This window comes from Equus quagga, chromosome 16, assembly GCF_021613505.1.
Source record: "Equus quagga isolate Etosha38 chromosome 16, UCLA_HA_Equagga_1.0, whole genome shotgun sequence".
Lineage (NCBI taxonomy): Eukaryota > Metazoa > Chordata > Mammalia > Perissodactyla > Equidae > Equus > Equus quagga.
Genome location: NC_060282.1, coordinates 5,678,046 through 5,966,403, shown reverse-complemented (window position 1 = coordinate 5,966,403; position 288,358 = coordinate 5,678,046). Strand labels below are relative to the sequence as shown.

Here is a 288,358-nt window from a genome sequence, read left to right as displayed (position 1 = left end):
GGTTCTTTGATAAGTTTTCATGGCCAACAGCAGGGAAAGGATTTGGAGACAGGTATTTGGGATTCTTAGGAGGGACGTGAAATGTGCCTGTAGTGTTCAGCCTTTTGTCTTTACTATTGTCCCTTTGGGTCAGCCGTCATTATTAGCTATAGCAATTGGAGGTCTAGGTAATCCAAGATTATTTTGGCTATAATTAATTTGCGTATGGAAACTTCTTAGACACTGATGTTCCCCATATCATTTGCATGGAATGGACCCAGCAACAGCACATATATTTGGAATTTTTTAACTTCCTTTCCCCTCAGCAAATCTATCACTGTTTATATATCCCTGGTGTCAAGTTTGAATAAAACTCAAACATAGCCTTGTTGCTGCCCAAGAAGAATGAAGGACACCTGAAACCAAGGCTGGGGGTGGGGAGGTCACCGGTCATGGTCAGGGATGGGGACCTTTTGCCCCTTCTTCTCTTCTTATTTTGCATGAAGACTTATGTTCCACAGGGCGTGTTTTGTGATTCTTTCTGGTGGATCACATTACTGTTGAGAAATACTGATGCAGAAATGCAGGTGACATCCTGGATTAACTAAGATGTGGGGGCCACTGGACAAATGCAGTTAGGCATTGCATAAAGTCAGCCTGTCCTGTGTGATGTCACTTGGATAAACTCCCAAAGCTCTCAGAGGCTCCATAGCCATCTACAAGTAGTGTTCCTGATGACCTTCTCAACATGCACCAGGGCATAGTGTAGACGCTGGCCTCTCGTTCATTTCCAGGGAATCAGTCTATTCAAGGAGAGAAAACAAACTCCCTGTTCCTGGACCTTCTGCACTGTCCCTCCCTTCTCTCCTCTTGTGCTATAAAAGCCCTCTGCTTTATTCGATGATGGCAGTCTGACTTTCTCTCATGTGTGAGAGAGTCAGCTTGCATGTCTGACTGTCTCTGAGCTCTTCTATGATGCTATTCTGGGCCTGCTCTTTCTCATGCCCTGCTTGCACCATCCCCTTCTACAGTATTCCTCCTTCTTCTCTTAGTGCTGACCGACAGTTTCCCTGAAGAGATCCAGAGTCCATCAAGGCCTGGAAAGTCTAAACTGAAGAGGTCTTTACATGCTTTCTAATCCAATTCCAGGATTTACACAATGCCCAGTCCCCCAACTCATCAGCTCTAGAATGAGGAACCTAGAACCTGCTTGAGGCTTTTTGGTCAAGGGCTGTTTCCACTCAACATCCAGGTGACCCCTCAGATGAGGATACATGTTTGCCGTTTCTGTTTCCTTTACAAAATCATCTCCAAAATTGGTGAATGGCAGTTTAGCTCAATAGATTCCTTAGGCTAGGATATTTGTGATGAAGAAGATTCCTGCATTCCTCTAATGGTGAAATTTCAATCATTTGTGTAGGGAGTTGATGGAAATATTTGGGGATAGAGGGACTGGAGCTATCTGGTACTTATATTAATTTATATCTTGTTAATAACCCCCCTTCTCTATGTACACATGTGGTTAGGTCATGAATAAATAAGAAGGCTCATGTAATGAAATGTTTGTAATCCTGCTTAATCCATCACCTAAAGCCATAAGCAGCATGCAAGAAGGCAGTTAATGCTTATCTAGCACTTTCTGTGGATCTTAGAATTACTTCATCTCCACTTTAACTCATTTAATCATCAGAACAACTGAGAAACACATACTATCCTCATTTTACAGATGAGGAGACACTGTAGAGATTTTGAGGAATTTACTGAAAATCTCAAAGTTATTAATGGTGGGGATGAAATGTGAACCCAGATTCTAACATTGATGTTCTTTTCGAGATAGTACATGCATCAAAAGGAGGCACTTTAAAACTGAAGGGATCCTGGAAGCAATGTGGCTTACTGTGGTGAAAATGAAGTTTAAAGCTGTGAAGTGATATTATTTTCACCCCAAGGTCACCTGGACAAAAAGCCAGGAGGAGAACCCCAACCTCTTCTGAGGTCTCCTTCAGGGCTTTTGTCACTGCCACAGTGCTGCCCTTGTTGCAGAGGGCAAGTCTCTCCATTGGAGCCAACTCACGCACTCCTGCAAGCTCATCCCAATACTCAGGCTACCAGTTCCTCTCTTTGATCTCTGGAACCGAAGCACCACCAAATCAACTGCTCTGAAGTCCTCTCCCCACCATCTTTTGAAAGGGTCCATTTGAATGGAGCAACTTGAAGCAAGAAGGTCAGGAGACAAACTGCAAGGACGTACATTATTGACACTTCAAACAGGACAGCAGAGCTATGGATGGCCAGGCAGCCTCATGGGCAGACAGCAGCAGAGAATGCCTCTCCTAGGAAAAGCATGGGACACAGGCCAACTCTATCTAGCAGGAACCACTACAGCATATTGTTGCTCTAAGACAGTGTGGGGTGTCCTCTGGAGGAGGAGAGCGCAGCAGTCCGGGACTCTCCCTCTGACTCACTGGAGATGCAGTACCCAGATCAGAATTTCTGGCCCTGACTCTCCCATCATCTCAGGTAGTTTCAGCATCCAGATGGAGCCCTGCCTTCTCAGGTCTTGGGCTCCATTAACCTCTCCACTCTGCTTAAGCTGGCTCCATGATCACACCCTGAACTTGCCTCCAAACTCACTAATTAGGACATTTTCTAATCTCAAAGATTTTATCCTCTTTCTTCATCCCACCCACCACCAATACATACACTCTTCACCATAGGCATATCCTCTTACCTTTATCTTTGTAAGATTAATAGAAGGCCTCACATAGATACTACATTAAGTTCCTGACATAAACCCAACAAACCAACTTGAATCTGATCTGTTCCCTCCTTCTATCTTTTTGAGATGGAATAATTTTTCTCTGGCCATCCATGGACAGCCCTTACCCCTGGGCCCAGGTCCTAGCTCTACTCCATGAATTTTCTCCTCTGCTGCTTTCATTTCACTAAATGGAGCCACTAGATATATAAGTAGCTCAAATCAGAACCCTACAGAGCCTTCTTGAATCCACCTCTTTATCTGCACTCCCCAAATCCAATGAATTAGCAAATCCAGCAAGTTAAATCGGGAAAGCAAAAGGGAATCTTGAGCGCCTTTCTCTGACCTAGATTTCTGGGAATCTATATACCTAAGAATGGATTTTTTCCCACAAGTGAGATATTAAGATGATGTAGACCGTGAATGAGCACCAGGAATGGAGGAACACACCCAGAGCCCCTGCTTCCCAGAGCCTCCCAAGCCTGAACGGGCAACTTGATCACAGATGAGATTACCCTCAATAGGCTAAATTTTCTAGGTCCTTGGAATACTCTACATTCTTCTCTCCCCTTTCTAAAATCCCTGAGCCATTTCTTAAAGTACTGTTTAAATGTTAGTTACTACTTGATCTCTAGTCAGCTTTGAGGAATAAATGAAACAGCCTCAAGTCTGTGTTTAATAGTAATCATAGCTCCATGAATTGAGCATTCATTGTCCTGGGCAGAATGCTAAGTGCTTTGTAGGCATTAATTTATTTAATCTTCACATCAAATCTATAAAATAGACACATCCAATACTGTTATTATCTCCACTTTACACATGAAGAAAGTGATGTTCACAGAAGTAAAATAACTTGCTCAAGTTTAGAAAGTTAATAAGTGCCATTTATAAATGATAAAACTGAACCCAGAGAGGTTAAGTGACTTGTATAAATGCAAATGGTAAACAGGTGGCTAACCTGAAATTCAACCCGTATATATTTGAATCAAATGTCCATTCTCTCTGAAAGGTTAAAAAATTCAACATGACCTGGGTTCAACTTCCCACATATTGTGTTCATCTCAGGTGGATCTGACTCAATTTATCTAATTCCTCAAGGAGGAAACCAATGTTTAAGCAAGGGCTATATAATGCATGTGAACAGTAAGACCTAAAAACAAGAGCAGGGTTATGATTGGGACAAAAAGTAAAAGATCAGGAGCCAAAAATGCTTAGAAGAGAAGGCGTAGGAATAGGAGGAAAAGGGGGCTCTGGGACAATTATCAAAATCATCACTGGGGTGTGACTGCCTTGCAAGATATTTTGTCATGTTCAAAACATCCCTGAGCATATTTGGTCCATGCAAAATGGTTTTGGACAGGAGCAAATATCAAGGACCTTTTGGTATGTAACAAATGTCTACATGGATGTTTTGGACAGGACCAAAGATGACCAGATATCAAGGATCTTTGGCATGGACCAAATGTCTGATGGACGTTTTGGACTGGACTAAATGTCAAGGACCTTATGGTGTGGACCAAATGTCCTCTGGATGTTTTGGACAGGACCAAATGTCTGCTAATCACTGCCTGCTTTAGTGGATAAAAGGCCAATAGCTATATCAGGCTAGTTGAAGGGCAACGCATTAGGCTGGAGTATTTTCACTAAAGATGGTTTGGGAATTACAAGCCAGTAGATTTTACCCTCAGACATTATAGAATAAAGTCCATTTTATAAGCAGTTTAACTAATTTCCTGAATCTTATCATTAAGTTTGCTGGCCATCTTTCTTTACTGAAAATAGTCGCTGTCTTATTGGCCATGACAAGGAAAAACAGAAATCTTTATGCCTTAGCCAGACACTAAAGTTTTTGTTCTACTTCTGTGGATTGTTTCCAACTACCAAGGATGGAATGCACTGCATGCCAGTGCATGGGATGAACAAAGGGAAATTGAGTGATTTTAATCAGATGTGAGTGTGGAAGGAGAGGTGCAAGGCTGGGACAATGGGTGTTGTGCCATTCAGCACAGGTGCTCAAGGATTGGGCTGGTAATCATAACCAATTTGGAGCTCACACTGCAAAGTGAGAAAGAAAGTTTTTTTCTTAAAAATAAGATGGAAAATGAGAACCAAGCCCATTCTTTCTCCCATATGAGATATAGGAGAGAAAATCAGGGATAAATTTGTGCACAGATAAAAGAGATTCTACTCCTTGGTGAGAAAAAATAAATAAACCTATGGTTTTAACCCTCTGATGTTATAAATGCTTTTTCCAAGGTCTTCCAGTATGGCTTGCAGCTTCTGAAGAATGAGGGGGAAAGCATGTGTCTTGATTACAACCTGAAGAAGATTGCCTGAAACTGACTTCCAGATTTCCTATCCCAGTCAATGAGGCTCCATCTCCCAGTTTTCTAAACCACAGTCCTCGTCAGTAATTCTTAATCTGAGACACGTGGGTCCTGCATGCAGTCTATGGATTGGCGTCAAAACATCAGAAATTTAAAAAAATTGTATTCAAAATTATGTGTTTGTGTGAACACATACATTTTTATGGGGAAAAGAATTTCAAAGCTTTCATACATATCTTTCTTTCTTTTTTGAGGGGGGAAGACTGGCCCTGAGCTAACATCCATGACCATCTTCCTCTACTTTATCTGTGGGACAGCTGCCACTGCATGGCTTGACAAGCGGTGAGTGGGTCCGCACCTGGGATCTGAACTAGACCCTGAACCCCAGGCTGCCAAAGCAGAACGTGCCAACTTAACTGCTGCACCACCCAGACGGCCCCTCATACATTTCTTAAAGAAGCCTGTGTTCCCAAATAGTGAAGAAACACTACCAACCATACGGTAATCAGGCTAGTGATTTATGTGAGTTTCTCACACTGCCCTGATTTGGGTTCTCAGCACGTGCCTCAGGTACCTTTGGAACAGACATTTCTATTCCAGTGATCCATCAACTAGTCTGCAGCTCACAGCTCCTTACCCCGGCAGCACTGACATAACCTGGGAGCTTGCAGAACGGACATCCCTCCCTAAAACCATTGAACATATAGGGGCTCACTCTCTGACTTGACTCCTGATACTTGATTGCATTTTCCTTCTTTTGCTTCAACATATTATTTGCCTTTAAATAAAAGTCTCATGTGAGTATGTCCTGTGGAGTCTGGTGAATCCTTTCAAATACCTGACCTGGGCAAATCTTTGCAGAGTGTTATTCCACACCCCATGTGATTAGCTTGGCCAAAGAAATTTTTGTAGATATGATACAAGCTGAGTCATGAAAGATGTTTGAATAACTGGGCTTGGCTATTTTGGGTCACCATCATTGTCATGAGGATACCCTGAGAGTAGCCTGATGGAAGACGAGTGATAAGAGGAGCAGAGTTGAGTCAGGCCAGTTGCCTCAGCCAAGAGCAGCCAAGCTCAGAGGACAGCCATCCAACCCTACACCTGTATGTAAGCCCAGTCGAAATCAACAGAGCCGCCTAGCCAAACCCAGCTGATCCCAGACACATGAACAAGAAGTGCTTATTATTATATACCCTAAGATCTTAAGCTGTTTGTTATATAGCATTATTATGGCAATAGATAGCATACACAGAGGGAGTCCACACCAGCCAACTAGAGTGTAGGGGGATATATCAAAGTGTGGTTGGCAACCAAAGAATTGCATCAGCGTGGCCAGAGTGGTCTATAAAATGCCATGTTAACAAAACCCAGAGTGAGGCTCCTCGTTTAAGTCTAGCTCTCTGAGTGTGTGGGCTGACCTTATACGTGGGAATTCCAGAGGCCGCCTTAGAGACAGGTTGCTAACGTATTTTGAGCACTTACTGTGTACCAAGCTCTTGAATAGCCACTTTCACGTACATTTGCCAATTTTTCTCAAAACAACTTCTAGTATATGAATTTAGTATTTATATATATATATCAGTATTTTTATATACATGTAATTCATTTATAATAGATAACGATACAGATGCAAGGAAACTGAATTCAATAGTGAAAAGAAGGATATAGTGGAAAGTAAATCTTTCCCGCCAAATATATAAGTTTTTCCTTTGGAGACAGTCAATGTGGCTCGTTTCTTATGAAATGCTCCCAGAGAGGGGCTAGCAAAGCAATTAGCTTCTACTCTAAAAGCTCTTTGGTAAACCCACCATTAAGTATGTAAAATTACCGAAGGCAGCCTGTGATGTTAGTCACCAAGAACAGTATGTCCATCTTTATAGATGCAAGACCCCCAGCAAGAGTGACTAAGTGACTTTCACAAATGTCACCCAACAAGCTGGTCTCTAAGGTCCCTACTGGCTAAACCCCAGGGCTAAAACAAACTCTTTGGGAGAAACATCATCATTTGTGCATTACTTTCCCTCTTTCCCTTTTGTAATAGGCATAATGTCACCTCACATTAAAAAATAAATAAATAAAAGCCACACTTCTGAGAGTTCCATGTGGTCTGGGGTGCCTGTGAAGAAAGGTCTGGTATGCCATCCACGTAACTCCAAAAGACTCTCTCTTACTTTTGGAGCAAATCCATCCTCACATGTGGCGGGATAAGAACTAGATGTCCACACCACTGAGAATTTCACTTCTGTCATATGTACGTGTATGTGTGTGTAGTCATGGAATCATTTCCCTGACTCATATACACAAATCTTGTCAAACTGTTTGATTCACGTTAAAAACAAAGGCCAGAATATGTTTAACAGGATCAGAATGTGGGTGTTGTCTGAAAAGCACAGGCTTTGGACTCAGGTGTCAAAGTCTTCTATCCTGGCCTCTCCAGTACCAGCTTCACCATTGTGATCAAGATGCCCAACTTTTCTGCCCTCAGTTTCTTCATCAATAAGATGGAGTGCATGCTATTGACTGAACAATTTAAATGTGTACTAAGCACTGAAGACATCAGGTGCACCATCCTGGAGAAAACGAGTAAGGGTTGGCCATTCAACCGCTATTAGTGACTCAACAGCAACAGAAACTGTAACATTTCTAGATGGCTCCTGGACATGGTGACTTTTCAACAGAGTTAGTTACAACTCCTTCTGCAGCCCCATCTTTACTACTTAGAAAGTAGATTTCAAGGAAAGAAGTCAGTCCCCACAATTGAGAATCTTATGAGTAAACCCCTCAAGAAACCGGTACTTCTCTATTGTATCTCTGGTCTATACAGGCCAGAGACTGCACCTGGAGTCAGGGGGCCTGGTATTCACCCAGCTCTTCTCTTTCCAGCTGTCCCCAAGCGCCCACCAACTCACAGAGCTTAAAGTTCTATGCTGGAAAAATGAGAATCAAGAACCGAATGCTCAGAATGACAATAAGCTGCATTTGACAGACTATTTCCTATCCTCCAACAGCACATTGGCTCCCTTCATTATCCCTACCATCACCACGGTTTTGTTTCCGACTCTGCCCACCTCCTGGCTGCATAAATCAATCCTAATTTCATTCTCAAAATGGGAACAGGAACTGAGGACTTTTTAAAAATAACTTTTTAATGTACAGGTCCTCAGAGGTTCCTGAGCATATTTCAAAATAGAAACTGATAAATAATTATAACCACTGGCAGAGATTTTGCATTCAGTGGAGGAATTGAATTTCCTTTGGTCCTTTTTCTGGCCCCTAGACAAATGTGGAACAGATGAGGACAATCACTGTCTTAGAAACTGGAATCTACTGAAATTTGTACTTAATTTGTCCATCTCTCAGAAGAGAGGTAGACAATTTAAGTCATTACATGGCAATAATCGTTTTAAAAACAACCTCCTATCATTATAAGCACCCTTGGAAAAATCCCTGAATGCAACCTGGTATAGCCAAATAGTGATATTTTCCATTTTTCATCAAAATAGATTGGACTTGATGACTGGACCCATTGTGCCTTAGTTAAGTGGGCATGGCCTGTATGTCCCTTGTGTAAAGACAGAGTACACATCCTCTCCAACGGTGCTGCTAAAGCCATCAGTCCCCTCACCCCAACAACCGGGCACTATTTTTTTTAAATAATGAAATTTTAACTGTTTGCATTCTTGGACAAGTGTGTCCCATGGAGAGATGAAACACAGATAGTTGACAAACACGACACAGAAGAACTCTAAGTGGAAATCAACACAGGTCACAATTTCTGTCCCATGAAGGAAATTAAAGGAGTCAGAACCACCTTCTGCTTGCTGAAATATCCAACTGCTGGAACCTGTGGAAATGACATTAAATTCGGGGTACAACCTCTCACTCACCCACCAGTCTCTGAGGAAGCAGACTGTGTCTGGAACTCAGGGCTGTTTGTATAATTGCAGATTCCAAGTTTTAGCAGAGAACTGTCACCCAGGGAGGATGTTGGCAAGGTGGCAGAGGGGTACCCATTCTCTCTGATGGACATGGCATTTTCCAGAGAACTAAACACTTTGACCAGTTGCTGCCCCTGGAAGTTCTGAAATTTCCATCTCATTCTAATCAGCAGTATCAGAGCATGATTTATCCTCCAGGAGAGGTGACATTCTTAATTTGGGGAGAGCTTAAAATAACTCTTGGGGGTTTTTTTGGTTTTGTTTTTTTTTTTTGTTTTTCTAGAGCATGAGTAGAAGGGGGAAGTCATTTTTCTTTTCCAGATGCAGAAAGATATTTCATAACTCCAGCTCATACGTTTTTTCTCTGCTCTCTGGTCTGAAAGACAAACTCCATTGGTCACTTTTTTCTTCCTTGACACAGCCAAGCAAAGTCTGTTACTGTGGACAGAACGTGACTTCCAACAATGGAATAAACTGGGAGCCTCAAAAATGAAACAATGTAAGCAGTTAAAAACTAGAATGGAAAGTTTCTGCTAGGGAGAGAATTTGGGACCCATCGTCTCTAGCATGCTATGTTTCAATGTCTGACTTTGAAGCTAAAGTCTGTCATTTATGTTAAAATGCAAAGGGTAGGGTGGGGAGGAAGGAGTTCCGAATACATCATGTGGAAAGACCACCTTTTTGCTCATTTCCCTGCCATTTGGGAAAGCTATTATAGGCTCTTCTGTGAGACATTTAAAACCTCTTCAATAATCTCTCTGAAATTTCCAAAATTTGCCTCAATTAAATTGTCAGAGGGGAGATGTATCTGACAAATGTCTTCCGGTGGATGATTCTTTGACAACCTAGCATTTGTCATCTACACGTGCTCACGGCCTTGGGCAGTGGAAGTAAGGGAAGGTGGGAGAGGATCCTCAGCCTTGATATCAGATTCTATAGTCTAAAGAGGAGCATTATTAGCTAAGTCCTGCATTCTTTTCTCTTGGTGAGGAAGATTGGCCCTGAACTAACGTGTGTGCCAATCTTCCACTCTTTTATATGTGGTATGCCACCACAGCATGGCTTGATGAGTGGTGCATAGGTCCATGCTCAGGATCCGAACTCATGAACCCTGAGCCTCCAAAGTGGGGTGGGCAAACTTAACCACTACACCACCAGGCTGGCCCCTAAGTGCTGCATTCTTCATCTCATCTCAGGTGATGCCCAATGAATATCTACTTCATTCTCAGCAGGCTCCTTATTTAAGGCATTGCAGTAAGGCAAGGGCTCCAACCATCCCTTAGTTTGGAGAGTAAATTCACGTGTGACCACTGGAATGTAAACTGGAGATGAGAACAGTCATTTCCTCAGAAAGCAGCTGTGAGGATTCAGTGAGGTCATTTGCATCAGGCACTTGGAGTGGTCCCTGCTCCATGGGTCCCCTGCTTTGGAAACACAGTGCAGTCTTGCATTTTGCTTCTATTGCTCTCTATTCTTCTGGTGGCCAACTTGTGAAGCAGGTGGCAGTCTGCCTTGCAGTGGCTGAGTGTCTATGGACGCATGTCTCTCCACAGGTGTGTTCCAAAGTCGAGGCTGGCTGAAGGTCATAAGATTCCATTGCAAGCTCCAATATAGACTTAGCATTAATAAACTTAACCTCTTCTATTTTGATCTGACTCCTTGAGTCAGTCCACAACTGATTAAGACTTATGGGGAGAGAGACTGAATATCAAACATCACTGAACCTCCAACCTATATAGAAGAAGTATAGGATAGGTAAGCTGTCTAACCGGAGCAAAGGAACCCACTCAGATACTCAGAGTTCCCTCAGCTTCCCCAATCCATAATTCAGCAAGTCAGTCTTTCTTCACTCCCCCTTAAAAACCTCTCCTTTCCATTCCTACTACAACAAAATGTCATTTTTTTATCAGACATTTATTTTGTCCCAATCATGAAGCCACTACAACAGATACAAAAAGAATTATGATATTGTCTCTGTCACCAGGAAACATGCTGCAAGTGAGGGAGACAGGGTGTAAACGATTAATACACTACAGTCTATATTAGCAATTACAAGTATAATGTTAAATGTCCTGGATCTGACTCTCACCAGCAATGTGGCCTTGGACAAATTAATTAACTCTTTGGGATTCCCTTTCATGACCTGATAAATTAATACAATATTCCCCTTTCACGGTAGGGTTAGAGACAAGAGATATTGTTAATAATGTCAATAATAATGCCACTGTCTTGTGGGATTTGAGAACTTTCTACAGGAGGTAGATGGGGTAACCAGTCCACATGCAGTTTAACCATCATGTGCTTACATAGAACCAGACAGGAGACCATAGCTGTAATCTTACTGATTTTATAAGAGATAAGGTGGCTGATCTTAAAAATATTTAATGAAAGCTGCTAATGTGGAGGGTCCTCTGGGAAATAGAATTTGGATGAGGATCAGATACAGAGAAACATGTTTTGAATGTTTTGAAAAAGTAGCTGCCACTTGTCAAAGGGAGAAAAATGTCGACAGTAGAGAGATCATAAATATCCAAAATCTCTATGGTTGCTGTGTAAGTTCTAAAATTCAGGCTCAGTATTATGTACTTCCTTGACATATAGTGAAACGGAGAACCTCAAATGGCCTAATTGCAAATTCCGCTCCCGACTCTGCTCCCATGGATAAAGTCTCCTAGCCAAATAACCCTTCATATCAAAGGGACCAAGCACAGCTCCTGCCTACACCTGAGTAGCAGGTTTCAGTTCCCTGCCAGCCCATGGAATTATTTGAACAAGCCAACTACATCCTTCCATGGGAAGAAGGGGACATCTCACCCTCTTGATACTACAAAGCCTACCTCCCACAGCCCCTGGTTGCTTGCTCGGTCCTCAAATGTTATCTTTGCGGCATGTGGTGTGCCCTGTGTGGCATGGGATGCCCTCGTCCCCTGAGCTCTGAGCAGATGTGACTAATAAGCTGCTGTCCATCTCATCTGTCCAGTGTCAGGTCTTGTGTGTTTGCCCCTCCCTACAACCCTGGGCTGGGAATCCTCTCCAACCCATAGTTGGAGCACAGTAAGCTCCTAAAACAATTGTCCTGTGGTGGTTGCATTAGTCTGCATTTCATGTCATTCTCTGCCTCAAGAAATAGTTACTTTTTAAAAATCTGAATGTGTGCTTGATTTAAAAAGAAACAAAACCAAAAAGACAAAACCCCTTAACATAATTTGGGATCAGTCATACAAATTAGGAAATAGAAACTTCGACTACGAAACTGGATACATAGAGATCCCTCAGTACAACTGAACCTGTTTGCCCAAGCGAATCTGAGTGTGTTTGCAAATATCCAGTATTTTAGCCTATTTCCCATAAAAGCTCCTTTTTCCATTAAGAAACGCTTTTAAAAGATTTTCAAATGCTTGGAATTTAATATAATTTTTAAAAGAACACATTTTATAAATTATTTCACATAGCATCATGATGACTTCTAGCTCAAGTCCCATTCTGAGAGTGATTCTAACTGATCCTTCTCAGGGGGAAAAATAAATCTACCTCTCTAGATACGAGAGTTTTCTTCCCCAAATGTAAAGTGGTGGTCGACATATCCTTTTCAGTTTAGCATTCTACTGAGCATCAACATCTGATCTAACCGAATAATTCATCTGAATTTTCCAAGTACAATGCGATTCTGATTTTTCTAAGATAATGTTAATAAGAGCAAGGGAGGTTAAGCATGCTGTTCCTGAACACCTCATCCTTCTTATAGGTTTTCTTCGCTTTGAAGGCAGTATCAGATAGAGTCCAGGATATGTTAAACCAATCAACAAGAACACAAGCTAAGAATAAAATAAGATCTGAAAGTGAGGGGAGAAAGTCATCTCTGACTCCATCACCATCAGTTGTCCCTATTGATGAGGTGTCTCTACAATTACCTGCAGCCATCATGTTATACTGACCCTGGGAGAGATGCATCTCCATTTTGTTCTGAGTATCAGTAGATGTTACACCTTGAACATGGTTTGAATCAAGCAAAATTGTAAGCGTAACTAGTTTGGTTATCTTTGCTAGCCTCTGGTGCAATTATAATAAAGTTATGCTTCCTTTAATTTTTATTTTTTTAAAAAGATCCAAGTTTTAATCCTATCGATGGTTAGAAGGCACATGATCTCTGCAGGTCTCCGCCTGAGGCCCAAGGACTCCATGGGTGCTTTCCCAATTCAAAGAAGTTATCTCTATTTACGATTGGCCCAAATGACACAAAAACAAAAACAGAGTAATCCTGGTCAATCCGTAGAGCTATCCAATTTATGATCTCTGTGAACTACCACAGTTCATCGTCAGAAACACAGAGTTCTGACATTTGATGTGGAAAACTTGTCTCTGCTACAAAGCTTCCCTTCACCTGACAGTTCTACTTTGTGTAGATGTGGGTAGAGGGACTGCCTTCCACCTCACCACTGTGCTCCCTTGGGGAATGACTTACGGCAGAAGTAAATAGAATTGCCCCATGCTTCACTTGTTGTGGAAGATTATCCCTCATCAGTAGAAGGAAGGGAAAATCTGACTTTTTGGGGGGCCGGCCTGGTGGTGCAGCAGTTAAGTGCACATGTTCCACTTCGGCGGCCCGGGGTTTGCCAGTTCAGATCCTGGGTGCAGACATGGCACTGCTTGACACACCATGCTGTGGTAGGCATCCCGCATATAAAGTAGAGGAAGATGGGCACGGATGTTAGCTCAGGGCCAGTCTTCCTCAGTGAAAAGAGAAGGACTGGCAGCAGTTAGCTCAGGGCTAATCTTCCTCGAAAACAAAAAAGAATCTGACTTTTTGGGACATGAGGTCTCCATTGCTCATGACCCTGAAATTTCAGCTTTCTCCACACCTAATTCAGATACTGGTAACCCCTAATCCAGGGTCTGCCTGTCTCACTTGGTATAGCATTCACACCTCGACTTTTGGTGTTCCAGATGAGAATTCACAAGGAGAAGGAAATTTTAGAATTCCTTCCCTCTTCAGAGAAAACATAAACAAAACAAACAAGCAAGCCATCGTAGGACCTTAGACATGGAAACCAGTTGGCTTTGTCTTGAAATCACTGACTGTCTTAGAAAAAAAAGCAATTCTTAGTTGGCTTCATTCTTCAGAGTTTCGCTCACACCCTGCCTCTCAGTGACTACGTCTCAAACTTTTGCAGCCTACAGAGGATCACAGCACATGGTGAAATCCATCAGAGTCCGAGGGATTCCCTGGAGAATGAACTGCTAGAGAAGACAGCTGTCCCTAGAAGGACGAAGAAACAACAGTCTCTCGATTTCCATCTTCCTGAAAATTTTTGACTCAGTCCAGCAAGAACCCTCTCCCCAGATGGTACATGACTGTCATTTTATAATGGAAACCCATAATAAAATCTGATCCAATTTATAGAAATTTGCTAGGACCCTTTAAATCCATAAAATAAAACACAGTGTTCTTTTACATATGTTTCCTAGACAGTCAATGCGTTCTACTAGAAGATATATTCTCTTTGTTATCTCTAGTTTTTGGCTCCAATTAGATTATGAACTATTGAAAGCCAGAAAGCTCAACCTTTCATTTTCAGTATTCTTCTCTGTGGAACCTACTATATTAACTGCATTAACCTGGCGGACCTTTGGTAAATATTGATTGAGTCAAATTAAATTGAAGGACAGCTTCTCTCCAAGTATGATTTCAGAATTAAAAACACAGTGTCTACATGGTGAACTTGGGGGCATATTTCCAGGAACCCAAGTGCCAATTTGAGAATGGTGAATTTTCTCCCTTGCAAGTTCAGCCACTGAATAGCTTTACTCATCCAGTGCAGGGAAGGGATGTGAAACAGAGGAGAGCTGTTTTCCATACACTGAGCTCTGGATCAGTCAGATCCTGAGTTTATGGTCATCATTGACTTTTTTCCATCAAAGCCTGGATATGATTTGAGATTTGGACATCTCTGTGTGGATTCGCTTTGGCCATGTCTTTCTCAGTGTGTTCAAGGCTTAACCTGATATCTGTTCCCCCAAATCCACACTCCTTTTCCTTTACCCTATGTTGATTCACTCTTGGCTGGTATTCACTATAAGCTGTTCCTATTTCTCATACATTCTACTCCTTCACTCTATACTCAAATCCCAATGCTTAAAAACAGATCAGTGGCTTCCCATTGTGAACAAGATTGTCAGTATCATGACTTATAGATCCCCAATAACCAAGGGACAGTCTTCCTTCTTAGCCTCACCTCCATTCTCTTGCCTACATACAAGTCACACACAACTACAGGGTGTTCCTACAATGCAGTGGGACCCTTGCACTCCTCCACATTTTGATACACTGATTCCTTGAATGAGGTGCCTGTCTGGTGATAATCTATCTGCCAAACCTCTGCTCATCTTTTATGACAACAGAAGAATTACCTTGGGGAAGGTACTTATCTTACGCTTTCCAGGAAGAAAAGGGACTCTGTCTACAAGGTCCCATCTAGATTTCTCCATAATTGTGCTTATTGCGCTGCTTACCACTTTTACTGGTTACAGCATTTATTGCTTTTCTTTTCACCTTCATTCTACTGTAAGCCTTCTGAGGGCATCTTCAGTTCCCTCTTTATCTTGCATATTCTCTTTTCAGCTTCCATTCTATCAGTGTCGGTTGTTTGGATCATAGATGCTTCACTTACCAGCCAATGTTCTCCTAATCTTGAACTCTGTCATCTATTAATTAGGGAGGGTAAGTCATTGAACCTCTTTGATTCCAGTTTCCTCATCACTGAAATGAGCTTACTTCTACTACTCCAAAAATTATGGTGAAAATGGAAAATAAATAACTTTAATAGTGTCTACCACAGTGTCTTGTGGCAGTAAATGCTTAATAGTTCATTAAATTATTCAACAAATAGTTATTGACTGTATACTCTAGGCCAAGTAATGTGAAATATTCTGGAAAATCAGACCCAGGTCATGACCTCATTAGTATTACAGCTTACTGGAAGAGATAGACAAGAACTAAATAATTACAACTACACACTCACACATAATTGTAAAAGAGATATTATCTTAAAAGTAATTATAATAAAAGGGTTGACCTAGACTAGCTTAGGGTCAGAGACAGCTTCCCCATGGAAGCTGATGGCTGAAAGATAAATAAAAGTTTGCTAAGCACAGTTGGAATGATAGAACACTCTCTTTTTGTCTCTCCTGTCCTGATTCCTACTTCTCATGAAGCCACATAAGCAAATAAGCAAGCACACATACACACACTCCTCATGCCCAGTCCCCTAGATCATTTCTGTCCAATGGAACTGTGTGGTAATGGAAATGCTCTGTATCTGCACAACCCAATACAGTAACCACTAGCTCTTCATGGCTATTGACCCTGTGAAATGTGACTGGCAAGAATGAGAAACTGAAATTTTTATTTTGTTTTAACTAATTGAAATTTAAGCTTAAATAGTGACAAATAAAAATGGCAAGCAATAGGATATATGGGAGAATATGAGGAAGCCATTTGGTGTAAACCTAATTTGGCCTGACCTGATCTTTCCAAAAGGGCCTGACTGCGGCCATTGAGCATACCTTGTATATCTGCTTTAAATATTCCCTATGGCAAGAACAAAGGCCCTTGAGATAAAGGTGCAACTTCCCTCCCCCTCCCAACATCGGCATTTCCTTAAGGATTAAGCATCTTTCCTTAGGTTAGAAACTGATTGCTGAGCTCACCTGTGAACACCCAGCTCGAGGCAATAGACTTGCCTCCTGCTACGGCCCTCCGAGATAGCAGACCCACTACCTGCTGTGTCTATCAAGCACTGTGCCGACAGGGCAATCTTGTGACTATTGTGGGAGGGACATTTCAATCATATGTGAAAGATCCTGTTTGAGGGTATATAACCACTCTGTATACCTCACTTCTTTGGTGCCCTTTCTTCCTTCGGGAAGCAAGGCCCCAGGCCATGGTCCTCAGATTTCAGCTCAGAATAAACTCACTCAAATTTTATGGATTATTTTCATCAACAATAGCTACATGTACATAGTGGCTACCATCTTGCACAGTGCAGCTCTAGACTATATTTCCATATTTAATCACAGAATCAGTTTGATTCATGATGGCTAATAACATACACTCAGGTCTGTCTTTGGGAAAAAGAATATCAGAAAGGCATCTTGGCACCTTTTATTCAGAGTAACAGTGATATACACTGACTCAAATCAATCTTAACTGATTCATTTGTCTGGAGCTAGTTGCCATGCCATGGCATGGGTTCATCCTCAAGTCATCTCACCAGGAATCTCAAATATATCATCATGTTTTTCACTAAATAAGCATTAAAAAGTAACTAGTTCTTCCATTTTCCTCCTACATTACTATACACAGGAACTTAGTTAACATTTGATGAATATTTTTTATTTACAAGGTTTTAGGGTAAATATTGAGAATGGAAAATGAAGAGGTCATGTTTCTGTCCTCAAAGAGCTTTAATGCTATTAGGAGGAACAAAGATGAGCAATTAAATCAGGACTAGGAGGAGGGGTGTGTTTAAGAAGATTCCTTGGGGTGATTACATGGAATGAGTTATGCAGGAGTTGGGATATAAACACTTCTTTTTTCTTACCACTTAGATGGATAACCCTAAGGTATATGCCCTACATTTGTCCTCAGAGTTCTCCAGTGAGTTTACGTCCTATTTCCCAGTGAGGTAACTTGCCCCCTTAAACACTCTTTATTGACTGCCTTCCCATGCCTACATCACTCTCCCAATCTTATAAAAATGCTTCAAGGGTCACCTTCCAAATACACCATACACACTCAAACACCTGACTCAGGGTCTGCTTCTAAGGGACCCCAACCACAGATATAAAAATAATAATAGCTAAATATGCAATTCCACGGGTCAATTCATTTTCAAGCAGTAGCAACTTATGATCATTTTCATTGCACCTTTTTCAAATTTGCCATGTCAGGAGATTTAAAGAACAGGAAAATACTATCAATAAATAAAAGCACTTTTCAGAAGAAAATAAAATTTTTTCACCCCTCCGAATGAAAAATAATAATAACAATAATAGTTAATACTAAGATGGGAATGGTACAACGTCAGTAGAGGAGGAAATAGTTTTCAAAAGGACAGTTATCTCTATTTGCCCCTGTTTTCCTCATTTCACTGTGGATCCGTGGGAACCCTATCACAGATGGTCATAAGTCCATGGAACTGTGCTTAGGAACTATTGAAGTAGGAAAAGAAAGGGGGGATGAAATGCAGTCAGAGAGATGGTTCAGGCAATGGGACAGTGTACAAAAGTCTTTTGGTTTGAAAGGAAATAAAGTGTTTGAAGGACTATGAGAAACTTCAATGATTATGGGGTAAGAAATATGTTTGGTATGTGTTATACATTCTCTCTTTGCCCCTCCAGATTCACTCCTTCGTCACTCTGCTCTGTTCAGCAGGAAGCTGGTCTTTATCAAGAGCCTAAGTAGGCTCCTTTGCACCCTATTTTCTAGTTGATTGAGGCCAATGAGAGGCACAGACAGGCAATCAGAGAGTAGGAACTGCGTGACCTCTCCCTGCTGGCTCTAGCAGACTGTAGGATGGCAGAGGCTGCATTCCTCTAACAAAGTTACAGCTCTTGCCTTGTGACCATTTCCTCCACTTCTCTCTAGATACCAATTGCTGTTTCTTTTCCGAGCTTCTTCAGGATTACGGCAGTAAAACCGCCCTTCTTCTATTTACCTCAATTTACCTCACCATCTCTTGTTGGTTGTCCTTATCCCTGCTCACACCTTGTAAATAATCCTCAAGTACCCTACAAGAAGACCTGACAAACATGGGTGAAACTGAAGGAAGGGTGGAAGAAGAGGCAAGGAATATAGGAAGACACCCATCTACATATGTGCTGGAGATAGTGTTCAGTAGACAAAGTAGGGGGTGGATGCAGCATGAAAGCCAATCGGGAGAGAAATTTATATCTATGTAAAAATATCTGTACTTCATTAAATATATGCACACAGAGACACAAACACAGCCCTAACCCCAGACCTGCAGCCATTCCTCACGTTCAGGAGGGGATATTAATTATGAAAGAGGAGGATATGTGGGAACTGACCACTATTGATTACTTATGTATGAGACGCTTTTGTAGATAGTCATATAGCTCAATAGGTGGATGGGTGGATAGATAGATAGACACGTAGATAGATAGATAGGGAGATAGATAGATAGATAGAGGCAAATATAGATATTTCACATAGATATATTTTCATATATAGATGAATAGATAGCTTCTACATATATAGATTCATGTGTATGTATACCTCAATAGATGAATACACATATATTGTGCATATATATATATATATATATATACACTCTGATTTGTTATTTCTAGATGGGCACTATATTTTCTATTTTACGTATTAGAGATAAAGCGACTTGCCCAAATCACATAATCATGGAGTGATGGAAGTGAAACCCAAATTTGTTTGATGAGGGGACCCATGATCTTACCACAGCATCAGATTGTGCAAGGATATCATTGTTAACACTGTTCTTATTTAGCAATTCCTGCATTTGTTTCTATCAATTAAACCTTATTGGTCATATGTCAGTTTTATTTTGCTACAGGAATACCATATTTAAACAATTAGTGCCTGTCTATGAGTATCCCATTTAAGTCACAGCTGTTTAACGTAATTAAATAATTATCAAGCATTTAATATGATGTAAATATAATCATAATCGGATGTTCAAATGAAATGGGAACAGACTTTTCCAGGGAAGCAGAAGGTATGGAGAAGGTATTGAGACAATTTTCAAAGAAAAGGTATGATTTAAGCTGAACCTTGAAGATTTCTTACGATTTTGACATTCAGAGTTGAAACAAATAGTATTAACATGAAAGATCTCTCTGAAAAACATTCTGATGTCCTGAAAAGGCAGGTTAGATCAGGAAATGGCCAGGGTCTGTTGAGGCCCAGGCATGGAGATTGTAAGTGGTGAGGCTAGAAATGCAACCTGGGATTAGGTTTGAAGAGCCTCTGCTGTGCTAGACGGTCTGGTTACAATGAACAGGTTTCTGGTATTATATTTGCATTAGAAAGTTTGACATGTTGGCAGCGTGGGGGATGGGTAAAAGGGAAGAGAAAATGGGAACAGAAAGACCTGTTAGGGATTGAGCTGCTGCCAGGATACACGGAAGTTATGAATGAGGCCTGGATTCTGGTGGCGATAATAGGGCTTCAGAGAAGATGACCAATCCAAGAGATGCTTCGGAAGCAGAAGACTGATCTATTGTGGAGAGAAAAGTAGAAGATGGGGTCCAGGATGACTCCCAAGTTCCTGTTTCGGGTGATGGATAGATAATAGTGTTGTACAGAATGTGTTATACAAGAGGAGAAGGTGTCGGGGGAGATAATGAGTGCCTGGGGAACTATCAGACCGAAAGATTTTGTTCTGCAGGAAAGTGTGTGTGTGAGTGCGTGTGTGCATGTATGCACATGTGCAAAAAGAGAGAGAGACTGACTGAAGTTCACACTAGAACAGTGTTCTGAGCTCTCGACAGGAAGCAATTGTTTCCTTCAGGGACATTTGGTGATGTCTGGAGACGTTTTGTTTGGATAGAGTGCTACTGGCTAAGGATGCTGCAAAACATCCTAAGCTTCACAACAAAGAAGCATCCAGCCCCAAATGTCAACAGTGCTGAGGCTGAGTAACCTTTTCTGCAATTAAAATGAGACTGCTGAAAGGATGCCGACTTCGGGGCAAAGCCAACCTGGATTAGATCTCAGATCTACCACTTAGTTACTGTGTGACCTTGAGGATACGATTTCTCTTCCCAGAGCTTCAGTTTCTATATGTGGAAAATGGAGATAATGTCCTTGTTACAAATATTACATGAAATTATGTATATAAAATTGCTGAATGCATAATAGGTATTTATCAAATGCCTGTTTTCTTATTTTTAAAAACTATAAATGGCTAATAAAACAGGACTTTAAAAAGTATCATTAACTTCTATTTTCCATGGTTGTGTCTTTATCTGTGAAAACAGTTCTGGCTCAGGAAGTCCACGGGGAAGCGGAGGTGGAATTCCTCTGAATCCTCCTACCCTCCCTTAAATATATTTCCCCTGTCCTGGTGTTGACTGTCAGGGCATTCCTGCATTGCGTACAGGTCATTTATTTCTCTGCGTTCAGATGGTAAGCTCCTGGTGCTCAAGGATCCTGTCATATTCAGCTTGCATTCCATTGTCAGAGCCACCCTCTCCTTTCAACACCTATCCTATGTGGTGGCAGGCACAAAGGCTCAGCCTAGCTCCCCCAATACTCTTCACCTACTAGCTTTCTTGAGGTTATTTCATCTGCTCCTTTGGCTTTAGGTGTCACCTATTGGCCAATGCCTGTGTGGTAGAAATGGCTGGTTATCTCCTCGGTAGCCAATCCCCTCTTTTATTTACAACAGAATCCTGATTTTATTCAGAGTGGTAATACAGATCTTCCTCAACTTGAGGATGGCGTTACATCCCAATAAATCCCTTATAAGCTGAAAACATTGAAATCGAAATGCGTTTAATGTATCTAATCTACCAAACCTCATAGCTTAGCCTAGCCCACCTTAACCATGCTGAGAACACTATATTAGCCCACAGTTGGGCAAAATCTAATAAAAAGCCTATTTTGTAAGAAAGTGTTGAATATCTCATGTAATTTATTGAATACTGTACTGAAATGGAACAACAGAAAGGTTGTGCAGATATAGAATGGTGGTACATGTATTGGTTGTTTACCCTCATGACGCTGGCTGATTACGAGCTGCAGCTGCTGCCCGGCATCATAAGAGATTATCATACCGCACATCACTAGCCCCAGAAAAGATCACAATCCAAAGTGTGAAGTGCGGTTTGTACTGAATATGTATCACTTTCACACCCTCGTAAAGTTGGAAAATTGTAAATCTAATCATTGCAGTCAGAGACCATCTGCATACTCAAATTTTAAACTGTTTTTGAGCATCCCTTGCAGATGGGCATGGCCTATAGGAAAAAAAAAGTAGAGGTCATTGGGTTGAACTTCCAGTAAAACTCCCTTTATCCTTTGTGCCTTTCTTCCTCAGCAGAGTTCCTTTCTGGAACACAGGTAATATGGTTGGCTCTCCAGAAAGAATCTTTGAACGCGAAGCCAGATTAATGGTTGACACTACTTAACAAGATTTGTGGGTAAGAAAGGAGCTTAGGTCCGTGATGACATTAAATCACTAAACAGGCTCAAGACCTTCTAGCCTTGGGTATTTTTTAATATATGAAAACAATAAGCTTCACTATCGTTTAAGTTGTTATTTTCACCTTTGTTACCAGGAGCCCATGGCAATTTGTAGTTGATACAGACTCCCAGTTTTATATCTAGTCATAAACTTCCAGAATTATAGACTTTTACATAAAAGTCCTCATAAATATCGAATATGTTATACACACAAAATATGGACAAGGCAAAACTCTTCCTCTCTTCTTGAAGTCATGCTCCTCCTGCAGTCTTCCCCATCTGGGCAAACTTCGCCATCCATCCTATTGCACAAGACAACTGCTCTAAGGGTTATCCTTGGGTTTCCATTTTCCCTCATATTCTTCATCTTAGTTCTACCGCCAAGTCCGTAGCACTTCATTCCTTGTCCAGAGCTCATCCTCTATCTGTTGCTTTCTCTTTGTCATCATTTATTATCTAGTTCACGCCATCATTCTCTTTTCTTGAGTACCTTGATAGCCCCTTCACTGTTTTCACTTCTGCTTGTCAACAATCCAATCTCTATGTAGCAGCCAGAATGTTTTAAACAAATGCATATATTTATACAATCTCCTTGCTTAGAACCCTTCAGGGCCTTTCCACTGTGGTCAGAGGTATGCAGCCTAACTGACCAAGCTCCCTCTAGTCTACATCTTAGAACTCAGCTCAAATCATTCGGCCTCCACCCTGCCCCAGCCACACTGGGCTTATCTTGTGAGCTTAGACACTTAAAACTCTCACTTAGCAGATGTCAGTTTTTTGTACTAACCATTCCTCTCCCAGGAATGAGTTCCCCTCTGATCTTTGGTGTCCAGCTCCTACTTCTTAACCAGAGCTAAGCTGAAAAGTTATCTTCTCCATGGGGCCTCCCCAACCTCTTATCCAAAATGGCCACCAGTTACTTTCTATGTCATTACCCTGTTTTAATTCTCTGCCCAACATTCGTAATTTCATATCTACTTTTTCTTTTTGTTTATCTATTTTAGCTGATGTAATATCTTCATTTCTCTGATGAATGTAAGCTGCATCACAGCAAGGACACTGTCTCTCCCATTTGCTCATGTATCCCAAGGTCCTGGAACAAGGCACCACACAAACCGTTTTGGATTAAATGAGTTGAAATACCCTTCTTTGATTATGTCAGCCCTGATGTCTCTGAAATACATCACTCTGCCTCTTTGTCTCAGTAGGTAAATTGATCGCTCTGTGAAGTTCCGTGTGCCCAGCTTGGCCTTTAGGACTGTGGTAATGCTTTGAGCTTACTTGTACCCTCAAGTGAGTCACATTGGTCCAAAACCCCTCTCAATCCTACGATCTGGCCATACGGAGCTCGCCATTGCCCAAACCCAAACCTGTCTCACTTTCTCATACTTCTCCCATGTTCCTGTGCTGTTCTTAGTGCCTGGATCACCCTTCTCCTCTTATTCCACATGAAGTCCTCTGACTTACCCTTCACAGCTCACTTCAAACATCAGAAAAACCTCCCCTCATCGCTGCAGAAAGACACTCACTAACTTCTTTGGTTCAAATGGCACGTTCCATATTCCTTTATTATTGCATCATAATAATTATATGCCTTACTGTTTTTATATCTCTGTCGACTTCTCTAGCCAGATTGGAAACTCTGTGAGGACAGACACCATGCCTCACCCATTTCCACAAGCCTATCTTCTGGAACGATTTCTGTCATATGGTCCCAATACCTCCTTGTGGAAAGTTGTCAAATGCTGATAGTCCACTTTACGGTCTTTTTATAGGTTTTCATGGAAAGAATAATTTTTTTCTGGACAAAATATATCGTCAGCAGTTCTTTTAAGAGTACCTTATTTATCCACGTCTATTTTTCAGTGTATCTGTTTCCTCGATAACTTATTTTTAGACTGCCTGCTTCAGAGGCACCATTTCCAGGTTAAGGATGGTGAGTGAGGAGGAGGGAACACAGTTGCTCTTTCTTTCTTTCCCTTTTTTTCTTTAGCCATAAAATTCAGAAAGAGTTATGATATGATTCTGTGAGGTACAGACAAGAAAATGAATCACGTATTTTTCACGGGAACTGACTTCATCATCTCCAACAGGTAGACTGAAGCAGAGCTTGCCATCACTGGCCAAAAAGATCTCTGTCCCAAAGAGAGAGCTGAGGCCACACCCTGAGGCTATCAGCCACATTGCAGAGCCTTCTTTTCTCCATACCTGAGAATCAGCACTTTTACCGCTGGAAGGAGACTTCCAAGTCACGTTATCTAAAATCCTCATGAACAAATACCCAGCAGTGAAATAGCTGGATCATATGGAAGACCTATCCTTAATTTTCTGAGGATACTCCAAACTGCCTTCCATAGTGTCTGCACCAGTTTGCACTGCCACCAGCAGTGAACAAGGGTTCCTTCTCTCCACACTCTCTCCAACATTTGTTGTTTCCTGTCTTGTTAATTACAGCCATTCTGACCAGAGTGAGGTGATACCTCATTTTAGTTTTGATTTGCATTTCCCTGATAACTAATGATGTTGAGCATCTTTTCATATGCCTGTTGGACATCTGTACATCTTCTTTGGAGAAATCTCTGTTCAGATCTTTTGCCCACTTTCTAACTGGATTGTTGGTTTTTTTGTTGTTGAGCTGTATGAGTTCTTTGTATATTTTGGATATTAACCCCTTATCTGATATGTGGTTTGCAAATATCTTCTCCCAATTGTTATGTTGTCTTTTCGTTTTGTTGATGGTTTCCTGTGTTGTGCAGAAACTTTCTAGTTTGATGTAGTCCCATTTGTTCATTTTTTCTCTTGTTTTCCTTGCCCAGTCAGACGTGGGACTTGAAAATATGCTGCTCAGACCAATGTCATAGAGCGTACTGCCTATGTTTTCTTCTAGAAGTCTCATGGTTTCCGGTCTTACATTCAAGTCTTTAATGCATTTCGAGTTGATTTTTGTGCATGGTGTAAGAGAATGGTCTACTTTCATTCTTTTGCATGTGGCTGTCCAGTTTTCCCAACACCGTTTATTGAAGAGACTCTCCTTTCTCCATCGTATGCTCTTGGCTCGCTTGTCGAATATTAGCTGTCCATAAATGTGTGGGTTTACTTCTGGGCTCTCAATTTTGTTCCATTGATCTGTGTGTCTGTTTTTGTACCAGTCCCATGCTGTTTTGGTTACTATGGCTTTGTAGTATAATTTGAAATCGGGGAGTGTGATACCTCCAGCTTTGTTCTTTTTTCTCAGGAATCCTTTGGCTATTTGGGGTCTTTTGTTGTTCCATATAAATTTTAGGATTCTTTGTTCTATTTCTGTAAAAAATGTTGTTGGAACTTTGATAGGGATTGCGTTGAATCTATAGATTGCTTTAGGAAGTATGGACATTTTAACAATGTTAATCCTTCCAATCCAGGAGCACGGAATATCTTTCCATTTCTTTGTGTCTTCTTCAATTTCTTTCAACAATATTTTATAGCTTTCTATGTACAGAAAGTGTGTGTAATCTTCTCCTGACTCCTAACACATTTTCTGTCTCATGAAGACACTCAACAACTATTTGTTGAATGAATGAAGAAATAATAAATGAGATTTTTGTTCTCTTGCTTTCTCTTTTTTTTTAATAGAAGACTCAAATTTCCTAATAAATCCCCACACAGAAGAATGTATAAGAGCCTGTGCATCCCAGGGACTGTCCAAATCTCTCTAGTTATAAACGTATTTTTAACTAGGACCTTTATCATCATTATCTAGATACAGTTTCCCTGAGAACCTAGGAGCAGAGAGATACTGTTTGGAGATCGGAATCCACCTGAGAAAATATCTAACTATTGTGATAACTTTTCTCCAAATGTGCACAAAGCTCTTTGCTCCTGTCATGTGATTTTTTTTTTTCTGCTTTTCATGGGGAGAGAGGCTATTAATAGATGAAGATCACTATTCTTAAGGAAAAATTCACACGGCCTTTCCTGTAAAAGATCTGCATATGAGAACTAAGGAAAAGTAAGTATTACTCTGATTCTTTAGTTAGTTCATTTGCTTAAAGAACTTATGTTTATATAATTCAGGAAGAAATTTCTTCCTTTGATTCCAAATGAGGTAAAAGGAAGTAAAAAATGGACTTTTCCATGAACCCACAATTCCCATCCTGGGATGGCGTGGTAGGTAGAACTATGGCACCCCAGAGGTGTTCACGTCCTAATCCTGGGAACCTGTGAATGTGTCACCTTACATCACAAAAGGGACTTTAAAGATATAGTTAAAGTTAAGGACCTCGAGACGGAGAAGTTATGCTGGATTCTCCAGATGGGCCTGATGAAGTCACAATGCTCCTTAAAAACTGAGGACCATTCCTGGATGTGGTCAGAGGGAGATGTGACCACAAAATAATGGTCATACAGATGCAATGTTGCTGGCTTTGAAGATGGAGAAAGGGGACATGGGTGAAGGAATGCAGGCAGCCTCTGGAACCCCCACAAGGCAAAGAAATGTATCCTTCCTTAGAGCCTCCAGCAAGGAATACAGTCCTGCTGACTCCACGTCACAGCGAGACCCATGTCAGACTTCCAACCCAAACAGCTATTGGATAAGATATTTATGTCATTTTAAAATACTAACTTTGTAGTAATTTGTTACAGCAGAAACTAGAAAAAGAATACAGGAATAATAAAAAGAGTCAAAGAAGCCATTCTCAGTGCTGGAAGGATGGGGTAGCCTGACCGAATGCGCGGTTTCAGGGCTATTAGGCGAGGACAAGCCCTCAGTCATCATCTGCCTCTGATCACCAAGCTTAGGCTAAGAAGCACTTCACTGTGTCAGGATGCTCACGTTTGGGCAGAAGGCTGAATGCAGGATAGGGCTATCTAGTTAAGCAGCATGGAGCAGAAACCCACACCCTTCTCCATCTCCACTGCCGAGTTTACTGCCAGCAGGCACGGAGGAAGGTTTTTCAATGAATGAGAGCTATTTAGACACTACAGCTGACCTGCAATAGGGGGAGCGCAAAACTCTTACACTGAGCTTTGCCATATGTTGTCCTAAAATTTTGGTCTATTTTGATTTTAAGAAAAATCAAAGCGTGGTCACATCCAGAAAAAAAGAGACTTTCTCACTAACCTAACTCATCTCAGAAGTCAACAAACTGAAATTCTGAGAAGATGAATGATTTGCTTGAAGTCACCTAGTAAATTAGGGAGAAAAAGAGACCGGGGACACAATCCCCTGACCCGTTACCATCTGTAATATACCAGCCTCTAGTAAAAAGTGGAAAATCCATTACAGAGGCAGAAGGCAGACCCACCTCCATACATAGCTCAGAAGATTATTTAGAGCATAAAACAGTGATTAAACACAACAATCTATGCAATAAAAGTTATATGTGATGACCATTTGCGGAAGCTATAGACAAATTCATCAGTGGTCAACCCATGATGTGTCAATCCATTCCCCAGCACCCATAGGAACAGAGTCCCTTTGTGTGGAGAAGACAACCCCACCCATGTATGGATGAGTTACCCATCTAAGTTCATGCCATCATTCTCTGAAAAGGTAGGGCACTGGGATTAGAAAGAACACAGGCTTGAGATTTGGAAGGAGAAACATTTGGATCTTGACTTCTCAGCAGAAGAGAGCGTTGTAGGTGAGCCTTAGCCAGGAACGCGACCTCTGGAATCCTCCATCTGCTCATTATAAAACAGGAATAATAGTGCATGCTTTGCAAAGTGATTGTACGGATTTATTCATTCAGTAAACCATGAAATGAGATTACATAAATGCAGGGAATGTCATATAGCTGGTGTTCAATTAAATAGTGTTTTTCACCTGACCCTTTATGAATTTTCTCCTAATATCTGAAAAGGAAGTTTGATAAAACACATGTTGTATGAGAAATGGCTCTCGTATGTGCTGGGTGAATTCCCAGGACCAGCTGCCCCAGCCCCCAAAGAAATGGACTTGATGCAGGTTTGTATGGGGTCTGGCCCTCGTTCCTTTTCTGAGAAGCCCTGTTCATTGTGGTTGTGGACTCATAGCTCCATCTTGTGGACATTTGTGGACTTTCCTTTTCTTCTTCTAGACTAGAAAATCCAACAAACTAAACACTTCATCATCTCTGCTAGACACTGAGGATACAAAGACCTACAAACCGGCTCCCCGCCCCCCCCCCCCCCGCCAACTTCAAGAAGCAAAATCTCTCGTTGAGAGGTGAACATGTCCCCAGCTAACGGAAAGAGAAGGAGAAGCCCATGTTGCCTGTCAGGTGAGCTTCCAGAAAAGTGCTTCCAGAGCACCAGGGAAAAGGTGCCTTTCCCAGTGTTTGGGGGCTTCCTGGAGGAGGCGGCATGTCACAATAATAACAGAAGATATGCACTGAGCACTGCTGGGCCCAGAGTTCCTTTAAGTGCTTTAATTGAATACTAACTCATTTAATCTTCACGAAAACACTGTGAGCATATTGCAAAAGCTGGTCTTCAAATGTAGGTGATCTGACCCCTGAATTCAAGTTCTTAACCACTCAGCAACAAATGCTATTTACTACCAGGGGCATGGTAATTTGCTTTTCAAATAGAAGATAGAAATTGGTTGAGATTGGCTAAGATCCAAATTCCCTGATTCCATATGAAGGAAGTTACCTTCATTCAACTGAGCCACGGCCAATGCACAGGATTTTTAAAATCTAAGTTACACAATTTTGAGGTGAGTGAGGCCAAAGGGCTTGGTGCAGGGTGAGTGACCATTCCAGGGGGAGGAAGTAATATAAGCAAAGGATGGCTGTAGAAGTAAGGGGTGATTGAGAGAAAGGGTGACAGTAGAGAAAGAGGGGCTGTGCCCCTAGGTCCCATGGAGGGAGACACAGTGGGGAGAGCGGGAGGCATGTTTCGCAGAGTGTTGAATGTCAGAGGTAGGGGAAGACCTCTGGACATTGAGGAGCAGATTCAGGGTTGCATATCAGCTCCTCACTCACTGAGTTCTGTGACCTAAGGCAGTCACTCTTGTGAACTGGGCATCATAATGCCAACCTCAGAAAATGGCTTGCTGATGTGGGAACATCTTGGTGAGTTCTGGGCTACGTCAGCAACAGGCAGATGGTAGAAGCAGCAGCAGCGTGAGGCAGGAGTGGAATAGGAGCCAGATCAGGTAGGCACTGGTGCACCAGCATAAGGGTTTTATCGTGAATGTGATAGAAAAGCTTCAGAGGGTTTGGGGCAGAGGCGTGACATGGTATGATTTATGTTTTCAAAAGGATTTCACAAACACCCATATGCACGATTCTCACAAATATATGGTAGAAAGAAAAAGGCAAGGCATAGAAGGACATGCACCGTATTCCGTTTATACAAAGTGGAAAAGCCAGCAAAACTCTTACATGCTGTCAGAAGTCAGGATGGAAGTTGATGTTGAGAGCAGATGGTGACTGGCAGGGAGCAGGAGGCAGCTTGAGGATGGATGGGCAGGTCTAATTTTTCATCTGGATGCTGGTTATAGGGAGTGCTCCATTTGCAAAAATTCGTCAGGCTGTGTGCTTATTGTATGTACACTTCTCTGTAAGTGTACTATATGCTAATAAACAGTTTAAGAAGAAATATTGCTGTGGGTCCTGTATGGGTAAGAGATGGCAGAGAAATGAGACAGGAGACTAGTTAAGAGACTAATTCAACCATGCCGGTGAGAGACAGTTAGGGCTGGGCCTAGGTTATCTAGCTGAAGATGGTCAGAAGTTGTCAAACTCATTCTCTGAATTTCCATCCTTACTTTATTGAAAGCCACCATTGACTCTCTCCTCCTAACGTGTCCTTCAATTTTCATGCCTCCTGTGTGTATAACCCACTCTCCTTCCACAGCCATGGTGAAGTTGAGAGTGTGGAATTGCCCTCCCCTACATAAATCTGCCAGCAGTTTCCTGCCTTTTTCCTGTTCTCCCCCTCTCCCTTCCTCTACTTACTCTGCTACACCCACGCTGGAGTTGTTGGCTCATCGGCCAATCTTCATCAGCCTTTTGGCCTTTGCCCTCACTGCCCCATCTCTTCAGAATGCTCTCCTCAGAGATTTCTGTTTTAGTCTTTGGCTTAGTATTTTAGGTCTCAGTTCTGTAAGGCTTCCCCTCACTGTTTAATCTAAAGCAGCCTCTAAGCTCCCTTCACTCTCTATCACCTTACCCCGTTTTGCACACTTGATAGCACTCAACATTTCTGAAAATGCTTTTGCGTTGTTTATTTTAACTGCCTATCTTACCAACAAGAATATAAGCTCACAGAAGCAGGTACTTTACTCTTCCCTGTTATATGCACAAAGCCTAGAATGGTCCATATTAACTGCTTAATAAATATTTGTTATGCACTTGGCCATGGGCTGTAGGAAGTTTCTGCATGGTTTGGTGTCTGCCAAATTCTCAACATTCACTTATCCCCACCTGTCTTTTGTCACTCTATTACACATGCTGACTTCTAAGAGTTTCTCAATACATCCCTCTTTGTCTCCCTGCAGTGCCTTTACCATCACTATTAATCTGGAACACTCCTAGCCATGATTCAGATCAAGGGGCTTTCCCCTGGAAATGCCCCAAAGGAGAGCCATCACCTTTGTCCAAGGTGCCAGCACTGTCCAAGGTGCCAGAACTATGTGCACAGCTCTGTCACTGCCCACTGCATACTGGGCCATGATGAGTGACCTTATGTGTCTTCACTGTAGGGTCAGGTCATGGTGGCCTCACAGTCTAGGAGGGGAGTGAAGATGCACTCATAGAAAAGCAGACCACAATGTGGAGGGAGTGATGCAGATATAAAGGAGGGGTGAGGAAAATAAGTCACACTATCTGGAGTGATCTGGGATGCTTTAGGAGGAAATATCTGAGCAAGGTTTAGAACAATGGAGAGGATTTAATTATTTGTAAATAGAAAGAAAGATATCCTACACTGGCGGTACACCATGCACAAAAGCAGGGATGGACCAGGCATCGTAACTGGCTGAGAAAGTCCTCTGCCATGGATTTTACTGCTAAGCACATGTGCTTCTCAGGTGTCAGAATACTTCAAATGCTTCCTCAGAAGCTAAAAGGCACACAGAGGCACATTGCCACAGCCACTGACAGAATGAAGGGTCTCTCTGTCTCAGCCACATATCCTACACATAGTCCTGTTGACAGGAAATTGAAGAAATTCTTAAAACTGCTTCTTTACACTGTATATCTCATTTCCAAGTATTTTAAGTGTGAAACTGAGGCTACTAAGAAATGAGGCTTTTTTTCTACAAACAAGCAGAAACTTGAGGAGATGAGCATCAGCCTAGATATCTGTGTCCTTAGGAACCATATCAATGACTCACGGCTGCAGACAATAGCTGTTAGTCTGAATGAATACATCATCTTCTTGTCAATGTGAAAGGTCCTAATTAGTTCCTGGAATATAGCTGACAAAAGTTCTGGTCCTGAGGATGGAAAGAAGGCCAATTTGACTGTAATTATTTAATTAATTCGTGTGTTTATTGTTTTTTTCTCTCACTCTTTTATTAGCATATGGCCCTGCAGACAGTAGAAGCACAGAGTAGGTTCTGGTTAATCAAAACAAAATGATGCATGTTCTGATGAAGAGCTCAGGAAGAGCCCCTAATTGGTGATCATCCATTATACAAATTATGGCCTCTCTACTCTTGTTCAGTGAATAAAGTAGAACACAATAGTCATCTTACAATAGTTCCTTTCATGTCTATCTTCATAGAATCTTATGATTATAATCTTATGACAATCAAACTGGTGAGCAGTTTGAGAAGTCATATGTCTAGACTACTGAATTCAAGTTGCAGAAATCCAATCTAAGTTTTCCCAAAGTAAGTTAAAAGGGTATGTTGTGAAAATGGACTGCCATTTGGAAAATATCAAATTACTATAAATTAAAGTGAATTATTATTTCCAGGATGCTGTGGATTAAGGCACATTTGTTGACTTTCTGAATGGGGATTATGGGTGTTGCCTTCTCAACCACAGTGATTACAGGACTTCCAGTCCTGTATACAGCATCAGTTTGGGTTAATATTTCCTAGAACCCACTGGTGACACTCAGACCTGAACTGAGGAAGAGGACTAGATTTTATCAGTGATGCAAATGTCTCTCTCTAATTTTAAAACTAAATAGTCATAACCAAATGTACTAGCCAATATTTAGGTCATAGCACCTGAGCTACAAAATATGTTAGAGATTGTCGAATGTAGCATTTGCTTTTGCAAATAAGGAATGAACTCTAACAGAGACTTGTCCAAATTCAGAGCTATCTCTAGCAGAGTCAAGCTAGAACTCATGTATCCTACCTCCTGACCCAGTAGTATTTCTTTTTTATCTAATTTCCCAGCTTTGGTAGCATCCTTGAATAGTTTCATATTGAAAGGGGTAATAATGCATAATTAAGATTCTATACTTGAAGCCGTTAAAGAACATGAATGACATCTTGACTCAGCCCCTCTACTGTGTCACTTTAGGGAAAGCATTTAATCTCTAAGCCTGAGTTTCTGCATCTATAAAAATGGTGAAAATAGTATTAATAATCATCTATAAAAATAGCATAAGTGTTAATAACTATTTCACGGAGTGGGTATAAATATTTGGTACTATCGGACGCACAGTAAACACCTAACAAATATTACTTAAATGTAATAGAGGTGCCATTTAAGGTAACTATATCATAAAATTGGGTGGGTAAAAGGACTTAAACGATGGTAAGGTCTCTATACCTCATTCAAAGGGGTAAAACGTTAATAATAGTAGACTGTGATAAAGTTTGTAATCCCTAGAGTAACAACTGCTAAATAGATGATAGATAGATAGAAAATAGATAGGCAGATATAGATATAGATAGATAGATAGACAGATAGATAGATAGATAGATGTAGAGATAGAGAGATGTACTCAAACACGCTTTAGACAAATCAAACAGAATACTCAAAAATGTGAACTACCCAGAGAACAGAAGAAAAGAGGAAACAGAATTTTTTTTAAGTGGAGGAAATAGGAAAAAAACGTAAAATGGCAAATTTTAATCTAAACATATCATTTTTACATTAAATATAAATTTCTAAACAAATCAATTGAAGGTAAAGATTGGTAATGTGAAGTTAAAAAAAAAACAACGTTTAAATTATGTTTCAAGAAATGCACTGTTATATAATGATAGGGTAAAGTTAAAAATGTGGAAAAAGATATGCCATTTAAATACTAATTAAAAAAAATCTGGAGTGGCTATATTAATTTCAGATAAAGTAGACTTCAGAGCAAAAAGAGATTACCCAGGGACAATAAAGGACATTACATAATGATTAAATGGTCGAGACACAATGAAGACACAACAAACCCAAATGTGTATACATCTAAGGACAGAGCTTCTAATACATTAAACAAAAACAGAATTGAAAAGGGAAACAGAAGAATCTAAAATTATAGTTGGAGATATAAACCCTCTTATTTTAGTAATCAAAAATGTAGTAAACAGAAAAATAGCAAAGATGTAGAAAAACTAGACAAAACCAACAGCTGACTGAATCTGACTAAATGATTAAAATGTCCCAACCAAGAGCAGTGGAACACACATTGCTTTTTAACAGTGTTATTAAATATAATTCACAAACTATACAGTTCACCAATTTAAAGTGTATAATTTAATGGTTTTTAGTATATTCACAGCACTATGCAACCATCACCATCTTCTAATTTTGGAATATTTTTGTCAATCTGAAAAATAAAACAACAGCATCACTGATCCAATGAGTCGTTACTCCTATTGCCCCTCACACCAGTCCCAGCCCTAGGAAATTATAATTTTTCTAATTCTCTATATTAGTTTTGCCAATTCTGAACATTTCACAAAAATGGAATAAAGCAATATGGAGTCTTTTGTTACTGGATTCTTTCACTTAAGATAATCTTTTCAAGCTCATCCATGTTGTAGCATGTACTTGAACTTTATTTCTTTTTATTGCTAATAATATTCTATTATATGATTGTAGCACATTTTATCTGTTCATCAGTCAGTGGAAATTTGACTTGTGCCCAGTTTTTGCCTATTGCAAATAATGATTCTATGGACATGTATGTACAAGTTTTTATGCAGACATATCTTATCATTTCTATTGAGCATATACCTAAGAGTAGAATTGATGGATCATATGGTAACACTAGTTTTTACATTTTTAGAAACTTCCAACCTGTTTTCCCAAATGACTGTACCATTTACAATGACACAGCAATGTATGAAAAGTCCAATTTCTCAATATCTTTGCCAATACTTGTTTTTGATGATAGATATCCTAATGGCTATATAGTGGTAACTCCATGCCCGACGGGCCGGAAAGTCACCTCTTCCCTCACTGAGCGGTAATGGGACAGGAGAGCAGAAGCAGAAAGAAGGATCCAGCCACAATGAGCAGCCTGGACAAGGAAGCCTTTTGCCCTCAAAGGTCTGAGATCCCCTTCCCTGCCCAGAGTCAGTGGGTAGCCTGGACATGCAGAAGGGGACCACGTGGTAGGGTCTATCACATAAATCACATGGCTCCAGAATCCCTCTCCAACAAACAGGTGAATCCCATCACAATTGTTTGGTCAAGAAACTTCAGTATTTCTGAAATTCCCTCCCCCATCAGGAGGACACTGTGGAGAGAGAACAAAGCCATCTGAAGAGACCCAGCCTCAACAAGTGGCCAGGCCGAGGAAGCCTCTTGTCTTCTCATGAACATGAAAATCCCCTTCTTCCATAAAAGACATTCAGTAGCCTAAAGAGAGACCTTCCAAATCCTCAAACAATGCCAGAAAGGACCACTGGGAGACACAGGGGCATCGGATAAATCAAGAAGACCAAAATAATATCATTCAAGTCTCTGAAAATTAAACTGTCATTGGAACCACAGATCACCAAAGTAGTCCAGAACCTGCTATATTGTAGAGTGGAGGTGACAGAGGATAGAGTCAGTGAATTTAAGGACAGATCAATAGAATTCGAACAATCTGAACGACAGGAGAAAATAAACTTGGAAAAACAAATAAACAGAGTTCCCGGGACCTGTGGGACAATTAGAAAGGAGCCTAACATTCATTATTGGAACGTCGTAAGAGAGAGAGAAAAGAACAAAAAATATTTCAAATAAATAATGGCTGTACCTTTTCCAAATCTGGCACAAGAAACCTACAGATTCGGGAATCTGAATAAATCCCAAATGGGATAAATACACACACACAAAAAAATCCATGTCAATATATATCATAATTAAACTCCTGAACAGTAAAATCAAAGAAAATTTTCAAAGAAGCTAGAGAGAAATGATGCATTACGTCCAGGGGAACACAAATTCAAATGACAGCAGGTTTCTTATATGAAACTATGTAGACCAGAAGGAAGTGACATAATGATTTCCAAGTGCTAAAATTATTCAGCAATAACAAAGGAAATAAAGCATTTCCCAAATGAAGGTAAAATAAGAAAATCACTTGCTAACAGGCATATTGTTAAAAAATGGGTAAAGGAAATTCTCTGAACAGAAAGGAAATGTTAAGAGAAGAAGGTTGGAACTAAAGAAAGGAAAGAACTCAGAATGAGTAAAAATATGTACAAATAGAATTGACCATCCTTCCTCTTATGAGTTTCTTAAATCATCTTTGATGGTTGAAGCAAAATTAACACCACTATTGGATGTGATGTTCAATCTATCTAGAGGAAATACTTAACAGGATAATATTTTAAAGGTTTAGAGAGTAAAACGTCCTAAATTAGAGTAGGTTTTCTATACCCAATGTGGTACAACACCAACATATCAGCAGACTGTGATAAGTATGTACATTATAGGAACTGAAAAACACACTAGGAAACCTATACCCACTGATACATTAAAAAATACTATAAGTTAAGTCAAGACGTCATTTAAAAAATTGCTTGAGTAACCCTCCAAAAAGCAAGAAAGGAAAAACAGAGGAATGAGAAGCGGAGACAATAAACCAAAACCAACGGTAAAATGGCAGTCTCCAACTCTGCATTTCAATATTCATCTAAAAATCAAAAGATCTATATACACAAGTTTAGAGACAGAAATTGACAGAGTTAAAAGAAACAAAAAGCTTAGAGGAGGGGAAATCATGGAACATTTGGTGAATCATAGCATGCACTATATTGATAAAGTTGAAAGAGTAGGGAGGTGCTGGAGTTAAATGGGCCCAAATAAGAGGCAGAAGCCCGTATTTTTATGTTGGGTTATGTATTTGGAACTTATTCTAAAGGTGATTAGAAGCTAGACAAGTGGTTAGAGTGTTGCGTGTGTGGTGCATGTGTGGGTGAGAGAGACTTTATCATATTTATATTTTTAAACCTAATTGGAGAATGAATTGGAGGATGCAAGAATGGAAGAAGAAAGACCAGTTGGGCAGCAATCATGAAACTATATTTTAAACAATTATGAAGCTTACAATAGGAGGTCGCTAGGACTAGGCCTAGGACATAGATAAAGGGACCTAATTTAAAAGGCATGCAGAGTGGAGAATGGGCAGAAACTGACTAGTAATTGAGTGTGAGCTCCTGAGGCAAATACTGCTGGTAGACTCTTGAATTTGGACTTCGTTAATCTTCTGTTCTATTTCATGTTTTAAGATATGGATGGAGTCATCCATCTATCTTCTTATTTTTCAAATATATTGACCACGGCCCTCTGTAAAAATATATTGTACATAAGTACAATCTGGTCTAAAATATGTGAGTTTATAGATACATGTGCACACACACACACAGATTTGAAATAAGGATGTAGGAAACAATATTCTACCGTCCTAACTGGAATGTGCTCTGATATGGTTTATTCTCATTTCAATCTATTCCATTCCATTTCTTTGTATGTCATACCATTCCTGTCCGTTAAATTAAAAATAGTGTTTCAAACTTAAATATATTTCAGTATATACTAAACACTAATGACTTTTTCCTCATTGTTTGAAAAATCATGATGAATGCAATGCCCATATGTCTTATGAAGCTACATCAGTGTGAGAGATTGAAAATAACCTGCCAACTGCTCCCTCACTGCTCCACACCCACTTTCAGAATAAATTGCTTCAGCCCTTGAGAGTTTTGACATATTTATAAGGCAGCAGGAGAAAAACTATTATCTAGTATCCTTTGAATCAAAGCATATTTTCCCTCCAACAATGACTTTTCACTAATTTCAACACAACACCGAGACACATTGGATAAGCAATGATTCTACAGAGTTATCTCTGTGCATGAAAAAGGACAATTTTCTGCTTTCTTTTAAAATCCAGCAGTGAATTTTCAAAACATATAATTATTCAGTCTCCATTCTATGCTTTATCTGCCAGCATATCTCAAAATATGTTCTGTAGGACACTAATTTCCCAGGACATACATATGTGTCATAAGGGAAAAAAGGTTTCTTAGTCAAACTGCTTTGGGAAACTTTGGGCTAAATAATGATAAAGCAGTTTGCTTCACTGCAGAACTTCTTAGAGCTTTTAATAAACAGCATATAAATTTATACGTCTGATCGCTTCCTTAAATTCTTGATTCTATATCTAACTTGAAATATCTGTCTGAATATTTACTAAGTATCTCAACTTTAACATGAACAAAACATACCTTTGAGCCTGACCCATTTTCCAGGTGATCAGGTCAAAATCTAGTTTTATTTTTTTACTAACTTCTTTCTGAAATATAAACCCAAGCAACCATCAGTTTCTGCCATTTCATACACTCCGAATAAGTGCTAGGTCCACCCCGTCTGAACTGGTCGCCATCATTTCTAGTCTGCGTTATTATAGTAATTTCTAAATAGACCCCCTACTTGGAGAATTGATCCACTTCCATCCGAGCTCTACATGGCACTCAGAAGGAAGTCTTTTAAAATGTAAGTCAGACCGTGCCCAATCCTCTGGTCAAAATCTCCCCCTGGCTTCTTTTCATATTTGGAATAAAATTCAGAATGCTTAGCCTGGATGCCAAGGACCAATATCATCTGGACTCTAGCTCCCTTTCTGACTTAATTTTCCACCACTTTTCCCCTCAGCTATTCTCCTTTCTCTTTCTGAACAGTCCAAGTGTCCCCCTACCCCAGGGATTTCCGCATCTGCTTTGTCCCATGCCTGTAATGCTCTTTTCCTTGATGTTTTTGTTTCACTGCCCTACTCCAATGTGGGCTCATACACCAACTTTCCCACCCTCTCTGTCTAGAATTGCACCTTTCCTTACTCTCTAACCTCTTCACGGCTTTATTTTTCTTGCTCTTGGGACTTATCTCTACTTTGTAGTATTTTTGATATAGCTGCCCACTTTTTTTTTTTATCTTTTTGCTAAGGAAGAATAACCCTGAGCTAACATCTGCGCCAATCTTCCTCCACTTTACACATGGGTCACCACTATAGCATGGCTGATGAGTGGTGTAGGTCCTCAACTGGGATCGGAACCCAAGAACTCAGGCTGCCAAGCAGAGTACCGTGAACTTAACCACTACGCCACAGGCCAGCCGTTATCTGTCCACTTTGGGTTTGCTATGTCTTCCCAACTAGAAAATGAGCTCCATAAGGAAATGGATTCTATTTTTATTAACAGACTCATCCTCAGTGCTTAGAAGTAGCATGTATATGACATATAGTGGGCAACTCAATAAATAAGTGCTGAAAAATAAATGAATGAATATGATTATTTGAATTATTGAATTATTTAATATAGTATTTTCTCAACAACAGACAAAGAATGCAAGTTTTCTCCTAGGAGTTTTAGGGTATATTTCCCTATTATCAGAAGCCTAGGGTAATCATTAATTAAAATTTTCCTTTGTATTTGGGGTCGGATGGCACAGGGTGCTTTGTCCGTTTCAGTGTCAATCATCATAAGATCCTCCTCGTCACTCTCTTCATTTTCCCAGGGATTCTACCTCTTAGCATCCCAATCAGGCTTTGTCAGAAGCACTTGGACCTTAATGCATGGCAGTTTGCACTCTTCTAGGTTCGCAAAATGGTGTGCTAAGTTCTCAACCGAATATCCTGCTTTGCCCCCTTGTCTGCCAGGCCCAAAGCCAGCAGATTAGTGGACAACCCCACATCCTTCTCTAACCTCAACTCTTTTTCCAAGTTTCTAACTCAAGCTTCAGCTTCTAGCTGGGCATCAGTGGCCTGCCGAACTGCCCACAGTTGAGGCCAGCCTCCTCCATAGCCATGCATTTCCTTTCTTTGCCACAGTGCACTCTGCACAGTTCAAATAAGCACATCAAACCAGCTGGCATTTGGAGGGCATCCACGCACTCACGGAGGTCCACAAGCATCTGACATACAGGCTACCCCTTCCCACAAAGAGGTCCATGGCCAACTTGGGATTTCCCTGTGGGTGCCTCTTTCCCAAGGCCCATTTCTCGGGTCTCCTGACTGGCTCACCTATTGTTAGTTCACAAACTGGGCCCTGTACACAGAGGGCAAGGATTGACTGAAGAAAGAGGCAGGTCACTTCAGATTGGTAGGTGGCAGCTTGAATAAGCAAGGGAACTTACATACAACTTTGTCTTGGGTGGCCGCAAGACTAGTAGGTATCCACATCTACCTGCCAGAATCATCGAAGTTTATATAGACGCCTTCATGGCATTCAGTCATGTACACCGTCCATGTGATCTCAACAACACCTTCCTCCCTCAAAGCTATGTCCTTGAAAATGGCTCCCACTGTGAGAACTGTGGGCAGAGCATACAGACCAAGGACAGGGAAGGCGGGGAGCTTTCAATTGCCCAGGTCCAATTCACAGGTCAACCAAAGATCATGTCCTCTCAATGACCTCCCATGACAATGGTGGTGGGGGACAAGTGGTAGGAAGGGGGGCGTGGCAGAGGGTATTAGTGAGCCCCTTAGGTCACAGATATTGAACCCCATTCTCCAAATAGCTCATCCCTGATAAAGCTGATCCTCATTTCTCTTTCCTCTCTCTTGTATCTCTCTCAATTGGTTCTACACTTGGAAGGGGAAGGAGTGAGCTATGCAACAGCCCACTCAAACCACAACACCGCATGCTGCGGGGATTAGTTCTGCCTGAGAGCTTCCACTTTTCTGTGAAATATGGAAGGAAATAATTGGTTGAGAATGGGGAGGTGAAGGCTGGAGATGGGGTATAGAAGCAGGTGTAAGAGCAGAGTGGGGAGTGTGGTAATCAGTTTGCCAGGCTAGTATGGCAAGGCTGTCTGTCTGGATTGAGTGACAATCTGAAATCTCTCCTTTCTACAGATTTTCCTTATCAATAGCTAATACGCATTAAGTGGTTTATTTGAGCTAATTGAATGAAGAATCTCAGCTATTCTTTTAAAATTCTTTTCACCTAGGAAGTTGTTGTTTCCAATTCCCTTGAATCATGTCTTTCTCTATCTGAAAAAGAATAAGGAGGACTGAAGAAACATCAGAAGAAGCCCTAATCTGAAGATAACTGAGCTATACAACACTTCTTCCTGCTGCAGGTGCCCTGATACCAGCATGCCACCATTCCTTATCACAGAGTCCCAATCCACACATGCGTTGTTCTTATGGTTAGCACATTAGAAAGCAGACACTTAACTCCATTCGTCGACACTAACTGTGTCCCGTGAAGATGTATAAAATAACCTTGTCTCCTTTGCCCTTTTTCATATGATAGCTCTTAAGATCCCTGAAGGCAGAAACTGTTTCCTACTTAAGGTGCTGGTTTGAATTAACAGGCTTATTATTCTTTAGAATTAAATTATACATATACATGTAAATACCTCTCAGGTGGATAAGAGGAGATTGTGCATAACCACATGGCTTTTCTGTTTCTGGAGCACAGAGAATGGAAGGATAGCTTTGGGAAGAAGGTAATGTGTGTTCTGTCTTATCTGCCGGAAGGTCAACTCTGTCTTTTTGGGTGCTAAGGCACAGGGGAAAGAGTTTGCTGAATGAAGAAAGAAGAAAGCTTTGTGTAATGGAAAATGCATAGACTGATGCTCAACAGAGCTCCAAGCAAATGAGAGCTTTCATATTAATCAATTGGATGACACAGACCAAGTCACTGAGTCCCACATGTTCTGATTTTTATGATAGGCTAATACCTATCTCTGGGGAAGAGGACAGGAGATGGGTTGTAACAACTAAATTTAAAGAGTCTGTTATATATCATACTGTTTCTAAGTTGACATCTGTCTATTGGGTAGTTAGATCCCAAATACAAATTTTGCCAATTTTTAAATTTTACTGAAGCTGAATTTATACTCAAAGAATGTGTATGAACTGCCTTTACACATGCTCTCTTTGCTTCTACTTTTTTAAATGGGCCCTCATAGCTCATAGATTACTCAGCTCATAGATTACTACTAAACGGAGTTCAGCTATGTTATGAAGTAAAATGGCATCTGTGGGCTAGTTTGGGAGCTGGCCCATTTTTCTTACATTATTTCTATTGGAATATGTACTGGAAGTTTCAAATAACAACACATGGCTGGAAGACAGCTTAGCCTTATAGTGTGCACTGGGTATCCCCGGGCCCAGCAAAAGCAGCCCAAGGGACACTGAGGCAAACAGGTGAGAGCCATGGGTATCACCTGAGGAGTGAGAGTGTCCTGCCCATGTGTGGAGGAGACTTCGTCTGCCAGTCCCTGAGCAGAGGTACAAGGAAGGACAGTCCTGGGAGAGTGTGAAGTGACTCTGACAGATACTCTTTCACAGGATGGGAGGCTCACATGCATGTGTTACTCCTGTCCAGATGTTCCTTGGCATTTGAAGCTCCAAAACCAGGTTCAGTGGACTCCAAGATGGTCCTTGTGTATGATCTTTAACTATAGTTTAGAAGATACAAACTCTTAGAACTTCTCCAATATCTCATAGGGTTATTATTTTTTCAGAAATGTACCAGTAGTATCTAGTCTTTCAAATTGTTTTCCTTGTGTAATAAAATGGGATGCTTCTCATCAACACCCATCACATTTTCTTGTGCCTGAAGGGTTAGGTGGGCTTGCACAAAAATAATGTCTTGACTTCCCTGGGGACATCCAAGGTGTCCTCATTCAGGGAGATTGACTCAATTCAGGGATACGAAAAAACATAAAGAAACAACAACAACTGCATTGTTCTAGGGAATAATTTAGAAAAGCTCACCACAGTCCACAGAGAGAATTATGAACTTAGTCTTGAAGCTAAACTACCAGCTAAACTAATCATGTGTGAGGTATATCAAAAGAAAACCTACTCCTGAATGGCTGGATTATTTCTTCTCCTACGATCTTTTTGTTAGTGGGGAATCTTTTATTTCCTCCTCATAATTTCACATGGAGGATCTTATTTAGTGTAACACCCCTCTCCTTATCTCCTACCTACCTCTTAATGCAAAATTGGCAATGACAACTCTTAGGTCAAGAAAAAAAAAACCTCTTAGGTCACAATTTAAAGTTTAAGAGAAAGCTGTGCATGGTAGTGGAGCAGGAGTCCAGGACTCATTCAACATACAACTGGTTTCAGGTTTAGGGCAATAGAACTATTTCAAGACATCCTGGCTCCAGGTCTGAAAGGTTCTAACACATTCTGAGCCACAACCAAGACTAGCTCAGGAGTGGGTGTTGGCCAGCCCCACACTGTACAGTGGTAGGGAGGACAAGAGGGACAGAGGATTCTGAGACAAACAGACATTGTGCTCTGTGCGCTTGTGCATCTGTGCACTTCTTATCCTCACTCTTACACAGTGGATGGCACTGGGAATTGCATGACTCTAGGAGTCAGAGGACAGGTGTGCTAGTTCAGAACCTGTACTTTTTCACATTGTGGCCTTGGGAAAGTCATTGAGTATTCTTGAAATTCATCATCTCCAGCAGAAATGATCAGAACAGGCAGTGTGTATGTAGACAGCCTTTTACAGTTGAAAAGTCCTTGGGAATAGTTGGGATTCTTTATGTTAGAAGTGAAAAAAAGAGGCAAATTTAATATAGTTTAAGCAAAGAGGTGTGTTGGATTCTGTAACTACAAATCCCAAGGGGCAGAACTGGCTGAAGCAGTGCTCCTGTTTGAGCATTTATATGGATCTATCTCTGGCTCTGCTTCCTTTGCTTTCATTCTCCGGTTCTGTCTTACAGCCTCTGCTAGTGTAGACACTACATTGTCAAAGGAGAATTGTACATATTTGGCTCTTCATTGTCACTGTCATTGTAATCTATGTGGTGGATTCAATTAAATCAAGGCTCCCTCTTGAATCAATCACCAGGGTATGAGATGTATTTAGGCATGGATTCAATGTTAGGGCTGGGGTCAACCCACAAATGGAAATCAGCACTGCTTCCTAAAGAAGGAGAATGACTGTTTGGAGCAGTGCTGTTGGAAGAAATATAATGTGATTCAAATGTGTGATGTTAATTTTTTTAGTAGCCATATTTAAAAAGTAAAAAGAAGCAAGTAAAGAGGAGGTGCTGTAAGCATTGTGGTGGAGTGAGCTCTTCCCTTAGACTCTCCCTCCTATGATACAAAGAAAAGGACATTCATAAAACAACAGAGTGCATTCTCACAACACAAAGGATGTCTGAGAGACCCATGCAGTCATACATCAGAAGATGAAGGAGCTGGACTGGCAAGGAGGAAGTGGAAGGAGGTAAGGGGATCTCCTCTCCCTCCCTAAACTGCAGCTACCCAGGGTGCAGGACCATACATGGCTCTGAGAAAAGAGAGGGGAGGGGCAGCTCTCCACGGGAACACCTTCATTCTCCAAATTCCCTCACAGCCCATGGGAAAGCCCCACACAGAGGGGGCTAAGCTATTACAGGGGTGTCTCCATTAAGCCAGCACCCCCAGGAGAGCAGATAGTGAACTCAGAGTGAGAATGCCCCTAGGATCACACATGAAGGAAAGCACCCCTCTCCCTACTTGGCACTCCAGCTCAACCAGTCAGCCAGAGCACCCATGCATATGTTAGAAAAGCAGCAGCTGTGAGTGAGTGAGCCAGGATCACAGGTGGGCCCTGTCAGCATGGATTCTAAAGACAGACACAGATGCCAGGGATTGTGGGAGGCTCAGAATATGCAGTTCCTGACTCTCCTCACCCCCAGTGGTGGCAAGTGTAATCTGTGATCAGACACTATCACAATGCAAAAGTACAAATTCACACCATCAAACGGTATGAAGAAATATATTAAGACTCAAGACAAGAAGGAAAATGGCAAGCACCTAGAAGTCAACCATGAAGGCATAGAAATTTACAATCTAAATGACAGAGAATTCAAAGTAGCTATCATTAAAAAAAAAAACACTCAACTAAGTTATAAGAAAATGAAGATAGTTCAATGAAATTGGGAAAAAAATATTGAAAAGAGGGAATTATTCACAAAGGTGATTGAAACTATAAAGAAAAACCAATAAGAAATGTTGGAGATGAAAAACATGATGGATGAGATAAAGAAAAATCTGGACACCCTGAATAACATAGCTGATATTATGGAAGATGAAATTAGAAGTCTGGAGGACAGAAATATAGAAATGCTTCAGATGGAGGAGGAAAGACAACTAAGACTAAAAACAATGAACAAATTCTCCAAGAAATATCAAACTCAATTAGTGAACACAATATAAGGATTATGCATATTCAAGAGGGAGAAGAGGGGGAGGATGGAACAGAAAGCTTGTTCAAAGAAATAATAGCTGAGAACTTCCGAAACCTGGGGAAGGAGCTGGAAATATAAGTAAAAGAAACTAATAGAAACCCTAATTATATCAATGGAAAAAGACCTTCTCCAAGGCATATAGTAGTAAAACTGGACAAAGTCAATAACAAGGAAAAAATATTGAGGGCAGGGATGTAGAAGAAATTAACATACAAAGGAACCCCTATCAGGCTTTCAGCAACTTTCTCAGCAGACACCTTACAGGCTAGGAGAGAGTGGAATGATATATTCAAAATTCTGAAAGATAAAAACTTTCAGCCAAGAATACTCACTCTGTCCAGTGACAATATCCTTCAGATATGATGGAGAAATAAAAATTTTCCCAGAAAACAAAAGCTGAGAGAGTTCATCACCACAACACCACCCACACACACACACACAAGAAATGATCAAGAAGGCCCTCATACCTGAAAAAAAAGAAAGGGCTTACAATGCCTTGAGCAAGGATATAAATAGGCAGATAAAATCAGAAAATTGCATCTGTGTATCAGAACAGGTTAGCAAAGAATTAAAACCTGAAAGACAAAGGGAAGGAAAACATCAAAAATAAATATAATCTCATCATTTTAACCACAACCTCACAACACAAGATAGAATAAGTTGTGACAACAACAACTTAGAAGGGTAAGAGGAGAAGGATGACCTTGTTACATACTGAAACCTCAGAAAGCAACTGAACAAAGGTTCTTCAGGAATCAAGAACTGGATTTGTCTTTTTGCACTTTGAAATCCATTGTTCAATATTTTTTCCACACACACAATAGAATTCTTGGTACTTTAAATAAATAAAATGCTTAACTCTTTGGGAAAGCAGTGATGCCTGCCTTATGACCACCTCATCCTGCTACAGCATTCAATAAAACCAAATAATCTTGGTGGGGAAAGTGTTTGCTTCTAATCTCCAGTATCATTATGATTCACAAATATAAGAAATGCGATGAAGTCATCTGTAAAATTCCTGGCACATGGTACGTTCTAGATGAATGCTACACTGCTTCCTTCCTATTAACATTTATAAGGGAGCATATACGTTTCCATTTTAGTGGAAAATAACCTCCATGTTTTGGTCACACAATCTCAAATGTCTGTATTAATTATGGTATCTTGCAGATATTTGTCGCTGTTTCCCAAGTGCGTTAACATTCAGCATTTCATTCTGAGGAAACAGCCCTGATAGGCAAGCAGTACAGAAGTAAGATCTAACTTCAGACAAAAAGGCAAAGGTTGAAAGGGGCCAAGAGACTTGTCAAAAGCAAATCTGTTCATCAGAGTAGGAAGGAACAGAGGATTGGCTCATTTAATACTCATTCTAATGCCCATCTGGTCTGTAAAGCAAGGAACGCTAAGGACTACATTTCCCAGTATCCTTTGCGATTTAGAATCCTCCAATCAGAGACATTAACACCTGCGTGGGGCTTGATTGGAAACTGACTCTTTGGGAGAGAGGTACGATATAAAGGCGCTCATTATGCTTTCAGGGATTGTGACCAAAGCAGCATAATTCTGGATCTTGAAGATGAGGTGGGACTTCTTGCTTAACCAGATTTCTGACCTTGGTAGAGGCAGCAACTGCCTGCTACTTCTTTCTCAGAAGTTGGTGGCCAACTTCTGCAATGTGTCTTTGGACGTCATTCCACAAAACTCAGACTACAGCCTGCTTCTCCAGCATTCTTAATGATACAGAGATAGCCTTGCATTTCATTAAATTTCTTTCTGTTTAATCATATAGAGGGAATTCTGTTATCTGCAGCTGAGAATGATGATTAGTGCTTATCGTTAAGTCAATGATCAAACTCAGGTCTTCCTGACTTAAAGGACAAAATAAACCATTTTATATAATGGAAAATTTTAATGAAATAGAATGGCATAAATTTTTTAAAAATAGGCATTTGGACTCAAATCTCAACTCTGCTTCTTGTGCCCATGGATAGGGGTTAATAACATGGTAGCAAATGAAGGTCCCTAGACGTTTTGCAGAAAATGAGTCATATAGTTGATACAGGTAAGTTTGGAGGTCAAAATTATACAAAAAGGATACGGATATAGACATCAGCTAGGTACAGGGTCTTAGTGATAATAAAACTCTGCAGGCAACCTTCTGTACATCCTAGGAAATACTCTTGTAATAATTATGATGGAAATAAGAGAGTTACAATGGTAGGAACATTGTAACAAAAAAGGATAGGACTTTGAGGGCATGATGACATAACTGGGGGGCACTGTAGGCTCTCTTAAAGCCAACTGCTGACTTACTGAGGCTTCATCCATCTGTCTTAGTCCGTTCGAGCTGCTGTAACAAAATCCCACAGACTAGGTGGCTGATAATGGAAATTTATTTTTCACAATTCTAGAGGCTGGACGTCAGATCAGGGTCCCATCTTGGTTGGGTGAGGGCCCTCTTCAAGGTTACAGACTTCTCACTGTCTCCTCACGTGGTGGAAAGGGTGAAGGGGCTCTCTGGGGCGTCTTTCATAAGGGTACTAATCCCATTTGTGAGGGCTCCACTCTCATGACCTAATCACCCCTGAAGGGTCTCACCTCCTAAGACCATCACCTTTTTAGGCTTTCAACATATGAATTTTAGCAGGGACACAAACATTGAGACCATAACGTGATTTTTCAGGGGGAGAGGATGTGGCTTTTACAGGCAGAGGCGGTGAAGAGCAGCAGCAGCAGTGCCAGGCACTGACACAGAGATGAAGTGCGAAGAAAACTTGGTAGCCTGTTGTAGGATTCCTTGCTGTATAGCTTTCTGTTAGCAAAGAGAATAAAATACATTAATAGAAATTTTTTTCAGCCACTTTTTCAATGTGATCAAATCAGAGCATTCTTTCACATGAGAGCTGTTTAAAAAATTGAAGATGGTCTATTTTGCCATTAAAAATTACTGTTTCTTGGGGCTGGCCCCGTGACCAAGTGGTTAAGTTTGCGTGCTCCGCTGCAGGCGGCCCAGTGTTTCATTGGTTTGAATCCTGGGCACGGACATGGCACTGCTCATCAAACCACGCTGAGGCAGCATCCCACATGCCACAACTAGAAGAACCCACAGCGAAGAATATACAACTATGTACTGGGGGCTTAGGGGAGAAAAAGGAAAAAATAAAATCTTAAAAAAAAATTATTATTTCTTCCCTAAAACCTTTACAATTCCGCTAAGAGTCTCCTAAGTGATAGTATATCTAGAAATTTCTCCACTTTTCTACTCTCTTCATGTTTTCATTTGTAATTTTCTCTCAAAATGGATTCTGTGAATTTTTCTAGGCCGAATGATCACGTTCCTCTTAATCATTCCCAGTAGAAAGAATTTCAGTCCTGTTTCAAGCAACGTGCTCTTCAGTCAGGCCTGCTTTATTCTATTTTTCAGTCTTTTTCCAGGACTACCTGGTTCCTGAAATTTTTCTTAGTCCGCAGTCCCAAGGACATATTTATCCTAAAGACAGGTAACCATTCGGCTTATCTGGATCCTGAAACTTTATCTCCATCTGCATAATAATATTTCTTGCAGGTTTGCTGGAGGAGAAAGTGGGATAAAATATTAGGACTATTTAACATATGCCTAGACGATCTCTCTTTAAGAGACTGTCAACTCTTCATCTGAAACGATTATCTCTTCCTTTTGTATACTCAGCTATGTTTCATTTGCCAGCCTCCCTTGTAGTTAGGCATTGCCACAAGTCTGAGTTCTAGCTGTTGGCTTATTGGCAGAAGCAATGTGTGCTGTTTCCAGGCCTTCCTTCTACATAAAAACAGCCGGCATCCTCCATGCTCTGGCTTCCTCCTGGCTGCCTGTTATCAATATATAGGGCAATGTTAGAAGTCAAGCACTGAACGTGGGAAGGATGCTATTATCCTAGGTTCCTAAATGACAGATGGAAAAGGATCTTCCTTGCCAGTATAAACCCCTGTTCAGTACTGTTACATGAGGAACAGTATTACGTTAAACAATTGAAATGTTGAATTCCATTTGTGTGGCTAGATTTCTCTGCCCTAACTAATAAAAGTTGTTTTTGTCAAGTAAAAACTTATGATACAAATTTGAAATTTGGATTTGCTCAGAGAAATTTAAAAGATCTGGAAAGAAGGTAAATATAAATATAGAAACGTATTCTCCTTAAAACAATATTGAAGAATAGAATAGTCTAAAGCAAAAATAGTAGCAGTGTATCATGTCTTTAAAACATATGTAAAGTAAAATGAATGACAAAAATAGAACAAGAGATGGAGGGGATTGCTATTGCTGCAAGGCTGTGAGGTTGTAACACTTTACATGAAGTGGTATATAATTATTTTAGGTAGGCTGTGATGAATTAAAGATATATATTGAAACCCTAGTGTAACCATTAAAAACTTAAAAAGAGATATAAAGTATGCCAATAATAGAGATACAATAAAATCATAAATGCATCCAATTAATCCAAAAGTAGGCAAAAGAGACCAAAAAAAAAACAAAGAACAGGTGAAGCAAGTGGAAAATAGCTAACAAGATGGTATATTGAAACCCCAAAATATAAATAATTCTATTAAAGGTAAATACTCCAAACACAGCAATTAAAAGCCAGATATTGTCAGTTTGAATGGCAAAAAGAAAGACCAAACTGTATACTGTCTACTGTCTACAAAAAATATATCTATACTACATATAGGTTATCCTTAAAGCATGGAAGAAGATGTGCATTGCAAACACTTCTTAAAAGTAAGCTGGTGCAGAAGCATTAGTATTAGACACAGAAGACAAGAAATTTGGCTGAGGATAAAGAGGGGCACTACAAAATGGTAAAGAAGTTGTTTTTCAAGAAGACACAACCAACTTAATTTTATATCCATCTACCACCTCTGGTTCAAAATACGTGAAGCAAAACCAATAGCTCTAAAGTAAAAAATAGGCAAATCCACAGTTATCATTAGATATTTCAATACTCCTTTCTCAGTAATCAGCAGAACAAAACAAAGAAATTCAGTAAGGATATAAAAGAACTTTACACATTGTCAACCAATTAGATCTATTTGAGATTCACAGAACATCCGGAAACAACAGATTTGTTTTCTTAGTGCACAGGAATTATTGACCAAAATAGAGCATATTCTGGGGCATTTGAGGTAGCAGAGAGGAATAAACTGTATATTCTTTGGCCACGCGGATTTAAACAAGAGGCGAACAGAAAGGCATCTGGGAGAAAAACTCTCAAATATTTGGAAATTGAACAACACAGATATAAATAATTCAAGGATCAAATATAGAGTCAGAAGGAAAATTGGAAAATATTTTAAATTGAATGGAAATGAAAATATGACATAGTAAAACGTGGATGTGGCTATAACAGGTCTTAAAGAAACATTTATAGCATTAAATATTTATACTAGAAAGAAAGAAAGTTCTCACATCAGGGATCTAAGCTTCCACCTTAAGAAACTAGGGGGAAAACAAATGTGAAACCAAATCAAGCTAAAGGAAGGAAAAAACAAAGACCAAAAATTAATGAAATTGCATAGAGGAAACAATGGAAAATCAATGGGAAAAAAATCGTTCTTTTAGAAGATCAATAAAAATGATAAACTGCTAGCTAGACTGATTAAAGGATAAAGGAGAGAAGATACAAGTTGCCAATATCAGGAAGGAAAGAAGGGGCATCTCTAGAGGTCCTTTAAATATTGATAAGACAAGAAGAAATTTTATGAACACAGTTATACCTACACTTAAACAATCTAGGTGAAAGATTAGGTAGAAGACAAACTACAAGAACTCAATAAAAAAATAGATTAAACTATTAACATCCACATTTGAAAATGCAGATAAAATAGACAAATTACTATAAAAATGCATCTTCCCCAAAACTGAAACACAGTGAAATAGAATCTGAATAATCGTATATATTATATACTTCAAATATGTGCATATCTTCAGGAACAAGACAACTAGACCAAAAAACACTCTCAAGCATTTGAAAGAGGAAGTGATACTAATGTCATGCTTCTTTTTCCCCCCAGAAAGTGGGAAAATAGAAAAAATTCTCTAACTTGCTTGATGAAGCCTCAACATAACTTTGATATGGAAACTTGAAAAGGGAATAACATAAATGGAAAAGTACTGACCAAGCTCTCTCACAGACATGAATGAAAAAATCGTAAATAAAATATTAACATATAATGGATATGTAGTAGATATATAATAAAATGGATGTAACATACTTATCCGTCAAATTGGGTTTATTTCAGAAATGCAAAAATGGCTTAATAATTGTAAATTAATCAATATAATTTACAGTATTTACAGAGTAAAGGAGAGCCATCATATAATCTTTATAGTAGATGGCGGAAAATTGTTTTATGAAGGTCAACATCACTTCCCAATAAAAAAGAAAGACTTAGCGAAGAATAGAAGCAAACTTCATTAATAGACATTACCCACAAATAATTCTGTACTCAATGCAGAATAACCCCAACATTTAAAAAGAAGATATGTGGGTTGGAAAGGAAGAAACAAAAGAGTTACTATTTGCAGATGAGATAATTCCAAAAGTAGAAAATATAACAAAGTTGACTAGTTATGCTTAAGAATTAATAAATGAATTTGGAAAATTGTTTGATGCAGATCAATATACAAAACTCCATTGCACTTCTATATTCCATCAAAAATTTTAAAATATACGTTTTTAAAATGGCATTTAAAATAGCACTAAAATGTCAAATATCTAGCAATAAATCTAGTAAAAGACATGCAAGACCTATATTCACAACACAATAAAACGCGAAGGAGAAAAATTAAATAAAACCTAAATGAAGGGAGAGATGTATCCTGATAATGTTTTGGAAGAACCACTATTGTAAATATTCAGTTTCCCCCACATTGAGCCATAGATTTATGGGAATGCAAGCAAATACCAAAAGTTTTAAAAATGGTAGCTGATAAACTGATTCTAAAATATATATGGACATACAAAGTGACAATAAAAGCTAAGGCAAACTTAAACAAGAACAATATTGTATGACTTATTGGCAGAAAATAAGACACTATGAAGCTTCAGTAGTTGTGACAATGTCGTATTGGTATAAGCATGAACTTTAGAACAGAATTGAGTTCAGAAACAGATTTACACGTGTTTGATGATTTGATTCATGAAAAAGATTACACTACAGAACCATGGGGAAAAGATGGACTTTTCAAGGAATTATGCTGTCAATAAATACACAAATTTAAAAAAATGAATTTAGATTTTTACCTCATGACTGGCATAAATTAAGACAAATTTAGAAGTTCTCTGTGAAAGTGAAAAAAGACATGCTATTAGAAGAAAACAGTAAAATATCTTCATGATGTTGGGATAGGATAAAGAATTCTCAAACAGGCCATAATAAGCTACAGCCATAAAATATGTTTAACAAATTGGCCTTAATCAAAAGAAACAATTAAGAGAATGAAAAGACAAAGCTTAGGATGGGTGGATGGGTATAAAATATCCTACAGAGATTATATGCAGAAAGTATAAAGCTTCATCAAATCAATGAGAAAGTGAACACAATTTTTAAAGGTGCAAAATACAACTAAGAATATTAAAGTGACCCATACATACATAAAAAGATGCTCAACACATTAGCCATCTGAGAAATTCAGATTCCAACCATAATGTGATAATGTTACCCAAACACTAGAATCTATAAAATTTAAAGAGATTGACAATACCAAGTGTTTGTGAAGTGATGGGGTAGCTGAAAGCTTCAAATACTAGTCGAAAGAGTGCAAATTAGTACAAACACCTTGGAACACTGTTGGCACTGTCTACAATATCTAAATATATGCATATCCTTTACCCAGCAACTTCACCCCTAGTATATACCTACAGGAATGTACAACTGTGTGCACCAAAAGACAAATGCAAAAATGCTGTTAGCAACAATATCCTTAATACTCAAAAGTGGAAACAACCAGAATGTAAATCTAAAATTAAATGGAGGAGTATAATTGCCACATATTTCATAGTGAAATGTGATAAGAATGGCTGGTTTTCCACAATACACGATAGGGATAAAATTCACAAAAACAATGTTGAGTGAAGAAAGCCAAACACAAGGAATAATAAAGTTTGATTCCATGTATGTGCAGTACAAAATCAAGAGATCTAATTGATGGTGACGGGCTTCAGATTGTGATTGCCTTGGATGTATATAGTTATGGAAAGGGACAAGAGTTTCTGTTCTGTTTCTTCATCTAAGTTTAATCAAAAGGTGAAAAAATTGTAAAAAAAAATTACAAAAAATTGTGCACTTGTGCACTTTTCTGTACACATGTTAAACTTTATACAATGCTACTTTAAAACAGTCACGCTCAATCAACTTTCCACAGAATTTCCAGTCAAAAGGACAAGATTTTGAGTTTTCACTCTTTCTCTTCATGTCATGACTTTGGCCAAGTCATTTAATGTCTCCAAGCCTGGATCTCATCCATATATGGGATTTGACAATAATAGTCATATCATAGAATCATTATCAAGATTAAGTTAAGTAATATATTTTAGGTTCATAGCCTGACACCCAAAATGTTGACTATAACTGTCAATGCACATATTTAACATGTTATGACAATATCTATTATGTGATAAGCAATCAATGTTAATGGCCAATATTATATTAATAGTATTAACAAAACTAACATAAGTATAATTATAGCTCAATGCCTAGCAGGTATTATTCACTCTCTAAAAGGATTTGTGTATAAATATTCAAGAGTGGTTCTAAAATTCTAAAGACAATCATGCTTATCCTTGATCCTGAAGTCAGTGATTGCTCCAAATTTCCTGGTTTTCTAAAGACCAGGAGATTGTAGAGAAAAAGTGAAAATGGCTCTCTGGCAGTTATCCTTGAAGTATGGGAACCATGTTGATAATAACTAAAATTTGCAATTAGAGGAATTTCCTCACAGTGCCTCCGGGTACCATCACCCTGGTTTCACTACAAGAGTGTTTAGCCATTTTCAATCTGTGCCTCATTAGATGGTTAGTGGCATGTGCATCCTATGGTGACATTCAGAAAATAAGCTTTGTAAAAAGGTCCTCCTTGTCCCTCCCAGGTTTTTCAACACTGTAAGTGTCTGTTCTGCAGATGCCGGGGGGGTGCCAAAGAGTGCTTTGGGACAGAGTCATCCCACATCTGAGCCATCCCACAAAATGTCTTTCTCTTAATTTATATGTGAGCAAAAAACATGGGAAATACGTGCAATTTTATCACATCATAAATTACTTAGATCTTATGGAGTCCCCTCACTTTCCTGTAACTGACTAGACACCCAGGTGATCTAAGACCTCAAATGCTCCAGTGTAATGCAATCAGTTTATTCCAGGACAGAAGACACGTAGGGGAATCCCATGACCACACACATTGCCTTGGGTATGCCACTTAACCTCTATGTACCTCGGTTTACTTTTCTAGAAAATAAAAATTATCTGGTCAGTTTTGAGGTTGAATGAAATCCAGAGTCATCATTAACATTGCGTTTCTATTTCTTCATGTTTGGACCCACGGAATTTCCTCAACCAAAGCATCACCTCCACCTAGCCACCAGACTCCGGGACACTGCCCAACACAAACCCCCAGTCTCTATCTTCCAGGTCTTTGCTCAACAAATGACCCCTCCCAGATGTGCTCTTCCCTTCTGGATGTGCCCATGGAAATAAAACACACTTCTAGGTCAAGCCTAAGTCTATCTTTTTATCCCAATTAGAATTATCCTCATCTGAGTCCAGTGGTTCTAAAACCAGGGTGACTTCCCATCCCTGCTCCAGGGGATATTTAGCAATATCTGGAGATATTTTTGGTTGTCACAACTGGGACATGTCATCTTGTAAGTGGAGGGCAATGCTGCTGCTAAAGATCCTATAATGTGCAGGACAGTCCCACACAACAAAGAATGATGTAACCCAAAATGTTAATAGTACTGAGGTTGAGAACCCATGCCTGAACCTGTTGTCTTAATCAGAGACCTCACCATGGCCTCCCTTTTTACCAGAGCAGCTTCCCTGTGCATCCTTCTTAACCATGAGTAGTCATTTCCCAGAAGAGGGAAGGAGTTCTAAGCTGGTATAACTAAAGGTTTGGTGGTAATGGAAGGCTTGTGTGCTTGATTTTGCCTATTTTCCAAATTGATGCATCTGCCTAGTTTATTAAGGAGATGAAGACCATGTGGGCTACCAACAGAAAGTTATGGGATGTTAAATTGAACAATTAAGCTGATTGGTGTTCACTAATATCAGAGAGAAAAAAAGTCCCCATAAAAAGTCCCATCAATCACCAACCACATCATTAAGGGAACTTGAAAGCTGCAGGTAATTTTGCACTATTTTAAACATCTACCTTTTAGCTATTCAAACTGATCCTATGTTTTGCCCTTTTGTGAAGAGAAAGCCCTGGTGATGAGTGATTGCTGTGACTTTTATTGACCTTTGAAAGCATCATGATAGACGTTAGGCTTTGAAAGTCCACGAACGTGTCTACAAAGTGTTTCTGCTTTGCATTTTTCTGTTATATTTTATGCTTCACCCATGAAACACCATCCAAAAGACAATGAGGAGCAACGCTGTCTGACATGAGGCCCAGAACTTGCATTTTCACCCTTACTTAGGGCAGAAGATGAGGGTCTTCGTCCAGGCTCCCATAGCCTCTGGCTCAGACCACCTCATATGTCAACAAATAGTGTTAATTTCACAGGAGAAGCAAATCACGGGCATGAAGATATTTGCCTATGAGAGGCTGGTATTTTTGCTGGGCAAATGTGGAAATAATAGCAGGACTGTTACCTCGCCTTGAAGGTATACAGGAAAGGTTTGGAATTATCTGCGTCACACATTTATTTATTTCCAAATAAATGCTTGCGTGTGTGCATGCAGTGGTATTACATAAGCCCATGTGCATAAACATATAATTGTTCCTTTGCTTAATAAAACCCCTCACTGATTAACTATAGAGCAATTGTTATCAACTGGGGGCAATTTTGTCCCTCCGATGACATTTAGCTACATCTGGAGATGTGTTGGATTATTATAACTGAGGAAGAGCGTGTTACTGACATCTAGTGGATAGGTGCCAGGGATGCTGCTGCATAGCCTACAGTTCATAGGACAGCTCTCACAGTGAAGAATTATCCAGCCGAATATGTCAATAGCGCTAAGATTGAGAAACCCCGTGTGTTGGACAGAATGGTGCCCAAACTCCCCAGCTTGTCATTCAGATCCTTCTGTGATCTGGCTTTTGATACGCTATGTCCATTTAATACCTCAGTCCTCTTTTATGCTGTTCTTCCATCTTCTTGATCTATTCATAATGTCTGAAACATTAGGAACATATGAATCCCAGGAGGACAGGGAATTTTTCCTGTTTTATTCACTTCAGTTTCCCCAGAGGCTCAATAAATAATTGTTGAATGAGTGAGAGAATGAACACTAAATGCAGTGTATGCCCCCAATGCTTGCACAAACTGTCCCCTCTTCCTGCAATGTCTTCTTATCTCCTTGTGGATCAAACAGAACCCTAGTTACCATTCAACACTCAAGTGCCACCTCTTTGAGATGCTCCACCTTGCTTCAGACAGAATATCCTACCTCCTCCACCGGGCTATTTTTCAACTTTGACCTTCTCTTACTTTGTTTTGTCTCACTGCTTGAAATGTATCTTCCTCTATATTTATCTTCTCTGTGCAACTCCAAGTGCCTTCAAGGCAGGGCTTATGTCTTGTTTACTTTTAATATCCTCAGCACTATTCATAGTCCTTGACACTGAAGAGGTTCTTAGCAAAGATATTTTGAATGTATGAGTGAAGAGTAAATGACTAAATTTTTGTCATGTGACAGACCTGGTGATGACTAAGAATCTGGAATGTGGAGAGAGTCACTCCAGCTAATTGGCAAATACAGCCCCCCAGTCAGCACCCCTTCTCAATGCGTCTTCACGGTTCTGCTCATCACCAAGGAGGATGCAAAGCCCTTGTAGAATGCACCGACTGTTTACTAGTAACTACTGTGGACATAAGTTGGGATTTATGAGAACAGAAATAAAGTATTACATAGATTTATAAGAATAAAAAGAGTGTACGTTAAGATAGATATAAAGTATAAGTTGGAACATTCTGGGTAATGTCTTCACTCTTCATAAAGAAGATGTCACAGCAAGACATGGGGAGGAATTGATGTTTTTAGAGTTGAGGCAAACACTCAGAGGACTAGTGGAGGAGATGAAGGGGCCAGGGTGGTCCCACCGCCTCTCTGTACCTGGTTACACTGAAGGTGGAACACCGCACAGGGCCAGATGGGCTGGGGGACAAGGTGGAAGGGTCTATGGAAAGAGGAGAGAGAAGTGAGCGCAGGAAATTAGCCCAAGGGGAGGGCACAAATTTACCATTGGCAAGTTCTCCTGGTGTTGAGCCTGGTGGGAGGAGCAACCGTGCTAATCTCTCAGAATTTAACATGATTTAGCAGGGACATAGAGTAAAAGCTGCCACCACACACAAGTAAGGAAAGAGTAAGGAAAAGCAGACTTAGTGCCGGCACAGCTCTAGAAAAAAAAGAGAGAGAGGGATCCAAGAAAATTATTAAAGGAAACTGTTAACTAAAGACCAAGACAAATTTGGCAGTCGAAGTTCTCTTATTAAATAAATCCACAAATACAGCTTGTGAAGCTGTTCCTGTAAACACTGCAGGCAGAGAAAAAATAGTTTCTTAATTGAGGAAAATTATTTAAGATAAAATCCAGAAAGTGATTAACTTGTGATATGGGGCCACAATGCAGAGGACCCCTCATTCTCTAAAGGAAGAGATTTGTAAAGAAGTCAGGAAGCTGCACAAACATTTCCATGAACCAAAGGAAGGGAACGTACTTCTCTTAGAGATCCCTGTGAAATTATCCGTGTTGTTCTGAGAGCACTTGCCTTTGAGCCTAAAAAGCTCATCAAGCAGAGGGTTTCAAGCCAAATCAAATGGACTTGGCAGTCTCTGTACGGATGCAATGTGGTGTTTTGGCTAATCTAGTGGCAAGGTTTATTCCAATTTTCCAAACTAGCTCAGACCCCTTAATAGAATTTACCACTCCCGCAAGTCAGAGTTTACAAAATGGTGATCCACTGGTCTTAATTGATCAAAGCACTTTTGCCATGGTACATTTAATTTTTAAAAACCGTATCAACAGTTGAAAAATGGAAGATTTCACATAAAAATCCATATTTATTGCTTCTTTTAAAAAATCTGAAGATCTTATCACATTGGACCTTGTTTTCCTCATGGCAACAGTAGGCTGGAGTGGCCCCTGCCCTGTCTTGCCTTCCGTTATGAATCTTTTTGGGGGTCTTGAGAACTCTGGCTGCCCCACCATGGCTCCATTCCCGTCTTTTCCCAGTTCTCTCCAATGGATGATTTGGAAGGGCTGTGTGCTTGCCCTGAGTCCAGCTTCCCCGGCCCTACTCTTTCAATTGTCGCTTGGTCCAATTAAGTCCCACTGTGGTCTCCATTCACAGACCCGGCATAACAGCTCCTGCTCATGCAAAGGGGCTCTCCAGACAGCAATAGTTTTGGTTATTACCTTAATCCACAATTAACAGGACCATAAGAGGGTTTGAATGCATTGCTCTTTTTCAGGTGTACTTTACAATATTTTCTGGAGGACATGGTATACTGTCTTGAAATTTGCAAATTCAGGGATTTCAAAGACTGTGGGACACATTCCCTGAGAACATCAGGTCTACCATAACCACTGAACCCAGTACAGTGCCTGACTATGAATGTTTTGTAGAATAAGTGAATAATTTAACACCCACCATTTACTGAACACATTATTTACCCATTACTTTTCATATGTTATCTCAATTAACCCTCACGACAGTCTAGCCATGTAGGTGAGTGGCTTTGTACCCAAAACAGACATGAGACAACTGAACCTTAGAGAGTTACCTCCCTTGTCTGAGGTCTCACAGTTGGATTTTCAAAACTGTCCCTCTGACTCCAAAGCACTTTAGATGAATGAACAACTGAATGAATGAATGAGTGAGTGAGTGAATGAGTGAGTGAGTGAGTGAATATATGAAAAGTCCAGTCAGCGGGTTTTAGTACTACATGAGAATCAGACACAACGATGCTCAACCCAGGCTACACATTAGAATAATTGTGGAGATTTAAAAACATATGTTATGTGGGCTCCACCTCCAGAGATTCTGGTTGAATTGGGATGAGGAGTGGGCATTAGGAGTTTTTTAAAATCTCCCAGATGAAGTTAATTTACACTCAGGTTTGATAGCCACTTGATTATAGAAAAGGACATTTTTCATTGGCCCAGTTGCTTGATGAAGGAGATAAAACTATGATCTTATGCTGAATATTTATGGAGGCCAAGGATGTGTGTTTTAACAACCACATCTGATGGTTCTTACCTTCCAGTGAGTTTGGGCACCACTGTATTAAAAGTGGGGCAGCTGGTTAAGTATCTCCTGCCCTCGGATTAGGATTAGGCCTGGGAAGGGCAATAGGCCTGATTTTACAAGAAGGTTAGAGGAGATAAGAGCCTCATGGCCCACCCAGCGCTGGGAGGGGAGGGAGCCCGTTGGCTGGAGTTAAGAGGTGTCCCAGAGAAACCAATAACTCGGTGCTCTTCAAACTCACAGTCTTCAAATATTTGTTTAACATTTACTTATTAGGGGCTTGGAGTGATTGATTTACTATTATTGCAAAATGTGGGCACAGCAATGTGTTTATTTGGTTTGAACATTGTATTGCTGTGACTGCATTTTGTGAGAAGAAAAATCATTTAATAGAGAATGTTAGTTTTTTGGGTTTTGTTATGAATCATTTTAATTTCCAATTTTAGCAGGCCTGACATCAAATTACATTAAACAACTTAGTCTGTGGATATCGAGAGCCCCTAGGTATTATCGTTTATAGACCAAAAAGCTGCTTTTCTACTGTTTAGGGCATTGTGCCAGGCCCATTGAAGGACAAATAAAAAGCAGCAGTGAACTCTGCCCTCTAGCGGAGCCAAGGCTAGTTGCAGAGACTCACATACATAATGCAAATCTCAGCATTTAGCCTTATTCAGGGCCACCACGTTCAATTAAAAATGAGGAGGGGGCTTACTCTCACTTCAGGGCATCTTAGAATATTTATTGTGGGTCTGATCTATGCTGTATCCCATCCTACGGGCCTTGGATAGAGATAAACAAAAGAGACGAGATTCTAGTTTCCATGAAATTTATATTGTAGTTAGAAGAGAGAAACAGTGAACAATTAAAAAAAAATCCATATTAAAAATTGGCTAAAGGGCCTGAATAGATATTTTTCCAAAGAAGATATAGGCTAAAAGCTACATGAAAAGGTGCTTGGCATCACTAATCATCAGGGAAATACAAATCAAAACAACAATGAGATACCACCTCACGCTTGTTAGAATGGATAAAAGGACTACAAATAAGTTTTGGGTGGATGTGGAGAAAAGGGAACTCTTGTGCTCTGATGATGGCAATGTAAAAAAATGCAGCCACTATGGAAAACAGTACAAAGTTTTCTCAAAAAATTTAAGTTAAATTAAAAATTTAATTTAACTGGTCAAGTTCTCACACTCTGCTTTGGTGGCCAGGATTCACCAGTTAGGATCCTGGGTGCAGACCTACACACTGCTCATCAATCCATACTGTGGCAGGCATCCCCACGTATAAAATAGAGAAGGATGAACACAGATGTTAGCTCAGGGCCAATCTTCCTCAGCAAAAAGAGGAGAATTGCTAGTGGATGTTAGCTCAGGGAAAATCTTCCTCAAAAAAAATAAAATAAAAACATAAATATGTGAGGTGATGGACATGATAATTAACTAGATGGGGGAAACCTTTTCATAATGTATTTGTATATCAAATCATCATATTGTACACTTTAAATATCTTACAATTTTATTTGTAAATTAAACCTTAAAGCTGAAAAAAAAAACCAAATGATTTTTAGTGCTAGCAGAGAATAATCACAGGGACAGAGAATGACTTTGGGGTGCATAATCAAGGGAGGCTTCTCTGAGAAGGTAAAGCTGGAACCTGAATGGCAAAGAGGAGCCCATCATACAGAGGCTCCTGCCTTCTTGGCAAAGGCCCTGAGGTGGGAATGGTTTGGGTGTGTTCTCTGTGGCTGCAGCATAGAGAGGAAGGGGAGGAAAGGGGCCACAGGAGATCGCAGGGTTGGACAAGGACAGATCATGGAGGAAAACAGTGCCAGGATGAGGGGCTTTATTCCAGCTAAAATGTAAAACCATTTGAGGGTCTTATGGAGGAGGGTGGGTTTTGGGCCGGTCGCAGCCTATCAATAACAAATGTAGCTGCTGGCCCTTGTCGTTCTTATTGTCAGTGCAAGCTGCCCTAAGCAATAACCATCGGGAAACTGAAAAAAGAAGACAGAAAGGTTTATTACTCACAATCCTGGAAAGCACATGGCTCACCTGGGACCACATGGCGAGGTCACAGGCAGAGAGAGAGGGAACTCTGGAGCCTGGGCTTCTGTTTTGATTGGGGTTGAGGGTGAGGGCTTAGGGTTTTGTGGGCTCACTATTGGTGAATTCAAAACATAAGGGCAGGAATTTAAAGCATGGGAAGAGGAAAAACAAACAGCCCAAATGAACAGTTATTGGAATCAACTAAGATCTCTAGAACAAGGCAGACTGAGCAGTGGGGGGCACTGGTTCTTTGTCTAGTCATGTGGCTGGCAATGAGTTTATCAGAGATACCCATCTTGGAAGTGGTTTCCTTTTTGAAGCAAATGCCTCATCAAGCAAAGTTTAAGTCAGGTGCTTGCATTACAAAACAGAGAAATCCAATGGTCAAGGCTTACACTACTTGGTGACATGATGCAAATTGACTTTGCCCTGTGAGAATAGGTTAAAGGAGCTCAAGTGTGGAAAGTGGGGGAGAATAGAAGAATTTGCAGTGATTCATGCCAATGATGATGGTAGCTTGAACTAGAGTGGAGTCATGAAAATGGGGAAAAGCAGTCAAATTTAATGATGGAATGTGTCCACAGGAATTAATACAGTGATGACTATGGTGCAGTGAGGAAGAGAGAGGTATGAAGGATAATTCCTGGATTTTAGACTTGAGTATCTAAGTCCATGGCTGTTCCATTTGCTGCAATGGTAGACACTGGGGGAAGAGCAACTTTGAAGGAGGAAAACCCCCAAATTCTGATTTGGTAGGCAGAGATGGGTATTCTGGTCAGAAGAATGTACAGAAGAAGTAAAATTAACACTGACAAGAAACATCATTCTACTAAACATTGTGCTGGATAAATAAATATTTACAGTTCGGCTAAACAAATCTTTATTGAGTAGCATCTCATGGGACCCTCTCTCCAACTCTTTGCAGTCATCAATATGTTCTCACTTTCTAACAGAGGCCACTTGACTCAGCCATGCTGGCCAGAGTGAGTGTTCTCACCAAGTTTGTCTTCCTACAGAGCTGGGACTCTTTCCTCTACCGTGGCTCAGGATCACAGAGGGAGCATGCAGAGCTTCCACATGGGTCCTCACTCCTTTTACCCTTGGGACTCAGAACTTCTAATCAGCTCTATCAGCTCAGTCTCTGCAAATGCATTAATCCAATTAGGTGCAAGATCTCTTATGTCTTTTAAAATTCCTTCTACCAAATGTACTCGCAGAAACAGCAGAACATCTCATAGTTTCTCTGACTATAAGCAGGACAGATCAGTAGCTCATAAAATCTAAATTAAAGACATACATTATGGTGAGTTATGTTTTTCTTCAGCTTCTTTTTTACTGGTAACAAAGGAGCATCAATGGAATTTGTGCAAGACATTAAGAAGGAGTTTTTTTTTTTCAATGTTCCAGATGTGGAAATGTATCACCTTCTTATCCAAAATTGGTTTGAGCAATTACCTACCCATTACTTCAAGAAAGTAAAGATTTTATAGATTTCCAAGACTGCTTTTTCACTGCCGAACCAAGCCCCATCTTTCTAATCCCAACAGAGGAATTGTAGCAGGGGGAAAACAGTGGTGGGTGACAATATTGAATCCAGCTGTTTTGCCTCAGACACGTCCCCAAGCCTCTCTGGGTCTTATTTCCTCCAACTATCAAATGGGAGTAGTCACCCCTGCTCTGCCACAATAGGACATTTCTACAGGTATCAGAAGAAAGCATTCAGCTGTGAGACAGCTTGGTCAATCAGGAAATCCCTACATTGGAGAAAAAAGAACACTCAACTTCTCATCTTGGTGACCTTTCTTATAATCTGTGTGACTTTTGGCAATTTCCTTCCCTGGGTTGCAGATTCTTGATCTATAAAGTGGACTTAAAAGAGAATGTGATATAGCATGTGGCAGAGCATCACTAGTGTTCATTTTGGTGTGTATTAGTTTTCTATGCTACATAACGAATTGCCACAAACTTGGGGGCTTAAAACAACACACATTGATGGTTTTACGGCTTCTGTGGAGTCAGGTATGGCTTCACAAGGTCCTCTGCTCAGGGTCTCCCAAGGCTCCAATCGTAGTATTGGGTGCCCTGTGTTCCCCTCTGGAACTCATAACCATTTCCAAGCTCAGATGTTATTGGCAGAATTCAGTTCCTTGTGGTTGTGGGACCAAAGTCTGCGTTTTCTTGATGGTCATCAACTGGGGGACACTCTCAGCTCCTTCAGAGATCCCCAAGATCTCCATCATTTTCAACAATGTCCTTAGATATGGAGATGTCCACTCTCTGTTCCAAAAAAAAAGTCAATCCCTTCAAGCAGATCTCCAAATCTCTTCTTCCTTATGCCCTGTTTTCCCCCAGGAAGAATCCTTGCATCAGGGCACTAGAAGTGGGGATGAGGACATGTTTTACCTGGAGTGACAATTCAGCTGTATGCGTGGGTACTGGGTGGGCAGTATGTGTGTCTGGGGGTCGGGGGCAAAGGCAGCCCCTGGTCTTCTTGGCTTGCCCTTTCTGGCATGCAGCCTTTACACCATGGGTGAGCTGGGATGGGAGCAGATTGGCCTCAGCATCCTTGGGCTTTCAAGACTGGGGTAGATCTTCCACACAACAAGTAAGGGGTTGGTGGGCAAAGAAAGACCCAGTTGTCTCAGCTGTGCTTGCCTGGAAAAGAGTTCATCATCATGGGGCCAAGGGAGTAGATATAACAAACGTCAGCAGCCTTCCCTCCCAGGGTGAAGCTGCACCCCAGACTGGCAACTTGGGGAGAGGGAACCCTCGTTTTCTTGGCTGCATATACCCAGGACAAAGTTTCTGTACCACATCGCTAGGATGGGGGCCATGAATCAGGTTGTAGCTCAAATGCTACAGATATCCACTGTTCTCACTGAGATTTAGTAATTTTTCTTGATGAGTGCTTCTCTATTTCTGTACGCTCTTAGGATGATTTCCAGAATCTTTTGACCAAGAAGGCCTTCAGGTTCCCTTCAGGTTGACTGAACTCCAGACAGACTTCTTCCTGACTCTGTGCCCCTAATCTCCCTTTTCTTAGAGCATTTACTTTGGAAAACTTGCACTTATAAATTCTTTATCTGCATCTTTGAGATGCAAATCTTCTTAAAAGCCTTTGTCTGTTTCACAGCCCAGGAATGTCTTTTTTTTTTTTTTTTAAAGATTTTTATTATTTCCTTTTTCTCCCTAAAGCTCCCCAGTACATAGTTGTATGTTCTTCATTGTGGGTCCTTCTAGTTGTGGCATGTGGGACGCTGCCTCAGCGTGGTCTGATGAACAGTGCCATGTCCGCGCCCAGGATTCGAACCAACGAAACACTGGGCTGCCTGCAGCGGAGCGCGCGAACTTAACCGCTCGGCCACGGGGCCAGCCCCTAGGAATGTCTTTCTTAAGGACCTGGGAAACTTCTCTGAAATGTAATCATCAAAGAAGATGGCGCCTCTATCTCCCATCTCTGCAGGAGTTTAGGATGCTAACTAAACAGGCACCTTGCTACAAGTTGTAAACTACCTGCTGTCATAACACAGGAGAAACCTTACTTTTCCTTTGCATAAATCCAATTAGCAAACACAGATGGCTCATGATCTCCCTCTCACCCAGCATCAGCTCAGACTGAGTTCCGCTATTGCAATAGCCTTGAGTAAAGTCTTCCTTGATTGTTTAACTTGGTCCAGTGCAACTTTTGCTTTCACACTTTGAATGATTGTTTTCTGTATAATTTTTACCAATTAAATTGCAGTTGTGCTGGGGAGAAAGTCTACTGAGCTCTATGTTCCACTGTTCCAGACGTCTCAGCTCCTTGTACAAGATGTTTCACACTAGACTGAGGCAATTCCCAGCTTTATCTCCCTTGCATCCTTGATGCCTATCACTAAGTAGGTTCAGAGAAAACAATGGACGAATGAATAATAGTGAACACTTATAAAGCTCCATGAGTCACGCTCTGTGCTGGGTTCTAAAGATTTAATGATGAGCAAAAGACACAGGGCTTAGAGCAGGCTGGATCAGGACAGGTCTTATAATAAAGTTAGCTTTTGTCCTAAGAGCAATGGGAAGCTATTGATGGGTTCTAAACAGCAGGTGACACATGGTATTTGCATTTTTTAAAGATGAATCTGTGAAACAAGTTTTTTAAAAATGTAAAGGCTGAACTTTTTTCCCTATGGCATTCTGAGCCCAATATTCATTAATTACACTGACTCATTTATAATCATTATCCTCCATACAAGAGTATAGGCCAGTAGGGGCCCTGTTGGTGAGGGTGACTGGGGAATGAGAATGAAAAAGAAAACACGGCCTAAAGCCTTTCTGTTTAATTTTATTGGAAAATTCCAATTAATTTATTGAAAAATATATTTTTGGAAGGATTTAAAATGATATGACACCGAAAAGCAAATATTAATGCTCAACCTACAAGCCCAGGATTAATGAGAGCACATCCAACATCTGGTCTCACATTTAAAAGGCTTAGAAGACCTTATGGATCAAAATATGAATATAAGCCACTCTCTGTCTTTCAATCAGACATACATTTTTTTAAAGGGACAGAGTAGAGGAAAGGACTCGGGGAAGAAAGCTTTACAAAAGCAAACCCTCACCCCGCCATGGGACTGCCTGCTGATGGATGAGTGACTGTAAACAGTGTAACTCCAGACGTAGATGGCATCTTAAGCACCTCACACATAATCAGAGGAACTCAGGTAGTAGTGGTGCCAGCATAGGGCCAGGGGCCGGCTCTCCTATAGGCCAGGCCAAGAGGATGAAGTGTGTGTCCTAGAGATTCTGAGTCTCAGTTTTTTCATTTGTAAAATGAGGTGATGGAATAAGGTGAATGATTCTAAGGGGAACTCCCCACTCTTAAAGTGCCAATGCCTCTGTATTATGAAGAAAGAAGGAACTGTTTTCAGAGTGGCCAAGAGCACTAGATCTTGGGAGAACTTTCACCAGTTCTTTTTACCTTTGGAAATACTGGGCAGCAGGTCCTTCAGGCTGTGGCCATTTTCCTCCCTACACGCTGTCTAGCAAATGTCAGAGCTTTAATAAACTCTTTGAAATACACTGTCATTTAACATAAAAATAAATAAAGAGGGACAAGAAAAAGGGAAAGAGAAGAAATGATGCAAGTGGTATGGTGTCATGTTGTATGCTTTTAGGAGCGGAGGCTCTGGACTTGAGACTCTGACCTGGATTCCTGGCATCCTACTTTCCCCCTCAACCTGCTGTGTGTTTTTCACAAGTTACTCTCTGAGTCCTGTTTCCTTGTCAATAAAGTAGAAATACTATTCATACATATTTCATGGAGTTCTGAGGATTAAATGACATAATGCCTGTGTCAATAGAAAGTTTTACTCTTCACAGGAACCTCCCTCCAGCCCAGAATCAAAGCTCTAGGGGATGAGGGTCAGTGGGGAAGAAGTAGGTATAGCCTATAAAACCAAAGACCCCATACTATCTTTGTCACACTTTAGGTAAGAAAATCCTCTTAGCGCTGCCAGTTGGCTATCAATATCTGATTGGCTGGTAGACTCTGAACCAGTGATTGCAGACACCAAGCCTCCCTCTTGGGATTATGACATCCAAATGCCTCTGCCTGGTAAGAGATTGGTTTCTCTGGTGCTCAATCAGCAGGCTAGATGTTCAGTGTATCACACTGTAACACGTACACGGTGTTTGGAAGAATTCCTGGCACATGATATGTTAGTATAATTACTATCACTTGAAATATATGTACAAGAAAAATATCAGAAACTAGATTATAGTTATTCCTAGAGTTATGCCAAATCTCCCAGCAGTCCACCTGCTCCAGGGGGCATTGACATTGACCCACTATCAGCTTGATGAATATGCTCTCTCTGGTAAGCACCGGTCTATATTAAGTAGCTTGTCTTAAACTTTCTGCTTCTGTTTGCCATGCTGTTTAGAGTTTTATTTCATATTAAGCATGTTTATTGCACAAGCTGTGTTCCGTATGCATCTGTCGCCCACAGTAGCCATGCACTCCTCCTATTCCAGTTCAGAACGTTATGTCCTTGATGCTCTTCCAGTTTCACCTCCAGCCAGTACCCATCCCAAACCCTCCCCTCTTCTTTGCCACTTGTCCCTTGAGGGGAGCCCTCATCAATCTCCAGATACGAATCCCCATGCACCTGTGCCTTTCTTTGCACAGGCTGTTTTCTCAGGCTGTACACCCTTCCTCCACATCCTCCATCTGGGAAACTCTGGGTCTTCATTCACAAGCCAGACAAACCTCACCCTCATCAGGAACTCCCCCACCCCCAGCCACCCTTAGAATCATTGATCTTTGATGCCTCCGTGTCCCTAGAGCACTTTGCACATTGCATCACCTTACATCATATTTGGGCCCAAGTTTATCCCTCTGAGTGAATCATGGGAAAATAAAGAGGAAGCACGGATATTTATAAATCTCTCAAGAGGCAAGAATGTCAATAATGCTTTACATACGCAAAAATTTCAGAAACTTGCATGAGTAGGGGATGGAAGTCGAGGGGGTCTGGAAAGTGTCCTTGTAAGGCACTGCAGTTCCAGCCCTGTAGATGGAGACTGATTCCCCTGGAGTGGGAGACAGGGGAACGGGGTCAGGGAAAGGGTTACAACGTGTCTTTCTTTTACAACACATCACACAAGCATAAGGCTGATGCTCCTCCTGCGTCAGTGGAAATAAAATACTGGGCCAAGACATCTTGCTCGGCCATTGTTTTGCTAGGTCAACCCAGAGCTTTCTCTGAGGTTTAAATGATGTTTTGTTAAGTACTTTTAACAGGGAAAAATATAGAAGGCATGAAGCAGTTACATTTAGGGGGACAAATTTGCCTTAATTCAAACACTTGTTTCTGTGAAAAAAATTTTTTTTCCTTCCTTGTTTGCAAATTGCTTGTAGGAGCTGAGGTCCAGGAAAGAGACAAAAGGGAGCTACTTCATGCTAGACCTTTGCCCCTGAGCCTGGCTGAGCCCCTGGGGAGAAGGCTGCCCCCTCTGCTGTCCCACCCCTGCTCTGCCATCTTGGGAGCAACAAGGCTGGGCAGCCTGAGCTCCTTATCTGGGATCTCATGGGGGACAGATCAGCAGGGGCCCCAGAGAGAAAACTGAAGGACAAGGAAGGTCATAGGACTAAGAAGTAGCGACTGGGCTTTCCTGCAGCCTTGGGAGATACACAGCATGTACAGGGTTATTGCTGCTGTTTTACAGATGAGGAACTGGAAACCCAGAAAGGTCAATCCATGTTTTATTCTTATTTGCATGTCCAATGATCAGCCCTTTGAGAAGATCCCAATCTGATGGGGAAAAATATCAAACTCTCAATAATATAAGGCAGGCATCCATACTAGCATTAACAATTATTAGCAATAATAACCATAAAATCAATAACGCTGTTATTATATCACATAGTGTGGACTCAGGGAGACACAGAAAACACTCTAGGGAAAAGAGAGGAAAAAATAATTCCAACTCTGGGCATCAGGGAGAAGTTTTTGAAGGAAGTAAGGATATAAAACACCATCTTTCCTCACCTGTTATGTTTACTGCTGCTGTGTAGCACGCTCACTAGGATGTCAGCTTCATGAAGGCAGGACCTTGTTGATTTTGTCAAATCTTTATCGCGAGTGCTTGAAACAGAGCCTGGAACATCATAGGTTCTCAAGAAATCCTTGTGAAATAAAGAAGGAAGTGTTCCCACCCATCTCCTAAGGATTCCCTCTGCCCTACAGGCAGCATGGAGTTCCTTTCAAGAGAAACTAGCCCATCTTTCAGAGGGGAATCTGGCATCCTTGTCTGAGAAGGCAACTTTCAAGCTGATAATTGAATGATAAGATTGAGTTAAGGAGAGCAGCCTGTTCTTCCACGGATTCCTTGTCCTCGCACTATGGCCTTCAGGTGGAATCAGTCTTGTGGATTGAATTGGAAGAAATTCATTCATCATGTTAATCCTAACTAAAAATACTAAAAGGTCATGATGCCTGCTCCCTAATTCTAGATTCTTGAATTCCATGCTCCTCTCCTTTCCAAAAACAAATTCCATCTGTTCTTTTTCTTGCTCAGATTCCAAGCAAACTTTGGGAAGCAGGACCTGAACCTCCAAGCTTCAGCGAGTGCTCTGCTCTTTGCCAGGCTTTGGGCGCCCTCTGCAGCCATGTGAGCCTCTGTCTCTACCACCGGCACTGCCCTAGGCCTGTAGCCCAGGGAGGGGTCTCCCTGCAGCTGTATCTCTGCAGCCACAGGTTGCACTGCCTGTTTCCCTGGGTGGAGGAGATGGTAATAGAGCAGTGGAGAGGGCCTATGAGCTTGGACAAACTAGTTATGGATGCCCCAGGGCAGCAGCCTGCTGCAGCAGAAAGGCCTCCAGCTTAGGAACGTGTGAGCCAATATTCATTTAGCACCTGCTATGAGTCAAATACCCATTCACTCATTCATTCACCAATCAAATTTTGATTAAAGGCCTCCCAGGTGCCAGGGCACTGGAATGCAGAAGAGGAAAGCAAGCCGAAAAACAAAAACAAATTCCTGCCTTCACGAAGTTGATAGTCTAGCGAGGAAAGACAATAAATAAGATAAATAAGTAAAACAGCCAGTAGGTTAGATAGCGGTAATTGCTGAGGAGAAGATATGAAGCAGGACGAGGGCTATGAAGGTTCCGGGTAGGGGTGGGAGCAGGGGAGCTTAAGATCAAGTGTCCATGGAAAGCCTGCCTAAGAAGGCGACGTTGCAATACGGACCAGCAGGAAGGAAGGAGAGAGTTGCAGCTACCAGAGGAAGGGCATGGGGAAGAGGGAACAGCCAATGCAATGGCCTGGGGGCAGTAGTGTGCTGTGTGTTGAAGGAACAGAAAAGCAGCCTGTGCATCACAGCAGGAGAGAACAAGGAGGGAGGTTGGTGGTGTACAAGGGAAAGAAGTAGATTAGGTGGGAGACGTGACAAGGGGCCAGATGAAGAAACTCTTGCAGGTGATCATAAGGAGGAGATGACGAGCTTCAGAGCCCAATCCAAGCTCTAATATGAACTCAGGCATGTTGCTTAACCAGTCTCCTCAGCCATGAGACGTGGATGATCACACTGGCTCATAGGATTAGCAAAGTGCCTGTCCCACAGTTGGATGCTGAATGGATGTCCAATGAATGCTCTTGTCCCTAGTTGCCTGTGTACATTCCTCCACATTTCACATTTGCTCAGTGATTTAAGAATCTTTGAAATACAGGCCTGAGGCATATTTTGAAATCAGTTTCAAATTGCCCTCCACTTCTGCCCTCTGTTCATTCTGTGCCTGGATGCCTCCTGCTTCCCAGTCAAGACTTACTGTCTCTCCCTCAAGGTGCTGTTCCTAGACATCAGCCAGCATGAGTATCTTCAACAGCATCTCCACTGACATTTTAAAGGAAAGTACCTTCCATCGAAGGGGAAGACCTGGAAGGGGAGACGAGGGAAGGAGTGCTGGGGTTTTTCATTTATTAGAGACATCATTTTGGTCAAACACAAACTCCGTGAACCTTAGATTCTTTAGCCGTCAGATGGTCCTATCTTACAGAGCTTGGTAAGGGTCCGATAGGATAACGGATGTGAGCACCATTTATAATCTGTGATAACGGCAATGTGCATTTACTCAACATTTTTTACATCAATTTCAGATTTCAGAGACTCAACATGTTTGCATAAAATTAGGGCTGGATTTAAGTCTTGGATTTGTCACCAATGATCTTGGAAATAGGGGACTAATTTCTTAAGCTTCCCAGGGTCTCTGTCTAAATTGAGGGAAATAATATCTGCTTTCCCTACTTCACAGACTTGACTGGAACAACGAATGTAAAGGACCTTTAAAAAAACATAGGATATAAACTTGTGAAGAATGTGTTTAAGCTGATAGTTTCAACTCACATTTTTAACTCTAAGTCACATAATTATGAACTCCTTTTGTTTGCGGGCCCTGAACATCACTCATATGCAAAATCCTTGATGCCACATGGGATACCCAAGACTGTGGTTTCTCATGATCCCACTGAGACTGGAATTAGGAACCCAAGGTAGCTCCAGGGGCTGGTTACCCTGTTGCCTCTCTACGATCAAAGCCGCCTCTCACTAGTGCTCTCCTTTGTTGTGACTCAGCTACCTGCTCGGGCTGAGTATCTTTCAGCTGCTCCTGTTACAAAGACCTGGTGCTCACTACCTTCTCCAGTTTAGAATCGAGAGATATCCTTATTGGTTTGGCTGATTTACCCCATCCCTGTTCTGTCTCTCTACCACGGGTCACTGGCCAGTGTACAGAAGCTCTGTCCTTGGCTCAGTTGTCCATCCCTGGTCCTATGAGCTGTGATTGGTGGGAACAGGGTCAAGTGGTGTAGACACTATGCCACATCAACTACAGAACAGCCTGAGGGCTCCTTTTCTGTCAGGAGCTAGAGTCATGGGTGGTTTCTGCTGGAAACAGTCAGTGGGCGTGGCACTCATCATGACCAACCTTTCAGTGTAGCAGGAAACAATAGCTCTCCCTCTCACAGTGTGCTGCTTCTGATCCTCCAGACGTATTCAACCAATCCGCCATCCAGAGACCAAGAACTCATCCCTCTAGAGGCATTTTGAATGAGCAGCTCTGATTGTTAAAAAGTCCAAGTAATAAGGGTGCACTGAACATAGGGATGAAGACCTGAGTCTTCCATTCTGTGAACCGATCCTCCTAGGGTCCAGTTTCGAGACCTCCCTGTCCTGTTCAGCCCCCCAGGATACCTTGGGCCCTTCCTATAGTGTGAATGCCAGGAATAACAATCACACTCCAGATGTCCCCTGGCCAAATGTGGAATTAATTCCTTCAGCCTAAGTGTACTCCTAAAGAGGGGCTGCAGTACATTCCATAAACACAAAGTCCTGGCAAAACAAAGTCAAAGGATTTTTTTATTATTGTTGTTGTTTCTCATTTATACACATCACGAGCTACACAAAATGCCAACCAAAGAGCAAAGGTAGAAAAATAGTAGAATTATATTGTCATGAACGACTTTGTTACAACTATTGTTGTTTTACAGACAATTTGCAAGGGTGTGCAGGAAATTGTACTTATTGTATACAGATATTGTCACCAGAGTAAATACGCATTAGGAATTCACAGTGGCATCAAGCTGTGCATTCAGGCTCTTTTTCAGAGAAAGGGACCATGCCAAAGACCCTGCCTCTCTTTACCTTCTACAGTGTAGGAGGTCACATTTGAAAACTAAACTAGAATAAAATAAAATAAAATAAATTCCAGAGCCCTGCACTGTTTGATCAATAATCACAAGCCACAGGCTAATTCTCTTGGTCAAGTCTGAGTGTGGTAATGCTTATGGACACGATGCATGTGCCTTTTATATATTTGATAATCTGTTTCTATTAATTTGAAAAGAATGATTAGTCAGAGAGCATCCAAAGACTTTGTACGACAGACAGGTAATATGCCACTGAAGAGGAGGTGCTTCCTGACCGTAATATGCACCATTCATCTTCTCCTGTGGCAAATTTCCTAACTTGACACTGGTCTGGGGATGGTAGCCCCAATGACTCTCTTAAGTCCTACCTGAGAGGCATAGCTGAGATCACTGTGGCATCTCACCTGGGCCGGTGTTCTGGTCCAGACCCAATGAGATGCTGAAACTCTGATACCAGGAATGTGATTTGTTTTAGGAGGTGCTGGGATGACGATATTCTCAATATTTCTCATCTGCTCTCCTAATTTTTCTACGTATGCGGACATTCTTTTGTTTATGGAGGTGTCCACACCCCCCACCAGATTATAAATTCTTGAAGGGCAGGGTCCTGTCTGATTAGTTTCTGTAGCCACTAGCGCTTAGCACAGAACCAGGCAGAGACTAAATAAACACTGCTTAAAAAGAAACGCATTCAAGTATCAAGTTATTGGAAACGGTGAATGGAGGTAAAATCACAGACTTTCATATTAAGTTACATACAGAGAAGAGGGTATGTGGGACAGAGTGAGGTGATCTCTTTACAGGAAAAATAAAAAAAAACAGGCAAAGGCATATGCATAGATTATTGGACATACCTGGACTACTATTAAACTTTCCAGGAGCAAGAAGGATGAAGCGGGGTTTTTTGCCACATGCAGTAATTTTAACTTGGGGCTAAAAGATATTTCAAGACATCTTTTCAATTCAATGCAATAAAAAGATTCTGATAAAAAGAGTGATATTTGAAGAATTCAAACTTCCAAACATCTTAAGTTAGATGTAATATTGTTCCCAGCTGTGTGTCGTTTCATCCTTTCCTCCACTCTCAACTTGACAATGGCTTATGCTATACCCTGAGCAGGAAAATCATTTTACTACATAGGTCATCCAATCATGCCCTGAACTGAGCTGGGAAACTCCAGTTTGGAGGCTTCTGGGGTCAGAATGGAATATTCTAAATGCTGGAAACTTAAGCCTAAAGTTTCAACCAAGGGAATCTCCCTGAAGCCATCGTGTATGAACCACTTTGAGGCCATGTAGAAAGGTTCTTAATTTATTTCAAAGAAAATTTCCTATGGCCAAACTTTTCTGATAAAATATTCCTAAGGTACACATACCTGTCCCCCTGCCAAATTTTAAATCACCTACCCTACACAGGTACTGTTCCAGACACTACTTTTCATTTCTCATCCACACCCACCAACTATCTTTCAAAGTAGATATTTTCAAATCTATATTATAGATGAGAAAATTTGACCCTACTCTCATTGGCTTGAAAGCGTGTCCCAGAGATATAGTTCCCATTACAGAAAACTACCACTATGCTATGATGTCTTATTTCATGAAGCTACTTTCCTCTTGCAAATTCAGAAGCTTAGAAGGCAACCATAAACTAATGTCAAGCCCTTTCTGCATCAGAATCCGTGGTTGTGGACTGGCCGAGGGGCTAGAGGAGAAAACAAGAGCTTTCAAAGAACTGATCCTCCTCCGCATATATGGACTGAACCCCAACTCTGTGCCAGGCAATGGGTGGAGAAGCAGGGATACATGGATAAATTAGACGCGGTTCTCACTCTCAAGAAGTACATATTCATATGTGGGAGACCTCCAAGGACACAGACAAAAACATTGTGATGAGGAATGAGAAAGGAGTGGGTATATGGGACCATGAGAAAACTTAGCTCTAATGGCAAGACATGGAGCTCAGATTCATCCTGCAACAGGAATCTACAATCCATGAACCATTTAGCGCAGATTCAAAACTTATAGTACAGGGAATTGATTTCTAGATGAATATGACCAGTCATTCCAACATGGGACTAGCAAAAAGAGACAGGAGGTCTAGATGGAAGAGCATGATGTAGGACAGCTATGGAAGGAAAAGCCTTACGGTTTGGGGAAAAGCAGCTTTGGGCTGGTAGAAGAATGAGAATCTTGAGACACAGAAACATAGATAATAAGCCAAGAATGGAACACGTCATCCAATTACCCAATTATGCATATTGACAATGCTTTATAAAACCACCTTTCTCACGGAATTATGTTTTCCTTTGTTATCTAATTTATTGGTAATGTAAGTGTGTCATACAGGAATATGTTATACTAGAAAGCTCATAAGATTATGGTTTAGGAGAAGTCGACTTGAGCCCTGGCTATGATTTTAACAAGATGTGTGACTTTTGCTCACAAAGTATTAACTTCTCTGGGTTGGAGGAATCCTAGCATAACAGATAAAATGCAGGCTCAGGGCTCATATCTTGACCCCATCATTGCTAAGCTGTGTGACATTAGTCAAGTAACTTGATTTCTCTCAGCATCATTTGTATGTTGTATGGGTTTTAAACATTATATGAATCATATATGCAAAATATATAGCAAATAAAAGGTAGCATTGTATGTCATTTACATTCATTAGCTCCTTTGTTTGCTAAAAACGAGATAAATGAGAGTCCAGGTTTGTTTTACCTCTAACAATCTCTGAATCTGTGTAGAGTCATGAATTTTTGGGTTTCAGGACTGTTTTAAAGCGATAAAATCACATCCATGAAATAAAAACACCCACATTCTCTATTTTATAACTTATCTGTGAAAAGGTCAAATAAAGAGAAATAATCTGTTTTAGAGATTAACAAAGCATGACCCAGCAGCATCCATACATTTACATTTGGTCTCAAAGTCCAGTTCTATATATTAAGGACATTCCTTCGTGTGACAGAAGGCACTGGGGCCCTTGTCCCCAAAATTAAAATTGGTCTACAGAGTTTGGCCCATTGACAAGTAAAGTGCATTGTTACCATTCAACGTGAAAAGAAGTGGGAAGAGTTCAGCTTTTCTTTTCTAGATTTTTGATAGTGTTTTCTATTGAGACATCTCTAGCATTACAGGTAATGCTGATGTACAATGTGAAGAAAGTTAGAAAAAACTAAAAAGAAAAAGGAAAGAAGGAAGAGATACAGAAAGACTTGAGAAGGCACCTTAAAGGTCTTGAAAATCTTCATGGGGGCAGCTCTTTATCTAAATGAAGAAAGCATGCATGTGCTATTGCCAGTAATGTCGCCACGGTGCACTCTAGCTTTGTCACTAGATGGAGACCCTTGTGGTCAGTGGAGGTGGAAGGAAGACAGCTCAAGATGCTAAACATCACATATAATCCATTAAACATCCATCGTTCCTCTTCCAATTCTGAGATCCCATGATTTTAACTTAAAAGCTAGCACTTAAAAATAAAACGCTGTTTTATTATCTTTCCAGATCCTCTTACTGTTAGGATGATATGATTTATGTCAATATCTCTATAGTCTCGTATAATACCCAGAACAAAATAGATGATTGATAAAACATGGAAAGAATAAGTGAAGAATAGGAAGCAAACAAACAAAATTGATGCAGATATTAGCATATGGGTCTTGACTCTATCAATTAAATAATAATATCCATCCTTCCTAAGGATTTCGGGGTGGATATCTTACAAGAATAATGTAAGAAAACACAGCTCTTTTTCTACATGCTCACTGCTGTCCTTTTTTACACAACCCCTGCAACTGTACACAGCAGCGCTGGTTGTTGCCAACGCTCAGAAGTATACTGTGAAACCAAAACAAACAACGTGGCAAATAAAAAGTGGCAAGTATATCTGGGGGCTTGCAAATACCTAAGAGCAGAGTTTCAATTCAATAGCCATGTCTTGGAGAGATACCATCATCTCACGCAAGTGAGGGCTAACTGAATATTCTGTCACGCCTCGCACTTTTAAATGTTTTTATTCCTTAACAGAATTACCGGGGTCACATGCTACTATTTCTAGTTTGTTCTGCCCCATTCTTGTGCTGTTGGTGGTCCACCCCCATGCACTCCTCTCAGGGCTCATCTGAACCCCGCCCTGGCCACCCTCACCATGCTTCTGATTTCTGTTCACCACCCTCCCTTCCATCAGGAGGGGGTGTTTTGTTTCTGTGTGTTTGTTTTTGCTCTTTGACCAACACCTGGTTCATAGCAGGCTGTCAGGAAATATTCGTGAATGAAGGACTATAGTTTTGAGCAGGTTACCTCAGCCTCATGGGGTTACAGATTGCTCAGCTGTAACCTGAGGATTTCATACGCTCCTTTCCTGGGTAAAATCACATGATCCAAGCACAGTGAGTGTGGTCACCCCAAACACCAATACAGGAATTTCACTTGATTGCTTCCATACATAAAAAATAAAAAGAAGGAAATAGTAATACTAATAATGACACTAATAGTAACAATAATTTAAACCAAATCCCTGAACGCTTTCCTTGGCCAGGTCATGTGATGCCATTTGCTCTAGCTTTTCTCCATGAGAAGTCCAGCAGACACGTCTACTATGCTCCTCAGAGGGAGATTTCAAAGTGAGTGGTGGTGAAGATATGCAGCACTGGACTTTTCACAAGATGGGAGGATCAGGTCTGTCCTACAAACTAACCCTGGAAAGGGATGTCATGACAGGGGTGGGCTTTGGTCTCCCACAGGACACTCATTTCTATGAGAAAATTTTCCTGCTGGTGGAAATGATGGAAATTTCCTCCTGAAATTAGAAGAAAATCCCACATGGTGGCTGACTTCTCACACCTTCTTTTTGTCACTTGTACCCAGACATATCCTCCATCTGCCTGTCCAGTGTCGCAAAGGTTGCTGGCTGTCTCTATCACCTTGAGCCTTTTACTCATTCTGTTTCCTCTCCGTGGGCTCCTCACCACCCACCCTCCACCCAGACAACTCTTCTTCAGCGTTTGTGTCTGGACTTAGCCGTCAAGTCTCCCATGACGCCGTTCCTGACCACACATTGCCCCACAGCCCCAGTGTAGGTTGGATCTCCCTCCTCTGAGCACCTGTCAGATCCACTTCCACGGAGGCACCACTTCCACGCCTACCTATTTTAACTGCCCATTTGATAGGCTGTATTCCTTGCTAGACTGCGAGCTACTGAATGTTACCAATACATCCCTGGCATACAGTATGTTGCTATGATGTATCTGTTGAATGAATGAATGAAAGAATGAATAGATGAATTGATAAATGAGTGCACTTGGTGGTGACAGGCTGTGCCAGGCAAATATCTTACTTGTACATTCTCACTTTCAAGGCTCCCTTCTCAGCTTTCTCCACACAATGAGGACCGGGCTTCTAGAACCACCTTGCACCTGCCCATACCTCATTAAAGCCCTCATTATATCAGATTGTGATAACAAGGCTGGATCTCCCTTGCATTCTTTGAGGGCAGCGACTGTGTGTCTTATCTCTGTGCTCCAACCTGGTACAGATGGACGTTCTTCAGTAAATATTTGTGGACTGTAGAAACTAACAGGAGACCATCCTCTCTCCATTTCTCCCAGGTTCATAGCACTCCAGCTGCTGTCAACCTGCCATTGAGGTACTGATTTTGCCCCAAGGTGACTTTAGTTTCACATCTGCTTCTCTGTTTGTATTGGGCTTGTGAACAACAAATTCCAACTAATTTCAGTGTTAGTAATTTTTATTTCTAACTGTTTCTGAGAAACTTAACAAATCATAGAAACAAAAATTATGTAGAGAATGAAGACATACTAGGTAATTATCTTGGCAGGCATTTTGTTTATAATTTTTATAATCAATAATAGAATGTCCCTGTTTTATATTATATATATATTTTTATGTATATATTAGATATCTATACTTCAATAGAAAGAGACATAAAAAAGCCTTTTCAAATGAGGCATGACACACATTACTTGACACTCTTATTTACAATATAGAGATGTACTTTCTACACAATTATAATAGATGCTCAGAGGCCAGAGAGGGTTTACAAAGACAGCAGAGCACCCCTATAAAAAAGAGGTGCACCATGCAGCTGGACGTTTATTGCCATTAGTTCTCACTATGTCCAGACAGCATATTGAAGTTAAAAATGGCATCTGGTATTGGAAAAGACGATGATCATCAGATTCACCCTGGCTCCATAACCGCTGGCTACATGGTCTTTCAAATGACCAGGGAAGGACGAACTTAGCCGATGGGAACTGGAAACACAGGATGAAATGCTCTCATCAGAGGGGCAGGACTCCTCATTTGGCCAAAAAGGAGAAGTTGCTACAAACGTATGGTCATGCACTGAGTATGGGCACTTGTCTAGGCCGGGAAACACAGCAACACGGGCTGCACTACCAGGAACCAAATTCCTCCTGAATTATATAGTGGATTGGTGCTGTTAATGAGTGACCAGAGTCTGTGCCCACCATGAACTTGGAAAAATACCTAGGGGACGTACTGATTCCATATGAGTAAAGACTAGGATACAATGAAAGCTTAGAGAAGACCCACAGAGAAACCTAAATCTGTTGAGTGGAAGTCCACCTTTGAAGAACATTCAACTCCCTCCCCTCCTTTTCTCTTCTTAAGAAATCCACAAGTCTCCTGTCCTGCAAAGTTGCCTGCCTGGATTTATTTCCCATGGTCTGCATTTGTTTTGCAAAGCCACACTGTTAATATGTGAGGAACTAAAATTCTCAGATGAATCTAGAATTACTTGGCTTATTACCATGGCATTGATGACCTAAGGTCATGGTCCAGGTGCTAGGACCAGTAATCTCCACTTCAGAAGGGACTTTCTGCAGAAGCAGAAGCTTCGGCCTCCAGAAGACTGGTCTCTCACATTAGTCATCTCTGTTGTCCTGGTTCATGCATCCCTTCAGTACAAACAAATGATTCTCTAGGCTTCCTTTAGCCCATGGAGTGTGCTCAGTCTTTGGGACTGTATTGCACATCACGGTAATCTCCAAAACTTCCCCTGAAGACACTTACCAAGAATAATTTGAGTCTTCCATCTGCATGTTGTTCTCCTCTCTGATCTCACTCATGTCCTGTCATCTAGTGGTTTTTATCAGTGCTGACCTTCCCTAGCCCTTTAGTTTCCTAAGGCAAGAAGACATTTCTATTGAAAGTTAACCAGCACCCTTCTAAGAGCTCCCCTGAGGTTTTTAATCCAGCACTCCTCCATTGAGATGTCTTTCTCCCTCTGTGGAGAGGAGAAGCAGCTGGCCATGTTAACGGTTTGAAGTTTTTGCAATTGCATCAAATGCTAACATAGCATTTCTTTGGAAGGATACCAGCAGGAGCTTCACACAGGTGTGCATTAATCTCAGTGCCCCCCTCTGCTAGGTTTAGTCTAAGTCAATTTGCCCTACTACACGCAGAGATGTAAGCAAACACAAAAGCATTTGTGGACCAGGGCTGTGCATAGAAAAAGCCTGGAGAAGTAGGGGGGTCAACTAGTTCACCATGTTTCCTTTAGTTATTTTTCTTTGTAACAAACTGGCACTCACCAATAGCGTCACCTTTATCCCCCATACCTTAAGTCACCCCACCCACTGCTGTTACGAAATAAAACTGGAGTTTATAAAGCATTCCTTTGCCCCTTGTTGAGAAAATATGAGGAGAGAATGAGTATGGGCATCACATTGTCTTGAATGAGTGGCACGTTTGAATCTATTAAGGATTATATTTACACAAATATGTTCCACTTCTGCACAGAGGTTAACCTGAGTTCTGAAATGCTTGTGTGCACTTAATTTAATCAAAAATGATAAAGCTATGAGCTAGTAACATACTGAACAAATCTAGTTACATTGGAGTGATCTCTCTGTGAGCCAGTAGTGGTTAAAAAGGTGGGCTCACCAACTCCAAGTATTCCATTTCTTTATTTTCTCATATTTTTCCTAGAAAGCATCTTAAATGAGACTCCAGGTGGCTAGACAGGTTCAGGCAAAGTCTGTTGTCTTTTACAATATTGGTTCGGCTTTCCCAAATCTCCAAAATGAAAGCACCTCGAACGTCCATTCCCTCCCCACCCTCACCCCTCAGCGCCTTCCCCTCTAAGCTCCACCTGGAACGGTGGAGGTCTATAAAAGGATGTCTCAGCTAAAGCTCTCATCAATCTTAAACGTTTCTGGCGAGCTCCCCAAGGCCCGCTCCCTCAAAGCCACTACTTGAAGTAATTGAGTCCCGCCACCAAGAAGAACTTCTCCAGGAAGAGTTCTGAGTCCAGCACAGCAATATGAGCCGCTCGGCCGATCAGGGTGTTGGCAGTGTTGGGCAGGGCGTGGAACACGTTGTGTCGAATTAAAGTGCAGTCCTTGGCTTCAACCAGTGGGCGGAGAAGGTTGTTGATCATTTCCGCGTAAACCGGCCCTGCAAGAAGGGGAAAAGGATACGAAATCAGTGCAGAACTTAGCAGTGGAATCCAGAGAAAAACACTGCCTGTGTGTGAGGCTCCTATTCCTTGACAGAACAACTAATGTTCCCTAACAGGTATCATCAATTTCATGAATTTACTTCCGCTTTTAAATTAAAAAAAAAAAACTAAAGGCGGCTTACCTGCGTGTCTGTCTTTGAGGGCAGTTTTACACATTTCGATCCTGGCTGAATGAAATGGCACATAGCGGTCTTGGGGAGAAGCAACCAGCACGACGTTTTTAAAATACTGTAGACCTGCAACAAGCCAGTTGGGTGCTTGTTACCCAGGTGGTTTCAACTTACATCCTCCGGTTTGCACACATTTTACAAACTTGCCACAGAGAGAGGCAAAACGAGAAGATACCAGACACACTGGTTGTGTTGTTGCATGAGGACCTTCTGGTCTGAAAGGTTAAGAAAATAATTTGCTACACTGGAGTTTTTGTACCTTAGAGGGAAGATGAAGGCTTTGTTCTCATCAGCCATGAAAGCTAAGGAGATCCTTAGCAAGCTCCTCGGAACAGTGACAGATAAGCAACGTCTAAGTGATGAAGAAGCCTTTCTGGGCCAGGTATATGAAGGAGTCCACAAGGAAGTAAATCTAGCATTTTACTCCTCCTCGTCAACCCTGACAGCTCTCTTAATTACAGTCCTCATCATGTCACCTGCTACAGGAAAACAGCCTCTGAACTCACCTCCCTGGGTGTAGTCTTGCCTTCCTGCAATCAGTTTCCCACACTGAGACTGAAAGATCTTCCAAGTTAAACATCACAGCATATTCCTTCAGTCCTCATAGCCCACCTCCAGCCCATCTCCAGGTGCTGCAATGTGCCACTTAGGTCCTCCATCTGGACTGCCTCAGCCCCAGCTCCCTTCAGGGGGTTGCCTCCAATGAAATGAGTCTTCTCATCCAAGAGCACATTCCAAGACCACACTCTGGCAGCCAGCCTGTCTCAATGACAGGCAGATACAGGGTGGGGGGTACAAAGACTGACTTGCCCTATTTCAGGATATCTCTGTAGGGTCACGGTCCCCATGGGCGGGGCTTGCTGAGGTCTCTGTAGTGACCACATTGGAAGTCCAACTTCCCCCTCTGCCCAATCCTGCTTCCCTCACTTCCCCATGGGGGATAAGCCCGAGAGCTCAACTTAATGCACAGAGACACAAGGTGGGAAAGGAACTTGCCCAAGTTTATACATCAGCCTGTGGCCATGCCAGACTCACATGTGCGGAGGAGCAGAGACATCAACAGAATAAGTGCTTATAATTGATGGAAGATTGTGGACCATGGGAAAACACTCAGGCCAGACTGGCTTGCTCGGCAGGACTGAACAACCCAATTGGTCAATCCCGCTGCTCTCTTGCTGGACATGGAGACCACTGTTGTCCTCTGCTCCTTCTCATGACAGGCAGGGTCTTCAACACCTCTGTGTACTTCCTCATTACAGAGGTGGGTGAAGGTGTAATATCACGCCTGCCTAAGAACGACTTCTTTTCCCCCTGCACTGTCAGCATAAATGGACAGTGTTTATCTGCCCTTTTTATAGGTGTATCTGAACCTGGGTGAAGGAGCTGTGATTTGGCACACGGACTGTGGGACTATGTGATTAGGCTATTAAAAGATTGGTGGGAAGTAGAGGCTGCAGTTTCCGTGTGTCGAATTGATACGCTATATGCACAATGGCTCTCATCTGTGAATCATTCACATGCCGTGGCGGAGACAGGCCAGGAGCAGCTGAGCTCTTGGGTAGCTGTGGGCCTCCCAATGAGTTGACGAGGCTGTGCATGCTGCACCTCCTGAGTGTCCCCTTTTATGAGCGAATCGATAAAGCATTGAAGGGAATCTGGGTCTCAGGGGTTGGGTCTTCAGCTCACACTCATGACTCAGCTGCATGCTGCAGAGGAAGCCACTCACCTGTTTTTTGGCTTAGTTGGTAGAGGAAACATTTGCGCAGATCAGCATTATCCCTGAAGGTCAGCTGCAAAAGGGATCCGGATTTCTTCAGTTTCTGCATGAGCCACAAGCCTAGAATAGCAAAAACAAAACAAAACAAAAATCAAACACATAGAACAAACAAAAGCAAAAAAGAAATGGGGAGAAACTGACATTAAACTGTGATTTTTAGTTAAGTTAAAAATAAGAGGGTAGTAAGCATTTTAGCAAATTCTTAGGATGTTAGAAGGGCATTGAATTGTTATGTACTGGTGGCAGGGATACAACTCATCTTGCAAAATGATACGGTGACAGGTTTCAGGAGTCAGGAAGCTATCCACATCCTTCAATCTATTCAATCCCCTTCTGTAAATCAAACCTAAGGAAAGAACCCTAAATACAAAAATGTATATAAGAATGCTCCTTAAAGATCCATTTAGGATATGGGAAAACTAAAATCCACCTTTCATCTCAGAGTCCATCCATTCACCTATGGTTATGCTGACACTAACACTGATGAGTCTGAGTATTAAGACCCAAGAACACACAAAAAATGAATTTGATAAAAATGCAAGGAAATAAACAAGATACAGTGTCTCTATATATTATGATTACTGCTATGTAAATGTGTGCTGGCAAAGATAAGTAGAATGAACTATACAAAATTACTCTAGATATGCTAGATTGGAAGAGTTATTGGTAAGATCTCTTCTTTAAACTTTTTGTAATGTAGCAAGATTACTTTATCATTGTGGAAAAAAATTAAATGTGGTTTAAATCATTTGTTTCCACTGGAAGATGGCTTCCCTGGTTTTGAGGAAAGACAGAGTGAGTGGCAGGGGAAAGGACTTCCATGTGTTATGTATTGATGTGTCAAATAATTCACATTCACAAATAATGTGCTTAAAATAATGTAAAGGAAACAAACAAATCTGACCCACCTCAAGCAGCTCAGTCTGCCCTGAGTGTAGGGCAGCTGTAGGGTGTGGGGGGAGGCAGAGGGCTGGAAGATGGGCAGGATGAGGGAGCTTCTTAGAGGTTACCCCAGATGCCACATAATGAATTAGGGCAACCAGACGCTGCTGAAGTCTTTGTTAGGAATATAACTTAATAAACTACTTATTATTATTTAAGACTCAATGACCTACTTGAGCTGCCGTACACCAAATCATGTCACTTCCACAGTTACCACCCCATTAGTAGTAGTATCCATATGGTCTGCAAGGTTAGTCCAACACCCCGTTACGTCATGTGAGGCCCTACACCATCAGGCTCTTTCTGGGAGCTTCCTTGCCACCTCCCACCCCTCCAGATGATCCTAGATTTCTGTTACAAAGACCTGCCAGCTGTTTGCTGATTGTATCACGCTCTATGTTATTATATACACTATTTCTTCTACACAGAAAATTCATCCAGAATGCACTGTCTTGGAATTCTGCTCATCTTCCAAAATTCAATGAGCAACAGTTCTTTACCCTCCATGATGTCCCTCCCTTACAACATAGAGGAAACTGTGAGAGCCTTAAAGCTGGGGACTGTGCCATCACCGTCCAGCAAGAAGTATAGAATTCGGGTACAGTTGATCTTCCATACACATTAGTTAACTTCTTTTTATCTTTTCCTGTTTAATCCTCAACAATTCCATGACACACATACATACACACATACACATCATATATATATATATATGTATACACACATATATACACACATGCATATCACATGTGTTTATAGGCATACATATATACACATATATCTAATAAATATATACACACACATATATACACAGATTGACTCCATTTTAAAAAAATTAAACTAAGTAGCATAGAGATTAAATATCTTGGCCAGAGTCTTCTCTAATTGTCTGGGTTAGAACTTAACCATAGGCTTGTCCTGGAAACGACATAATTTGAATCGCATTGCTATAGACTCTGCCCCTAAACAGACTTCTAGCTGAGGGCTATAGACTGAATATTTGTATTCCCCCAAAATGCGTATGTTGAAAACTAAGCCCCCAAGGTAGTAATATTTAAAGGTGGGGCAATAGGAAAGTGATTAGGTCATGAAAGTGGAGCCCTCATGAATGGGATTAGTGCCCTTATAAAAGACACCCCAGAGAGCTCCCTCACCCCTCTGCATGTGAGGACACACTGTGAAGATGTCATCTATGAACCAGGAAGTGGGGCCTTGCCAGACAATGAATCTGCTGGTGCCTTGATCTTGGACTTCCAGCCTCCAGAACTGTGATAAATAAACTTCCATTGCTTATAAGCCACCCAGTCTACTGTAATTTATTACGAGCACAAACAGACTGAGACACCCATGCTCTCTCCTCCACACCATTACACCTCCTCAATCTTTTCCAGCCACAGCCCCAGGGATATCACCTTTATGTTCACAGAACGCTGAAACAGAAGAGCCCTTGGGAAACCTCTAATCGAACCTCACTCAGCTCACAAACAAAAGGACTATCTTTCTAAGCTCAGGTCTCTTTCTACCATCCCATGCCTTGAAGAAGCTCCAAAGTCACAAGACTCCATCCAGAAAAATGTCTGCCTCTGGCTTCACCTCCCCTCTGCCTGAATGAACTGTGAGGGATGACGAGGCTTGGAGAAGTCTTACCTGTACTAACCAGGGTGCTGTTATTATACAGGGTCCCTAGGTGAGGCCCGGACAGCGACAGGAATGTGTGGAGTTTGTTGAGGTAATACCGGAACCGGGGCCGCGTTAGGACTGATCGGATGATGATGTTGCCAAGAGAATGGCCTATGAAGCTGTTTAGAGACATAAATGGTGCACTTGAGTGTGACAGCAAGAGGCCAGTTGACAGGAGAGTGCTGCGCTGAGAGCACAAAAGGGTCAGCTGCCCTCTACCTCCCACCGGATCTAGGAGAACTGGCAAAGAGAATGGGGGCTGCTAATCCTTCCCCATCAGGTTTCCAAACTTTGGCCATGTTAAGCCTGAGAGGGTTCTCATGAATGGAAACTTCTGTGCGCAATGTGGTCAGAAGAGAAGTGTTGGCAACTTGCTCAGCACTGGATTATTAGAGCAGCTCGCAGTCTGGTCTCAGTCCACCTGGGACATCCTTTCCAAAACAGGCATCTCAGCATTGAACCACCCCGGTCATTCACAGGATAAAATCCCAGCTACGTAGCCCAGCTTATGAAGCCATTCATGACCCGACTTCTGACTACCTCTCTAACTATTCATTCATTCATTCACCTGTATAAATTTACTGGGCTGCCTGCTGTCAGCCCACACTACATGCTCCCCTCCTACATGCTCTGCTCCAGCAGGACTGCTACCCACAGATCTATGGATCCAACATATTATTATTTTCAAATTAAACAATCATTTGTTGAAACCCTATTATGTGAGAGGCAATGCCTCCCTGCCTCTTTTCATTGGTGTCCTTTTATTTTTACCTAACCTCTGTAGGCCTCTGTTTCCTCGCCTGTGAAATAGAGAAGTGGTATTTTATCTCTGAGGCCTAAACGGGATAATGCATATAGAGGACTCATCATTATGTCCACACACTGCAGGTGCACAAAGAATGCAAGCCATGTGCCATCACCCTGGTCATTTAAACATTTAAACCAAGTTATCTGTTACTGTGGAAGGACACAATTAGCACTGATTGAAATCCTCTCATTGGGTGGGCAATCCATTCAGCTATTTAACACATTATCTCAGTGCTGGTCCCACTTAATTGATGGGGAAGCAGAGGCTGAGAGATTTAGAAAGCTTCCAAAACATTATCTGGTAGAGGCAGGATTCAAATGTGTGAGTGTTAGAAGAAGAAGAATTCAAACCCAGGAATATTTATCTAAGTCCGATTCTTTTTCTACTGGGCTACAAAATATTTATTCTCCCGCATACACAGTATGACAAATATGGGTGTGTCAAGCAGCCCTGGTTTCATTTCTTCTCTGAAAGTAATCTACTCCATTAAGAGTCACAAGTTAACTTATCCCAGTGGTATACAGAAGGCATCATGCTGAACTTGTATACAGCAAACACTCAAAAATGTCACCCCTCTTCCCCTAGAATTGACTACCTGTGGTTTCCTTTTACCTAATTCGGGATATGGAGAGGTTGTATAACTGTATGTGCTGAATGATTTCATCTAATAGCCGATCCGTCATGGTGTCAAAGTCTGCAAATGTATCCATCTGGAAGAAGAGAGAAGAAACGGGTGTTGAGTGGGGTCAGAGTAAGGCCAGGCTGTGTGTACAAGCCCACCTTCCATTAAATATCATGGCGCATTCTGGGAGTGAGCTGAAGCCTGAGGTTAGGGTACAGAATGGGATTCAAAATCAGGAAGAAGGGTCCACCGATTGGGGTTCTAATGAAGAAACTGAGGGTGTCGAAGAATCCTCAGTTAGGAGGATGACTGAAGAGTAAGAGGAGAAACAGAGAAATGGAAAAGAGTGGAGTGGATACCACCTACTGCCACATCTTGTGCCAGGTGTCTCACATACCCACTGGTATTGCTGTCCCCACCTCACAGAGGAGGAAACAGGCTCTGAGAGTTGAGGCAGGGCATGAGCCGGGATTCACACCCAGGCCTGCCTGACTCCAAAACCCAAGCCCTTTCCCCAGCCCAGCCTTTACACTGTGCTACCAGGCTAAGCCCTGAAGGCAGAGGTCAGCTTTGAGAAGGCTCTCAAAACCATCTGTGTCTTTGAAAGGAAGGTCAGAGGACATGAGAGCATAAAAGGAAGAGGAAAAATGTCACCAGTGTCTTTGAATATCTGAAAGGGCAGACATGGGGAAGACAGACTAGATTGATTTATATAACTTTAAGGACTAACTTTTGGAAACATAGATGGGAAGTACAGGGAGGGAAAGTTGGGGTCAACATAAGAAAAAATTGTTTCTCGTAAGTGGAGTTGTCCTACAATGTCATGGGCTACTTGGAGCTGTGCTGAGCTCAAAGATATAAAGGTGAGCAAGAGGTTTCATGACATTCATGAAAGTGGGGAAGAAGAGGGAGTGAAGAGAAGGACTTTAAGGCTCATTGTCACCTGCCGTTCAATGAACCTTGAGGCACTAGAGGGACAAAGCATACTGGTCAATTTCTTAGTGTCCGCAGAATAAGAAAGAACCATGTTTGCAGGCCAGCTCTCCTGCTTACACAATCTGTGTCTTGGATCTGTTCTTCTCAATCTGAACCTAAGCCTCCTCCTAGGTCTTGAAGCAAGATACTGCAGCCTACTCCTTAATGTCAGTTTAAAGATTAGGTCAAATATTTGCAACACACCTAAGACAGGCACTGTATGTTCATTACCCTCTAGCCTTTCAGACCCTGTTTTCTCATCTGTATATTATTAATCTAACATGAATTATTAAATAAATGGTAGTAATTATGAGGCCTGATTTGACCATGATGAGAAATGTTCTGGAAGTCAGAGTAGGTTTAGAACATGGTATCAGGAACTCCCCAACCAGGGTGATTGTAAAGGAATGTACTACAAATCTGATGTGCCTGTCAGATTTACAGCTTTCAAGAAGTAATGATAACATGTTGTCCAACATAATCATTCCTGATGACCAACCCCTCCAGATAAGTTATGTCTGTAAAGATCCAGCTCTCAGTCCCTATGGCATCTAGGTCAAATCCAGCTGCCCTGGGGGCTGCATCAGAGAGCAGCTGGATATGCAAACCCAGAAGGCTGGTTTCCTGACCTTGTTTCCCTAGCACAAACCATAAACACAAAGTCAGCAAGTGCTGGTCACTCACTTTCCTGCTCTCATCTGAACTTCCTGTGCATCCTGAGTCCCCACCTCCCTTAGGACATGGGTCATATTGGGCACACATTACAGTTGGGTGTCCACAGGTATTATTCCCCCCAGAAGGCATGGATGGCATCTTTATCTCCAGGTCAGACTGACTATGGAACTCCGGACAACTCGCAGAGCCTCTGTTCCCTCTTCCATGAGAAGGAGATGATGGCGTCAACACTTAATAGAATGACCGTGAAGACTAAATGAAGAAACAGGTACAGAGTGCTCAGCACATAGTAGATGCTCAAAATGATTCTCCTTCCCCTTCCTCCCATTTCTACTCTTCACTACATAGTCCACGACTTTGCATGTAGCAGGTGTCAAAAAGAAGGCAACAGAACCGGGCATTGACAGTGGAGGAGCGAGACTCTACCTTCCAGTGTCTGCTTGTTGATTACTCTCTATACAGCTCTTATTTTCAATGGTCATGTGACCCTTTAGTTATAAGCACTTCTATGCCTCTAAAGAATACTTAGCACTCATCCATCTCAAGTCCCATGAGGTGGGAATCAACAGCAACACTCCACCCAGCCCCACCTCTTGGTCATAGACTCTAAATTCTCATCTACTTTGACACCTCATTAGGGCTTCAGGCTCCACCTACCTTGAAATGGCAATGACCCCACAGTTCACCTTTGACTGTGAAGGGTCATAATGCAGCTCCATTGGTTACACAGACACCAGCAGCAGCTCCCTTTCCCCAGTATAAACCCACAGCTACCCAAATCATTTATGCTCCAAGCTGTCACCCACCCTAATGCCCTGTGCGGCCGAAAGGTCTCTGTTGCACATGTTCCCACTTGTTACTCTTTCCTCACCCTCTCAAAAGAAAAAAATGAGCCCTTTCTCTCCAGACCATCCAAATGCCTGGCCAGTGTTATTTGCAAGGTCCCCTCCTTTCTGTGTGTCCATAAACTGTCACGGTGACTTTAGGAGGCTCATATAAGACATAACTCTGGGATTCTTTCAGTTCTGATAGTTTCATTGTCATACCTGATTCTTTTCAGACATTAGGAAGTCCAGTTTTCCTCCAGGGAGCCCCAGTTCTATGAAAGTCTTTACCAGCCGGAGGTCTGCACTGTTCCCTAAAATGACAGATAACCCCACCCAAGACCCATAGTTAATCATATAAAAGCTGACACACAAGGGATTTATTTCCCCTCTTCTCTCTTTCCTCCATTTCCCATTTTTTTCTTAAGCAGATAATAAAAACAACTAAATCAAGTCCAACCCACTGGTCCTGTGCTCCCCCGATCCCACTGCCCCTCACACAGGATCAGGGCCTCTCTAGTAGTCCTACCTCAATGGAATTGTTCCCTGATATATAAGTAGGAGTCTTGTGAACATTCTATACACAGGAAGAGTTGGAGGCACCTGCCTCCCGCTTCTTCCATAGCCAGTTCTGTTTACTCAGGACATTCTGCAAGTGGTGCCCATTTAATGGCTGATGTGGCACCAGGTGACATCTACAAGTCTCTTCTCAAGTTTCGTACTTAATACAAAGACTATTGTACTGTATTACATGTAACCATAGTTTCAAAGTAGTTTAACTATGTAATATAGTTTATAACCAATTTTATATCATTCTTTATGAAACTACCAAGTAATTCAAAGAATGGGGAAAGTGCTACACAGAATTTGGGAGAACTACATGTACTTGAGACAGTATCCTTAATCTTTAAGGATGAACAGACACACCCAAACACCACCTGTGATGGTGGCCCGTCAGAGCATACACCCAGACACGCAGGGTCATAGTCATAATATGCTCATGTTCTGTTAGGAAATATTTTTATTTTGTGTTATTAAGTTAAATGTTACTCACTCCTTTCATTTCTGACAATAAAATTAGGCTCTTTGATCCTGTTGTTGTTCTTGTTTAAAGCTACCTAATGACATTCCAGGACCTGGCTTTTAAAAAAAAAAAACAGTTGTATGTGTTTATATTTATCATGAAGAGTCTAAGTAAGGGATGGCAATGGTCCCCTCTCCTTCAGTTACGAGTGAGAGAGAACTTTCTGCAACTTAAAACTTTCTCAGAAAATGTGATTTGATAAAGTGTTAAGTTGAGAACATTTGCAAGAATATAGATGTTCGGATTTTGCACACCATAAAGAGTCGTGAGAATATGCATAACTGGTATCGATTTGTTCACTTCTCTGTCAATATAAATATATCTTCAGAAGTGGATTTTGAACAAATGGATCCCAGAAAACTCTGTAGAGTTTAGAAACCTTTAAAAGAAATCTGTGCCTGTTATCAGTTGTCTTCTTGTTGACTTTATGCCCAGGTCATAATGCTGTAATCGACAGTTCAGTTTTCTGACATAGAACAAACACTGGTGAAGCCGCTCTATCTTTATAACATTCCTCTTCTCCCACAAGCATGATAGAAGAAAAGGAAAGCCTGCAGCCAGACCAGATTTCTTCTTTTAACAAAGAGATTGAGCATCTTGTCTCATGTTAATTTAAAATCAGACAAGTAAGAGGGGCACACTGGTCACACATGACATGATGCTAAGTTGACCATAGATCTTATGTTAGGAATACATTGAGTTGATGAGTGAGAAAGTTACTCTTTGTCTTTCTTGCAATCCTTCTGATTGGAAGTCCCAGCTAAAAACAAGTACGTCTTCTATAGCTTCTTACTTCTTTTTTGAGAGGAAGATTGGCCCTGAGCTAACATCTGCTGCCAATCTTTCTCTTTTTGCTTGAAGAGGAGTGGCCCTGAGCTGACATCCATGCCAATCTTCCTCTATTTTGTATGTGGGACATCACCGTGGCATGGCTTGATGAGTGGCATAGGTCTGTGCCTGGGATCTGAACCTGTGAACCCCAGGCTGCCAAAGCAGAGCGCAATGAACTTAACCACTACGCCACCAGGCTGGCCCCATAGCTTATGATTTTTCAAGAGAGAAAGTGAGTCTCAAGCTCAGAGTTTTTTGGCAACTGGACTAGTCAAACTTCAGTAAAATTATTCTCTTTTCTTTGTAATTATTTTTCATATTATTCTTCATGTGTGGCAAGTGACTCTAATGTTTCATTTGTGGCAGTTATTTGAAGTTTCTTTTTTAAAATAAACGTATTCAAAAGGCATGCCAATTTCAGTATTAATTTTGAAATTATAGTACAAGGTACATGGATAGAGTTAAAATAGGGAAAGGAATGTGTAAATAGCGAAGCACTGAATTCAATACAGAGAGAGGAAAGCTCACCAGAGAGAAAGCTTAGGATGAGCAAAGACACAGTGGTACGAAACGGCCTGTGTCCCTGGAAATGGGAGTGAACTGGATTGAACTGGATCAAGGAGGGGAAAGCAGAAGATGATAATGGGGCGGGTCAGAACATAGAGAACTTCCTATGCTAGGAGGTTTCTAAGATCTCTAAGGTGTGAGTTTATTTTATTTTATTTTCTGAGATCTACAAAGAAAGGTTTTCAGTAAAGGAATGGCATGACTAGATCTGGGAAGATTTTAAGAAGATGACTCAAACAGTGAGGTGGATGAAGGTTTGGATGGTGGAAGAAAGGAGGTTGTTGGTATAATGCCGAATGAAACCATGGGCTCTGGAGCCTGATGGCTGGGTTTTAATCCTGGCTCAGTCACATGAGCTGTGAAACCTCATACAAGTGACTTAGCTGTGCTCTCACTCACTTTGCCCACTTATTAATGGGGATAATCATAGCACCTACTCTGCAGGGCTGTTGTAAAGATCAACAACATTAATATATTTTCAGCATCTAGAATGGTGCCTGGCCCAGGGTGAGTGATCTATAAATGCTGGTCTTCATCATCTCAAACGTATTATGTACCACTGCTTTATTTGACACTTCACCAAATAGATCTGTTGACTGAGTGTCCTGGTATCCAAGGCATATAGCTGGAAATTGATGAAGACAAATAAACGCATTACTCCCAGGACCAAGAAGAATTAAGAATATTGAGAAAAGTGTGTCACGGAAGCCTAGCACACCACCATTCCCTATTTAATTACCGTAAGAAGAACGTGACCACACGTTTTGCAACTCATCACCTGTGAAGTCTCAGAGAAGTCCTTTCTCTCCTCTGATCCTCAGTTATATATTAGAGTCCACAGAAAGTGGATGCCAAGATTCGTCCAGAAGACATATTCCACATGCCAATTTTCAGATCAATTGTGACTTAAACTTGAGCTCAATGAGTGGAACTCAAACGCCTTGCGCCTCCAATTGATCCGCTCACTTTCTTCAGCCAGTTAAGGAGAGGCTGAAATTCACAAGGGGGTACTAGGAGCAAGCGCTTGCCTTTTGGTCCAGGCTGAACTGCGAGCGCAAGATCTTCAGGCAGAGCTAATAAGCTCTGTATTTTACAGAGCCTTTGGACTGACAGGAGAAATCCTAAAGAAAGCTGACACCGGGGACTAGGTCATTCGGGGAGGAGAGTCACTTTCCTTGCCCCTTCTCTCTTCCCTTGGACTTCTACTGCACTGGCAGGTAGTTCTTTTGTAGCATTCAGCTTTCAGTTCTGTATTTGCTGATCTCAGTAAATTAAGAAATTTGAAAATCAGAAACCACGTCAGATCTCTGCAACCCCAGAACTTGGTACAGTCTGGTATGCAAAAGGTGTCTATAAGTGAGAAGTGAATAAAAATAGGCAGCGAAGTAGATTGGGCCACTAACCTGAGCTCCTCAAAATGAATCCACTTATCCATTCCACTCCACTTCTTTCTTTCTTCGTTTTTTTTTTTTTTTTTCCATAGGAGAAGGAAGTGTTCCCAAAAGCTCTAGGGTTCCATGATGGCAGAGCCTTGGCGCCTTCAAGAGCAACCCAGTGTCCCCAGCCCCATTGAGAAGACAGGCTGGCACACAAGGATTTTTTTTTTTTTCTTTTTGAGGAAGATTAGCCCTGAGCTAACATCTGTTGCTAATCTTCCTCTTTTTTTGTCCCCAGTACATAGTTGAATATCCTAGTTGTAGGTTCTTCTATTTCCTCTATGTGGGACATCACCTCAGCGTGGCATGATGAACATTGCTAGGTCCAGACCCAGGATCTGAACCTGCGAATCCCGGGCCCCTGAACCAGAGCGGGTAAACTTAACCACTCAGCCATTGGGCTGGTCCCTTCTTTCCTTATTTTATTGATCCATGCATTCCATTCATTCATTCATCCTACTTATTCATGCATTCCATTAATATTTTCATCCAAATAACACATGCATTGCATTCATTTACTCCATTTCTTCTTTTATTTTTGTTCATTAGTTCCATTAATTATTCATTCTATTTCACCCTTCCTTCATTCCACTGATTTATAAATTTATTTATTCTATTCATTCCTTCACTACAGTAATCCATTCATTTATGTAGTTCATTTACTCAGCAGATTTTTGTGCCAGAGACATCTTTTCTTTGGGAGCATCTATGTCATTTCCCTAGATTCAGCATATTTACTGTCATTTCATGGTTGCTAATGGAACTGTTGAATGAGTATCTCATCTAAATCATAAACATTACAAATTTTTTATAGTACAGAATTTTGAGGAGGAAACCTTTTGAGAACTCACCATCTAGGCCATGGACACAGACTACCAGGTGAATCCCATCTTCCAAATTTTCTTCCTCTTCCTCTGGTGGGAAATACGGTATATCAGAAGCTAGTACAGATAAGTCACTGTACAGAAATCCATCAATCTTCAGTTCTTTTTTAAACTTTTCTTTGGCCTGATAAAAACTGGAGAATACACTAATTAATCACAAGCCAAGCTGTGTATTCCATGTAGAATAGGAAATGAGTTGAGCTGGGATGTAGGAGTGATGAACATATCTACAAGGAGGTATCTGCCGAGTGCAAAGGCTGAGTATGAGAATTCAGGGAAGATGCTGGTGAGGGACGTGTGTTCCAACCAAGGAAGCAGGAAAACGCTTGGGAAAACCAAAGGCTATATTGGTTTTGGTTCTACAGATTTCTGTGTGGTTCCTGCATTGAATAGGACTTCTAAGATTCTATCCAGCACCAAGGATCCACACAATCTTTAAAAAGACCTCCCCAGAGCAAATGCTTCTTAACCTGGCTACAAAGCCACCACGGCTTGGCCTCCACCTACTTCTCCAGCATCATCTCCCAGCCTCCAAAAATAACACATTTCCCATAATCCCCTGTATGAATTATGTTGCTTGGCTTTACTTCCGTGTCTTTGTGACTTCAGGTCTATCTGTCTGAAATGCCTTTCCCACCTGACTATCATGTTCTTTGCTTGGTTATCTAACAAGGTAGTGGGTAAGAGCACAGACTCAAGAGTCAGACTGCCAAGGTCAGAATCTCAGCTTTGACACTTACTAGCTGTGCGCCAACCACTTAACCTCTCTGCATTCAGTTTCCTCATCTGTAAAAGCAGAATAACACCATTATCTAATTCACAAAGTTGTTTTGTGTAGTGATATAATCTATGTAAAATGCTTCGAACAGTACAAATAGATTAAATAGTGAACAAAAATGTTACCTATTACCAGCTATATCATCATCATCATCATCATCATCATGTCTCTTCTATTTTTTCCTGAGCTTAAGTGTCATCTCTAAAAAGCTTTTCCTGGCCAACATCTCTATTAACACTCACTGCCCACAGCTGATTATCTCCTTCTTCTTCTGGTTCAGCTGTGCACACGTGAACCATTCCATTTACCCAATTGCCATCATTTTCTTCTCTCATCTCTCTGTCTCCCTGATAGACGATGAGTACTACAACAGCCAGGAAAACACTGGCCAGGCATTGGACATGCTTGCTCTTTATTTGTTAAATTGATCACGTGGCATATAATAGGTTTTTAATAGACTTTATAAAAGAAGGAATCCAAAGTTTACCTGCCTGTGTAATTTCTTTGGTGGATATCTTAACATGTAACTCTTTAGTATTTTGTAAAAGAGTAAATAGGATGGGATGTTTTGATAAAATTATTCTATAATATATTTAATCAATATACAGTATAGAGGTGAGGGAACAATATGAATACAAACTCAACAGAGGGAAAAAGGGATGGATTCTCGCATTGCAAAAGGCATGATAAATTTAAGAACCAGACAAAAGGGGCTTGAGGCAAATCTGACAAAGCAGTCCTACCTCCAAAGGCTCTTAAAGAACTGACCTCGCAAAATGTGCAAAGATAGAGGTACAGTGACACTCATAAAAGAGTTGTTTATCACAATAAAAACTGAAAAGAAACTGAAATGTCCATCTCTAAAGGATTTTGTTAATAAACCATGGTACATCTATACAATGGAATATTGTTTAAACATCAAAATGATAAGGCAAAAATAAATTTATAGACATAGAAGATGCTTCCAATATATTAAGTTGAAAATAACTTAGAGTTTGTGCCGAATTATCCCATTTTTGCATAAAAAGAATATATAGATAAGGATGCACATAGAAAAAAAGTGTGGAAGTACTTACACAGTGGCTTTATTTGAGAGATGGGCTTGATAATTTTTACTTTTTTATACTATTCTACATTTCTGACTTGTATGGTATAAATATATGACTTTAAATCAGAAAATAACTGATATCTCAACTTTGAAATAGCATGCATGAAATTGACAAGCGTGGAAAAATCTAAATGACTGTGCTAGGATAGGTAAGTCATTATCAAGCTCACCTAAACATCCTTTCACTGATTTCTTCCTCCAACTTGCTGGAATGGGTAGAAACGACTCCAAAAGAACCCATAGGTTGATGAGTGATGGGAAATGGGGTCTGTTTGGAAGAGAATCCAGCCCTGGCAGGGGGCTCCTTTGGCACAGATGAAAAGGGGAGACATGTGGCAGTGCAAGACACAGATAAGTTGACAACCTCCACAGCTTTCAGGCTCTCCAGAGTGAAAGTCTCTGTGGGGGTCAAGTGGGATGCCATGACAGAAGTGCCTGCCCGTGGCTCCTGGTTTCCCAAAACTTGGGAGGGAATGGAGTGAGTCACAGTGGAGCACACAGTGCCTGCTTCATGTCCAACCTCCAGAAAGGAGTTGGTGCGTCTGCTAAATGCTGTATCATCAATGATGCAAGGTGAGCTGCTTTGCTCACCTGTTGAATCCAGGCTGGTGGGCTCAGCATCTGATGTACGGCTCAATTCAGACACCTTATGGTGACTGATACTCTCAACATCTGAGATGCTGCTGTTGGAAAGAGCTCCTTTCCCCTTATTCAAGTCTTTAGGCATGCCCTTAGGGGCCTCCATTAGTGGTCTAGAAAAAGATCTGTTCCTAGGGTTTTCAACTGCTATGACACGTGGTATTTTTAAATTAAGACCTGTGGTTTCAACACCTGGAGGGTTCTCAGTCCTGCCATCACGACAACAGGGTCCTTGAGGATCTAACTGACTCTCTTTACCTTTGGGGATGTCTATGTATCCAGGGCCCTGCGGATTGTTAGCATCTGAAACCACCTCCACAAGGGAATGGTTTACCCCAGTGTCCTGGATTCTGGAGCCACCACTAAGTTGACTGCCGTGTCCTAGGGGATCTATGCTCTTGATGTGCACAGCTGAAGTTTCAGCAAGACCTCCATCTTGCTGCATAGTGTCTATATCTTCAGCAGACTCCTCTGGGCTACTGATTTGGGGTGCAGATACAGACTTGGTCAATTTGGTGAGTGCCAACTCCCGCTCCTCCTCCTCAAAAGGCAAAGAGCTAATGGAGGTGAGGGATGCCTGGATCCCACTTGGCAAACTCGTATTACTCTCTGTGTGACCACCCTCTAAAGAGTTCCTGTGCAGGGCATGTCTTCGAACCAGCTGGTGCAAGACTTCCCGGTCACTGGGTAAGTCCAGGGCTCTGCTTCGGACTTCAGACCAGGCAACAGAGCTTGGTTCACTCTCAATGCCTGAATCAGAGATTATGGAAGAAGATCTCTTAATGACCCCAGATAGCACTGATACTTCGTCCTGCTCCTCTGTGTGAGGGTCCTTTGGGGAAGCCCTAATGTCCAAGGGATCCCTCAAAGTAGAGCTTAGTGGGTCACAGGGCTCAGAGGGGATGAGCTTCAGATTTAGCAGCACCATCTTACTCTCTTGGTCTGTTCCCTTTCCTAGAGTACCTAACTCATGGAGTGCTGTTTTTTGTGAAGAGATGGCATTTTGATGACTTCCACCTGCTACTCCTTTGCTTAGCACAGCTCTGTCTATTTCATGGTTATCTTGAGAGTGCCCACTGTCATGCTTAGCACTACGAGCCACTGTGGGTTCAGCTCTGCAGGGGTTCTTATTGCTAGATTTCACATCAATGTAGGTCAGTGCTGGGGCCTGGCCATCCTCTGGGCCCGGACTCCTAGGAAGGTCCTCATCTGCCAATGGAAGCAGTCCAACATCAGACTTTTGGCCAGTCCAACATTCGTCTTCAGGTAAGCCTGCTTTGTTCTGGAATTCACCAATTGTCAGATACACCTGAGATTCAGAGCACACGTCCACATGATTAGGGGTGGTTACATTCTCATCTGGCTCTGGACACCTGATGACCTCTTCATCAGAGTCCATTGGGGGTGGTTTCATGGTGGGCAAGACAAGGTCTTCCCTAAAAGATGATTTTCTATTGACAAGATGGTTCTCTTCTCTGTCTTTTAAATTCATTATTGCAGGACTTGTCACTGGAACATCAAAATTAGGGTAAACACTCAAATTATGCCCTACAAGAAGAAAAAAAGAAAAAATAGTATATTATAATTTAAGAATCTATGTTCACAAATTATCCAAATGCCTGACTGCAAAATAAAGAATTTGGCTGGACTTTGTTCCTGGTTCCTGGGAGATAATTTCTAAATTCTTGTAATTTCGCAAGTGATAGGAAGGTCTTTGTTAGTCATGGTGGGCCCTGATAGCTTATATACTAACTACATGACTCATGGTGAGCCCTGTGATAGTTTATGCAAAGGAGATGACTGAGGATGGGGGGCTGGCCATGCCAGAAAGACCAACCATGTGATTAGTGGGTTGGGGCTTTGAGCCAGGTGATAACAGTACAACCTCTGGAGAGGGGTGGTGGGCTAGGGATTGAGTTCAATCATGCGACCAATGATTCAATCAACCATGCCTACATAATGAAACTGAACAAAAACTCCTGACACTGAGAGGATTGAGTAAGCTTCCTTGGTGGGCAATACACATTGAACGACCAGTCCTGGGGACGTGGAATCCTCATGTTTGGGACCCTTCCAGACCTTGCCCTGTGGCTCTTTTCTTTTGGCTGGTCTTTATTTGTATCCTTTATTACAAAACTGTAATCATAAGTATAGCACTTTCCTGAGTTCTGTGAATTGTTCTAGCAAATTATCAAACCTGAGGGAGTTGTGGGAATCCCCGAATTGGTAGTCAGTTGGTCATAAGAGTGGAAGGCCTGGGTACCCCCAAGCTCGTGGCTGGTATGTGAAGTGAGGGTAGTCTTATCAGAGACCGTGCCTTTAACCTGAGGTTTGACCTAACACCAGGTAATTAGTGTCAGAATTGCATTGTGCTAATGCAGCTGTCAAATATTAAAATTCTTGATTCTCTTTTTCCTTACGAAAACATTTTTAATAATTACCACTTTTAAATATTAAAACATTTCTCCATCTTATGTACTGTATTTATAGAGTAGAAAGATAGCTTTGAAGCCAGGAAGGCCTGGTTTCCAGTCCTGACACTGACCAGCTGTGAGATTTTGGGCAATTACAAAACTTAAATACGTTTTTTCCTAGTTAAATTCACTTTCCTCAACTCCAGGATGGGCAGATTCATAGTAACCAGCAGGCCTCACAGCCATAGCTCATAATAGAGTTACGACATGAAATGTTACATGTGGGGAAGGCATATTTCTGCTTTCTGCAGAGAAGCATGGCCAAGCTTGAGCTCTGCAACCGAGGCAATTATCCTATGAGGCATTCAGACCACAAGAGGCTCCCGGATCACTTTGGTCTTTACAGTAGGAATGACGGGAGCCAAAGTATGATCTTCTTTTTCTTCTTTTTCTTCAGGAGAAACTACTATCTCTCTCATTCACTCTCTAAGTCACCCCTCGCTTCCCTTTTCGCTTCTCTTCCATTCTCCTCCCCTTCCTCCTCCTCTCCTCCTCTTCCTCTTCTTCTTTCTCTCTTTCTCTCCTTTCTAATAATGCATAATTGGGATAAAATAAGTGCCTCCCATGTCTGCTTGTACCACAGGTCTCTTGAGAAAGCCATCTGATATACTGTTTAATTTCCATATACACCATATGCAAAAAGGGACGGGGCTTCTATTTTCTTTAAAAAGTTTGAATCCTCCGTATGGTTTTAATGGAAGTTAAATGAATATTATCACTATTGTATGCTATTGTGCAGTAAACTGTGGAAACACTTACTTAAAAACTGCGTGGGGCTTTCAGACACCATCAGCTCATAGCGTTGAGTGAAATTTATGATTGTGTCAAGAATTAGAACAAACATTGAGAAAGAATGTATCTCTTCCTTACCTGGACACATTTTTGCATCTTGAGAGACTGAACAAATTTCCCTTCTTCCAGGGGAACTTTCCCACACCCTACAGCATGTCAGAGGTTCTCCGTTGCAAATTCCCAGGGCCACTCTACCCACACATAGTGTAACACCTACCACCATGTCATGATCCATTTGTGCATTTCTTGTTCCCACTGGGGAGAAGAGTTTGTGTTTTAGGATTATCCATATCCCCAAAGCAAACATCATGACTGGCACAGAGTCAATGAATTGTCTTCATAAAATGCATTGAGAATAGAATAGAAATGCCACAGAACAAAGACTATTATTCTCACTAACTGTATTAGTTTGAAAAAACCACCACTTCAATGTCATTTAGTCCCATAGATAGCATGTTGACAAACTCTATGTGCAAAGCCCTGCACTAGGCTATAGGTTAGGGAGAAGGGAAGTGGGGATCAGTTAGAAAAGTGAAACAGTCTCTGCCTTTAAGGGATTTTCAAAATATAGTGAAACATGCAGATACAACACAGTTCACTTTTCTACCAAAAGAATGTGGGCTGTATCCTGGAGAATATGAACTGATCTTCTTCAGACACGGAGATACGAGTCACACTAGTCAGGAAATAGTATGGGCAAAAGCCCAGAAATCTGAGGTGCATGGTCAGGCATCAGTTGGATCTCATGTGGATGGAGCAAAGAGTGAACGGAGAAAGTGGGGAAGGCATGAGGTTAGACAGGTAGAGAGAACCACAATATGGATGAACTTGAATGCCCTGTATGAATGAGGAGTCTGGGCTTTATATCACAGGTAACAGGTGGATTGGTGGATTCTTGACACAAAAATGAAAGCTTTATCAGATTTATCATAGACAGTTAAGACAGGATGCAAGATTTTGGTTTCACTACTATGACTACGGGAAAATGAGGGTAGCAAAGGGTCTAATTCAAAGAGAATGGATTTAGAGTCAGATATTAACTAATAGCATTACTTGACATGCATTCCTTTGCACCAGACACTCTTAAGTGTTCTATGGGTAGATTTATCCACACTCACAGTAGCCCTATGGAATAGAAAAATTACAACCCCTTTGCCCAGTTTCACACAGTTACTAATTATTGGAAAAAGAGATTCAAATGCATGCAGTCTAGCCAACTGTTAAGGTCTTGGGCAAACTGCTCAATTGCTTTGGGACAGGGGAATGAGGAGTGGGCGGGAGAAGGGATTGTAGATAACATAGACAGACTTCAGGAGGACACAGTAGGTATTCTAGCCATGGGACAGTAGTGAACCATGAACAAATGGTATTATTTTAATATGGAAATGAAAAACTTTTATTTCTTTTTTTCACTACACTAAAACAACGGAATGCAAATCTGATAACCTCTTTTGCAAGTTATAAATATTAAGGCCACCAAGCCCTTGAGGAAAAAGGAAATAGCTTGTTGTTTGCTAATGCTTTTGCTCTGGGATTAAAGAGTCACCGAAAAGTACATTGTGAAAGAACAGGAAGGTCAAGGAAAGCTTTGGGTTTTGAGTGGGGACATAGATAACTCTGTAGAAGTACTCATGGGGACAGGGATGGATCAGGTGAGAGATCTGCGGACAGAAGTCTTGGGAAGATAGACAGGCCTCTGAGAGCAACTTCCTTGGGGTCTTCTAGGAAAGGGGGATTATTAGTGCTTGGGTGACAGACTCAGCTGAGTCTCATGTCCCAAGCAAATTACAGAAGCTGCAAAGAGATGCTGCTCCTAAAAGACTACGTAGATATGGACAATCATGGCTTAGAGGAACTTGCACGGGCAGATGGCCCTAGAAAGACCTCCCCCAATCATAGTTTGCTTCTTTTTAAGACTCTAGGGCACTGATACGGTGGGTGGTGAAGAAGGGTTGGCAGAGAAGCCCTAAAAAGAACGAGATTGACTTTCCAGCCCACACAGCAGGACGGATGGGGCTCAGCTGATGTGAAGTTGATTTATAAAAAATAAAGATATGCAATATAATTGCCCACATGAGTTGAGGGACTGAGATTTATATGCACTAGGATATCTATTAATATGTATAGGAAAAAAGACTGGAAGGCAATCTGTAACAAAGGCTAATAATGATAATATTGGGGAGTCTGATGGTGGGTACTTATTGTGAGTTTCTTCTCTAACTTCAAATTTTCTGCAGCTAAATTACATAACTATAAGGAACATGAAAATATATACATATGTACGCACACACACACACAAAGTCTCCATGCAAAGCTGTAAGCTTTTTTTGAGCAGCTGGATCGGCTGCCATCTCTAGAGCTAGTATACATTTTAGGCGTTATGCACAGTGTTGACACTAGATGTCAGGGTAATACTGAGAACCAAATATCCTTGGTTTGCAAGGTTGCACTGTCCTAGGAAGTCACCAAGACTTTCGAAACGCCCTACAAATCTCAGATTGCAGAAACTCTGAAATTTAAAAGGCCCATCATTTAAACGATGGGCACCCAAGCATCATGACTTTGAACACCTCACAAAGAGATGGTAAGGCCAACCACAGGCTTTGGAGTTGGAGGGAATTGCTTTGAATGCTGACTTTTATAAGCTGCATGATCTTTCATACAAGAACTCCTTGTACCTCAGTTTGTCTCTGTGAAATAGGGCTTGTGAGGTTCCTTTATACGATTAAAAAGATAAAACACAGAAAACCTCTAGCATAGGGTCTGGCATTTTCTGGTGCCTTAAGGGATCATGGGCTATTTCAGCTCCGTCATCTATCATAGCTTGTTGGGTTTCCGTGAGCAGGACTGTGGGAGGGGACAGAGAACTAACATACACTGAATGCCCTGTTTGCACCAGGCTCCCTCTCATTGACCTATCGGTTCATTTACAGACTGTGCAACACCAGCAAAACAGACTGAAATCGGGATACACACACACAGATACACACAAACATGTTATCTTTTCTCGCTGAATTGAGTCGTTCATCCACTAATCCATGCATTGATGTAGTCCACCTTCTCAAATACTGGGCCTGGCTCGTGGCATAAAGTAAGCACTCCATAGGAATCTGAACTGAATGCATTAAAGTTCAGCCAGAAGCGACTTTATATTTGAATTGCACATTTCAGATAAGAAAGGATCTCCATCCGACGCTTACAGAACTCTGTGGAGGGGGAGAATTTCGTTCCCAGTTTGTAGGTGGAAACACTGGGGCATCAGGTACAATTCTGCCCTAGAGGGGTCAGGAAGGGAGTCTTTACTAGAATTGCCATTTTGTTACACTGATTGGTCAATTTCACTGCACTAAAGTCATTTCAAATAACTAGTTTAACCTTAGTTTTTGCTTCTCCTCTATCAACTGAGAAATTACTTCATTAATTTGGTCCCATTGCTTTTGGGGACACAAACCAGACACCTGAGTGGAACCCACTGGAGAGGCTTATTCTTGAGTCTTTCCAAAACAAAGCAGACAAACCTGTCACAGGGCAGTCCACATATCTGTCCTCAAAGATAACTGGCAGGGTGTTCCAGTCGCCGTCGATGTCCAGGCACTCAGCAGGCAGCGGGGGCATCGTGGTGAGGTACTCTGAATTCCGGACATCCAGAGACAGCTGGCTGTGGGTCTGCGTCCTGGGGAACATCCCGCCCGGTGAGCATGCAAGGAAGATTTACATGTTTTAAAATTGTTGCCCCATCCCCCTAATTCCAAGAAAACATTTAGAAAATGTTCACCAGACTCTGACAATAGACCACCTGTCTGTCCGTCCACCCGTCCTTTCTTCCCAGCACCTCCGCTGCCCTCAAAGCCACAGTCTGCTTTGAATTGGAACTGGTCTGGGAACTGAGTTTAGAGGTCACGGATTGTATGACTAGGGGCATTTATCACACGCCATTGTAGTGGAATGCAATAAACACCATTCCAGTGGATCAGGAGCTGAGTTTCTAAGTACTGAGGAATCTTAAATTAGCACTTTGGAGGAAAAACTTAAATTTACATATCCTTTACTCTTGCTCTTTAGCCTCCTATAGCACTTAAGCGTCCGAATCGTATTTTGTGGCATTTCGATTAACAACCAACTAATTTACTGCTTCAGAGTAGGTTACTGTGTGGACATTGGCATCCTTGATTAGGGTCTAACTTCTTCTAGTTCAGAAACCATGGGTTTTGATTACTCTGTGTAGGATACACAAATGCCCCGTATTCTTCCTCCATGACCCAGACATCCTTCCACCAGTAGGAATTCGATTCCAGAGTTTGAAATAATCAGTATTCATAATGCAAAGGCCGGGATGATTAAAAAAACATTTAATTTCCTTCTCCTCAACTCCCTGCAAAAGGGAGGGAGTTTATTTACCCCTATGAAGGGAAAATATTAACATTCCATCATTTTTCTCCATGCCGACTGAGCATGTGTAGCTAGTGTCTGTCTATCTGTCTGATTGTTGCTCTTTCTGGGCACCCCCTCCCTCACTTCCCAGCTGTGTAGGTCATCTGCCCCGCTTAGAACTGCTTTGTAGCTGTGGAACTCCACACAAGTCCAGAGCAACCTTCCCAGGGCAGCATTCTCAGTACCAAACATAATGAACATGAAAACATATGCACATATGTTAATTTATATACGTATATTTAATATATGTATAATAAGTATATTTTATTTCTTATTTCTCAATTGGATTTTAACCTATGAAAGAAAAGGATAAACAAATTATTCTCTTCCTCAAAGCCCTGAAGGTGGCCGCAACTTCACAATTTTTTTAATCTTTCTCTGAATATGTATGTATGCATTTATTTATTTATTTATTATTACCTTTTGGTGAGGAAGATTGGCCCTGAGTTAACATCTGTTGCCAATCTTCCTCTTTTTGCTTGAGTAAGATTGTCTCTGAACTAACAGCTGTGCCAGTCTCCCTCTATTTTGTATGTGGGATGCTTCCACAGCATGGCTTGATGAGTGGTGCATAGGTCCACACCCGAGATCCAAACCCTCAGACCCCGGGCTGCTGAGGCAGAGCACATGAACTTAATCACTACGCCATCGGGCTGGCCCTGTTTCTGAATATTTAAATGGGATTTTGCTGCAATCAATTCTGTACTTCTTAGCCATCATCTGAACCTGGAACTTTTAGCCCAGTTTTTCGTTTATTAAAAAACTTTATTAATTGAACACAAATGTGCATGGGACCGTGTAGAAAGGCTAGAGCATATATCTAGAGGACTGAAACAATTCTGGACCTAAAGAGCCAACAGAATCACGAATAAATCGGGTTCTTAGTCAAGTCATTACAATACGGCAGGCCGGGCATTGGAGAGTCAGGTCTAAGTTACTTCATGCAGGGAGTCATCTCCTACTGAGAAGCAGCTTCTTGTGCATAAGGACTTTATGAATGCGACTAAGTACCTAAAACAGTGGTTAGCATGTGTTAAAAAACGACTAAAAATTCTAGGACACATATACAATGAGATGTGACCTCACACCTGTTAGGATGGCTATTATTACAACAAACAAAAAAACCAAGTGTTGGCGAGATACGGAGAAGCTGGAGCTCTTGTACACTGTTGGTGGGAATGCAAAATGGTGCAACCTCTGTGGAAAACAGTATAAAACTTCCTCAAAAAATTACAAATAGAAATGCCATATGATCGAGCAATCCCGTTTCTGCGTATCTATCCAAAAGAATGGAAATCAGGATCTTCAAGAGATATCAGCACTCCCACGTGCATAGCAGCACTAATTCACAATAGCCAAGATAAGGAAACAAGGCGAACATGCATGGACAGATGAGAGGATAAAGGAAATGTGACACAATGGATTATTATTCAGCCTTAAAAAGAAAAAAAAAAGGAAATTCTGCAATATGTGACAACATGGATGAACTGTGGGGACAGTATGCTAAATGAAATAAGCCCGTCACAAAAAGACAAATACTGCATGAGTCCACTCAAATGAAGCATCTAAAATAGTCAAGTTCATAGAATAAAAGAGGAGCACATTGGTTGCCTAGGCCTGGGGGGAGTAAGAAATGGAAAGTTGCTAATCAAGGGGCACAAAGTTTCAATGAAGTAAGATCAGGAAGTTCCAGAAATTTGCTGCATGGAACATATAGGGCCTGGTTCATTACCTGTTTATTTCAACGTCGGGTTTACTCTGACTCCAGGAGAACAGTCCAATTGCATACAGATACTGTTATTTTAGAGGCTGAATAATCCACATTTTATTTTTTCTGGTGTATTCTTTAGGATAATGATTCAACACGATGCAGAGGAGCCACAACAAGGAGGCTGGGAGTGTGGGATCTGGACTCCAACAGATCCATGTTTGTATGACTTGCAGCCATGTGGTATAAGATAAGTTACTTAATCTCTCTGAGCCCCTGTTTCCCCTGGTTCTTCTTCTGTAAAGTGGGGATATCAACAGCTCCTAGCTCACAGGGTTAATGTGAGCATTCAACGAGCCAATGCACCTGAAGCCCTTAGCACAGCTTCTTAGCATAGCCATCTCAATAGACTAAGCTCCCAGAAGGGAGGGCAAGCGTCTCCTGTGCTCAGCCCTATATTCACAGCATCTCGTAGAAGCAATGATTTTTTTTAAAGTTAGATAGTGTTATAATTATCACTACAGAAAACATTAAAGAGTGATATCTCAATTATCATTGTTACAGAAATTAAATCATCAGTATAGGTCTCCATACACATCAACATTCTCACATTTATTCATTCAACAAACTTTCATTGAAAACCTCTTTACTGTGTGAAAAGCACGGGCTAGACATTGGTAAAACAGAAAAGCAGGACAATAAAACACATCCTTGCTACTAGCCATATGAATCATTTTTAACTACTTTTAAAATATTGCACCTATAGCAAAAGTAGTCTTCATTTTACATGGCAACGCAGTACCATCACACACACTGAAACAGAGTTTCAGAAACACTTCTTACTCTCACTGTCTATCCTATCTTGTCCTATCCTATTTCATTTAAAAAGTACTGTTTCAAATCCACTAAGTTGATTTCATAGTCCACTAAATGATTGTGACCTATGGTTTGAGAAACACAATCCAGTTTGAGCTTGGACAAGATGGGTCTTGACAGGTGAGTTTCATCTGGGTCGCTTGGTCCTTCCATGTGTCCATCCTGATTTTGGAGGGTGGATCTGTCTCATAGGTAAACAGGATGACCTCCCGGCTCTGATCTCCAGGTGAGCATAGTCCTGTTCATGCACAGTTGCCAGCGTTGCATAGAACCTGTTTACCAGCTCAATCTGAGTTTCACTTCTGTTCATGGCACTTTGTACCTTTCATCTAGTAATTTTCTCAGTCTGAAATAAAATTTCCCTCTCTGTTCAATAGTTATTATTCTCAACGACTTAATAAAAAGTTTACTTCCTCCTGAATAATACCATTCTACCTTAGTTTATGCTCTATTATATAGGTTAATATCTACTATTAATTAAACGATTACAAATTTCTCTAATCTCTAAAGTTATACAATGAGACAAATATTATAATCTCCTAGGTATCTGCAGGTCTCATCTCTTACCCGCTTCCTATCTCTGCTCAAATGTCATCTTGCCAGGGAGCCTTTCCCTGGCAACACTATGAAATAGAAGCCTCTGCTCCTCTCACACTGATAGATATTTCTCTGTAGCACTTAGCACATTTGGCGTGTCATATTTATTTATTTATATGTCTTTCTTTACTAAAATATAAGCCTTGTGAGATAGGGAATTTGTCTGTTTTGTTCACTGCTGAATATCCATCACCCAAAATAGTGTCTGGCACATAGTCAACACTAGATAGGTATTTGTCGAATGAAGGAAACTCCCTTTTACATCAAAGTGACAAGAATTTCAGTAACTGGTTTGATGTCACAAGTATTATAATTACAGAATCAAGATTTCAAACCATATGTATGAGATTTGAAATCCAAGTTCTTTCCATCACACTCATTTGCCAGTTAAAAAGAAAAAAGGTATTAATCATAATTGTCATGGTACAAAGTTCAAATTCCTTATCCTGGTCCATGAGGCCCCACACGGGCTGGTCCCTACCTACCTCACTGGTCCTCCCTCCCTCACCTTCTCCTTCTTGCTGGCTCCATTCTGCCTATACTTGCTTCTTGCTGCTCTTCAAGAACTTTCGTTCCCATATAAGAACATTTACACCAACTATGCCCTCTGACTAAAGTCTTCTCCCATATCAAGGTATGGTTTGCTATAACCCCGTCTCTATTCAAATGTCACATCCTCAGAAAGACTTTCTTTTATCACTTTGGCTAAAACAGTCCTTATCCCACATCAGTGTTGTGTTGGAACCAGTTCATACTGGTTCACAAGAGCCAATTGTACACATCTCTTCCCAATTCCATGTTCAGTGGTAACACATTGATCAGCAAACACTACAGACCAGAGTTTACTGTTTGTCTATTTTTGCTCATCTGAGAGCTAGATGTTAAATATTTATGAGGACACTGGCTGAATCCCTTCTTATCATTTTCTGTATCCTTACCTTGATTTGTTTTTCTTTACTTGTCACTACCTGAAATATCATTCATGTCTTGCCCTTTTCTCCACTAAAATAAGTGACCCATGAGGACAGCATCTTGACTTTGTTCTCTGCCGCATCCCCAGTGCATATGTGTACACTTAACATTTCTATAACTCATCAGTCATCACCTGACATTTTCTGAGCAGAGTCTGTGGCTTGCACGGTGTGTTCCATACACATGAATGTTCTCATTTGGTCCTTACAACTATTATCCTGCCCATTTTAAGGATACTAAGACTATGTGAGTTTAAGAAAAAGAAAGAAAACAGCAACAGCAACAGAACTTTCTCAAGGACCCCCTGCAAGTAAATGGAGGAAGGGGATTTTGAACCCAGGTGGGCCAAATGCTCTATTGTCTGTACTTTGTCAAGTGGTTGGCATTCCAATAAAGCTTTCCCGGGAGGGTAGTTACCTCTTGTCTATCACCTCCATCTGTCCTCAAGCCCCTTGGAACACAACCAGGGCCTGGTGATCTAAGGTTTATCTATTGTGGTGGTGACTCAGGAAGAGGTTTCCTGCAGTAGTCCTGATTTGCTCTATTTCGCTCAGTGGCCCTCAAAGTTATGTTTATATTTGTCAGACTAACTCTTCCAATTTTAGCTTTAGAAAATATATTCAGCCAGTTCTAGCTGGGGGCTGGACTGAATGAATGAATGAGTGAAAGACTCTAGATATTTCTAGACAAGCTATTTTAACACGCAGACGTGTTTTCCTTGGTGCCCCGCTCGCTTTCAGAATCCATGAGGCAAACTTTAAATATCATTGTACTTTCCAAACAGAATGAAGAGTGGGGAGAAAATAAAGTTACAAGATGAGGGGGAAGGGATCTTCAGGTCTGTCTTGAGTGATGGGTGAATCTCAAGGGTTCCTCTTGCCAGGTTTGCGGTGGCATCTCAAACATTATTCCATCCACATTGATTTTCTGAGATGAGCACATCATTCAGAAACAAAAAGAAGCGCTCAGTTTTTAGCAACAGCCAAAACATCTCAGAGGAAGCCCCTTTCCTGCTCACTAGGGACATCTAAGAGAGAGGATGACCCCATCTTTTGCCAACTCTCTGACTTTTTTGAGTATCTTTTCATTTTTTCTAGAAGAAGGCAAGCTTAGAAATTCATTAGAGCTCCTAATTAGGTAGTTCAGTCTTAATTCTTATGCTGAAAGCATTTTCTAGCTACTGCAAAGTCTCAGGCAAATTCTGGTTTTTTTGGGGACAGAACTTGTGGTCACACCACCTGCTTCTAATTCATTTTGCAAAGAGGACTCAGCACAGATGTCTTCAGGGACCTAGGAAGTCTTGATTCTGTCTATAGAACCATAATGACACTCAACAAAAGAAAACTTTGGCTGTTGACCTTCTCCGCCACCTGCCAGCTCCCGCCTCTGCAGTTTGCCTGATTCTCTCCTGCAGAGAAAATGCAGCCTGAATGTGCAGAGGTGGGTAAACTTCCCTCCTTCACAGTCAGAGATGAAGGGAAGAAGTAACTTTGAACAAGAATGCCTTGGGTGGCTACTTTTAGGCTGTGACGTCTGCATGCACTTGGTTACTTACAGATTTTCCTGAAAGGTCAGGACTGAGAGTTTTTGGTGCTCCATATAAAAGAAGGCCTCAGAAAACCTTCGGACCTGAGGAGTAAAAGAATGTAAACAATTTAACTCATCGGTGAGTACTACCTCTATTTTTTGAGACTCAAGATGGTAAGTGGAACGTGCTGATAGGAGGAGGGCTAAGCCCACCACCCAGAGGTTCTGAAACAGCAGTCTCTCCACCTTGCCACGCTTCCCTCCCTCATTCGTATCTCTCAGCCCAAATCTGGTTTATGAACACAGTTTAATGCATCTTTATGAATCCGTTCTTGCATTGCTTTCTGTCATTTTTATATTTAGGTCTTGTTCTTTCTACTAGAATATAAGACACTCAAAAACATAGACCATAAATAAATGCAGGTGAAACAGAGTTTGCAAAGCCAGTCATGTAAGTGTGTCCCCTAAGTACTTTGTAGACTCAGATATTTGGTCCTCTTGCTGGAAATGAGAAGACCAACAACATCTCTTCTTATGTGTTACTACCTGCCCATATACATCCAAGCTGGTGGTAAAGAAATACACCAAGAACAATGTCTTACATTTGAAAACATTTTTTCAAAACACTGTAATATCTGTTGGGATAGGCTCTGGTATCACCGGGTAGCCAAGGCAGGTAGTTTATGAATGACAGGACAAAGGTTTGAGAGGCTGAGTTCATGCAGTCCCACTGCACGTTCATAGCGGAACCAGGACTAGCACTCAGGTCTACAGAAGTCAATACCAATTCTTATTCTGCCCAATGAACTGACTGTTGTGAAGCTTTCTCGAGAGCTCACTGGCATGTGATTGGAGAATTTATACCGTTTGACAGCCTACCCTCAAGGTGTGATGTTCCTGGGTGAGGTAAGTGGTCACTTGGGAGTGTAGCGTCACCGTATCCAGGAATTGGGTCCACAGAGCCATCAGGTGGGAGGCGAGCCAGGCGAGATCCTTACTTATCTGTTCAGCTATCTTCTCTGGATTGTTCAACATCTGGAGAGGCAAAAAGGTGGTAGTGAAGGACCTCTGCTCCATGAAGCTACTGCAGCCTTCTCCCTGACATCTTTATTGACACCTCTGCTTTCAGTGAATCTCTCTCCTTTCTCTGGACTCTACTCTCTACCTTCTATCCCATTACATCCTGAACTCAGTGGTCTGCAATCATTCTAGCTCCCACTTATTAACATCTACTAGTCGGCAGGTTGAACACTAGGTGTTTTATACATGCTTCCTACTTAATTTCTGCAGTTACGCTTTGGTAGAGTTACTGTAACCATTATTTTAAAGAAAAATAAAATGAGGGTCAGAGGGATTAAATAGCATGCCCAAGGTCACATAGAGCTGAATTTCACTGCAGAGCTGTCAAACCACAAAGCCACAGCACCATGCTGCCTTTACATCGTGGGTGTTGTGAAAACATCTTCCAAGAAACAATAAAGCCTTTATAACCTCAGAGCACCTAACTAGCTGGGTGATTTCTACACGGCGGGTGCTCAGTAGCCCCACCACCATCTTCCCCCCATCACTCCAAACTTCTTAAGGAGGATACAAATTTGCCTTAACTAAAACTTGAAGGAGTCACTCTAGAGAGGGCCTGAGCCTGTGGGGGAATCTTTGGATAGCTGCAGTTTAGAAGTAGGAAAGCCATCAGCTCTGGGGGTAACTTGAAATCTGGAGAGGTGAGAACAGAGATCAAGTCTCTGAGAGGCAGCCAGCCAGTTTTCTAGGCCTCACATTCTAGTTCTAGGCTTCATGATTCATTCAACAAGCATGCTATGAGCATCTTCCATGCACCAAGCATGTGCTTAGAATAGATTGGGACACAAAGATGAATAAGAAAGGGTCTCTGCCTTCAGGGATCCTGATTCAGTGGAGGATATAGGAAAGTGGATTAACAATTAAGAGTGGTGGGGATCTCTCACTCAGGGAAGATGCAGCAGGGATACATAACCATAGCCGTTTCAAACCCAACTCCCCCCCACTTCTTTGTCCTGTGCCTTAGTTTCTTCATCTCTAAAATGAGTATGCCAAGCAAATAACCATTTATTGGATGTAATAACATATAGGCAGACTAAGTTCAAAGCCTAGCTTGAAACGCTGGAAGTTGCTTTTGCTATTCTTGGACTAAAGGCTGACGCTAGATGAATGCCTGCTCAGTGGAGTGCGCCATCTAAGAGTAAGAAAAAGAGGAGAAGAGGAACTCGGAACCTGGTAAGGCTCTTTAATGTTGGATATTGTTACTTTATAATTAATGACTAGCTTCCAGATACAGGGCATCATTCAACTGTAGCATCTACAAGCTGCTTCTTCCAAGAAGAAAGATCAGTCTTTGATGACTACACAAGCTACAAAAGTCCAAGATGAGAGAATGACCCTTACTTTCTTCTAAGGGAAGCATTATTTCCAGCACTGGCTCTATAGGGAGGCAGGCATCCAACCGGGAATGTCCACTCTTGGTTCAGTGCCATAATCCATGTCCAGAAGTGTTAAGAGGCAAAAAAGTCAGGATTGGTTTGGGGAGGGTGGGGGACACGGTCAGCCACTGGAAAGCCTCCAAGCTGGAGAGAAGCTTTCAAATGGACTAGTGGTGGTTCATTTTTAGATTCTCCAACCAGTTACCCTCAATAATGAGCGCCAAGTTCCTGCATCAGCATCTGGCGCCATTTTGCACTGACAATGTTCTCTGCCTTACCTCTGGCTACCTTCCCTTCTCGCCCAGGGCACACCTATTGCCCCAGCCACACTGACCTGCTCACAGTGGCCTAAACACACTCACCTATTTCCAAACACCAGGCCCTTGATCAGTTCTCCTTGGACTGCCTTCTCCTCTCATCTTCCAATTTCCTTTCTCCTCTTCACCACTTCAGCCTTGTCTGGTCTCCACTGGGTAACTGTTTCAGGAGTCAGTGGAGTCCCCCTTGCTTCTGATGATTCTTTTGAAACTTCTCCTGTGCTCCCTCGATGTGTTTATGCACATGTAAGACTAACCTCTTGCTCCTAGAAGCCTACTTGACCTTGCACAGACCACTCTCGTGGCACCACTAACCATACATTGCTTGTTCGACTTCCTATATCCCTCCTGGTTGCATTTTGAGCTTTACCCTTCTCGGTATTCCCAGTACCTACACAGTGGCTGATGGATAGTGGGAATTCAGTAACACTTTATTGAATAAATCAGTGACTTTGCATCAATCAAAGGAATCACCCCATTCCTCAATAACTGGGCTTCCCTTACTGGGTTTCTCATTCTATCACCCATAGCTCTCTTCCTTCCACTATAGCAGTATTGGCAAACACAGCATGAATTCTGAGCTCAGCCACTAGAGTGAAAAGTAGAAAGAGAAAAACTATTCATTAAATGTGTCTTTGGCAGAATTATTTTTTCCCCTAGTTGATTACAGAAATGGCTCCAGATAAAGTTATGGAAGCTTCTAATTAAGCCACAAGAGGACTTTCCTACTCTCACAGATGCCTGAGCCTGTGCAATTACAGATGATGGGAATGGAGGGGTTTCTCCAACAAGACCAAGGAGAGACCCCTCATGCTAACAAGAAGGCAGTTTGGACCCAATGCCATTTCAGGTGGAGCTGCCAGAAAGCTCACACAGCCACTCACACTTGCCAATCCTCCCACACTTTGTGGCTGGGCTCTAACCATGCTCCTTTGTTCTTTCACTCCTTCTCTCACCCTTCATCCCCTTGCTCTGTTTATTGAGTATCTGTTATGTGCTAGGGGTGTGCTGAGCTCTGGGGAGCCAAAGATAAATACATCCAGCCCCAGAAGAAGCATATGATCCAGTTATAGCTATTTACTTAGATAATTATAATATACCTATAAAGTACTGTGACAGAGATATATACTGAATTCTGTAGAAGGGTCATGGAAAGCTTCCTGGAGGAGGTGATGCCTACATTGTGCCTTCAAGATAAACAGGCATCAGATCAAGAAAGTCTGCTTTACATTTCCTGAACTAGCTGTGTTCTTTCACAATGGTCCTCAATCCTGGCTGCACATTAGAATCACTGAGAGACCATAAAACTACAGATGTTTGCGTCCATCTCAGAATCTCTGAGGGGATAGCCCAGACACTAGAATTTTTAAAATATTTCCCGGGTGATCTTAATGTGCAGCCAGGGTTGCAAATCCCTTCTGGATCACAACTCCTTCTGCGGCACACGTCATCGTCTTTGTCTGGAATCACACACATACACACACACACACACACACACACACACACTCTGCAATGTCTGCTTGTGTTTCAGATCTCAGCTCAATGCCACTCATCTAGGTGGACTTTCCGGAATATATGAGAGGGTGTTTGATAATAACAATGACAAAATGACAACTGATAATTACGAGGCACTTTGGGCTAAGTGCTTTATAGAAATTAATTTGCTTAATCCTCATACCAATCCTATCACGTAGGTGCTATTATTATTACCCCTTTTTGATGGATGGGGTAACCAAGGCTCCAGGAGGCTAAATAAGTAAGCCCAAGATGACCTAGATGATAATCACATGCGAGCTGACTCGACCCAGAAAGTCAGGCTCCAGAGCCCACCATGCTATGCTGTATCCCATTAATCCCACTACACCATGTGTAGATCTGCTTGGTGGCTCCTATCCCACAAAAGAGTGCTTTATGTCTGCTCAACCCACCTACCAATGCAAAAGACAGGTGATATCCCCTGAAAACTGCAAACTCACAGGATATGCCTGGAGACCCTGGCTTAGAACTCACCTAATACCCCCTCCATGGGCCATTTTTCCCTTCAGATGCTCACAGGCTTTTTTCATAGCAACGTTCAGCAACAGTTATCCAAGCTCATCTATTCACATGACTCGGGACCAAGAGTGACATGGATGGAAGAAACTTCCAGTCTTTCCAAGAGACCTTTACCCATTCAATGAAACTTGAGGCCTCGGCTTGGGTTTGACAATTACTTTGGGTAACTGTTCTCTACTTGATGCTATTTGGAGACATTTTGCATGTTTGCTTCAGCAAATATTTATCGAACACCAAGTCAGTTTTGGCAGCAGGATACAAATATCAATAGAATTCAATCCATTCCACGCAGGAGCTCATGGCTTATCGGATAGGGGAGAAAACGCCACAAATTGTTTTTTGTCACTGAGCAGTGGCTGGATTAGATGCTGCCCCATCGAACAGAAGAGGTCACCCTGGGAGCTGTCAGGTCCCAGGAAGTCACCTGGTTCCCTGAAAAGCAAGCATTTGGCTTGAGCCTCACAGGATGAGTGGGATTATGTGAAGAATGAAAACCAGGTGAGACGGGAGAGGCAGGCAGAGGCAATAGTCCAGAGAAGGGCACCGGGTGAGAACACTGATTTGCCCCTGAAACGGCTGAAATACCGTGTGTTGAGGAGGGCTGGGGCAGGCGAGGGGAGCATTGCACGCTGTTGATTGACAGGCATCCCTAGCATCAGGCCCTCATGTTGCAGGCGAATGGGATCTGCTCGGAGCTTTTACACAGGACAGTGAGAGTTGTCATGTGTTTGGTTTCCATGCTCAGTGCAGCCTGCTCTGTGTGGGACATCATGCAAAACAAAAGATGAATCAGCCAAGGCCCCTGCCACCTAGGAGCTTGCAGTCACAGAAGTCCCTGTAAGTGAAGCAACCCTAGATGTGGCCAGGTCCCTCTGGACCCGTGGGCCTCCACATTCAAGGAGACAGGCTCTTGAAAGCAAGCAGGCATGGCTGCCAAGGTCCCGATCCTCAGTAGGCATGCTCTGGAATGCAGCCCGGGGGCCTTGCAGCTGGGGAGGGTCACACTGGGGAAGGGAAGTCCCAGCTGAGGAGAATCAGGTTCTGTGCCAGCCTCACAGCATGGTGGAGGGGGCGAAGGAAGCAGCGAGGTGCCTAGTGGATGTCAACAGGAACAGTGTTCCCTAGTGGAGTTTCCAAGTTTGGACACTATTCCAAAGGTGGTCCAGGAGTACCAACTGTGCTGTCATCTCTTGGAGACGTGTCAGAAATGCAGAATCTTCTGCCCACCACGGATCAAATCAGAGCCTGCATTTTAACAAGATCCCAAGGCAATTCACATGCACATTAAAGTTTGAGAAATTCTAAAATTAGAGAGAGAAATGGATGGTACTTAAATGAGTTGTCTCTGGCTGAGCTTTGTGGCTCCCTAGCTATCCTGGGAAGGCTCTAAATAATCAGAGCTCTGAGTCTCCCTCTAGAGTTTGTGCTGAAAAGTAATAGAGCCAGGGACTGTGGCTGGCCGGGGAGGAAGAGACCTCAGTGATCACAGGGGACAGTCACTCTAAAGATTTAGTTCCTTCTGCTAGGAAACAGGGTTAATAAAACCTACATCCTCAGATCAAAGCAAGGATTCAGTGAGAAGGCCTGTAATGTCCTCTTGAACCACCTCAAAAAGATGTTTTCAGGCTTAAATGAAATAATTTAAAAACTCTCTGGCAAGGGGATTGGAAAAAACAATTAAGTAAACAAAACAAGCAAAACGTGGGCTGCCTCCAAGGCGTAGCCGTTCATTCATGCCTGGTAACTTATTTTCAGTATTTCCTGTGGGAGAGCACAGCTCAAGGAAAGACTATAGGACAATTGGGATCTCCCGGAAGTTTATGGGGGCAACTAGGGAAGAATTTTTCTTATGATAAGAAACTCTATCTTGCTGTATTTTTAAAGGAAATTGGCAATTGCTTTCAGGTAGATATCCAGCATGTGTTGGACCAGGTTGCTATTGCAAAGCATGCGGCTGAGTTTCATGAGAGCCTTTCCTTCTCCTGTGGAGAGCCCACCCCATCCCTCTCCTAATCAGGCTGCACAGCAGGGACCCTCATCTTCTGCTCTGACTCACCTTTCCAGCTGAGCCCCCCACAACTGACTTCATCCGCTCCCTGCTGCAGCCATCGAGGGCTCTGAGCACCCCTGGTGCTTCCTCAGGTCCCTTCTCACCCTGGGCTGCCCAGGGCTCTTCCCTCTCTGCTCTCCCCTCTTCGTGGTAACCTCACACAAAGCCTGCCACACCCGCCCCCGTGCTCCCACAGCCCCCTCGCTTCCTCTCCCTGGTCTAGCACTGATCCTACTGGCAACTTCTGCCCCAAGCGTGAACAAATCTGTTTGGCACTAGGCTGCTAGTCCTGGGAAGGTCTCCGCCATCTGTGTATTCCCAAGAAATAGCAGGGTGGCTGGCACCAAGAGTAGGTGCTTAATAAATGTTTGTATGATTCACGTGGTGGTAAAGATGCATATGCACTGCTCCAGCACGTAGATCTTTTATGTTTACAAATTGTCTGAAATCACTTGAAACAGTTTCCACCCGACCTCCACCACCCCACCCATCCCTGAGATGGGTACATTCCCGACCCTTTGTGATTGGCCACTAGGTGGCGATGTCCTGCCTCTAAATGCTCTGCAAGCTGTGAGCGCGCCTCTCCAGGTGTTGTGGAGGGAGCTGTTTCTTCCACTTCAAGCACCGGGCTGCCCTTCAGCAAACCGTGGAGCAGGCTGACGCCCACCCCCGGGCCCCCTTTCCCTCCCTGTCACCCAGCAGCATCCCTGCAGCAGGCAACTAATTTGATTGCTTTGCACCAAATAAAACCTGGGGCGACACTATCGCCCAAAGTCAGGCGCAGCATCCCTGCAGGTAGGGGCCCTGCACCAAAGGAGGAAGACAACCCATTGGCCCTTCACATGAGATATATCTGATAGATTCATTGGCAGCCTGAATTCTCACCTGGACCACTTCAGGGTCCAGATGTGTCAATATGGCAGTGGCTCGCAGACAGCCTTGGGTTCAGATCCCCTGTCCAAACTTTAGTGGTCCAGGGACTATACAGAAGCCACATTCCTCTGTGTCCACTTATGGTAAAATGAATAGGGGATATATCTGTGCATCCCCTTGCACTCGCAGGGCTGCTGTGAGGGCAGTGTCCCATGCATCACAGGTAGGGAGCCAGCATCCAGTACATGGAAGATGGCATTGTCATTGTTTTTGCTCTAAATGCCATTAACCACTGTTTCTTGCCTTGAAATGTACTCTCTTTCCCTCTTTTTTCCACACAGCCTCCAATGAGCTTGTCACCCTCCTTCTTCATGGCTCTCACTGACCTGGGAGGTTAGTCCAAGTTCTATGTCATGTGGGGCAAGCAGGCCCCTTTGTTGTTAGCCCAGGCTCCACTCAGAGCCTCAGTCACCCCACTGTGCCCCCTTTTGGGAGCCCTGCTCACTGATCCACAAGCACAGCCTTGCACCCTCTGCCTCCAGCCTCCATTGACTGGACTGCCCTTGCACAAAAGGTCAGGATCCATCATTCCCTCATGGCTTGCCTACAACACAGCCTCCTCTCTGGGGTCCATTAGCATCTGCCTCCTCACAGACAGAATTAGCATTAGCAACTCGTCCTCCTGGGGTCCCACAACTACGCACGTATCTGTGTCCACATCTGCAACCCCCACAGCCTGTGAGGTCCATCAGGGGAGGTGGTGGAACTGTGTGCACATACGAGCTCATTTCACCACATAACAGCCCCTTTACACGTGGAAAACCAACGCCTGAGAGGGGAGACGGCCTGCCCAAACAAGAGAGCCAGCCGGGTGCATTCAGAACTGTCGCCCACAGTCCAGCAGAAGTTGACTCTAACCACTATGTAGGAAAGACAGTAAAGGTGGTGATGAATAGACGCCAACCTGCTTTTCAGCCCAACCTTGTGAATTGTGAAGTGGAAAGCTGACTGTGTACGTTTTTCTTTCTTTTTTTTTTTTTTTTTTGCTAAAACTAAATATTTGATAACTTAAAAATTAAAGCAGTTTCTCCTAGGGATGCTGAGCTGTACCTCCAGCTGGCCCTTTCCTCTGGCCTAGAGCTGGGGCCCTGCCAGGCCAGGAAGGAGAGGCCAGCTCTGCAGAGCAGGCCCTGTGAGCCTGGCACTCAGCAGGGTCCTTTCATGGGCCCTCATAGTTCCTCCAACCATCCTGACATGCAGATGAGGAATCCAAGGCCCTACAAGCTGAGTCAACATCCAGGACCATGCAGTTGATGTGTGGAAGGGCTGGAGAGTGGATCTGAGCCCAGACCAGTGTGGCTCTGAAGCCTGTGGGCCCTTTAGAAAGCAGTGCTGCCTCGGGTGCACTCAGGGGAAGAGTGGAGAGCTGCCCCATGTGGATCCTTATGGCCTGTGGTCTGCTTAGCCATCCATTGGGCGATGCCTTTACTGCATCCAGGCCTAGGGAGTGTCCACTCTCAGGTGTTGGCATCCAGGTCCTTTGCCAGCCTCACTTTTCCCTTACACATTCTAGAAATGGACTCCTGTGTTACTCACGTGTAGCCGGCTACCCCCATTTTATGACGGGCACTGCCTGAATTATCCCCCTCTTCCTTGAGGCTCATGTCAAATGGCTCCTCCACCACAGACCCTTCCCTAACCCCTTCCTTCAGTACCCAGTGCCTGTCTCTGCATTCCGCCCTCTCACAGGCGTCTCTTGTCCGTCCACTATAACACTGAGTTTTGTTAACTTCATAACGCAGTCTAAGGCTGGGAGTTGCAACCCTGGCTGCATATTATATTCATCTGGGGAGCTTTTTTTTCTTATTATTTTCTACCAGTTTTATTAAGATATAATCAACATACAATATTGTATACATTTAAGGTATACAACATAACGATTTGATTTGTGTATATATTGCAAAATGATCACCAGAATAAGATTAGCTAACACGGCTATCACCTCACATAGTTACAATTATTTTTCTTGTGATGGGAACTTTCGAGATTTTCTCTCAGTAACTTTCAAACATGCAATACAGTGCTGTTCACTATAGTCAACCGTGCTGTACGTTAGATCCCCAGAACTTACTCATCTGAGAACTGGAAGGCTGTACCTTTGACTACCTTCACCCATTTCCCCCACCCCCACCTCCCATCTCTTGTAAACACCAATCTGATCTCTGTATCTATGAATTTGGGTTTTATTTGATTCCACATATAAGTGAGATCATACAATATTTGTCTTTCTCTGTCTGATGTATCTCACTTAGCATAACGCCCTCAAGGTCCATCTGTGTTGTTGCAAATGGCAGAATTTCCTTCTTTTTTATGGCTGGATAATATTCCATTGTGTGTGTGTGTATCCGTGTATATGTACCACAATTTCTTTATCCATTCATCCATCAATGGACACTCAGGTTGTTCCCATATCTTAGCTATTTTAACAACGCTTCAATGCACATGGAGTGCAGATATCTTTTCGAGATAGTGATTTCGTTTCCTTCAGATACCTATTCAGAAATGGAATTGCTGGATCTTATGGCAGTTCTATTTTTAATTTTTTTGTGGAACCTCCATACTGTGGCTGTACTACCATAGTGGCTGCACCAATTTACATTCCTACCTACAGTGCACAAGGGTTCTCTTTTCTCCATCCTCACCAGCACTTGTTATCTCTTGTCTTTTTGATGATCACCATTCTCCAACAGGTCTGAGGTGATATCTTACTGTGGTTTTGATTTATCTGGGGAGTTTTTAATGAAAATACACATATTTGAGCTCCACTCCCAGATATTCCGTCTCAATCAACTTCAATGGGACCTAGGCAAAGGTGTATTTTTAAAGTTCCAAATGTGTTTCTACTGCACAGCCAGGGTTGAGAAACACTAGTTGAAAAGATGGAGATGTCAGTTTGCAATAAGACAGCCTCTTGAGTCCTGCTTCTGCCATTGATTAGCTGTGTCACCCACCTGAGCTACCATGCTCCCTTCCTCCTCAATCTGCCTCTTGTTATAGAAGAATAGTAGTACCCACCCAGGCCATCCAAGGCAATGGGGTGCAAGAGTGTTTCAGAGACTGTAAATAACACTAACACTAACGTGCATTTGCCATGTATTCATTAAGCACATAGTCTTAATACACACTTGATGGATTTTTGGCAGATGCCATCATCATCATCATTGTCATTGTTGAAGCTAGCCCCCTGCCATGTCTGAGGCCATCTGAGCACGGGAGCTAGGTTTCTATCACCCTCCATGAGAAGCACATAGTGGGCTTTCAGTAAATGTTTGTTAAATGGGTGGGAAATGGACAAATGAATAAATGCGGTATGAGCTCAGGGACACAGAAACCTTTTAACCTGCTTAGTTTTTCCAAAATATCTAGCACAGAACTAGACACACAGTAGAAGTCTAAAAGATGCTTAGTGATTTAGGGTAGTGGGATATAAGATTATTTCTTCAGTTCAAGATCTAAAGTGAAATTACAAGTCCTATCTTTTGTGTCTGATTTCTATAGCAAGAAAGCAATTACGTTTGTCCTGTGTAACCACCGCCATTCAGACCCGAGGAGTCGGTTCTCTAATTACCTGTAGCTCCGAGCACAGCTGAGAAAGCGTTTCTTCAACAGCAAGGGACTCTAGGAAGAATAAAAGTGCAATTGAATGGACACACACTGAAATGCAGCCGTTGATAATTGTACGAAAGAAGCATTGGTTTCAAGTTGGCATTAAAGTCACACAAAGAAACACAACTCCTGAGGACTCTCTTTCTTTCCCTTCTAACTCCCTAAAGGGGCTGTATTTATAAAGAAAGAGGATAAACCTGACTTGGAGCCATGTGACTTCACACTTGACAAAGGTCAACATCGTCTCATGGGTGCATTTCTGAGAAAGAGTAGATCCCCACATTCATATAGCACGTTGAGTGGTTCAAAGTGAGTCCACATTCTTTGGTGCTTTTGTGGGTACACGTACACCCACACACACACACACACACTTGTGTACGACACATATGGGAAAGGATTTGTATCTTCATCATACAGATGAATGATCGTAAGTCCAGGGAAGTGGACTGGTAGAGCTGAGCCGGCTGCTCCACCACCTCTGATGTTAATGATCCTCACAACCTTCCATGCCACCCACAGAGGAGCCTGCGGTCCCGTTGTCTCAGCAGCAGGAGCCTGGTGCTCCTCAGCCATTTGTGATTTATTGTTCACAGTTTTGCCTGTGCTTGAACTCTTCCCTAGTCCCATTATGCATGGTCCATGGTTTGCACTTGGCCATGGCATGGGTTCTAATGAAAGCTTTTTTGCCCAAGTGAGTGGAAGCAATCCCTCTGTGCCTTAGGATCCTTGATGAGAGTCTGATGGGCACACACCTATCCACCCAGCAGCTCTACTCAGGTCTGTGAACCCCGCCCAGGGATAATGGACTTTTGTCATATTGATCACAGCTGTGTCCTTGGTGTCTGGCACATAGTAGATCTCAGTAAATACATGCTACTGAGTAAATGAACAAATAAACAGTTCCTTTGGGTAAAAAGAAGTAAAGCAAGAAGCCAACTGCTACTGTACAATCTCCACTTTTCCTTTGAGCTCTGTAAACTGGCTCTGATTCTGTGCATGTCTTTATTGCAGGCATAACATTTGAATGTGAAAAAAGAATTCAACTCCACGGATGTGTGATTCAAAGAGTAGCGCCTGAGCCCAGGGCCTGTCTGGGGTGTTAGAGCTGATAAAGCTAGATGGTAAGATGGCAGCAGAATTCAGTTCATCAACAACAACGCTGCACCTCCTCCTTCAGCCTACATTCCAGGCACTGTGTATGGGGGATGTGAGGGAGCTCTACTCTCAAGGACCCCAAGTCTAGTGGGGAAGAGAAATATGCAAAAGAATCATTGTGATGTGGTGTGTTCAGTGCAATAATAGGTAGTGTACAAGGCCATAATACCACCAAAGCCATGACTATCTCAGCAGGTGAGGTCTAGGGGTACAGGGAGGGAAGTTGAGGTAGTCAGAAGTGTTCTATTATTAACCTTGAATACCAGGCTAAGGACTTGGCCTCCATTCTAGGGGCAAAGGGGCCTCATTAGAGGACTTTGAGGAGAACTACGATGCATCACTCACTATAAATGAGTGTGACATGATATAAAGGACCCTGCCCTGGGGAGTCACTGCAGGATTTCTGTGCTCCTGAAATGGTTCTGCCACACATTGCTGTGTGACCCTAAGTCACCTCTCTGAGCTTTGGTTCCACCATCTGTCAATCATGAAAGACTGAGGCCCACTGATCTCCATGATGTCCGAAGACATACAAGGAGCAATATATCCACAGAAAACCAAATATGATGGCTACTAAGACGTTTCTATAATCATCCAAATTAAAAAATATATATGTAGTTCTTTCTTAATATTGTTTTACACTCTTGTAAGTTGCAAGTCTGTAACTACAGCCTAATTAAGAAAAGACTATAAACAAGCATTTTCCCTCAGAAAACAACTTAACTTTATGCACCAATAGCACCAGGTGTGTAGTAGGTGTTCAATAAATGCTTGGTGGAGGGGTGAACGCCTGAATGAATATACCTTGATGTGCTCATGTTTTTTCTTCCTGTATTTGCACATCCAAGATTGTCTCCTGCTAGAACGATGCAGAGTACAGAAAAACCTACCTGCAATGGCTGGCTACTGTGACACTTGCAAAAGCATGTGGACTTTTCTCAAGCTCTACTCCAAAAGGGGAAGGCCGACTGCTGGGATGAGGTTTTCCCCCTGCCTGGCCCCTTACCCAGCTCCATGTGTGGCAGCTCTGGGATGTCCTTCATGATGACCAGGAAGTAGGCATGGAGTCCCCGGTAGGCGTGTAAGAGCAGGAAGCACAGCTCCCGGTGCCACTTGTAAGCATGCTGCATGCAGTTCTCGGAGGGCACGTAGAAGCTCCCCTGCAGGAGAAACGGAAACGAAAGCTGAGCGAAATTAGAATGACTATTGCACACTGCCTCGTCCTGAAAAAAATTGGGAAAGAGTTCAAGATTCCAAGAAAAGAGAGCATGAGTCTTCCCTAGACCTCTGTGCGAGAAAACCAATGAAATCTGCCAAGCCTCTGTCTTATCATGTTCAAATTAACATAACAATAAGAATAATGATGATAATAAATGATGATGAAGGAGGTGATAATGGCACTGACCTCACAGGTCTGTGACAACTGATTGGTACCCACTTACAAGCCTTTCCCTTCCCACTATAAGAAGAGGCCAAGGGGACAGGCAGAGGTGGCCTCCTTTTCACAGGGAGATAAGGAATTTAGAAAGACCCTCCTAGTAGGTGGCGGAATAGTATATAGTGCTGAAGCAGAGAAAAATGCATTGTTGTAAAATCGGGAGATGTCGTGCAGTTAAAAAATCAATGTTGACAGTGCATTTTGTAAGAGGCTCTGAATGTGAGCATGCAGTGTCAGGATGTCTGTCCCTTATATTTTGTTTGTAGCTGTAGGACACATTAAACTGGTAGAATTGCACAAATATGGTTTGTCTGATGAGGAAAAGATACCTAAGTCCCCAATTTACTTGGAGATCTAGACATGATGAAAAAAGAAGGAACAGGACAGTTCTGACTTTGCAAACTCAGAAGAGAAGGATGTCTTGGGACAAATTTCAAAAGGGATTTAATGTGAGAACAGAGAAAGGAATCCCATGTGGAGGGGCCTGGGCAGCAGAAAAAGGGAAGTACTGAGCCGTGTGCTGGAGAATTCCATGGACATCCATCCACTGCTCACCTGACAGTGAGGGAAGGAAGGAAGTAACTCTTCATGATCCCATGCTGCCTGTCTGTCCTACTGGAAGAAACTCCAGATGGAGTGTTGATGGAATTCCATTCTCTTGGCTTTTGTGAGTTGACTTGTGCAGCTGGTGATGCGGAAGCCTCCTGCCTCGTCTGGTCCCCTTTGTCTTTGCCACCATCTAGAGGGCTGAGTTGGTCAGTGGGGGCAGGGTGGGTCTGATAAGGATTAATATCCATCTGCACTTCATCTGCACTCCCAAAGGTTCCATGAAGGCAGACAATGATGGATGTAATTATAATTAATCACTGCATCATGATGATTGAGTCACGTGTGGCACAAGAAGCTACCAATTAGAAAACCTGGATGGGAGTCTAAGGTTTGCTGTCACCTAGCTTTGAGATGGTCTTAGGTCAGATTCCTAGGAAAGAGAACCAAGACAGAAAGATGCCTTCAAGTCATGAGATGTGCTCTCAGGAGCAACATTGTGGGAGAGTAGGATAGGGCAGAGGGAAGAGTTGTATTGCACTGTCATGCAGTCAGAACAGAAACCTTAGTTCATCCTGTGGGGATCTCTGGACATGCAGAGCTGTCTCACGTTAGAGTAGGAGCTGGTCTTTGTACCCATGCTATGACCAGTACTGGATGTGGGTTACCCTTGGGGAGGAGGTATGACCTTGTTCAGCAGTTCTCTCAGACAGGACAATCTCCATAAAAGGACTTGGCCAATTGCTGTTGGCCATTAACATCCTTGGTAGTGTGAGGAATAAGCTATTCAAGCCTGAAGATGGGATCTGGTCAATGTACCACTAGATCAACTGGAGAGACCCTCAGTAGCTCTCTCCATTCCTCAGGGCCTGAAATAAAACCTGGCTTTGCATTACAAGGTCATCAGGTCCCTTCTGATTTGAACTTAAGAGAAGCATTCAACAAGGTTTGGAATCAAAAGACTTTTCCATTTCATAAGTAGAAAATTTAGTCAGCTAGAACATCTGTATTCATCAAGCACTCAGGATAATCCATATATTCCTATTTCTCATCTTTCCTATTATGTTAAGATGAGAAGTCAGTACAGTTATAGAAAGACTAGCAGAGCTTATGCATAGCAGGGCGTGTGTGTCAGACTCCCCAGGTCCATGGAGCAAGAAGAAATCCACTGTTTATGAAGCATCTGGATATTCCCATCATATTTCATCTCATTTATCTTATATGGTGCTTCAAGGAGCACCATATAAGGCAGATACTCTAATTACAATTTTCAAAATAGAATAGAGATATGGTAAAAATCTCAATATTACCAAAAGAAACAATATAAAGCATCTCATTCCCCAGAGTCCAATAATTTCTCGTAGATCCTTCTGGAAGACTTCCAAATGCATAGGTGCATATATGTATGTATATGAACTTATATATGTATGTGTGTCCCGATAACATTCACAGACACACTCCCAAATTAGCAAATGCTCTGGACATTTCTGTTCCTTGCTTGTATCACTTACTATGCCTTGAAGTTGTTTCTGATTAGATCAAATAATAAGTAATAGGAATTCTGACTCCCATTTCATAGATCAAAACATCGGCTTCAAGAATCTAAAGAGTTCTACAAGGTGGCTCTGCTTTGCCCGCAGAAACGAGTCTTGAGTTCAGGTGCTAAGTGGAGGCAGTCCTTTCTCAGTATGCCACACGTGCCTCTAGAAACCATGCCCGGCAGAGGACAGATGCTCGACTAGGTCTGCTTGCCGTGGCTGAGGCATTAATTTAAGTCCTGCGGTGCCTCCATTAGCTGTGACTAAGCAGAAATAAAAGCAGACAGGGGATTAACAAGGGCATCAGATCCAGGAGCTATGAGTGCCCAGTCTGTTTGCTTCAAGCGGCTCTAAACCTTGCATTTTCTGGTCCTGCCTCCTGCTCACAATTGCATCTTCTTATCACCAAGGCCTCTTTTTGAAAATGCTTCAGGATCCATTAAAGAGGGCAAGAATCTATGAAGTCTGTTTTTAAGTTTGATTTTGAAAACTAGACCCCAATATCACATGAATGTTTCAAGACAGACACAAAGAAAATGTTGGAGAATCTTCATGGGCTGATTCAATAGGATTACTGAGATAATAAGAACTCAAAATGCTCACTGAGAGAGAAACTGAAAAAACATATGGCTGGAGATTATTATAAACAAAACAAGACAAACTTGTTCTCCATAAATTACCCAACAGCATGACTTTTAGAAAGTGAGTGACATGCCGCAGAAAATCCCATCAGCTGGCCCTCTAGGCCTGCAGAACAAGCATGGAAGAGCCAGTGTACCACCATTGGAAATGCGTGAAGGGGGTTGAAAAGCCTTGCACAATCTCCGCAGCACAAAAAAGAACATTTTAGCACCCCCTTTTTCAACAGTCTGGAAAGGACACCCTAAATAATACAACAGGATTCACACAGGTCAAGCAGAACATTAGGCTGTGTGTGAGTTCACAGTGGAAGGCTCCTGGCCAGGGCCCGTCCCACAACAGGTACATCATTTGTAGAGGGGAGAGTCATGACATGGCCTTTTAGGGTTTCTGTGAAGGATGAAACAAGGCTATTCAAGGAAAATGCGTATTTAGTGATATCCCAGTGTAATGTCAGTGTGTACTAAAAGGAACATGTTTTTTTTGAGGAAGATTAGCCCTGAGCTAACACCTCCGCCTATTCTCCTCTTTTTCTGCTGAAGAAGACTGGCTCTGAGCTAACATCCATGCCCATCTTCTTCTACTTTATATGTGGGACACATGCCACAGCATGGCTTGACAAGTGGTGCATAGGTCAGCACCCAAGATCCAAACGGGAGAACCCTGGGGGGAAGTGGAGCCCATGAACCTAATGGCTATGCCACTGGGCCAGCCACAAAAGGAACTTCTTTTAATCAGGACACATCCATTGATGGCCTCCAGGAACATGTTTATGGATTATGTGGCTCAAACATCAACGGCGATCCACTTAGAAACCTAAAAACAGATTTTAACGTAATTGAAGTCTTTGGGAGCTTTGCAGAGACGTGATTCGGTTGGAACACAGTACCTTGCTCATGAATCGACCGTTCACTATCAGGGTCACTGAGCTAGTCCCTCAACACCAGAAGGGTCAGTTTCCTAACGTGGAAAGTGGGGACAATAATAAAGTCAGAGTGCTTAGCAGAGTGCCTGGTTTATTTTAAGCACTTATTAAAGTTAGTTAGAGAGTTGTGCTTTTTACTTCATTGATTACCTGACAGAGATAGCGAAACTTGCTATCAAATTCCACCTTTATATAACTACCTCTCATGTCCACATCTCTAAATCTAACTCCTGCCCTGGGCTCTAGATCTCTAGAGATTCCAAACTGCTGATGGGATAGCTTGCCTGTTGTCCCAAACGCATCTTAAAAGGAACTTATCACTGTCCCCCTTACCTGATCCTTCTCTTCCCTCTGGTCTTCATTGTGGACCCACTTTGCCCAACACCCAAGAAAGCCATTGAGTTCTCCTGGGCCACAGACTTCTCTCACACCTCAGGAATCTCATAAAGTTTTGAGGGTTCTACCTCTAAAACGTTCTTGCTCCTGCCCTAGTTCAACTCATTGATATTATTCAATCGAATTATTGAAACAACCTTGTAATGACCCACTGCTCTGGTCTTACCTTCCATCTGTGGCACAGAGTATGCAAGTTGATTTATAGCATTACTCACTGTCTAAAAGATCAAGATCCAATTCCTTAGCATGGCATTCAAGGCCTTAAGCCCTGGGCACATTTTCAGGGTCTCTGCTGCCTCCTGTTTCACTCCAGAGCTTTAGCTGATTTTCTCCTTTGAAAGGCCTGTCGCTTTGCTGTCTGAAACTCACCACCAAGACTCAGGTCAATGTCACCTCCTCTGTGAAGCATCCCCAACCACTCCCTCCTCTCAGGTCCCTTGCACATTCCTCATTTGACCACAATTATTTCTGTATATCTCTCTCTCTCCAAACCTCCCTGAACTCTGTGAGGGGAGAAACAGTGTGTTGTCTTTGAACTTGAAACACCTAGAACATAGAAATTCAATGAACACAAAGACAACGAATGGATGAAGGAAGGAACGAATGAATTGTAGCACAGGTCTCTACAGGTCTGGACAACATAGACTTGATGAACACAGGCCTGGATTTAAGGTCAAACTTATCCTTGTCTCCCATTCTTCAGAATGGTGGGATTTCACACAATTTTGGGATTTGGATGTGGATTTGCTAGATTACCACAATAATCATGCTATAGATATTTACATCCTACATAAATACACTTATTTATACTTTATATGAAATATGTACACACTCCAATTTTTATTTTGCGTGTGGTAAGCACTGATAACTTTTAATTCAAACATGTCCATAAAAACAAAACATATCAGTATATCTTTTGTGTTACAATTATGGGAGGACACATAAATTGAACTAACTTTTAATATTCTGGATATTTATTTGAAAAAAAAGTACAAGCTGTATCAGACCTCAAAATCTAGAATTCTATAAATAGCTGCTGTTCATCATACGCCTACTGTGTGCCTGATACTATGTTTTTGGTCCCTGGATTCCAATTCTTGGTGATTCAGTGAGATTTTATTATTATCCCATGTTTAACAATAAGAAAATAATAATAATAACCACAGTATTAATGAACAGCTGGCATTTATTATTTGACCTTATTAAATGTCAGGCACTGTTTAAGTGCTATACACATATGAATCATTTAATTCTCATGCCAACCCTATGAGACAAGTATGATTATTTATGCCCATTTTATAGACTGGGAAACTGAACCCCACAGTGGTAATTAACTTGTCACAGGTCTCATGGCAAGCAAGTAGTGGATCAACAATTCAGACACAATCTGGCACTGGAAGCCACACACTCTGTGTCTTAATGCTGGGTTAACTCTTTGAACTAAGCTTCAGAAAGTATCACACCTCCAGGAAGTAAGAGAGCTAAGCTTCTGACTCAGGTTAGGGCCCAGGTTTTTGACAAGAAATTAGGTCTATAAACCACAAAGTGAATCAAAACCCCTTTGTGCTAGCCTTAGCTTTGCAACAAACTCGCTGTGATCCAGGAAAATAATTTTAACTTTCTGGCCGTTTAATTACCTTGTCAGTAACAAATTGTTGCTATCTTAGTCAGCAGTTCCCAAATTTTGTTCCCCAACACACTGGATTATGGTGACCGACCAGCTGTGAGTTGAACTATAAGTATCTCTTACCAAAACCAGTTAAAATATAGAAATCACAAATGATTTCATATTAACACAACTTGATTCAAAGTTGTCTGTGTTGTCCGCTTACTGACATCTCACAGAGTTTACTAGAGCAGGAAGAAAAGTGGGAGCTATCAGGCTTGGACCAAGGGGTCGGGGGTGGGTGGGGGAGGGACTGACACTCCAAGTCTAGGTCATATTCCCACCCATGCCTCTGCTCTAGTCTAAGTGTATGGGCATGCTGCTCTGCACCTGTATAAGGTGCCACATCAAAGGATCCTGCAAGCAACTGTTGAGCGATCACAGACAAATCTATGCAGCTCCAGCTATGTAGGAAGTAAACTTGGTTTTGTGTTTCTCTTATTCTATGAGTTTATTGCACGCCCATCTCCCCTCCTGGAAATCAGGGGCAGAATATTATTCATCTTTTGCTCCCAGCTACTTTCACATAGTGGGCAATCCATTCATGTGATTGACTAAAGTGACAGTTAGAAAAGATGAAGGGTAGTGAAGCTAGAGAGCTGCCTTCAGCTCACTAAGGGGGGCTATCACATGGGAGCTTCTTACAGAAAGCCCCAGTGAATGGAGTTAGAACCAATCAAAAGTTCTAGGAAGGCACATGTTATGGGTGAGAACACTACTTTTCTACGGTTGATGTGTTTTCAACGTGGAGGGACACCATTAGCATAATACTCCTGGCACCTCTTTGCCCATTTATTGGGTAAATGGTGAGTTTTGGAGAGGAAACTGGGCTTTTCCCTATCCTCTTTTCCTGGGAGCAAGTACTCCCTCAAGGGCTTTCATCTCCATCATTGTCCACGATGGGGTAAGACTGGTAGAGGAGGCGGTCTGCAAAGGAGGCCTACATCTGTCTAGCACTGCAATTTCTGGGTAGGTAAGTAGTTATTTCTAGAGTTCAATATCTGGGAGCTCCCTTGATGAAACACATACACCAAATGATCTCATAACTCAGTTTGATCTCCAATTTGTCTTATTATTTTGTTTTATTATCCAATTGGTTCAGCACTCAGTTGGGGAGAAGAAGATATTGTCACTCAGCCCCCTTCACACTCAACTGCAGATTTGATTTCCTTTGATGGTGAGGTCACTGGCATTAATGCTGCCCTACTGAGGCAGACTGCCTCAGAAGTGTCACATTACCTGGGGTGCTCAGGACCAGAAAGAGTAAACAAGAAGAGCTGGCCAGTGTTGGGTGGAGGGTCAGAATAGACTAGTGGATTTCAGTGAGTATTTTGAAAAGTCATGGGGGTGCCACAAGCAGCAAGAGAGAGGCATTTTGGAAGAGGTTCCCACTCCACCTGAGCCTTTCTTTCACAGCAGATTTATGTGAAGGGTTCCGCATAGGAATTCCTTTGAAAACAAATTCCTTGGTTAAGAAAAATAAAGTTTAAAGATCACTGGAATAAACTAATGACCCTTGAGGGTTCAGCTGTTCTCTTGTAGTCCAGAAGACAAGTACAAATTGTGTAGCTGAAAAATAAAATCTCAACAATCCTTTTTGGTCATTGTTTTCATTCCTGATTCTTAAACACTGTTTTATTTCATCCGTGTTTATAAGCCTGTTTTAAACAGGAATTTTTAAAAGATAGTTTTTTTTATTCAGTTTGCTCTAAAATCACTGCAGGGTAAATTTTTTTATTTTTTTACTTTCATTATGTGTGGCAAAGCAACAGAAATTCCACAAATTTCCAGTGCCCTTGGAATGACAAGAATGGCCTTGGGTCAAGGGGTCAAGTCCAGCCTTTGCCACTCACCAGCTCTAGCACCTTGGACAGGGACTTAACTGCCCTCATTGGGCAAGCGTGAAGATAAAGGGGGACAATTATTTGCCTTCCATAAAGCACAACAAACACGCAGTCTATTAGTCTTATGATTACTGTTGGTACGAATTCCATATGAATCCTTTCACTGATGTACTTAAGTGATGGCATTTTCTTTAGTAAATTGGTAAATCCCTACATCACCAAGAGATCTTGACCTACTTAGAACTTTAAAAAGTAATAACTTGTTAGTACTTAGATAAGTTAATATATTGACTCTGAGTAATTCATAACCATCTTCTAAGTTACCTTAATGCCTATGACGCATTTTGGCTGAATGTATATATTGTTGCTATTGATCTATTTGACTTTAGAGAACTATATTTTCATATTAGAAGTACTATTTTTGGGAGTCTTATTGGGTTTCTTTATATACTTCAGCAAGTGAGTGGAGTCAGTCCAATTTTGTTTGTCATCATAATCTTAATTGTTCTATATTTGGTGTTTCCTGTGTATCCATCACTGTGCTAAACATTTGAGCTCCAGAGATTAACATACACTGTCCCCACCTGGAGTAAAATATACTCAAGTTGGAGGAAGTAGGAACACAAACACATAATTGCAATGAAATGTGTTAAGTGTCATACTAGGAGAATCTTGGATGCTGTGAATTAGTGATGGAGTACACACAATGATTAGGAGGGGTATTGAGGGCTTCCTAGAAGAGGTGAGGCTTCAGTTGGATCTTGAAAGGTTAGGCAGGTGGGGAGGGATTAAGGGAGGGCATGGAAAGCACAGGAATCATCATAAACAAAGACACAGAGTGAAAAAAATGAACAAAGAACAGGGAAATATCATCACCGGTATACTGCTAAGGTAAATGAATCCGGGAGAGAAAAGCAGGAGATGATGCTAGACAGACTGGCTGGAATCCAGCTATGGAAGGTTGGGCATATCATGCTGATCAAGAATCAATTCCCAGGGTTTTCTGGGTAGAAAGGCAGAAATGCACAACCAGAAATGTGCAAAATGTGTACTAGTGTGCCCGTCAAGGGGAGATGGGTAAGTATGTGTCGAGGCTCTCCTCTATGATCTTGGCTTATCACTAGTAGTCATTTCTCATCCTCCAAGCTTCAGGGAAGTTGAAATCATGTTGTAAATTTACAAAAGTGGAATGGGCTCAGAGAGGTTAAGCAAATGGCTCTTGGTCCCATAATTACTGAGACAAGTCCAGGATTCTAAAACAGCATAGCCTTGCTCTGTTATCCCACAGGGTGCTGTTTTGAATTCACCAGAATCAGTCTTATCAACTGAGGGCAAGAAAGTGAGAACAGGGATAATGAAAACAGCAGGAGTAAGGTGGAATTGCCATTAGATATACTGGACTAATTATGCAGTGTGTGAAGTGTCAAGTGATTATCACTCCTATCCCCAAGAGGCCAGTTCCAAGATCACAAACTCAGACATATCTGCAGAATGAGTGAGCTGTCAGTCTCAGAGCCTTGGGACATTGTGACCATTGTAACTGTTTCTACTTGGGAAAATGGAAAGGTTCACTATAGTGTCTTAAAGATGTAAAATGCTATGCTTTTGTGATTTTAATTATGAAAGATATTAAATTTCTTCAACTGACTCTGGGGCAGGCAGAGTCAGCGTCTGTAGTTACTGTCCTATTGTGCGTTCTGAAGTCTCTTGTGTGAATTTGGTCCTTGTCTCTCCCCCTAGAACTCCTACTGGACTTTCTATATGGTTCATTCTGAAGGGAACCTAGAAAGTAGACCCAAGCACACCAACATTGGAAATAGATTATATTTTCTGATACATATACAAACATACAAATGCCCATGTGGCTTCTCATAAATTTCCTTATCTGAGACTCACAGAGCACCCAGAATCATGCCCAAGTGTGAAGTGGGGGACCAGGAGTGACTGTAGGTCTCAAAGACAGACAATTGGTACAGGGCATGGCTATGACTTAAATAAGATATGCCTAATCTCAGAACTCACATTCCTAACACCCACTGCCAATTCTGGTCTCCCCATAGAAGATGCTCTATGAACATCAGTTCTCTTTGTCCCATCCAGAAAACAGATCAGCCTGTTCTGAGAGATTATTAAGGCAATTGGGAAGCTATTGCATCACTATTGTCATATTAGAATGATAGTTCTATATGAAACCAGCTCAGAGTATGTCTAGTTTATATTGGAACAATCATAGCAATTTTAGAAAACAAAATAAGAGCATTTGCATAATAAATCAATTTCCTTAGAGCTTTTAAATTAACTCTACAAACACGTGTCATTATTAGCCTCATTCTACCGATGAAGAGACTGAGTAGTGGATCTCTCAGACATAGTGTCAGGAATTGAGAGTTTCCTACAAAAACTATTTATCAAAATTAATAGACCCAAAATAATCTAAATACATTTTAAGTAAAATTTGGATTATGTCGATGACCGTATTGCAATCAAATATTGCTCTGCAATTTCAGGAGTTGCGTTCACCTTAGGATTAAAGATGAATTTGTTAAATAAATGACCACCAAGGTGATAGAATTGATATTGCATTGCAACATTTCTTAATTGAGGCTAGGACATTTGACCTGTTTTCAATGCTGGTCTGCATGTATTATCTGCTTGTTATTTGGCAGTACTCTGTTGAAAATGATGGGCACCCTCTACGTGGCACACAGCCCATCATGTATTTGCGATAATTTATTGCCTTACCTATAAAACAGCAATAATAGCAGCCATTACCTCCAAGGAAAATGGTGCGGAGCAAGTAAGATAGGTCATGGAAACAAGGTACTTTGAAGGATATCTGGTGGAGGTGAGCACCTGACAAAGAACAGACATTGTTATTATAGGAAAAGAAACAGGCATAGAAGCCAGCATGCAGGTGTGGGAGGAGAGATGACAAAGTTGAAAGTGTAAAGAGAGGACAGGTTAGAGGGCCCAGCAGGTAGAGTGATGATGCTGGTCATCATGCTGGTGACCATACTGTAAACATGCTGCCTCCCTTTTCTCTGAGCTACAGATATTGAGGCAAAGACAGTGGAACCAGAACCATTTCCCTGTGGTTTTCCAAGACAGGTGCCCCTCTGGCCTTTTGCTTATCAGCATTGTAGACAGAGCCCTCAAATTATACGAAGAGGCCATTTCACAACTGTGTCTATTAACAAAGACTCTGCAGACAGTAGATTCTTTAATTAAAGTGACTGGAGTGAATGCATCATTCCACTGTAGAAAATACTTAACACTCCACATTGGAAAATGCTGAATCTATCTACTGAAACATTTATAGCTTTGGCACTTTTGTTTTCTAGAATTTTACTTCCATTTGTTCTTCATTAAAAGCAATTCCCCAAACTGTGTGCAATGTTCAGCAATTTTGTTGGCAGTTGGTAAATTGGATTCTTAATATTTAATCTAATTGAGAACAACATTACACAACTCAAACTGAACAAGCAATTTAGTTGTCAGATCATCAAAAAACCCCAAACACCTTTCTGATGAATGTCTTTATTTTTACAGTCTAGCTTGAAGAAAGGCTCTGGTTTAAAGAAAAAAATTATCATTCTCCAATTCAATCAGATGTATACATGATTCTTAAAAATTACCAAATAGTCGCTATGTGTGATATTTTAAAAACATGAGAGACCGTGTGTTGAGTGAAATGAGCATGCTCTCCATTGCCAGGGTCAACCTGGATTCAAATACTGGCTTTGCAAATAGTAAAGTTGTCAGGGTTCCTCCACTCCCCATGTGAAAATACTGAATCTATCTATTAAAAACAGTTTTGGAATGAGACACCACCTACCATATAAGATTGTTGATGGGATTAAATTATATAATAAATCAAATGCCTGGTAGATATTAAGTGTATCATATGGTCACTCCATAAATAGTAGCTACCATTAATAAAGTAATAATAATTATCATTATTATAGTTAATTCTATTGTTTTTATTAATACCATTATAGTGTTAATAGAATATCTTCTCATCTTTTTCCTCCTAATTTGATTATATCCATGAGTTACAGGAGACAGGCAGATAGAGCAATGGGAGACTGGTTACAGTGGTTATGTTATGTGCGTTGTTTTCGATTTGATGGAATCTCTTTTTGTTTTACTTGATGTCCTTGATTCTTTACGACTTTGTTCTCTGATCTGGCAGAAACATCTTTTGGGGATAGGGTTTTAGTTTGTTGAGGATCAAACATTGAAGAAGTTTATCTCCCTTGTAAACTGCTGTTTGTGGATTTAAGCAAGACAAGGGTTGATACAAGAGGTGAAAAGAAATGAGAGTGGACTGGAGGCTGTATAAAGGAGAGAAGGTCTGATGAACTTATTTAAGAGTAGAGAGAAAACAACAAACTCCTCTGGGCTAGAATCCACGTAAAGGTCAGGACAAGTAGGCAGCACAAAGAACAGGAGGGGTTAATGGATATGAGCGCGTTGGCAGTCCTGGAGATTTGTGGCTGGAAGTCAGCTCTCAACTTGACTCACAGTCACCTTACATGTGGGCCCCATGGCTTCCTCATTGAAGCTTCCTACTCCAGAGACCAAGGTTTGGCCACTCTCCCTGCAGTTTCTCCTTGCCATGACTTTAATTGCCCCAATACCATCCTACTCTGTCCCCAAAAGCAGTCTCGCAAGCTAATCTGCCTGCTTCTATACTCTATACCTGCATCTTCCCAAATCCCTGTCACAAATGGTTTTGATAGCCCCATGCTGTTTCTCAACTGAGATCCTAGTAAATGAGTTATTCTCTTCTTGAGAACTGCTCTGTCATTTCCCTGACTCAAATGCTACTTTTAGTAGTACTTCTATGCCAAGGCAAGATGAACTTCTTTCAAGAAGAGTTTGGGGATGTTTTCTACCCTAATTATGGTGATTATTATCACAAACAGCCATATTTTAGAACTAATCAGAATATACATACATAAAATGGTGCCCAAGCCACTCATGTATACATTTATTCAAGAATAATTTATTGGGTGTTGTTTTGGGGCTAAGCACTAAGCAGGGTGCTATTAGGAATTGAAAAAAAAACATTATTGGTACATGATTTCTGGATTCGAGACCCTTGTAGTCTAGCATTTGAGGCAGTACATAGATGAATGATTTCAGTACAGCCTGGTAACTGCTGTAATAAATTTATACACGAGTACTACTGCAGCACAAAGAGAGGCATCTGCATCATTCTTGGTCCACTCAAGAATTGCATGTAAGAAATGACCCTATTATTTAAAAGAAATAGATAAATAAAGGAGGAAGAAAATTCCAGGAGCATATGTGAAAGCATATGTAAAGGAAAATTTTTTGCAAGAGTAAAAAATAAAATCGATATGATTTTAGCATAGTATATGTATGGGGATAAGATTGAAGATGAGTTTAGATGTAGAAGCGTGAGGCAGTATGAAGGCCTCTCTTGTCCGTCATGATGATAAATTTAAGGTTCATCATCTCATATTAGCCTTGGTGAGATGGGTAGAGGGAAGAGGATCAGAAGACAAGGGGTAGGTTTGGAAGCTGTGTATGGTCTAGAGAAGAAGCAATTAGGGCATCTGCTTAGGAAGAAGAAGAGGAAGGTGGAGAGGCACAAAAACAAAGACATTTAAATAGAATTTGAAGGGATCAGTCACTGATGTGGATGTAAAAGAGAAGAAGGGATCAAGGATGATTCTGAGGTTTCCGCTGACTCACTGAAATAAGCAACACAGAAAAAAGGTTTGGGTCCTAGGAAGATGACCCCAGCTGAACAGATGTGATGGTTAAGATTAAGTCTCTAGAGTCCAAAAGCTTGGGTTCAAATATCAGCATCATCACTCACAATCTTCATTCACAATCTACCTGATCTTGGACCAGCTACTTACGTGTTTATGCCTCCGTTTCCTTATCTGTAAAATAAGGGAAATACTAATAGCTTATGGAAAGAGTGCTAGAAAAGAGTAAATCAGATAATGTATGCAAAGGCTCAAGACAGGGGCTGAAAGAGAGTAAGAACTCACTATATGTTAGCTAATAATATTCTGTTAATTAATTGAAAGTAGGGAGTCAGATCTGAATATTAGGCATGGAACCACATCCCTTATATCTCTGTGAATTCACTGCCATGATCGCCAGAGACAAAATTATGTAGCAAAGAGAACACTGGACTTAGAGTCTTAAATCCAGTATCTAATGCATACCTTATGGGCAATCCTAGGCAAGTCACTTCCATTCTCTGGGCCTCAAGCTCCCCTTCTATGAAAGGGGTTAACAAATCACAGGGGTGTTATGAATATTAAATGAGACAACAGGGTGAAAGGGCTTGGGGAGAGAGCACTATGGAACTCAAGGATCATGTTGCCATAACTCGATGCATCAATGCTGATTCTCACAAAGTACAACTAAAGCATCCCGGGAAGTTTGCATGGGCTCTCCACTCTCCCTGCCCTTCCCTCCACCCATGAAGGCTCATATCCAAAAGGCAAGGCCAAGCAAAGATTAGAGTATTCCTTGAAGCCTCCAGCAGACATTTGGGCAGCCATGAGCAAGCATCTGTTTCTTTGAAAGTGCTCTTGGGAAAGAGAATGAGATCAATATGGAACAGGATTCTCTGTGCTACCCAGAGAAAGCAGCCAATGAGGCAGAGAGGACAGCAAAAATCAATGAGTAATGATATTCATTTCCAATAAGAAATACTGAAGCATACTACGTCAAAGGGAAAGATACAGCCAGCACAGTCCTGGGCCTGCAGACAAGGAACCTGTCTGCACCTGGAATGATCTGAAGACACGATTCCAGGAGGATTTCATTGTCATGTCTACTTCAGGAATAGGAGGCCCAGGGTGAGTGGTGGCAGAGAGTTGCTGGTTGCCAAAAGAAATATACATGGCTACAACAAAACTGTCTATGAAGCCTCTACTAACAGAATTTACAACTATTGGGGGGCATGGTTAAATAAAAGAGGGCATATCTAATCCATTCAGGAATAGGATTTTTCAGAATAACTTTTAATAACATTAGTACATATGATGTTAGTTTAGTGCCAGGTGCTTAACAGCAATGAGGGTTACATTATGAAGGAAGAAATGGTCTGCCCGTTGGGGCTTTCAATCTAGTAAGGAAGACAGACAGCCATTTCCAGTGCGATGGCTTCGCACAAGGTGGGAAAGAGAGCAGTGAGAGTTCATAACCAGCCTGCATTGTTAGGTAGAGCCTCCTTGGGCATGTGACCTTCATTCTGAATTCTAAAAGATGGGCCAGGGAAAAACTAAAAAGGAAAAAGTAAAATCTGATATTCTGCCTTTCTCATTCATTTGGGAAATAAATACTCAGTCCCCTGTTGTGTCTGTGAACAAGATGGCACTTGAAAAACGCAGCTGTTTCTATACCAAGCTGAATAGCTAGTGATGGAGAAGACGTTGGAAATTGAGAATCAGATCCCGAAATTCTGATTCATTCACAGGAACCTTTGACCTGGCAGGCACTGCAATAAGCATGTTTAGATAACATAAACCACATCTTTGAAAGACAGCCACAATGACAAACATTTTATAAAAGGAGAAACTGAGGCATGAGACCACAGGTGGCAGAGTCTACTCAAGCCCCAGGCCATGGAGTCTACCAGCTTCTTCACTTCCCCGCTGTGTGAACTTGGGCAACTTACACAACCTCTCAGTGCCTCAGTTTCCTGATGCACAGTTATAATAATGATAGTCTCATAGGTGTCATAAGGGATAATGAGATAATGTATGTAAGTGTTGACTGTCATCAACATCATCAGCAAAATTGTCATCATCATGCAGCACCTGACAAACACACCCACTTAGGTCAAGAGTGTGGAAAATGTATTCACAATGTGTGTTTACACAAATGGAAATTAAATGGAAAAATGTGCTTTATGGCTAGAATTATCTCTATAACTCCAGATACTCATATCTAGACAACAAAACAGTATAGTTGAAAGAGCTCTTAGCTTCAGAGTCAGAAAAACTGATTTCAGAATCCCAATATGCTCCTCTATAAAATGGGGGAAAAAAAGCCTTGCTTCTGGCCTTCCTCATGAGTTAACCGTTTGTTCCCTCATCATTCCTAACATCAGTTAGTGAGTGTCCTCCTACGTCCAAGGCACTGGATCCAGCAGCTTTCAACAAAGACATGGCCCCTTCCTTGAAGCTTTCGTAGTGATGGAAATAAAATGGGAAAAATATAAGAAGCAGATTGTTACTATGAAATAGCCATGGGGTAAAGACAAGAAACTTGAGGGTTTCCCTAGGCAGGTTTTAAGTTTAGGAAATTTTCCTTTCTATGATAAAAATGGCCTCTTTCTTCCAAACAACAGCAAGACTCTTAATGAAAGTCATACTTAACTTCTACTCCTTCACGCTCAGTATAATTGATAGACTCTAATGGATGCAAATATAGCATTTATGGAAACATGAGAACTCAGATTACTTCCAAATATGTGAGCAATGAGACTTCAGGGGAAAAACTGAATCCATGTAAATGTAGTTCTTAAGTTAATCAAAAATCTGTTGTTGCACACGAACAAAAATAGTAATAATTCTACTTCGATTACTTCTAGTTTTAGTAAAAATAGTGAGAAAAATAAAAACAAGAGAAGAAAAAAAGGAGAGGAGCTACGATTTATTCAATATTGACAATATGCCAATCACTCTAAATACATTAACCATGAGAACAACCCATGGTGTTAGCATTCTGTTCTGCTCAGAACAACAAATTAATTTAGTGTAATACACAAAAGAGAATGATCACTTCAAAATTATATAGAGGTGGGTTAGAATTTTGGTTCAAATAACTTCCCTGAGGAAAGATGACTGGCCTCTCAGATCCTCAGTTTCTTCATCTACAGAATGGGTCTCATAATTAGAAATGTTCACGGATGTTAGAAGACTCAAAAGAGATCACGTTTGCAAAAACCGAGCACTGTGTGCAACACATCGTAGTTGCTCAGTAAATATCCCTCCTTTTTTCCGGGTACTAGATTTCATGCCTCCTAAAGTATATTGCATCCACTGAGTCTACACTCCCGAGATCCCATTCAATGACCTGCCTCTCCCAAACATACACACAAATACACACACACACACACACACACACACATGAATAGAATGGTTCAGACTAAGCAACACAGCCGAGTAACTGCCTGCCAGACACTGGCAATATGCCCTTTGAAAAATTAAACAGAACCAAATTAGAAAATAAAACCACTTCTAAAATCCCAACAATAAACATAAGTTGAAATGAGTTGAACACATTGCAGGTGATGATTAATATCATGTGCTTACTTACCAAGCTAACCCAAAATGTGTTATATGGGCAAATGGCATTAATAATCACACAGCTGAACACTAGCAATTTGGTCTCCATGGGACCAGAAGGTAATATTACACCACTGTTCTTTGATGGATCTTTTATTATCTCAATATTTGAAAAGTGATTTTTCAAAATGATAGAAACTATGAAATATATTCAATTATGCATAACATTGGAGATAGAACATGTGGAGTTTGGAATATTCCTTTGGTCCTGCTCATTTTTCAGGGAGAAAAGAGAAGGACATTGATTGGGAGAACAGGCTGATATCTTGGGGAAAGGATCATAATATCTAGTTTTCCTGTAATTTTTCGAATTGCTAAGCCTGGAACCTACCCCTGACAGCTTTCACCATGGGACTGGTTCCTGCCTTCAGTCATTTTACACAAGCCCACCTGGACCAATGAACACCCAGGGCCCCAGTAAACTCAGGAGACCACTCAGCAAGCATTTAGTAGAAAACATCACATCTGGTTAAATATTTGAGTTGGAAATTGAGAAAATATAGAAAGAACACTTAAGGTGACAAATGAGAAAGGCCATACCATCCCCAGTTAGCCAAAAACAAAAAACCAGAGTCACTCTTGAATTTTCTCTCTATTTCACCAAGACCTGTTTATTCTCCCTCTAAAATACCTCTCACTCTTTACCACGACTACTCCCATTTTCTGTTATGGTCACCTTGGGTCAAGCTGGTGCCTAGTTTACTGCGAGGATCTCCTACCTACTCTGCTCTTTCCCTCTAGGAACTCTCTGGGGTGACAGAGAGGTAGGTTCACGTGTGCTGGTGATAAGCAGCTAATAGAAACTAGTACATATTTAACAGCTTATGGAAGGCTGACCTTGAGCCTTGCACAATCTTAGTTTTAATGTATTAACTCATTTACTTCTCAGCTCAAACCTATAAATTGTCCATATTAATGTGATTTCTGTTTTACAGATGGGTTTAACTCACGTATAGAGAGGATAAGTGACTTACCTAAAATCACACACACACACACACACACTGGTGCACAGAAAGTGGCAGAGTCAAGAACAGAGCATGAGCAATCTGGACCCAGAGTCCATGGTGGCTACTGTAGGCACTCAAGTAGGTATATCATTTGAAATGTTTGAGTTGTTCAAAAATGACAGTATTATCACAGGGGCCCTCTGGCCTATGGTGATGGTTGGGTCATCCTTCTAGCCTGGAATCTGGAACAGACCTGATGCTTTTCTCAGCCCTCTGTTCTTTCAAATGCAGTTCAAAAGTCACTCTAACCAGCAGCTGAAGCGCCCCTCTTTCTTCTGGGGCATCCTGGAAAGGCCCTACTGTGTTCAGATGCTAGGGAGAAGCAAATAGCCCAGTTGTTGAACATGGAGACACTGGAGCTACATGACCTGGGTTTATATTCTAGACTGCTGCTTAATAGCTGGTTCCTTGAGCTTTCTGCGCTTTGGTTTCCTCATCTTAAAAATGACACTAATAATAACCTGGTTCACAGGCTGCCATTATGATAAATAAGCAACTAAAGGTAAAGAACTTACAAGTGTATCTGGCACATCAATCATGACGACAATGATGGTGGCGGGGTGGTAATGAGGATGAAAATAAGCTTTGTGTGTATACTGCTACCTTACAAAAGACTTCCAAGAAAACTCATTTTTAAGCCCTCTATTCAAAGAGCTAGTATAGATCTCATCGCATGGTTTACAAGGAAACAGGAAATAAAACAACAGCAACAACAACAACAAGTACCTGCATGTGTACTGATATTAAAAGGTTCCACTAAAAAGGGGGGTGGGGAGGGAAGAGACCACTGCTTCATCCAACAATGAGTAACAGACCAGGTTTACCTTTCCATTTGAAATAACCAAAAATCCAGATAAAATATAGGAAACAATGTCTTTCAGACATTGGGCATCAGGCTTTACAGATTACAAATGAAGTGAGCCCTACTACTGTCCTAACACACTGTGTTCAGGGAGTTTCCAGGACATGATGCATGAAGATGGAACTTGTGTAAATTCTGGCAGACTCCCTGAGTTGAGGTGACCAAGTGAAGAATACAGGGAGGCCAAGGGGCCTGGAGCTCCTGGGACAGAATCCTGGAGAGGAGAACAAAGAAAACAATTCCCAGAGCTCATGAAGGGATGGGAATAATTGGAGTTTTCACACATCCAAGTGGAAAATCTTACAATTCATGGGACTCTGGGTAGAGAACTCAGAAGGGCATTGTCTCAGTTGTTGGGTAAAATTACCCAAGACTAAAGATTTCTCTGGTCCCTCCTAACAAACCTTAAAAGCAAGTCTAAGAAGGATCAAACTGGTTCCAAATAAGTTACTTGCATCCCATAACAAACTAAACACATATGAATATATTAATCTAGCACTGAAAATGAAAAGGTAAAATCACAATGCCTAGCATTGAATCAAAAATTACCAGGCATGCAAAGAAGCAAGAAAATACAGCACATAATGAGGAGACAAGTCAAGCGATAGAAACTTATCCAGAAATGATACAAATAATAAATAAGTTCACAGCAAAGAGTTACAGTGAGTAAAAGGAAGTGAGGTAGAGAGTGGTAGGTGGAGACACAGAGGAGAGAAAGGAGGAGATGGAGAGAGATAGAAGAGGAGTTGAGAAGGAGGCAGAAGCAAGAAGAGGGAAGAGAGATAAGGGGATAAACAGAGCTAGCCATGTAAGAAAGGGGAGAGATAAAGAGACAGAGGACAAGACAGATTTAGGGGCAGACACAAGCAGTGACAAAAAAAAGGATACATATGTGATGACAGAAAGAGGGGAAAATAGTAGTCACCTGCCTTACTTCATTATAACTCTTATCAAAATTGTAACTATGAAAAAAAAAGAATCCACAGGAGATGCTGATGTCCACTCTTGGTTAACAACTACTATACTACCTCCAGCTGCAGGGGCAGCCCCAGGAGAGGCTCCCTGTTTGTGGCCTGGTACCATGTTCAAGGTTGTTTATCACCAATGAGCTACTAAGAAGTGCAAATCTGTTGAACTTCTGATGTCTATACCTATGTGAAAAAAAATAGACTGAGAGCTGAGATGCTATGAAGCTTGACAGGCATATGTTGGCGGGGGGTAGACCTGTATTTGACAAGGTAGATTTGACAGGCTGAGCTGAACAACAAACTCCCCTGAGCCAGCTTATTGGGGGTGTATGGCATATATTCCAGCATTCAGCTTGCCTATCTGAATTTCTCTTTCTTTCTCTTAACTGTAAGTGGACCTTTAGTCCAAGAAGAGAGAGAGGAAAAGGAGGAAGGAGGGGAGAGGACAGTTAGTATTTCAACGGCTGCCTTCATTGCAGCAGGAGGCCCATGATGATCCCTGTTTCCCAGGATTTTCTCCAGCTATCCACCTGCAGCATCTGCTCTTCCCAGGCCAGGTAAGACAGGTAAGATCTTACACCGAGGAGGAAGAGGCAGAGGCTTCAGCGAAGTAGGTGTGCACTGTCTTGCTAATCTGCCGACTGGGTTCAAAACAGAACACGGATCCTTTTGTGGGGATTGCTTCATCTCTCCTGAAAACATAACCACATGTACCTGTGTAAGCACTCACACGTGTGTGCACACACTCAGCACACTCACACTGATGCTTGCAGCACTGTCACCAAAAAGCCAATTCGTCAGTTCCTGGGTGTTTTTGTTATTGGAGGAAGTCATTTAAAGGAGGGTCACTGCATTCACATCCTATGCGCCCTCTCCCTGCAGAACCTCTGCTGTGCCCTTCTTTTTGGTACCTTCTGCATGGGGCCTGCCAGAAACCAAGTCTAAAATAATCATCACCAAAGACGTCTGGACCTAGCATTGGAGACCCTACATGATCAGGCCCACCTTCCACTAAACCCCACTGTGCATCCTAGATCTCAAACGCCACACTCTCAAAACAGGGTTTGCACATCAGACTTTTAGTCTTTGATAAATCTGGGTGTCTTTCTCCAGAGACACATAGTCATAGTCAGGATAGATTAGACAGTGCTGCAGTAACAAATAACCCTGAACTCTCAGTGTGTAACACATAGAAGCTGTGTTATCACTTATGCAAAGGCTGCTGTGGGTCAGTAGTTTTGAGTAGTTTTCCTAAAAGCAGTCATCAGCAATCCAGGCTCCTTCCATCTTGTGACACTCTCACCTTTCACATGCGATCTCCAAAGTCACCACAGAAAATGGAATGGAAAGCCTGGAGCATCATGCAACATGTTTTTAAGGGACGAGCCTTATGTATTCCATTAGCTGGAACCCAGACACATGGCCCCAAACTAACTGCAAGGGAGGCTTAGAAATGTGTTCAGATATGCATGTTATGAAAAAATGGGACTGGTGAGAAAATGGCCAGTCTCCACCACCACTGTCATTGTGATCACCAATGATCTGTTTCACTCCACACCTAGATCACCCTCATGCAAGGGGAACAACTGTACTCTCGTGCCCTCACGCATCATATTCCAACTGTGGTATTTCTGAGTGATGGGAGGTGATGTTGAAATTAGATCTGGATGTGACTTTTCTTGGTCCAACAACCAAAGATCTAAAAGTATAAGCTATATAAGTGAACTGGCCTTCCCAATGTACAATGATAGAAGTGGGAGAGGGTAACTGACATGGGCACTCCCACTGGGAATGGGAAAAGAATAAGAGACACACAGTAGACTAGGCCTACAGCAATCCTGAAATCTGCTGAGGAGAGAAAGTGAAGACTGGGTGCGGGAAAGGTTTCTTGATTAGGCCTAATTTCTACTATGGGTTAGAACTCTGGTCCATTCCCCTGGATCCGTGTAACCTGTGGCCCCAGGGTCTGCCTTCTGGAAGGCTGAAGCAGGAAGTGGGGAGCCCGATTCTTTGGGGACACGGCATTCAAAGCCTATCTCTTGTGCTGTATCACCACTGGCCCAAGGGTTGAGATTAGCCCAGAATAGTCAATCAGTCTTGTAGTCCAAGCTTGTGGTTCCTTTAGCAATATGATTTTCTTAAAAACTTTGTATGCTGTCAATCTATGTGTTTCTGGTCTCTTCTACGTGTTCTTAAATCTGCTTCATTACTTTGATTTCCTGTCTCCAAGTCTCTCTATATAAAATAAATGGAAGCTGACCTGAAGCTTTCTGGGTTTGCATGTAGGAGAGTGGGAGCAACAATCTGATTTCTTCCCCAAGCCCCCATAACTTTATTCAACTGAGAAGTTTTCCTGGGCTCTGTCACTCAAAGTTGTTTTCTTTTTCTTTATCTTTTTAAATATGATTCTTAATGTTTGTGGTCAAAAAGAAACAGGCTTTCCCAACTCTGCCAGTCCCCAAATTTCTGCATAGACTTTCTCTGTTTCCTTTCATGTCTGTTTGAAGGACAGTTCATTCTTTTCTGAGCTCACCTGTTTTTTTGTAACTAAACACAGCCACAAGGAGCACAGATGCACTGCCAGTGTTCTCTTTCCCAAGCTCCTCCTCCGGAGCAGTGGGTCTCACCCAGAGGTCATTTTGCCTCCCAGCGGACATTCGTCAATGTCTGGAGAAATTTTTGGTTGTTACAACTGAGTAGGGGGTGCTATTGGCACTTGATGGGTGGAGCCGAGGGATGCTGCTAAACCCTCTGCAGTACACAGGACGGCCCTCACAGCAAAGAGTTATCCAGCCCCGAATGTTAACAGTGCTGAGGCTGGGACCCTTGCCCTAGGGACACAGCTCAGCAGCCCTGTGGTCTGTCTTCCGAGTTCTCAGAGGCGACCGTTTACCAAATGTTCTGCCACTGTGTAACATGGATAATCACGTCCGTCTTTTGATATCAAATTCCCCATTTCTAGATGCCTGAGTTCTAAGGTCAAAGCCATGCATTTTAGGTTTTTGTTATGGTGGGCCCATCGAAAGACACAAATTTTTCTTAATTAATACTAACTGCTGTAGCAAACAACTTCTAAATCTCATTTACTTCACAGCATTATTTTTTTCTGTTTTTGAAAAGTCTGATACAGGTCAGTGGATCTCCTGTGTGACTCTCCTCCAGTGTCTCCAGATCCAGGTTCTTTCGTTTTTGTTTTGTGCCTCTGAGGTCACCATTGAAAGGAAAGAAAGACCAGCGATCAAGCAAGAGGTTTGAAGCGTAAGGACGGGAAGAGGCTTATATCACTTCTGCTCTCTTTTTACTGGCCACAACCTAGTTTCATGGCCTAAATCAAATTGCAAGTGTGGCTGGGAAATTTGGTCCTCAGGTGTGCCCAAGAAGAATGAATGGGATTTTGGAACATCTCCTCAGTCTCTTCCACCCCACCCCACCCAAACTCCAAGGTTCTACATTTCCTGATTTAGCCCATCTGCACGGGGTGGCCTCTGCTGAGGTCACTCAGCACAGACACTGGGGGAAAGCAGTTTTAGAGCCTCAAAATCTTGGCTCCCACATCTGTTTCCCTTCCACTAAGACCATATTAAATAAAAAAAGACCTTCTCTTTGACATCAAGACATTCACTGGGGAATATTTGCCCAGCTAGATGGCAAGAAAGAAACTCACGAATAACCAGTATTCTGGGCAAAGTCTGGCACATATTTTGCCATTCAGCAAGAACTAGTTGAGAGGTTTTGGTCCCCACAAAACCATCAACAGTGAAATGCTTTATATTCAGAGCTTGTTTTTAAATTCATACAATGCTGAGCGTATCTTGACAGAGTTAGACCCAACACCTCAGCCAACTGCCTTTGGGATTGTAACTGCACCCTCTCTCTCGCTCAATAATCAGTATTTGCACTGGTCAAAGTATTCAAGAAACCACCTCCCAGATGCCTCTCTCCCCTCACGTATGCTTGGAAAACATGGCGGACCCATTCACGCTACCGGTCAGAGCCACAGTCAATCCAACAGTCTAGTCCTCAACCACCCAAAACACCTATGCTCTGATGAAGAGCCATCGTGTTCTTAGGCAGCCTCTTCCTGCATCTGGTCACTTATAGCTGACTTTCCTTAGGAGGCCACTCTTCATAAATGATAAATCACCTTGCTAGAATGACTGCCTGTGGGATGGTGACTGGAGACCAGCAAAGTTATGTGGAGATCCGGATGCTGGAGGTTAGGCTATTGGGTTGTTGTGATAACAGCGACACCAGCTTTAGTTTAAGGAGCCCACACTCCCTGCTGGGCTCTGTCTGACTGCTTCAGATCCGTACCATACTTGATCATCACAGTGACCCTGAGAGGTCAGCCCTGTTATCCTTTGTACACAGTCTGCAGGGTCCTGCAGGAGGTAGCTCCCACCTACCTCAGCAGCCTCACTCATATCCCTTACCCTCTTGGTCACTAGGTCCCAGCTCCACTGGCAGTAGCATCCTTCATCACATCACTTTTCCCACCTCAGGGCCTTTGCCAGAGCAATCCCTTCGCTCAAACATTCCTCCTCCTCCAGGGTTACTGTGCGCTCACAGGGTGCCTTTGTGCTAACCAGAAAGATATTTCTCCCCCAGGTGGATGAACTGGGGAAAAAAGTTTTCTCTTCTGGGTGAACACCACCCCAATGAAGCACAGCTTGGCAAGTGGGAAATGAGCAGGATTTTAGCCCCAACTCACCTGCTCCGCCAGGCATCTCTGTGTAGTGTACAACTTACAAAACCTATACGTGGCAGATCTGCATGCCCCCGGCTCTGTCTTACTCACCCTTCATATCATAGCCTAAATCACCCTTGCTCAGGGAAGCTTCCCTGTATTTCAGACCAGGTCAAGTTCCCTGTAATAGCAACTTCTTTACATTCATTACAATTATTATTAAGTAAGGATTTGTGTGTTTTCTATCTCTTTCCTCCCTGACAACAGGAAACATGCACATCTTGCTCCTAGCTAAATTCTCAGAGTCCAGCATGAAGGGCAAGTTTGATACCAATGAACCTTTGTAAAATGAAGTATCCAATACAGGCAAAAAAATGCCCATCAGTGCAGGTGTGTCTGGCCTCAAAGCTTATGAATTTCACCCCTGCCACATGCTTTCTCTTGGCAACACTCCCCCTTTGCTGGTTCTTGAGCAAGTGAGTGACAGACATGATGCTCACTTGGCAAGCTGGTGTTGTGTTAGATGACATGGAACAGTGACAGGACCTGCCCAAGAGGCCAGCTCTCTCTTTTGTGCCCAGGCAATATATGGGAGCTCGACTTCTTTCAGCCTCCTAATTCTCCTAATTTAGACTTCCACATGACATGTCATGACATTCAAAAAGAGGGCAACGGCAGGTAAATGACAAAGAGTTGTGGACACTGTTAGCCCACTCCGAGGGTCCCTAATCCCTTTAATGCTTAAAACTCTGGTTATTGACTGAATCTGTTATATGTCTGCTCCCTCAAGAGGGCAACCCTGGTTCGCCCTGGCAAAGGAGGGTAAAATGTCCTTGGAGTGATTTAACTGTGAATATTGAGATGAATGACTATGCCCTCATGGAATGCTTTCAAGTGAAGCAAAGAGACTCATTAAACAACTATTACATTTAGGCAAGAGAACAGAAGCATATCGAAAGTACAAATGTAGGACAGACAAAATAGTGGCCTCAGATATCTGGGGTGGTCAGAAAAGATGGTGACAGACTTGGGTCTTGAAGGATAAACAGGAGCTCCTCAGGTAGAAAGAGTGATGGGAAAGGAGCAGATAAGGATACTCCGGGCAGAGAGAATAGCATATGTCCCCTTCTTTGAGTTAAACATTCATTTTAAAAATGTAAATGCCTAAACAAGGGTCACCCAAAATGGATGATTTCAGCCATTCACACTTAAGTGTGAATTAAGTTTGCCAATTCTTACTGGGGAGCTAGCTTGCAGCTGAGCCCTTATGACCTGTGACAGACAACTACCACATCTACTTATTCTTCAAGTTTTCTCCATTCTACTTCAATTGCAGCTTTGACATCCATTCATCTCTCTCGCCTGCTCAACTCACCTCTACTTTGCCAAGGCCACTATTCCACTCTTGGGGGAACCACTGCAACAGCTTCCACCCTTGTCTCTCTGCCCCTAGTCCTTCTCTCCTTCAATCAACCCTCACAGGTTGATTACACAAGGTTGATTACACAAGATTATGCAAGGTTGATAACACAGCCTATAGTGCCAATCCCCTGCTTGCAATATTTTTCTGGCTAGACTTGTTTACAGGGTTCCTAATGATCAGGCCACTGGTGACCTTCCCAGCCCCACATCTGGCCACACTAACCTCCCTGGAGTCCCCAAATGTGCCATGTCCTTTCTCTCCCTGCCCTTCGCTGCTGTTACTCTTCCTCACCACCCCCTCCCCTCGACAACTGACAGTTCACTCATTTGACTCACATTAGAGATCCTCCACTCTGAGAAGTGTTTCCTGCCCATGTCCGAGTCTCAGGAGCCTGGTCCTCTCATGCTTCACTGGCAGATCACTAGCAAATGACTGAGCCCCTGCAGCGTCAGCTCCTGTCTGGGGTCCACATTCCTCTCTCTAGGCTGTTTGTGTCTAATTTATCATGAGGGCAATCATGAGGTGCTCTATAAAAACTTGTTAAATAAAGTCATAAAAGCTTCAAGCAAAGGGCATTTTCTCCAAAAAGAAAGATGGTCCACATAACTTTGACGGTCCCACTAGTGTCTAGCTTTGGGAGATGGAGGACTTACGAAGCCACTATTCCATGGCAAGAAATGGATCTGAATTCAGAGTCCTGCATTCTGTTACCAGCTAGCTGGTCAGTTTGCTTAAGTTGTTTTCCCCAGAGAAGCCTTCCCTGGATCACCGCAGTATGGTCGAGCCCCCCTCTTACATGCTCCAGCTGAATCACAGCACTGTAGGTGATTCTTTCTTAATGTTTATCTCATATGAAATTATTTTTTCAACATCATTTTTTTTCTAGCTAAACTTTGCAAACTCCAGAGTGTATGGATGGGGCTGATTTGTTCGCCGTCATTTCACTCATCGTCACTCTTGAGCATTAAATATAATCGTTGTCTAAATAAGTGCACAACAAATGGCCTAGACTCAGGTTCCTCACCCGACAAAGGAGCAAACATTAACATACTTACTTATTAAAGAGATGCCTGTTGCTGATGCTTGGGGCTAGGCACTCAGTGTGATGGACACAGCCCTCACCCTTACTGGGAGGATTAAAGGGGACGAGTAGGTGAAAAGTAACTCAGAGTGGACAGAAGGTGACGGTCAGATGCAGTCAGACCTGGGCTTGTATCCCAGCCCTGCCAGGGACCAGCTGTCTGATGCTGGGCAATGTGCTGAAGTTATCAGAGCTTTAGTTTCCTCAACTACATAATGTGAATCTACTCAGGGAGCTGTGAGGAAGCATATTAAAAATATCCAGCACAGAACCTAACATGAATAAGTGCTCAATATATTTAGCTGATATAATAACGTTAGAAGGTAAATGTGATTTGTGGTGTCATCATCACACCATCCCTGGGGTGGGGAACAGGAGGAGGGAAAGGGATGGTGAGCAAGGGAACTTCAAGGGGGAAATAGCTTTCTTATCTTGAGTCCCAGGTACACCATACGATGAATGCGTTTCATCTCCCCCATTAAGAAAAGAAAAAGAAACAGAGGCTCAGAGTGGTTAAGTGACTTGCCCAAGCTCTCACAGCTAATCCACGGAAGAATTCAACCTTAGCCCTACCAGGTTTCCTTACTGTAAATCCAGTGTACTTGCCTGTATGCCCTGCTGCTCCTTCATCTGGTATTCACTCAATATATGCTTAGTGAGCATCTGTTGAGCTGGACACCAAGGACACAGTGGGGAAACGCAGGACTGTCCGGGAAGGGATGTGTCTGCCTCACCCTCACCACCTGGCATTTCCTATCGTGCCTGGAAACCTGGAGAGGAGGCGGCGTCCAAAGGCAGGCGATGCGAAATAAAGGCAGTTTTCACTAATGAAAAGGGTGGTGCATAAATAAGCAATACTGTAGACTTTTGCATGAAAAGCCCATTTTCACTGAGTTATAGCCTCTTTTAGAAACGACCTGTGGAATTATACCGAATTCGTGTGCAGATTAATGTAATGCATCATGTACTCAAAGCCCAATAGGGCCTGTGTACCATACAGCAAGTTGCTATTTCTTTTGCAGGACTTTAGTAAATTAGATGATCATTTAAATGAGAAATTAAAATATATATATTTAATTTTAATGGAGGGGGAGAACACAACAATACTTATCTTAATTCTTGAAATAGTAGAAGTCATTAAAGGCAATTTTTTTACCTATAAAACACGTTTTTCTTTAAATTACTGTTGTGCATTCCTAGTAACTTCTGATTCTTCCCCAGGTGGTTAAACTTACAGCATATTATTCACAAATTTGAAACAGTTGTCCCCAGCACTCAGCTGTTTCCTCCCCATACAAATGTCTGTGTGGCACGCTCCACGTGCAGCATCGTGCTGACGAAATGGGTTTTGATGAAGCATGGGGCCAAAGAGAGAGCTGAGTTCTGGGGAGCACCGCCCCCCTTGGGGAAGTGTTCTGGGTTCCCTGGGCTCTGCTTTCTTACATTCATAATCAGGAAGCAAAAATGAGGGGTCATAACGACTGCTCCCAGAGCCCAACTAGGACTTTTGCAGGCCCAGGCACTTTTTACCTAGTGAAAAATAGATTTAAAATTATATTTTTATGACTGCATTGATATAAAGATAAATATAATCCACATGGAATTATATGCACTTTGCCTTCTGATTTTACAAGAAAACATTCCGTTGGCCCCTAAAAACATTGTGGTCCGTAGGCACTGGGCCTGCTGTGTCTGATGGTTAAGGGAGCTGGGCTCACTCCTTGGATATACTCAAGAATCCAACGTCATGTCATCTCACTGATTTGTATGTCCAGCCTTAACGGAGCACCTGCCAGGTGCCCACAACTGGAATGGGCCCCAAAGGCTGCGGAAACAAAGGTGTCCCACCAGGCAGGGGCTGAGGCTGCCATTTCTGTTAATGCTGAGTCGCTAACTCCTCGCACAGTGCCTGAGATGTAGTAGGTGTTTGATAAATATTTGGTCAGTGACTAAACCAAGGTAGTGTCTTTGCTTACAGAGACGTCACAGCCCAGAGGCAATATACTGATGTGTTAGCAGTAATAAGGAATGTCTGTGTCTTACCTACAAGACTCTGGAGCCTCACGAAAGGGCCATGAAGATGTTCACAATAACAAGTAAGGGTATATTTAAAGCAAGGGTAAAGTGTGCAGGACCCAGTCAAATGGAGCGAAAGGGGAAAAAGAAGAGCACACCTGAGAGAGGGGAGATTTCTGCCTGGAAGTCAGTTCTGTGCCTCAGTTTCCCCCTCCCCACCCCACCCTGCCAGACACATACCAGCTGTCAGTGAGGGAGGGGCTGTCAGGGTACAGGGCTCAGCATGGAAGACATTGCAAAGCTAAGTACAGCTTGTACATGTGTGCTGTGAGCATTGTTCCCTTCGAGAAGGATACTGTTCTGCAGTTCTGTGCAATTCAACTTAAAAGGGCGATGGCTCCAGAGCGGCACCCAGGAACAGCCTCTCAATGACACATGTGTCTCTGTCTGGGAAAACGTCATCTCAGTCAAGCAGAGGGCGGACAGGTTCCACTTTGGTGGCCAATATACCCATCTCTGACGTTTTCTTCAGCTCTGACAGAGCACATTCCCCAGGGCACAGACTCTGTGATCTCCACAGGAGAGCAAAGGATCAGAAGGCTCACCGGGCTGGCTGGGGACGGATCTGTTGGAAAGTTTGAATGCCTAACAGGAGACTTGCAAGGGCTTTTGTTCTCTTGCATTCAGATGTTCTCCAATTGCACAGTTTCTGACGCTCATTCATTCAACAAAGGCTTCCTGAGCACACGCACTGCGCCAGGCAAACACAGGGGAATAAATCAGAAAGATGCCCTGCACTGGCAGAGTGGAAGAGTCAATGTCCCTTCAGTGGTTAACCGTTCACCTAGTGGGTAATGACGGGGCGTGGGGAGATGGCATCAAGCTGAACAAGGGAAAACCCCAGCTTGGTCCCTGCCCAGCCATGTGACTGCGAGACATCTCCTAACCTCTCTCTGACTCAGTTTCTTTATCTGTAAAAGGAAATAGTAAACAGTCATTGTGGGAATTGCCAGATTCTGTGTGCATCAATGGCTTAACAGGGAAGGTGTTCAAAAATGTGATTTAAAATGAGCAGCATCAGACTTTGCAAACTATTGTGGAATGCAAAACTTGTAATTATTCCTTTGCCCCATGCACTAGATTCCATGATCCATTGAGGGTAAGGATCGAGCTTTATTCATCGTCTTAGCACACAGATGCTAGCACACAGTAGAGGCTGAATAAATGATTGATGGTTAAATAAATGAACTGATGCACTGATGCCCCGGTCCAGGGAGCAGAGCTCTGAAGAGAGAAGAGTTCTAAAGATTGCATCTCCTCTCCAGGTCGCCATTCTGCCCTCTCTCTATGGAACAACCCTACTCATTTCAGTGAGAAGAAAGGGGGTGTGCAGTGTTCCTGGAGGAAAAAAGGGATTCTCCTGACTTTGAGTGACTGGATTCCTGATCTTCAGTGAGAGTCTGATCAGATCCTGAGCATTTATTAAGAGTGATGGTTAATTTTATGTTCAAATTGGCCAGGCCACATTACCCAGATATTTGGTCAAATATATTCCAGATGTTTCTGTGAAGGTATGTTTTAGATGAGATTAACATTTAAATTATTAGATTTTGAGTAGAGCAGATTACCCCCATATATGGGTGGGCCTCATCCAATCAGTTGAAGACCTTAATAGAAAAAGACTGACCACCTCCTACCCCTATGAGAAGAAGGCATTCAGTCATTCAGCCAGCAGATGGCCTTTGGACTCAAACCACTACTCTTTCTGGGGTCTCCAGCCTGTTGGCCCAACCTGCAGATATTGGACTTTGGACTTGCCAGCCTCCACAATCACGTGAGACAATTCCTTAAAATAAATCTCTCTTCCTCTGTGTGTGTGTGTGTGTGTGTGTGTGTTTACACACATCCTATTGATTCTGTTTCTCTGGAGAATCTGGACTAAAACGTCAAGCAGATGTCACGTGTCTCCGATTGTACCAGGCAGAGTTAAGGATATCACAGTAAAAATAGCACAGAGAGGGCTGAAGGAGGCTTCCAGGATGATCTCACCCAATCCTATCTCTACTCCATGGGCAACTGAGACCCAAAGAGGGCAGGTGTCTGGCTGAGGGTCACATGGCAGGTTAGTGCTGAAGCCAAGAACAGAACTATCTCTAAGACCCTTTATTCAATGTCCTGCCCACAAGATTACATGGACTCTTGGAGTAACGTTAGGTTTAATTATGTTGATGAGCCAAAATAAAATAATACCAGCAGAGGGTCTTATTGAGCACTTTTGTGCCAGGTTCTATACTGAAGGCTTCTGTAAGCTCATTTCATTTAATCTCCTCAGGAATGCTGCAAGGCAGGCATTAGTCGCCCCTTTGACAGATAAGCCAAGAGTGGGAGAGGGAAAGTAATTCCCCTGGGGCAAAGCTGCTGGCTTGTGATGGGGAGGGGATGCAAGCTCTCATTCTGACTCTGAATCTGAGGCTCTACCTGCCCAAGGGACAGGAGGAAAGAGCAGGCTTTGGGGCCAGAGGGGCCTGGCTATGGGAAAGTGATGTGGCTTGTCCCATCAACCCTCATTTCCCCATGATTCGTCTGGCCAGGCAGCTCATTTTGCCATGAAACTCTAGCTTCTGCAAATGTCTCTGCACAGAAAGGCTTATTTTGAAGGGAACACCTGTTCTCTAATCCTTCCAGCTGATGCTGCAATCTGTGTGGATCCCGATGCTATTTGCTAATGCACTGGGCTTCTCGGGGATTTGGAAGCACAGCTCCCAGGGGAAGGGGGAGGAGTGGATTTTATTCTTTGCTTGGCAGCCCTTGCCTGTGGGAAGGCACAGGGTGGGCATGCGGCTCTGAGCCCACATAGCTGGATGGTGCCCAAATGGAAAATGCAGGAAAAGAAGCAGATCCTGAAAATAACCCATTGAGCTGAGCTCCGTGAGCAAGTTCACTGCTGAGCACCCACAAATAAGCTATTTTATCTGACTCTTGTAAAAGACAGGGATGTCTTCTTCGACACACATCCCCAAAAATAGCCAAGAAGAGAAATGGAAAAAAACTATACTGTATCATGTGCCTGCTATGAGTTTATTTCTGTACTGTTTTTACACGTATTAACTCCTGAAATCCTCTCTAAAATATAGATGTTATTCCATTTTAGAGTTGAAGAACCTGAGTTTCCACAAGGGTGAATAAGTCCCCCCCTCCCCCACAAGTCATATAGTATTTAGCATAGCAGGTATTTGAGACCACATTACGACAGTCTCCAAGGTAGAGATTTGCCTAGGTCGTGCTTGGCCTCCTCAGATGCAACAGAATCAGGTGGACTGAAGTGATCTGCGGTGTTGCCTATGCACCCCACCCCACAGCAGGTTTGGGGTTTCTGAACAGTCTGTAAGGGCAGCCCTGTTCAACATTCAGATGTCAATGGAGATTCCTATCACTCTCCCACTCTCTTCCACTGGTTTCTGTCTGTTGCCATACAAGGCAAGAAACATTTGTGGGGCTTAGCTCTCTCGTGGCTCAGAGTTCTACATGAACATGACTCACGTACTTGTATCAATCATTCCTTCAACAGACATTCTTGAGCACTAATTACATGTGCCAGGCATGGTACTGGGCCCTGGGGATGTGGAGCTGAACAAGATGGCCTTTCTCCCCAGCCACTCAGAACCCAGCGGAGGAGAGACAGAGATGCCTAGCCTTGAGTGTGGAGGAAGCATTTGGGAGAGAGAATTTCTCCCTAGGAAACCGGAGAGCACTCACAGAGCTGGGGTCATCTGAATGAGGCATGAGAGGATGCACAGGGAGTCGTGCATCAGAGTTCCTTCAGGGCAGACACCATGTCATAATCATCCTTATACGCTCGTGTGGCATCAGCAAAGGCCCCTGTCTTGGATTAAGTGCTTTGAGTTGATCTACGACCTCTGACATTCCCTAAGATCCCATGCCATAGTGCCTGGAAAACAGAGGCTAGGCTGGAGATTTTCAGGTAGGAGATCTACTGCGAAGGCTCTGGGGCCAGAACATATGGAGGAGTGAGAAGCAGGACTCCACAGAGTGAGAGATTGGGCTGTGACGTGGTCACAGCAAAGGCTTCAGTGGACCTACAGGGCAGCTGGAACAGGGATGGGCCTGCAGCAGGGTGTTGAGAGTGATCTAGGGGATGCACATAGCATCCACTAATGATGAAGGGTCTATGCTTGGATGCAGAGGGAGCAGGAGGTCCCTGCCTGCTATCCCTTCCCAATCCCACGCTGGAAGCCTGAAGCCATCCGTGCACATGAGGTAATACAGAAACGCCCAGCTGTGCTGGCTCCCTGCCTTCCGCTCCCTTGTTACTATCTGCTGGGTCCTGTGTCAATGCTTAGGACACTGTTCCTGGAGGCTCAGTGGTTGCCCACGGTCCTATCTCGACAAGTAGCTTGAGTTCACCTTCGAGCACTTTTATTTGGCTCCAAAGTCTGTTCTTTGCTGATCATGGAGCCCCATGCTGGGTTCAGGTCCCCTGTCCCTCTGGAGGGTCTAGCAGCTCTCTTCTTAGCTCTTCCAATGAGAACCTGTGACACAGCGCTTGGACCAGATGGAGACATGACCTGGGCAGCTTGCATAGCCAGGCCTCCTGGCTGGGGCTCAGAGCTGGGAAAGGTGACGTCACAGGAGAGCAAGCTGAGTGCAGAATATGCTGATATGCTGACCATCTGAGCATGGAGCATGGCTGCACAGGAGGGCAGAGTACGTCTTTTTGGGGGTGACTGAGCGTGAACAGACTTTCACACTTATACCGTGAGATGTCAGATGGTTAATTTCTGTGTGCTGACTTGACTGGGCCATGGGGTGCCCAGATATTAGTTAAACATGATTCTGGTGTGTCTGTGAGGGTGTTTCTGGATGAGGTTAGCCTCTGAATTAGTGGACTGGCTCCAGCAGATCGGCCTCCCCACAGTAGGTGGGCATCACCCAATCTACTGAAGGTCTGAGTAGAACAAAAAGAATGAGTGAGAGAGAATTTTCCCTCTGCTTGTCTTCGAGCTGGGACATCAGTTTTCTTTTGCCTTAAAGCTCAGACTCAGACTGCAACTTACTCCATTGGCTCTCCCAGGGCTCCAGCTTGCAGATAGCAGATTGTGGGACTTCTCAGCCTCCATAATTGCATGACATAATTCCTTATAATAAATCTCTTTATATATATATACATATCCTACATATATATATATATATATCTCCTATATCTATCTATCTATTATCTATCTATCGATCAATCAACTGTACGTCTCCTATTGGTTCTGTTTCCCGGGAGAACCCAGACTAATCCAGGCTGGTTATCTTTGAGCAGACCCCTAATAAAAACAGTCATGCATTGGCTCAGGAGAAATATGGGCTAAGCATGCTGTGTGTGACCAAAGCCCTGTGGATCATAGAAGAGTAGCAGGTGTTTCTTGGGAAGAAGGAACAAGGAGAAGGACAGGATGTGCATATTTATTGAGCACCTACTGAGTACCAGGTACTGGACTTGGAAGTTTATATTCATTGCAGCATTTCCTGACACATACTACCCCAAGAAGTCATTAAGTATTAGTGACCCCACTCTAGAGGTGGGAAAACTGAGGCTTAGAGAAGTGAGCAAATGAGAGATGAAGCCAGTTTTGAAAGCAGCTCAATTTCAAGAGGCTTTCAAGGTTACCACAGGGTCCAAGGGAAGCCCATCACAACACGCACCGTGAGCTTCAGAGAATCATATTCTTCAAGGGGACCACACAGAAGAGATGCCATATGAAGACCCTATTCCCTGAGTCTACCCCAGGGCCTAGCATTAGGAATATGTTTGATAAATATAGCAGTGATTAAAAGAAAGAATGGGTGGATATACGAGAGGAGGGGACACACGGAGCAAAGAATCTCTAAATGAAGTGAAGAAGTGAAAAACTCATAGAACACACACACCCTGCAAAGTGAAGTTTACAAGTCTTGGGGCTACTGACCCCGTGCAGACATTACCTCTGAGGAAGCCGGCTTGCAGTATCCAGCTCCAAAGACCAGGTTCTCCAGAGAAAGGCTAGATGGTTCTGGTCCTGTGTCTGGGCCAGCTTTACCAAGCCAGGAGCCTCTTCCGGGACGAGTAAAACTGAAAAGAAGAGAATTGAAAAGGGAGAAAAAGAATGTAAAGAAAGTGATGGTGTCATCAACTCAGTCCCCTGGGTGGTATTATTGGGGAGCCTATGAGACAAGTCGTTTCGAATAGGTCGTTCACTCCCGAAGGGGTGCTGGGAAGGGACATTTTTGGATGCTGCCATGACAAGGGGCTGCAACTGGTATATGAGCTTGAGAGCCAAAGATGACTCATATCCTACTATGTATACAAAGAAATGTCCCCTAAAGGCCAACAACATGCCCGCTGAGAGACACTGAGGCAGAGCTGCAAAGTTCCATAACTGGAGGGGCAGGTAGAACAGGCTTCTGGCCAGAAGGACAAGAGGACACTCCATCTGACCTCGTCTGAGTCCTGCCTCTACACCTTTTGGTGGCACAACCTGGAGTGAGCTCCTTCAAGCCCTGTGCCCTCCCTGAGCCTCCGTGAGATTCAAAGTCTCTGATGCAAAGAGGATCTTGACAATAAATAGCCTCAGGTGGCATCATCTCCATCACAGGAGCTCAAGAAATATTTGTGGAAGAATTTAATCCAAACACCCACATTCCTGCTTAAAATATTGACAGGGGAATAAAGCTAATATTATATTTCTGTTTAATTCAATTATTCAAATATTTACTAGGTTCACGCCACTTGCCAGGAAAGGTGTTAGGTGATAGGATGGCAAGATGATTAAGGCATGACCCTCACTTCAAAGACATTTAGTCTAGAGTGGGAGGCAGATATAATATGACGGAGGTAAACTCAGGCCAGTGAGCACAGATGAGTAGATTATAAGCCAAACTCGGTGAAAAATATGAATAGATAGAGATGATGCTCATGTAGAGTACGGCCAATTGGTTAAGAGGCAGCCAATGAAGCAAGTCTGTCAGGGTTCAAACCCCATCAGCAGTGACTATAAGCTCTGTGACGTGGGGAAAGTTGTTTAATCTTTTGGTGCCTCTGTTTCCTCACATGTTTAAAGGGTTGAAATGAGCACTTTAAACATGGGGTTGTTGTAAGGATTCCAGGATTCCATGAGACTAGCTACATACAACTTTAAGTATGGTGTCTGGCAAATAGCAAAGATGCAATAAATGCTAGCAGTTCTCATCAATAATACCACAAACAATAAAATCTAATATAATCATTATTACATTTATAAAGCTATTGTTGATAACCACAAATATAATCAAGTATAATATAATGATTACTCGGATTTGTTTCAAATTGAGATCTGGAGCAAGTCTACAGTTTAGCTAGAAGAATGGATCAAAGGAACATAGCAGAAGAAAAAGAGAATACGTATATAAGCAGTGATGTTCAGGCCACATGCAGGGGACAGACTACAAATTAATAACTAGAATAACTCATTATTTAACTTCAGTGTGGCCTTGATTAGCTTTTCCAGTGGATCTGAACCCCACAAGTAGAATCCAATTGTACCCATTTGAGGGTTAAAAATTGGATTCTTTTCTTCAGTCTGTCTCAGGGAGAGTGAAGGGTCTTTTGAGGTTAAATTTTAATTTCACACCTGCTTCTTCCTGATGGGGTTGAACTGATGCTATGAAAACTGCTTTCCTGGAAAAACTAGAGCCTGCCCAGTTTGACGGTATTTCCCAGACCTTTAATGGCTCCCTTTGACCCCAGCCACTGTGAGCTAACTGATAGAATTCTTCCCGCAGAATCCAGAGAACAGAAGGCAGTCCTGTTTCTACCCCCATCCCCGGAGAAGCCAAAGTTCTCAGTGGATTTCCATCTGTGCTCATCTCCAGCAAGGTTGCTACAGACAAATTTGCAAGGACTGGTTTCTGCCAGGAGGTTAAACTTTCTCCTAAGAGTTTCCAGATCCCAAATCCTCATTAGAATAGCATCAGGGCTCCCAGAAGCAAAAGCAGAGGAACCTGCTTTCACTGCCATTTCAGTCGATGCAAACACTTCTCATCTCTGAGCAGGACGGTGGCCGTCTCCTCCTGACTGGTCCTCCTGCCTCCACCCTGATGTCACCTCCAGCCTGACACACTCACAGGGGCTGCAGAGATCTTTACAAAACAGGGTCTGACCAGGTGATTCTCCTGCTCAAAACCTTCAGTGCTTCCTTCTTGTACAATAAACGGAGTCTCAATTCCTTAATGTGCCATTAATTGCACTGCTAAATATGGCTCCCCTTTACCCTCCCAAGTTTACTTTTCACCGTCACAGTCTCTTATGCACTGGGTCCAGCTCAAAGGCCATTTCTTCTCTAAAGTCCTCCCTGATTTCTCTTAAGCAGAGCTTCCTCTTCCCCATGCTAAAATTTATCCACCGTTTAATAAGAGATTGTTATGTGCTAGGCACAGGCCTAGGTCAGAGCCTGGAATATGGTAGGTGCTAAATAAATATTAACCAACTGAATGCATGCCTCAGGGTGCTACACGTTCTATCTCACTTAATTCTTCTAACAGCCTTCTGGTGTGTCCTGAAACTGAAGCCCAGAAAGCATAAGTCACATGCTCCAGCTGACGGGCTTAGGAAGCAGGGGACTCAGAATGCAACCCGCATCCATCCCATCTCAAAGCCCACACTTTTAACCCCAGCCCTACATCGTATTCCCATGATACTTTGCACACTGAATTAGAGTTCACTGCTTATGCATATTTCTGCCCTGTCAAGCTTGGAGTCTTTTAAGGTCCCAGATTGGATCAGTTTATCTCAGAGCTTTCTGGTTTGGCCTGTCTAGGAGAAGTGGCTAACGCTTAGTGACGCCCACCACTAACCAAGCACCTATTCACCATGTGCGACGTAGACGGTGTGCGTCATCTCATTGCATCCTTTCATCACCTCTGTTGGTTTAGTATTTCCACCCATTTTAAAAAATTTCTCTCTGTCTCTGTCTACCTAGCTATTTATTATTTCAATGTTGAAGCAGATGTTTAGAGAAGTTAGGTGACTCATGCAAGGATCCCAGAAATTACATGGTGGGGCTAGACAGTAAGAGGGTCCTGACTCCAGCTGATGCTGAACAATTCAGACTCAGGGCCCCAGAGCCGCCTGCAGGGAGCTCTGCTTTTCCTACCCGGGGTCTTGCCTCACCTTCCGCAGCCAAGAGCCAGTACTCCCAGGACGCAGCCTCCGGCCATCAGCCCTGCCTCACTGACGGCAAACAGATCATGTCCTTAACTCTGCACCGAGGCCACTTTTGGCCAAGCCTCAGGGTGAGCTCACAGCCAGGGAACGTCCTTCCCAGGATCACGAGACCCTCTGCTGCTTTCTGGATTCTATGTCCTGCAGCTTCTGACTTCAGGGCTGCTTTCCTTTGATTCTATATCTTTGATTCTTGTAACAGTTTCTATCAAACTCTAGGACAGCATTTGCCATTTCATAATTCCACATATGTAGATTGGCCACCCCACTCAGCTGGGGACTCCTTGAGGGAAAGTCTATCTCAGTCGATTTAGATCCCACAGTGGGTTCTACTGTGCGCATCCTAGCACCATTCCTGGGGCACAGAAGGCCCTCAGTAAAGACCCACTGAGTGAAAGAATCATGAATGGCCCCAAGGTCTCCCTGACACAGTGTCTGCTTTCTTTTAGGGCCTAGTTTCCATCAAGAAGCTCAATACAGTTTTGGGCAGGAAGATGTCCAAACTTCTCAGCAGGGCACCAAAGGCCTTGGACTCTCTGGTCCCAACCCATGTCTCCAGGCCGGGTGATGGTCCTCACCAGCTCTCTCCACCCTGTCTTCTCTGATGCCCTTGGCTCCTTTCACACACTCTCAGTTAACACTTCCACATGGTTTCCTTCTGTCAAAATGCAACACTGCTCAAGACCTACCCGAGTGCAATGTCCCTTTTTCTCTCATCTCACCTTGCCCTTGAGCCAAACTGAGTCTTTATCTCTGGGTGACACTTCTCGGTTTGGGGATCATGACTAGTTTGCTACATATCCATCACCTCTATCACCCGAGGTCAGTATATGAAATGGCCCCATTAGCAAGCAGATCCCAGGATGGGACCAGAAGATGGCACGGGGATGGGGTGCAGGCCTCCAGGAGCAGCACCTCCTAGTCACATCACGTGGCCAAGATCGAGGTATCTCATTCCTACTCACTCTCCAGTAAGCAGTTGGGACAGCAAAGGCCCTGCCCAACAATCAGTGGGGACTGGAGTCTCCCCTACACGCATTTCAACTCCCAGCTCTGATTAGCTGTCCTGAGTAGGGACATTAGGAAAGTTCCCTTCCCAAAGCTCCATGTTGCAAGATTCTGTCCCTAAACATCCCTTTTCACACATGCAACTTGTGCCCATGTGCAAGTGGGAGGTTTTGAAGTGATTAGAAGTACATATCTGGCCATGCTGGATGTCTGAGGATGCCCAGGCATGGTACAATGTGCTAACTGTTGTCAGCTCTGTCCCTCCATTTACAGAATCCATAAAACCTCAGTGCTTCTTGGGGCCTTGGAGATGCTCTGGGACAATTCACCGAAGGGGAGAGCACAGGGCCACGCAGGTGGTCCTGCACTGGAACGAATAGCAAGCTGGGGACAGGAGAGAAAACGGAGGTGGTACAGAACACCTGGCCACTGTCCTCATGTGAGATTCACTAAACCTTATGTAGACAGGATACATTAGCACTCCGGTTTTCGAGATGAAGATTGTGTGTCTCAGGGATGATAGGTGACTTCTCAAATAAGGCACAGTCAGAAAGAAGCAAGGACACGTGTAGAATCGTCTTCAGGTCTGACCGTAGTTAGTAGTTCAGCCTCAAGGCTCCCTGACAGCATCCCCTTGAGTCTTGATGCTCTCTCCACACCCCCGCCCACCTCTCCCCTGCCCCTCAGTGAGGCCCAGAGCCTAAACCTTCAGCCTGAGAGAAGCTCCTCTGGTCTGTTCTGGTAAATCATGATCAACTTCGGTCCTCTCAGCTTCACCCTAAATGGAAATGCACCCCAGGGCTCATAACCTCATACCTGATCAGAGGCTGCTGCAGAGCCACCAGGGCAGCGTGGATGGTCACCGAGATCACTGACAGGTGAAAATAGTCGAACATGACGGGGACCTGGTGGTGCAGACCTTTCCGAGGGTGGAAGTGCAAGCATAGCGTGCGGCTGCTGATCATGGGTGCCCCGGCCACGTCCCTCAGCCTGGAAGGCAAGAGAGTGAGCTCACGTGAGTGACGGTGGCTGTCCCTGCTGTCATCCAGGCAGGTCTACATCACACCCTCATCCATGCACAACCACCATGCACAAATCATCTTATTCAATCACTGCAAATACACTGCCAGGTAGAAATCGCTTTTCCTGTGATTGGCAGATGAAGAAACTGAGGCTTGGAGAGGAAAAAGAGCTCACAAGACGTCATACAGCTGCTATGCAGCAGATCTGGGACTTGGGTTCTGCTGACAGTGACACCAAACCTGGCCACAAGTGATAGAAAGATGCCCAGACTCTTTTCCAGGCTCACTTCAACCCTGAAGCCCCTCTGGTCCTCCTTCCCCACCTGCTCATGCATTTCCCCCACAGATGTCAAGCATTGCACTTCCTTTGTATGTCTGTGTTTTCTATCAGATTCCGACCTCTTACGGGCAGGGACTGTGACCAATTCTTCTTGATATCCTCAACACATAGCATATAACCTGACATACTGTAGAGGTTGGCCAAACATTTGCTTATTAAAAGGAATCATTGAGTGACTGAATGATTTCCAAAGCATGATGATTAAGTAGTCTGACCAGCTTTATCAAGGACACCCTCTTTGCTCTAGCATTTTGTAACTGGTATGTGCTGGATTCCTAAGAGATAAACCAAGTGGTAGGCAAGGCCCAACTGAGTCTTTGGTTATAAAAATGGGGTCAATTCTTCTCTAAATAAAAGCCATCCTGTGCTAATCTCCATCTCTGTAAACCAATCACTTAGGCTCTCAAGGTGTCTATGAACCAGGGCTCTTAGGAAACCTGGAGGGAGCATCTTCCATGAGTAGAGGAGAGAGCTCAGAGAATGTTCAGAGGAGAAGCTTGTCTTTCTTCCACAGATGAGGCACTGAGACACTGAGAGGGGAAGGTGAGGACATCAGATGCCCAAGACCCAGCATACACGCTTTGCTTCCTGGAATCCTTGTTGCTTAGAGCTTGTGTGCAAATGCCACGTAAAAGAGCTGACTAATTCATTGAAGCCCAGTGTGACTCCATAAATAGGCCACAAATAATGGTTTCCTATCATACCAGGAGGAAACCTGATGGGGAGGGGGCAGAGAGTACCCCCCTGAGTCTCAGAAAGTCATTAACATTCACATTCATTTTAATTCTGACAACAGTTTATTGAGGCCTTACTATGAACTGAACATGGTGCTTTTTCCCCTAATCCATATGACAATCATATGAAGTATTAACTTGTATTACTCCATTTGTAGATGAGGAAGTAAAGCCAACATGAGTTAAGTGACTCGTTCAAAGTCACAAGCAAAACTGAAATGCTAGATCCAGGTCTGTCCAACTCCACGGTCTGCTCTGCATTGCTGCACATTATTGCTTTGAATCTGTTCAGACACAGGCTCGTACGAATCACAGAAATACCCTTAGGGCTTGAACAATAGGAGGTGAAATACTTGTCAGGGTAGCAAAGGTCAGAAATGTTAATAAGAATTTAAGCCACATTAATAGGAGTAAAGAATTCAGAATGAGGGAGGTGATAGCTCTTTTGTGTTCTGAAATGGATAGAGTCAGTTAATGGAGATAAAACTCAGTTCTTGGTGGGGGGGTCTCAATTCAGACAAGACAGAGACAAACTGGGTAGCATTGAGAGGAGAATGCTTGGGTTCTTATAAAGGAACTAAAATAATAAAACAAACAAAAAACACAAATAGCCTGATGTTCAATTGGAGATGAAGAGATTGCTTAAAAAGTCTCATTTTTCTGAATTGCCATGCAGATGGAGGATTTTTCTAGGTAGTTGTGAGGACTAAAATGGAGGACAACTGAGGGAAGGCACACAGGGATGACTTGCTCCTTGAAGTAAAGAAGAATTTCCAGATAAGCAGAGCTGTCCAGGGACAGAATGGGATACGACGGGAAGGGGTGAGCTCCCTGTCCCTGTGAAAACATATGCTCACAGGCCTTTGTAGACTTGCAAGACTTTGCAGACTGTGAATTTAGACTAGAGCAGGGTTTCTCACCCTCAGTAATGTTGACTTTTGGGGACTGAATAATGCTTTTTTGAGAGAGGAGCTGCCCTGTACACTGGAGGATGTTTAGCAGCTCCCCTGGACTCAAACCACCAGATGCCAGGAGCATCTTCCCCACAAACAACGTTTCCAGACGTGGCCAAATGGCCCTGGGGATAGAACTGCCCGACTCGAGTGAGAATCCCTGGAGGAGATGGACACCAAGAGACCCCGTCCCCGATATTAGATACCATGCTTTTCTGTTTAGTTCTTGCTCAGGCCTACCTGGTTCTAAAGAAGCCGACTGCATGGGTCATGTTTCAAAGCCTAATGTTTACCCCCAGGATGTGCTACAGATGCCTTATCATCCTTAAACCCAATTAATGAAAATGAAAATATATGGCATTTTCAATTCTCCCCCAGCCTCGGGCTTCCTGTTCCTCTTAGCTAATCTTATACTCCATGAAAACCCCCTGCTCTGATTGTTATTAAGTGCTTGTATTAGAGAGAGGAAGTGATACATGGAAGCCTGGCCCCACTTGCATCTACGATGTCACAAAAAGGAAGAAGACATTGAGTCAGCAAGCCACGCACTTGGCCTGGTATGTATACCGTCTCTCTTAATCTTCCTAACAGAGCTATGAGATAGGGATTCTATAATGATGTCCATTTTATAAATGAGGCTACTGAGATTTTAAAAAGTGCAAGGACTTGCCCAGTGCAGTGTCTCATAGTTGATGAGCAAAATGCCTAAGTTGCTGAATTTTATACACTTTGTTTGGACCCATCTCCGGTACATAGGTTCTCTACTAACGACTGTTTTGATGGCAAGAAGGTCTCATTTCCTGTGTCCATCATGACTTATAATTAAGACTGCCTGCAGGGCTGGGTGGAGAATGACTTCTAGGCTCATTTTGGAATCAATGGCAGGAGTCTGTGATCAGCTGGAAGCGTCTAACATTGAGCTAAGAATGAATGTCTCTGAAGGAAGTCAGTATAGGAAGATAGGGCAGGGATGAGTTGATGAAATAAGTGAATGACAGAAATCCCAGACAGTTGAGGGGCAATATGGACTTCTGGGTTTATAGATTAGGAAGAAGGCCAGCCTCTTGCAGGGCCTCTGAGTTCAATATGGTGTTAGACCAGCAAGTCTTGGGGATGGTGTAAGGAAGATAAGATTTCTCAAGCATTCATCATCCCAACAAGGGGTAAGTAGAAGTGATGAAAGAAGCAGGTGGCCAGAGGGGCTTGGAGTCCGGATAAAGACAAGAGTGAGGAAACTGTGATGTTGAGCCCGGACACTGTGGCAAGACCATGGAGAGATAATCCTACTAGTCCAGAGACTAGACATGGCCATCTACACATCAGCAGATGTTCATTCTCAATGCACACACACGATCAGGTCTCTGACATTTCAGTAGTGGTCCATCTATGGTCCAGATGTCTTCTGATTCAACTCCACATGTTATGAAAACTCCCATAAGGAGTTTCCCCTTGAGAAGGAGGAGAAAGTTCTGATAGGGACATTGAACTCTGAAAGGATTGGAGGACCCTTCTGCTAGCATTAGCCCATATGCCACCAGATCCCCTATTCTCCATAGGAGAAGGTGAAGCATTTGCTGAAGAGATTGTAGAAATGAGAAGCAAGGATTAATTTGCAGAAAGTGTCAGGGTGTACTGAGATTCTGCTAATAGAATAGAGGGAAAAGAAGAGCCCTCATCTTCACCTTAAGCCTAATGAGAGGGAGTCTTCAAGTACGCTTGCCCTGTGTTCCCCAGAACTGGAGAAACACAGATCTTGGTGCCTGACTCATCCTGAAAAGGTCCTCAGGGGAGAAGCTGAGGGTGGCTGGATTGGCTAAAGGAAGAGTGACCAGCATTGTGCGTGTATTGGGGAGTCCCAACCAGTGCCTGTGTCCATTACCTAAGAGCCAGATGTGGGTTCTTTAGAGGAGAATCTGCAAAAAGAGCTTCCTACAAGGTGTGACGACTCAACCATAGGAGACATCATTTATATCAAAGAACTGCAGGCGCTCTTTGCAGGGAGCAATTGGTGGGCTGCTTAATAGGTCTATCTCCAAGAATTGCGAACAAACACCCCAAGAGCAAAGAAAGCAGTGATTCAGCATCTACCAGATGAAGAGCTCTGCTTGCAACTGAACCGTCAGATATGACTTCCTGCCTCTTCTTCGATCTCCTCCCTCCTGATGCTGCAAGGCCCACAAACCCCAGAGGGCAAGGAGGCAGGAAAAAAAATATGAAGCTGCCAACCATACCCTGCTACTGCGCTGGGAGTTTCCTACTCTGAGAAAGCCTGGGGTAGGGTGAAGAAAGGGGCAATGGCAAGGAAAGGAAGTTATCAACTGGATAAGAGTTTAGAGTTTTGGTAATAACCTTGGCTGCACTTTTTAATACCTGATAAGAGGGCTACTTATGTATTACCTGAAAGAACCTGGGGAGGCTCTGTGACATGACAGTTCACCCCAGGGTAGGAGGAAGAGGCCATGGAAAAAGCTTAAAGGAAGTAGTTATGAGAAAGAGGAGAGTCACCTCCGGCTTATTTAATCAGCAGGTTACACATAAATGGATTTTCAATTTTCAGAGAGTTGAAACACAATAGCAGATATTTAGTACAAAGATACAGAATCCTGGCAAAATTTCCTTTGGTTTAGAAGGGGTCTTGAGGTTTGCAGCCTCATAGCATCATTAATTAAAGACCTAATTAATACTTCTTGAAGATGTACGGAGGTGTCAGATATGAGAAGGTGCCAGGAAGTCAGGAGATGTCTGTACATGCAGCATCTGAGCCACCTGCCTAAAATACATGGGGTTTGAAACCACATAGACATTCCTAGCCCACATTCCTGGGTAGGCAGTCATGTGGAGGGGCACTGCAGCTGATCAGGAGCTGGATTTCTGAGAGACACTCTGAGGTTCGGGGCCATGAGGATACTCCAGGCATTGGGAAGGGTTGGAGGGACAAAACCACACTAGCACAGTTTGAGGATTTCCAGGACACTCACTGCTGTTCGCTGTCCGTAAAGTGCAGGTCCACCTTGAGCTGAAAATCGACTTCACTTAGTGTCTCTTCCACCTACAAGAGAAACAAAGTTCAAGGGATTTCAGAAGTCCAGTCTGGTCCAAATGAAAACTGTAGCTGGTCTATTTCCCGAAGTTTAGAAAAAGAATCTCCCCACAATTAATGCCATCTGTGCTTAAAGCAGATTTTCCATGCATGTTCTATGGAATTCTGGTTGAAGAGGATATCTGTGAGTACTACAAGGAAAACAGAAGGAAAAGATTTATGGAGTCCAATTGGGGAAAAGGCCAATTTTCAAAATACGTTAAATAAGTTTTCTATATTGCAGGACTTTGGAGAAACTTATTCCTTAAACAGATTTGATCTGGAATCCTCTAAGCAGAAATTCTCACAGCAGCTGCTTTGGGAAGAGTGGAACAGTGAACCTGCCTAGAGGGATGGGATAATGTGGGAGGTGATGTTATCTCTGCCCTTGCATGGCGGGTGCTATTCCAGGTTCACAGAGGAGGAAGCTGACGCTCAGGAAAGTGAAGTCACTTCCCAAGGTGGCTCAGCTTCAAAAGAAAGTAGATCCTTCATTATTGTCTTGAGAGCCATTACATTTAACCATTTATGCTTTAAGACACTTTAGCCTTTCACGTCCTATTGATGGCTGCTTCCATTCTTAGCTTTCAAAATAAACTGTTTGCGTTAATTAGCAAAGGAATCTATTTGTTCTACCTGATAGCTTCTCAAAGATGGTACCCCTTGTTCTGCACCCAGCAACACACACACACTAAACACCATAAACCCCAACCTCCAGGGGAATTGTTTGCTAGATTCCAGATCTCCTCATCGCCACTCCTGCTCAGTGGGAAACCCCAGTTAAGTCCTGTGACAGGACTTGGTCTCCTCCCGACTCCCAGCCTGGACAGACCCCTTCTCCTCTGTAACCCACAAAACTCTGTTTCTTTTTTCTATGTTAGCATTCGCCGCTTCCTATAAAATTGTTTCAGATTTATAACCCAGAAGCCCAGAAGCCAACTAGTATCTGCAGACACTTTTTGTTTAGTCCTCGTAGTATTTTGCAAAACGTTTCGAACAAGTTGCAAACATTTAAAAATCAGGCAATTTCACATTTCTAGTACAGGTTTCCAGCTTCTGTAAAAACAATCCCTGGATCTGGCTGTGCTGAGCTGGCATTTTGAAGCTTCATTTGGATCAGACTACAGCATTTGCTGACAATACCCATGTGGCCTGTGGCTAACATCCCTGGCCATTTATCCCAAGCTCCAGGAACAGTACCTGCCACATAGAAAGTATTAATGTATCTTGAGGAATAAATAAAGCTCTTCTCCACCCCCACCTTTTTCAGGTTTTGTTTATTTGCAAGAATGCCCCCATCCTGCAGGGATGGAAATCTCTTACCCAAAGACCTCTTTGGAACCACGTTCCTGGTTAAGCATAACTCAGGCAGAGACATATGGATGGAATTTTTCTTCAGGTCCCCAGTGTTTCAAAATTTGTTGTGTAAAAATTAAAAAAAGCATTTAAAAGTTAACATTTTGCTGAATCCAAGTGCTGTGAATAACTTCATCTCCTAGATTTGTTTTGCATAATCACAAACCTCACTTTGTACACACAACCAAAGCAGCACAGCCTCTTGCCACCAGTCCCTGGGAAGTGAGACTGACAGAGTAAACCCTCCTAACCACCTTCTGAGCGTGTATTTTCCTGGCTAAGGAAAATTCTCTGTAAACTCAAGTTTTACACTTGCTGCAATTGCTTTGGAACTAGGAGAGAAATGCTGGGCCAGGATGAGCTGTGGCTAGATTGAGCCTGCCTATGACTTCACCAATGCCTCAATAAATCTTTAATTGCAAGATGCTCCAGAAGGAAGACACTGGCTTTTCTAATCATTCATTTCATCCTTGGCTCTTGGTTACTTGCCCCTCCCCCAGACACACATGCACACGTGCCCTTCCATTGCCCTGTCTTATCTTGGTTAAAGGCACCATCTCCTATCAAGGGTCATATTTTAGCACTAGGAAGCAGTTTTGTGTAGTAGCAGAAACAATAACAGAAGGTAATGTTGACACAGGAGTTACTATATAGCAGACACTGAGCTAACACTGTTCATATACTATTTTATCTAATGTGGATAAAACCATGAATTAAGAAATAGTTTCCTCATTTTCAAATGAGGAAATTGAGGGTCAGTGTGGTAAAGTTACTTTCCCAAGCTCAACTAGTTGAGTCCTATAGCTCAGATTCAGTCAAGGATTCCTCCACTTCTTCAGCCTTTTCCCATGGTCTAATCTGTGATGTAGGTTGAACATTCTCTCGCTAATTGGTTTCAATTTTACTTATAATTATGACTCTCATATCTTCTCCTTTAACTTCTCTCCCGAGTTCCATCACAGCTGATGGGAAGAAGGCAGCTTTGGAAGGCAAGCTATGTGAGTGCGAGGCTTGGCTCTACAACTTAGTATCTGTGCAACCTCTCTAAGCTTGTTTTCTCATCTGAATGAGGGCAAAATAATTAAACTTACGCCTTAGATAGCACTGCTATCATGTGACTAAATAGAAAATGCACATAAAGGGCCTAACACAGCATGTGAACAAAGACCATTCTCAACAAGTCTAAGTTATTGTTGTTGTTTCCAACGTACTATGGGCCAAGCCACCTACAGGACCCCTTCCTCCACCAACGCCACATAGCAGCCCTACACACTGGTCACAGACACAGGTTTTGTGGTCAGACTGCCTGGGTTCGAATCTCAGCTCCACAACTTCCTAGTTGTGCGACTTTGGACAAATTACTTAACTTCTCTAAATCTCTGTATCCCCACCTGTAAAACAGAAATAAGACATATCACAGTACTATTGTGATGATTCAATGAGACCTTCCAAGCAAAGGCCTCAGCACAATGCCTACCGCACAAAATACACCTAATAAATATAAGATGCTATTAGTGTTAAGATAATGAGATTGTTACTATAACTCAACGTCAATTTCTATCACTCCTCAACAGAAACATTTCTTATCCCAACCATCCTGGACTACCAATGGCATCTCCAAGCCCCTTTCATGCCCAGATCTTAGAAGTTTAACCATTTAACTTTTTTGACTACAGGATGTGCTCCATCTCCTATGCTTTACCTGAACCCAGTTCTATGGGCTGCCCTTGGCTGTAATGCAGCCCACTCTTTCCATCCATCTCCACCGTTGCTACCTCAGCCATGGGGCTCACCTACATTCACATAGACTATGGCAGCTACTTCTGAGCCCTGGGCCCCATTTTCCAAATTTATGCCCAACTGACCTTTCTAAATGCTAGTTCTCCTCCTCCCAACTCCTGAAGGAGCCTCCTGCCTTCAGAACAACGTAAACATACAGCCTTAGCAGGGGCTCGGTGGCTCCCCATGTTGTGTCCTCAACTTCCTTTCTAGCCTTGCATGTGTGCCACCTCCTATCCCACTGAAAACAATGCTTTCTTCCCAAATCTGCCTTCTACTTTATTCCTTTTCAACGTCCTTGCTATCTTTTGTCTCAAAATATCTTAACTGCCTCTGTTGGAAATCTCACCCATTTCTACTTATCAAAACTCTCAATCAACTCACTCTCCCCACCATCAAAAACAAAACAAAAAGCCCTCTGCCTGACTCACTAGGTCTGGGATGGGCTCAAGAATCTGCATTTTGAACAAGTACTGCCCGAGGGCTGTGATGTGGTACACTAAGGAATCACACTTTGAGAAATGCTTTTCCTTTCTAAACCTATAAAAATGTAACCTTGTTCACAAAGAGTTTTTGATCTAATCTGTTCCTCTTCCTCCTCAGAGCATGAAGCATTGTGTTGTTAATAACTGTATCTTCCTTGCTGTGGCTGCTGGGAAGCTCAGCACTTCATGTGTGGGCCACCATCAGCACGCATCAAGCACTGTTTCTGCGTTGTAATCTGTTACATTTATCCTAAGCTTTTTTTTTTTTCTTTTTGTGATGTTTTTCCTCTACTCTGGTTCATTCTATTGCTATTTTTTTCCTTTTATTATTCTACGTATCTTGTCAGCCTTCCCAAATTTTCTGTGGGATTAACAGAGTGTATATAAGTAAAGTACCCATCCTTTCTGCACACTCCCTTACTCTTTGCAGCCATCATTAAAACATCCCATGTATGCCTTGAGCTGTGATGAGTCCTGTCCACGGTCATTTGCACTTATATGTGTCCTCGCTATGTGGACTGAATCTTCTTCATGTCTGCATTTCCCATAGCAGATGGAGCAGTATGCTTGCTGTGTAAGCCTTATACAAATGCTTGTTGTGCACAGTGATGGCTGTGGGCATGCATGAAGACAAACTCTGACTACCTGGCCATAAGCAGTGTTCTGGTTTTCATAAGAAAACAAACATCCACTGGAACAGAGCTTAATGTATCCATTCCAAATATACAATTTTATGAACATATCCAATTAACTTTAGTTCTCACTGATTTGGACATAATGATTAACTATAAGATTGTTTTCTGCTGTATGGGTTACCCCCAACACAATAATAAATTATTAGCTTGTAGAGATAGGTGATTTGGCACACAGAAGAAAACAATATGCACTGTCAAACGGACTCCCTGTTCAACCTCAGAACTAAGGCTTGTTACAACCTCACATGAGCTAAACTTGGGTGTTGGCAAACATTAAACTTGACAGGCTTTATAAACATTTAGGGGCAGGAGCAAGACACTGATGGAATTAAGATGAAAAATTGACCCAATGCCTGAATAAAGCCCAAACCCAGCCTCCACTCACAACCACTCTGCCCAGGAAGGTCTTTGAGATCAACATGCCAAAGGACAATGGCCCATGAGAAACAAAGTGACATCCCCTTACTAGAATTTGGGGAAACTGGGCTTACACACGCAGCCTAACTTGGAGTTCCTTAACACTCAAAACAATCTCACGGTATCTTTTCCTAAACTGGGTCCAGGAAGGAAGTAGGCAATACACTCAAAGTGAGGACTCTAAGTGCAGTTCATTAAAGGGATGATTTACAAAGGTGTGAGGAGGATTTACGACAGTGACAGATGATGGCTCGGTTCCTCAGTGTTGGTAACTGTAGGACTTCCTTAGCACCCTCAGCCTGAAGAGTCAGGCAGAGGGAATGGTTATCAGAACCGAGGAGTGAGCTGCGTGGAGTGAACTCCTGACCTGAGCTGAGGTCTTTAGGAGAAGGACACAGCCTAGGGTGTGCTGGTAAATGTTTAACAACCGGCTCTCTGAAGAAAAATTTAAAAACCCTGATTTGTAGATTGCTGATTTCCATGGTATATATATATATGTCCATCACAATTGATTTCAAGCTACCAATGTGAAGTCACCAAATATGTAGTTAGAAAGAGATGTGTACCTCTGACTCCCAAAAGCTAGTGTAAGCAGGCCCTAGCACACTCTGTGACCCAGCAGGGAAGGAGGCTGGGGAGTAAATACTCTGGCCCATTCTCCTCCTTTCCTCCAGTCACCTAAAGGACCTCTCAGAGGCTGAACCCAAATGGAAACCAAAAGGCAAGGATACTGAGTAGTGCATGCAGTCAGCATCCAGTGTCAAAGCAGATGGGGAAGGTAGAGAGGGGAGATGGACGAGAAGTCAAAAGACAGCCAGCACAGCTCATAGGAGTTCACTTTGGTCTTTTTAGTTTGGATTACAGATAAAGTAGCCATAGTCACTGTGAAGTTCTCAGGAAGACAAGGATCAGGTTACCCAAAGGCTAAGAGCACACACTGAGGATATTCATTTTTGTTTGAAAGAAGGGGTTACAAAGGCCTTAAAAAGGATTCCAAATCCAATTTTTTCACTCACCAACTAAGTCATCCACCTGTTATTCGTTGAGCATCTCAAGTGTAGTCCTATGTCAGGTACTGGGGATGCAGAGAAAGACGGGAGACACTGACCCTGAGAACTTTGTAGACTGGTAGGAGGAGGCAAAACTCCAAAATAAAACTTGTGCCGTTCCAGCTTTCTGAAAAAATCAAGGGCTTTCCACTACCCAAGAATAAGCTCTACACGCCTTCCCATGGCCTACAGTGCTCTGTAAGTCTGGCCCCACCTACCTCTCCAACTTCATCTCTTGCTCCCTGTCCCTCACTGCAAAAGTCATCTCAGCCTTTTCCTCATCACTGCCTGACTCCTCCTCAGCATTTAGGTCTCAGCTCAACGTCAGCTTCTCAGGGAGGCCTTTGCAGTCTGTCACTTGTCCTCCAGGGAATAATCTCCATATTGTGTGAGGTTGTGTTGAAGCTGGCATCTTGGCAATCTTATTATCTGAGTATTCATCAGGAGGCAGCAGTAAGTCTTGTAGAAGGGGCCTGCCAGGAGCTCTCTTCCACTTTGAGTCCAGTTGTAGCGTCACAGGACCTCCAACAGGGGTGCTTTATGAATGTACCTCATAGCAGAGTGAGTTGAGCATGGAGCAGTGGGAAGGCTCAGTGGCAGAATATATATGATTGATTTATTGGATTACACTGTGATGCATTGATCTACACTCAAATATAAGACCCAAGACATCAGGGATATTTTCTTGTTAACTCTTTTATCTTTAGCCCATAGTAGGTGCTTAGTGGGTGCTCAATAAATCTTCCATGGATGGATGGATTGATGAATGAATAACGTGTCAGCTTTTCACTTCTAGCCACTGGTCACTACCAGGGAACCTGGTGACTACCTGGACTACAAAAGATATGCACAAAAAGCCACAGGCACAAGAGGGGAAAGAAATTAGATGCCCAGTAGGAGTCGTTATGCACACCACATGGGGAATGCGACTCAGGACCTGCTTCTAATTAATCTTTTCTAAGTAGGAATATGCTTCCACAATATTAAAGGTATCCTAGCAGGAAATAATCAGCTGGAATGTGGCAATAGAAATTTGAGGCAGGACTAGGGGAGTGAGAGTAATGCTTTAGACTTCAGATATTCTTTTGAAATATGTTAATCTGATGAATAGGGAATTTTCAATCTAGTTTCCAGCAAAGAGAATGAGGCCTTCAAGGCCTTTGGGCTTTTACTCATGCTGTTCCCCTGTATGGGATGCCCTTCCTCAATCTCTTTGTCCAATGAACTCTTAGCACATACATATCAAAGCCAGTTCCTTGGTGGAACCATTTTTGAGCACCAGCTTTGTCCTCCCACAGTGCTCATCTCTCCATCCTTGCTGCCCTTTCTTCATTCCAACATGCACCTTCATGGTGCATATCATACCCCAGGCTGCTGGTTTATATATCTCTTTTCCTGATAAATTATCCATCCCTTGAGGTCAGAGGTCCTGCTGCCTTCTTAAGATTTGTCCCTCATCCAAGGGCCCAATATAGAGCCTTGCACAAAGTAGATGCTCAGTAGACATCTGCTGACTGACTCACTGACAGAAAGGCTGAATAGATGAACAAAAGGGCAACTGAAGAGTGCAAAATAGAGTCTGTAAGTTATTCCATGGGAACTTCTTGAAACACGGAATGAGCAAACATGTGAATGGAAGAATGAGTTCAAAAATGAGCAAATAAATAAGTGCATGAATGCTCTAAAATCATGAATCCCTCTCTCTCAGATTTCAAAACAAATCTTTAGTTTCTACTTCACTTACCACTACTTACCTAGCAATGGGTGCAAACGGGACAAGCAGGGGATGCAGCTTGTGGCTGGTGGTAAATCCCAGGACTTACCCTTTCACCATCTAAGAGCAAATGAGCTCGGAAGATCACAGCATCATTTATGGGCACCTCTTCATTCCTGTATAAGATCTGAAAGATCCGGCTGTGTACAGTGCTCTCATGGACACAGGCTGAATGCAGGCTGCTGCTGTCTGCAAAACAAGAACCAGTAAGAGCCCATGAACTTCAGTACTGCCCTGTACCTGCAACTTCCTCAGGTGTCTGTGCAGCTTAAGGAAAGAAATGGCCCCAAACTGCATTCCAATGTCCAAAGACTCAAATCACAGACAAATGAGATCCTGCCATATACAGACTTCTGTTCAGTGAATTGGGGTGGCATCTCAGAATAACCTTGTTCAATCCCTTACAAGCCATACGATCTTGGTTAAACCAATTCCCGTGCTGTGGCAGTGGGCAGTGCTGCTTTGCTAGAAATTGGTGTCTGCTAAAGTCCTTAGCTGTTCACATGTCCCCTCCTCTGTGAAGCCTTCCATAATCCCCCTTCCCTGGAAACAGTCACGAGAAGAGATAAAGACAGAAGCTGCCCTTCTTCTACAAGGACTTCCTAGCACCCACAGAATCTCTCTCCCTGAATGCACATCACATACAATATGAGGAACACTCTGTCTTGAGTTTTAGGTAAATGCGCTAATTCTATTTGTACTAGATATCAAGTACATTGTTTAAGAAACTTGTTCTCCTCTGTGTTCTCCAATGCATTCTAAACATACTTTAATCCTTAAATACTGTTTCAAAGTTAAGTAGAACTTCAGAAAGACAAAGGCTTAAAGGACCTTACTGAAGCCAGTGACCAGGGTTATTATGGATGGCAAATGGGTGAATTCCTCCAAATGACTTAACACATAAACTGCACAGTTGGAATAATATAGAAATATTCTAAAATAAATAATGCTAATACTTATATAAGGCAAAGATTACCTACTCATAATAATGACCAACTATGTGGTAATTTACAGTTTCCAAGGTGCTTTTCGGATGTGTTATTTTCCTTAATCCTCATAGAAAATTGCTAGGGTAAGTTTCACTACAGATGAAGAGACCAAGGTTGAAAGAAGAAGAGCTAGATGTCTCGGTATTTTCTGTATGAGGAGGCATTGTATGGATTCATCTCCATTGAACAACCAAGAAAAGAAGTCTCAGATGAATGAATACAATGCACCCCTTTCCTAGAAAAGATAGCTACTCTATAAAGCATTACTGAAAGAACGAAATAGCATGCAAAGGGAGTCATGAAAATAACAAGAAAAGTCAGTCCAACCAGCAAAGAAAAAACTGCTCAAGTGCCTTGTGCACTGTCCCCAGATGGCTTAAAGAGTTCTTGGAAACAGGGCAAAGGGTCACTGTCACCCACAATGCACAGTGATACCTAAGCAAACAGCTACCTTGTAGCTTCAGAAGTAGGGAACAAAAGAATGTGAAATCTTAGGTCATTTCCAAGGCTGCTCAGATGTGCCTGCTCTAATTTGCACTTCGTCATGAAGGAAATAAAATTACTCGCCTGATGCAGCCCTCTATAGAACTCTTGGATTCAAATTGATGTGCCTTTTAAGTAGAAGTGATCCTCATGTGCAAATTCTTTTCTGTTTTTATTCACTGCACCAGCCTTTTCTCTATCACTGTCAAGGTCTGGTTGATCTATAAGCCAGACTGACAACATGAAAGAGGATGGATGGGGTAAACACTCTGAAGGTCAGAGCAACACCGAGCCGTCTAGTACCAGGAGGGACAGCCAGCAAAACAGTTCAATCACTTGCCTTCTTGGGCAAGTGACATCACCCCTTTTAACACTAGCTTTCCATGTGAAAAATGAGCATATCCACACTGACCTCCTATGATTGGTATAGACATAAAGAGGATAAAATAAATCAAGATCCTAAGACCAGGCATGTACTGGGCATGCAATACTCCGTAGGATGACTTTTTAATTGTGTTTACAGGAAGGTCTGAGCATTTTTTGTTGAATACGTTTATGCTGGCCATATTAATATGGGAGATTAAATTCATCTGATTTTGAGCAGATTGGCAAACTAGATCACAGAACTCAGCAGTATTTACAGGAGATCATCAAATCCCGAGGTGCTCCATTAAACCCAGGATGAGGCATTTCTTATGTCCCGTAGGACTTTCTGTGTCATTGTCTCATCACTATTAAGGAGGTAATAAAACAGGTGTCTTCTTACAAGAGAAGGCTCACTGATCATGAGATACCCTCTGGGACAATGGGCATCACTGAGACAGTGCCTGCCTGCTTTGTTCCCATTGGGATTCCACCTTCTTCAATAACCACAATCCACACTTGGACATCCTGTCCATTTTCCTTGCTCCTTCTTGCTGGCAGTCTGAGGAGATGCTATTTTCTTCTTCTGGGCAAGGCCACTTCCTGAAGTTTCTAGTACTTGTTCTCATGCTCATTCTGCATGGCCTTCCTTGGCAGACAGAGGGCACTCATTCACATCTCATGCAGCTCACCCTCCCTTTACGCTCAGGCACTGGGCACCCAGAGATGGGAAAGTACATACTCTCTCCACCCTTAAAGATCTTGTTCCTAATTTGGAATGCTGCCCTTTCCTAACCTTGGCATAGAAAGCCACTTTTCTCTTTAGAATATTTGTATTTATTATTTAGCAACCAGATTTCTACTCAAGTGGTCCAATCAGAAGGTAAAAACTAGAGTCTTCCCAAATGTCTGTGTTCTTCTTTGTATGTCAGGAGTGGTACCATGCATAAGTATCTGAAAGGAGAGTTGGAACTATGAGTGGAAACAAGACTGATGGAAAGGAAGAAGGAGGAGGAAGAGAAGGGAAGAGAAAGGAATAAGAGAGGACGGGAAAAGAGAAAAGAGAACAAGGCTGAGGAGGAAAAGGAACTCTTCAATGGCTCCCATTGCCCAAAGGGTACATCAAACAACTTGATCTGGAATTTCAGGCCAGAAGGCGAGCATGAAATACTTCTTGTTCTGCTGTTTCTTTTCCCAAAAAATGAGTGATATCAACACTTTGCTTATCTATGTACCTCTAAGTGTTCACAACTCAAACAACGACCTTTCCTTTGCTGAGAGTCCCCAGCAGCTCCAGAGGGATTTGTAAGCATGGATCAGCAGAAAGTATAGATGCTGTTCATCTGATGTGGACCCTCTGCTCCAGAGTCCAACCTACAGCACTCTCATGGACCTTTCTTTGTGGACTGAACCCTACTCCCACTCTAAGAACATGGCTATGGCTCTGCCCGCACATAGGAGCTCCTGAGAGAATTGGGTTTGTGCTAAACAGTCAAAACTCTCAGGGACTCCCTCCAACCCTCCAGGCCTGAGGACATCTAGGTGAGGCCTGGGCTGTTTGAAAAAGAAGATTCTGAGAAGCTATCCCCGAATGTCTTCAAACCCAGGCCACGATCATATGGAAGAATCCTCCAAACATATTAGAGCTCATGAAGTGGAAAAGCTAAGTTAGATTATGAGCAACTCAAGGTCAGGACCTTGGCTTTCTAATAGTTTAGAACAGGACCTCCTTCAGTAAGGCAAAGGTAAGTTCTAGACTTGCCCCACCACTTTCTCACTGTGTGGCCTTGGGTAGGCCATTAAGTCCAAGCTTAGACGAGGCAAGAATCATGCCCTGCCCAATTTACATAATGAACTTAAGGTTCAGATGAGATGAGGAGTAAAGAAGTGTGTGTTTAACTGTAAAATTCTCAAAACTCAAGCAGATTTCCTGGTAAGATGAAGATGATAATGACAATAATTCTTTATACTAGATAATTTTCTGGCTATTTCTAGGAACAGGAAGAACAGAGAGTCACCTTGAAGCCATGCTTTATTATTTTTCCTAACCATTTCAAAGAATAGGCAGAATTGAAAGCCACCTTGAAACAGATGTTCACTGTTTTTCCAGAGAATAACCAGAATGATTTCCTGTAACACATAAGAGTTCTCTGGCTGGTAGGGCCAGTGAACACTCATTGCTAGGGTAGAGAGGTATAAACATGACCTTCTGTGATTCAATTAAGGCTGATACTTTCCCCAGAGAGCCTATCACAAATGGAACAGTAAGCATAGAGAGAGCAGGAACTCCGGGGAGCAAAGGGACCAAGGTCTTGATGATTTTCTCTGGAGTTTGGAAGTTGAGGAGACCTGTTGGACTAGGCTAGACTTTTTCTGACCTAGGAGGTATTAACATATTAACATTAACTATGGGGATCAGGCAAGGATAACCTGTTCCAGGAATAAAAGTACCTTGAGGAAAGCTGGAGCCAAGGATGATGAATAGTTGCTCACAACTGCCCAAATGTTCATGAGTGGAAGACTGATTTGGTTACATTCTGAACTGGAAAGTTTTGTGGACCCCTCTAACCTGGCCTAAAGGTTGTGCTTTGAAGATCAATGGCTGAGTATGTGAATGCCATCTAAAAGGTAATAAGCTGGGGTCCAGAGGTGTGGACCCCTAACGCTTGTGCAGCTGCCTGGACCAGCAAGTTCAGCATTGAGATTACAAGCTTCTCAGAACTCTGGAGAACCACCATCAACAGAGCACCTGTTGAGAAGCCCGAGCAGCAGGGGACTGATCAGACCCAGTTCTCTCCTAATCTGGAATTCAGAAAAGAACCTCATTTCGTTGTGTAAGCCCAGAGTTTCCTGGACAATATGAGATGGAGGAAGTGTGTTGGCGTTTCTACTAACAGAGCACTCAGATACACAAGTGCCTTTGTGAAATGTCTGAAGCGATATGAATGTACTTGTACCTTCAATTTTTGAAGTGCATCGCCTTGGTGACACATCAATAAAGGGCTGTATTTTACTTGTCATTTTTACTGCCATTTGAACAAATATCAAACATTTTTCTTGCTTTCTACTTAAAGTGCCCTACTGTACATAGAATATTGAGTATTTTTCTTTAATGCACATGGATATGAGTTTATGACTTGCCCTTAATCCCAGATTAATATGTTTCTGTGATTTTTGCTAGAAGATATATTCATTTATCCATTAATTTTTTTAATCACCTGCCATGCATCAGGTCCTGGGCAAAACACTGCAATTCAGCAATGAGCCATCATATGGTTCCTTGTGGGGTGTATCTGTCTCACACATCTGTCCATGGAGTAAGGGATGTGTAGCTCCTTTGTCATTCATCTCCTTGTCTAAATGAATTTCTTATCTCTCCAAATATGTTGCATTATTTGCAATGTCTTATATGTCCTACTTCAATAATTTTAATTGAGGTGGCAAATTAGGTACAACAAACTGGGTTTGTGTGTAGATATTGTTATTTATTAACTATTTGATTTGGAAAAGTCACTTCTCTGTAGCAAATACTAAATACAAAACTTTCGCTCATTGCAAATTGCTCTACAGAAGCTAGCCTGGGATTGTTTGGTCTGAGTTCCAAGTACTTTATATTCCTTATCTTTGCATAACCTTGGGTATGAGAGTCTTCATTTTACTCATGAGGAAACTCAGGATCATAGAAGTTAAGTTACTTCCTCAGTGTCAAATATAGTAGATGGTAGAATGGTGACTCCAAATCTTGTGCTTTTTTCATTCTTTCCTCCCTCAGTTTGTTTATTCAGCCATTCATTATTTAACTAAACCACCACCCAGGCAATATGTTAGACATAATGCTAACATAATGCTAGTCATTGGTCATGAAATGACACTGACAAGGAGTATTCTTCAATACTTAGTCCAATATTTCCCAACTTCATTCTCTCCTCACTGCACTCACATGGCGCCATCACTTCTGTTTTACAGAATAAGAATTAAAGTTCTAGAATGATGGAATAGCAGGCTTTGCATATTACAGTCACTCAAATATGCATTGAATCAATCAATTAATTCATTATTAATGAGTGCATGGAGTAAGGGGGATGATTTGTGGAAGGTTCCCAAGGTTAGTGGTAGTTCCAGCACGACATCTGACTCCTTGCCTACTCCACAAGAAAACTCAAGTTACAAAGCAGATACTGCCCTGGCAGAAATTCATATTTACAGAAACTAAACCAAAGAACTCAGGAAAAAAACACCATTTAACCTACTGGAAATGAACAAGGGCTGCTGCTGCAATTTAGCAGTAAGCATTCTCCCATCAACACCAAGTGGGCTTAATTACTTAATTATAAACCATTGTGACCAACCTATTAGAATGAGCCCAGTAAGGCCAGCACTTGATAACACTTTATTAGCCAATAATGTGTATTTCTGTATAATCTCAAAAGTAAAAGGCCAGCACGTCGCCTCTAACATACTCCAGTCGCTCAACAGTTCACCCGCTGGGCTTCCATTGGATTGGTCCTAGCCACCGAGTAGTCCCAGGTGTTTCAATTTGCATTTCAAGTACAGAGTCCAGTACACAGCCTTGTACCTCATGCTTTTGTAAAGACAAGAAGTGGATCTGAGTTAAAAGATGTGGATTTGCTCTGGGCTCTGCCATTTGTACACCATGTACCTGTGAACAAGGAACTTATCTGATCTAAGCCTCAGTCTCCTTGCCTGTGAAGTGGGGATGGGAGAGAGGACTTCTTCAAGGCTGGAAGGGTTGAACTAGATGACCTATGAAAGTGCCACGTACAGGGTCTGACATTTAACAGGTGCTCAGAGAAACTGCAGTCAATACACTGCTAGATGGACAGGAGTGTGTAGCTCAGGTGACTATTAAAAATTATCCATAACTCGGGGCTGGCCCCGTGGCCGAGTGGTTAAGTTCGCGCGCTCCGCTGCAGGCGGCCCAGTGTTTCGTTGGTTCGAATCCTGGGCGCGGACATGGCACTGCTCATCAAACCACGCTGAGGCAGCGTCCCACATACCACAACTAGAAGAACCCACAACGAAGAATATACAACTATGTACCGGGGGCTGTGGGGAGAAAAAGGAAAAAAATAAAATCTTAAAAAAAAAAAAATTATCCACAACAGAATTCTACCAGCTCCTAGTAGAACTCTCAGGGCAAGCAGAGAGGGAATCCTCAGTTGTCCTTTGACCCTGGGAAGAGAGCAGGTCTGGACTAGGGTAATGGGCATTGTTTGGAAGGACAGAGCATGAAGAATCTCCTTGCTTACTAGCTGGGAGAATTTGGGTGAGATTCAACTCTCCCAGCCTTAGTTCTTTCACAGGCAAACACGAAAATAACAACATGACTCCACGGGGTAGCAGATGACTCCTTATTCTCCACCCTGCCTGCAAATGGAAAGTATCCAAGCTCATGATTTCCCGCCTCATTGCTTCTCCTTCTTAATTCCTCGAGATGGCACCTCCTGTGCCTCCTGCCTCTCTGTGCTGTAGACCTCCAGGTCTTGGGCTCAGGTCTTTTCTCCTTAATAAGCTTTGCTCTCTCCCTAGGGAATCTTAGCCAATTCCTTAGCCAGGCACTTATAAGCTGAGAACTCTCAAATGTATGACTCTAGCGTCATCTCTCTCCTGAGCGGGCATGATCCCATATCCACTTGACATTGCCCCTTAGAGGTCAAACACACACCATAAACTTACATATCCAAGATAGAACCTTTGATTGTATTTCCCAAATGTGTTCCTGTGCAATCTCTTATCCATACTAGTAAAATACTTCCTAATCATCTTTGATTCCTCTTCCCCCACCCCTTATCCAGTCATCAGCAAATCCTATGGACTCACATTCAAAATATGGTTCTGATTCATCTAATCCTTTCTATGTCATTGTATGATTTTCTCTCAACATTGAGTATTGGAAACTTTATTTTCTCCTTCTACTATTACCACTCTTTAGTCTATTAATATAAAATATAAACCAGACTTCATCATCCCCCATGGGGCTTAGAATAAAATATAAATTCTTTACTATGGTTTAATTGGCCCTAAATGATCAACGTGGAAGCTGCAGTCAAGGAGAGGGCTGAACACAGAGCTGGCGCTTTGCATAGTGTCCAGGCCAGGCAAATATTTATAGAATGCATGACTGATCAAAGCCCCAAGTGATCCGATCACAGAGAATTTGGCAGCCGTGTTTAACAAACATTGTGGAAGTGAACTAAATCTCGGCTTAAGCAGCTAGCTGGCTCTGCTGTCCACTATGTCCTCATGATGACCTGGCATCCACACCCATCCAGATTCCCTTTCAAATAGCCGACACTACGAATGCCTGAGATGCACCACATGGGGTTTTCTGACAAGGGTGTAACCAAGGCTCCAACTTCTAATCCCGAAACACTTTCTGTTAGTAAGTCATTAGGAGACACAGTAAATGGGAAGCAAAGAGCCCTGTTTATGTGATTCAGACTTGCCTCAGCCATCTGCCTCAGCCATATGCTTCCCCAAAAGAACTAAGTATAGCCACAATTTTGGCTAATCAAATATTTTAAGAGCTGCAGCGTCCCCACCCAATCATGGTCCCTAGTTTGTTCCAAGAAGCACAGAGCTATTATCCAGCCCACGGTGACCTTGGCCTTAATGGGAGATCACAGAATGTAGGGAGCAGTTATGATTTGATACCAAAATAGCAGGGAGCCCCCAGAGTCACTAGACCAGGTGATCGCTTGGCCTTTGTCTTCCACAGACATGGAAGTCCCTTTGGAGGACCAGCGCCACTGCCCGGGGCAAAGCTAAGACTGACTAGTCCAGAAAGAGATGGGCAGCCTCAGCCTCCAGCTCCTTCCAAGGGTCAACTCTCCCCTTCCCCCTCCCCAAGCTATGAATGAGTGGAGGTATCTCCAGTCACAGGACATTCTCACCTTGACTCTCTCCTCCTATGCCTCACCTTTTCTCTATTGAACTCCTCTGTCCTGTCCATTAGAGCACAAACCTACAGTCAGGAGATGGGGCAGGATATTCCAAATTTGTTGGCAGATGCACCAACCAATAAGAATGCATGTCAGGAACAGTGATGGGCCGGGTCCTACAGGCCATTTGCTGTGCCAGGCAGAAATCTTTTATTTATGGATTGTAGTGAATGTGAGAGTCTGGAGTAGGGGAGCAGGCTAACTGGCCAGTGGAGGGGAGGCTTGGAAAGTTCAGGGCAGTAGCTACTATACAACTGCTCACACCAGATGCATTGGATGAATGTTGCTCCTGGTTAAAATGAAGATGGCATTGCCATATCATGTGCAGGTCAGACTAGTCATCCTTACTGAGACCTGTGCTACTGGTCGGGTTTCCTCTTCTCAGCTTCACATGCTTTCATCTCACTCCTTCTCCCTCTAAACTCCAGTGGCAGCCCAGAGTGACCTGCGCTCTTGTCCTCCAGGACATGGATAGTCTTGCAGCTGACATTTTTTCCTTCCTTTCATCAGTGCCTTTGCCTTCTGCTGCATATCTGTACCAAATGCCACAGATGCACAGTCCATCTGTGCATGAACTTGGGAATTACTCCAGGGCCAGCTTTCCTCTCTCCAACTCAAACCTCCTCTATCACTTGATGGCTCCAGGTTCTCCTAGTTGATATGCATGCCTTAGAGTCCCAAAACAATTGATGACCTCAAATTTAATGAGTCACCCTGACTCAGACCTGGCCCTGGCTATCCCAGTAATTGACCTTCAACTCCACACACAGCAAATGCAAGACAGAAGGGCATCTACTACATGCCCTGACCAAACCTTGTGATATTTCATCTTATCTTCTACATTTGCCACCTTAGCTCCAGCCTAAGATTGGACCAGTCTCAGACACAGCTGGAGCATATGGCAACCATCCACTTATGTAGCACTGACACTTTGGGGAGTAGGATCCTGAGGGATTGATGCAGGATCTGATCTCGTCCCATCTTTCTGGCCTATTTCAAACACTCTCCCTTTCAACAAGCTTTCTTTGACTATTGCAGCTTTGAGTGAATGTTCTCACCTCTGGATGTTATACATTTACTCCTTAACACCACTCAGCATTCAGAAGATGCTACCACCTATCCACTGCACCTCCCCTCATCTACACACTCACATCCCATTCATGAAAAATATTGTGAATTCTAGGGCCTGTCCAGGATCTGTAGACTCAATATGCTCCCTGCTCTTGAAGAAGCCCCATTACCATTCTCTTCCATTGAATAAATGTTATGATTTCCTCAATAGTACCATCTGCTGAATCTCGTACTTCTAACCCATAGTAAGTGATCAATAAGTGTTGAGTCAATTACACTGACATGGCAAGATGGAGTGAGCAGTGTCAGAGAGCTTCTTTAGGCCCCTGGGATATAGGGGGAGCACTGAGACACTTGGGTTAGTGTCCTGATTTTTCCCTATTACAAAGACATGAAGTTCTTTAAATCCCTTTGTTTTCTGTAAAATAGAGCCACAATCCCTAATTACAGAGTTGTCATGAGTGTCAAATCAGACAATGGAAATGAATGTCTATGATTCGCTGTAAATGAACACAATGGTTCAATGCCCGAATTAATTTATTAACTATTTTTTGTCAAGGAGTATTGACCCATCATGGCTTCTGCCATGCCAAATACAAGTTTCTTTCCAATTAAATTTGGTTGTTTATTGATAATTTTCAGTGATGCTAGCACAGCACTTGCTCAAAGTGGGTAATCTGTAAATATTTTTCGAATATTCTTTTTCCTCTGACATTTTTTTCCCATTAAGCTTCCTTCTTTCCATCCATCAAGACTCTGTTCATTTTGTCCCTTTTTCATAAATTCTCTCAATGCCCCAGGCAGGGATAATTGCTCCCTCCTCTGTCCCCAGAACAGTTTTCACCAGCTTGCTTAGAACCCCTGTCATTCAGTTATAGTCTATATGTCTTTGTGTGACTAGATCCAAGGTTCCTCCAAGCTTGGAGAATGTATCACTCACCATTGTGTTTTTGCCTTCTAGCAAGGTGCCTGGCATAGGAGGCACAAAATTAATATTTTTTAATGAGTCAATAGCCTCATCCTCATCTCAAAATCCTGCCTATCCATCAGTGACCTGTCAAATCTCCCCTCTTCATGAAGACTTTTCCATTTAGTGAAGTTACAAGCAGCACAGGCACTGAAATCAGGTTCTGTATCCAAGTTCTGACTTTATTCACTTGCAAATTACTTAACTTTTTAAGCCTAATCTTCATATGTAAACTAACCATGAGAACCTCTTTTTCTGAATGGTCATTTTGAAGGTTAGATAATACAATGACTATCGTGATTATTTTTATTAAAAATGCACATCTACTCCCATTTTATTTTTTATCTTTACACCTTTGTTGTGTCCCATACAGTCCACCTTCTATTTTATTCATCTTGGAACCACCTTATCCCTACCTACATATTCTCCCTCTCCTCCATCACTCTACAAGCTACATGAGGGCAGACAATAGGACAGTCATTTGGGTCTCTTCTCTGTGACCTAGATGAGTATTCTGAATAAACTAGATGCTCAATAAGAGTTTGGAAAAATAAGAAGTGGAGTGCTAGCCTGGGGACTGTGATTATCCCCAAAGGAAGACTGAGTCCTCACTAGGAAAGACAACTTTTCTTTTTCCATTCCTGAGACCCCATCCTACGTCTGAGAGCCCACAAATCCAATGTGGGGACTGACAGCTAAAAGAAAATCACATAGCTCTATAAACCCATTTCACACATAGGAACTAGGAGTATGGAGAATCCAGCCCAAAAGCAGAACCAGCAGTAGAATCCAGAATTCCACTGCCCTTCCTGCTGCCCCACACTGCCCTTTTGTGCTCACTGGGACAGTGAAGGACTGTATATTTCAATGCTTTTACGTCTGAGCAAATTCTATAACCAACATCTGAAAGTCGCAGCAGCACCTGCCTGAATGTCAGCCAATCTTAGCCAGTTGGCTCCAAAACCAATGCATGCCTAGGCCTCTGTCCTCAGAATCAATTATTGCAGCTTTAGATTCAATTACCAGATGGCCTGTTCGCCCAGGCTCATTTTGCTTCACATCTCCACCTTGGTGCAGAGGCAGTCATGTAAGCTTGCTGTTTATGCACCATGGCCACTATCAGCCAGCCAGAATGAGTTGTTAGGGTTGGGAGGTCGGGGGCAGCTCACCTCCTGGACATCCCAGTAGAGTCAGCCCTACTCAATGCTGGGTTATCATAGCACATTGCTCTACATTCCTCTTGATCACCCATCATCTTGTAATTGTTTATTTATATGTTTGTATGAGTTTCTTAGGTTTAGTCCTGCTATAGTTCATCTCAGCCTCCATAGGACTTGGTACTGGCCTGAGAAAAGGCAAACTTTTCACTACTGGCGTGTTTCGATTATTTTATCTTATTTAATTTACATATTCAACTTCTTCTCCTAAATTAGGTCCTTCCCAATCGCCTTTAGATGTAGTCAACTTTCTCTCACTAGAAGTAAAATACAGGGGCTAGCCCTGTAGTGTAGTGGTTGGGCTCGGCACACTCTGCTTCAGCGGCCCAAGTTCACAGGTTTAGATTCTGGGCGCGAACCTATACCTCTCATCAACCATGCTGTGATGGGAACCCACATATAAAGTGAAGGAAGATTAGCACAGATGTTAGCTCACAGCTAGTCTTCCTCAGCCAAAAGAAATAAAATTCATACAGAACCCAAAACTCACAGCTCCTCCACTTACTACTCTCTCTCTCCTTGCCTCAGCAATGAAACTCCCCCAAAGAATGTCTCTACTGGCTTTCTCCATTTCTTCATCGTCCTACTCACCCTTAAACCCCCAAAAGTCTGGTTTCTGGCCCATTATCACCACCAAAAGAGCTCCTATCAAGGTAATTAATGCCATATATGTTGCTAAGAATTCAAGAAAAGTTTTAGTGCACATTGTGCTTGAATTCTCAGCAGTGTTCTGCAATGTTGGTCAACCCTTCCACCTTGAAACATGCTCTTCTCTTGGCCTCTCTAAAATAGTTTCACTTGCTTTACTCCAGACTTTTCCTTGTTTTCGTATCAGAGTAACCTCTCTGAAAGTTAGCATGCCTGCACCCACAGTGTCACTCCCTATCTCCCATACAGGAGTTGTTGATTTTATTTCATACACATATTCCCGTTGAAGGCATATTGATTGTCTTCTCTTCCAACTAGAATGTAAACCCTACCAGAGCAATAAATTTGCCTGTTTTATGAATTCTCCAAGTCCCGTACATAAAATGGAATGTAGTACATAGCCACTCAAAGAAATTTATGTCTCTAACCCAGACTTTTCCTCTGAGTTCAAGACCTGTACTTTTGATTGACTACTTGAGATCTTCTGCTCATAGTTTTGAAGGAACTACACATTTAACACATTTAAAAGTAAATTCTCCATATCTCCACTAGGAAAAAAAGCTAAAAAGCTGTTTTTTCTTCCAACATTCCTTATTTTAGGGAATGGTTCTATGATCCTGCCTCTCGTGTGAGCCAGGAATCTGAGAATCACCCCTGATACACCTTCTCCCTCACCTTCTGAGTGTAATCTCTCATCAAGTGCTCCCACCCCTCCCCATCTCAACCACCTGTCCCCTCTCCTGGCCTCTCACCTACACAGCTCCATGGCATCCACTCTGCTCAAACTGCCTTTTGTTCCATCTCTCTCTCCACAATATTTCCAAAGAAGAATCTTTTCAATATGCAAATAGAATCAAGCTGCTCCTCTGCTCAAAACCCTTCAGTATCTTTCCAATCCTCATAGGATAAAGGAAAAACACATTTTTTTCCCTAATATAGTCCTCAAAGCCAATTTTCCCTCCCAACATCTCTATCTTTGTCTTATTCCAGGCTTTCTTGCTCACTGTTCTCCAGCTACACTGCATGTCCCTCCTGGTCACCACATCACCTTCGCCCATGCTGTGCTTTCTGCCTGGTGCTTCCCCCTTCCCTGCGGACCGAGCTGACTTCTGCTCACCCTTCAGCTCTCAGGCATCTCTTTCCACAGAAAACGTCCTCCAATTTCACTAACATGGTCAAAACCTTGGTTACAGGCTCTCATAATGCAATGCATCTCTCTGAACATTGTGATATTAGTTGGTGTAAAAATGACTTTGTGTGATTATTTGAATAACAACTGCCTCTTAGATTAGCCTAAGTTCTTTGCAAAACCTAGGTTCTTTTTGCTCAAACAGACCTAAGGCACTGTATAGCACCTAGATACTTGATAGGTATCTATTGAAGGTTAAATTAAATATATATATTTATATATATATTATTAGTTTTGACAGTATAAAGCCATTAACCCATTGACCTTTTTAATTTCTTAAAAAATCATTTCCTTCTCACTTGACCATTACAAAGAAAAAAAATCATAAAAGTCTAGAGAAGTCAAGTTATCTACTGGATGAAACAAAAATTAATAAGCAAATTGCAGCAGTGATTCAGAAACACCCACCTCCTTGACTCTACTCATTTACAAACTCTCTGAGATTCAGTTTCCTTCTTTGAAAATAGGAAGACAGATGCTTTTCTCCGAAGACTGTTATGAGGATTTATAAAATAATGTTTACAAAATACTTAGCACAGTGCCTGGTATATTCTGTTGCACAATCAATAGAAATTTATTAGTGTCATTGCTACCAATCTATGAAAATATGGGTCAGTCCTTGGCACATATTTTAGAAGGCTGAAGCAAAATACATTTACTTCGAGGAAGATAAACAAGAACATTCATTTTCAGGAGTCATGACTTTTCTTGTGCTTTAAACTTCAACGATATCGACCTGAAGTGCTCTAAACCAAAGCAATCAATACTGGAGAACCTGTGCTCAGGTGAAGCTTTCAAGCAGGATTTAGGTGAAAGGGAAAGGCCTTTAAACGAGGTCTGGAAGTGATGTGAAATCCTTATCATTTATCTGCTCATCCTTTCATCCGCCCATCAATCCACTGACTCAACAGTAAGCCCTGACTGACAAAGGCATGATAGCAGTTGCTCTATGGCAACAAGAAAGAGTTTCTGTCCTCAGAGGGCTTAGACTACAGTAAAAAAAAAAAAAAAAAAAATCAAATAATCACACAGTTATAATGTCATAAATGCTACAAAAATAAAAACTGAGGAAAATACGGCACACTTAATTTGGGGTGGGGGAGCATTTGTCTAAAGATGAAAACAAGCATTTTATGGATTATTAAAATTGAACTTTAACAGAGACCACACAGACCCTACAAACCAATGAGAAAGACCAAACTCAAAAAGAGAGCTCCAGAAGGGAGAGGTTGAGAAACACAGATCTCGACCCCTCAGTTAGACTAGGGGAGTAACATAGCATCATGTAGAGAGAAGATAGAATTTTGGAGAGAGCAGATATAGAGATGTTTGGAGAAAGCTACTGCTCTAAAGTCATTCTCTATTTACACCACTTCCAATGGAGGAGAGAAAAGGGGTGTCATTCCCTTTCATCCGTGCCTTGAAGATCTACTCAAAGAGCTTGGTATAGATCCCCACAGTCTGGGGACCAGAGGAATGGTGCATGTTTCACTCTCAGAAAGTTAAAGGCACACCAGGCAGCAGGAAGGAGGCCAATGTACTGGAATAAGCTTAGACATTCAGGATTTGTTGAGGCAAAGGAGATATTATTTCTGGACTGGAGGTGAGACCCGTGGGGAAGAGAGCTAGGCTGGTGCCATTTTTAAGGCGTGGGAGGACAAGAAGATTCCATCAGGGAAAGTGTATGTGGATAAAACACGTCCAATTAGGAGATAGAGATGCAGGGCAGGCTGAGTCAGCAGGGAGGTGCTGGGACATGGCTAATACAGGCCCCTGGAGGTTGCATCACAATAGCAGCTTGGAGCAATGGCTCAAATGCAAAATGGCAGTGAAGTGAAACAGACCAGATATGAATCCTGACCTCCCTCCCCCAACTTACCTCCCTGAGCCTCAGTTTCTCCCGTTACACATGAGAATAACGTTAGTAACAATCTCAATGTTGTATGAGTAGGAAAGTCCATCTTAAACAAACTGATAGGCAAAGCTTGGATACATTAGACTTCAAAGGTCAAATTTTCTTTGCAACAAAAATTACCTATAAACAAAGTTAAAGGACAAGCTATAGCCTAGGAGAAGATAATTTCTACATCAAAGAATTGCTCTCAGAGATGTGTTTGGCAGGAGGTAGGAAACAAAATTATATCACTAAGGAGCAAATTATCCAGAGAAAAAGCAACAGCAGTAAAAGGGACATTCATAAAATGGGAAATAAAAATAGACAATAAACACATGAAAAGATGGTCAACCTCCTTAGGAATTAGGGAAATGCAAACTAAGACAAGATACTGGGTTTTACCTTTCTAGATTTGTGTGGGCAAATAATCTTATAGACTGCCGGTGGAAGTTTAAACTGGCACTCTGAAATGCATTTTGGCAGACAGTTTTTAAAAATTCAAATCTGCACACCCTGTGATTGACTTAGCAGTGGGGCTTCTTGTTATCTGCCCTAGGGAAGCTCTTCACACATTTGCACGGGGAGGCATGCTCAGGAATGTTTACTGAGTTATCCTCATTTACAGAAGCCCCTCGAACAGGAACGTGCTGGCCCATGTTTAACAACTGGCTTTCCAAATAGACCTGGTTTGTAGTGTTTGCTGATTTCCTGGCTTCAACAGTCCCACCCAGGGCCAGTTTTAAGGTACCAATGTGAAGTCACTAAACCTGGGAAGAGATGAGTGCAATCAGCTCTCACAAGCTGCGGCAAGCTGACTGCAGCACACCACTGTCCCAATAGTATATATGAACAGATTTTGTTAAAGTAAGGACAAAAAATCATTATATTACCTATTGGTGAGTAGAGCATGAAAAGAAATGCAGGGAATATATATCAATAAGTTAGCAATGGTTTCTTTGGGGAGGGGTGGGGTTTTGGATGTGGATAGGAGTCAAAAGACATCTTTAGCCGTATTTGTAATATGCTCAAGGAGAATTCGGAGAGTAGAATTAGATCTAAAATTAGAATTTACAGATCACCTATGTAATTAATGAAATAATGAAATTATTGAAATGACATAACTGTGTTACTTATACAGCAAATTAACAAAATAACCGATCAACTTTGCTTCCTTTAATACTCTCCCTTCTATCACCAGCCCTTGTGCACTCTGAGAGAAACAAATCAAGTTTATTCATTCATTTGTTAAATAAATTGCTACTGAGGGCGTACATTGTGCTGAGCACTGCAGTAGAATATGGCGGTGACCAACATGTACATCAGATTCTCCAGCCTGGGGGAGTTATACTCTGTTGGTGGAGAAATAGACAGTAAAATGAGTGATTTCCACTATATTTGAGTACAACCTCACTAAGAAAGAAGGGAGGCATGCAATAATGTGACACTGGGGATGTCAGGGATCCTGTGGGGTAAGTCTGCAACAGAGGGTTCTAGGGGCAAAAAGCCTTTCTACTGTAATACAACATCCAGAAGGATCTGGAGGAAAGGAAGGTGAGGGAGAGAGGGAAGGGCAGAAGGAGGAGAAATCACGGCCCCAAGGAGAAAGCTCATGGCAAGGGACACAGGTGAGAGACATCGGGGATTCTGAGAGGGCGGAAGAAGCTGGCCAGAGCTGGAGCTTGGCAGGAAAGCAGTTGCGGTGACAGCTAATGCCACAGGGGAAGGCAAGGCCAGTACTGGGGAAGCCATGTTGGCCAGGTCCAGGTTGATAATTAAACATTTTTGTGACAGAAGCAAGCAAAAAGATAAAACCTGTCTAAAACAAACCACCAAACAACAAAATGCCCTGAAAACCTTTCCTATAAAATGTGTCTAAGATTATCCCCCTTAGGGAGCTTGGGGGAAGTGCCATCACCCAGTTGGTCTGTGATAAACATGGGCTCCTCCCTGTTACAATGCTTGTCTCTACAGGTTGGAAGTACTGAAAACAGAGGTCCTGATCCACCAGTTCTTTCTGAAAACAGAAAGTGACCCCTGCATTTGCTCGCCTGTGTCTCCACACCTTCCTGCCACAGCTCTCATTACCCACTGTCAACTTGATTTTCCTCTAGACATTGACTCCTCATTTCCTTGGCCGATTTCTTTGTGGATGAAACCTCTGTTTTCTTTTTTTCCTTTTTTAAAGAAAATATACTATCAGCTCAGCCAGCTTCACTAGGGCTTCTTCAACTGTTAATCAAATCTCAGAGTATCACTTCTGAAAGGAGCTAGGTTCTTTCAGATGGCTGTCTAAGCCCCCACAGCCAGGAGGCAGGGGTTTATAATCACCATGAAACCTCACCTAAGAGGAATCCCAAGACCTGAATAATGGAGGAGTTTCCCCTCATTTTCTACTTTGCACTTTCCCCTCAGATTTGTTGAAGGAAGTATCTACAGATCAATGGATTCATTCATTCCATAAATAGTTACTCAGCTCTGCTCAGATTTGACCCTTGGCCCTGGACCACCCTTAGCATTGGCCCCACCTCTGTTGTGGTGTCTTTCCAGGAAATCCTCTTAGGGCAGGGAATGGAAAAGCTCATTTCTCTAGTATCATCCTGAGTGTACTTCAACCAACACCCCTTGGTATCGGCACACCCCAAGCCATTAAGCCCAACAACTCTGTTCATGCACCTGCTTTGGCACCTGTCGTCACCTTTCGCTTTTCTCCCTGGTACAGCTCATCTGGGAGGCTGAGCTCTGGCCAGCCATGAGCACATTTCTCTCTCTCTCTGGGTTCCTGTCCACTCACCAATCATAAGTCCATCCCAATCACCCTGGGAGCCTTCTCTAAGTGCCAGCAAAAGTTGTTTTCCACTTCCTCTCTTGTAATAATTACGAAGCATCTGATAACTCAAGTGGCAACACACCACAAGCCCCCTCAGGGTGATGAGAGATCTTCAGCAGCACCAAGGGGGAAAATCACACTCAGGAAGCTGATATGGTTAGAATGTTACACCAGGGCAAATTATGTAGCTTGAACCTTGTGCAAAGAAGATATATGGTGTCCGGAGCATCGAGAGGGGATTTTAAAAGGGCTGTGCTGTCCCTCAGGAGTGATCAAGAGAATACCACAGAGCCCTCCACAGGAGCCCTGTCAGGAAGCATTACCCAGCCCCTCCTAGAGCCAACCCTGTGGGGGTGCTTGAGATTCAGAATCTTCTGCCCCAGAGGGAAGGAAGTAATTGTGTGGCCTACGGCATTTGTTAGGGCTGCGATGACTGTGTTATCCTGAGCAGGGGAATCCACCATGGCGTGGAGGGTGAGCGGGATTGAAACTGGCAGAGAAATAACCCATGGAAGGTCCACATTATACCTACCCGTGGACACCTTTCCATTTCCTAAGAACAGTAAATGCCTACAATTCATCTCCTTAGAATGAGATCTCAGCGGTCTCAAAATAGCCAACATACCTATCTCTAACTTTTGGCTATTCTTTTATTTAAACTTTATTTTTTCTCCTGATTTCCAGGGGAAAGGCCCCACTCAAGAAATTCAAACTTGGTTTTGGAGCTCCAGCTCGGTTCTCTTGTGAATTGTTTCTGTTGATTTTCACTTCTATTGGCTTATTTTCCCACTGTAGCAGTGCCCACTCAGGAAAACAGAAACTGCTCCAAATACTTTGAGCAGAGAGGGACTCAGTGCACAGATTCGGTTACAAAAGCACTCGAAGACCTGGAGAAGGAAAAGGGAGAGGAGGTGTTGGTGTGGACGTGGATCCGGGAGCCTGTCACTGCCTCAGGAGTGTGCAGCTGCTGTGGTTCAGCTGGAAGCACTTCCAGGGCCACCGGTGCTGGAACTCACTGCTGATGCTGAGCACAAAGCAAGGATGCTGGAGCCAGTTTTACACACACTTGCTGCTATGGCTGCCAGAGGCACCACCAGAAATGACGGGAAAAGGGGGGGTAGATGTTCTTCCTTCCTACTGACTTTGTCTCCACAAGTGGCTTCTATGGCAGAAACTAATTGGAACCCAGTTGTTATGGGAGTCTGAAAACACAGGGGACTATGCAAGGTCAGGGATGGAGCCCAGAGCCAAAAGATGGATGCCGAGCACATGCAGGTGTTTTGAATTTTTTCCTGAGAGTTTGTATCTGGTTGAATGTAGTCTATGGGATTCCTGAGGACACAAATTGAGGATGCTTTCCTCCGGAAAAGATTTACATCTGTTCCTGATGAGTGTCTGGAGGTTCCACTAACTGGAACTTCTCCATCCTTCCTTTGCTCTGATGATGTACCTGGACCTACTGGGGAGTCTCAAAGCCGGTCTCCCACTCAGCATGAGCCCACAGCCAAATGTCACTGCCTGAACTGATATCAGTATTTGCCTTTGGAGCTGCTCCCACTTGTTACTTTGTTTTGAAGTCATTGATTTCTCTCTTCTCCATCCTCCCTCCACCGCTTTTTGGGGGGTGAATTTTTTTCCTACTTTTTTGTGATCTAGACAATACATTCAACATAGATGTTTGTTATGGTTGATCTAGGATCTTCTTATATTGTACCAGAAAGCTTTTATGGAATATCTAATCCTCTACACAAGAGTTGCTGTTTTTATTTTATTTATTTTTTTCATTTATTTGTTTATTTTCAGATGTAAATTGTAATATATTTCTAATTCTGTGTAGATTACATCATGTTCACCACCTGAAAACTAATTATAGTCCATCCTCTCACATGTGTGCCTAATCACCCCTTTTGCCCTTCCTCCTCCCCCCTTCCCCTATGGTAACCACCAATCCAATCTCCATTGCTATGTGTTTGTTTTGTCGTTGTTTTTATCTTCTACTTATGAGTGAGATCATATGGTATTTGACTTTCTCCCTCTGGCTTATTTCACTCAGAATAATACCCTCAAAGTCCATCCATGTTGTCACAAATGGCCGGATTTCATCATTTCTTATGGCTGAGTAGTAGTCCACTGTGTATAATTACCACATCTTCTTTATCCATTCGTCCCTTGATGGGCACCTAGGTTGCTTCCAAGTCTTGGCTATTGTGTATAATGCTGCAATCAACATAGGGGTGCAAGTATCTTTATGCCTTTGTGTTCTCCAGGTCTTTGGATAAATACCCAGCAGTGGGATAGCTGGATCATATGGTAGATGTATTCTTAATTTTCTGAGGACACTCCATACTGCTTTCCATAGTGGCTGCACCAGTTTGCACTCCCACCAGCAGTGAACAAGGGTTCCCTTCTCTCCACATCCTCTCCAACATTGTTTTTATTTTAATATAGTAACTTTGTTACAACTCCTATTTTCTGAGGAGCTTAGATATCGCTTCCCTGCAGTTGGCTTGCCTCCCCCTGCCCCAGGGTCTATCTATGCATCTCCTTTAATCATGACCATGACTCAAGTAGGGTCTAGATGCAAAGCCAAATTTCTTGGCCAAGCAGCCTTAGCTCCCAAGCAAAGCACCATCCTCTGTCTTCTCAGTACCTTGGGTCTTAGGGAACATGCTCAGAGGACTAGTCCCCACAATGGGGACTCTGCTTAGATTCTTTTTGCTCTGTCTGCCCTACTCTGGGGAATTCATATTTTTTGGACATCTATTATGCATCAGGCACTTTTTGGGGTGCTGGGCTATTTCACACAGTACTCATGGCTGTGTGAAGTGTGTTTATCAGTGCTATTGTATGGAAGTGTAAATTGAGACAGGAAGAGTTTGCATGAGATGACAAAGGTCACAGTGCACACACACTGTGGAGGTAAATTGTGGTCTTGGGCACTAGTTTCCATCTTTGCTTTGCCACAGAAACAGTATCTGGAAGGTTGGTAGGGGACCCCTGTTGGTAACATTGATTGTGTGCTTCCTGTTCTTCTCTCACTTTCGTCTCTAAGCATTGGATGCTGTGGACCGCTATTATCAATTCCTAATGGGGGAAGGCAGGGCCCTCAGGGTTATGGCTGCTCAATCAGCATCCTGGGCTCCTAATGGTATTGTCTCCTCTTCCTTGACTCTAAGCTAAGGGAAAATTGATAAAACACTTTAAAACAAGATTCAGACAAGGAAATAGTGTCCTTACTGGGGAAGGGGACTTTCTTAGGACATGAAGCACCCTCGGGGCTAACTCTTCATCTCTTCGTTTCCATTACTCAACACTTTCAGCAACACCGTTAGGACTGGCTGTTAGCTCTCCAATTTTACAGATGAAAAAACTGAGGCTGAGAGAGGAAAAGTGACCTGGCTAAGATCCTGCTAACCTTTATTCTCATGGTGCCCAAAATTAAGGCAAGGGGAGCAAATATGCACAACCCTGGGGTTGAGCCAAGATTCAGACTCACACTTTGGCCTCCAATCTCATTTCTCATTGCACAGTGCTGTTTGTAAGAGGCGGCGGGGTGATTCAAGAGGCTCAGGGGCCTGCCAGTGGGACCCTCTCCACCTCCATACCCTGCTACTATATGCTTTCATGATCTGCAAAACTTATCAAATATCAACTGTTTGTTATTTGGAACTTTTCACAAAATGCCACAGGCAGAACCAGCTGATATTAGCCTGAATCTGAACAAACAAGTTGGCTGAAAAGTGGGTGGATCAAGGCAGCTATATTTAGATGCAGGGAATAACAATTCTTAGTGGAAGATTGGGACCTCGAAAGGTCATCTACATGCATAATCATTAACCAGGCATCGGACTATTGGAAGACATTTGTAAGGCAAGAGAAAAAGATCCTGACCGAAATTAGGCATGAAATATTCATCATATCATCATTTAGAGAAATGATACCAAAATCAAACTATTCAACATAATGGAAATGGTTACATACATCGTACTATATCCATTAACTGGAAGACTATGGAACAATTAAAAAGGTTTAGCTCCCAGCATAATTAATGAAATACCAAAATATTTATTGTAAAAAAATACAAGATGCTAAATAATCTCAATTTTGTTTACGTAAATATAGAAAGAGGATGGAAAGAGAGCTGTTTAGAATGAAAAAAGGAAAGAGAAGAGAGAGAGAAATGGAAAGAGTGAACAAAAAAGAGAGAAAGAGAAAGCAATTTTACAAAGAGATAACTCACCCCGAAGATTGTGTTTATATGACATCCAGAGGTAGCATTGTTGGACTATTTTTATTCCTGTACTTTTGGTTTTAAAAATATTCTCAATGCACATGCATACATTTTGCAGTCAGAAGAAACCCACCCAAAGAATCTACCTATGCACACAAGAATTAGGAGCACAGATGCAGAAAGCCAGATGTCTTGCAGTTACCTAACTCACAGGTAAGACCCGGGAACTAATCCCAACGATGTATCTATGGAACAAGGACTCCAACAAAGCCCCTTCGCTTGGCCTCTGGGAAGGGGGAAGAGGTTGGCTGGATAAAACTATCAAGAGAAGACAGACAACTTAACAATCTTCCTGAACAAATTTAGCTTGAAGGATGTCTGACGGGTCTGTATGAAAATTAAATCAGTGATTCTTACAGTAAAATGGATCCTGAAACATCTCACAGTCTATTCTTTAGTCTTCAAAGCCATTTGCTTTAAAATTAGGGAAAAGTTAAGGAAATTTGTATTTATTAAACATCTGTATCCGTGAGAAAGCTGTTTCAAAGGCCAGGAAGCTCAGCTCTACCTGTCTTCAACAAGAAAGGAAACGTTTTAACCCCATTGTAGTTCTAGCTTCAGGTATGGTTTAATTCTCTGGCTAAGGGATGAAACCCCAAACTCTGATGCCTCTTCCTGCTCTCCCTTTCTCTAGCACCCTTTGGTTATTCTGTGGACAGCCCGAGGCTCTTTCTATGGCAGAGAAATGGAAGCTGCAGTGTCATAAATCGCATCGTAGCACCCCGATATCCAGGAGAATAGAGAGAGAAGACAGAATATGTGGATTGGCTTAAGCTAATCAGAGCCAGGCCTGGAGCTGGGAGTGGAATCGATAAGCCACATGGCTGAGAATGTGGAAAAGGGACATCTCCCAAGGAGAAGATGGGCACTGTTGGTAGAAAGAGAGAGGATAGAATCCAAGGAGTGAACAGCCTCGAGAGTGCCATGTGTGATGCTGGGAGCCTCATGCTGCTTAGTCCATTTGGTTGAACAACAAAATGAGGCCTCTTCTTCCCCAAGGGAAATTAAAACTCAGTCATCTTAAATTAATTTCTCACTATTCAAACTGCAAATCGAGAGCCTTTCCCACAATGGAGCAAAAATTTTGTTTAAGTTGACGATGTCCATTAGACAAAGTCCCTGAATTAAAATACCAGCTCTTCCATTGAATAATGACCTTGGTCAATTCATTTAGTATCTCTGAGCCTGCAAAGTTTCCATTTAATCTTTAGAGTCCCTTTTGATTCTAAAACGCTGCTGAATTTTTCATTGAAGTCTGTTTTCTCTGGTTCCTATTTCAAGGCCTTCAAGACAACGATCTTCAGAGTCTTTTCTCAATGGAAGCTAACTAACCAGAAAGGAGAATTAGATTGTAATAGCTCCTCTCACACTTTATCTTCAACTGTAAAATTCCGCTATTGCTGGTGGGTCCCTTTGGTTAGAGATCCTTTGCCCAGACTCCTTAAATGCACAAGCCCCAGAGGGGGCTAACACCCAATGCAGTAAAGGCTCCCAGGGGATGGATTCTTCAAACTGTGCTCCTAGGTGAGAGAAGAAGTCTAACCTGGGAGGAGGGGCACTGGTCTGGGAATCCAGTAGGCAGGTTCTCATGGTGGCTTAGACATTGACTCCTTTGGGTTACAACTTTGTAGAGAGACAATCTCCTTATCTACATAACATGGTTGCTGGCCCTGGTGGATGCCAAGCATTGGGTACTGGGTTATGTGCTGAAAATAGAGAGGAATAAAAATGACATGGTTCCTACCTTCATTGAGCTTGAAGCTGCAGAAACCAAGGCAAGAGTTGGGTATTTTTCACACAAATACATGCACACAGTGATAAATGCCACGAAGCAAAGTCACCCAGCACTCAGCCAGGGCAGGGAAGAGTTCCTGGGGGAAGTGGCCTGTGGGCAAAGTTCTGAAGGAGGAGTAGGAGTAAAGAGACAAAGGAGAGGGAAGATAGAGGGAGATACATACAAACATCCGATATTCTAGGTGCCTGCACATTAGTGGGAATGTTAATGCACATGCAACACTAATACGTGGTAATAAGCAGTAAGAACCATATGGGATGTTCAGGGAAAATATTATGGAAGGATTATAAGAAGCAAGAGTATTCCTACATGGAAGATAAAAGGCTCGTCTAAGTGAGAAGAAGAAACCGAGTTGGGGAATGTGATCACCTGGCAGAACATAAACATGGAAAGACAGAAGGGGGATAAGAACATCCAGTGGGTACCACAGAACAAATAAAGGCAACCACTTCCTGAGGAAGACAGGAAGCAGCCCAGGCTGAGCCAGGGCATGTGTCGTGGAAAAAGTTGAGAAGTTTTATTTCAAAGACCTTGAAGACAAAGCCTAGAAATTTGCTGCTAATGGATGCTTTCTACTCCATATCAAAACCCTCTCTATATCTTTTGGCACTGTGGACTGAGACATCCTCTTTGAAATCCAATCCTGTCTGTGTCCTTTTCTCTCAGTTCTCTGGCTGCTCCTCCTCAGGCATCTTCAGGAGCTTCTTTTCATCTGTCCACCCCTGGATGTTCACCCAGCCCAGCAGTCCTTGGCTGCCTTCTCCTCAAAACCCACAGAATCTCCTTGTGTAAACTTAACCTCAATGCTGGCTTTAACTTCTGGGTATTTGCTGGTGACTCTGCATGTATTAAGCTCAGCTCAGATCTTTCCTGGAACCAGCTCTGAGTTCCCTGTGCTGGGCCATTTATGCGTTTCATCATACAGAATTATTTCTAGGCATGGAGCCCCTTCTTCCCCCTGCCCAAATCTCCCAACTCAACTTTATGTGGAAGTCAAATCATGCAAGCTTGAACTCTGGAGCTATGGAGACTTAGACAGCTTTTTTATTTTTTTTTTTCTGATTGCGTAAGATACAGTATATTTAACATTTACTATAATCATTGTTTGTGTTTGTGTTATAAATACTTGATTGCTCCTATCTCCTCTAACATTGCTTTTGGTTCCATTTTTCATTTTCACCCACCATGACTACTATTTGCCTTGATATTATTCAAGATTCCAAAATTGATTCAAAATAAAAATTGGATCGATTTTAGTTTCTAAGTTCCATCTCTAATTATATCTAACAAATGCTCACACTTTTCTTCACGAAGATTAAAGTCAAATGTAAAGCATGGGGAGCTCAGAGTAAGAACTGAAATCACTCATAACACAATATGATCATGACCCGGGATGCAGTCTGTTCGCATGTCATTGCACAACTCCCTGCTGAGTGATGTGACAGCCAGGCATCCGGCCCCTCACATGGGGGTGCTATGGAGGCTGTGCCCGCTTGCACAGTCTCATGTGATCAGCTTTGTGCACACCAGACTAAAGATTGGTGTACCTGCTACATCACTTCCACAAATGACAGCCAGTTGAAATGTGGGCAGAGAGAACAGGAAAAGCCTAGCACAAGTTGGCGATGGTGACAAGTAGGAGGGCAGCAGTGACATTTGAACACTACTACTGCTTCCGCGGGCTCGCATTACCTAACTGAACCTTCAACCTGATCCTGTGAGATAGCTTCTGCCCCTGCTATCACTTTCACAAGTAGAAACTGAGGCACCGGACACTTGTTTCACTGTTCCAAAGAGATGGAACCAGGATTTGAAGCCAAATAGACTCAGAAGTTATGCTCTTAAATAGATCCTCAATGTGTAAACATTCATTAATATAATAATATAGATATTTCATTCATTTAATATTTTAAAAAATGAACAAAGTTTAAAATATTTAAAGAGTAAAATTGAGATGACATGTGTAGTACCCTAAAAGCACGGCCATGGAACCTTGGCTGGGCAGCCCCTGAAGGTCTAATTTTCTTACTAGTCCGACAGCATCAGTGTGAATGACTGCTGAAGGCGCATGAAGGGAGCGAGGTCTGTCAGGAGGCTGAGCCCACGAAAGAAGAACATGAGCGTGAACCAGAGTGACGTTCGTGAGCATGCAGGGAAACAGACATCTGAGGAGGAGGAGAAAGTCTCAACTGACAGGACTGGAAATTTGATTCATTGTGGAGGTAAGGGTGGGGAAGGGGCTCAAGATGAAGTACAGGTCCATCTTGCTGGACCAGCTGGGTGGCAGGGACACACATTTATCAACATAGCTGATTTACTCCTTTGGCCAATGCTCTCTGCAAGTCCTGTTCCCAGCGCTGCAGGTACAGTAGGGAACATGCAAGACCTGCCCAGCCTCCGGAGCCAGGCTCATTGGGTTTGAATTCTGGCTCCATGACTTACTATCTGAGGGATCTTGAACGGGTCCATGAGCTTCTCCATGCCTAAGAGTCCTCTCCTGTAAAAAGGGACCTATTCATATAACTTATCACCTAGAGAGGGAGAGATGATTTAAGGACATTCTCAAACATAAAATATTTAAAATATTCTATTTCCTGGCACAAAGAAAGCACTCAGTAATGATTTGCTGAAAGTAGCATTATTATTAAATTTAAGAGGAGATACAGACAATAAATAAAGATATAATAAAATTACTTGAAGTAGTGTTAAGAAAAATAAAGCAGAATAAGAAATTTAGTGATAATAGGAAAACTATTTAAAAAAAAAAACAGGGCAAGAGGCCTCTCTGAGGTGGTATTTGAGGAGAGACCTGAATTCATTGAGGGAACATGCTAGGCGAAGATTGGATGAGAAACTACCACATTTCCAGACGAAGAAATTTCCAACTTCAGAAGCTCTGAGTTGGGAATGAGGTTGGTATATTCAAGGAAGAGTAAGAATGATGGGAAGACAGGTCGAAGAGTAGTTTGTGGGGTGAGTCAAGGATCAGATCATACAGGGCCAACTAGGACCTGCTAAGGAGTTGTATTTTGTTCCAAGGTATTCAAGAAGCAATGTGATGTGGTAGTTAGGAGCCAGTCTGCCTGGATGGGATCCTGATCCCATCTTTTATGAGGTGCATACATCAGTATCATCATGCGTAAAATGCAATAACAATAGTACCTACTCCATAGAGTTTTGAAAAATGAGAAGAGTTAATAAGTGCAGTGCCCGGTGCATATTAAGCATTATCATCATCATCATCATCATCATTACCATCATTAGAGGATTTTGAGTAGGGGTCCAACATGATCTGGATTATGTGTAAAAAACGTTACTCTGGCTTCTGTGTGAAGGTGATGGAGGTCAGCCTTTGGCAGTGGTGAACTAAAATGAGCTCACTCCTGAGAGCAGGGCAGGGAGATCATTGCATTGGACGTAGATTGAGGAAGCTGACTTCTCAGGCTGGATGGTTCTGTGAATCTAGATTTCACAGACAATATGTTTGTGCTGGGTCAAGCTAAGTAAAGTCTTTAAAAATTACTGCCTACCCCAAGTGGAAGTACTATTATAAAAACAAATGGAAGAAAGAAAGAAGGAAAAAAAGAAAGAGAAAAACAAAACAAAACATTCCAGAGCATTCTGAGTAAAAGTCACCCAGTTCAGAGATAATGCATTCTTCATTGCCTCTCCTTGAAATGTTCCTAATTAGTTAACAAGACAAAATGGGAAATACTATTTCTGTAACTGTCTGAATACAATATAGATATGAAAAAGAGAAATAGGCATTTTCTGTTAATTTTCCTGCATGAAGAGTTTCGACATAAATCCATCCTTGTATCTCTGGCTGTAATTGGAGAGACGCATTGAAAGCCAATTTGTGGGAAACCCTCACCTAGTAACTCCACGCTCCAGGTCGACTCTCTGGTTTATGACACATCTTGTTCAAGTTATTGGGCCTCTGTGGGAGAATTTTACTCTGTTCGATTGCCTCAAGCAATAGTTTCTAATTTTTCACTGGGCACACATAAATAGGACAATGAATTAAAGGCAGTCTATAAAAACCATGAGCACCTTTAATTCTTGATGTTTCAGGAAGTAAAAATGGTTAGAAAGACAATATAACCTTCTCAGACACTGAGCTAGGAGGTTTATGTCTGTTAATGGATTGAATGCAGCCATTTCCCTAACTTCAGTTATTTATATAAAATTCCATGATTTTTACAATATCCTTATACCACCTCTACTAGCATTACAAAGTATTTCTTTTTTGCAATAATTTGTTTTCAAACTTATTTGAAAAGAAAACGTGATATCATTCTCTTAAATAAAAACTAACCCAGTGTTCCTTTCCATCTATAGAAGATATTGGTGAAAACAAATCAACATTTTAAAGTCTAGCCAGACACTCACGATAGCTAATGGAGTTGATCCTGTGTCTCCTCTCTTTGCTAAAAACGGAGTTAGCAAAGGTTAATGAGAAAAATTAGCCTAAAACACACTTTTTTCCCCTTGAATTAAACAGAAGTCTTGAAAGAAAATTTAAAAAGAAGAAACTTTTCCACGGGAACTAATATTTCGAAGCATTATCTTACAGGTCTCCTAAATTCATCTCGATCATTCACAGCAGCACCAAGGCAAAAGCTGCTAGCGGGAGAATAAGTATGGAAAGGCTCTTCTTTCCTAGAGCTAAACCTAGAAAGAACTATGCCCAGTTCAAAGGCTGCCTTTCTCAGCATCCATTTTTTTCCAGGTGTGGCCATATAAATAAATCCTAGCAATGAGACGTAGGAAGACCTTCTAAAGGAAGAGACTGCAAGCACTCTCCCTCTGCTTTTTCTCTTCCTTCCAGCCTGTGGCTCAGATGTGATAGCTGAAGATTCAGAAGTCGGCCTGGACCCTAAGGTGATCTTGAAAGTGGAAGCTGCATAAGAGGATGAAGAAGCAGAAAGACAGCTGGAACTCAGGTCCCTGATGGCCACGTGGGGTCACCAGGCCAATATGGTCTGCCTACCTCTGGACTTTATTGTGAGTGAGAAATCATCTTTTATTTAGTTTAAGCCCCTACAGGTCATGTCTCTGTTACTCACAAATCCCATACAACTAGCAGGCAATATCGGTGCTCACACCAGACTGTGGGAAATGCCAACTTAAGCCTTTAAGTGTGCTGTGAGGTAGGAATTATGATCCTTATCCTACAGACAAAAGACCTGAAATTCAGAAAGGTTAAGTGACTTGCCCAGAGACACAAAGACTGTAAAAGATTGAGGCAAGATGTGAGTCCAGCCTTGTCTCCCTCACTATTCTATCTCTGGCAGAAAATCCAATTCATCTTATCGTCATGAGCAAACCTGGTTCTTAAGAGAAATGGGGCAATAGAAAATTTCACTTTTTTTTTTTAGGAAGATTAGCTCTGAGCAAACATCTGCCGCCAATCCTCCTCTTTGTGCTGAGATAGACTGGCCCTGAGCTGACATCTGTGCCCACCTTCCTCTATTTTATATGTGTGACACCTGCTACAGCATGGCAGTGTGTAGGTCTGCAACTGGGATCTGAACTGGTGAACTCCGAGGCACCGAAGTGGAATGCATGATTGTGAACTTAACCGCTGTGCCACAGGGCTGGCCCCTCAATTTTATTATTCAAATGAAGTCCTAAATCAAACAGTCCAGTAGTCGTGGACTCCACTGCATGCCTAGGACACTCACCCACCACCTGGGACTGTTTTATGCCATGGCTGCCATTGGTAGGAAGCCTGGAGTCTACAAGTCGCCCAAGGGCCTAGAAATGGTTGAGATTCAAACAAAAGAATGAGATCCAAAATATAAAAATAAAATTGCAAAGTTAAGCTTGATAAATGTTTAATTGAATTTCCTCAAAATAATAGTATATTGTTCACATTTAGTCTTTATAAAAATTTCATTACATTTGCAAAGACCTTGAAGGTAGATTTTCTTACTTTGCAACACTTCCTGAGTATGCACAAAAAAATCACAACCATTCCTGAAAAAAGAGTTATTTGGAGCTAATTAATTTCAAAAACACATTTTACATAAAAAATGTTTATTCAATATAGGAAATTGGTGCATTTTAATATATTTCCTATGAAGTGGGGTGGAGTCACCGAGACTGAGTGTGCTTGGGGTCTGATGGAGGTTTGAAATGGCTCTAGGGACCTGTGTGGGAGGTGCGGAATCTCCATGAGCAGATATTTGTCCCTTGAGAATGTCCTTCCTCCGTCTGTTCCAGAGGTTCTGATATGCCTGGGCCTCTCCCCATGTGCTCTCTTGAATTAAAAAAAAAAAATCTGCATGTAATTGAGGCACAGACTCCCTCATTTTACTTTGAGAATATTGGACAAGATAGACTTTATCATTCCTCATGGTTACCCCAAACCAGGGTAAATATCCAGGAGAGTGTGGACCAAGCGGACAGCCTTTCTGCAGTTCATGGCAGAACTTTCCACTTGCCTAACAACCTTGCCTAGCTTAGAAAAAATATTCCTGTTCACGTTACAGTTTTCCATCGGCACCAGATGAAAATTCATCTGTGAGCAGATCAAGAATAAGGACCCTCTGTGAGGAAGGTCCATCCCCAGGGAGCTGTCTTTCATGTTACGGTGTTAAGACTTCAAAATTTCTTCTTGTAACTGTAAGTCACTGAGGGGAGAAGACTAAATCAGCCAATTATCTGTCATTAGAGTCAACTTATTAGCTACGATTACAGAATTTCAAGGTTCCCAGAGAGCAGAAAGTTTAGCTTGTGCCTCCGCACGTGAACTTCCCGTTCGGTTTTTTCTCTGCATGTCATCTTGTCTCACTTTTAGAGTCTGACTGAGGAGGTCTGGGAGTGAGGATCAAGAAACTGACTTTTCCAGTCCCTAGGGGGTTTCATGAGGGGTCGTGTTTGGACCACGTTGTGAAAAACTCTGGGCTACAGGGTGTGGTCCTCACTCGTTGAGGTTTGAGGGGTTACAGAACAGCTCCCCATCATCCTAGACATTTTTCACATCAATACTCCAAATCCACGCACCATGGTTCATCTCAGACTCTCAGAGACCATTTGGCCAAATCAGAGAGAGGTTGTCTTGCCTTTTTCAGAAACTTTGTTTTTTTCTAAATAATCATCAGTTTCTTTTAAAAAAACAACAGTTTAATGACTATTAATTGAGAACTCACAACAGCATGCTTTCCCATTGAGATGCTTCCTCCCAAAACAATGTGTTTTGCTGAGGTTCAAGAGCTCACTAAGGTTTTTTCTTTTCCTTTTTTTTTTTTTTGAGGATGATTAGCCCTGAGCTAACATCTGCCGCCAATCCTCCTCTTTTTTGCAGAGGAAGACTGGCCCTGAGCTAACATCTGTACCCATATTCCTCTGCTTCATATGTGGGACAGCTGCCACAGCATGCCTTGACAAGCATGCACAGGTCTGCACCCAGGATCCAAACGAGCAAACTCTGGGCCGCTGAAGTGGAATGTGCGAAATTAATACTTCGCCACTGGGCCAGCCCCCTCACTATGTTTTCTAGTTGCATGGAATTCAGCCTCTTTCTTCCTTTCAATCTCTGGTCCAAGCTCTGTCCTCTGGTCTTTCATTCACTGATTCACTGAATGTACATGGCACGTCGACTAGGCTCCAGACACTCTGGTAGACACCAGGGAGCCGGAATTCAATAAAGCAACAGGGTGCCAGGGCCTTAGAGTATGAATTTAAGCATCATCTTCCACATGGAGGATTAACATATATCCCTAAGTATCCAAAAAATACTAAAAAAAAATACTAACAATAATAAAAAACTTCTTTAATTTAAAAAGACTGGAATGACTCTGAATAAGTGTCCACTATCCTACAATGTTCTTTTCATTGGCCTCTGTCTCGGACCATGCTGAAAACCCCTGAGTGAACTCTCCAGTGACCGGAAGTTCACAGCTTCTGAAGACGACAGCCGTACTGGGCATCTGGGGGTTCAGAGAGCTCTGTAAATGATGCCCGGCACACAAGAGGCACTCAAGAAACATTTATGAAACAAGCAAAAACCATCAGAGCTAACACTTCAGTCTAGGTATATTTCACCCATGTCCACTGATTCTGGCTTCTGTAATGACACTAAAAATACCCAGCATTTACTGAGAGCTTATGATGTCAGGCTCTCTTCTAAGTGCTTACATAATATTAGCATTTTTCAGTCTCACACCAACTCCATGAAGAAGGTACTATTGTTATTATTAGTATTCCCATCTTACAGAGGAGGAAGATGAGGCCAGGGAGGTCATTGACAAGTCCTAGCTCACCCACTGTGAGCGGGAGCCAGGTGTCTGGTTCTTGAACCTGTGTGGGTGGTGCTCCAGAGACCGAGGTGGTTCTCTCTCCCATCCACAAGGAAAGCCGCTCTGAAGCTCATGTTACGTCTTCCCTGGCATATGCTTCAGGGCCCCTTCACTCTCCCCTCATCTTTCTTTCTAGGTGTGTTTGCCTGAAACATGGCTGCCCAGGTGCAGGCTGCGCCCACACAGGTGTAGGTGGTAGTGCTGCTGCCTGATGAGGAGCAGGCAGGGAGCTGGGGGCCCAGGAGCCTTACCCAGTTTGGAGGGAAATACCAGGGAAGGGAGCCCTCAGGCCTTCCCAGGGCGGCCTGCCCTGAGCCCTGAGCACCCAAGGCCTTCGTCCTCCAGAGCCATCATCACTCACATTGTGATTGTCACTCAGTCCTTCAGTTCCCCACCCCAGGCTTTGAGCTCCACGAGAGCAGGGTTCACTGTCAAGCTCTGTGTCAACTGTGCCTCATACACAGCTGACTTTCAGGAACTAGGATTGGATGCTAAGTACTTATCTCCCCCGACTGTGCATGAAATATGGGGTAGATTAGGAGATTATTCCTCCTTAACGTGATGCAAGGAGGTGATACCCTGGTGTGTGTGTGTGTGCACATGTAGGTTCCCAACATGCCAGGAAGTCTATTATGTACCCATACATGTTACCTTAACGGATCCCACAAACAGCCCTGTAGGGTCGTTTCTATCAGGATGATTCCATTCATAGAGCACCAGACACAGAGGCTACGATGCAGGGTCACAGGGAACCCAGGCAGACTCAGCCCTGGCTAACTCCAACCCTACTTCCTATATTACAACTAACTCCTATACCACTTCTAGTGGTTTCTGAATACAGACGATAAAGCAGCAGACCCAGAGACCAGGACCAGTGTAGGTGACATTATGGCTGTGCTCCAGCAAGACCAGCACGGGCATGGGAAAGACAGGACAGGGAAGCAGGAAGATAGGTATGGGCACATTTCAACAGAGGTCCCCAGAAGGCTATGTCATCCTGATCCTACAGGGGACTCTGGAGCGTCGTTGGAGGTAGGGATGGGGACAGTGGGACTTAAATGCCAAGGCAAGTTCAAATCTTGGACAAAGTGCTTCCAGGAGCCTGAGGGTGGTCCTCCAAGGTGAAGCACCCCTTCCTCCCTGCCCTCCCCGCCTCAGCCCTGCTGGTGACAGTGCCTGAAAGCACAGTGAAACGGGGCAGGGCAAGCACAGAAGTTGGGGAGGGGGAGTAAGGGAGGGGACAGACCCTGCATGTACACAGGCAGTGAGGAGGACACTCAGACAGGGAATCAGTAGTTCTGACAGAGGCAGGAGATGGCCCTTAGAGAACCTGCATAGATTCTTTCTGCCAGTCTAGCAGACCAGCATGGTAAACGGGTGATGAAGGAAGGGATAGGCCTTTCAAGAGGAAGGAACAGTAAGAGCAGAGGCAGAGAGCTGGGAATGACAGTACAGGAGACAGAAGAAATCTTCCAGAGGGAGGGCCTTGGAGGTCAAGTGACTTTAAGATTTGATCTCAAGGACAAAGGATACGTGATAATTCTTGCTTGGCCCCAGAGGGAGCTGGGTCACTGCACCAGCTGGCAGAGCAGATTTCTGGCCTGCACAGGGAGTCAAAGGTGAAGGACGCTGGGCTTCAGTGTTCCTGAGTTGACTGCGGCCACCCGTGTGCAGATGGGAGAGCAGCCTTTAAGTCCTGGCTTATTCAGGCCCCTCCATCCTGACGCCCTGAGCAGCACCTTTCTCTGGCCCTAGGCGGGCCCTCAGAGCCTGGGGGCTGCAGTGTTTTACCTGCTCAATATTCTCCATGAAAACAGGCATATTTGATATTTAGGTGCACTTTAATGGACGCTGAAAAGAAATTAGATTGATTCAATTGAAGAATAACACTCTCTCCCCACCCCCTACATGGAGAAACTCTTAAATGCTTCCACTTAATGGAAATGGAAATTACCTCTCAAAACATTACTAAAACTAATCATGGCAAGTTTTATACATTTCCACAATTTACTGTGCTATCTTTTCTTCTGCTTTGATGAGCAATGACTAGCAGATGCCTGTTTTGTGCCTAATCATTTTGCACAGACTCGATAAGCTTGAACAGTTCTCTCCCCCAAGTCTGACTTCATTGATCATTCCCTTAAGGAGGGAAAAAAAATAACACCTCCAGGTAGGAGGAGACTGCAAAATCTATTAAAGAGCACCATTTTGGTGGGAGGAAATAGCCAAGGCTAAGTATACTTAACATTTATTCACAGACACAGACAAGCCAATTACTCGTAACCCTGAACTCAGAAGAAAAGAGAAAACAAATCCGTGGGACCAGAAAATGTAAGCAAGCCTTTGAAGTAAGCAGAATCACATTTTTTAACTTCTCACCTCTGGTTTCTCTTTCTGGAATACCTTAACCTTCACATTTTAATTGATTATCATTCATCTCTGTATCTTTCAGGGCCTATGTGATACTATGATTTGTAATAAGGAATATATATTTGATCTTTGTACTTGTTCCTGGCACAGCGCTCCTAAAACCCTGAGGATTCCCTAAGTGATAAGAGAGGAGAAGGTGTCTTATGTTGACGAGATGACTTTTGGAAAGCCTCTAAGGTTGGGCGCTGGGTGTCAGGAGGACCAACCTTGCAAGTAGAGGATTGGAACTTCCAGTCCCGCGCCTGAATCTCCAGGGGTGAGAAGGGCTGGAGATTGAGTCAATCTTCCACGGCCAACGATTTAACCAATCATGCTTATGTAATAAAGCCTCCATGAAAAAACAAAAGGACAGGGTTCTGAGAGCTTCTGGGTTGGTGAAGACAAACACGTGGAGTTTTTGGGAGAGCGGCACACCTGGAGAGGGCACGGAAGCTCCGCACCCTTCCCCACACATTGCCCTACGCATCTCTTCCACCTGGCTGTTCCTAAGTTAAGCAAAATGTTTCTCTGAGTTCTGTGAGCTGCTCTAGCAATTTACTAGAACCCCAGGAAGGGATCATGGGAAGCTTCCATCTATAGCCCATAGGTCAGAAGCGCTGGACTGGTGATTGGTGTCTGAAGTTGGGCGGGGGACGGGCTTGTAGGACTGAGCCTGAACGTGAGGAATACGATGCTACCTCTGAGTAGATAGTGTCAGAGTTGAGCTGAACTGTAGGACACCCAGCTGGTTGGAGAACTGCTTGGTGGTGTGGGAAAAAACACACACAGCAACTGGCGACAGAATTGTAACCTAGTACTTTGGCTTGTAGGAGGCATCAGAAAAGTTTGTTGAACTGAGACAAATGTTGACATAGATCAAAATGGCCTACAACTGACCAACAAGGGTAAGTATAGCGTATATTTTAGGAATAAGAGAAATCATTTGAAATCAATTATATACACACATATGTAGATTTATATGTATATTCACTTATATTTGTAGACACTGATACATACAAACAGATAAATAGACCATTTGAAATCAATTATATATACATATACGCATATATGCAATTATATAGATATGTATGTCCATATGTACATATATGTATGTATATAGGTGTATGTATATATATGCATGATATATACATGATACACATATATATGTCATATCTTATGATTACTAAGAATAGTGAAAGTAACATTCAACTTGGGTACTGAGACACAAAATGAACTTTCTGAGAGTCCCCATCAACTTTTATTAAGGCAAAGTGTGGCCCCAGTTTCTGTTCTGTTCTATCGGCTGCATGACTCCCTGGGGGCAAGCCAATTCCTGTTGATGGGCCTCATTTTAGCAACTGTCAGATGAGAGAGTGCAGCCTGGCTCCGCCTTGGATGTTCAGACCTTTATCTCTACAAGGTGTGCAGGGCTACAGCAACAATATGAAAAGCCTCTCACAGTCTGTGTCATGCCCTAAGGCCAAGGTGCTCACACAACACTGCAGACACCAGGTGTCAGCACATCCTGCTAGTCACAGGCTGGGTCCTGACCCCGCGGTCCCAGCCACTCCTGCATCCCACTCTCTAGCCTCCATCTTTCCGTCTCGCCTTCAGACTTAACGTCCAGCCACATCCTTCCTAGTCAACCACGCCTTCCCTTCACCCCTGCTGTGGGTTCCCTTTGTCTCAGTTACATCAAATCACCCCGTTTAAACATCCCCTCTGGATCACCTTCATCTTGAGAACACCTCTGTTGGCTCCATCGACAAACTTTCCTTGAATCCATGGTAAGATTTTTTTTATTAACTGATAATAATAACAGCTACATTTTATTTTCCCAGGTATGCATGAAACACTGTGCTAAAGGCTTCACCATCATGCTCCCAAAAACCCCAGCAACTGTAGGCAGAAGAGATTATTAGCCCCATTACAGTAAAAGGAAATCGAAGGCTCAGGGGTTGAAGGGTTTGCCCTGGCACGTGTGGCTCTAAAGTGGACGAGTAGGGTTTTAAAGTGACTATCTGAGTCTACGTCCTTCTGCTGGAGGACCTGCCCCCTTAATAACCAGATTCCTCAATCTAAACATTTTTCCACTTTCAGTGACGTTAAAGGAAAACAATGGGAAGATACCACAAGGACTTTTTCCTTTTGTGTTTTAGAACAGCCTAGGGATGCCCTGGCCTCAGGGCATCATTAGAGGATTACTTATAATTTATACTCTTCTCTTTTTGGTAATGACCAAGACTCTGTGGCCTTTAGATTCATACTGAGCACGAGGGCCTAACCTCCCCCACTGTACCCACATCTGCATAGAAGCAGCTTCCTTGTGTCCTGCACCCAGTTCCATGAGCAGATCTGACGCTCTGTTCCACTTGTAGTCACCTGTTCAGGTGCCTGTCCATTCTGTAATGCTAGGATCTTTCTAGAATGCCCAGGGGAAGGATTGCTCCTAACTGAGGTGTGCTCAAAGCCTGTCACAGTCTGTCCTAGGAGATAAGCAGTTAACTCAGATAAGACAAACCATCAGTTTTCTGGAGAAACTTTCCCCAAATCACCTTTTTAAAAAGTATTAAAAAAAGAAAACACAATGGTATGCAGGTTACGCCTCCATTTCACGTGGAGGATTATTATTTTTTCTTATTCACAGAATCTAATCATGAACATCTAGCTTGGAAAAGCCAATAAGAAATTGTTTCGCATCTAGAGAAGCAGTATCTAAATCATCTATATAATTGAAACATGTTTCCATATAATGTGGCTACCAGAGAACGGATTTATTTAAAAAGAGAAGAAAAATGTATAATTCCGTCCCTTAATTTATGAGACAACATCTCGTGTTTGAACAGCGTTGGTTTTACGTCATCTAGGTGCTTTGATTTCACCTGGCTGTGCCTTTGAAACCAAATCGATCTGCTCTCTATGGCACAACATGGTCTCCAAACCTGGCCCGCAGCTGTTTCTCTTCTGATCTTGGCCCGTTCCTGCCATCTGCCACACCAGATTGCTCATTATCCCATAAATGCCCCTGCTCTGTTTGGGTCCCAGTGATATTGGTCAGTGTGATACCTCTGCCAAGGTTATCCTTCCCTACCTTTATGGGTCCATCCAGAAGTCGGTCCTTCCCAACTCCTCTCGTCCTTCCAGATCTCTTTTCAGAAGCCCTTCCTCAACAAAGCCATAGGGCTGCTGGCATGGGCAGTGCTGGATGGTCCCACTGCTCCATCTGATGGTCATCTCATTTTCCACCTCTACTGTATTCATGTGACACTTCTGTCTCCCTCAGAAGACTGGAAGCTCCTCCAGGGCATTAAGGCAGCCTCTCCTCCTCAAGGAGGTGTCCCCTGGGACCAGCGTGGAGCAGAATGCTGCTAAGTAAACAACTCTATGCATAAAAAGCACTGCTTATTCTAGCTAACGGTCATTGAGAGCTTACTATGTGTCAGTAGCATTCTAGGCATTCCCTTGCATAATCCATTCAGTCTCTACCACAAATCTATGAGGTAGGTACTCTTACCATCTGCATTTTACAGGTGAGGAAATGGAAAAACAACCTGGTTAAACAACTTCTCTAAATCCATGCAACTGATAAGTGTCAGAAGTAGGGTTTGAACCTAGAAAGTCCAGAGACTGCGGCCTTCCCACTACTGAATTCTGCATCTCTAGACACAGCAAGCCTTTTCTATTTCTGTTTCAGAGATAAATGGAACAAAAAATCCAAGTGAAATAATTTGTCCTAACAAGACCACTCAACTAACGAGTGTCGAAGATATTATTAGATCCCAAATGTTTTGACTCCTTCTTTTTCAAGGTATCATATTTCATTGCCTAAACATATATTTTTTTTCCTTTTTTTTTTTTTACTCAGAAATACATGCAGGTAATTGAAACTACTCTGGGTGATTGTATGCAAATATGACTGCAAAAAGTTCCTCTCGTTGCTGTACACACAGAGGGTGCCCCATGAAGGAGTCTAGGATATTTTCCCTCCCATTGAAGCTGGGTTGGCCTTGCCACTGGCCTTGATGAATGGAATATGGGAGAAGTGACCCTGTGCCAGTTCCTGAGCTGGCCCTTAAGAAGCCTGGAAACTTTTACTCTTTCTCTCTGTGAGCTGGGCTACCATGTAAGAAGTCGGACTACCCAACTGGAGACAGAAGCTCAGCAGTCCCCTTTGCTGGTCCAGCCACCCTAGCTGAGGGATCAGACATATGAGTGAAGACATCTCTGATACAATGATCTTGGATACTCCATCCTCCACTGAGATCTAGCTGAAAGCAGCAGGCGAATGACCCAACCAAGCCCAGACTACTCAAAATATCACAAATAAATTGTATAAGCCACGAAGTTTTGGAACACTTTGTAATGCAACAATATCTGACTGAAAGTAACATAATTGGAAAATTCACCTCGAGGAAGAAATCACAAATGCTATGTATTCCTCACCCTTGGAGCCATCTTCTTGTAATTATTACTGGCCTCTGTGTTAGCATTCTGTTCCAAATATCATGCTCGAGTAAAAATCAAGGGCACAACACTTGCACCACAATTATCCCTGTGTCAAACTAGACCAAAGAAGAAAATAGCTTTCTTCCCCCAAAATTGCATTTCATTTTTCTTTTTCTTGTCTTGTACAGCATCACTACAAGTCCTTCTCTTCCCAAGGTGATTGCTGGGCTCTGCCAGCTATTGGATGCCCGGCAGTCCTCTGTCCTCACAGCAGAGGCCTGTGCTCCCAGAGAAGGCTCAGCCAGAGACAGGAACTGAGCTCACGCTCTATAGTCACAGGGGAGAAGCTGAGTCCTTGTCAGGAACCTGGGGATGGCTTTCTTTAGGTCAGCTGGGCATTAGTCCCACCTGATTTCCAAGTCCCACCGCAGGCTTTTGACTTGTCCCTGAGAACAAGACCCACTGGCTTCACACCCCTGGTCATCTGACCACTCAGTCGTCAGACTGATTGGGTACTTGCTTTGTGCCAGTCCCTGTCCTGGCACATTTACATTTCTGATCTCTATAAAATATAAAACGTCCTTTTCATTTATAATCTCTCAGACAAGAAATCTACAGAAAATGGATTTTTACACTCGGTTTTCAGGGGAGGAAATGAAGCTCAAGCTGCCAATGCCTCGGATCACGCAGCTAGTTCTTGCAATGTCAGGGTTCAAATTCTCTACTCATTTGGTCACCTCTATGAACCTTCTCCTGGAAGAAGTTGGGGCGGGGAGGGGGGGCGACACAGGCAGAAGCAAAGGGAAACTGGATCTACACAGGGCGTAGGAGAACAGGTGATCACAAGTCTCAGACGCCTCATTGCTTCCCCAGAGAGAGGAGGAGAGTGGAAGAGAAGAAACACTTTGGAAATGTGGTGACTGAACTATTATTTAACACTTAACTCTGCCCAGAGTCAGAGGAGAAGCAGGTGGTCAGCAGTATCTTTCTCTTTTTCGATCACAGGCTCAAGTCAACCTGTGGCCATAAACCATCAGCCTCCCCTTGATGTCCCCTGAGTGGTCTGAGCAGCCTCCTCCGCCCCACACCTCCCACACCTCCTCCACATGGAGCTAAGCAGACCATCGCATCTACACTCCCAATTTGTGGGTATTCAACTGCATGCAGTTTTACTCACTATAATATTATTGCCAATAACAAAGTGGTCTAATTACCAAGGTAATTCTAAATGAATTTTATCAAAGGTGGCTGTGACCAGAACTCTCAACTCTACTGGATTTTACTCCTCTTATATTCTTGGGTACCTTTCTTTGTATAGTTAAAGTTAAGCAGGTTTTCCATAGTTCTGTCTTTTTATCTCCTTATTTTCTCTCCCCTCCATCACTAAGTGCTTCTCCTTTTTCTTAGGGTCTAGCTGATCTATACACTCTCCCAAATTTACTAATATAAATATTACTACTAGAATATAATCTCCATGCCTACTCTTATTTCTTATGTAATAAATTTTACATTTCTGACTCAGTACTTTGTTACACTGAGTACCTGCTGGGACCCTGGATACCCACTAATACTCCAGCCTCCTCAGATTACAGCCTGAATTGTCCTTGGTAATCCTTCTCCCCAAGCTGGGAGTGTTGCTTGTGACTCCTTGTCATGCATGGAAAGTGCTACCACAACTGCCTACTTATTCAGACCCCTATATCTAGCTGATTTGGGGATTCTCTTTGACAGCAGGCTTGCTTTTACCTACTTGCTGGACACCATTTCCCATCCTCTGCCTCCCTGACTTGACTTTAGCCAATCTCCCACAGCCAGGTTTGTCCCCAAGTGCCAGCTGCTCCTGGGAAAGTATGTTTTCCTTCAGCCAGTTTCCCCTTGCAACAATGTACACACACGGCCACTCCAACAGTGGGTCTCCATTTCCAACATTCACTCCTCCTCCAACGTTCAACTATGATTCACTGAGTGCCTCTATGTACCTTGCACTCTGCTGTGCCCTGGCATGCAGTGATAAATGAAGGTTTACCAGTGGGGAAGAAGCCCCCCACTGCCATCCTCCTGCTCACCTGTCTGCCCAACGATGGAAGCGCTCAATCTGTGGGGAATCCTTGAGGACACCTTCAAGGTCACTCGGATCTGGTAATACCTAAGAAAAGAGCAGAGGACAGGCTGCTGAAGATCAGACTTCTTATTGTTTGCTTTTTCTAAAAATACCTAGACTTAATCCTAAAGGTCATAGGGAACCATGAAAGTTTCTAGGCATGAATGATCATCTGGTATCAAAGAGAGATTCATTCTGTCAGCACAGTAGGGGAGGGATGGGATGGGGCCAAGCTGGAGACAAAAAGTTGAGTTTACTTGAGATCATACTAGACACATACAAGGTTGGTGGTGATGGGAATGGGAAAAAGGAATAGATAGGTCACATGACACAGGTACATTAAGAAGTGTGATTTTTCTTTCATCAGAAAAGTTCATTTTATAGGAGCTTTAATGCATGGTAGAAAATCTGTACATGAATTGAGTTGCTATTACGTTGTGACACAGACAAATACTTCCTTTAGAAAGACAGCAGCTGAGTTGCTAAACCCATAAGTATTGCCAAACGCTTTTCTCAGATTATTTCTGTGCCTTTATTTGGAATATGTCATCCCCATTTCCAAATTCCATCATTTCAGAACATCATGCAGGTTCCCAAGCTGTCATTAAACCCTCTGATCTGTCCTCTTTTGCTACAGGTGCAGAAGCATCTTTTGAAGTTTTGTGCCTTGCAATTAATGACCCTTTTGTTTGCAAGCACTTGGGAACATTTCTGGCCTCATAATTGTTCTCCCTTTCCACTCATTTCAAACTCATTGTGAAATGGAATGTGAATAAAACAGTGAAACAGAAGTAAAATAGACCATGAACATATCAGTCTCCCATGGCTCACTGAGCTCACGGCTGAGGAATATTCTGCTATTGACTCTGTTGCACTCTGAATATACTCATAGAGTGTTTCTGTTGACAGCCTCATGTTCGTGTATATGTTGAACTGAGGAGAGCACTGGGACTGCATTCATGTTGCTTGAGTGACATCATTTGAGAGCTGTGTGTCTTTGAGTACATCACACAACTTCTCTGAACTTGTTTTTGTATCTGTAAAATGAAGATTTAAAAAAAAAAATAGTAACTGTCATGACTTCTACATCCAGGAAAGATGGAGTAGACATACTTTTCCCTATTCTTCCCACTAAGTACAACTAAAAACTTGAAACAATATATATAAAACAAACAAGAAAATTCTTAAAAGTTGAGAACAAAGCCAACAGTCTAGGGACCTCAAGGTCCAAGGAAAGACATGATAGTGAGTTCTCAGCATTTTCTTTTTGCCTCATATATCCCAGACAGAAGCCAACCATCCAGAAATGCTAATGGCTGCAGACAAAAACAAACCCTAACAAAAACACCTGCTTTCTCTAGACAAACATCAGGCAAAGGGCAGCCTAGCATGATCAAAAAAATTTAGACAATAGCAGTTCTACTCCACCAAGCAATACAGAATACAGAAAAACTGTGGCCTCTCCTCTACCCACACCAGCAAAGGCCAAGTGAAACCCCAGATGTCCACATTGCCAAGCTATAATGAGCCTCCTTCTCCCACCTGGCAAGAAAAGGCCTTGAGTAGGAAGCCAGATTTTCACTACTAAGGGATGGTGATGAGAACCCCGCTGCCCTGGTTTAAGTGGAGACCATGAGGGGAGCCTGGATCTCTACTTCCCCAAGCAGTAACAAGGGCACAAATATACCCAAGTGATTTTCAACAAAGTTTCAAAAGCAATTCAGTGGAGGAAAGACAGCCTTTCCAATAATGGTCCTGAAGCAACTGGACATCCATGAGCAAAAACAAAACAAAACAGAAAACTCAAATTAAATCTCATACCTTATATAAAAATTAACTCAAAGTGGATCATAGACTCAAAGGCAAAATGTAAAACTGCAAAAATTTTTAGGAAAAAATAGAAGAAAGCTTTGAAATCTAGAGCTAAGCAAAGAGTCTTAGACTTGACACCAAAAGCATTATCCTTTTAAAAAAATGATAAATTTGACTTTAGCAAAATTAAAAGCTTTTGTTCTTTCGCTCTGCAAAATGCACTATTTAGAGGATTAAAAGACAATCTACTGGGTGAGAGAACACATTTGCAAATCACATACGGCTGATCCTCATTATTTATGGATTCTGTGTCTGTGAATTTTCCCAGTTGGTAAAATTTATTTGTAACCACCTACAATACTCATAATGCCTTCAGGGTCATTCACAGACATGCACACAGTGGTGAAAAGTTTGAATCACCTCATGCACGTGTTTCCACTTGAGGTTGAACAAGACAGCACTCTACCTTCTTTTTTCAGCTCTCAGACCATAAACAAGGGTCTTTTTGCGGTCTGTCTAGTGCAATATATTTTGTGCTTTTTGTTGGTGATTCTGCTATTTAAAATGGCCCCAGTGTATAGCTAAAACGCTGGCTTGTGTTCCTAAATGCAAGAAGGCTGTGATGTGCCCTACAGAGAAAATCATGTGTTAGATAACTTTGTTCAGATATGAGTTACACTGCTATTGGTCATGAGCTCAATGTTAATGAATAGAATATATATACACACACACACACACACACACATATATATATACATATATATACATATATATGTATATATATAATGCAGTGCCTTTAAACAGAAATGCACCTAAAACAAGGTTATGTATTGATCAGTCAATGAATATGTTGTGACTGGAGGCTCCCAGGAAGCTAACCGTGTATTTTCCGTAGGAGCAATAGCTCGTTATACGAACACAGTTTTCTACCATCGTGAAATCCACAAAAGAAGCACAATAATAAATAACCACGAACACCATCATCTGTGTGACAGAGACTGAGGCAGAGTGGAGGCTTCCTGCCCTTTCTGTAGGACGCAGCTGCCACTTAGCAGTAGTTAGTTACCACTGTGCAGAGATGTTGGCTGTGTAATGCTAGATCTCTCGGGTTTTCAGGGAAAGACAGAAATTTGGATTTTTTTTTTTTTGAGGAAGATTAGCCCTTGAGCTAACATCCACACCCATCTTCTTCTAGTTTATATGCAGGAGGCTTGCCACAGCATGGCTTGATAAGTTGTACAGGATCAGAAGTGGCAAACCCTGGGCCACCAAAGCTGAGCTTGCTAACTTAACCACTGTGCCACTGAGACAGCCCCAGAAATTTGGATTTTTAATAAAAGATCTTTAAAATGTCAAATGTCAGTTCATAAGTCAGTGACAATGACAATAGCAACAGCAAAAACAATTAGCAGCGGCGAACAATAAAGCTCTGTGTTGACAGAATGAAACACATTTGCAAGCTGAATCCCCACAGGGCCAATAATTGGCAAACTCTGATTTACACAAATACAAGATGTCACTTTTAGTGTTTCTTTAATAAATGACCTATGCATTTCAATAATTTCATCATCAAAGGAAGAAGCACAGATCCCACCACCACCACCAGCAGCTGTAATATTCTAAGGGCTTCTTCTCTGAACATGAAATGGGTCAATCATTGCCCGAGGCTATGCATCGCTCTTCTATCATACTGTGCTTGGAGCTGTGACAGTTATGCTTAAGATTTATTAAACATCACTGTGCCAGGACCGGTATAAGGAACTTCCATGTACGCGATCCTGTTTGATCCTCCATAAATCCTGTGTGAGAGAAAGCACGGTCTCAAGTGTTAACCAAAGAAGATATCGGGCCATTGGAGACGGAGATAGCTAACTACTTGTCTAAAGTAGTTAAGCTAGCAAAGGGCAACCAGGATTCTAACTCCAGAAATGAATTTCTTCCCTTTTTCTTTTGTTTGCCTGCTACACCTCACAAGAGTCGCATTTGTTCCATAAATTAAAACCCTTTACAACCAATTCCAAGGACTCTCTGAATTCTTATTCCTTAGAAGCACTTGGTGCTACTGAATCTTACTTCAAGGAATTAATCACCTTGAACTTCAGGTGCTTTACAGGCACATGTTGAAAGAAATAAGTTCCAATTAGGCTGACTCAATTGGGCTCTGTCCTGATTAAACAGAATACTTAAACCACTCTCGTAATTCTCTTTTGTCTGATACGAAGTTTCTGCCTGGCCATAAGTCCATAAACCATACGTCATACACAATATACGTCATATCATTTGATCCCTTCAGGAAATCTTTGATGCACTTATCATGATGTCTATGTTAAAGGTGAGAAAACTAGCCTCTAGAGATGATGGGAGTTGTCCAAGTTCACATAGTCAGTAAGAAATCTTGGCAAATCTCCAAGAATGACCTTATTATTTCACATGTGACTATCCTTTAATCATCTTAGAGCCACCTTCTTCCAGCTGGGGTCATTCAAGGAAGACACTATGAAGAAGGGATCATTTGACTCAAATCCTTAGAGAATGAGCAAGTGATAGGAGAGGATGGCAGAATGAGTTCCAGTCAGAAGGAAGAGAGAAGCTAAGACCAGGAGTAATCGAGACTTCAGAGTTGTCTAGATTTGCACAGGACTCCTTTTGGGAAATAACAATAAAAATAGTCATCCTCTATTGACTTCCATCTGTAAGAGTGGCACTGAACTATGCCCTTTATACAATGTGGTGGGCAGAATAACACCCCTTCCAAACGACATTTCTTCCTCATCTTCAGAACTTGTGAAAAAGAATTAAGGATGCTAATCAGCTGGCCTTGAAATCAAGAGATTATTCTGGATCACCTGGGTATGCCCAAAGTAATCAAAAAGGTCCTTCTAAGTGAAAGAAGGAGACAGCAGAAGGAGAGTGACAGAGTAATGAAGGGTAAGAAAGACTCTACCAGCCATTGCTGGCTTTGAAGAGGAATGGAGTCACCAGCCAAGGAATGTGGGTGGCCTACAGAAACTGGTAAGCACAAGGAAATGGCTTCCTCCCCAGAGCCTCCACAAAGATATGTAATCCTGCCAACATCGTGATTTTAGCCCAGTGAGACCCATTTGAGACTTCTGACCTCCAGAATTGTTAAGATAATAAAATTATGTTGTTTTAAGCAACTAAGTTTGTGGCAATTTATTACAGCGGTAAAAGTAAATTAATGCACAGAGGCTTTCAAATTTCCTCCTCATGACAAAACTAATAGACAGGAATAATCATCCCCAAGTTAACAAAACGCAAACTGTGAATCAGAGAGTTTAGATAATTTTCACATAGTCACACAGCTCGTTAATGGAAAGTTTAGGGATTAAAATTCAGGGCCATTTGACTAAAACCAAGCTCTTATTTGGGGAGTCAAAGCCTGGTGAATTAAACTTCATAAGCTCATCTCAACTTCCCCATGACTCTTTTATCACCAGAAGCCCAGTCACATTCACTCTGATCCACTTTGATCACTAATGTATTTCCCTCTGTTTTCTCAAAAGCACCTTGAGAATAAGAGCGCTACCTTTTACTTCTTTTGTATTCCTCAGAGCTTTTACTGCTATACTAAGGGGAGAAAAGCATCTAATTTGTTCTCAGTTGATTATAGAAATATCCATTACCACCAGCTGCTGGAGGAGACAAGCCGTGTCCTGCCCATCTCTGTATGTGCAGTAATTAATGTGGTGCTGGCACACAGTTGGCATTTAACCTATGCCAGATGAATGAATGAATGAATGAATGAAAATTCCAGTAACAGAGATTCCTTCAATAAACCGCAGGGTTCTATGATCTAACCCCAACATTCACAACTCTGTGAGTGACTCAGAATCCACATGCAATTTTTATAAAACTAATAAAATTTTAAATAATATTCTATAATGGAAACACAGAGATCTATGACATTTTATCACAATCACTTTCATCTCAGGTAGATTATGAAACAAGTGCTCTGACCCAGGGATGTTTGACATGATCTAAAGCACAAATCATTGTGTTTGTGAAAAGGTTAAAACTGAGACCGAGTCAGAAAGTCTACACCCCAAAGCAAGTAGGCAAACTCAAGCTAGTAACTTTCTTTCTCTGAGCCTCTCTTTCCTCCTGGGTGGTGACAGCTGTACTAGTCTCATAGAATTGTTATAAGTCATGAACACGTCAGTGCATATAAAGCCCTTAGTGTGATGATCCATCATCATATTTCATTAAAGAAAAAACATTGGTACTATTACCTAAGAAGTGTATGAAACAGACATCCTTCCCCATCCATGATCCCAATCTATCCTCCAACCTCACAGCTGGGGTGTGGTCTGGGTAGGAAAATGTTCAGAGATGCCTGTGGCACATAGTACTTAATAATACAAAATGGCAGACACAACATGTAAGGCTCTGCTGTTACATGGTTATGCCCACTGGCTGGGAAAAAATTCTCTTTCTTTGAGTCTTCTGAGGCAATATAACATAATGGTTAAGAATGTGAACTCTGAAACTCTGCCTATTACTGGCTGTGTGACCCAGCTGAAAATGGAAGACCAGTTGATCCTAGAGTGAAACTCTCTGGACTAGCAGACAAGCAGGGGAAGTCCTCTCAGTAAGAGAGGCTTGGTGTTCCAAAAAAATCAGAAAAAAAAGACCCAGAAAATAACTTGTACATTTTTACTATACACTCATAGACTGATTCATCTGTTCTGACAGTATCCACCCACCATGACAGGACTACAAACCATTCTGTTGGATTTTATTGGCCTCAAAAGCAAATAATGAGATACTTTTTCAAGAAAAGATCACTCTAATAATTCAGTAAAACTTGTCTTGGTATTTTGACGTGGTCAAAACACAATACTTATAATAATTCAGCCATATTTCACCAATGTTTACTGTGATGATGATCTTCATTCCTTTATCCCCATCTCTTTGCTAATCTGGAAGGGTCTGTGTGGCTCACACTGTGAACTGTCTGCTCAATATCCACGATCCCCTCCTTCCTTACAAAGAAAAAACAGATTTTGTCAGGGAAAGTAATGTGCCTACCTGAAAATACTCATCCCTCCTGATTCCCTTGCAGCTAGGAGAGATCTTACGATCAGCTCCTTGCTAATGACAGAAAAGCATACATTGCCAGATGGGGAAAACAGGAAAGCTTTTGAAGGAGAACCCTCCACTTCATGACCCTTGGGCTCTGTGTCCTTTCTCCGACTTCATCTTCTGACTTGATATGGATGCAATATAATAGTGTGAATTAAAGCAACCATCTTTCAGCCATGAGGACGACATCTAGTGATATTTAAGCCACAGTTAATCACATGTCTGATCATTTGAATTCAAACACAATCCTCACTGATGGAATCTGATCCAAGACCCTCATGGGGCCATATTTTCCATAGAGGAAAACTCAAAAGAAGTGACATAGGCAGCCTGACTTCTCTTCTGCGTTTTCTTTTAGCAGCGGAAAGCTTAGCTTTTCTTTGCATTAGAACCGTTAAAATTAGAACCATTAAAATCTAAGAATCCAGGTTGGACTTTTAGGTGGAAATAAAGCAGGTATTTTTTGTCCACCACACTTTAAAGCTACTTCATGGAGGAAAGGGTTCTCTTCCTTCCACTGAATCTAACTCATCAGCACTCTCCAACAGGGTTTGGGGCCAAAGATCCAGGTGACAGGAAAGTGCTTTTAGCTTAACTCTCTGTGTATATTATTCCTCTGAAAACTTCAGAGAAGTGAGTGGTCAAAAGCAGAAACTGGAAATCCCTGTTTTCCACTGTGAACTAGTCACACCCTCTGCCATTATCACTATCCTTCATGTCTGGCACTTTGTGGCATTTACACCAACAGCAGTCATCTGTAATTTGCATGAAAAGTCTATGAATTGTACACTACCATTTCCACTTACAGGTAAAAAAAAAATAAGAATTTTCGAAATTCCCTCAGTCTTGGGTAGTTTCCCCATACAAATATTTAGATCTGTACTAGCCAGACCTCGGGATATCCTTCTGCCTCTATCTAGAGCTCTCTCTCTCTCATAATGGCAGAACTGAGTTGAGAGCACTTAATAAGTATTTGTTCAATCAATTTCTTTTTAAATCGAATGTCTCTGGAAACCCATAAACAGAGTTACTGCATTTTTGAGTGGCGTTCTTCCTACCATGCAGATGTGTGTCAACAGTGCACAAATTCATGTTCTTTGACTTCAAGTTAGTAGCTTGAAATTGGCCATGATGGGAGTATTGACACCACAGAAATCAACAAATGTTACACATCTCATTTTTAAGGCCAGTTTTTAAACATTTAATAGCACATCACTGCTTCCCTCTCCTCTCATTACCATCCCCACTCCATTCTTTTAACCAAAGAAAATCTGAAACCCAAACAAAGTAAATAAATAGGCAAGTTGGAACAATGCTAAGAAAGTCACAGTTGGTTGGGTGGGACTCAAACTATTGAAGCTTCAGGGAAAACATGTTTTATTGCTCAGAGACACTTCACTGAATAAAGCTATGCTAATTAAGCTCCTGAGATAATTCTACGAGCTGAAGGGAAGAATGTCCTTTGCAAAATGTGAGCCCTTTGAATACAGACTTGGTAGTGTGAACAAAATGGCTATAACTCTTCCCTCATTTTCCCATCTTCTCATTCACACTAAAAGACAAAACACAACTACAACAGCAATAACAACATCGATGCTTTTTGTGGCAACGTAAGACTATTTAAACTCTCTGAACTTCTGCTTTTTCCTGTGTAAATGGGATATCAGTTATCCTCTGGAGTTGTTACAGATAGAAATCAAATCCATGTGTAGAGCAACACTGGGCTCCAATAAATGATGAGCATTATCCTTGCAATTCTTATTTTTACTTGTCAACCCCAGTATGTTCATAAACAAATGTCTTTATTTATAAAAGCAGGGACCTTAAGGAAGTCAGACCGGAAACACAAGTAGCCTAACTGGAGATGCTTTATATAAGAAAAGAGGTTGCCGAGCTGCTGGAACACTGATAAGTGCCTCCCATCTCTGCCCCTCCCTCCGCTGTTTTTATTCAGGCTGGCTGGTGGACCTGTTGTCCCTACCTAATGAATCAACCCAGGTGCTAGCTTGAGCAGGGCATACACTAAAATGAGTCAACCCAGATGGGGTTTCTAATTTGCATGAGTGGCCATGTGTCAATGTTCTTCTCAGAAAAGTTGCTGGTGCCAGTCTCTAGGTCACCCAGAAAAGCCCCACTTGCGGGCAAAATGAAGGCTCCTTCTCGAGAGTCAATAATGAACGGGATTTCATCACAAGATGCTTGACACACAGTGCACAGGAGACAGGTGTCAGTTTTCTTCCCTTTTGATTGGAGGTAGTGTGTGATTTTCTACACATTCGTGTTGCTTGATTAAATGAGGTTGGGTGGAAGCAGGCTTTTGAGCTCCTCGCACAGCTTGAGATGACATGGATAATTTAAAAGCTCAGACTGAAAATCTGCTGTGCAATATCACACTGTGACAGGGGTCTCTGCAGAGAGAATTCTTCTAATTGACAAGACCAGATCCAACAACCAGTTCCAAGTAGTCAGAGGGTGGGGACAGGGTTGGGAAGCAAACTCCACTCACAGGTCTCTCATGCAATGGGACAAAGGCATGGAAGGAAAACATGTGGTGGAACCCAAGTCCCTGGCTTTCACTTCAGACAGGCCAGCGGTTAAATACTGGATTTGCCACTTACTAGCGGTGCGTGACCCTGAGCAGCTCATTTACCTCTCTGAGCACTGGTTTTCTCACATCAAAAATCAATAGTTGTGAAGAATAAATGAGATACTGCACGTAGAGCGCCTGGCACAGGGCATGAGACATTGTAAGCACCAACTCCTTTTAAAAGGATCAATGTAATCCTTATTATAATTATGGCTTATTCAGGTGTTGCTAATGGGAGGTAGACACAGAAAAGGGGAAGAAGACCATGAAAGCCACCAAGCTGGTTTGCAGAATCCACACTAGATCACAGGACTGCTCATTTTGGTCCACTGTGCAATCCATTGTACCAATACTCCTGGACATAATTTAATTCTAGGGTATATGGCTAGTAAATGATAAGAAAAGACCTCTACGAGTAAATGGATAAATTACCTTGTTGTTTTCAGATACTCCATAAATATTAACAATAACAATCACAATGTCAGAGTAAGAAGAAAGAAGGCCAGCAGTTCTTATAAGTTAACCTCGAGTCAGGCACCAAAGTAAGTATTTTGCATGTGTTGTCACATTCTACCTCGACAATATTCACAAAAGATGGCCATTCTCTCCTCCCCTATTCCCATGAGGGACCTGAAGCTCAAAAAAAATCTTACTCATTGACTTATAGCTTATAAGAAAAGTGAGATGCAAGCTCATGGCTCTGAAACGACAAAGATATAAAAATATTCTTCACTGGAGTCAATTCACACATACTGGCCACCAAAAAATGTAACTGGTGTACAGTGATGACTCATAATAGCATGAGGAGCCCAAATATTAAAAATCCATGCCAGTGATGGCAATGGTAAAAGCCATTGCAAGCTGTGTGTCGACTTCATTCATCTTCTTGCTACTGGGTTGTAATCAACTGTAAATTGACCAATGCTGGGTACCAGGCTCAAAGACAGGGGCCAAGGACAGAGAGATGAATGATAAAACAGTCTCTGCCCTCAAGGAACTTACAGTGTAGCAGAGAAGAAAGTCATTTCACAAATAATAATTATAATCATAAGGAGGTTTTCAGAGTTTCCAAAAGGATGAGAAAAAGGGCAAGGTTAGGTCAGAGTGCGAAGATGTTGCCTTCAGCAGGAGGCAGGGATCCGATCAAGGCAGAAATAATTAAAACTGGTCCCTAAAAGACAGTAGAGGGTGCAGAAGAGACCTCATATGTCATGAAATAGGGGGGTGAGCCAAGAGTTCAAGGCCAGTGAAGACAGCAGAGTGGCTGGAGCGGAAAGCAATATCTTTGATATTACCCATTTTCGGCAGAAACTTATTATAATGCTGGCCTCAAGAGAACAAGGCTGGAACTGTGTTCGGTAGATCTCCATTCCCCAGAGAATCACAGTGTCCTTCTCCAGTATTAGAATGTAGGCTCTGACCCAGAGCATGATTGAGATCCCAGCAGACAGAGAAGATCTGTAATGGAATTTTGTGCAGGTTGCATACTGCTACGCATGAGTTCACCTGACTTATTCAGGGCTTGATCCATTTTACAAGTGTCAGTTAGTACTGATGAAGCTTACACGGAATCTTGGCTCACCCTTGAAGAGTGGGTAGGTCTTGGCCATGCTAGGAAGAAAGCACAACATTTAAGATGGAGGAACAACTCGGGAAAATGCAGAGGGAAGGTTCCTGAAGTGTTTGTGTGGGGAGCATGGAAGCCTGAGGTTGGCTGGAGTATAGGATGGGGAAGGAGGAACTACAAATAGATATTTCTTTCCCAAATATTTACTGTAATATTTGCTACCATATAAACAGATGGCCTAAGCTACCCTCCACCAGAGACTCTAAGTGTAGCAGTTAGGGGCACCAACGGTGAAAGTCGAACAAAGCTTGGTTTAAGTCCCAGATTCATCACCTCCCAGCTGTGTGACCTTAGGAACGTTACTTAACCTCTCTGAGCTACCATTTCCTTCTCTGTAGCATATGGATAAACAATTAGACCCAACTCATAGGGTTGAGCGAGGGTGACTAAAAAAATACTAGCACAGCACAGAGTAAGTCTTCAATAATCATTAGGTAGACTAATATAATTATTACCCTTATTATTCTAGTAAAGAAAGTCTTTAGGGAAGGCATTGTGCTACACTAGGGAGCTACTCTCTTTGGAATCAAACCTGGGCTTGAATGGTGTTCTGCCACCTACCAGGTGTGTAATGTTAGGAAATCATTTCACCTCTCTGAGCCTCGGTTTATTCATCTGTCAAAGAAGGATAACAACACCCATCTGGTAGGTCTGGTGTCAGCAGATAACATATGAAAGGTGTCTACACACTGTATGTACTCAGACAACACAAGATGCCTCAAATATCATCTCGGATGATGTCACCTTCTATCCTGCCTCCTTTCAGAAAAAACACCAGTAATCGAGTACAAGTCATAGTTCACACGTGGGCTACTAACCCTGCACAAAAAGCAGCGACATGGATGATGGGCGCATAGGCAAAGATAAGTAGATGATTGATAGATAGATAGATGATAGATAAACACACTTGCCAACTTCTCTCAGAGGAAGAATCCCTAACCAATTTCCATCCCCTTCCATCAGAATGTGTCTCTGGAGAAGAAACTGTCACCACTCTGGTTAATTTTCCTCCCTCTGTCCTGGCCCCATTATGTCTCTTAATTGCCTTTTGATATGAAGACTACCAGGAGCTGGGAGCCATTCTTGAAGATTTCAAGGGATTTCCTTGTCTGTGTAAAGATTTCCATTCCTTCATCAATCAAATCTTTATTTCTGCAAAACCATTCAGACAGAACAAAAACAAAGAAGTCCCTTAGCTCCATTTGACTAAGAGATGTGCTCTGTAATTGCGATGGGGGAGGGTGTCTTTATCCAAGAGATCATTCTATGAGGCAAACCGTCCTTGCAGAACTCCTCGCCGGGTGACGTGAGGAGCAGGGTAGAGAGCCAGGACTCTGGGGCCAGACGGACGTGGGGAAGCAATAGGTTCATCTCACAGGTCGGCTGTGAGGCTCCAAGGAGGCACTGGATGTGCAGAACGCAGCACCACACCCCCAAACCTGCTGCACTCTGGCCACAGTTGTTAATACAAACATTGTGATCGTGCCTGAGAAAGCCCTGGGCTCAGCGCAAGATGACCTGGGTCAGGAAGTTGAACAGATGGATGACACTATCTAAATGTTAAGTGCATTGGACGGAAGGAAGAAAGGGAAGAAGTTCCCAAATGTTTAAGAGAATTCAGAGGCAGCTCAATAAAGCAATGTTGGACTGAACCCAGGAATGCTAGCTTGAACCTGAGCGTGCCCCTTGCCCGGGTCCATGCATAGCCCGCTCTTTGATGTGCTTGTGTTTGCTCAATGTCTCCCTAAACAATCTTTCCAAGTTCTCTTGTTCTCTTTTCTCTCTCTTTCCCCCCTACCCCTCACAAACACACACATACACACACACACAGACGTTTCCCTGACTATGAAGCCAGGGCATCTGCTCCCATTTTTGCAGCCAGACACCAACTGCTCACTTTTACTATCAGTTGCCTTTTCTTCTGTTTCTCCCTTAACCTGTAATCAAGGTGCCATGAGATCAGAGCTCTGGCTGTGGGCTGTAGGTTTACATGGTTCAGGGCAATGGAGTCTCTGGTGCAGAGCAATCCACCACTTCCCTCATCTCCTGGCCCTTGAGTACTGGGCAAAGCAAACACCCAGCCGGCATCCGCAAGGGCAGAGCCCGGGCAACTGCAGGCCCCACCGAATCCGCAGGCCCACGGCACGTGCACGGAGAACGCTCACGGCAGCACAGCAATCTCAGCACTTTTCCTGCCTTTTCCAAACAAAATCAGTACAGCTTCTGTTTACCGAGCATGAACCCTTCCATGTGCCACTGCTCAATCCGGGGACACCTTATCTCTAGGCTTCAGTGAACCACCTAAATATGGTCATCTCCATTTTATTAGCGAAGGAAACCGGGTCACAGAGGTTAAGTGGCTTTCCCAAGGCATCCCCGCTAATAATTAGCCGAGCAGGGATTCAGAGCAGCTCTGTCCATCCTCCCAGCCCACGATCTCACATTACCTCCCCGCACCACTTTTCCTTAGCAGGACTTATATTCTGGAAGCTCCCAAGTTTCAGGCATCAATCATCTCCAGAGTAAGCTGTCAGACTCTCCCAATAAACCTGCCATTTTTATTCCTGTGTCCTTGGCGTGGGATGCATGGTAGGTGCTAGGAAATGTTTTCTGACTTAACAGAGTCCCCAAAACCTAAAGTGCTGAGTAATCACAAATGTATTACCTAAAAAAAGAAATACACTGTCCCTCTTTTTATCATTTTATCATCTGACTCAGGCATACAAGGTGCTAGTTGATGGTCTGTGGGGCATTTTAATCAATAATGTGCAAACCCCGAATAGTTTGTTTTATGACTTGTTTTCAAGAAATAAAATGGCTCTATTCTCCTCATGATGACAGAAAATAGTTTCATTCCTTTTTAAAAGCAGGTTTAAAGTAGGCATTATCCCAAATTACAGATGAGGGAAGAGGTTCAGAGAGGTTGACCGACTTTCCCAAAGTCATACAGCAAAGAAGCAGTGGAGCTGAGATTTGAAACCAAAGTTTATGAGACTCTTTGAATCACATAACTCTACTCTGCAGGAAGGTCTTCCAAAATTAAGCACGACACAATCAATCCTTAGTAACTTCCTAATGATGACAAATTAGAGGGAACTTAAAAAAAGTCTTTACTTTTGAGTGACCTGTTGTATTTCCAAAGCCCTGGATTTGGTTTCCACTTCTTTTGCAGCAGGCTGAGTTGAAATTGGGGTGAAGAACTCTAGCAGAATGTGGGCAGGGCCCCATGAGAACTCCTAGATGGTTTCTAGTAGGTTGAGGCTCCCTGGCATGTTGCTATTCCTCAAGGAAATGAAAGCCCCTAGGAGATGTAAAAAAAGGTCCTGGAACCACGGCTGCCATGACACATGTGACTTAAGGCAAGTCACCTCGTGTCTCCAGGCCTCTCTGTTTGGATTTTCAAAGTGAGGAGATTGAACCACTTTCATCTGAAAGCCAGAACTAAATTCCTGCTCCAAGCTGCCCAGGATCGGTTAGCAGTGCTCCAAACAAGTCTGCAATTCCCAAGTGAGGCTGCGAGCCATGTTTTCATACTTATTTGCAAGAAAATGTGAAAAGGAAAGGTGCCACTAAGAGCATCATCCTGGTCTTCTGGTGAAGGAATCTCTCAGTGGGAGGTCTCAAAGCTCAGATTTGCACTTGGGGTGGCTGGATCTGAGTCCAAGGCTCTGGACGCCCCATCCCCTGGATCCCAGAGGATCCTCCTCCTTTGGTCCAAGAGCAACCCCAGAGGCCGGGTCCAGAGGTCCATGTGGATGCCTGTTGCTCTGTGAGCCCATTTTTCTGGCCCACAGTTCTCTCTGCTTCCAGCCTTTGGATGATGCTGCCACTCTCAGGAGCTCATAGAAGCCTTTCTTAGTGGTGAGGAAAAAAATGTTTGCATTTGTTACCATGCGTTCCTTTATCCTGCCTGTCAAGAAACCAGGGATATTTGAACTAAGTTTTAAAGGCAAGTACGAGTTCAGAAAGAAACCTGGATATGACAAAAAGAGAGTCATCTACCTCTCAGCCCAGGAAAAGAGATCAGCACAGGTGTGGAGGGTAGAAGAGCCTGGCCAGTTCAAGGAGCAGTGAGTGAGTGTGTCGGGGCAGCGTCAGGGGTGTATAGAGTGGGGTCAGTGAGCACTCACTAGGTGCTGGCACCTGGAGGGACACTGTCACATAAATTATCTCATCAACCCTCCCAGTCATACTGTTAAGATGCCACATCCCATTCACACAAGATGAACCTGAAAGTCAAGGTAAATAAGGCCACCTGTTGGCATGGCAGAAGTGGGATTTGCACCCAGCTCTGCTGCAAAGAGCACACTCTTCCTGACCACCACTCTGTCTTGCCTGAGTTCAGGCAACAGGATGGGTTATGATGCCCTTAATCCTGGCAGGCGAGGACTCATGATGAACGGGGTGTGTGTGATCTATCACGGGGGTGACAAAGAGACAAGAGTGAACCCTGGGTACCGTAAAGCCAAGAGGATGAAGGAGCCCACTGAACCCAAACCAACTTAACTGGACTCCTGACACAGCAGAGATGAAAGAAGAAGCCTTAAATGTTGCTGAGCCATGCCAAAACAACACGGCCGGCAGTGAGTTCTGGACATCTGCGTGATGAGTCCACAGGGAGACGGTGGGGGTGAGATAACCTCAAATAAACAGGGTTGGGTACTTTGTGCCAAGTGAGAGGTGACAGGATGCTGCTGTCACCTCATTATCCTTCATAACAGAGAACTCTGCATTTGGGATTTGGAAAGAAAAGATATATATCTTCTATTTTAGAATGACAGACCTTCAACAAACCTTAAAATACTTTGAGAAAATAAAATAACATTGTAGAATGTTATTGAATCAAAGGAGATATGGGGCTCAGTGACCTGTGAAGAGATAAAGGAGCATCCAGTCAGGGACCTTTTGGATCAGCCTCAAAACTAAGTCATGGAACAAAGATCATCTCCACAATGCCCTCCAGCACCTGACCCGGGACGGCTAAGCTTTAAATCCGTTTCCTCTGCACAGGATCTGGCTCTGATCAAGCTCTGTCTCTCTGCATCAGGTCCCTTTTCCTCTCCAGACATCACCACAGGGACCTGCTTCATACGGAGGCATTTGCCTCTGCTCCAGGTACAACATGTTGTGGTTTTGCGAATATCTCCTGCTCTTCCACACTTCCATACCTTTGCAGGTGCCACTCCCACTCCTCGGAACCCCAGCCTCAAACTTCTGCGGAAACATTCTCATTTGTCAGGACTCAACTCAGCTTCCTCCCTGACACCTGCAGAGTAGGCACTGCCCATTGCCCACCCTCTGCTCTGGAAGGGCCTGGGGCTCTCCCCTGTGACAGTGGTGACACTGCCTCATCATGGCTTGCTTCCCAGGCAGCCTTTCCTTAGCTTGACCGAGCACTTTGAGGGCAAGAAACGTGGCATGCCGCCTTCCTGTTTCTGTTCAAAAATCCCAGCACCATGGCTGGCACCCAGCAGTCCTCAAAGCAGAGATCAGGAAAGGATTAATACATGGATTTTATCTGTTTAACCCAAGACTGCCTGTGAGCTCACTTCTAGAAGAAGTTGTGCCTTATTTATTTCTACAGACTGCTTCTCCAACCTATTTATTTGGAGAATGAGGGAATAACTCAGTTCTGAGCCTGCTCTGGTGGCCGGAATCTGACCACCGATTTCTTGGTCCTGACCTCCATCTCACTTTGACCATGTTGCTCGGGACATACGTTTGCATTTTCACATCACTCAGCCTTTGGTCAACAACAAATGGCTATAGATTGCCTTAGAAAAAATATCCATTGATTCAACTATTAGTAAACAATCAGAAAAAATGGGTTCAATGTGTAAAATATAATCTTATTTTTGTTTAAAATTTTCTATAAGTTTAGTAGTGATGTTGCAGAATAAGGTATTTGTTATTTTGCATTTTCTAACCTATATAAATAAATACATATTTTTGTGCAATAGGATAAATCCTTAAACGTAATACAGCCCTCAGGAAGTTCCCCACAAAATAAAGGATGGGACCTATGGGCCATGCTGGTCTCCTGAGCTTTGTAGTCTACAAAGTGGGCCCCTTATGATGAAAGTGCCCCCTCGCAGAGTCATTGTCACAAGTCAATGAAATCAGGTGAGTACCCTGCCAATCACACAGCACAGAGCCCCCTATGTAGCTGATTGCTAAAGAAAGGAGACCTGTGTGAATATGCAAACACTGTGCCTTTGGTGGTTCATCACCAAAGACTCAACAGAGAGGAGGTGAGGAATGAGCTGCACTTAGTATTTAAAATGACTTCCCAGCTTGCTCACCCAGTGCCCCCTCCATCTTCTATTGTTTTCTTATGTAAATTAAAGGAGTTGTGTGACGTGCACATTTTTAAAACCCCAAACAATCATACTATGATTTTACTATGATACATACTATGATATATACTACGGCTATGTGGTATTGATTCAGATATGCTAAGCGAATTACACCATGTTTAAAAAACTAATTCAACATATATTTGAAACATAAACCATACAAACCACCTCCCACCACTACCTTCATTCACCTCTTTTGCTATCCCGAAGCCAGAGATTCAGGAATGGACTAGAGTCGGGCACGGTGATGTCTAACATTTCTACCAGGCTTCTAGGGTGTCAGGACAAAAGAGACCACATTGTGGAGACTAGGAGACTTCAGTGACCTTTGACAAAACCCAAGGCATGGACTGCATTTGAAAGGTGATGAGAATATTCCATCAGCTGAGAACTACAGCATCATATAGTTAAAGCACTAAAAAATCTGAAGGCAATCCCTCCCTGCTCTGTGTTACAGCAGGGTCTCCCCGACTCCCACCACCCACCCCAGGCCCTTCATTGAGGCCACTTGGGTGCCCTTTGCAGGGCAAGCCTCCAAGGAGAAGAGGACCAGAGGACTGTCGCTTCCTGTCCAGCAGGATTGAGAGGCGGGCTGATGTGGGGGAGGGGGTGGTGAGAGGCTGTGCCTTGTCCTCACCACTGTCCAGTCCACCCTGCAGGAGGCACTGTTCCTCCATTAATTTCCTCATATATAACCCATGATCCATGGGAGCTGGCCCAACTCATCCTTCTGGGATGGGAGGGAAGCTTTAAGAACTCTCTTCCCACTGTCTGGCAGGACTGCAGCCCTTCCTGGAGGCCTTGGTCAGCTGTCCATGGAAAGCAGGGCACAGGGAGGTCTGGGATGGCAGGGATACAGTCCAGCACTTACATCCAAAGCATCTGTGCACCCTGGTAAAGGCAGCACCACCTAGTTCACCCTTCATACTACCGCTGCCAGAGAGCACCTTCTAAATGATATCTTACAGGAATGATGTCCACAATACAAAGGGGAAACCAACACAACAGGTGACATTCACTGAGCACTTACCTATGCTCCAGCTCTGTGACAAGCATCTTACTTAGTGTCTCACATAATCCTCACAAGAGCCCTGTCCACAAATATACTGCAGTCTCCATCTTATCCATACCCCTGAGTCCATGTTATTATCCATATTGTTATCCACAAATAGGATACTGAGAGTGGGTGATGTGTCCTGGTCACACTGCTAATAAGCAAACCCAGGACAGCCTGATTCCAGGACCCATGCCCTTATTTATTATTCCTTATCTATACATTGAGTACCTGACCACAGTGTTGTCCTGCTTTTAGAGACTCTCCTGACTGGGTAGGTTCCAAGTTCCTCCCTGGCCCACGGGGTTCCTGTGAGCCAGCTCTTCCACAAGTATCCCCACTTCTCCTCCTGCATGCCTCCTGCATCCTGGCATGTTCCAGCCCCCACGCCCATGAGCATCCCTCTCCCCATATGTCACTGTGCCTTTTTACATCCACTCATTCCAGAACGGTTAGTTCAAGGTTCACTTTCTTGACAACCATAAATGACTGCGCCCTCTTTTAGGACCCCTTAGTCCCTACATGTTCTCCAAATGCAGTCCTGTCTCCCCGTGTTGCACATGTGCATGCTTTGCTCTCAGTCCCACAAGGTTGAGCACTTTCCCAGGTACAGGGACACTGTCGCACTGTCTAAATATTCCCTCTAGTCCCAGCACTTAGGAGAGAATCTGACACAAAGTACTCAAAAGTTGTCTGGTATGGGATATACACCTGCGAGAAGTGAAAGCAGGGGCTCAAACAGATATTTGCACACCCATGTTCATGGCAACATTATTCGCAGCAGCCAAAAGGTGCAAGCAACTCGTGTTCATCGAAGGATGAATAGATAAACAAAATATAGTGTATACATATAATGGAATATTATTCAGCCTTTAAACAGAAAGGAAATTCTGACACATGCTACAACACAGACGAACCTTGAAGGCATGCTAAGTGAAACAAGCCAGTCAACAATTATTGCATGGTGCCACTTATATGAGGGTCCTAGAGCAATCAAATTCATAGAGGCAGAAGGTAGGATGGTGGTTACCAGGGGCTGGAGGAAGGGATATGGGGAGTTACTGTTTAATGAGTACTGTTTAATGAGCTTTAGTTGGGAACAATGAAAAAGTTCTGGAGATGGATGATGGTGATGGTTGCACGATAACGTGAATGTACTTAAAGCCACAGAATTGCACACATAAAAATGGTTAAAATGGTACTTTTTTGTTACGTATATTTTGTCACAACTGAAAAACTGGGAGAAAAGGTGTTTGATAAATTGAATGAGTGAACAAAGATTTGGACCACGGCAGTAACCCCCTGAAGGCATCTCCCTATAGCAAGCTTCTTCTAACACCACTCTGCTGCCCTGGAATATAATCATGTCTCCTGCCATGTCCCGCTTCTCACCCCAAAAGCATAAACATAAGTGTCCTAGTCCAGCATTCAAGGGATCTCTCTAGAGAGAGGACATCCATGTCTCCAAGAAGGAAAGGGAAGGAATGTTCATTAAACCTCATCTTACTCTGTCATCTGGTGACCATTTAACAAGTTCCTACTATGCACTATAGACTGCGTTGAGGACACAAAGTTATTTAAGATGTTCTTGGTGTTTTCAAGCTAGCAGATGTGAAGAGCACTTTGCCTGTCCTTTACCTCTGTCAAGAATCACCATTAGGTACACCTACTCTGTGCCAAGCACTGTGCTCAGATCTCCACGCTTCTTCACCTATTTGATCCCAACAAGAACTCCATGAATCAAGTCTCCTTAAGATACAAAGAAAACAGGGAGACTAGGCTTTGAGAGATTACACCTGTTCTCCAGCTGGGGAGAGGCAGAGGTGTGATTCAATTCCAGAGCACCCACTGTGTGCTGATCTGGGCATGGATGACAGATGGTGAAAATGAGAGCCAGAGCAGTGAAATGGCTCTTCTGGTACGATGGAGCAGAACCACCTCATCTCACGGGCAGCAGGCATATTCATCCTTGCTCTGACCTCTAAATCAATGCAGCCAGCTGTAAGGGAGCAAAAGGCACAGCCTCCTTTCAGATCGGAGAAGGGGGAGGGTGCTTTAAATTGTGCTCTTAACAAAGAGCCCTTCAGGTGACTTTAAAGGGCCTGTAGAATTCAATCTGTTCTTAGAACACTGTCATGTGGACCCCTGGGAAAGAGGAGGATGTCCGCCAGGGCGGTTGAGCAGGAGACTGACACTCAGCGGAGACTTCACTTTCAGCACAATGAGGCGGAGAATTAAAGAATCGCTTAGGAGAAGGGGCATGAGAAAGCAACAGAACCAGGGTCCCTCCCCAAAGTCTAGAGTCCTCAGTCCTGCGTGACAGGGTTCGGATATGTCTGCTTGTCTGCTTGTTTGTTCAATCATGCATGTGTGCCCATAAACACAGGTATGTGTAATCATGTGTTCCGACAAACACGTGCACACAGTCATGCATGCACAAGATTCAGAACTGATTAAAATAAAGTCTACATGCTCATAGACCAGTAGTGCTTTCTTCCTTAAGTTTCATGCTGCAATAGAAATGCACATATTCTTCACAGCAAAGGAAATCCTCAACAAAATGAAAAGACAACCCACTGACTGGGAGAAGATATTTGCAGATTACATATCTGATAAGGGGTTAATGTCCAAAACATATAAAGAATTCATACAACTCAATAACAAAAAACCAAGCAACCTGATTAGAAAATGGGCATAGGATCTAAAAAGACATTTTTCCAAAGAATATATACAGACAGCCAACAGGCACATGAAAAGATGTTCAACATCACTAATTATTAGAGAAATGCAAATCAAAACCACAATGAGCTATCACTTCATGCCTGTCAGGATGGCTATTTTTAAAAAGACAAGAAATAAGTTTTAGAGAGGATGTGGAAAAAAAAGAAACCCTCATACACTGCTGGTGGGGGTGCAAATTGGTGCAGCCACTATGGAAAACAGTATGGAGATTCCTCAAAAAACTAAAAATAGAACTTCCATATGATCCAGTTATACCACTCCTGGATATTTATCCCAAGAACACATAAACACTAATTTGAAAAGACATATTCCCCCCTATGTTCATTGCAGCATGATTCACAATAGCCAAGACTTGGAAACAACCAAAGTGCCCATCGATGGATGAATGGATAAAGAAGACGTGATATATGTACACAATGGAATACTACTCAGCCATAAAGAGATAAAATCTTGCCATTTGCAACAACATGGATGGAGCTTGAGGGCACCATGATAAGTGAAATAAAATAGATAGAGAAAGACAAATGCCATATGATTTCACTAATATGTGGAAGATGAACAAACACACAGATACAGTGAAAAGATTCGTGGTTACCAGAAGGGAAGGAGGATAGGGGGAGGGCAAAATGGGTAAAGGGGGACATCTGTACAGTGACAGATAGAAACTAGATTTTTGGTGGTGAACACGATGCAGTGTATACAGAAGTCGAAATATAAGGATGTACACCTGAAATTTATATAATGTTATAAATCAATGCTACCTCAATTAAAAAAAAAAATGCACTGATTCTTAAAGTACACATGAATTTCTTTTCCTTTAAAACTTGTTCCATGAAGAGTAGTTGAAGAAACTGAGGGTCTTTTGCTTACAGCCTCAAAGACTTGAAGTGTCATGATGAAGTTCAGAAGGGAAATCCAGGACTGAGGGCTGGAAAGTAGAGGGAGGTGCCCCACCCACTGCAAGGCTTCCTGACCACTAGAGCTGTCCAAAGAGAGAATTGGCTCTCATGAAGCCTTGGGTTTGCTGTCTCTAGAGATGTGCAGGCAAGAAGAAACTCATGGCATGCATTTGCTGGTTCCCTTCTCCCAGCCAGGGTTACCCTCATTACAGCTGCCATGAGCATCGACACAAAAGGCAAAGACACCCCTAAATTCAGCTTCTCAAACAGGGACCTCTACTTCCAGGCCACAGGTGGATCTTCGAAGGGCCTCAAGGCTCAAAAAGTCTCCAGAGCTAACTCCCACGTCTGGTTTCTGTTCAGCCAGGGATGGCTGGACTAAAGCTGCAGGAACTGTCCTCATCTCCCACACCGAGCCATGGCACACATGGTGAAATGAGTATGTCAGGGCCAGCCTTCACTGAGACACTAACTCTGTCATATCTTATCCTGTTTGCATCAGCCAACGGCCAAATGTAAGACTCCCAGACTGCCCAGTTATCTTCTACCACATAAGCATCCCATAATATTCTGCCCTTCCTTGCCCTTGACTGAGCCTCCCTGATCACGCCGCTACCTCCCAACCCTGCCCACTGTGTCCCCTGGAACTCTTCCTGCATAATCAGCAAACTCCTCAAACATTCCCTGCATCACCTGGTCTGAAGTGAAATCCTGTGTTCCCTGAGGACTCTGGCTCCCTGAAGCCCTCTGCAGGAGGCACCAGTTTGCTTCTTCTCTCTTATCTGGACCCACTGGATTAGCAGGTGGATTTGGGAGTTCCTTCTCTCCATGGCCACTTCAGATCAGTGGGGCCCCACCCTCTTGCCTAAGCCTTCTCTTTGAGCCTGTGCCATTTGGTCATCCCACCCCTCCCATCCTTTCCCTGCTGTCCACTGACATCCTCCTGGGAACAGAGATGGGTGGTTCACCCATCATATGCCCCCCTAGTCCAAGTATGACCATCACCCTAGTTTGGTTTAGGTTATCAGATCCTCCCAGATCTCTGAGTTCCTCATCTCTAGCTACCTCCTCTCCTCCATTCCCTCTCTACAAATCTCTCTGTCACACTCTGGCCCTTTTAATAAGAGAAACTACTCAACATCCCAAAATCACTTATTCCTGCATTCACTCCCAGACTATAACCTGCTCTCCCTCCAATTTATTTTTTCAATAAGCTACTACTTTGATATCATCATAATCCCTAATCCCTGTTCAGCTGGCTTCAGGTGGAACCAAGACCCCTCCTCAATTTCCCCTCCTCAAGACCAGTCCTCAAGGAGTGAAGGAGAGTGGTTTGGTGCAGAAGAAGGTGGGTGTGTTTCTCATTTGGGGAAGTGGAAAGGGGTTCCCATCTAACAGCAAAAGGGATTTTTTAAAACACCGATTGGACCATGTCTCCTCCAATATTATTCATTCAGTCTATTGAACAAATAGTCATTGTGTACTCACTGTCTCTTAGGGAGTATTCTAAGTGTTGAGATTCATCAGTGAAAATCCCTCCCCTTGTGCAGCTTTTATTTTAGAAGGAAGATCAAATAAATAAAAACATGACAAATGAACTAGTTTCATAGTTTCATGAAAATATTTCATGTTGGAAGATGATGAGCAAAAGGAGGGTCCTGACTGGGACAAACTGCAGGCTTCAAGTGTGATTAGAGAAGGTGATATGAGCACAGACTTGACGGAGGGGGGAAGTTGTGCTGCACTGACATATCGGAAAGGTAGATGTCCCAAAGACTCCAGGACCATGTTGGAGAACACGAAGGTGTCCCAAGTGGCCACAGAGTCAGGAAGGGCCTCATCGGCCATGGCAAGGACTTGGGTTTCTGTTCTGAGTGAAATGGGGAGTTGAGTCAATGGGAAATTTTGTGCAGAGAAGTGACACTCCCCAGCTCAGGTTTTAAAAGGACCTCTGGCTGCTGTGCTGACAATAGAGGGAAGGGTGGGAACAGGGAGGAAGCAGAGAGATTGAGTAGAGGCAGTGACAGGCGTCCAGTGAGAAGTGACACTGACTTGGATTTGGATGGCAGCAGTGCAGATGCTGAGAAGAGGGGCTGAGTCTGGGGCACCTTGTGAATGTAGGTCAAAGGCATGGCCTGAGGGATAAGAAGGGTAAGAAATGTCACAAGAGAAGAAGTATCAAGAATGACTCTGAGGCTCAATCCTCTGTGGCTGCCTATAATTCTCAAGGCAGGCTGCCCAGTGTGATACAGTGGAAGATCCTCAATAGAGCATAGAGGGCCATGTGTAATCTGGCACTAGCTCACCTCTCCTGCAGCCACAGCGGCCTTACTTCATTTGCTCGACTAAGCTGTTCGTGCCTGGGGCCTCACTCTTTCTGCTTGCCCTTTCTTTGGCCTCCTTCCCCCCACCTGAACTTAGCTATTTTTTAATTAACCTTCAAGTCTCCTCTTAATTGTTACTTCCTCCAAGACACGTCTCCTGAGCCCTCAATCTAAATGAGGTGTCTCCTGTCATACTTCCCCAGGCCACCTTCACTTAACGTCATAGCACATATTTCCAACTGAATTACCTACTTGGAAAAGGGAGTTTAGGTTTGATGATCACCTCTCCCACTGGACAGATGTTCTGTGAGAGCAAGGATGGTTCTTCCTTGGTCATAACCATGAAGGTGGCATCCAAAACTGTGTCAGCTACACAGTAGATGCTCAATAAATACTGTTTTGTTGTTCACTACATGGATGAGGAGGGTCAAAATATTTCAACCCAAATCATCCATTTATCAACAATCTTTAATGGAGCTCCACTCTGTGCCAGCCCTGAGTGGCAGGCCTGGGAATCAGGAATTGATAGGACCCAGGTGCCAGGCCCTTGCAGTACAATAGGGAGGCAATTAGCATAAGTGGTGGAACAACGAAAAGCATGGAGGAGGCTCCTGATCCAGGTGAAGCCATCAGAAAGTCTCCCAAGATAGGTGACGTCTGAGAGGAGACAAAAGCCTGGGTAGGAGTTAACAGGGAGGGGACTGCAGATGGAAAGGATGCTCCTAGCAGTAGCAGGGGCAGGTGCAAGGCTTGGAGGCAACAGGCCATAAAAATCCTGCCTAATTCCTCATGGAAAGGGTGAGTGGGAGGCTGACTGCAAGTCAGCTGCCAGAATCACAAGGGAATCCTTGATTGAACAACATGGTGCCCCCTAATTCATTCATCCAAACCCCTTTGGCACAGCATTTGAGGACTTGGTGATATTAACCCAGCCTCCTGTCCAGCTCTGGAGCCACTCCCTGCCCCAGACCACTCAGTTTTCAAGCTAAAACATCCGACACCTCAAAACTGGGTGAGGGACGCCACCCTCTGACTCTCAATCTTTCCTGAATTTTCTGAGCGCAAATTAGATTCTGCCTCAGATCATCTCCCATATCACCTTGCATGACCTCTACAGCCTCAGTTTCCCCATCTCAGAAGGTGGATGTGGATAGGACTTGCCTCAGTTTCTGTGAAGATTAAGTGAAACCATGTAAGGTCCTCAGCAGAGGCCTCAGCATGAGCAAGAGCTCATACATGCTCATCACAATCACTCTGTCCAGCAACGTGTGTCTGTTCCTACCACGAGGCTTTAGCAATTCAAAGGAAAGGTCTGGTGTCCATCACTTCTGAGTCCCTAATATATAGCACGCCACCTGGCACACCAGTATTGATTACAGTTTGATGAGTGAATACATAAATAACAAAAGAAAGAATGAATGGAGGAGAATGAAGCAGGTCTTTGGTAGAAAGATTTCCTCTCAAAGAAGAGCTGGCTGCTGACCCAGAAGATGGGACTTTTCAGAACAGGATCCCACTAACACCATGTCTTAATCTATCAAGATCATGGACCCAAATGCTTTCTAGACAGAAGAGCGGGAGCAGAGCTCAGCATTTCAGAACATAAACCATTACTTCCTGTGGCAGCAAAGATCCCTAAGCCCATGACTGGCTTAGTCTCAAAGTGAGAGAACAAATGGATGACAACGCTTACAGGAAGTCTGGGATCCTTTGCCTCAACATTCAAAACTATCACACTGAGGCTTAAAAGTCCTCTAGGGCATCTTAGCAGGAGCGTAGTGCATGCAAACCCAGGCTTCAGAAAGATCACAAGAAAGAATGGCCATAAAGAATGATGCCCAGTTCAAACTGAACCTGTAGAAAGAGACAGCCTGTTGTTTCTACAATAAACAGCCCTCTTGCAGTCTCTTGAGAATTTTAAATTCCTTTTTCAGATAAGCCAAGTAACAACTCTCAGTCATCCATTATTACTTCTGCTTATGCATCTTCAGGGGTTGACTAGTCAGGAACTGACCCAGACACACCAGGTCTGGGAGAATCGGAGATGCGTAAAAATTGGCATGACCTTAGAGATCCTCCACCTGATCTAATACCATGCAGCCCAGCTCTGGCTCAGATCAGTGGTGTTACCTTGGATAAGTCACAGGCCCTTTGTGGCTCTTGGTTCCTTCCACTACACAATGGAGACAGAATCATAGTCCTGACTTCACGGAGTTGTTTTAAGAATTAAATGAAGTAATAAACATAAAGCCTCAAAGAGTACCAGGCTCAGGGTTCAATAAATGCCAGCTGCTCCTATATTTACTGTTGTTATTCCAGTGGTTTTCAAATAGGTGCGATGATGTCCTCATGTTCTGAGCAGCAGCCTCAGAGGTTGCACCCCATGAAATGTCAACTGAGATAGTTCCACTTTTTCCTTTTATATATCAGGCTTTCCTGTAAGGCTTATTCTGAGGAAAGGAAGCCAAAAAACAACATTTGAAGATTTCTGATCTAATCTATCACCACTTTCTTCTTGCCAAATGCATAGATTTCCTGAACTCTCAACCATCTTAACCCCAACTTCTTCAGAGTGAGGACACTCATGACCTCTCAAAGAAAACATGGCCATTGAAGACAAATGCATTAGAAAACATTTCCTGATATTGAGTCCTTAAAATCTTCCTTCCTTTCACTCCCAGGGTCTTAGTTCTGGTCTTTGGAGAAACTAAGAGCAAGTCTAATTGATTTACCTGAGAGACCATTAGTGATCAGAAAATTGTGATCACAAAGCTCTGAATCCTCTAGTTCATTCAACAACTTCTTGTTGGGCATAGCTGCAGCTGGATTTGCCAGACTTAGAGCACTCAAGTTTGTCATCACACTGCCAGGTGTCCTGGACTTGACACATGGAAGGGAATGCAGAGCCCAGAGGTCTGACTGGAGCAGAGAGGAACAAGCAATGTCCAGCCTCCCTCTGGCACCAGGGCTGGACAATGCACGCCAAGATGTTTGAGTCAAGCAGATCTTTCTCAAGCTCCATCTGAACTAATGTACCTTGTGAAATCACAGCAACAAAAGCAAAGAGTGTGTCTCTGAACTTCCTCAATTCTTGACTCCCCAGTAAGGTTGCCAAGTGTTTGTGGATAGGGGCCCTGGATGTGTGTTTTGAAAGTGAGGCAACATGCCTTCTGAGAAAGAATGTGGGCTTAGAAGTGATACAGACCTGGAATGGGACCCTGGACACTTCACAGTATCCTGCATGACTTCAGGTAAGATATTTTGCTTTGTTTTTGGTTGATGTTTGCTCATGTGTAAAATGAGAAAGATAATATCCACTTCTCCGGGATAATTAAATGAAATGATGTAGATAAAATGCCTGGCTCAATCCCTAGGATACAGCAGGGGCTACGCACAAGTTGGCTCATTTATTGTTCTTTTTCTCCTTTTTCTTTTTTGTTTTAATTCCCCAGTATTTGACATAATATAGGCCGTGTATTACCAATCGGGTATGTGCATGATGAAAGGAAGAATGAGTGAATATGTGGATAGATGGATGGACAAACTCTCAAAGGAGGTATTTCTGTGGCGCCTACAGGCATCCCTTTCTTCAGCCTAAGATAAGCAAAATGGAGCCAGCAATGCAAAGCATGCACAAGAATATATATGCTCTGCAGTGAGCCAGATGCAGGCTTAAATCCTGATTTACAACTCACCAGTACTCGTGCTCCCTTAGGCAAATTGTGTAACAACCTTAAGGATGATGATGATAAATAATAAACATATAGCTAAAATTTATCAAGAATAATACACACACACATAATTTTTTGTTCACAAAAACTCTAGGTGATAGATGCTTTTATTAGCTATGTTTTTCAGATGTGGAGAGATGAAGTAACTTGTCCAGGACCATATTTCTCTAAGGTCTTGGGGTCAGGGCTTAAACTCAGGCACACGGACATCACAAGCCAAATCCTAGCCCCTGAGGAAATCTTTGAATCTCCTCTGTGTCCTCATCTGAGAAGTTTCCTCATTCACACGATAATTCAAAGATGTAAACTAAAACATCCTACATGAAGTATTTAATATAAATAGTCATAAATGTTCTCCCCTTTCCTTCACCTAAGTCAATGTTCATATTTCCTTATTACACAAAAGAAGGCTGGGGGACAACCAGAACACAAGGCAACATACCACGCCCACTCTCTAACCAAATCCAACTTAGAACCACCTTACAATTCTACCCTCCTGATTGATGAGAAGAAGGCAACAAGGGGAAAAGAGCCATTCCCCAAGAAACATTCTTTGGAACACTAGCACCACACATCCGTGTTCATGCACACACACACACACACACATATCTGTTTTACAATAAATAGAGAAATAATGCTGCAGGGAAAATCCCAAGAAAGGATATGGCAGGCTGCCAGTGAGGAACTAATGTTCCATTAAACACACTTTGGGATATTTTGCTTGTAAGAGAGAAAAGGCCTTGATTAGGAATGAGGAAATGCAAGATCCTGAGAGGATTCTTCCACCACCGAGCTGTCTACATATGGACGAGGCAAAGTCCCCTTTCTCTGTGCCCAGTTCTCTTATTCATGTGTGAAGTGCAGTGAACTGTGTGGTATATAAGCTCATTCCAGAAACACCACACTGCAGGCCCATCTACTCGTCACAGCCGTCCCCTTGGGAACCTCATGGGGCCTGCTCTCCACTGGGTAAATCCATGGTTTTCACATCCAGAGTCCTTGCAATGTGACCTGCTTACCTCCCCGGGGTCATCACTCACCACGTGCCCTGCTTCACCTAGGGTGACCAATTCATTGCAATTTGCCTGGGAATTCCCTAGTTTAAGCACCGGAAATCCTACATCCCAGAAACCCTCTCAACTCTGAGCAAATCTGGGCAGAATCTACACAAAACTCTGTCACTCAACCTACAAGTCATGCTCTTTTGTGTGTTTCAAAACTCTGTTTCCTTTACACAAAACCAGGACACATCATCTGTTATGGGTTGAATTGTCGTCCCCCTGACAAAAGGTATGTTGAAATCCTAACTCCCAGTATTTCAGACTGTGACCTTATTTGGAAATAGGGAATAGAGGTATTCAAGTTAAAATGAGGTCATTAGGATGGGCCCTAATCCAATATGACTGATATCCTTATAAAAAGGAGAAATTTGGACACAGAGACAGATGCACACAAGGGAAGAGGATGTGAAGAGACACAGGGAGAATGTCACATGAAGATGAAAGAAGCAGAGATTGGAGGGACGCATCTACAAGCCAAGGACCACCAAAGAGTACCAGAAAACCACCAGAAGCCAGGAGAGTGGCCTGGAACAGATTCTCCCTCAAGCCCTCAGAGGGCACAAACTCTGCCAGCACATTGATTTCAGACCTTTGGACTCCAGGCCTGTGAGACAATAAAATTCTGTTGTGTAAACAAGCCACCCAGTTTTGGCACTGTGTTATGATAGCCCTCGGAAACTAATACACTGCCAATTCCTGCACACTTAGGACAGATATTTTGGATTAGCAAAGTATTCTTTCCTGCTGATCTTGAATGGGACCTTGGACTTCTTGACATTATATTCCAGGTACCCCCCATATTGGAGGAGGAAATATGCAGCCCCTCTTCCACGTTTGTCATCTGCAATCTCTCCTTATCTATTCCTTCCATTCAACTAACACTTGATGAGCAACTATGATGAGCCAGGCAGTTACAGACACCTGAGTGATACTGGTGAACAAAGCAGGCACCACTCCTTCCAGGAGCTTACAGTCCATTGGAGTATGAGAGGGAGGCAGACAATAACCAAAAACACATAAAGCAGAGCAAAGTATTAGTGTTCATGGGGCTGGGGAGAACCAGTAGGGGGACTGCAGTTTTGCAAGGGTGGTCAGGGCAGCTGTTTTAAGTTGGTTTTCCTGATAAATAGACTCTGAGTGGGAGGCGTGCATGCAGGACATTGACTGGGGAGTGATCTCAGGAACACCGCTCATGGGGGAACAAGGAATGAAGGCCTGGAGAGAGGGAGAAAATGGACTGTGATGTAATTGCAGTCATAGATTCAATTAATCCATGGGGATCCCTGAACCTGGGATGGTCCATCAGAGATGTCCCTAATCAAGGCAAGGGGACAGGCTTTTGTATCACTCATCAACCAGTCATTGAACATCAAAAGCCCCTGGGGAGAGGGCATATAATTTTGAGCAAGGTGGAGTTCTTCCACTGAGGGACAATCCCTAAGAGGGATTCAGCTGTGGGCACTCAGCAGCCTATAACAATGCACAGTGTTGGAGAGAACCTGGGCAACATTTCACAGCATCCACTACAGTAGTGGATTTTGAGCAGTGACTTGAAAGAGTTAAGGGGAGAAAATTCCAGGCAATGGGAACAGCTAAGGTAGGATCATGCCAGGCGTAATCAAGGAACTACAAAGAGACCATGGTGGCAGGAGTTGAGTGAACAAGGAGTAGAGTAAGCATCCATTGTAGGGACTTTGGTTTTATTCATAGTAAATTGGAGAGCTACTGGAGGGGTGGAACAGAGGAGCGTCACAGTCTGACTTACGCTTTAGAAAGACTATCTGGCTTCTATGTTGTGAGGGGACTAGAGATGGGCAAGAAGAGCATCAGGGAGATCAGAGAGTGGAGATTATTATACAAATCCAGTTGGGACAAGATGATGGTTCAGACCAGGGTATTAGCTATAGAGGTGAGAGATGCCATATTCTAGACATATTTTGAAGGTAGAGGCAATAGCATTTCCAGCTGCAGTGACATGAAGTGTGAGACAGAGAAGTCAAGAATTGCTGTAAGATGTTGGCCTCAACAACCAGAAGGATGGAGTTGTCATGAACTGAGATGGGGTTGTTGATGGAAGAGATTTGAGAGGGTGGGAGATCAGGTTTTTGGTTTAGATACATTGACTTTAAGATGCCTTTTAGACAGAAAAATGATAATTAGACAAATTCCTACTGGGAAGTCTGAAGTTTGGAAGAGAAAAGGAGCCGACTACATAAATTGAGAAGCCAATGGCACAGAAATGGTATTTGAACCCATGGGAGAGGGTGATCCAGGAAGTGAATGTAGATAGAGAAACATTGCCAGTTTGACTGACTAAAGACTGAGATATTGAATGGGATGCATTGTTTAAAAAGGTAGGATAACTTTGCCTTAAATATCAAGAGCTACACATAGTCTTCTATCTGCAGTTTACTCCTCGTATTCAGTAACTACAGCTCAGCTGACGGACCCTGGGCCCCTCCTGGGACCGAAATATCCATTCATCTTCTCTCCTCCCCCTCTCCCTCCCCTTTGTCTCTAAACACTTGAGTCTAAAGATTTATCTCAGCTGGGGTGCCTAGAGACAGGAAGAAATCCCATTTCGGCATCCGTGCCTATGCCTAATCCTTATTGCTCAATCTGTTTTCTCAATACTCCGCACTAGGAGAGTATTAGGAACTTTCCCAGCTATAAATAAAGCACATTGGTTCCATTTCATTACTGTTTCTTATGGTTTTATAGCTCACTATGTCATGGGAAGGGAGAAATCAGTGGTGGGATTTGAGCTTTATACAAACCACAGAAACTACTCATCAATAGGATTTGGAGTGCAATAAGAAACCTCTTTGTCATGCTGCTCGGTAAACCTCTCCTTCATCAGCACTACCCAGTTGATACAAGTAACCTCACCCAATAACTATAAAAGCAAGTATGTGAGTGCCAACTATCTTCCAGGCAGTCATTGCCTCTCTCTGCTGCAATTCATTCTCCACACTTAGCCAAATGATATTCTAGCTTAAATCTGATCATGCCCCTACTTAAAACATTCCATACTCACCCCACCTGTACCATCCCTAGAAGAGGAAGTTCATATTCCTTGGTACGCTCTACCACCTCCCCTAGGAGCTTTCTCTGTATCCCTCCCACCCCAGCAGCATCAACTCTGAGAATGCATCAAGGGGCAAATGACTATGCCCATTAGCTCTACTTTGCTGGATCGTATTTAATAGTAAAATCTAGTTTACGTGTCAGCTTTCCCTAGGATATGGTGAGATTTTCCTATGCAGGATCAGCTCACATCCATATTTGCTCACCTGGCTCTCTGCTCCTTGCTCTCACCATACAGACACACTGCTCTGAGGAAGGCTAGCCTTGACCACCTGAGGCCAAATTCAGGATGCTTTTGCATCATCATACCCTTTGCTGCCTCTGCAACACCTGACCTTAGGGATGCTCCCTCCTCAGGTAATCACGTGTCTTGGCTTCTGCGATCTCTTCTCTCTCATGATGCTCTAGCACCTCCCCAACAGCTCTAGCCCAAACACATATGTGTTTCTCTACCTTCAAATGTATTTAAATTGTGATTTCTCTCTTGGAGTCTGGCCTCACCAACAGAATAAAGAACACTTTCACAATAGTGGTTTTGGAGATAAACAGCCTTGAACTCAAACCCCAACTCTGCCACAGGATGTCTGGGTGTCCTTGGGCCTCTGTTTACCCATCTGTAAAATGAAAGTAATATCTAGCTCATAGAGCTGTCAACAGCACCAAGTGAGTTGATAGCATAAAGGTCCTGACACAGAGTCTGAGCTCACAAAGTGCCACAAGTCACTGAACAATTTCAGCCAGGCTCAATTACACCCACGAGTTGATGATTCCCTGCCAGATTCCCGCCTGTACTCTGGACTCAGATACTACATTCCCTCCAGATCTCTAGACTCATATCATCTTCTCCAGCTGCCTGGTCCTCCTCCCCCTCAGTTTTATCTATTAATTCACCCAAGGGAACAGCTGACTACCATTGCAGCCTCTCTCTCCCTCAACATTATGTAAAAACACCAATCCTTCCTATTCCGTTGCCTCAACATTTCTCAGCTATTCTGCCTCTGAGCTATCCCCACCACTTTCATTAGTTTCCCCCACCTCACTTGTCATCCTCTTTGCTTCCTAAGTGTCATTTCTACAATACACATAATCAAGTAACTCCCTTACTTAAATTCTTTCATAGCCCCCCTTTATGTATAAGGCACAGTCTCAGCTCCAGGACACAACAAATCCACCCTTCATGATCAATCTCCTTGCAACATGGCTAGTCCCATCCCTCTCACTCTATCAAAGCATCACCTTTAGCAGCACACCTGAGCACTGGGGCATTTCCCAGGAGATACCATGCTCTTTTTCTTTTCCAGGACATGTTTCATTTCCAGGAAAACAACATTTCCTTTTTACGTGTTGTTCTCAATGCCAAAGATTCCCTTTCAGCCTTTATCTGACTAGTAAACTTCTTTCCCAGGTAACCTATCCTGATACCTCCCAGGTGAGGGGAGAGCATCCTGTGGCTCCTCAGCACCTTGTCCATGCTTTGGCTGCTCCATTTCTGACATCACTTTGTTGATTTACATCCCTATCTCCCCTGGTACGTTGGGAACAACTTGAGTTCATGGCTCTGTCTTTCTCATTGTTCTGCCCAGTATTCCTAGCACAGAGCTAATAAGAGCAAGAGCTCAACGTCTCCTGAATGAGTAAATTAATGACAGTTTATGAATAAACAAGTAAAGGAACCAGACATGACCCTGGGTCTGTTTTAAAAGGGGCAATACGTATGGGAATTCCATGGAAGTAACACCACACATTCTTTCTTGAGGAGGAGAATGTTAGAGCAAGCTTTAATGGGTGATAAGAAGGGGGAACAACTGATCATCTCTGAGGATTCTATTTAGGGAAAGATCTTTTTTCAAGGAGTTGTGAATATATTCAGTTAAGAAAGTACCTCTGGGGTCTGCTAGTCATTGGCTTGGAGGATTCAATTCCCATTTCGTCACCCTCTCGTTATTCAAAGAAGAGATCCAGGCAGGTGCCAGAGAGTCAAGAACAAGTGTCTGAGGATGATTTCCCCCTGGAAGTAGTGCTCTGTAGTTTCGTTGTTTGCAGAAGTATGTAGTGTTTAAGGAGGAAGGGAAAAAAGAAACACAACACCTGAACACCCTTGTCTGGCCCAAGAGGAAACAAAGCATGCCTGGTGGGGTAGAGAGAGAATATCTGGAAACTGGAGTCCAGGCATCCCCCAAAGAACCCCGCCATCTGGCCACATGAAGAATGTCCGATTTGAGCCAGACATTGAACCCACGTTAGCCTCTGCTTCCTCTATGATTTAGGAATAATACTATGTTCCTTGTAGAATTGCGTGATGACATGAGATTATTGTAAATACAGAATTTAAAAATTTTCTTCTCCAAGGAAATTCTGGTTGTGTCTAGTGGGTTGAGACCTAGAATTTAGAGACGGTTTCATTAAATGGAACGAAAGAGATTTTTTTCAAAGAAAGCATGGAATTTCACCAATTTGAGAAACACAAAGCATGCTGGTGAAAGCAAAAATCTGCCTACTTCTAGGAAGAACAGCAGAGGGCCAGCCTTTCAGTGGTGTCTTCCCTTTTCCCAAAAGTTCCTAAACAATAACTTCAGCTCCCTGAATGTCAATTCCTGGGGATCTGTGGAGTCATGGAGACTAAGCATCAGCCAGATGAGAGATTTTCAGGTTTTTGCTGTTCACAAAAGCTGCTCTTACTCGAAAGGTGGAGATCTAATGACTGACGCCATGAAGTTGCTTACTCAGTGAGGGGCTTAGGAGGAAGTGGAGCAGAGAAGATTTGGGAATAAGTGAGGACTGTTCAGCTGAAGATCATTTCCTCCCTCCACTTGTCGGATGATAAAAGTGCTTGGGCACACAGAGTATTCATCTTCATCAACATTACCAGGGACTGAGAAGCAAGACAAGCAGCAAAATTCATTCATTTTCAGGGTATATTGTTTATATTACCAAGAGTGAAGCACTTCTCAATCAAGAAAAAAATTCCATGATGACGTCTAAATAATGAAATGCATTCTAGTATTAAAAATTAAAACAATTAAAATGTCAAAAAAATTGAACACTGGTTAAATAAATTATGATAGAATCCTAGGATGGAATTCTTTGCAGCTGTTAAACATGTTGTAAGGGAACTAACAGGATTATGGAAAATGTTCCCAACACGGAAAGGGGGGAAAAAAAGAAAACAAATTAGTATATTACATTTTTGTAAAGTAAAACAGATTCACATGTAAAATAGTGTCTATCTACTGAAAAAAGTAAGACAGAGAGAGTTCTGATTATAAAATTAATACGTGTATTGCATAAAATAAGGAAAAGTGTAAAAATGAAACTGTCACCATAATTCTTTCACTAGGCAAAAACTATTTTATGTTTGTGTGCAATTAAAAGTTTAAAATCAGTACATTTGATAAAATAAGTTTAAAATTACTTTTGAGCAATAATTAACAACTGATGGAAACAAAACAAGAGCACTGAAAGATGTCATTCTCTTACACCTTCCACTCTGACCCAAAATCCATTCAAAGAAACTTCTGGAAAAGAAGCATCCTGTGGTTTAGTACACCTCTGTTGACTGTATGTCACTATTGTCCTTAAAGCTATTATTTCTTTAGAAATGTATTGTATATTTGAAAGTTGCTAAGAAAGTAGATCTTAAATGGTCTCACCACACACACACACACACACACACACACACACACAGTATGGTGATTATTTGAGGTGATGGATGTGTTAATTAACCTTATTGTAACCCCTTCTCAATATATACGTACATCGAATCACCATGTTGTTGTACACCTTAAACTTACACAATGTTATATGTCAATCATATCTCAATAAAACTGGCAAAAAAAGTGTGTCATTTTCACTTTGTAAACCAAAATACCAGGTAAAGAACAGAAAGCAGGATTTCTCCCACTGAGGCCAATAGGAATCATGGGGTCCATTGATGGCATGAAGACTCCTTCCTGGGGCATTAGTAGCAGTAACCGTAAAGCACCTGCTTAAAATGTAGGAAGTCACACCCAGTTCAGAGCCCAACCGGATCAGTGGTCTGTTCCATCCCAGGCTCTAACCGGCTGAGGATGCTTGGTTCAGAGTTTCAGTTATAATCAATGAGATAGACAGGCTATAGTGAGCTTGGGCCATCTTGGCATTGCAGGGCCTGGACTTCTATTTAACTAGGTACTTTCAAATATTACCTTACTTATGTCTATTAAAGATCCTGCGAAACAAGTGAAGAAACTGAGATCCCAGAAGGTTAGTAACTTACCCATGGGCACCCCGCTAATGACAGAGGAAATGGAATTAGAACCAAGATCTACGCTTCTTAGATGGTAGATCTGCGTCCATGCTTCTCTCACACCGCCACCTTCAGGACCATATGCCCTTTCACTCTCCTGAGAGGCCTGAGCAAGAACCACCTTACAGCACAAAACCAGAAAGGACACATTACCCAGTGTCATTCTGCCCTGCCTTTGATTCCACCAGGTGGTCACTGGGCCCTGTGGGTGGTTCTGAGCTCACCAGAGGCATTTTAATCTCTGCAGGGCAACACTTGGCCCCCTGGAAACTGCTTTTTCTTTATAGACCTGCCGAGCATGTCCTCAGCCAGGGATTAAGAGGATAAAAGGCTGAAAGCAGCAGGCTTATGAAGTCACAGACTCAAGGGTAAAAGAAGGAAAAATGGGACAAGGCAATTGTTAACAGGAATGTGGATTTACTAGAAAAATAATCCAGAATGCCCACCTACATAAGCACATGGGTAACGGATGTCTGTCACTCTGGACAGGAATAATTATAACAATGCCATTTTATGGAGAAGGGGAGATCAGATTTTTATTAAAAAAATATTATGGAAATTTAGAGAAAAAAGGACTCACAAATCACTGAGCCTATCTCCTCTTCTTATGCTAGGTGGGCTCCTTGACTGCAAGTGACAAAAATCCCAAATCACACTGATTTAAACAAATAAAAGGAATGTGTTGATTTTCACAAGTGGGAAGTCCTGGGACTCAAATGGTGCGTTCGATCCATGGCTCCCGTGGTGTGCAAACGGTTCCCACTGACCACTCATCAGGGCGCACACTTTGCCTTCACAAATGCAGTCCCTTCAAAGCCCTGATGATGCTCACCTGGTAAATTCACCTCCACCTTGACCCCCAGCTCCACTGTGGTCTATCCTGTGCCCCGCAAAACTGAATTCAACGGAGCTCTCAACTGTCTTTCACTCCTACTCCCTCTCAAAAGTGTGGTGGTGAATGAAAAGGATCTCACCATATTTTAATAAGAGAAGTGAAAAAAACGATTGTTTCTGACAGAACCAGACAAATCAATTAATTGATCTCTGGCAAGCAAAGATAATTGTATTTCTGAGTCTATTAAAGCACATCAGGGCTGGTTAGCTAATTTCACGGGGAGCTCGCTGTCGCTGGGCATCAGGAGGTGATGGGGAACGTCAGGGCACAAACACAAGATGGCATTTTCTTTCAGGAATCATTTGACTTACGACTCAACCATTTCACTCTGATTAGAGAAAAGGCAGGTGAGTTTGTTCAAAGGGCATTTCAATCCTAACATTTCTATGGGCATTCGAACTTTTACATCAGATCTCATAATACTGATCGCAGGTCCTTTTTGTGCAAATATTCTGAGGGCAGGACAGAATTCATCCATGAAAGCATCTAAAACCTCTGGGCAGAGAATATTCTAAGTGATATTATCGGCAAGGGGTGGAGGAAAGACAGGAGATGAATCTAAACATCAAACAATGAAAAACTTCACTCAGAAAGAAAATCAGCTTGATTCAGAGCCTTGTCTGAATTAAGATTTAAAATGAAGTTTGAATTCATTTTCAAGGACAAATGTTAGCTCCCTTTCAGCTAACAATATTAGAATTGAAGGCTCATACTCTCCTAAATAGGTGTAAATGAGTTATTAATATATTGATGACATACAAATATCCACATAGTGAGTTTTATAATTAGTTGTTCACTCAAGTATTTCCTTATGAGAAAATTATTGTAAATGAAATAAAATCTTCCCTTCTGCTTCCTGACTCCCAGAACCCATGCTGGAATGCTAACGCAGAATCTCTGTAAGTTCTTGAGCAGAAGGCATAAGCAAAGGGAGTTAAGATCCAGTCTGCTATCACGGAAGAGGAGATGTCACAATCCTATTATGAAAGAAGAGATCTGGGTTGTTCACATCTCCACAGTCACAGTCTAATAAAAGATCGGCTGGGATAGATTCTATAATCCCCTTATCTCTACCCACGCCCCCATTCTTTTGTGTGTATGTGTGTGAGGAAGATTGGCCCTGAGCTAAAATCTGTTGCCAATCTTCCTCTTTTTGCTTGAGGAAGACTGTTGCTGAACTAACATCTGTGTCAACCTTCCTCTATTTTATGTGGGATGCCACCACTATGTGGCTTGACAAGGGGCGCTAGGACGGCACCCGGGATCCAAACCTGCAAACTCCAGGCTGCCAAAGTGGAGCACGGAAACTTAAACGTTACGTCACCCGGCTGGCCTATGCCCCCATTCTTATTCTTCACTTCACTTTGGTCTTTCGGGCTCTGCTCCTGACACCACTGAGCCATTCCATTCCTGTCTTTCCAGGTCTTCTGCACAACTGACTTCTACCCATCTTTCAAGTGACAGCTCTGTTCTTATCTCCTCCCAGGACACCTTCTCTGACTCTGCCCACAAATTGGCTCCCTACTCTTGTTTTGCTTCACAGTACCCCAAACCTGTCTTTGTTATACAATGTATTGCACATCATGGTCATTTTCTATGTGTGTGTCTGCCTCCCTCACCAGCTGGTGAACACCTTGAGGGCAGAGTCTCTATCTTTCATCTTCCCGCTTATAGAGCCTAAGGCAATAACAACACCTGCTTACTAGTGTTTATAGTCATGAATGTGTGAGTGGTGACAGAATAAAACACAAGATACGCTTCAGGAATTGGGAAAAGAGGGATTTATAGGTAAGTATCAATATACAGAAATGGTTTGGAGAGGAGGTTACACATGAGCTGGAACTTGCATAGAGGAGAATTTTCAGGCAGATATTAAGAGGAGGAGGGTCAAGAACGGTCAGACCACAGATAATAAGATGAAAGAAGTTTGAGGTCGAACCATTCAGGCTTGGATCACAAGGCTGAGGAGAGAGAGCAGAAGGAAGCTGGAGGATTTTTAAACAGAGAAGTCCTTTTGGGTAACAGAGCCATGAGTACTGTTAAGGACAGACTGGAGACAAGAATTTACTAGTAGTACTGACAATTCAGATAGCATCTACTAGATACCAGGTGCCATACTAGCTGCTCTACATGAATTAATTAAAGTCATCAATGCTATAACCCTTCAGATTACTCCATGAGATAGACTTTGTCATCATTTCACGGGTGATAAAACAATGGCTCAGAGTGTTTTAAAGGGACACTCCCACATTAGAAGTGGCAGAGCCTGGCTTCAAATTCAAGTCTGACCCCCAGGCCAGGCTCCCCAGTGCTCCCTGCCCCTGCCTTGTTGTCAGGGTGAGTCGCTGCTGAGCAAGGGTTGGGGGCGGGGACACACGACAATAACGACACACATACCGGACAATTCATGATGCTTGTTGACTGATTTGAAGAGATGATTTTCCTTTGAGAATTCACCTCAGTCAATATAGACTTTGGACAAATGCAAGCTGACGTTTTACTTAAAGCAAATATCATGAAAAGGCAGAAAGCACTCTGGGACTAGAACAACCATCCACAAAATAAATGTGGTAGAAGCAAGTAACTCCCTAATCAAGGCAACTTCTCATGTACTATCTTGAGTTCTGTATCCATGTGGTTCCAATACAGCATCTTAGCTCACAACAAATCACAAGGAGGCGTATCCTTCTTTTGCAACCCCCCAACTCTAATTTCTACCATTCCAAGGACCCTGTGGAGCACATATTTAACCACACATCCTCACACCCCAAAATGGGCCAGCTTCTCCAAATCCTACCTTCCTTTACCATCATAGGAAATCATCCAGTCTTTCATTCAGGCTCCACCTTGCCCACTAGGCTCAGATTTCAGCCATCACCTCCCCAGGGAGTGCTTGCTGGGTAAAGTAATTACATTTCATTATAAGCATGGCTCCTGTGGGATTCAGAGTGAAAAAATCCCCTTGAGCATCAGGGATCAGGCCTATCAGAAACTACCCTGGCATATGCAGAATCCTGGCTGGCATTGTGCCCAGCCTGTCCACAGCTCTCGCAAGCAGGATACAGGGGGCTGGGGACTATTACCTTCAAGATCTTATTGCTGATGGGACCATAGAGATCCTCGAACTGACTCCATCCCCTGAGAGGTCTGACTGCCTTCATCCAAACAATGCCCTAGGCTGTTCACACAGGCAGCTACAATGAAGCCCACCCTCAAGCAGATTAATCACAAGATTATGCTCTCATCCATGTCAAAGTATGTGCCTAAACACACACTTCTTGACACCATGAAATGTTAGCATTAAGAGCTAGAAGGAAGCTGCGAGATTCCTCTTAGTTCTGCTGGACCCGTGGTCTCCAACAGTCAATAATTTCCATACCTTCCAGTAAAAACATTTTTGAGCATGCCACCCAGATATATGCATATTTATTTATAAATCATGTGCATGTAGAATTCTATTCATACAAAATATGCATTATAAATATAAAAAGAGGTCTTTTCAAAGATGAAGCAAGGAATATAACAATCTCCTTTTTAAAAATAATTATTTTTGTGTATTAATAGAACACTTAACCTTTCTGTTCTTACTAAAAATATATACATTACAGTGAGTCAATGTTCTGGTTTTAATTTAGCCTAATTCAATATTAGACTTCAGTGGGCCATGTGACTGACAAAATGCCTCCCCCAAACCATACGGATCTAGCGAGAAGATAAGAGTGTCAAAGCCTTGAGGAATAAGCCATGATTTCCACACTCATCCTTCAGCCTCCTTCACCCAGGGCACAGGGGTCTCTTCGAATTTTGGGTGCGTCATTTAAAATGCCTTGCTAATTATGATAATTTCATGCAAGCATCAGTCAATATCTGGAGCCCAAAACACAGTAAGGAGGAGGTATATTATGAATAATTGTGGTTACAAATCCATCTATCAAATAGTTTTAAAATAAATTCCCATTTCTCAGTCCACCGATTGTTGGATCTGATGACCTTGTCACTCCATCTCAGCGTGAGTATCAACAGGCCTGAGAAGGAGAGTGTATGTCTGGTTCTGTCATTTCCTGGTGCTTGCTATACCTTCATTATTAATATCATTTTTAGTTCATGATTTCCTTACGATGTTTATTTTTAAGCCACTTGCTGTTTTATGAGGGCTACTCTAGTTAAAACTAGAAAATAATTTATAGATGTATATAACCAGGCAGTCACAAACTACGATATTTTGCAATGCGAGGGTGATGTCGTCCATTTATTCGCGCTGTGGGACACCCTCTTTTCTTTTGACACCTGAGTTGCTAAAGGGAACTCATGACTGTACCATATGGATACAGCAAGGTTTACAGGGTCAGTCTGGATTCTAATTATTCATGAAGCTTGATTTCTTTCTTATTTTTGGTTAAAACAAATATAAACAGAAGTTCTGATATTTTCTTCCCACATCCTGATAGATATTTTGTGCACTCCTGGGGAGAATGCAGCACACTTCAGAGACCAGCCTAACATAACAGAAAACAATGCAAGATTTTGAGCAAGAAAGCCTTAGCCCCAGGTCCCCACTCCGTCACGTTAAAGCTGTGTACTGCTTTACCACGCTGATCCCAAGCTACCTGCCTGGCAAAATAAAGATAACACCGCTTACCTCTATAGTGGGTGACAAGGATCCAGAGATAATAAATAAACTATGACACACACATGAAACTATCAAAAATGCTTCCTTCTCTCGTAAATGTGGAACCTGCAAAGCAGAGTGGAGTAACATGCCAAAGAAACTCCAAGAAGCAGTAGCCACGCCAGGTCTCAGAAGGCCTGACCCCAAGCCCAAGATGTTTCTCACTATAGCACACAACTTCTGGTCAAGTGAGGTGGGGTGGACCAAGAGAGAGGAAGCTTCCAAAGGATGCACAGAGCTGTACTTCATCAAAATCCAGCTCCAGAACCCCTACTGTGCCCTTTCCCAGAAACACAGAGCTGGTCCCAGAATCATTTCCCATTTCCCTCACTACCTAATTCGGGTCACCTAACAAATGACTCAGCCCCACTGAACTTCACCTTACCTGAGAAGGGGCCACAAATACATTTGAAGCATTAATTCCAGAACAATCTTTGTGAAATTAGAGACTAACCTTGAGTGACAGATTGCAAATATGTGCACAGATTATTCCTCTTCCATCAAGAGATGGTATCAATTTCTCCACCCTGATTCTAGACTATCTTTGCAACTTGCTTTGGCCAGTAAAAGGTGGTGAAAACAACTTTATGCAAATTCTGAGGCTTGGCAACAAGAAGTTTTGTGTGTTTCCACTCTCGCTCTTGGGGCCTAGCGACCATGTAAACAAGCCCAGGCGAGCCCACTGGAGGATGAGAGGCCGCGGAGAAGAGAATCACAGCCTCCCCGCCCAGGGCTCCAGACCTCCAGCAAGCCCGGGTGAGCTCAGCCAAGCGTGGTCCAGTTCAGTAGACCTGCCCGCTGAGCCCAGCTCAAATTGCCTACCCTCAGAATCACAAGCTAAATTGATAGTTGTTGTTTTAGGCCACTAAGTTTTAGGATAGTTTGTTGTGCAATCAGTGAAGGCAAACTAATGGATAACCATTGCTTTGCACACTCATTCATTAACTCGGGCAATATCAGAAATGCAATTTCTATGAACTTCAGTTTCCTCATCTATAATATGGAGAAAGTAGTAGCAGCCATTCTGAGTAATTCTATTCTGTGGTTAGAATACGTTATATAACTATTTCATATCTTTATTATTTACAGTGACCCTGAGAGGTAAGTCTGTCATGAGAACTTATTGAGACCATGCACGTAAAACGCCAAATTCAGAGACATCCTTAAAAACTGGAAGTAAATATACTTTAATTACATATTTAAAGAAGACAATGTAATTCTCAGGTTTTGAGAGATCTGGGCACAGGTTTTACAATATGTGTTTGGGGAAATGGCCCCTACAGATATCGGTCATACAGACACCTTTTTATCAGAGTTATCCAGACAACTTTTACTTCCACTAAATTCACTTTCCTTTAAAACTGACTGATAGATTTAATGGAAAGAGCAACTAAGAAGAGAGATGGTAGAAAAAATACAGGAGGAGGAGAGAAATGAGCATTTTCTAGTTTTTGTTAATATTTGGTTTATTTTCAAATGCACTAAAGGTTTGGATTTTCCACTTGGCAGGGAAAGTAACGACAATCCTTTCATCATTAATCCAAAATTTCCTATAACCTGTCCTCACCACCTTCACTCCTTGCCAAGGAAAAAACAAAACAAAACAAAACAAACAAACATATATAGATATATAAAAAGAAATACAAATCGCGAAGCATACTCACCCTCTCTGAAAGAGATCCACATTATAAAATTTATGTAGCTCTACAGAAAACTCAACAGTTCCTTGTACTTCAGACATGATCTTTTTGGTTCATTACCTGAAAAACAAGAGAGAAATGAACAGCTTGAAATCACATCAGCCAGACACAGAGAGCCTGGTTTTCTACAACAGGAAGCCAAACAGTGCTAACTTAGAGGGACAAGGGTATCTGAGCAAAAGGACGATGACGTGTCCACCGATATCCCTCAGGGGCTCCTTTTATAGGAAAAGACACAGAGAGGTGAAGTGACTTGCTTAATGTCACACAGCTCATACTGAAAAGACTGGGACTTGGACCCAGATATCCTAAATCTAAAGCTCGGTTCGTCTACTGCTCCTCCTAACCTGCCAGTACCATGGAGGCCATAGCATCCCAGCTGTGAGCACACACTTCACAGCCAAGGGAGCAAGAATCCCTGCTCTTCCACTTTTGCCTGTGGACCTTGAGCAGGTCCCTTAACTTCTCCCATCCTCAGTTTCCTCATCTGTAACATGAGGACTGATAATAGCATATAACTCTGATAGATGATGGGAAGATTAACTACATCTGCCACATAGAGCACTTTGCACAGTTCCTCATGTGTAGTGAATACTCAATAAGTAGTAGATTCTATTAATAATAATAAGTGAAAATGGTTCTATCATTTTTCAGTATAAACACAGTCTCTAAAGAGCTAAGGTGCCTGGACTGGCAAGGACAAGTGTGTTTTCTATTGAGCATGGGAAGCAGAGGGAGTGGGTGCTGTTGCCAAGCAGACGCTGAACCCAAATTGATAGGTTGCTAATTCTCCAACCCAGGAGCACCTAGGGCCAATAATAAGAGGGCCGGGTGGGAAAGATGGGAGGGAACAAAACTAAAATCGTCCAAACAGGGTGAGAAACAAACCAAGAGAGACACTCAAGACAGGCTGGATCTTCCAAGGATATAGAATCATCTAGATACCAGGAATTTGGAGGAAGGGAAAGAAACTGACTTTTATTGAGCACCTACTGAATTGTAGGTGCTGCATAATGTATTTTATGTAAGTTGTTTGATTTTGTCCAAGAAGAATTTTGAGATAAAAGTTTTTGCCCCAAATTGCAGATTAGGAAAAGAATCAGAAAGGCTCTAACCTGGAGCCACTTTCTGACTCTAGAACATTCTAGTGGTGTGGACGTTGGTAACTCTCCTCACTTTTTCCAAGCTTCAGTTTACCGCCATGTGTAATGGGGATGAGACAAGCTACCTAGGGGGATTCTCGACAAGATAGAAGCTAATTACTTGCAATTGAGTGATTCTGGGGGAACTGGAAGGTTCTCAATAGGTGGTAGCTGGCATAATCTTGGGGTGGGAGGGAGAATGAGAGAGAAGGAAGAGGGAAAATAAGAGGAGATTCAGTGTCTCCTAGCTAACAAGTGGTGATTGGCACTTAGGGCTCCTTTCAAAACCCCTCTTGTTTCTGCCCCTATGACGCCTTGGGGACCAGACCACCATCTCTGTGGTTCAGAGCCCAACCTCATTGCAGCTGATGGGGTCATGCTGGGCCAGCTCCCACGAATAAGAGCACAAAGGATTAACTGTGTCTCAGCTCATGGCAAGGCTGCCATCCAGGAAAACCTTTCTGAAAATCCAGACTTCTGCATAGCAAATTAAAATGCAGCAGATCCTAAGACCCAACCTCTATACATTCTGCAAGACAGAACTTCAAGCTGAGAAGCCTGGGAAGTCCTGACTCACAAAATGTGCTGAAAACCCATTTCCCTAATGGGAAAGCCATTGAGGCGTGCCCTGGCCCTGCCCAACACATCGGAGCCAGTCAAGGTTGGAACATGCCACTGGATTTCAATTTCAAGGCATTTCCTATAAAAATCAGACAGAGGGACCAGCAAATAAAGTTACTCTGTGCTTCATTTCGATATCGCATTAAACAGAACAGCTGCATCTTCCCCACTTTCTCATCGCCCCACTCAGTCTCAATCCTCAAAACACTGCAGAGCTGGCAAAGCCATCTGACTCCTTTCTTCTGGTTATCAGTTTCAGTAATCCCTGGATCCTCTCCAATCTCTAATCCCGGGTGGAGTTGATAGAAAGAGGGACCAAGGGAGACCAAGAACACCACATATTAACATTTGAGTGCACTACATGCCAAACACTGCTAGGGGGTTTCCACGCATCATATCATGCACTCCTCAAAATCTCTCTTAGGTGGGTAGTATTGACCTCGATTCACACAGAGGTCCATGGATGCCATACAGAGTAAGAACACTGACCCAGGAGGCCAAACACTGGTTTTCCAGCTTCGGCCATTACTGGAAGAATGCTGGAAGAATGTTTTTCTGAAGAATTAATATTTAGAATATTTAGAAGAAAAAATATTTAAGGTATGGAGAATACCATGCAGAATACTGTTTCCTCCTGGGAAGATGCACCCTGCTATCCTATTGTTTAGGACTCATAGGATAGAGTCCTGGAACTTGTTGATGCAAACACAGCTTCTTTACCTTTTTATCATGTGATTCATTATAACCAGACACCCAGTTATTCAATGAGGGAGAAGAGCTCACATTTAAAATATCAGTCTTAAAACTCCTTATTGATTTTGCTGGTAAATGTACTTGGTCCAATTTGTAGGAATTGCAGGAATTTGCAGAAATCCAAAACCATTCGCTTTGACCCCAGCCCTCTCCCTGGCTCCTTCTGTCTGATGATTAGAAAGAGTATATTTAGAGTGGTGGTTTACAAGTGTGGCTCCCAGGCCAGCAGCACCAGCACCACTTTGTTATGAAAGCAAACTCTTGGGTCCTACTCCAGACCGACTCCGTCAGAAACTGCAGGGGTGAGGCTCAGTGATCCGTGTTTTCACAAGTCCTCCAGGGAATTTGACGCACACACTCCTTTGAGAACCACTAGTGTGGAGACTAGAATTTTGGACTTAACCAGGCCTGAGCTTACTCAGTTCGCTGTGAGCTGCATGACCTTGGGCCCACAGCTTTGCTTGATCTCTCTGTTCCTCACTGTCCTTGTCATTCAGTTGGGAACAATAAAAGTACCTTCCCCATAAGATTGTTGCAGCATCAATAGAGGTAAAGTATATGAAGTGCTGCATATGATGTTAGAGCACACACACAATACACACGTTACACACACTTAACACATACATGTCACACTCAGACACCGATTATACACACATAACACATACACAGACAACTCTGCACTAACTTCTGACTACAACCAGTGCCACCCGTAATTTTAGTGATTTCAATCATTTTACTACATTAGGTGTAATCCTCAGATGCTCAGCATTAATCACGCCTTTCCTGAAGGCCTGCTGCGTGTGCAGGTGCTGTGCCTACGGAGCTCAAAAGCTCGCCTTTCCCTCAGGATGCTCAAAGACTGGGAAAGGGCGATTGAGCGTCAAGCACAATGCGAGTGATGAGGAGAGGGAGGCCTTGGGTACTTGAGGCTCGGGGCAGGCCTCCCTGGGAAGGCTGAGTTCTGAGGGACGAGGCCTTGGCTGGGTCCAGGGTCATCCACGCGAACTTCCCTCTGTTCAGAAGGAGGGCACAAGCCCCCCATCAAGTCTTCACAGCCTCAGTCGGCCTGGTGTGAGCACGCCCACCCTGGCATTTCCCTCCACGCTGGGTAGGGCTCCTGGGCCCCCAGCTCCCTGCCTGCTCCTCAGGCAGCAGCACTGCCGCCTGTACCTGTGTGGGCACAGCCTGCACCTGGGCAGCCATGTTTCAGGTAAACACACCTAGAAAGAAAGATGAGGGGAGAGTGAAGGGGCCCTGAAGCATATGCCAGGGAAGACGTAACACGAGCTTCAGAGAGGCTTTCCTTGTGGATGGGAGAGAGAACCACCTGGGTCTCTGGAGCACCACCCACACAGGTTCGAGAACCAGACGGCCGGCTCCCACTCACACTGGGTGACCTAAGACTTGTCAGTGACCTCCCTGGGCCTCATCTTCCTCCTCTGTAAGATGGGAATGATGGTAATAATAATACCTTCTTCATGGAGAATGAAAAATGTTAGTACACGTAAGAAAGTTACAACGGAGTCTGGCATATAATGAACCCCAGATGAATGCTCGTTAATTTTAGTTTTATGACAGAAGGCAGAACCATGAGAAGGAGCAGAATAGCATGCAGTGGTATTACAGCCCCGTTTGGTCTTCATGTGTTCAGAAAAACCTTTACTGAACACCCCCCATAGTCCTGTCCTGTTTTGGGAGCTTTCTAATCACCATGGCTGCCCAGCTAGAGATGGATTCTCTTCGTGAGGCAATGAGCTTACCAACACTGGGGTTTCCAGACAAAGGATAGAGTCCACTTTTCTGGGATCCCAGGCCCCTGCCTCGTGTTTAAATGACAATTAAGTTCCCTTTCAGCCACAGGGTTCCAAGACCCCAGAATCCCCAGGCTGGGCCTGCTTATCTTTGAGTGACAGGGAATGAATTCTAGGTCAGAGAGCAGAGGAGGACTAAGTTGTGATGTCATAGAACTCCGGCTCAGATCTGGTTTCCCCCACTTACTAAGTTACCTGGAAAGTTATTCCACCTCTCTGAGCCTAGATTTCTACATCTGCACTTCGAGGGAAAACCTACCTAAGGGAATAATATGAAACGGCAACTAATGAAAATGATTTTTATAAAGTATTAAAATATTTTCATTGTCAATATGGTCTTATTAAAGTAATGAGGAGAAATTATTTTGGAAACATAAGCATGATACTTATTCTTACTTGAGGGGGAGATGACTAGGAGATGTTTAAGTTCCTAGAAAACAGGAGTTGTGTCTTCTTATGGCTTTCTGAGTAGTCCATGGCTGACACAGTGGTTCACAGATATGTGCGGAATTAATGAATAAAAGGTAGGATCAGAGAACAGAGCTGCAGCCAGAGTGTGAACAGGGCAGGGAGGCAGAATTCAGCAAGGAAAACCAAAGCAACACAAAACACAGCCTGACCCATTAGGAGTTTGAACAATGGAGTGGGTTATGCGGGAGGGAGCATGGTCCTTGTCATCAGCATACCCACAAAGAAGCCAGCCAGGTGAGCCCTTTCGGGACTCGTCTAGCACTGAGGAGTGACCCCAGGTCCTGAGAGTGAGCCCTGACAAGCGCAGTGTGAGGTGTCAAGGTGGAGCATGTTCAGGATGAGGGCAGGGCCTTCTCCTAATCTCTCCATCCCCACAGCATGGTGGGGATCACATCGTGGTTAGTCCAACTTTCCTCAATGTTTGGACCAAGGACCTCCTCCAACCGAATCACCTGGGAAACACAGAAAAACCGGATTCCTGGGTCCTACACTCAGACCTCCTGATCAGACTCTGGGAATGGCATCTTGGAATACGTGAGCTAAAGTGTGAACCCGCTGATGCAGCTGCATCTATGCCGACTGTGATGGGAAAACCGTCCAAGAGATGATACCTGAACCAGAGATCAGAGACATGCATCTGTTGCCCACTTGTGTGACCCAAGGAGAGCAAGAAAGCATCGTTGAGAAGAAATATTGGATGCTTCTCTTTAAATCAAATTCCTTTTCTTATCGAGCTATAGAAAGTGTTCTGGATTTGTAAACTGCAATGTAAAAGGAAGCAATTATGAGCGGCATCTGGAACTGGGCCTCCGTGGCCTTGTGTGTGTGTGTGTTGATGTATGAAGATCAGGTTTGAGGATAAACCAGCCAGGAGCCAGATATCTATTTTACAATTTGCTGCAAATTACAAAATTCCCCAGGCCTCAGTTGCCTCCTCTGCAAATCTGAGATAATCAATCTTTACCCCCAGTGGATAACACAGAAGGTTGAAAACAGGTGTTAGTCCCAGCCCTCCTGTGACATACGACATTTAAGTCACCAAGAATAAATGTTGATGCATTTAGTTAATGGTATGAGTGCTTGATTTTTCTTTTTCCTTTCATCATCAGGTTTCATAGAGCTTTTTCTTTTTGTTTGTGTGTGTGTCTGTTTTAAGTCCCTGTTATCCAGAATGGTGTAATTAAAGACACTCAAAACTGGGCAACATGGTGGTGGTGAGAGAGAATCTTTGTTTTCTGTTCCCAAATCATGGCCTGCAGCTCCTCTCTGCTTCAATAACAGGGCCAGGAGGTAGATGACTCGCCATTCCTTGCATGGGGGCATCTAGCATGACACCAAAGCTTGAGAAGAGCTATCATCTACCCAGTTGTCTGGGTGTCACTGGCCATCAGCTGTTAGTCCTCTTTCCCCTCACCCTGTGCTATGGTCTGAATATATTCCCCCCAAATCCATATGTTGAAACATAACTCTCAAAGTGAAGTTGTTAGAAAGTGGGCCTCTGGGAGGTGATTAGGTCATGAGGGTGGAGCCCTCATAAGTGGGATTAGCACCCTTATGAAAGAGACCGCGGAGAGCTCCCTTCCCCTTCTTTCTTGTGAGGACACAAGGAGAAGTCTGCAGCCCAGAAGAGGGCCTTCACCCAACCATGCTGGCACCCTGATCTCAGACTTTCAGCCTCCAGAACTGTGAGAAACAAATTTCTGTGGTTTATAAGCCCCCCAGCCAGTGGTACTTGTTACAGCCGCTGGAAAGGACTAAGACAATCCCAAAGATAAGTAGCTATCGATTCTCACTGTCTTTATCTCCTCAGATCCAACCCTTCTCTCCATCTCCAAAGCCACCACTCTGGATGTCCTGGTCACCATCCTCTTGCCTGGACTATTCCCACCTCTAGGCACAACGCTTTACTCCCTTTCCCATATCATAGTTGAGCCTGAATCCACTTCCCTTCGTTCTTACAACAGGTGATCTTTGGTGGATCCCATCTCTCCACAGGTATGGGGGGGAAAATGTCAGTGCATTCAGATGGCGCTGAGGATTGAGCATGATCATGTATAGAAAGAACCACAGTCATTTCCTGGCAAAGTTGGCTGCCACTCACCAGTGGTGGCAGTTATTATTTTTGTTTCTGCCTTTAACACTGTTGGCAGAAATTCAAAGGGCCCCTCATGGAACCCAGACCCAAACCATTAGGCTTTCCTCCTCTATTGCAGAGGCTCTAGGGTCCCTGGAGGCCTGGCTTCCATGTCAATTGTCATTGAGTAATTGCTTGTACTTATCGTTGCAATATTTCTAAAATGTCTAATTAGTTATTTACATTTTCTGAAATATTTTAGAAATCCTCAGTTGCCTCTGAGGAAATTTGTTAAAACCATCAAGAACATTTTGGAGAAATACTATGATTCCAACACTTGTTAGCTACTGCTTGGAAATAATCCTTTTACAAACATGTTTTCCTTTAAAACATAGCTTTTCTTTTAAACAGCAGTCTTCAAAGTGTGTAGCCTTAGAAGGATTAAATGAAAAAAAGCATGTTGATCTTAATACGCATCAGCATGTACTTTATGAAAAGGGCATGCAAAGTTAATGTGCTCAAAAGATTATAAATCAAGGAATTATAACATGGTAAGTGGGGAAGGTTCAGGAAAGAACCCCTCATGCTACAGAGCAGAATATGAGAACAGAGAAGGGAGGTCAGAGTGTAGCCCAGCAAGTTCATAGGAGAGCCACACTCGAGCCAGAACACTCTATCAGAATGTGCTTCCTTCCCTGGAGTCTGAAATAAGCAGCAGATATCCTCCTTGGACCACCTGAGCTGCATTCAGCACATGACCTGCCCCCACACAATTTCCTCCAGGCAGCCATTCTAATGAGGTAGATAACTCCAGTCTTCTGCCTGATCCCTAAGGAGAGAATCTGCTACTTGTTCAAGGAAAAAGACCTCGTTAGGGATGAAAACCAGCATTTCTTCACCAGGAGGGAGAGCTGCCAAAGAGGTAGGCTTCTGTCATGCTGTGAAAGCATCCATTCCACACTAGAGTCCTAACTCTGGGTCTCACCTCTGTATGAGACCTCAGACGAGTCACATAACATCTCTGAGCCTCAGTGTTCACGTCTGGAATACAGGCCAAGACTGTCCTTTCATGGCAGTTGCTTAGGATCAAAGGTGGAGCATCTCGTGGATTTCAACACACTTGGATCAAGCACACAGAACCAAGGATACAGAGAAAACTGAGCCATAGTCCATGGACCCATCCGAAGATGCAGATCAGAAAGGAGAGAGTCAGGTAACAATCATGGCCCACAAGGATAAGTGCCACGACATAAGAACACACAGAAAAGGCAAAAATGCCCAATGGTGAAGTCTACGACCTACCAGGGCAGCCGGTTCAAGGCTGGCCAGCCCAAAGGATACAGAGCTCAGTCCTTCAGTAGCTGAACAACCTCAGGCAAGATCTTAATCTCTCTGTGCCTCAGTTTCCCCAAGTGGAAGTTGCTTTGGAGCCTGGCATATGACAAATATTTAATAAGTACAAGCCATTATGATAAGGAAGACAATCTAAAAACAATTATGCATGTCTCGTCTCTTTCATCCATCACATCAAATGCAGCCCCTCAAATGTGGCCCCCAGATGGTTGTTTGTTTATTTGTTTGAGGAAGATTAGCTCTGAGTTAACATCCATGCCCATCTTCTTCTACTTTATATGTTGACACCTGCCACAGCATGGCTTGATGAGTGGTGCATAGGTCCACACCCAGGATCGGAACCGGCGAACCCCAGACTGTCAAAGCAGAGTGCACGAACATAACTGTTATGTCACTAGGCAGGCCCACCCCTGCACCCCAACGTTTGAAAGCACTTTTTCCCTTCAGCGTAGACATTGAAATAGGCTGTACAAGTTTGTTTATTTTTTTGTGTCTGAACATAATGCACACAATGCCGAGTTCCTGTTTTCCTCTGGGCTCTGTGCCCCTCTTAGGCACATCTTAAAATGCAGGCATGAGGATAAGGTCTCACAAACTTATAAAAGGATAACAGACTGGTAAACTCAGACAGACGCCTCCAAGCACCAAAGACAAGGAAGTGCCATGGCCATTTTCAGCTCTGAGAGTGGAGACTTCCCTTCCCGCAAATGCTGGAAGTTCCAGTGGCACTCACCACAAGCTAAGCGTGCCACCGTAGTGGGTGGCAATTCCTCTCTCCTTCCATTTGCTGAAATGCATGCACGCAAACGGATGCTGACATCCATACACATGCACCAAATACATGTCGTGAGACGACCTCTTGGAGAGACAGCAGAGAATCATGGAAAGAACAGCAGCCTCGGTTCTGCCAAACGTGGGTAACGTCCTGACCATTTTATGGACTAGTTGGGTTCCGCTAAACAACTGTTAGCTCTCCCCATTTCCTCTTCTGTAAACCTACAATAGTAGCATCTACTTTGCAGTGATGTTTTTTTTGTAGCTTGACACTAATGTATATTTTTTGGGCAATGAGTACTCAATAAATAGTGGATAATGCTAACATTAGAAAAACTAATAATTACAATGAATTATATAGGAGAAGAGAGCACACCTGGCAAAGACAAGCTTAAATACCCCAAGAAGTCCACCCTGGAGGGAGGGGGAACCAGCAGGAGAACCTAGGCTAAGCAGGGCAGACAAGAGCACCGAGGCACTGGAGAAAGACCTGGGTGTGTCCAGGGCCAGCTGTCAGGACCCAGTGCCTGGGAATGCTCTGTGGGCAAGGGGGCTGCATTCACAGTTAGGGTCCCGACTCTCTGGGTCCTGGGGGAGACAAGCTGCATCTCTCCTCCTGGAGAAACCTAACACAGGGAGATGGTATCAGCATCTTCCATTCACTGAGTGGTGAAGGTTTCAATGTAATGACAGAAATAAACAGAGTCAGAGATAACAGAAGGCTTGCCTTGAAAAGCACCGATTTCCTGTGCCAGGAAGATCCCCTGCAGATGTGGAGCGCTCCCTGGAAGCTGAAGAGGGAATGCCCACTTTGGGAGCGAGCCTGGAGTAGACATCCTCTATGCACCCTGTCAGTCTCGAGCTTCTGAGTACCACATCATCTCATTTTAAGATTCTGCATTCATTAAGATGTTTGAAGAGCATTCGATTTGCAGAAAAGCAGTCCACCCAATTCAAGTTGAGTCACACGAAGATGTCAGTGGGTTTAGCATGAGTGTTTTTTGCTTATTTGTTTTACCCTTCGAGATCATCAGCGTTATACACATAATAATATATCATATGGCCAAGAGTCACAATTCAATGGGCCCTGCATCACCTCACCCACCCTCATCCCCAGCTGAGAAACATGAAGCCCAGAGAGGGAAGTGGCCTGCCCACCATCACAGAGCGAGCATCCCCAGGACCGCTGTCTCCCAATTTCTAGTCCAGTGATCTTTGCACTCCTGGTGGTTATAGTTTTCACATCCATGATCTCATCTGATCATCAAAAGTACCCCAAGAGGTAAAAAGAACAGTGTATGGCAGCCCTGATATCTGCATGGAAATGGGGAAGGAAGTGGGTGTGACTGAGCTTCATCAGGATCTCAGAACTTCAGACCTGGCAGGAAACTCAGGGATCGCGCAGCTCAACCCCTTCATATTGGAGCCCAGGAAATAGGACATCTGGGTGGTTTTGGGGCTGTCTGAGGGTCACAGAGCCATCTAAGAGAAAAGCCACAACTGGACCTCCGGGTTCCACGTCCTTAGAGTATGATGCTCTAAGACTTTCCACAAACAGACCTGCCTCAGCTCTAGGTCAGTGCAGTACTGACTCACACTTAACCTCAGCACAGCCCAAACTCTAAAAGTGAAAACCAAGTGCTTCAGACTAGAGCCCTCCTGCCCTGCCAGGCCATCTTCTCTCTTTATGTCACTCCCTGTCCCCAGAACCTTTCCACTGAGCCTCCTCAAAGTGCACCACCTCCTTTGAACATGTTCTAACTTTTCTCAAGGTATTATCTCCTCCCGGATGGCCCACCTTTCACCTTCCTATCTGATGAGCTCCGCATGCTTAAATGCCCAATGCACCTTCTCCAGGAAGCTCTTCCTGAAAGGCCATGCCATGCCCCTGCCCCAACACAAGCCTCCGCCTCGCTGTGTGCATGCCAAAACAGCCCTGACCCCACCATGTTCTGGAAGCATGTCTATCTTTCAGGTTAGACTAGGAGCTCCTTCCAGGAAATGAGAGGCACCAAGTTTAGCAAAAAACATCTTAAAGAATAGTATGCAATAATATTTTCAGGATGAACGGGAGAAGGAATGAAAGAACAAACAAATGCAAGAGAAATGGACATATGAATGAATGAATGAATGAGTCGATTATACTTTTTTCCCATCAAATATAAAGCTTCCCTGAGCAGTTGGCACCAGCCCCAACTTAGGCCTTGGAGACTGAAATAACTACACAGCTCTTATTTTTAACACAAGCCTGCACTCCTTTTGTCCTCTGTGTGTGTCTACCGACAGCAAAGGAAGGAGGTATAATCCATCATGCCTGCAGGGATCCCACAGAGGAGCCAGCATCATCAGGAAAGGGATGCAGTAAGTGATGGTGGCTCCACTGCAGAGGAGCACTCTATTTATCCTTCCAGAGGCCACAGTGTAAACAGGAGAGGAGGTGAAAGCAAGCCGCGAGGCCCCCACCGAATGAGTCAGGCTGGCATTTCAGACGTGCTGTCTGTCTGCGCCCTGGCCACAGCACTTGGGAGCCCATTTTGCTTGCATCTGTCATTAGCTTCCGAGTGCGGCAATGACTCAGCCTGCAACTGCGTCCCACCCTGACCACCCACATGATCTGCAAGCCCCTACTCTCAACCTTCTCACACACGCGTGGGCCACCCTCCCCAGTCCCCCTCCCAGCCAAAACAGAAAGCCAAGTAGGGACAAGATAGAGAAGGCCTTAAAAACGATGTGAAATAGTTTTCTGGAGCCTCATGGGAGCCAAGAGGAATGGGAGGATCAGTTTTCCCTGTGCTCTGTTTAGCATGAAGCAGATGCTGCAGGGTTCCCCGCTTCCAGGGCCATGGGGACCTTCACGGGTACAGACCCCCCCTGAGTAAGGCCTCTCTTGACGCTTCAGCTATCCACCCACAGAGCTGGAGGGGCCTTGGGGGTGAGTAAGCCTGACTCTCCCCTTTTACAGAAGAGAAGACTGAGACCACGCACAGCATAGAGAAGTAGCTTGGCACAGAGGAAGTAGCAAAGATTGGCACCAAACACAGTGGCCACGGACCCTGTCCTTTATTAGCTCTGATTTTGCGCAGGTGCCTTTGCTTCTCTGATGCTCAATTTTCTCACCTATGAATAGGGGCTCATGATACCTTCCTAGCAAGGTGAGTGTGAGAAATTGAAGAATTTCCATGAAGAGTCCACAGTACAGTCCCTGGCACCCCAAAAACACTCGAAGTAGCTGCTATTATTATTACTGTTATTTTTATGGTGACAAGCACTCACTGAACAGTAATTGAGGGAAACAATAACCCTTGCATTCAAGATTAGAAATATTTTCCCTTAAAATGAATGGAGGGGTTTCATTTAACATTTCCCTGAACACCTGCCCTGCAGGCACAATCTAGTAAAAAGTTATCCATGATATCTGATGGATGGAGAAGATGTGAACATAAGTGGATGTAGCCATCAGCCTGACCTGGCTGTGCCCACTGTCAAAGGGGCCAGATGGAACCACGGGACTGGCAAACTTCATTCATTTGAATGATCACAAAGAGTATCTCCATTGCTCCCAACCACAAAAATGCCCCTTTCTGCACTATCGTCTACTGACCTAGATGTCAATAAGGCTGACAATCTCCTTCAGCTCCAGTATAAATGATTCCTTAGGCTCAGATCCAGGATCCCTGAAAACCAGAGGTGCCCGGAGTCCATTCTGTTACTTGGACTGGACCTTCCACTCAGGGCCTTAAAAGCCAGACATGCTCTGGTTCAGATCCCAACTCCAATATGTATTTCTATTTTCTCTGTAAACTCAAGGCTGCTGACTTAATATTATTGGGCCCCAATTTTCTTCACCTGTAAAACACATGACTCAGAAGAACAGAGGTTCATGAGACATAAGTGCACTCTGGCACATAGGGAGCATTAATGTTAGCTGATGTTTAGGTTGCTGAGACGCTGAGTATTCTGTCTCTGTTTCTATTTTCCCAATTATCCATATAATTTACTTATAAACATGTGAGAATGTGTGTGTTAGAGCCAAGGGGGAAAGGAAGGCACAGAGGCAAATCTGTTGGAGCGCCATGACACTGGATTGCTCGGCATTTATTTCAGAAAGCCCTGTCATTTTCACCTCCAAGATATATATATTCTATACAGAGGGTGGCCTCTGGTCACCTCCTCCACCACCGCCTCCCTCAACTCTCACTTGAACGACACAAGCCTCCGCATTGGTGTCCCCACTCCTCCTCTTGTCCCCTTCTCCAGTATCCCTTCTCCGTTCAGCAGCATAAAGGATGAGGGTCTTTCTAAGAAGTAGGTCCAATCACGTCACCTCCCAGTGGCCTCCTATCTCCTTAGTTAAAACCCCGCACCCTCATCCCGGCCCATGTGTCCCCGAATCCTGCCTCCTGCCTCTACCTTGGATAATCCACTTTCCTTAAGATGCCCTTGCATACAAGCTCCTCACTGTTCCTCAAACACACTGATCTCATGTCTGCATGAGGCTTCGACCTGGATCTTCCACTTGTCTCAAAGGCTCTCTCTGAAGACTGTCCCGGAGCTGGCTCTCACCTTTCCTCCCAATCTCAGCTCAAATGTTATTTCTGCAATGAGGCTTTCACCTCCTCTCGGTTCCTTTCCACCATATCACCCTCTCTTATTATATTTGAAGCAACAACCACCCTATGAATTCTTTACTTACTTCATTTCTATCTCTCCTCTCAGAACATTACCTCCAGGAGGGCAGGCACTCATCCATCCCTGGGCTGCCTTGTCCCCCATGGGCGGCAAAGGGCTTGAGCCAGAGATGGCACTCCATACATATCTGTTGAATGAACTCAAGGTAAAAGTTGAGCTGAGTCCTGAAGAAGTCTAGGATTTAGGAGTTGAGGGTTGAGAAAGGGTGCATTAAAAGCAAAGGGGACAAGGGAGGCACAGGGGAGGGGAACAAGAATCTAGCACAACTGTGACACTGGATACTTCATCATTTCATTGAACCTTCAAAGCTCAGCCTAGCAGATCATTATAAAAATGCCTATTTTTTTGTGGGAAGAAATTGATGCTAAGGGAGGCAGCTGCAGCTACCTACGGCCACACAGCTAATAATGTCATGATGGCTCCACAGCAGCATGGACTGTACTACGGGTTCTTGGCCAATGAGGACAAGGGGATGATGAGCATTGTGCAAAAATCAGAGGTAGGGCTGTGCTGGGGACTTTGGGGGCAGGGGCAAGGATGGAAGGAAAGGCCCCAGAGGAAAAAGACAATGCAAGCCCTGGCAGTGTTAAGGACTTGGGGAGTTGCCTTCAGGGTGATACAGGATGAACTTGAAGTAGGAACTTTCACACTGGCTTGGATATTAATCTTTACAAAATGACAATGAACAACCTATTTTTTTTGGCATGAATTAATCATGAACTTACACTTCTTAATTTTTAAAAACAATCTTCCCTTTATAGATGTCTCATCAAAGCCGGCCCAGAAGCCCTCCCTGGTCATGATGAGACCGCTGGTTCATTCAATCACTCAGCAAATATTAATATTAACTAAAGGCCAAGTATGTGTCAGCAACTGCACTAGATAACAGGGAGACATGAATGAATAAGACAGGAGTTCAAGGAAGGGAAACGAGATAGATAATTATTGTTCACCACAATGAGTACAATAAGGGGGACTGTGCAGGAAGCCTGGCACAGGACCATGGAATGGCTCACCCATTTCTCCATCTGTGTAAGAGGTAGAGGGGGTAAAGATTGCCCCACAGGACCCACACTCTCTAAAGGCTGAGCATGTGTGAAATGGAATCACGAAGGTAAACTTATCACCTACTTATCCCGACATATTTAACCATATGCAAAGTGTTATTTGACATTCAGGAATTAAGGACAAATGGCAAACAGTTCATGGAAATGTTACAGTTGCACAGACAAGCCCAGCGTTATGGAGCTGGCTGAGTGGGGAGGAAAGAGGTGAGAGCAGAGCCAAACTTTCTAGAGAGTCACACCTGAGCTGGGGCCCAGGCCTCTCAGGATCTACACTTCTGTTCCTCCCTCCAACCTCCCACAGCCCCCTACTCCCTGCACTGTGCAGACCCAGGAGGTTCAGGCCTCTTCGTGTTCTGTGGGTCAAGGACAAGGGAGTCTGTCCAGGAATAGAGCTGTGGAGAGAGAGAGAGAAGGTGCAGTCTTAGATGTGTCTACTCTCCATCCTGCCTTGCTTTCTCTTCTCCTTTTTCTCACTCTCCCCCTAGTCCAGCAGGGGGTGGGCAGAGATGAAATGGATGAAGCTGCAAAGAGACAAGCTCCTCAAAGTCTCCCATTAGACATTGACCAGGTCACACCCTCAAGCTGCTGCCAGGACGGTTGCTCCTATTTCCTGGAGCTCCTGCTATGTGCCAGATCCACAGTGAGCTCTCCAAAAGCATGATCCACTTAATCATGAGCATACTCCTGTGCTTGGTGCTATTACTCCATTCCACAGAGGAGGCATCTGAGGCTCAGGGGTGGTATGACTCATCCAGTGTCAGAGAGGAAGTGATGGAGTCATGATCCACAGTCATTCAAGCCCCTGTTATCTTTCCCACAATTCCTAAAATACCTCCCCAAGTGGTGTTCCTGCTTCTTCCATTCTCCACCCAGAAGCCAGAGGGCCTAGTGATATGAAAATCAACTCACAAAATTTCCTTGCTATAAACCCCATTGACTTCCCTCCACCCCTTAAATAAAATCGAGTTCCTCCAAAGAAGATGTACAAATGGTCAATAAGCACATGAAAAGAGGCTCCACATCATTAGTTATTTGATGTAGTCAAAACCACAATAAGATACCATTCACTAGCATGGCTATAACAAATAAATAAACAACTGAAAATAAGTGTTGGCAAGGATTTGGAGAAATTGGAACCCTCATACATTGGTGGTGGACATATAAAATGATATGGTCACTGGGGAAACAGTTTGGCAGTTCCTCCACGAGATAACATAGAATTATCATAAGACTCAGCAATTCCATGCCTGGGTCTATACCATCCAACACTGAAAATGGTTCTTCAAACAAAAATTTGTACATGAATGCTCATAGCAGCATTATTCACAATAATCAAAAGGTAGAAATGAACTAAATGTCCATCAATTTTTAAATGGATAAGCAAATGTGGTATATCTATACAATGGAATATTATTCAGCCGTAAAAAAGAATGAAGTACTGACATACATGGCAACGTGGATGAATCTTAAAACATTATGCTAAGTGAAAGAAGTCAGATACAAAAGGCCATATTACATAATTCCATTCATAAGAAATATCCAGAACAGGCAAATTCATAGAGACAAAATGCAGATTAGTAGTTTTTCAAAGACTGGGGGGGGGGGGGGTGAGTGCTAATAGCTGTGGGGTTTCCGTTTGAGGTGATGAGAATATTCTAGGGCTAGATAGTGGTGATCATTGCACAGCATTGTAGTGCACTGAATGCCACTGAATTCTACACCATAAAATGGATAAAATGGTGAATTTTATGTCATGTGTATTTTACCATATTAAAAAAAAGGAAAATAAATCAAGTCCTTTTCCTTAATCCTCTTCTGAAACTTCCCTTCCTGAATAATTCAATGCTAAAGCCAAGAGGGGACCTCAGCAAGAGACACTTGAGATAAGGATGCCCCAATGTGATGATCCGCATTGCGCTGGTCACTACAGTGACATTTTTCTGTTTATTCTTCTCTTTAATGTACACATACCCACTGGAATAACCTTTGTTTACTTTGTTCTCCATTTAGCATTGCCAGACTTAGCAATAAAAATACAATAAATAATACAAAATGGGGGACATACCTGTACGAAAAAATTTCAAATTTAACTGGGCTTCCTATAGTTTATCTGGCAGCCCTACCACACCAGTGTATCCCAAGAACAGAGTAGGTACAGAGGAAATATTTACGAAAACTTGAATGATGAAATAATTCCTAGCTCGATACACTTGTGCTCTCACATGGGGAATTGTATATATGTTTCCCACTAGCACGAGCATTATAATTCTAGTGTGCAGGGAGAGCACAAGGAGAAAGGAGAGGAAGATGGGCAGGGGGCCACATCTAGATGTGCTTTTCCCTTCTGTCCCCTTCCACAGCCCTCTGCAGTCCTGCAGAAGCAGAGTAAGCACTGGGGATATCAGATATGTAAGTTGGAACCTCTGCCCTTCAGAAATTTGCAGTTTGAGGGGCTAAGGAGGGAAACAACCATACGGAGCACAGCGACATCATAAGTCTGACCCTGGGAGGCAGAGGTTTCAGGACACAGGGAGGAAGGACCACCCTCAGAGCAACTTTCCAAGGATCTGGGCTCTCCAAGAGCAGGCCCTCTCCCTGCGTCTCTGCCCACCACCTTTCCTACAAGCCTGTAACCCCCATTCTCTTCTAGCATCTGACTGCCTTCTTTCTGGTCTTGGATCCACAGGGACCGGTGAAACACCTGTTGATCAGGTCCTTTCCAGTGAGTGTCTTGCTGCCCATGGGTGTCATTATCCCCACTTTACAGATGAGGACCTGGAGCTCCGAACCCCCGTATCCACCTCCAGCATCAGCTCCCTCCCCCACCCCATTAACCTCTCTCTATCTGTAAGCATTACCGAGATCCTAGTGGTTTCCAGCACATTCAAACCATTTCATAATTCTCACCTCCCCAGCTCTGCACAGACTGTTCCCGGGGCTTGACCAACCTGGCAACCACCCACTTTTGCCTCAAGATGAATTCACATGTCAGCTGCCCTTAGACACCACAGGGACAGCTCAGTCCCTGCCCTCTTCGCTCAGATCTCCTCTTACTCATTACCATTGTACTGTCATGATCACACTGGCTAATACGCACTGAGTGCTCCCTGTGTGTCAGGCCCCCTTCTAAGATTTTCATACAATTAATTTCATCCTCTCAACAACCGCTGCAGTAAATACTACTATTATCATCCCCATTTTACAGATGAGGCGCAGACAGGCTAAGAACATGCCTGAGGGTCACACAGCTAATAAGCAGCAAAACCCAGATGAGAACCAAGGTAGCCTGGCTATGGTCCTAACTCCTCACCACTACAGCAGACCCTGCAGTGGGGATGGAAGAGGCTGGCCGCTCACTGGCCCCAGCACCTCGTGCAGGAGCAGTGCAGGGGACGTGGTGAATAGCACTGGATATTAATTCGTTATTTGAATGGAACTGAATAACATACAGAAAACACCTTGCACAGTGAATGTCACACATTCAAATAAAGTTTGGAATTTAACCATCTCATTTGAATACACATTTGCCTTTCCTGTCTTTGAGACTGTCTCTGCAAACTGCTCTTCCATTTTCTGGCTCCTGGCCCCTCCCACTCAAATCTTGCTCCTACTCCCAACTTGCAGGTACCTCCAGGCCACCTCCAGGGAACTCTCTAGGTCAGAAGACTAAGCAGCACTCTGTTATGTGTGAAGACATTAGCTAATTAGAGTAATTCACACTAAAGTGTGAATGAAGCCAACCTGGGGAGCTTAGAGGGGAGCAGGGAGGAAATGCATTTTAAAGCAGAAGCAGAATAAACCCTGTATTTGCTGCATATGCCCAATCTTCCTGGAACTCAGGGTTACTGTGGACACACCCAAAAGCCTGTCTACCTCTCTCACTTCCTCTAAGGCACAGAGCCAAGCCACTCTGTTGCCCACTGGAAGGGGTTTTTCTGTGCAAAATGGGAAAAGAAAAGTGCTTTGGAATTAGAGCTGACTTTGAACCCCTCCACTTTCTAGCTTGTGACCTTGGGCAAGCAACTTATCTCCTGAGCTTCTAGGTTCTCATCTGTAAAATGGGTCTGAGGATTCAACCAGCCCAAAGCAGTCCTAGCACAAGCAGGGCCAGGGTATTACACACCAGTTCTTCTTCCCTGTGCCAACTTCTAGATCCTTCTTCTTCCTGCTCCAGGCCTGTGGGAAGGAATCAGAAACTACCTCCCAGACTGTGTTCTGAAATGTTCTTTAATAGATGTTCCTTCTCAAAAGAGTCTCTTGGTCAAATAAGTGTGGGAATCACCAGATGAAACAAGATTAATCCTTGATCCTGCAGGACATCTCAGAGACTTTAACACGGTGGTAACTTGGTGCAAACCTCCAAGGTGGGAGCACTCTCGATAACACTGATTAGTCAAAAAAATACATTTTGAGAGTGCATCATGTGCTGCAGAAAGTGTTATCTATGAACAATGAACTTACTTCCTGAAACTTAGCTCATAGGCTGAAGGAGCAGATGCACCCGCAGAAAACCTCCTTTTGCCTGAAAGGATTCCACTGCAGGGACCCCTGCATGGAAGCAGAACCTCAGCAGGTGGCTCCAGGCTGGAACCCTCAGGTAGTTTACTTTCTAGCCCCAGTGAGCACATGCCTAGCACTGCCCCCTACTGTAATCCTTGTTCCTTTGCATTATTTCTTTGAGTCTCTCTCGGAATCTATGATGTCCTGGGGAACAAGGCAGTGTGTACCACAAACGAAGCATCCACCTAATGGTCGTTGAATGGATGGATGGAGGAATGGATAAATGGACGGACAGACAGATGGAATCATATGAGAACCAAAGTTCTGATCAGGGATTTATAACACCACGTGTGGAACCGAGGTCTCCATGAGCACACCCTATGCCTGTGACCCTCTGGGCCTCAGGCTCTTCAGGTATGAAATGGGGAGTCAGGCCCATGCATGGATAAATGGAGACTGCGGGTCACGTGATGGACCAGAGAACAGCGTGCCTGAGCACCAGGGACTGCAGCCCTTTAGCAAAGTAGGCCTAGGGTCACCTCATGTATTTTCCAACAGAAGACAGACATCTTATTTACTAGGTGAGAACTCTTGATATCAATTGTTGGAAATAAATTTAGTAATTTTCAAAACTATCTGCATCCAAACAAAACCCATCTGTGAAGTGTGTTTGTCCCAAGGACCACCAGCTCATGAACTGTGGACCAGAAAATAACAAGCCAGCATTTATTCAACACCTGCTACCTGCCGGGAATTGGGCTATGTGCTTTACCACATCATGTCATTCAATGTTCTACCAGTTCTGGGAGTAGTTACTATTATAATCCCCACTTTACAGACAAAGGAATAGAGGCTCAGGGAGGCTAAGTAACTTCTCCATCTTTAGAGAATAGAGAATAGAGTGATCTTGGAGACTCTCCTTCTGTGAATGGCATAAATTCATAGAGTCGAGTCCAGTTCCCTCTCACCCAACCCCACACAGCCCTATGAGGGTCAGCGTTCCTATCTTACAGTGAGTTCACTGAGGTTCAGACTGACCACAAAGCCCCAGTCCTAGTGACACTGACTGGTGGAGACAGATCCCAGCTCAGGTCTATGCAACTGAAACAGCTGCCCTAGGGTTAGGCTGCCAGTTATGCGCACCAGGAAGCCCAGCACTTGCTGCGATTTCCTGAAGGAGTCAGAGAGGGGGAAGGGGACAGACATAGCCATTTAAGGCAAATCATTTAACAGGTATGGGCATGATTAGGTCACTTACGTCCCTTCTCAAGACCTTCATTTTCCTCGAGTCCTCTGCCTTCTCCACCCCCACCCTTTTTAAACCACCCCCACGGACCCAGCGGAGGCTCCTGATGGAGTGAGTTAACGCTTTTGCCTCTCTCTGTGCTGCTGGAGGCTGGGAGGGGAACATGCCCTGAATCCCAAGTGCTATTTATCTAATAAGACTGCAGTTACATTAATTATATTTAAATGTCTCCACTTGTAGGATAAATTTGCCTGCACAGCCCTGCCATTACTCAGCTCTCTAGCCCCCCTCGTGGTCTCTGAATCCTCTGAGGAATTCCCCACAGAACTGAACCGCCAGCCCCAAAATAGAAGGCTCCTGGAGGGGAGAGGCCACACCCACTGGGTTAGCATTAGCACGGAAGGTCTCCTCCTGGTTTGCATTGCAAATGGGCTCCACTCTGAGACAGACACAGAGCTTAGAAAACCAAAGGGGCTCCAGGGGAAGAGGAAAAACCAAGGCTGAGACACATCTGAGTTTGCATGCAAGCTCCACCACTCACAGCCTGGCTGGCCTTGGTGCTGTCACCCAACCTCTCAAGATTCAGTCCTATTAGATGACAGCGTTTAAATGTGGGCAGCTATGACGATGAATCTCACCTCCCTGGGTTCTAGGTGGGTCTCCTTGGACACAGGTCTCATTTATGCAGCAAACATTTATGGAGCACATATCACATGCCAAGTAATGTGATTGGGTGCTGGTCACTAGGACATGAAAGAGAACTGTCAATCTCCGTGCTTTAGGGTCAGAAAGCAGATTCTGGACTCATAAAGACCTTGCTTTTAGCCACTTCTCTACTGCTTAACAAGGACTTTAGGCAGATTATTTAACTTTGTGGTGCCTCATTTTCATTATCTGCAAAATGAGAATAACAGTTACCTTCTTCATATCTCTGTGATGATTAAAATAATATTCGCAAAATCCCTCCCACAGTCTTTGGGTCTCAGCCTGCACTCTACAAATTGAAGCAGTTATTTTATTGAAATCCTACGGAGGGGACTCAGGTCATCAGGATGGCAACATCAGCTTCCTGGTGTGAATTCATGCCATTTATTTTCCAGTTTGTGGACCACACTTTAGCCATCAGTGCAATGAAAGGGCAGCTCTGCTTCCTGGAGAGAGCGTGGGCTTCGGGGTCAGACTTGGACTTACTGGCCGTGTGGCCTTGGGCTACAGGACCTCCAAGGGCTCCTTTCACTGCTATCTCCCCCATGGAACCATAAGCCCTGTGCACATCCTTAACCATGTGTCTACATGGGAAGCACAGTGGCCAGCATGTTGCAGCCTCCATGAACATTTGGAGTGAATAAAGAGAGGAAAAAGATGGAACAAGAAGATTGACAGCTACTTCACAGCTTTGCTGTAAAGACCGTATGAAATAGCGTAAACACATTCTTGATTATGTTCAGGCTCCATCTGATCATCTCATGTAATGAGTCCCTAGGACACAGGGACAGGGCCGTGGAGGATGAAGAGGGGACTAAAGCATGAGCAGGTTCACTGGCTCCTTTCTTCCCAGCATCCAACACAAGTCCTTATACACTGTTAGTGAGTGCTCCATAAAAATTAGTCTATGGATGCATTTATTTAAACCTCACAGCAACTTTGTGCACAATAATTACTAAATGTGGGGAAATTGAGGCCCATGGCAGAAGTGCACATTGGAACACAGATCTTCCCCCAGAAGCTTCCACTCTGTCCAGCTTACTGCATGTGGAAAAATCTCATCCAGAGCCTCGGAGCCCCCGACTTTGCTCACCCTGTCTCCCCATCCGGATTGCAACCTGTGGATGTGCAGAACCAAGGCCCATCTGGTTGCCCTCTCCTTTGATCTGTCCCCCAAGAAGCACCTGCCTCTGCTCCAAAGGTCATGCATTCTCCTCAAATTTATCCATAGAACAGATGTGGTTCATTTCGTTGCATAACTAGTGAAGACGAGCCCAAGCTGGGGTGTGCTGTCCCCAGGTTGAGGGCAGAGCGGTGCAGTTAGCCACCTGACCAGGCAATCGGCCCTGACCCTGAGCTGCCCAAGAACCCAATGAGCTGCCTCAGTAGATTCAGTTTCCACAAGCATTTGTGATCCTACACAGGGCCCAGCTCTGTGACAGATGAAACGTTTCCAAGAACTCTGGAGCGAGCCAGTGTGCAAAATCCACCCCCACAACATGGATGAATCTTGACAACTGATGCTAAATGAAAGAAGCCAGGTGCAAAAGGTCATGTAATGTGTGATTCTATTCTTATCAAATGTCCAGAACAGGCAAATCCATAGAGACAGAGTTCGTGGTTTCCAAGGACTGTGGAGAGAACAGTGAGTGACTACTAACTGAGTATGGGGTTTCCTTGTGGAGTGATGAAAATGTTTTGGAACTGGATAAAGACGATGGTTGCACAACATTGTGAATGTGCTAAATGTCATCAAATTGTACACTTCAAATTGTAAATTTTGTTATGTGAATTTCAGCTCAGTTAAAAAAATACAGTTTCCAATATCACACATGCTTTTATTATATTATACATCCAATAGCTCAGGAAAAACTAATTAAACTATTTCATTCTGAAAAAAATCTAACTATTATGATTTAATCTAATGATTTCAAGATTGCCTGCCCCTCCTTGGGTTCCAATTCTTGGCTTAAACTCTATGGATTAAGGCTCTGTCTCTCAGAGGGCAGAGCTCCAGGAGTGACGTCGGAGCTCATGTACCTGAAGCCTTTTCCTCTGAAGACCACACTCACTGGGGTCTTTCTCGCCTCGGAGGGAAATGAGGCATTGCCACCTCTTGCCTATAGCAGCCCCGATGTGCCTGGAATGAAGGCTTACTGCCCCTCAGGAAGAGGTGGCCACCTCCCTTCCCTGGACACTGCATCTGTTCTCACAGCTTAAGGAAGTGCACACCAGACTCTGGCACCTTTGCACATCCTTGTCCTGGGAGGTGGTGCTCTCTGGGACACAAACCTCAGTCTCCTCCACTCCTCAGCTCCCAGACAATACGGACTCAGATGGAGGCCACAGTTCTGCATCTCAGCCCTTCAAGGACTGTGTGATGTAGGGTGAGCCACTTCACACCTTCTGTAAAACGGGGATGATACCACCACCCAGCACCTGTAGGGGCTGCGAGTAGACACTCCCCAGTGGGGGCTCCTTGGGTATGCACAGGTGCAAGGGCCCAGGGTGGGGAGAGAGGATGCACTAGTTAGATTTTCAAGGGTATGAGCGTGCATCTGCAGCCAAGAGGATGCTGCTAAAAATAGCAGTTCTTCTATGGATGATTTCACATTAAATCTGCTCCATTTACATGTCAAAACCTTGCTACCTTCCTTTTCCACCCCTGCAGGCCTCAGGTAACCTGGAACAGATGCTCACCATGCATGGAAGAGTGAGCCATGGGTTTTAATAGAAATCAGCCAAATTCAGAGACCCAGAGGGAGGGGTCCAGCTCATCAAACTGCAGACCCAATGCCATGGTGTGGAGTGATGGCTTGACTTGGGGATAATGCTGAGACATTAGAAGCTCCCGCACGTGGGGTAGGAGAGGTGGTAGGGTAGGCAGCAGGGAATGGGTGGAGAACAGTCCCCCAAAGTGGGGGTCTTTCACTAATTTTAAGGCAGCTTGTTGATGTAGTGGTTTTAAGCCTATGATGAAAAGATGTTTGAAGCAGCCGGGGAAAATAAGCTGTTGAGACATCAGTGGTCAGATCCCAAGAGAAAGTAAAAACGCCTTGTCTTGCACAGTGCTGACTACCCACCCCTACCTGGCCCTGCCTCCAGTCTCTATTTCCCCTCATACAGAATCTGGTAAATTCTTTGACAAACTTTTGCTCCAATATTGGCCAGGAGAATAGTATACACCTGTTGTTAGGACTTGAACCCAGAGCTCTAAGACTCTGGAACTGCTCGTTCTACCATAATATCTTGTTATAGAGATTTAGTCTCAGTTTCCTCATTAATAAAAGAATAACAGCAGTAATAATAATATTTTCTTAAAAGAACTTCAATTTAGGGCTCTTGTTGCATAGCATCATCTTAATTAACCCACATGTCCTTATTTTCCGAGTGTCCCAGTTAATGTCTAGTGTCCCAGCAGAATTATAAATAGCATCCCCATTCACACTCAGAAGTGGCCGAGCATGAACAAGACATTATATGATCACCCTGTCCACAGCAACGCTCTAAGATATGCCTTATTATTGCTGCCCTTTTACACACAAAGCAATTGAGGCTCAGCTAGATGAATTATTTAGGCTAAGCAGCAGAGCGGGGTTCATATCTAGTCAGTTTGAAATAGAGGCTGAGCTCTAATCTCTACCCATACATTTCCTCTTGAAATGAGTGGTTTCCAGATAGTGTCCCTTAAACCCCAGAGGAGGGGAGAGGCATTCCTTAGGATCCACCCGGAAAACTTAGAGAAAGCAAGTGGGTGTAGGGGTTCTACCATCTTCACAGTCAACAGACCAAGCATCTTATATCTATTTTATAGAGCACAGGGTTCTCTGTAAGAATTCCTTGGGGGAAAAAGCTCTAAAATTTTGAAAATTAAATGAAATGATTTTATTTATTTCTATATCACCAGTGCCTAGAGCAATGATGGGCACACTGGGTCCCCAGTAAATGCTTATTGAATGATAAGTGAATGAATGAATGAGTGAATGAATGAACTACAGTCATTACCTAATAACTTCCCAGGCTAATAGCTATTTTGAACATATATGTCACAGAATTCCTGGCGACCAGTTATATTCACGCCAAAATTCGCTGCCAAAATATTAACGTCAGAACAGTCCAAACCCAACTTCAGATGGCGTAACATGGAAATACAACAAAAAGCCCTAATAACAGAAAGAATCCTT

The 288,358-nt window shown here is 42.9% G+C and overlaps 1 protein-coding gene across 1 annotated transcript; it reads right to left on the bottom strand.

Annotated features, from left to right (window-relative positions):
• Positions 1-80,744: 80,744 nt before the first annotated feature.
• Positions 80,745-263,009, bottom strand: FAM135B (family with sequence similarity 135 member B). The gene is made up of 19 exons (XM_046642563.1): positions 262,933-263,009; positions 219,002-219,081; positions 177,128-177,267; positions 169,423-169,493; positions 164,212-164,385; positions 159,135-159,261; positions 123,770-123,923; positions 121,571-121,620; positions 111,071-111,226; positions 110,220-110,293; positions 103,599-103,753; positions 96,346-98,362; positions 94,257-94,423; positions 89,710-89,801; positions 87,004-87,101; positions 85,551-85,702; positions 82,911-83,021; positions 81,137-81,250; positions 80,745-80,950 (listed from the first exon to the last, which is right to left on the bottom strand). The coding sequence occupies exons 1-19, from the start codon at positions 263,007-263,009 to the stop codon at positions 80,745-80,747; spliced, it is 4,215 nt and encodes a 1,404-aa protein (XP_046498519.1).
• Positions 263,010-288,358: the final 25,349 nt, after the last annotated feature.

Coding starts and splice junctions, on each gene's coding strand:
- FAM135B (XM_046642563.1), bottom strand. CDS start 263,009: ATGTCTGAAGTACAAGGAACTGTTGAGTTTTCTGTAGAGCTACATAAA. Junction 177,268..219,001: donor TTCCATCGTTGGGCAGACAG/GTGAGCAGGAGG, acceptor CTTGTTTTGCAG/ACAGCAGCAGCCTGCATTCA. Junction 103,754..110,219: donor CTGACCTTTCAGGAAAATCT/GTAAGTAACCAA, acceptor GATGTTCCCCAG/GACGCAGACCCACAGCCAGC.